The 288358-nt window shown below is 41.2% G+C and overlaps 19 protein-coding genes across 23 annotated transcripts; 14 read left to right on the top strand and 5 right to left on the bottom strand.

Moving 5' to 3' along the window:
• Positions 1-9959: 9959 nt before the first annotated feature.
• LOC311485964 (ubiquitin-conjugating enzyme E2 Q2-like) lies at positions 9960-20875 on the bottom strand. Its single transcript, XM_084541706.1, has 13 exons — positions 20198-20875; positions 19668-19772; positions 18408-18530; positions 18009-18062; positions 17656-17796; positions 17018-17102; positions 16627-16687; positions 16445-16535; positions 16299-16357; positions 16122-16170; positions 15879-15974; positions 14012-14078; positions 9960-13145 (listed from the first exon to the last, which is right to left on the bottom strand). Exons 1-13 carry the CDS (start codon positions 20354-20356, stop codon positions 13114-13116), a joined length of 1122 nt encoding a protein of 373 aa, XP_084397832.1. The 5' UTR covers positions 20357-20875; the 3' UTR covers positions 9960-13113.
• Positions 20876-40960: 20085 nt separating this feature from the next.
• chrnb4 (cholinergic receptor, nicotinic, beta 4 (neuronal)) lies at positions 40961-48425 on the top strand (the record flags this gene model as incomplete). Its single annotated transcript, XM_084541237.1, has 6 exons — positions 40961-41013; positions 43569-43710; positions 44464-44508; positions 45081-45190; positions 45379-46429; positions 47740-48425. 6 exons carry the CDS (start codon positions 40961-40963, stop codon positions 47902-47904), a joined length of 1566 nt encoding a protein of 521 aa, XP_084397363.1. The 3' UTR covers positions 47905-48425.
• A 1598-nt stretch (positions 48426-50023) lies between these two features.
• On the top strand, positions 50024-56868 carry chrna3 (cholinergic receptor, nicotinic, alpha 3; the record flags this gene model as incomplete). The annotated part of the gene is made up of 6 exons (XM_084541815.1): positions 50024-50283; positions 50727-50866; positions 52910-52954; positions 55026-55135; positions 55439-56639; positions 56740-56868. The coding sequence occupies exons 1-6, from the start codon at positions 50052-50054 to the stop codon at positions 56866-56868; spliced, it is 1857 nt and encodes a 618-aa protein (XP_084397941.1). The 5' UTR covers positions 50024-50051.
• Positions 56869-59549: 2681 nt separating this feature from the next.
• LOC311509799 (uncharacterized protein) lies at positions 59550-63373 on the top strand. 2 transcript variants are annotated; one of them, XM_084574912.1, is made up of 8 exons: positions 59550-60154; positions 60232-60552; positions 60678-60764; positions 60881-60905; positions 61060-61133; positions 61380-61482; positions 61714-61769; positions 63254-63373. In XM_084574912.1, exons 1-8 carry the CDS (start codon positions 59956-59958, stop codon positions 63256-63258), a joined length of 870 nt encoding a protein of 289 aa, XP_084431038.1. In that variant the 5' UTR covers positions 59550-59955; the 3' UTR covers positions 63259-63373. The 2 variants fall into 2 exon arrangements, with proteins under 2 accessions (XP_084431038.1, XP_084431037.1); XM_084574911.1 differs by lacking the exon at positions 63254-63373 and having other exon boundaries at positions 61714-62526.
• A 353-nt stretch (positions 63374-63726) lies between these two features.
• On the bottom strand, positions 63727-65780 carry LOC311509789 (UDP-glucuronosyltransferase 2C1-like). The gene has a single exon (XM_084574909.1). The coding sequence runs from the start codon at positions 65465-65467 to the stop codon at positions 63767-63769; it is 1701 nt and encodes a 566-aa protein (XP_084431035.1). The 5' UTR covers positions 65468-65780; the 3' UTR covers positions 63727-63766.
• Positions 65781-68783: 3003 nt separating this feature from the next.
• chrna5 (cholinergic receptor, nicotinic, alpha 5) lies at positions 68784-74513 on the bottom strand (the record flags this gene model as incomplete). The annotated part of the gene is made up of 7 exons (XM_084542009.1): positions 68784-69135; positions 69331-70026; positions 70127-70304; positions 70709-70818; positions 71838-71882; positions 72022-72173; positions 74426-74513. 7 exons carry the CDS (start codon positions 74511-74513, stop codon positions 68977-68979), a joined length of 1428 nt encoding a protein of 475 aa, XP_084398135.1. The 3' UTR covers positions 68784-68976.
• A 4212-nt stretch (positions 74514-78725) lies between these two features.
• On the top strand, positions 78726-86263 carry LOC311486005 (UDP-glucuronosyltransferase 2C1-like). 2 transcript variants are annotated; one of them, XM_084541748.1, is made up of 2 exons: positions 78726-78785; positions 79923-81508. In XM_084541748.1, the coding sequence occupies exon 2, from the start codon at positions 79923-79925 to the stop codon at positions 81504-81506; it is 1584 nt and encodes a 527-aa protein (XP_084397874.1). In that variant the 5' UTR covers positions 78726-78785; the 3' UTR covers positions 81507-81508. The 2 variants fall into 2 exon arrangements, with proteins under 2 accessions (XP_084397874.1, XP_084397873.1); XM_084541747.1 differs by lacking the exon at positions 78726-78785 and adding an exon at positions 84628-86263 and having other exon boundaries at positions 79530-80027.
• Positions 86264-87593: 1330 nt separating this feature from the next.
• LOC311486007 (UDP-glucuronosyltransferase 2C1-like) lies at positions 87594-97954 on the top strand. Of its 3 annotated transcripts, none has more exons than XM_084541752.1 (2): positions 87594-88633; positions 92455-97954. In XM_084541752.1, exons 1-2 carry the CDS (start codon positions 88529-88531, stop codon positions 94036-94038), a joined length of 1689 nt encoding a protein of 562 aa, XP_084397878.1. In that variant the 5' UTR covers positions 87594-88528; the 3' UTR covers positions 94039-97954. The 3 variants fall into 3 exon arrangements, with proteins under 3 accessions (XP_084397878.1, XP_084397877.1, XP_084397876.1); XM_084541751.1 differs by lacking the exon at positions 92455-97954 and having other exon boundaries at positions 88267-88297; positions 88529-92428; XM_084541750.1 differs by lacking the exon at positions 87594-88633 and adding an exon at positions 90108-92223.
• On the top strand, positions 97750-99939 carry LOC311486008 (UDP-glucuronosyltransferase 2C1-like). Its single transcript, XM_084541753.1, has 2 exons — positions 97750-97756; positions 97988-99939. Exon 2 carries the CDS (start codon positions 97988-97990, stop codon positions 99569-99571), a length of 1584 nt encoding a protein of 527 aa, XP_084397879.1. The 5' UTR covers positions 97750-97756; the 3' UTR covers positions 99572-99939.
• A 5403-nt stretch (positions 99940-105342) lies between these two features.
• Positions 105343-108761, top strand: LOC311486006 (UDP-glucuronosyltransferase 2C1-like). The gene is made up of 2 exons (XM_084541749.1): positions 105343-106093; positions 106537-108761. Exon 2 carries the CDS (start codon positions 106537-106539, stop codon positions 108121-108123), a length of 1587 nt encoding a protein of 528 aa, XP_084397875.1. The 5' UTR covers positions 105343-106093; the 3' UTR covers positions 108124-108761.
• Positions 108762-110050: 1289 nt separating this feature from the next.
• LOC311485916 (uncharacterized protein) lies at positions 110051-121116 on the bottom strand. The gene is made up of 5 exons (XM_084541613.1): positions 120097-121116; positions 111633-112082; positions 111281-111480; positions 110966-111125; positions 110051-110418 (listed from the first exon to the last, which is right to left on the bottom strand). Exons 2-5 carry the CDS (start codon positions 112051-112053, stop codon positions 110267-110269), a joined length of 933 nt encoding a protein of 310 aa, XP_084397739.1. The 5' UTR covers positions 112054-112082; positions 120097-121116; the 3' UTR covers positions 110051-110266.
• A 446-nt stretch (positions 121117-121562) lies between these two features.
• LOC311485936 (UDP-glucuronosyltransferase 2C1-like) lies at positions 121563-123890 on the top strand. The gene is made up of 2 exons (XM_084541663.1): positions 121563-121653; positions 122091-123890. Exon 2 carries the CDS (start codon positions 122091-122093, stop codon positions 123672-123674), a length of 1584 nt encoding a protein of 527 aa, XP_084397789.1. The 5' UTR covers positions 121563-121653; the 3' UTR covers positions 123675-123890.
• Positions 123891-127472: 3582 nt separating this feature from the next.
• Positions 127473-129675, top strand: LOC311485672 (UDP-glucuronosyltransferase 2C1-like). Its single transcript, XM_084541238.1, has one exon. It carries the CDS (start codon positions 127804-127806, stop codon positions 129382-129384), a length of 1581 nt encoding a protein of 526 aa, XP_084397364.1. The 5' UTR covers positions 127473-127803; the 3' UTR covers positions 129385-129675.
• A 124-nt stretch (positions 129676-129799) lies between these two features.
• LOC311485674 (UDP-glucuronosyltransferase 2A2-like) lies at positions 129800-134009 on the top strand. Its single transcript, XM_084541240.1, has 2 exons — positions 129800-130017; positions 131367-134009. The coding sequence occupies exon 2, from the start codon at positions 131394-131396 to the stop codon at positions 132969-132971; it is 1578 nt and encodes a 525-aa protein (XP_084397366.1). The 5' UTR covers positions 129800-130017; positions 131367-131393; the 3' UTR covers positions 132972-134009.
• A 77-nt stretch (positions 134010-134086) lies between these two features.
• LOC311485675 (UDP-glucuronosyltransferase 2B17-like) lies at positions 134087-135658 on the top strand (the record flags this gene model as incomplete). The annotated part of the gene is made up of 1 exon (XM_084541241.1): positions 134087-135658. One exon carries the CDS (start codon positions 134087-134089, stop codon positions 135656-135658), a length of 1572 nt encoding a protein of 523 aa, XP_084397367.1.
• A 1503-nt stretch (positions 135659-137161) lies between these two features.
• LOC311485676 (UDP-glucuronosyltransferase 2B13-like) lies at positions 137162-138783 on the top strand (the record flags this gene model as incomplete). The annotated part of the gene is made up of 1 exon (XM_084541242.1): positions 137162-138783. The coding sequence occupies one exon, from the start codon at positions 137162-137164 to the stop codon at positions 138731-138733; it is 1572 nt and encodes a 523-aa protein (XP_084397368.1). The 3' UTR covers positions 138734-138783.
• Positions 138784-163645: 24862 nt separating this feature from the next.
• On the top strand, positions 163646-191108 carry nptnb (neuroplastin b). Its single transcript, XM_084541578.1, has 9 exons — positions 163646-164132; positions 175112-175459; positions 180398-180584; positions 182017-182111; positions 185352-185491; positions 185620-185893; positions 190372-190393; positions 190514-190587; positions 190680-191108. The coding sequence occupies exons 1-8, from the start codon at positions 164057-164059 to the stop codon at positions 190572-190574; spliced, it is 1203 nt and encodes a 400-aa protein (XP_084397704.1). The 5' UTR covers positions 163646-164056; the 3' UTR covers positions 190575-190587; positions 190680-191108.
• A 758-nt stretch (positions 191109-191866) lies between these two features.
• Positions 191867-198916, bottom strand: rec114 (REC114 meiotic recombination protein). Its single transcript, XM_084541580.1, has 6 exons — positions 198683-198916; positions 196642-196731; positions 194168-194251; positions 193641-193814; positions 192424-192498; positions 191867-192223 (listed from the first exon to the last, which is right to left on the bottom strand). Exons 1-6 carry the CDS (start codon positions 198764-198766, stop codon positions 192059-192061), a joined length of 672 nt encoding a protein of 223 aa, XP_084397706.1. The 5' UTR covers positions 198767-198916; the 3' UTR covers positions 191867-192058.
• A 4715-nt stretch (positions 198917-203631) lies between these two features.
• On the top strand, positions 203632-287311 carry hcn4 (hyperpolarization activated cyclic nucleotide-gated potassium channel 4). The gene is made up of 9 exons (XM_084575026.1): positions 203632-205259; positions 223472-223895; positions 237874-238035; positions 240907-241125; positions 254588-254734; positions 255032-255272; positions 283083-283247; positions 284969-285721; positions 286355-287311. Exons 1-9 carry the CDS (start codon positions 204574-204576, stop codon positions 287272-287274), a joined length of 3717 nt encoding a protein of 1238 aa, XP_084431152.1. The 5' UTR covers positions 203632-204573; the 3' UTR covers positions 287275-287311.
• The last annotated feature ends 1047 nt before the right edge of the window (positions 287312-288358 follow it).

The raw sequence follows: 288358 nt of genomic DNA, 5'->3' as shown, positions 1-288358 counted from the left end.
CTGCGGTTTTCTGGATGCTTTTCCTTTTATCTTTGCTGACATCCTGGATGTGTCGCTACTGTGCCCTTGACAGAATTGTGGATGGTGAGACCCTTGTTACACTGATGTATTTAGTTTACCTATTTCCTCGTCGTCTTTTCTGGAATTTCTCCTAGTTAGTGTGCTCCTGGTGGGACCTTTAAACCGACATCATGCTTCTGAAAATTGTCTTTTTAAGAGATGCCTTGATTGAAAAGGGCTTTTAGTAATCAGATTTTGGTGTGCCTGGTCCAGCAGCAGCCAGTTAGGACATTGGCAGTGACCTTGTGTGTTCTCATCTGCTTTATGGAGTTAATTTAACTAATGAGTCTACAAAAATATCCTCCCGTAACCCAAGTCATATAAAGAACAGGTTGCAGTGAGCCCTTAGTCTTTTGTGGGCTACTAACAGTCACTGGTCGGGGCTCAGTCTAGGTTAATTGGGCCAGCATATAATGTACAGTAGCTAGGTCAGTTGTTGAGTTATACTTTCTGGAATAAAGTAAAATATTTGAGTGGTTATGTAATTACCTGGAGGCTCAATCAGATTAAACACATGTCTGGGTAGGACCCCTCCGGACACTGACTGTGGCAAGCAGAGTGAACATATATTGTAAATTTGTATGACACAGAGTCTTTGGGACATTTATAAACTAATTTAACTCTTGCTGTGGTCTTCCTTTTACATTTGAACCTTTGACAGGTTTCAGGTGTTTTAACGTTCCTGGATGTGCCAGTTGATGTGTTAACCAACCTACAAAACAAACTAAAACAAAAGACAGCGACAGAAACACCGTGATTTAATGGTCTGTGTTCCTAAATGGGAAACACATTTTCTTTTCAGGGCGGAAAGAAAAAAGAATCTGGAAAGCCTTCTGAACAGGATAATTACGGGGAATTATGCAATCAATAAGCGTGGGCAAACAGTTGTTGTCTCATTGTTTCAATTGAATGCACTTGTAAATCAGTGGAGTACAGCAAACTAGAAGATACCTTCATGCTGAATATAGCCGTAAACGTGAGGCCATAAATGAAAGAAACCTGACAAGGCATATCATGTGCACCAGTCACTGTGTAAAATAGTCCTTGTCCAGCGGTTTGCAGGCACTCGTCTGTGATCAAATTAAGTTAAAACGTTTTTCAGAAGTACACCAGGAATGTAAGATAATCTTTGCCTCAAGAAACGCGGACCTGCTCTATGCCCTGCAGAGGCACACACGCTGCGATGATACCTTTACAGAGCGACCGCACACGGCCACAAAGCTGTGCCAGATAATAATAGTGGCAGTAACTACAGCAACAAAGCGCAAACAGAAGATTATCCCTCTTAGCATAACATCGTGAAACAACAATGAACCGACCAGGTTTTGCATTAATCAGTCTGCACAACTCAACTGGACAAATCATGGAAATGGAATATTGTATCTAATGAATAGGCTAATTTTATTTTGGTTCAGCTTACATTCCTTTGACCTGTTCTTCCTCCAGATCATGGTATTATTCTTATTGTCTCCATTTCAAAATCGTGTTAAGACACAATTGTTTTTGAGCAATATTTTATTGTGTGCTGTCATCATGGGTGTGCTTTAAAGGTCCACCACAACCTCTTAACAGAAGAAGAAGAGGTTCAGCATTTCTACATTCATATCTTTTGACATGCAGACAAAATTGCATGCCTTAAAAGACTTCACAACATCAAGTGGACATACATTTGTATGACATAGTGTCTTTGGGCCATTTATAAACTAATTTAATTTTCTTTTGGAGTTCCTTTTTTTTTTTATTTAAATGTTAAGTCGGAGAGGAGTTTGATGCCAACGTACGATGAGGCTATACACAAAACATAATGACTTAACTTTGGGAAATTACCTGTTTCTACAATAATCCGTGAAAACTTCTGATGAGAAAAGAGGGTGCCGCTCCTGTGGGCAGTTTTAAATCAATGCTCAAACAATAATTCAGTTCCACCTCTTCACTGCAGTCTGGGGGAAAGAGAGAGGGGGGCTGCATGAGCGAATCACAGCAAGATGGACGGTCCATTTCACTGACATCATTGCCTTTCCTATTGATCGCCCCATGCAGGTCTAGCCAGACATAGCGCTAAAGAAACATATACATTGTATAGGAGAACAAAACATGCACTCACTGCCCTGAGCTCTACCACACACACACACACACACACACCCACACACACACACACACACACACCCACACACAAACAGATGATGATTTGTAGTTCCATCTAAGCAAGACAGGTCAAACGATGTGTTTCAGCCAAACTAATTCCCATTAGGACTGTCTAGCAGTTCTTTATTACTTACTTTGCAGTAATGAAGGAGCTAATTAACTCTCTGTTTTCTCCTTGGTTCTGCTATATGAACGGTACAACAATGGCAGCTCTCTCTGTGCGCACATTTTGCTGAAGGTCCAGAGCCCAATCTGGACACTATCTCATACAAGAGTGTTTGGTTGTGTTGTCCCTTGTTGTTCGGTCTGGGGGAAACTTTCTGCTACAGTGCCCACACAGTATTGAGTAAGCATCTGGAATGAGTCATAGCCCTTCTAATGGAAATCCATTTAGCTCGGTCTGAAGTATAAGTCTGTGCAGGGAAGCATAGCGCCACGCTGAACTGAACCTCTGGCTATCTTTCACCACTGGGAGGACAAGCAGGTCCCACTCAAGGTGAAAAGACCCTTCTGAACAATCGGCGGCAAATGTATTGTTTGGCCACTGTGAGAGAGCTGAGGTGACTGCAGCTGAATTCCTCTTTATTACACTACATTTTAGTTTAGTTTAGTTTTTTTATTGCATACACAACAGTCAATGGAAAGCACCGAGTCCTGACCATAAAACCGAATGTCCTCACTGAAAGAATTATCTGATTTGAATGAAAAGAGCCACGGATGCTGCAGAATATGGAGCAAAATGCAGATCCGTGGAACATTAATATTTACACATACTTCAAGCCGGGGGAGAATTGGATTTGGAGGATGGCCTTTAATGCAATTCATGCTCTTGATTGTGACGTCGCTGCAGCCTGAGAGGCAGACTGTGAATACATTTGAAGGGAATCCTTTAATGGAGACATGAAAGCAGGCCTGTGAAGGTCATTCTCTCAGCAGCAGCGCTGCGAGCAACTGAGCTCGTTTGACTGTACGAAATATGAAGTAAGACTGTCTTCTTATTTAAAGTGGAGGTTCTGTGACTTACTGGCTGAACTGTGCAGTCATTTGCATTGTCTTCTCAAGACGTGGCAGATGTCTTGTTGATATTTTCAGTAGAGCTGGCCAAAAATGTACTTTTGTAAAGTGAGAAGTACCTAGATTGCATGTGGTCTGTTTTTTATATATATATATATATATATATATATATATATTACTACTAATATTACTAAATCTAAATGTCACTTTTGGGATTTGATTATTGGTTTTGACGTTTTATCCCGAACAGATTCATAACGAGTTTTGATTGAATAAAAGGCATCGCATTTTGTCTTTTACTCCAGTTCACTGCATCCATTGACTCCTGTCCGATGCCCACTGACCTGAGATGAAATGTCACTGTCAGTTAAGTCTGCTGGTTTTGATGATGGTCACTATCTGACCTAGAGTTCAATGCAGTAACCTTGCAGTAACACTCCTGTTCCGTTTACATCATTTAGCAGCACTTTACATTGCAGCCCACAAAACACAGCGTAATTAATTCAGATTTAATGATGTACTCATACAGTACAGACCCACACAAACCTGTAGGTGTAAGGGAACAAGACAGGAAGTTAAACATGAGGGAGGGCAATCTAGGAGCTTTAGCAATGCATATTATTGGGTTATTTCAAACTGTTGAATATCTATTCTGTTTTTATGGAGTAAAAACAAGTGCAGGTTTCTTAAATAAATAACCAAAGGGAATTTTTGCTTCAGCATTTTGGGACAGCTGAAATGTTGGCCGCTCCTTTTGACTACCTCCAGCTGTCCCAATCACTGCGGATAAAATACTAGTAGCATGTGAGACTAGTTTACAGTCCACATACTGCATGTGAATCACTTTGTTGTTTGTCTGAACACATTGTAATTGTGCACAGCCAGCAATAGCGGCCCCTCAAGATGCACAGCAGCGTCTGCGTAGGGGTTTAGAGTGCTTCTCTGCAACAGGAAACACAAATATACCGTGTTTGGAGGATACAGGTTAAGTGCTATGAAGTGGTGACTGTTCAATCCTAGCTCAGGACGGGGGAGACTGGCTTCACACGCGAGGATAATGAATCAATTTTTCACTTCCACTCTGGACCCAAATATCGCGTTAGCATGGCATGCATTTGTGTCACCTGAATGCAACACGCTACTATGCATGAATAAACACATGCACTGATGTGCTGTATTTGACAACGCCGTGCTAACCTAGATTTAGGATATGTATTCTGCGGCATATAAAAACAATCAAGCGCAACGGCAAAAGTTAAGATGATCTATGTGAACTTGATATTCCTTTTTCTCCTAGACACATGGCGTTGGTGTCCCTATTAAAGTGACACACAGGTGCTGTAAGAGTAATGCGCCCCATCTCTTTTATTCACGCCTTTGTTTGATTTTACAGTTTGGATCTAAGTGTCTTTGTGTTCGGACTCATAGACGTGTATGAGATTATGATTCATTTGCATTTTCTGTGCCCTGATGTCTGCCACAAATTCCTTGAAGGTGAATCTGTCACCAGCTGCCCTGCCAAGGACACACCTGGTGGAGGGGGGCGAGGGGGATGGATGGATGCATGGATGCATGGATGGATGGATGGATGGATGGATGGATAGGCTTTTGGCCCATTGTGCAAAGTCATTTTGTTGTTGATCCAAGCAGAAAGAAACTGCTCGCCAAATGCTCCTCAGTCCATCCACCATACTCGAGTTCCACACATACATAATTTATATTATGTACATAATATAGAAAAGAATAAAATAGAAATTAGAATTATTCCTCTACTGATCCCTCACGGGGAAATTCTTTCTCTGCATTTGACCCATCCATTCGTTCACACAGTAGTGTGTGGGCTGCCACTAGGGGAGCAATTTGGGGGTCAGGTGCTTGCTCAAGGCGCCTCAGCAATGGACACGAGGGGAAGCAAACCTTTCAGTACAGTCCCAAGCTTCATCTGTAGCCACTACGCCACAGCTCCCTACTATTTCCACCAAGAAAGAATCAAAACATATCATACCTCCATTTACTGTCAATGCCGACTCTCTTTTCCCTGTGTTGAAAGGTTTTGGACAACTTCTTACTTGTAAATATAACTTTTTAAAACATAAGTAAAAGCTCTTATGGTCCTTTATCCATTTAGCAACGTAAACACATCACCTAAAACCTCATGGCCTCAAGGTATTTCTTTTTTAAAGATTGCTTGTTGATATGAACAGTACTGTTTCGATCCAGCAGCAGCAAAGTGCGAGCAGCGGAGACTTGCCTGTATATTAACAGTGTCTGTGGGGAGGACACCTGTCTCATTGCTCTCCAGATGATCGGCTGTAACATCGGCCTCAGTGGGATTGCTTCTCATCTCAGAGACAGACATCATTACTGCAGCCCTGTGCCTGTGTTCTCAATTTACTCTAACAAGGCTCGCACAGACCACTATAAAAGTGTTGCTTGTCTATTAACACCCGGGAGCACCTGCCCGTCTGTAAAAGGCATCTGGTTTTGTTCCCATTTAAAGGATCTATGGGACACTGACCGGAGGAGTTGGCAGGAACAGATTACTTTAATTAAATGAATCTGGGTTAAAAAAAAAAAAAAAAAAAAAAAAAAAAACAGAAAGAAAGATAATTGCAGACAGACAAAGTTGCTAATATGCTAACGAGACTGCCTAGTGGAGGGTCTTTCTCAGTCGAAGAAGGACTTTCAGTGTTTGAGACAATATGACACTATGACATTCTCAAAACAAATGAAGGACTCTGAAACAACTACTGTCCATTAAATAGTTGTTGGTTAGACATGTTAGGCCTATTGGTGGTTTAGAATTTCAAACCATAGATATAGAGCCCATAATAAGGTATTGTCTTGTATTACATTATCATACAACAACCTTCAAAATAGGGACTAGTTAAGGATATTATCCAGTGAGTCAATGCATTGCAGTAACAGCATGTGATATACACCAATCGCGCTTTAACATTATGACCACCTTCCTAATATTGTGTAGGTCTCCCTTGTGCCTCCAAAACAGTTGTGTCACATTAGAAAGTGGACATGGGCCTTCTGAGGGTGTCCTGTGGTGTCTGGCAACAGAATGGTGTTAGTGGGGGGCCTTTGGGTCCTATGGGTTGAGGGGAGGGGCCTCTGTGGATCATAATACAGATGCTTGATCAGTTTGGGATCTAGTGAATTTGGAGGCCAGGTCAACACCTTGTCATGTTTTTTGAGTTGTTCCTAAAGCGTTTTTGTGTGTGTGCCTGTGTCAGGCTGCATCCTGCTGGGGATGGCTGCTGACATCAACGAGTGTCATTGCTATGGGGTGGGGGTGCCTGGTCTGGTCTAGGTGGGTGGTACATGTCTAAGTAACATCCAGGTACGAGAGTTTCCCAGCAGAACATTGTATTGTCACAAGATGGTCAATGTTATTCACTTCTCCTGTCAGTGGTTTTAATGTTGTGGCTGATCGGTGTAAGTTACATTTTAAATGCAAAGCTGGGCTAAAAGTCTTGGCTTCAACTGTAGCGTAGCCTGCAGCCTAGCTAATCAAATTGTATTATCTATTATGTTACACTATATTATGTTATATTACTTATAGACATCAAATAATTTCTATTATAATGTGATTTAAAATCTACAGTAGGCCTGTGTCAGTAGCAAACTCTCTTGCGTTACAATGGATATTGATAACAGTTTTACAAATAGTTCGGTACATAATGCATAATGTTTGGGCTATTTTATGAAATCAAGCACACAGATGTGATATGCTGACACAGCAGTGTGCATTAGTGTTCATTGACCTTCTGTCAAAGTAGCTGATATTTTATCAAATAACTGTCTGTTTAATGAATAATCTGACAGCTGCAAGGCTTTTTTATATTAGCCTCTGTTCTATTGCTGTGCTCAGTCATCCCTAAGGAGGATGTCTGCGACTTTATAACACATCGGGCAAAGGATTTGTACCGTACCAAAAAGGAAGCTGAAACAAAGGCAACTGAACTTGTACGGCTTCTGAGACACATTTTACCTCTAATCCATCTTCAAGAAACTCTACAAGTCCAGCTGCTCTTGGATATGTCATGATATATAATTTTTTTTATCCCCACCAGGAACTCAAATTAAAGGTTTAGGAGTGGGACTGGTTAAAAATCAGTTTCTTCACAGAAGATAAGTAGTTATAGGGATTTTGGTGCTTCTGTAATTTCTTCCTTTTATAATCTGTCTGCAAAGCTAAGCTACACAGTAGACTGGCTGGAGACTTTATATTTAATGGTTTTGGCTGTCTCCTCTAACTCACACAAAAGTGAAAAACAGTTTTTCACAGCCAGAACTGCAAAACTTCTAGTGAAATACTTTGCTCATTCAAATGTAATTTAGCATCTGATCTGTCTGGTCAGACTGGTAGGTTATAAGGGGATGATCAGCAATCAGGGCAAAAGGCTAAAATCCAAACAACTCCTCCACCACATTTAACCTGACTCTGGGTTTTGACTTGAAGGCAGTGAAAGTCAAGCTCTGATGGACGCGGTCGTTGAGCCTCCGGCTATCAATCAGCTCCAGCTGATTTCGAATGCGGCCCACCGTGCGCTGCGCTCTGGCCCTGGGTGACGGAGAAAAAGTCAGCTATTTCTCGCTGCCTCGGTGCGGGCGCTTGCAAGTTAATCACAGAGATGCACAGCCTCTTTCCTCCGGGCCCAGAGCCTTGACGGTCTCCTCGCAGCGCTCGGTGTGCGGCGAGCGACAAGCTGGACGGATAGATTGGCTGAAGCCAGATAATGAGGCCTGCTCCTCTGCAGCCAAGAGGCCGGCCAGGCAAGGCCACGCGTAAACAAAAATAAAAACTGCTGCAATAATAGGCAATTAGCCTTTCACTGTGGTACCGCTGGCTTCCACTCTTCCTCATGCTTACTTAAATTTGAATTAAGATGTGAAGCTCCTGATGCTGCTGCTGCAAAAAAAAAAACACATTCTGGTTCTTACATCCATAACCACCCAGGCTGCAACAACATGATGGACCACACACTCAATAGGCCACCCTGTTATCAGCTTCAGCTCGTCATGAGAACTGATAGGGATTGATTCAGCTATTTATCACAAACCTGACAATCTGAGAGAGAGAAAACCCCCCCATCCAACTCACACTAACAATATCTGACTCGAGGCACACTGACGGGAGAATATGACCTATCCATGTCCATATCAGTCGGTATCCCGTCAATAGCAGCCCCCTCCCTGAATAAAAATGACCTCATTAGTCATTTAACCTTGGAGGAAATGAGCTACGGAGATGGTTTGAACAGGAACGAGCGTTTTAATGGAGCACCAACCGCTGAGTGACGTTACGGGCCTGCAGGAGTTCTTGAATGTCACAAGCAAAAAGAAAGAAAAAAACAAACAATAGCCTGAAGGTATAGGAGTGCTCCAGTACCATCTAGTGGCGCCTTCCCACACGCTCCAACAGAAAAGTGGAAGCCGACAAAGCTGGAGCGAGTGCAGACGAAAGGATATCTATTAGTCGCAAGAGAGAATCAAATCTGTTCATCTCATTCCATCTGCACACCAGCTGTTGCAGCCATTAGCTTCTGGGAAGGTGCTATAAATCAGTGGCATCCACAGACAAACTAGCAAAAAAAGGGAATTTTCTCAACTGCGACAGGGGCCATGGTGTTTGCCACAAACATCACAACACTGTAGGGTGTCCTGGTAGACGTTTGAATGTGGCATTCATGTACGGATGCGTGATTACAAATGTCCGTAATATGTAATTCCATCAACTCGGTGGAAGGTTTTAGTTCTGATAATTGAAACCTGAGCAATGCAGGGTCTGAGATTTGCTTAGGTAAACAAGGACTGTGTTTTTGTAAGACAATGGTTTTACAAGAAGAGAAAAAAAAAAGGTTCACCTAAAGTTCTGCTGAAGAGGAAGTCTAAAAGGGCCACTGGGTAAAGAGTCATTTCAGCAAAGCCGGACAAAAAGTATATTGGTAAACAACACCATCTACTGGAAAAGGTGAGAAGTACATACACAAGTCTAAAAGTGCTGCAGTTATGACATGATGGGCTTTTCATTGATTGTTTAGTTGATACCCAGATCTTCATGCTCATATGCCAAAGCGCCCTTGAACTAGGCACTCAATCTTCTCTGAAAGAAAACACCTGCCTGAATGAAATGGAGCGCACTGTAAGCCGAGGCCTTGTTTTACAACTAATACAATGATCAGCCAAAACATTACGTCCAAACATTGTTAGAGTCTGGCAGCAGATCCCATAAATCCTGAAAGTTACAATGTAGGGGCCTCAATAGAGACTGGGTTTCCAGCACACCCCACAGATGCTCAACTGGACTGAGATCTAGAGAATCTGGAGGCCAAGTCGATACCTTGAAGTCATTGACGTGTTCCTCAAACCATCCCTGAACCATTTTTGTTTTGTGGCAGGTTGCGTTATTCTGCTAAAAGATGCCACTGCTTTTGATAGCCATCACAATTTACCCATTTATACGACTTCCAACACATCAACTTTGAAGACAAAATGTTCACTTGACCACTGACCATGAAAACCAGATACTCAAGCGTTACCTGTCAGTAGTCATAATGTTATGGCTGATTGGTGTAGAAGTCTGTCTCCGAAATCATTACTTCACAGTGCTGTTCTATATTCCTTTATACCAGACTGTCTTTTTAATCAATTAATTCAATTTAATTTAATTTAAATGGCGTCAATTCTCCTCCATGTTTCTAAGTTTGCATAAATAACAAAATTAAGATATTTCATAAAATTCTTTATTCATAAACTTGATGCAAGTTTACAAATTACTTTACATGGTCAAAATCACCCTTGCAATGGAAAAAAAAAAGAAAAAAAGAAACCAAACCAAAGCATGCTAACAGTGCATAACTTTATAACCCGGCCACCGCTGTTAAAGAAGCAAGGTAAAGAACCCAGTATCAGGCTAATTCAGTCCTCACACCAATATGTCACTTATCAAAGCTGAGAAGGTTCTTGTTAGTCAGACGTGTGTGGGTGCAAGAGAAGCCGTTATCCTGTGCATAACCGACTTGGAGTACACACCATTATTCCAGAGGTTCAAAGATGTAGGATTAGAATTGTTTCCGATGGCACGCAAATCTGAACTGCTGCTTTTGTTGGGAATCCTGGCGTCTTTTTAAGTAATCCAAGCACGTAGGAGGTCTGGAAAGTCCACGTATGTCTCATATAGTATGTGACCTGGTTCAGTAAGGAGCACACAGGGAGAATTATCCTGTGCGCCGATGTAGTAGGTAACCACAAGTAAACAAGTCATGAAAAAATGGATACAACTTGCCTTTTTTTTTTTTCTCCCTCAAACCAACCCAGACAGCCACTCTTTGTCTTTCTATAACTTGGGGGGAAAATACCCACTGATATATTGACATGCAAAACACAGCAATATCAAAGAGGCAGGGCAGATGTGTTCTGAAGCTCTCACAAAGGGTCGGAGCTAAATTCTGCTCCGCGTATCTGATCATTCCAAAAAACTTGCTTAGTAATCGTCAGCCTCAATCGCAACGAGTTAAGAGTTAAGTGTGTGTGCAATTCGACAGCAAAACACACTGCGAATGTCTTTCGGCATTTTGAAAGCGCCCGAAAGAAGACTGACACATTTACTCTTGCATTTCGTAACCGTATTCTGAAGCAATCCTTTGCAAAGTTGAGTGTGCGGTATGTATTCCTGAGTTTGCTTCTCCAGAGAATGCACAATGTGACCAGAATGAAGTGATTAGTACGTTACCAATGCGCATCACAAGAACAGCTAACAACCATGCCAATGATCCATAATCATGTTGAGATTTTGCGTGTGGTGAAACAAGGAAGGAGGGCGACTCGTCATGTCTCGCGGGTCTAAACAGAAGTCAGACGTGCTGAACGTGTCCCACCTCCACCTGCTGTGACTGAGGTTAGTATCACCGAGGAAATCCTAGTCCAACTCAAAAATGAGGAATGACCGTATGAAATAGCATAACTAAGCTTTCTACGCTGGTTATCAGGACAATATACGTAAAACAATGCAAGTAACCACACAACAGAACACCCACGACAAACGTGTAACTGCATTAATTGGAATGCTCCACACAGTTTTCTGCATATTATTCACATTACATCAAAGCCCCAGCACGCTGAGGGGTACAGCAGCGCCGAGAGTGGTCATGAATAGTAACCAGAAAGGAGTTGGTAACGGGAAGAGCCGGGTCCTTCCTGTGGCAAATCTGGACAAATATTTATCAAACCTGAACAAATATTCTGGAAAATGGAGACGGACTCCAGTAGACCTTCCCAGGTGTGAAGCTCTAGAGGGTATATGGTCGAGACTATTGCTGTGAATTTGTAACTCTGGCTGCGTTTTAAAAATAAATCAGCCACGAGGTCAAGGAAAAGGTAAAGGTCACTTTTTTCCCCCAGGCTGCAAAATTGGTAAAGTAGTCAGGACGTGAACCAGCTACGAGAACTAAGCAGGTGAGTTACACTGTTAAGACTAATTTTCTTCAGATCAACAAAACTCCAAAAGACTATGTCTTCACTGCATAGCCTCACTGAGGTTCATCTGGTTTGAGTGATTAGATATGAAGAGCCAAACCTCTGGCTTGCCAGAAGCAGATGTGTTTATGCCATTATTATTATGGCCATTGTAGTTAAGAGGTGCCATGAAATGCGGGGAATGGTACTGTCACTGTAACATAGGGATTATAAATCAACATTTAAAAAAAAAAAAAAAAGAACAAAACCACAGTAGTCATTAAGCTTACATAAGAACACGGTGTACTTTTGTTTCCTTCTGCAAGAGCATCCACGAAGCAACTTTTTCTTATTCTAAATGGGTCTTGAGTTTAAGTTGCAGTGCCCCTGCAGTAAATATTCAAGGGTATATAGTAATACAGTCTCTGCCCAGCCAAAGACCCAGACAAGGTTACATTATAAACAATTAAATCCTTTTGCAGAAATACAAATTTACATGTTTACACGTGGAGTTAAAATCAACTACATTACAGTGTGATCCAATCCAAACACACCCCTGCTTTGCCTGATCATGTTTCTTATGCTGCCAGACTAGCCACCCACCAAACCTCTCCTGCAGGGATGGGTCCAGCTGCTGGTTGCGGTGACGACGGTGGTCTCAGTAGGATTCTGTTCTTCATCATGGGCTGTCCCACCCAAGCTGCAAAAGTCTCTTCCACTTTCTTCCCACTTCAGAGCTTCAAGCTTCAGAAGAGGGTTTGAAAGTAAACTAGCTTCAGATGCACGTTATTCCAAAGGAGGGATCTTGGCTTTAGAAAGATAATTCATGAGCACAATATCACAGAGGCCATCCACGGAGAGAAAAGGCAGCGGTTCCTACCACCACCAGCATTTTTAAAAGTCCTTCCCAGCGACAACTGCGTCATGTGAGGGACTGTCGCACGCCAGTCTCAGTTCCAGTCTGTGGCCAGAGAGGCAGTGTCCGGCGACTCGAGCATCAGACTGCCACTGCTGGAGGATAAAGCCATGCCGCACCTTTTAACTCGCAGCCAGCTAGTAACCTTGGCATGCTCAACGCCAAAACCAAAGGGTGAGTTTGAGCGATATTTAGTCCACCGACGTCCTGGAGTGAATGTTCCAATGGGAAAAAAAAATAAAAAAAATATCTGACTGCGTCAGGCAACAGATGTACACAGAGATAAATATCTGAAGAGTGGACACCCTTGCGAGGAGTCGATGAGCGTGGATGGGGCTGAGTGAGTCCGTGTTTGTGTGCAGGGTTAGGGTGGTCACTGAATGAGGAATTTGGTTTGGAGTTTACAGAACAAAATAGTTTGCAGGATAAAAACAATATTGGTCGCAAGGAAAAGAAAAACAAAAATCTAAGACATGTGGTCCCAAGTGCAGGAAAGGCGATAGTCTGTATTAGCCATCCTCCTTAGGGGGTGTGTACCAGCCTGACAGAAAAGAAAGAAGAAAAAGAAAAAACACGAAAGATACGATGACAACAGGGAACTGAAAATAAAACAGCTAATAACAAAACTACTTCCCATTCTACCTCGCTGGTTTCTGTCAGCATTTCTTACCATGTCAGTAGTTACACTGAAAACACTCGTGGTTTGAGGCTTTCAGCTCTTAAATTTTAAATATAGCTCTGTGTAGCCTTGCGGGGTAGAAGTCATTTACATATTTTCACCTGTACTACTGTTTTAAAAATGCTACGTGGTTATTAATGGAGGTCAAGGACAATAACAAAATGTTGCATTAACTGTCCTCTACTTTAAAATGCAAATATTGCCTATTCATGAATATTTTATTCTATTCTGCCATGCTTGTTTACGACTGCATGTAAATTATGATTTGATTCACAATAATATGTCTATAAATATCTTTTTATCACACTGATTGAACGTGAAACTTTGAATGACAGTTGATAAATTCAAGAACTTGCTGTATATGAATCAGTTCGATAGGTGTCAAGATAATAATTTAGGACATCCGTCTTCCAAGAATCACAGCGGGTAGCTAGCATACCCAACCCATTTATTCAAGAAGAGATCCTGTGTGCCAGATTTTTCCTGCTTAAGTACGTTGAATCACAAGCACACTGCACTTGGCTATCGATATCCAGCGGGTAAAATCCTTAAATCCCTCTACCCCATGTATACAATTATTATAACGTGGACTACATGCACCCAAATGTCGTATGTGTTTGGCCTATACACTGATATTCCACAGCTTTGATGTATGGGAGGGATTTGGTTTCAGTAAACAAGGTCTGTAATGCACTCTGTAATGAAACTGGAGACAAAAAAACACTCACCGTTCTTTTCATGGATCTGAACCAGGGATTTGTAGGACTGCTGTGCTCTGGCAAGATTGTACTGGTTCTGCATTAAGAGATGGAAATGAAGTCAAGCTTAGAAAGTGCACCGGGTTTAGGCTGGCACTACTGGACAAGAAGAGGCAATGACAGCTGTTTTTACAAGAAAAAAAATAATTTTTTTGCAAGCGCCAATTCCAAGAACAAAGTCCCTTTGTCTTAGCGTTAATACAAGACGTCTTTCTCACAGGACCTGGCTCTGCACCTGTACTTCCATACATATCACTGCTACAAAACAGAATTACACAAGACTATCATAAAGATGACAATGGCTTTGATCACATAGACAGACTTCAGCTGGATATATTCATGCAAGGTACAATGTTGCCTACTTCTTGTTTATGTTAAAACTGTTCAGCAGGTAACACCACTTCTTACCATGGAACACAACTCCTGGTTCTTACTTAGGATAACTTTATGTGCAAATCTGCAACAGGAGGCATGTTTTTGTGGATCAAACCCATTTTCCTTCTACAGAACTCCTTTCAATGGAGACACCACAGTACTGCACCACAATTGTGACACCTTCTGATTCTACTACTAGTATTTTTCTTCGTTCAGTGAGTGTGCAATATCAGTATGAGCTACATTTATTTAGCGCATGCTGTTAACTGTGTGCTAGCAGCTAACTTTATTACTGTCCCCAAATTAGAAAGTGTGTTCACACCCGGTATAGCTTTTAAGCATCAAGGTCAAGTTTCCTGTTTGTTACTGCCATATATTTGTTCATTATGTGGCTAAGCGTACCCATCATGTTTGTCTCAGCAGCACCAGTATTCTGCAGCAAAGCATTTTCTTGTCTTTGACTACATAGTGTGCAATATGTATACGTTTAATTTAAATTTTGTCACTGGCATTTCTTTCATGTCAGCATTGCATATTATATTTATTTTTCAGATATTTCCATTTACCCTGAACTATGCTCTATACAAAACCACGCATTCACCAAACAGCTGTACAGATGTTTTAACTGTGGTGGCAGAAAATAAAATGTATTACGATGTGTGAATAAAAGTTTAACAGGGGATGTTTTATTTATTACTTACTGGTTAACCAAATTATTTGACGACTTAGAATAGTAGATAGATTAACCAACTGAAAAAAAAAGATTTGTTTGTTGCAGGCCTAGTCGGATGCGGTTCCTGGAAGACTGCAGCTGCTCAGGTTGAGTAATTAAACTAGCATCTTAAGTCTACTTCAAAACATATGAGACGACAAAGTGATATCTGCATCCATGAGACCAAGCTTATGAGAGGGACATATATAGATTCAAAGAGACAAACGACCAATTACGCTCACATACACACCTACAGCCAATTTCTAATCACCAATTAACTAAATGAGCATGTCTTTTGGACTGCGGGAAGCAGCCGAAGTACCCGGAGACAACCCACGCCTGCACAGGGAGAACATGCAAACTCTGCAAAGAGAGGACCCAGCTGGCCGGTGGCCCAGGGAGGGACATGTAGTATATGTTTTATTGGCACTCATCTAACTCGGTGAAACAGGGAACCCACATTGGCATCATTAATTACACATAATGAGTTACAGCAAGTCGCCAAGAAAAAGATGAGCATCTACTTTGAACATCCCGGCGGGGACACACTTCACTGCACACTGAACCCTCAGTATGATTTAATGAAAAACATACCACACGGCCAAGTTTGGGTGCATCACAAGAAATTGTCACACAGCACAACAGGCCACCACTGAGATCCAAGGATCCCTTCACCTGTGTAGAAGCTTTGTCACTCTGGCCCACATCATTTACTATACGAGTCCAACGTAAAATGAAACCCTCACTTACTTTATTGGCTCCAAACTGCACTCTGGCTTTTCCTTTGACTAAAGTGGCATTGATCTGCATGATGACAGACTCAATGGAATAGGCACTGCTCCAACCCTGCAATGAGGAAACCCAACATCAATTACAGATGGTTTTGAAAATGCAAACAGATGCTTAGAAAATACATACAAAAACACTCTAAAGCAACATTTAATGTCATCTAAGTGAAATTAACACTGGTTTACGAAAATTCAACTGACATACCTGTTTGGTGAGAAGTTCCATGCACAGGGCGCCTCCTCCAAGAACATATCTAAAGCGTGGGAGAGAAAAACAATTATCAGAGAAAGACACTTTAATCTAACAGCATCTCAGTCTGGGTTTAACAATGGTAACTGGGGATAGAATAAAACAAATTATGTAACAAATAAATGAACTCACCCTCCAGAAAGCACAGGCGAAACTACGCGGACAAACGGTGGATCAAAGGGGAAATTATCCTGTAGAGGCAACCAGGTCCATTTAGAGACTTCAAAGACTCCAAATGTGCGTTTCATTTCCATTAATGCAAAGTCAGTTTTACTCACTTTATATGAGAAGTTTAGTAAAATGTAATCCATTCCTTCCTTTTCCTTTAGGACTTGTAAATCGCTGTGTAAAGGGCTATCTGGATCCACCCTGTTGGTCATTAAATAATGCAAATCAGACGGCGTTTATGCTGACACGGGAAAGACAAGAACACATGACACAAGATCCCAAAGCCACTTACGTCCTTAGTTTCACGTGCCATTCATACAGGCTGTCATTAACAAGCTCGACTGAATAGATGCCTGAAAAAGAAATTGATTAAATGTGAATCTTCAAACGTCTCTGAATGCATGATCTAGCACGAACGGTAATGATTTTATCTCCCTTTTCACTCTATAAACTAAAAGGTAACACAGTGAGACAAAGGATCAAATGGATTCGACAGGTACATCCCTTCTCACACCACTATGATCTAAATTCTGCCTTCAATACTTGCAACATTTACCATTTTTCACTGTAAAATATTTAAATGAGTTTACTGCCAAACACCATAATTACTCTGTGTGCGGCTAGTTCTTTTTGTTCCCTCTTAGGTTGTCAACAAAAAGCAGACCATTGTGTAGTATGCATACCTGTCTTGTAACTCTGAGACCTGTAAATCTCTCTGAGCTCCTTCATCAGGCGGTCAGAGGCTTGCACTGAACCAGACACAGCTCCCTGAAAAATATAAAACGGCAACTAGAACAATAAGAAAATCAGCTTTAACCTGCTAGACATTCATATTTAGATCATACAGCTCCTGAGAGAAAGTTTCACTGATCCTCTAAATATTAAAAAACTAAACCAAGTGCATGAAAAGCATGAGGCGTTGGTTCCATTGTTATACGGATATAATCACATTTGACACATTTCAGATACGACGGCAGCTGCACCGCTGAGCTGCTTTACAGGGCGATGAGCAACCTGAGAGCCCCATCCAGAAAGAAACAAATCTCTTCATGAGTTTATGCTGCCTTGAAGGGCAAACGCGTAAAGAAACCTGACTACGTGCTGCATACTGCATAGAAGCACATTGAGAAACAGGTCACATTACCAACTGTCAAATATACATTAAATCTTTCATTGCAGCCTTGTATCACAACTTTCTTTTTCAACTCTTTTCCTCATTTCTTTTTCACAAAACTAACTACTACTGAGAAAAAATAAACATACATAGATAGATCCCAGATAAAATATTATCAACCAGTGTTTTTGCAACAGGAACACTTACATTCAAGTGGTCCTGTCTCTGGTTCTTTCGGATCTTCTCCAGGATTGCCAGATTCTCCTTCTCGATGCCATCATCCTCGGATTTCTTTCCATCTACAGGTTCTTCCTCTTTCATTTCATAGTGGTCCAGATCCTCTATGTCCTGTGTAAAAGAAGGGATCAAGGCCAATGCGAAGCCACAGGATTGTTCAGTAGAATATCAGTTCAATTTTAATTAATGCTGTTCATAAAAAAATAGTGTAGCTAAGATGTTATGAAAATAAACAGGGCTGTGCCATCACTATACGACTAGCACTCAGCAGATCATCATGAGCGTTGCGTTGGGTGTTTAGACCGAAGACGACGAAAGCTTACTTCTCCCATCTCTTCCTCCTCTTCTTCCTCAGATGTGACCTCCTCTGTTCCATGCTACACACACACACAAACATAGACAATAATTTAAGTCTAAATGAATAAAGTGGTTTGGAACAAATTCACTGATGTGACTGGTCCATATATTATATGAAAGACCTCCTTCTATTGACCAGTGAACACGAAAAAGCCTATTGATCCGTTTCATACAACTTTCCAGGCCTTCCTGTAATTTATACTGTTATTTCATAACTAAGCTCAAGTGGTTTGGAAGTACATAATAAAACATCCCGATTTAAATAAGTTTGGCATATTCATTAAAAGTAATCAAATAGCAGCCAGAGTCCTGGCTGTATCATGGCATTAGGAGGTGTTTGACAAGCAATAACGAGGCAGACTTACCTTCCGGTCCTGTCCCACAGGACCTGCAGGAAGGGGCTGGTCCAGCATCTCCACATCGGGATGTTGAGGGAGGTTGTACAGTCGACAAAGGTCACAAATGAGTTTCTTCAACTGCTGCAAAAGCTAGGAAACGACAACAAGGAAGGGATACGGATATAGATAAATGATTCAGGGTTAGGGTTCGGGTTAGGACAAATGACGCTAAAGAGCGATTCCTACAAGGAAGAAATGGGAATGTTTATGATTATTTTTGTGATATCAAATGTTCCTGTATATTCCTGTGTATGCAAATGTATGCATGATGTGTGATCATGGGAGATTGCAACGAATGATTACACCATTCTTTCTGCAGTTTGTTGCAGGATGTCCAAATGGCAACCGTGCAATGATTTAAAATTATGCAACTGGGCCCGATAATTCACACACACAACGCCATAAAGTATTGATTTAAATATACACCACCCTCTAGTAGTACTATAAATACATGTAGGCAGACTAATATTGTTTGTGCTCAAACAAAAAGAGATAAGTGACAGTCATTAAGCTGCCATGAGCTAGTGTGTTCTGCATTTGCAAATTTGGTGCAGTTCAAATATAGGGCACCGCTACAGCATCTGCGCACAGTAGACGCAAACACATTGATCTTATCTATACACAAAAAGACAAGACTTGTCCCTTATTTGACACACAACTTCAACGATTGTGTCTTCATTATCCGAATTATCTGTCCAAAGAAAACGGGCTGAACTGCTATAAAAAGCATATTCTGAGTCTATAAAACAGATGAACACATATGTGCCTCCTTCTGATGAATCTCCAAACAGCAGGCTGGCATTATGTCACAATAATTGAAAGGAAAACATTCCAGCTGTGAGGCCGTCTGGTCAATGCTTGCTCAGGCAAACGGTAAAGTCAAGTGTAGTCCTTCCTCCCAGTCATATACCTGGGGCATAATATCAACCATTTCAGGTGAGGCTGAGTCAGCACTGACTCAACATACCTAGATAATTAAAGAAGCAGTCAGTTGTGCGTTACAATCACCTGCTGTATTGTTCATTTTTATTAACTTCCGGCCTCCTGCTGTATGACACGGAACTGTCAATCTTGTAGATACAATCTTATATAAGAAAGTCCCTTAACAACTAGTGAATCACTATAAGGTATGTCATTGTTTGACTTTCCAGTAATTAATCAAACCGTCGGCAGATCTTTACAAAATGTACACTGTCAGATGGCGAACGAAGCAAGTAAGGTTACTACCAGGGTGCTGCCTTTTCGCACATCTTCCAACCTCTCCAGAACTTGCGTCAAGCTCGGGTCGTCAGAGTCCACAAACCATATTGGCGGCGTAGATGGATAAGACTCCTGGGCACAGGGGAGCAAAACAAAAACAACACGGTTACATCAGTACATTTGACCCACTTTCCCGTGTGGCGCAGCATTAAACGAGGAACCAGTAGAAAAAAAAAAAACGCACATAACACCCCAAATCTGAGTTGACGACATTAGCATTCTGAATGCGCCGTTAGCTAAATGCTAGGTCTGCGTATCAAAACAGTTTAACGTCGAGTTGTGTAACCAACTAAACCCGTACAAAGACTGCGTAGCTCCCATTGACACTGGCTAATGAAACTACGCAAAACCTGTCCCGCATAGCACCAGATTGTACAGTTGAGGAGGTAGCCTGCTACCTGGCTAGCAAGTTAACCGGCTAACTTTAGCCTGCTAACGACCAACAAGAGAAGTGTATCGCTAGCTAAACCCCGGGAATTGTGTTCTTGCCCACTTACCGTTATGTTACAGTGGATAATTAACAGCTTTTCTCCAGTTACATTAAACTGGCAGCTCAATTCGTCGGGCTTCCAGTCTATTATCCTGAACCGTTCGTGGTTTGGATCAAAAATAGACTCCAAAAACTTCAGTTCGGCCTTCAGCCCCGACACCGACATCTTCCACGCATCTCCGGCCGGGCCGCTGGGGAGGGGGAGAAGTCGGGACTTAGCCTTTAGCTAGCTAAAGCGACAGCGTAAATTTCACCGCGAACGTGTCTTTAAAAAGTGTCAAAGAGGTGGCCGACTGGTCCGGTGGATGCAGCTGGATACCTAGTGCCAGCTATGAAACGGGTCCGGTGAAATTTCAGCGCAGCCGGACAGATTTGCTAATGTAAGTAGCTAACGTTAGCTAGCTCTCATTTAGCGTCTGAAAACAGCGCAGTGCTCGGCAAGCTGCTAGCGAGCGAGTTAGCGAGCTAGTCCGTTGTTGTTGTCTTTCCGTCTATTGTTGTTGTCTGCCTATGATAACAACATTTTAAGGCTCTCGCGGTGTCCCGTGGCCGTCTCCTCACAGTCCCATCGGGCGGTTCTTTATTATTTACTTAACCGGGAAACAATCGCACAAGCTCCGCGATCTGACCTAATATCCCGCTACAGGGATAGTGTTTTTCATCCCGGTGCACAACTGTAGCTGGCCTCTTGTGGGGTTTAAAGATGGCGTTCTGCAATCTCCCCGTTCCCGCAGAATCCCAGCATACAGCGCGTCTTCAATTTATTTCAGGTTAAAAAATAAAATAAAGCAAAGTTTATGACAGTGGATCATTTAGTTATATATTTATCTCTGTGAATGACATTTGTTTGTTCGCAATGGTAAATAATTCATTTCCTGCTTCAGGCAGTAATTAGCTGATTAAAAGTCAATGTACAGAACTTACATATAAATGGTAATTTCTTGTAAAATATTTTTCCTTTGTTTGCAAAACGATGGGCAAATTGTGCTAAATTATGTTTCACTTCTTTATTTCAATTTTGCATTGTGTTCAAACAACACATTCACAGGGCTGGGTGGTAATGAACATCAGAGCGAGGATCAGCACTGATATGGATCATTTTTGCAATATTCACAGAGTATTCTTGAATAGATTTTAATTGCCACCAAATTGCCAAGAAAAGAGGCCAGGGCATACAGTCAGGACTGGCAAACAAAGCAACTGATTGTGGCTTTGTGAAAAATAAATAAATAAATAAAATAAAAAGGGCCCCGGTCCCCCATATGTCAGTTTCTGGTATATTTTGCAGTGACAACAATAAACCTCTTAAATCTATGAAGGCCAACAGTGCACTGACAATACTTCCCCCTTCTATCTACCCCATAACATTTTTTGTTAGTTTGGACATGCAGGTTTACCTGGGGCCCCGCAGAAGCTAGGATCGCCACTGCATGAAGCAATTCATTTTACTATGCTCTATTGTTAATTTTGCAAGTTTAAGTAAATAACAACTGTTCATTATGTGAACTCTCTAAAATAAAGAAGTCATAGGACTAAGAGTTGGCATGTGCCCTGGATGAGCAAATGTGATGAATCATTTTTTTTTTCAATTTCTTTATTTAAATTTTTTAGTTGGGGTATCAGATTATTGACACACCGATGCGCAAAAGAAGGCTTCATATTGTTCGTTATCAATAATTTCGGGACTGAGCTGTTTGCATATAGATAATTACAAAAAAATATCTGTATGACAATAGATCAGCTGATGTCTGGGAGCCTTTTGTTGTGCATAAGTATAGCCTAACATTATTTTGACCTGAGACCTTAAGGTTCCACCTAATTTTTAACCTAAATTCTTTGTTTGTATATTTCTGTTATATTATGACATAATGAAAATGTTGACCTTTGGTGTGTGTTTTAATGGTGAGCCCTCTGACTGTCAGTAGTAGTGTTTGATAGCCACTAGAGTGCAGTGCGCGCTCAACATTTAGGTTAGGTTAGCATAAGCTTATAAAACTACATACATTTCTGGCTGAATTATTATCGATTATTGAGATGTTGAATAATGCATTTTACGTTCTAACAAATAGCACTGCTGTGTCTAGATGATCTGCACATGTCACAGAAAGCTCTTTGATCACCATCTCTAGGAAAAAGTCAAATCTCTGAACTATTTATGACTTTCAGGTTGACAGTCAGATAGGTTCAGTGCCAGAAAGATGGCATAAAGTCTTTAGAAATTAGTCCCTTTAGTCCCTTAATTCAATTAGAGTAGATGGAGTGGGTTTCAGGGAGGACAGCGTACCTTGAAAGCAAAATCTAAAAGCCATTTCCTTTGTAAGGTAAGCCTGTTATCAGCAGAGATTTGGGAGCAGCTGACTGGCCCAGAATAGGGCTGTGCTGTCGCCTCTAATTATGCTATCGTAAGGTCTCCCTTTCAACAGGGATAACCTTTCTTTTATTTGGCCTTCTTAAAATTAGAATTCGGTGATAGACAGTGGAGGACACAGGCAACTGACTCATACACGACTGGCAGAAATATTGTGGTTATAAAATTTATGCAGCCTTTATATCCCTCATATCTGTCATACAGCTGCCGCTCTGTGGACTGTGCAGAAGAATGCAAATGTGGCACTGCGAGTTGCAGTTTGAGGAACGGCGTATTGATTTGGAATGAAAACGGTGGAGGTGGTCTACACTGGTGATGTAGATGGATCTACAAAACCTAGCATAAACAGAACTGACCAGGAATTAACCCATTGAAAGCCACCGGCCGTATGTCAGCGTCAATATGTGGGTGTTGACAAATTCTTAAAATTCGCCATGTATTAAATTGCAGCTGGGGTGCTATAAACTGCCACATTCAACCTGAACACGCTGAGTGTGCAGTGAGGTCAGGGGCTTCGTTAATGTAACGGCTGCACAGGAAAGGTCAAGGTTTCAGTCTGGCAAACACTGTAATTCATTTAGGAGGTTTTGGGGGCAGCGAGGGTGGAGGCGCTGCTGTTTGATCAGCATGGGTTGTTGTGGAGAACATAAAACGTGTCTAACTGTTTTTTTTCAGACCCTATATTCGTTCTTTTGTCTGATTATATAGCATCTGTATTAATGAATAAGTGATAACAGTCTCCTCTCTGTCCTCATATGTGTGTGGTGTGCTGGTTTGTTTTTTGTGAAGCGAAGGCATTCTGTAGTCAGGGCACTTTTTCTTACAAAGGTTCAGCTGATTATGCAGGGGAGTAATTTAATTCCCCATTCAGGTTGTTCTGTTTCAATTGGCTGTGTTTGTTTATGGCTCATTAAGTTTATTTCTACTCCTTATACATCTCATCATTTGGAGGAATGTCTCTATAAGTGGTGTGTTTCAAGAGTTACTTTCTCAGTCTTCCTTATTATTTCAGCCAAGGTTATTGTAGTTAACTGAAACTGAACTCAATGCTAAAACTAGTTGGTAGATTTAAGTTTACTGAAATAAAAATAAAATTCTAAACTAATAAATATGGCATGTCTAAGTGTTGTGTTTGTGCTGCAGTTCTTCTTTAAACTTTCTCCTGAGACAAAAACTGAATTAAAATGAAATAATTTTAAGCAATAAAAAATAACTGCAACGCCTAAAGCTACCCTGCAAACTAAACTGGACTGAAAATTACATCCGAAATAAAATTAAAAAGTAATGAATGATCTATAAAAACTCTGCTGTCAGCACCTCCACCTGGTCGCATCACTTCCAGGTAGCTGACCTCTCAGGTAAACCTCTTACAAGCATGCAGGTTAAATCAATTGTGTCCATTCTAGCTGCTGGGTAATTACTCTGCATTGATTGCTTATTGTGGAGACCGTTTCGAAGGCTGTCCTATGCATGTTAGGATGTCCTGTTATAGAAGGTAGCAGTTGTATAACATTCTGCCAAAAGCATTTAATCCATTGTGCTAAACATGCTACATCGGCTGCTAAGAGGTTGACTCTGCACTCTTAGATTAACTACGGCGAGATGCGTCCTTCAGCAAACAATGTAATTATTTTCCATTGTTCAGGTATAAATTAGACAGCACGGCTTTGGAAATTATATTTCATATGGTTCCTTATTGATTACACCAACAGCATTTCATCAATCTCACTGACGAAGAGAAGATGGAAATACAGGGAAGGAGGTAAACAAATGTACTGTAGAACATTTTAAGGTGAGTATACACTCACTTACCAGTTCATTAGGTACACTTTCTAGTATAATACTGTACATCCTAATACAACAGTCCTGCGGTAAATCTAAGCTTCATGAAGGTTATGATATTCAGCATTCATTTTAAAATAGAGAGAGATGTTGATTCAACTGTTTTCATTTTGGAGGCTGTGGTTTGTTGTACTATTTAATTTTATTGTGTTGTACTGACACATGCTTCTATTAATCTGACAACTCCATATTGTAGGGCTAGGCTAAAAATCTGAAACTCTTCAGTGTTTAATTCAGTCCAGATTAACAGCACCACATCCTCCAACATCATGCAGTTCTACCTAATGTTTTGGCAGATGAGTGCATATAAAACAATTCTGGAAGCACATATCTCCAGAAGTGTCTCAAAGGCAAGCCCAAAGACTGTCAAAGGTCAGGCCAAGCAAAAAACAAATGTCCACGGCTGAATCCTGATCGTCTTTCCAGCCTTCTTTTATGATTGAGCAGCTGCCGTGTGGTTTTTCAAAGCGTGCCTCCGTATGCGCTAATAAAGAGGCAGATTGCTGTTGTACTCTGTGATTTATCCTGCTCCTCTGTCCTCCATCTGCACAAGACGAAAAGTTAATTAAACCCCTGCCTTGTCACCTCATTCCGTCCCAGACAGCATGAACAAATCATCCCCCAGCGTTTACAATCTTTATTATTTTTCTTTGTGAATGACACCGGAGCTGACGTCAAAAAGGGCAGCGTGAAGGCTCTAAATGCCGACGTTTTTTCCCCAGCTTGACCTTAAACCTCATTATTAGACGTAAACGCACAACTGCTGCCACGTTGTATTTCTGTCATCCCATTAACTCCTTTATGAATTGTTATGCGACTAGGAGGTAGACGATTTAAATTAAACTTTCAAATGCTTGTTTATGGAACATTGAACTAATCCTTTCCTTGCTTCACTTAGTATTGTGATGCACTGTATGTTGTAACATGCATCTTAGCTCCTGTCCTCTAAAACGATTTTTATCGATATTTTTAGCCAGGTAAAGTATTTTAAGCCTGTCACTGCTGAGAACAAACATTTGCATCTGAGCCACTCTGGTGTTAGACCGCTGTTCGTGTGGGGATTTGGAGGCGTTTAGATGTTTAGCTTTGGATAACGGAAGCCATTCCTCAAACGCTCCCACTGCTGATTCACCACATACGCCTTTGGGTTGTTTGTCAGAGGAGACAGCACCATTCTCACCAAAGGGAGGAGCAATATACTATTTTCCCCCTGGGGAACAGAGAGCATACGATCTGGGGCAGAGAGGGAAGTTCACAACCAGGACAAAGAGCCCTCATAGTAGGTGTTGCATACAATATGTCACACAATGTAGAGAGATTCCAGTTTAATTACAGGGATTGTTCAACCGTGTCATCCTGCGCTGGAGTGGAGCCAGCACTGGTCTCATTTAGAGTGCATGTCTGCGTGCTGTTTAATGACTGATGGCTATGAAAGCTTTCTGTACCGTAAGGGGAGACATCCACTTATGATTCAAAATCTTGAGGACCCCTGTGCACAGCTTCCCTTTGTGTGTGTGTGTGTGTGTGTGTGTGTGTGTCCTCCAACAACCAGATTAAAGGAATAATCTGGTTTCACTGAAGTGGGGCTGTATGAAGCAGTTATGGTGGATGGTGGTTGGCATGCCCACAGTTTGTAGAAGCAGACAGGAGTAAGGATACAGAGAGCAAGCAATGGACAAGCAGAGGACAGCAACAAAATGTGTTTAAGCCACCTAAAACAAAGCCCAAATATATGCATCCCTAGCAGTTAATTCTATACTTAGAATATTACACCACTTTATCTTGCAGTTAGTCTTGTTTTCCGAAGGGGAACTAAAGATGTTATAACGGTCCATGATCTTTTCAAAGCTACCAGACCAAATTGACAAAAAAGTAATTTTACCTTGCAGAATACAGGAACCGCTAGTGTACCCCTTCCTTGATTGGTTAGTTTATTTGTGTTATTCTGTGGTGCTTTAGTTTGGATGCAAATTAATGGGTTAAAACACCAAAACAAGCAGTAGACAAGCCTCTTTGTTGAATCTATGTAAAATCTGGATTAAGTTTATCTCAGGAGTATAAATGGAAAAGACACATTATCATGTTTTGTTTATCGTAAATGCAAAATTACATTGTTACGGATCGGGCCCAGAAATTTTATGTTCATTTGTGTGAGTACCAGACTGTTGTTTGAAGGACCAAAAGCCCAGTAGGGAATACAGATGAAGGTAATACAATTCACATTATCATAATTAATAGCCAAGATCGAAAGCATCTTCTACAGTCTTACGCTCTTTACAGCAGGAGTAATTATAAGCCAGAGACTAGCACCTGTGCAAAGCCCTCTAGGTTTATTTCCAGTATTTCGTAGCAGGTGTCCTCTTGAGATATTGTCACCCAGGAGGACCATAATAGATGTTTTCTTTTAAGAGTGCAACATCCAGGATACAGGCTCGAAAATGAACTGAAATACTGATTGAAGGAGACGGCAAGAAATGTGCAACAATACAAAGCTGAACACTAGAAACGATTATAGGCCAAAAAGTTTCAATCACTGTACTGCTGTGAAAATCTGCTCAACCATTTCAGTCACAGAGAGTCACAGATGAAAGGCATGCTCTTACAGGTCATGTTGTTGCCTGCCACTCTGGTGAGACCTTTCTTCCATGTGCCATCATTTTAGTTTACAAAGGAAGGAAGAAGGAAGGAAAGCTTAAGTAACAGACCAGGAACACTACATATTTTGTAGATCACAGAGGATTATACTAATTTGATTTTACACCGGCGTCTTCCAAAACACAATTACATTAAAAAGCACTTGGCAATTGTATAAGGCTCAGTCTGTTGAAGTGTCTCTGCGATGAGCCCACAGAGGGCCATTACTCTCAAATAGCACAGAATAAAGAGCAAATGTCACCTTGAACTGCAGCGTTGTCACCACAAGTGTCTGAGCACCTCATCAGTAAGAAAGTTGAAGCTGTAGATGGAGTCAGCTTTGAAGGAGAAGTGTTGACATCATGCACTTTGCAGAATATTATGTAAAAATGCTGCATGGGAAACAGAGGCATCATGCTGATAAGTTGCTGCTGATTCAATGATTTTGATCACATGTACTAAATCGTAAGGCGCGGAAATTACTATCAGGCGAGCAATTAGCAAATTCTTTCAGCTTTAGCAATGGAACATTTTATATTAAACATGTAATTCTCAACAAATCTGTGATGTTTATACGTTGCTCTTTGCATAAATAAAACCCCAATGCACGCTGAGACACATTTGAAAGTTGAGGAAGAGGAAGCTTTACAGTAAAATGGCAGAAGATGTAAAGCTACTGGAATATTTTGTAACGTCATATATATTTTTCATACGTTTCACAATGTAATGGATAAATGGACTGTGCTGTGCCAGTCTAATTGGATAAGGGTTATCTGTGGAGCATCGCTGCTCAGTGGGATCTGTTGTTCCTCATGTGGTCTAACCAAGTAAACCGCTGCCTAATCACATTCAAGCCAAAGTCTATTTAGTTTCCGGGGCACTGCTGCTCTCGCAAGAGGCCAAAATGGGTAGGTGGAAGGGGTATCGTAAATGAGTGCACCACTGCCAATCTATCCGTCCTAATGCTAATACGGTTTACGGGGCCAGTGAGAGACCCTGACAGTCTGACAATGGGGGAAGGAGGCCCGGCTTAAATCAATTAGCTAAGAGGACAAATATCATCTAAATCATACCCTGCCTGGCCCTGGGCAACACGCCTGAAATGGAAGGCTCGTGCAGGCAGAGAGTAGCACTTACTCAGTCCTGGCTGGGGTTATGATTGAGGTGCTGACAGTTAAGCATGCACTTACTGTTTCAACCAGCTCTGACCTGAGCAGGCACCCAAAGTTGAATCAAACCTTGAATAAATCCATGGCTTCATCAATCAAGACATGGTTCATTTCTGCTGTATTAGAAATCTCCTTCCTTACAACTTTACATAAAAGACTCTCCCCAAGTCATGCCCATTTTACGCTCGAATTGGGCAGTTGTGAGCAAGTATGAAAGCCCAGTTGACAGAGTTTAACTTCTCTCTCAAGCTCTCTTTTCATTTGTTACACCACTCCGAGCCTCCTATTGCTTTTATTGTGTACACACACTTTGTCCTTCGGTCCATTTTATGTGCAATGATTTGAGACACAAACTGAGTGTTAAACTTACAGTAAGTGATTTGCAGCAAGTGGTATCAAACACACATAAAACAAGCTATTACGTGATTTTTATTTTTAAATCGAGGGCCTTTTCTGCCATGTTAACTGTACAACAATAACTAGCTTTATGGTCTATTTCTCAACCAAGAAAGTTTTCTCAGACTGAGAAGAGCCTCTAAGAAAGTCTTCCACCTGTCCGCCTTCTTGTCCCTTGAGTGTGGCGGGGTGTGGAGAATAGGAAGGGATATCACACAATGAGAAAATGCGGTGGACATATGGTAGCTGTACTGAGAAGCTGTGTGTGGCAGATAACATTTTCCACCGATGACTCTGATCACAGCGGAGGCTTCAAGAAGGCGAGGGTCTCAAGGGGAGCAACTTACCATCTGGAATCCTGCGAGCAGTGACACATCCAATTTACCTCTACCTGTGGACCAGTGAGTAACCTCTCTGTAGTGCTCACCGGGCCAGAGGCAAGAGCCAGAGAGATCACAGGTAGTCAGACAGGACAGACTGGTCAAACTGAGCTCCAAAGTAATGCAAAGTTCTGCTTTTGTCTAGTTCCCTTTGTTTCGGCTTTGTTTTTTGTTTTTTTCAATATATAATGACCTGGGTGACAGTTACACTTTTGTCGTTGACTGCAGTTTGAGATGTATCAACATATTTGCAAACCCATAATGTTTTATTGTACATTAGGTTGATGTTTATGAGCCTGTATGATATATATCTTACTGGACACATGATTAGTGTGTAATATGGTTCTTTTGAGCCTGGCCTTATTTCAAACTTTTAGTTTCAGTGTCCTCCTCATCTGCTACCAGTCCACACTAAGTCAGGAAATTCTGGGATCACAACACACAGTACATCCAATCAAACCAAGTACAATGTCCTAACCTCTCTCTCTCTGGTCTAATGCCAAGGAAAGGCATTTTCATTCATACCACCAAATAACTTGGATCGTTAAACTGGGAATGAAAAGTCATCAGTCATATTTTATAGCTGGAAGATTCCTCTCCAATAAATTATTTTGCTTTCTTGGCAAATGTCAAACAAATGTCTTGATATTAGACAATCAAAAGGAAACAAAAGCAATAAAATGTCATATCAATCATATGAATCGTTTCGGAATTACATTAGATGTCTCAAATGTCTAATTAACACTCAAGGGCATGAGACATACTCATTTTTCCTCGTGCCTTCAAGCAGAAGGTGAATGCAACCTCAACTTGTCTCTAAAGTGTGTGTTTGTCGGTAGAATAGTTGTATACTCAGTGTATATTCTCATTCTCACTGTCACATTCCGGTGAGAAGTGATACAAGAAGTCTCTTGAATGTTTTTAAAGTAAATATGAAGCTACAGCCAGCATGTTATGTTAACTTAGGGAGAATCAGCCTATTTGGCTCTGTCAAACTGCACAAAGTTCCCAACGTTTATGTGGAAATAAACATGCTAACAGCCTGGCACAAATCAACAGTTTTGGTCTCTATAGCTAAATTCAAAATTCATGAACACTGAGGGGGACTTTTTACATAACTCACCTCTATAAAGTTCATTCATTCATTCATCTTCTGTACCCGCTTATTCCTGTTGAGGGTCGTGGGGGTCTGCTGGAGCCTATCCCAGCTGTCATCGGGCGAGAGGCAGGGGTACATCCTGGACAGGTCGCCAGTCCATCGCAGGGCTAACACAGAGACACAGACAACCATTCACACTCACACTCACACCTACGGCCAGTTTAGAATCACCAATTAACCTAAAGAGCATGTCTTTGGATGGTGGGAGGAACCGGTGACCTTCTTGCTGTGAGGCATCAGTGCTAACCACCTCACCACTGTGCCGCCCCCTCCTTAAAGTTATGCATAATTAAAGGCTTGGGTACATTCACAGGTCACTAGCTGCCTTTTTGGAAGAAGCCGGGAGTTAGGCGGATTCAGGTACAAAATGGCAACAGCCAGAGTCACCACACTGACACGTTTACATGGACAGCATGTCTTCAACCCAATGAAAATCATTCTGGGTAGAGATTCCAATTTAACCCCTTGACGCCTGATTTGATTTACAATTATATAAAAAATATATTATTTGTGTTTGTGCTTTGAAACTGATGCTAAATTAAGTGGAGATTGTTAATTTGTCTATAGTACACAGTATAGATATAAATTTTGGTATGATGCAAATTAGACAACAGGCATGAAAGGTAAAAACAGTAAAACATTTACTGAAATTACAAAATTGATATGTACAAATACATTACAAATTCAAATTACACACTATACACTATAACACCAACTATTATAATCCAATTTGAAACAGAGTTCAAGCATTTCACTTAGGACTTCTAAACTTTAAAACGTTAATTCACAAATGAACTTCCTATTCGTTAGCTTCCATTAACTGGATGTAGTTCCCACTCCGACTGGTCCTATGAGAAACTAGTGCTTGCAAAAGGTTCCTAGGTATGTATTGAATGTGCACAAACCGACATTGGAGGATTACATGCGTTATTTTGGCTGCAGTCTGAGCGGAAGCAGTGCGTCGCGAATTCGCGACGGGGTTAGCCGTTTACATTGATGCTAAAAACATTTGGTCTGACAGAGATATATAAGTTTACATGCTGAAAACATCAGTCACAGTAGAGGTTTTTTGACATGCATGACAAAATGGTTCTGACCACTGTGGAGTGTCAAGTCTGCCATAACAGAAAAAGAACATTATTTATTGATAACATTGGGTTCATTCAATAGAAGATGACTGGTTTGGAAATTTGTTATGGGTAGGGAATGCAACACTGTTTGAGCATTTTAATGACTATCCATTTTTCATTTGTAGTGACAATCAGTTTTCTTTTCTCCCATTTAATTTTTGACAAATTTGTTATTAGCCTGATGACCGGAAGTAGAATCCAGCTTAAGCATAAGACCAATAACTATGGTGGAGCTTGGACAATAATGTTGTGGGTCCACAAGAACTTCTTTGGCCATGTTTTGAGATGTGGCATCATGCAGGGCACAGTGTGAGGTAGGACACACATGATCCATTTGTTCAGCATTTTTGTATTTTTACTGATAAATTTGTATTTGTAGCTTACAGTCAGGCCCATCTTGATGAATATAACGGTTTTGAAATAACCAAAAAGGTTTTAGTGTCCAAACATATACGATACTGTAATTTTGAATCCATGTGAATCCATGTACCATAAAACACCACAGTCACTAAGACAGCCAGCCAACTTCATCATAGCATGAACGGCTGTCTGACTCCTTTTACTGTACATGACCGGAGCTTCCATGATGCAACTACATCCTTTTAGCCGTTACTCACTGGATAAGTTGGGTTAATGACGTCTGTATGTTTGGCCTGGATTATGTCTCCGTGATTCAATTCTGTGTCTGTTATACCATCAAACCAACTCTCCAGAGAGACAGATTGAGAGGATGAAGCCTCCCCGTCCTCTGTGGTACCCAGGGGACCATAGAGGACCTCATCATCTCAGAGATGTCAGCCTCAGTGTGGGGGCTGGGTTCAGATGGTGAGGTGACTGATTGCTGTATGTCTGTCTGGACTGGCTGCTAATGATGCAGGGCAGAGATAATCAACTAACCACAGGCAGCGTGGTGGGTACTTACTCCAAAATAAGTGAAACAGATTAGATGTGAAGCTGCATTTCCTGCGTGGAAATCCAACCATCCATCAATTAGCTGAAAGCAAATACCCTTTAGTCAAAGAGGATAGGTTGTTGTTGGTGGAGCTGCTCTGAAGTGTACCTACACATGCTTGGCATCCTGTGTCTGTCTTCCATTTTGCACCACATACTGTGATCTTGAATCATAGGATGATATCAGTTCAGTTCTGTCCCTTGACTTTGTGGGAGAGTTGGAGAAACAGATGTCTGCCTCCAAGCTGTTCTGTGGGCAGCTATGAGGAAGGAGTTCTGGGAGTGTCATCTCAGTCTATTCCTTGATGTTGTCCAGCCAGCTCTTCTCAGTGTCATCCGCTTTCCGTCTAACTCATCTTAGAGTGAACTCAATCTTGTGTTCCTAAAAATGCATCCTCCCACAGAGACCACCGTCACAATAGTATATACCCTATCTCACATTCCTGGTCAGGCCCAGGTGGTTCATTTCCATGTCCAGCATTGATAGGCATTGATTGAATCGGCACAGCTCTGACGCTACTATGAGCCCCAGGAGAGGGCTTTAGCTTCCAAGGCTCATAACACCAGAGTTGCTCTGTCAGTCCTACTACATCATAATCATCAGCTGTTCTTCCAGTTCAACACAAATTAACTCAGAGGATTAAATTTTGCATTAGGACTTTTTCATGCTGTAAAATCAATGGCAGACAGGAAATTTTATTTCCAAAAGGAAGAGAGTGAACAACAGTTGCAATAATGAACAGCACTTAAAGACACACAATGTTTTAATTATCTTGTTCGGAAGCTAAATGTTGTGTCTGTGCTAAAGACTTTCACTTATACTTCTGTTCAGCTGAGATGTAATCAATGTTCTGAATCTACACTGGCCACCGACATCTCACACAGATTTATTTCGACTAAAAATGAAACATGAAGTTAACTTTACACATAGGAGATGTGTACAGTTAACTTCATGTTTCTCCACAATTATGCACAAGTAGTGCATATATTTATGTTCTGCCAAAAGGTAGTGAATTTTAAAAGGGGTCTCGTGTTATGGCCGAGTTGAAATCTGAGTTCCTTTTATTCGGTCCACCAAACTTGACCTGTGATTAGACACGTCAAGCTTTCCCCCTGTAACTTAGTTTTGACTTACTGATAGCCAAGGTAGTACTATCATGCATACTCCAAATATTTTTTCATGTCTATCGGACCCACTGATTTGAACGTTTTACTAATTCCTTTTAAAGACCTATACAACACTCTTTGTCACAGACGGAAACTTTGTCCCAGCTGAGGAAACAGCTCAGACAAAGATGCTCTCTAAGCTATTAACTGCAGCTTCTACATGTGTCAATTATGGACCAGATTTAACTTCATTTTATATTAATGAAAGCATTATTTATCAGTGATTCATACATTTTCTCTTTAATCTTTACATGTCTGACAACAGGAGGGATTTTTAATCCAATGAGGCCGCTGCAGCTGATGACCTCTGTGATTCAGTGGCACCAACCCTGTCTACACATTCCTTTTGAATATATCTTTTTTTTTTTTTTTCACTCTGCTTCCTGTGGTCTATGAATTTGTTTTGTTCCTAACATCTAACTCTTCCTTGTGACAAAGGATTTGCAGATAGACACAATTTGCACGGTTTTGCTTCTATTAGGCTCTTGTCTAGGAGCTCTTAGACACACCTCTCTGAGCACATCAAGATCTCATACAGGGCAGAGAGAATTGATTCCAGTCAGCTGGGATTGTCAGTTAATAGTGCCTATGTAAACGGCCTCACAGTGACAAATGAGATCAATTTTACAGTTCTATTAACACAGGAGGGCGGCCGAGGTGTTTTGTCATTTAAATTACGCACGCTGACAAACTTGTGCAGTCGGACAAAAGCACATAGGCACCAATGTATGCCCACATGCTCTCATACATATACACAGACTATTGGGTGTACAGTGGTATCTATATGACCCTGTCACTGTATTTTATTCTGTTTCCGGATCACCATTTAAAAAGCTGCAATTTATTTTAATAGAACAACAAGCTGAGTATGACACCACTTTATTCCAGTTCCTGGTCTGTCAGCCTCTTGGTTAACAGTCTGTGACATTTAATTCCGTAAACCAGCCTTTCAACTCTCAGTCCCTTCAGCAAAGGCTTTGATGGCCAAAACGACCAGACAAGCTCCTTGACTGTGGACATCAAGAGAAGGCCACCTTTAAATCAGGGGGGTGCATCAGAGATGGCCCAGACCAATCGATCCGTTCAGGATTTGTGGAGCTGCGCCTCAAGACAGGTGCGGTTTAATATCCCTGTGTGAGCTGTAAAGAAATGGCACTGCAGAGTACATTCGATGGGTCACATTAAGTCCGGTCCTATCTGCAGGTGTCACGTAAAAACATTTATCTCCTTCACTCTTTGCTGTATGACATATTGGACACTGCACTCAGGGGTGGTCTCACCTTCCTGTCTGCCACCGAGAAGCAGAATACATAAATAAGCAAGCTAATCTGTCTTCTCCAGAGACTATCATTACTGACTGTTGGGATAGGGCCTTCCACTGGCCACCTATTGCGCCATTTTGCTGACCTTCCAGTGTCTTATATGTTGGTTTGTTCAGGTTAAAAAAAAAACAAAAAAAACAAGCCATAAGTGGATGTGCAAAGTGTAACCGTCACCTAGAATTACTGCTAAATGCAGTGCAGGTTTATTGCAGGCATGTTTAGCAGGGTTTCACCTTCACGCTTCAAGAAAAAGCCTATGACAATGATATGTTTACAAGAATAAAATCATTAATTTCGTGGTAAGTATTTACGTGGTCCTGGCCCAAACACAGAGCACTGGATGTCTGGGAGTGACCACTGACAGATAGTTTCCAGTGATAAGCACGCCACAATCCGTCATGGAGGTTCCACTAATGTGAAATTAGAGATATCATGATACATTAAGCTTGAGACATCAATCCAAATCCAAGAAATACCACATTGCAAAAGTACTTAATTATAAGTAAAAGGATTTCAGCCATCGCTTACAGTTTTCCAATCATTTCTAGAGGTGCAGGTTGTCAACAGGTAAGGCAGGCAACTGCTTGGGGCAAAGGCTGAAAAACTTTAAACTACAGCAGTGGCAATGTGCTACGGTTTTCCAGTGACAGTAGGATTCCATTATATGTCTCGTGCATGGCTCTTTAAAGTAGATAGGTATGACAAAGGCACCCAATTTAAGGTGAAAATTAATTATCCCTTTGGCAGAGGAAAAAAAAGCAAGCCAGCAATAATAACGGTTCCTAATAATACCAAAAAGGCTAACTGAACCTGACTAATCTAGCCTTAACTATAAGGGAGAGACATTTGAATAAAATAACTTCCACTTGTATCACATCTTATTTTATTTGTTCTTTCTTTGACAGCTAATGTTATTTAACTAGGAAAGCAGTGTGTCTACCTCTGTTGTCCTGGCCAAGTCCAGTGTGTTGATTTCTGGCTAGGGCCACAGTAGACTCTAGATTCACATCTGATTTTATCATTTGTATATTTAGTTTTCCTTCAGTGACTTGTCAATAGTGCTATCTGAAGCTAAGTGTTATATTTCATTGATTCATTGTGTGTCTTGTTTGTTAATCTATGCAAATACTCCATTTTAGTACGTTTAAGCTACTTTTCTCGGCTGTTTATGCCTTTACTCAGTAGTAAGCACTTTCTTGGGAATTCTTTCAGTTTTGGCCGAACATGTACCTTTGCAAGATTATGCAAAGCCTTGTGATTTGAGCAGACAAACTGTAATTCACCCACTAACATGCTCATATATTCATGGAGATGCGAACAAAGCCTCTCCAAATGCACTCACATAGAGACAAGTCACAAACTCTCATCTGTATTTACCGATCATCATCTTACATGAACCAGCGAGATTGGCTGATCCCCCTGCAGGCGACGCACGGTGGGTAATCGATACTTTCACATGAGGTTGAGACTCTCTGGCACAGAAGCCAAGCACTCCAGGTAATGAACTGCCTGCTTGATATATATCCCTCACGGGCTGGGATTGCAGTGGTGCAACATGGTACTGCAACAGCAGCATTTCTTTGATTAGCCATGTCTCTCCCATCACTCTTCCTTGGCACACAGGAAAATTTCTCACGCACATACTCTAACTGTCTGTTGAAGTGGCAACATGTCCGCTATCACTCTGCCGTGTAAAGATTGGAGAGCACCTTTGAAACACCATCTCTTAAATCATTTTACATCTGATTTGGAAAGAAAGTAATGGATTCATTTTACGTTTTCAGTTTTGCAGTTTTCACCTAGACAAAGTTTGCCTTCTGTATCATATTATGAAGTTATTTTCTGAAAAATAAATGAAGCTCACCAGGCTAATGAGTCTTTCAAACGGTCTGCATCAACCATTAGTATGCTGTGAACTGTCAGAAATGCTCTTTACAGTCCTTTTTACTCATCTCTCTTTAATGCCTCTGAAACGCAAAGCTCTCAGATGTCTGCCAGATATGCTTAGATCCTCGTTTTCTGAGCTCTTTACTGGTTTTATTCTCTTCCACTGAGAATCCAGACAGGCTTCCCACAAGAGTAAACTTGATTAAGATGATTTAGAGACGTGAAGCGAATTCGGTCTGTGCTGATATCTTAGAGCACCTCACATCCAGAACAAAATGACAAAAAAACCCTAACCCTAACCCTAATTGCAGACATTTGAGCACACCTGATCAGAAATCTTCTATACCTGTGTTTTGTGACCCCTGAAACTGGCTGCTTGCCATATTGTTGTACCAGTATTCTACTGTTTCACTTACAATAAGTAGCTCTGCACTTGAGTGTCAAGAAAGATATTGTACCTGGGTCCTTATTTTCAAAATTGGCATAATCACAATTCATATTTTTAAGATGGTATTCATTGGACAACATTCTATATCCCATTGCCCTACAGTAATGCTCACATTTCCAGTGTATGCACATACATGCATAAAAAGTCTTTATGATGTTTTAAACACACATAGTAGATTAAAACATGAGAAATCTTAAACAAATCATGTGTACAGTATATCATTTTCTCCGCTTATCAACAGTCTGCAGCCTTGTCAGTGAGCCTGTGACATTGTTCATAGCAGGGACCATTTACCATGGACTCGTTGGTCATTGGTCATAAACTAGACTGCTGGACCAATAAATATTTTGACCTGATGTTGGTGCAAGATGAAAGATGGAAGTACACAGTAAAGCGCATTAATTTAATCCCAAGATATTTCATTTATCAACCCGAGCTACTAGCATGCTTAAAACAAACGTGACAGAAAGAAAAATGACACACATCCTTTTGTGTCATTAAAATGCTCCACCAGTGAGCTGTGTGTCAAAAAAAGCTGTTTTTTTGTGGCTTTTATTTAGTGGCACTTAAACCTGCTCCCTTCTTGATGAAAAAGGAAAGCTTGCACTTTATGACTGAAAAAGGCCAAAGCAAAATTTTTCCCCAGGGCCTCATCACTGTGGTTATTAAAAAAAAAGCGTCAAACATCTCATTTTATTCTCTCAAATAGTGTGCCAACTCACCATAAACTGTAATATGTTCGAATATAGATGATCATTTTGGAGATTGATAGGGATTGGATTAGAATCACAACTGCCATTAAACAATTAGCACTTGTACAGTGTTTGGCATTTGCATGTATTCACACATTCAAGCTACGTAATGCTACTTGCAACTTAAAACAGGAAAGTATTCTGAAAAAAACATTTGTAATGAATGACTCATTTGTCCATCTCTGAAATATAATGGATGGAATCCTATAGTGATGGGATTTTTGGCTTTAGTCCACCATCCAAACAACTGTCCTCTTCTGCAGTAAGGAATTATATTGTCTGTATTGAGCATTTCACAGAATGTGTCCCTGTAAATTGTCATCACTGCGTATTGTGATGAAGTCCTTGGCCATTTACTAAATGAACTGGCTCATGGTTCATTTCTAAGCAGTTTCACCGGTCATGATGCAGTCCACTGCAAATCAAAAGTCTGCTGTCAAGTCTGTTGCACCAGTTCAAATCAAGGTTTAAAAGTGTTAGAACTAACTCTGCATCAAAAGCGTTTTATCACAGTGTGGTTATTGTGTTGGATGCTGCAGGGAGATGTGAAAAGAAACTGGAATGGAAAGCTTCCTGTTTGAAGCAGCAGTGCAAATTTATCAGTGCCACTGGCTGTATATAAAGATGGATGAACCCTTTGTGACGACACACAGCAAATTCCCAAAGGATGGCTTTGAAGCTCAGTGTGCTGGCTTTCTGGCCTTAGCCACCTTGGCAGTGCCTGGCTCTGCCTAACTCCAGACTAATTCTAAAATGGGCAAAGAGATGGAGCCTGAGCGGAGCTGACACCTAGGCAGATAGCAAGCAACCGATAACAGCAGCCAGCTGTCACTCAAAGAGGCAAGTCCCTTAATTATGCATGCCCTTAAAGCTAAACACAATTTAATGAGGTGAGTTATGAAAAAAATCACCCATAGCAATTCTCCCAAATATTAAAATTTGCTGTAGAGACCAGAACTGGCTTTGTACCAGACTATGAACGTGTTGATTTCAGCAATAAGGATTTGGATTTCTGCGAGGATAGATTTGCCTCCTGAGCCAACCTCAATTGGTCATTTGGGGAACTGCAGTTTCTGGCACTTCCAAGTTGACATAATTTTTGCAGCCACAGAGGTTGCCGCTTGATCGTGGCAAGTCAGATGTGTGACTAGAGACAGGAAAGACCCAAACACAGGACACACACACATAGGAAAGACTGGATGAAAAACCAAAAGTCAGTTTTAATGGAAAGAAAATGTGCTGCTGTCACTAAGCAAGATAAATCCAAATTAAGTCAAACTAAAGATGTCTCAACAACGTAAAAAGACCAAGAGTAGTTCAAATGAAATTGATTTAATTAAAGATAAACCAAAAAAAAAAAAACTGTGAGACAAGGAAAACTACAAATGGAAACATCAGGGGAAAGACACATGTATATCAGGTAAGCACAAGTATATTGAGGGTAAGACAAACTCACATGAAAGATTATATATAAACACACAGGGCAACTAGAAACAGGTTAAACTAATAACAGATGAGCAAGTGAACTACAGACACGGAAGGACAGTTCACAGGACACACCTGAGAATCACTAGGGAGGAGCCAAACAATCACGAAAGTGGGAAAACCACAATGGAAGTTAAACCAACACGAAGCCACAAGGACAAGAATCTTTTCACCATCAACATAAAAATTATTACAATAGTCACCTTTTAATATTGACAGGCAACATCCAGTGCAAGTGCAGGAAGCAATTGCATATTCATATAGTGCAGTGAAAAATAAGGACACACACAGTCTGGGTAACGGACGACTACATTTACCATTACTAGATTGGCATTATTTTTATATTCATCAGTTATCTTGTTCTATGTCGACAACAGTAAAAGTCACTTTTAGTCACCCAAATTATCATGTGATCTTAACTGTGCAAATGATCAAAAGGACGTATGTGGAGAGTTTGACGCTAGAAGGCTGGTTTTAATTGCATTAAACATATATATACATTTTATTGACCAAAAAAATTCAAAAACAAATGATTTTTTCTTGTTCACAATAAGTCGGACACATATGATTTTGCAAACGATGGCCCGGTTCCCCTCAACCTGATAAGAAAAAAATAAATAAACAACAAGATAGGGTCAAAACCTAATCAGCCCCTATTGATCCACTTGCAATGGTCCAGAATACATGTCTTTGGAGCTGAGATTTATAACCCCAGGAGAGTCCTTGGTGCTGTTCTTCATGACTGATACAGTTCCTTTACTGGTCAGTATAATGAGCCTTTAAGCATCTCGGTGACCGTAAATCTGCTGCGCTAAGATTGCACAGCTTCAGGTCTGACTGGACCTCACCTCAGTAAATCTCACATCTCAGACCGCATCATAATTTATTCGTCCTGTTTTGAGCACACTCACCAAAGCAAGTCAGCAAATGACCAGAAGTCACCGTGGCTGTGAAGCTATGTTTGGTAATTGGAAGGGCTTTAGGCCCAGATGTGTATATCAACATCTGGAGGCTATTTACATGCCTGGGTAATTTTTATTGAGGAGGCTGCTTTACTAAAGATGTCAAGGCGGGAGTCTTATGCATGACACGTTGGTTTCAAGATAGTTTAATAAAATATAGTGAAACTCCTTAAATTCTGGAGAAAGGCCCCATCCGAATCAAAATCACTGTCAGCTTTAGAAATAATTTCTTGTATCTTTCCTGGCAAAATGTTTATCCATGCTTTTGTCAATGAGGACAGAGAAATAAATGGATCATGATACTGACATGACTTGCATTATCCCTTGTTCCTTCTCTTTTGCAACATGCAGCAAATAACATCTTCAGTGGTACAAAGAGTATGAGAAACCTACCATCTAAAATAGCTGCTGAGCTGGTGAAAACTTGCAGCTGATCACAGAACGGGTGCAGGACCTGCGGGAGTTGCAGGGGACAGAGACAGCAGCGCGCCAGGGCAGGGTGCTGCGCGTCGGCGGAGCGCAAAGACCAGTGTGCTCAGGAAGCTCGGCGCATTTCACAGGGCGGCTCGCTGAGAAGTGAACCCACGATGGGGCAACAGGCATCCGCGCAGTAACCACACCGAGAGCGCGCAGCGTCCGGCATGTCCGAGGGGAAGAGAGCTGAACACCGCAGCTTTGAGGCTTCATCACTGACAGCTGATCAGATGGTGCCGTGAAAATGACTCGGACTCTCTCCATCATCGCTTACTTTTTCTCCTTGATTCACTGTAAGTGCGTCTTTCTTTTCATTGTGCGACTTGGCACGTCGATGGAGGTGAATTCTAGCATTATAATATCAGTGGCGTGTCTTTCATTTGAGAATTTATTTTTCCTTTATTCTCCCAAAGTATAATCGCAGATTCCAAATGAAGTGAAGTTTTCAGTGCAGTGCCTCAATTGAAAAGCGAAAATAATAATAATAAAAAAGTTATAGCTATTCTGTTTTGTTGCTTGATGTTACTAGAATTTCTCACTTTAGTTTAAGAAAACATGCATGAGTATATATCCTTAACATTTTTTTTACAAGTTCAGCTAAAATATGATGCGACTGCATTTCGACATATTATCTCATCTAGAGGCAATTTGATGAGTCAGCCCTGCTATCAAATGTTGCCCCTAGCTAACAAAACAGCAATCAGCTCTTATATGAAGGTTTGAAATATTAAGAGTGGGGCCAAAACGAATAGATGTCTACCACAAATGTTTATGTTCAAAAGAGACTGAGCATTTAAACATATACAACTTGGCAAAGTCATTTAAGAAGTTCAGGAAAGTTGCACCTGCTTCTACATCTTCAAATGTCCTCTGGTGAAATAAGTGGTTTTGTGGTTCTATAGATATGGATAGGATCTCTATGGATGTCAAAGAAACAGACAGAAAATACACAATGTTATTACTACAGACTATTAGAAGTGTAATACAAGTTGCACCGAAGAGATTCTATATGTACACCTCAGTTAACCTTTGCCCCACGTTTTGGTCCATTTGCTCGTTTCATTATGATCTCAAGTCACCAACGGCTTTGCTATTTTCTAGAATAATGTTTTTGAGTGTGCTGTGCAGAATGACCTTTTCAACTCCAATATGGCTTACTCTGGCATTGTATTAACACGCCTGACCTCACTCTCAATCAGTGTAATGTCAAAGCAAACACTTATGAGAAGCCGTTCATTTTACGATTTAAACCCGCGCACACACGCGCACTTCAGAGCCTACTCGCAAGCGGCCTTGACGTCTCGGGAAGATGGAGCTTGTTTTGACTCTGGCTTCCAGGAGCTTTGACAACGCACCATCTGCTGAACGGTGCCGTGGAAGTCCTTCTGTGCTGGATGGGACCCCAGCCAAGTGACTGACAAAGGCACAGTCATGGGAGCATGCACCGACCCGTGGGGTTAGAGTGTCGCCACGCCACGCCCTGCAAAGCTGCGGGAGTCCGCGGGCCGATAATGACACACACAGTGGGAAGCTTGGGACGACAAGACCCGTACTAAAGCTACAGCACCATCCAGAGCGGCGGCTTACAGTACGCCTCTGCTGTGGTGATTCTTCTTCAGCAGGCCCATCAGGAAGAGTCTCACCTCATTGGAGTGTTTCCAATGAATAAGTCGACTCAGCTACTCCACACCGTGAGGGGGGGCTTTAATAACCAGCCACATGCAAAGTAAATGGAAGAGGTAGTGCGACATGCATTTATTCTTCTCCACATGGGAAGAGCAGATCATCAGTTTCAATCAGGCTTGTCTTTACCCCGTGACATGGGCCTCATTTATCAGGGACCAGGCGGCAGAGGTGGAGTTTATGCATTGGCAGCTTATTCTCATTTAAAAGACACATCTAGTGGTGTTGCTTTAAGCATAGACGATGCAAAAAAACAAAAAATATTATTAACGTGCTGTGACAATATTACCCTTATCCCCAATCTAATTTCTTGTTTGGAAATGACTTTAGGGTCCTCATAACATTTCAGCATCATTTCCACAACACAGCAGTCTCTTGGTTTCTTAATTGGCAGCTGCTGGTTCCCTTAAGACTCGGGAGGTTATATGTGCAGTTCGTATGACGCAATGGATGGAGAAGGAATATATTCTGGGGAGCAAATTAGTTTATCTCTCTCCTTTTCATAATGTTTCACAGTTTTAGCAGAAGGGCGGGAGTGCACACGCGTCCCGAGGAGTTACTGTTACACCAGTATCATCCTTTCATCAGTCGCCTGTCATCAGCCATCATTCGGTGCTATAACAAGATATTCAATAAAGGTGTTGAGGTCAGAGTGGCAGATTGCAGTAGACCTTGGCTTTATGTGCTCACATAGAGAGTTTATGATCTTTTTCAACGTAAAGATAATATTTTCCCCCAATTAAAGACTTACCCTAATCATACCTTGGCTTCTAAGCACAGGAATGATAGAAATAAGAATTGACAATAATACAGCCAGCAGTTTCAGTGTGTTTTTCCCAACTTCAGTTCAGTGTCATTGTACTGTGCCACACAGATAACCACTATTTAAAAAAAATGACAGAGCAGGATTTGTCTTCTTCTTCTTTCTTTAAAATGTCCAGTTGTAAATCCATTGTTCTCAACAGCTTTGTTTTCTATTTAAGTAGGAGGAACCAGTGACGAAGACCTGAGATTACTCTGTAAATGTTAGGCAACAACACAGGGTCACCATCAAATCTTTGTTTGAGCATATAGTCTCTCTCCATTTACACTAGATTTAGCGTTGAAAAGACTTCATCCGAAAAAACACACACGCGTATGTAAATAAAACTGTTTGTGTCGCCAGGTAGCAGCAGTGCTGACTCAGAGGAGCGTCTCATGAACTGGCTGCTGGGAAAGGATCGCTACAATCCGCTCATCCGCCCGGCTGTCAACAGGACCGAGAGAGTCACAGTGAAGCTGCAAGTGTCTCTGGCACAGCTCATCAGTGTGGTAAAGCCCCAAACACTCGTCCTCTCCACGAGGATGTGTGTACATTTCGTTTCTTTGTGTGTGTGTGTTCATCTCTGTTTGTGTGTGTGTAAAGGAGAGTCTATGTGCCGAAGAGACAAAGAGGGAGACAGAAAAAGGGAGACAGAGTGAAGGAAGGAGGTTGATAGAAAAGAAGAAGAAAGAACCACAAAGCTTCATGGAAGCAGTTAATTACACAGCAGCCTCTGCTGAGGCGCCGTAGCTCCATATGGATGGATGAAGTTGAGGATAGATCTGGTCAGCTGTGATCTCCGCCTCTGTCATGTCCAGATTGAAACTTCAGCACATTGGATTAAAAGGGGCCATAAAGCTGTTTTAGACGCGGCAATAGAGGCTTTCCTCTGATTTACAGTGCAGGCTCCTTCCAGCTGCAGACCGAGGCAGCTAGGCTCACTCACAGCCTCGCTTTATGAGTTTGCATTGTACCCCTTGGGGTAATTGCCATTTGGTATCGCTTTATTGGAAGTGTATGTCATGGCGGTGTGATGACAGTGCAATCAACAAACATGTTAACAAGCAATCTGAGATGAGCAGAGGGTCTTAGTGCAGTTAGTTTTGACCTCACTTCAAAACAGATGCCAGAGTAAAGATGACACCAAGCGGGGAGCGTCAATATGTACAGATGCATTTGCAAGTTGTAATACACTGACACGCATGTACAGTTAAAACAATGCATAAAATAATAAATGTCATAACAACATTTTGTATTTTCAGAATGAAAGGGAACAGATCATGACCACAAATGTCTGGCTCACTCAGGTAAGTATGACGAAGGTCAGAGTCACATTATCTGAGGCTTTGTTCAGACTACAGGCAAATCTAATTTGTTTCTCTAGTCAGATCTTTAGGACAGACAAATGCTTATTTGCAAGCTATCAGATTGGATTTGTGTTACCAGAAATCGGCAACCAACGAATGTGTCAGTGTCTACATTGGTGACAAGGTTTTACATGTTGCTCCAGTAGATTCCTTCCGCTTTTGCCCGTTCAAAAGCCTCCATGGAATCACATTTCAAATATGTAAATTTCATTTGGATCCAGTTTGCCAAAATCTGATTTAATTTGTTTTCTTGATGGACCCACTTTCTAAAATCAATGTTCGGAAGAGCTTGCATTCTGAACAACCCTGTGTCTTTGTCAACGTCCTTCCCTATGAACTTGAATTAAACCATATCCGTTCCTCCTCTCTCAATGTGGAACAGACTTCTGTAATTGTGCTCCAATCATATTTCAGCGATAATGAAGCATGTAATAAGGAATGAGCTGGTATATAGAAAGTGCCCTGAAATCCGAGCACCAAGACTTGACAACCAGGTTTCTCTGTCTCTCCAGCACTGGGTGGACTACAGGTTATCATGGGACCCCTCAAAGTACGAAGGTATTGACAAGCTGCGCATTCCCTCCAGACACGTTTGGCTCCCAGACATTGTCCTGTACAACAAGTAAGCATCATTGACTTATATTTCGATTGACCGGATTGACTTTGTTGGAGAAAATAACCCCAAAATAATTATAATGAGTAGCTATCCTCTTATCTTCACAACAATTGCCAGATAGACAATGCAAGCCTCAAAGATCAATTAATTTTTCTTTCTTTCTCTTCTCCTTGTACTTCTTCTTCCTCCCACAGTGCTGATGGAACCTATGAGGTAACAGTCTTCACCAATGTCATTGTCCTTTTCAATGGCAGCATCAACTGGCTTCCTCCGGCCATCTATAAAAGCGCTTGCAAGATCGAGGTCAAGCATTTTCCTTTTGACCAGCAGAACTGCACCCTCAAGTTCCGCTCTTGGACATACGACCACACTGAGATTGACCTGATCTTGAAGTCCGAGATGGCTAGTATGGATGATTTTACTCCCAGTGGGGAGTGGGATATCTTGGCGCTGCCAGGGAGACGGACTGTCAACCCCCTGGATCCCACCTACGTGGACCTCACGTATGACTTCATCATCAAGAGGAAGCCCCTTTTCTACACCATAAACCTCATTATTCCATGTGTTTTGATCACCTCTCTGGCCATTCTGGTCTTCTACTTGCCTTCAGACTGTGGAGAGAAGATGACCCTCTGCATTTCTGTCCTGCTGGCTCTCACTGTGTTCCTGCTTTTAATCTCAAAGATCGTTCCTCCCACCTCACTGGATGTGCCCCTGATCGGCAAGTACCTGATGTTCACCATGGTGCTGGTGACGTTCTCCATCATCACCAGTGTGTGCGTGCTCAACGTTCACCATCGCTCTCCGAGCACACATACCATGCCTTCGTGGGTCAAGCTAATATTCCTCGTGAAACTGCCTACCTTACTCTTCATGAGACGCCCCCACAACAACTCTGCTCGCCAGAGACTGCGTCAACACCGGTGCCTACGGGCAAGGAGAGCCATTTTGGGTTTGAATAACCCAGTTGCATCCAAAACAGGTATCACCATGTCGTCCTCTGCCCTGCTGTCTGATTCTGCCTTCTCCACACCAGGACACAAAAATGTAGCTGCTGCTATGGGCTACAGCCACCCCAGCAGGAAGGGGGACTTGCGCTCCACTGATTACCTTCCCAGCGGTTTGAGTTCCACCCAGGACCTTCAGCAGAGGACGGCCTCAGATTGGGCTGCTGATGTCCAGGAAGCGGTGAACGGGGTGTGCTTTGTGGCGGAGCACATGATGGGAGATGATGATGATCAGAGTGTATGTATGCACATTCAAACCAAATGTTTTATTGAATCTATACAGCTATACAAGGATAACAATGGATTTTGGTGGTATTGTAATGATTTCATGGTGCAGCTTGTGTTCTAACAAGAATCAATATGTGAGTATGATAGGATCATATAAATCCACAAAGACCATGCCCTATTAGCTTTACAGTTATCGTACTACACCTGGCTAAAAGTGGACAAACAAATTTTATTTATTTTTTCTTGATGGGATATTACATTAAACTGTAAAAAAAGATATATAATGCAATCACATTTGTTGTGCAATTCACTGAATAGTTCAAACATTTATGCTATATCCCTTGCTAAATGAGAAGATCAATATTAAGGATTTTTCATCTAGGAGGGGATTAGCTTAGCTTAACTTAGCTTTGCTTTGCTTAGCTTAGCACAAAGCCTGGAACCGGTGGAAACAGAGGTAAACAACTATTCTCGCTCTGTCTAAAGTTTAGAAATCCACCAACTAGCCACCTTGCCATTTTATATGTATGTGTATTACCAGTCTAAGATGGTGACACAGGTCAATGTAGAAGAAATACTTGGAGCTTTGCACTATAGTTATTTCTTAGGGGGCAACATCCTCAAACAGGGACCTGGCAACCAGGGGAAATGTTGGACAGCAGTGGATGAGCATAAACAGATTTTTTTTTAATAAAGAAGTAGTTATAGTATACAACGTCTCCTCCCACTTCCAGTTTTTATGCTAAGCTATGCTAATTGCTAAGCATGCAAACAAATAAAAATTCCTCATCTAATTCTTGTAATGAAAGCAAATTAACAAATTCTCATTTTGTGAAGGCGGATTGAACAAATTTCAGCTAGATATTTAAATTTTTTTTATTATCAGGATCATCTGCCAGTGCCATTGTCTTCCATCTATAGTGGCCCCAATAAACTCGGTCAAAGGTTATTGTATTGACGATATAACATTTAGTGTACACTCTGTGGCCCTTGAGGTGCAGGAAGGAATAACCTAAAGTGGTGGCTGTGAACCAGCACATTGAAGGTAGACTTTGGTTAGTCAATCGCTTTCTCTGACAAATCAATAAAACAGGGAGGGAAACAAGAATGAGAAATGACTTGTTTCAAAACTACCAAGGACAGCATTGACAATGGGGTGAAAGGGTCAATAGCTCCTTAAGTGTGGGTCTCAGCAATATGGGGATGGCTCCTTACTAAGAGATAACATAACACCATTGCTGTTGTTTGCAGGTTGGGATTCTGTGTGACGCTGAAGTGAAAGATGCACACCGAATAATTTAAATTTCTACGTGTTTGCAGGTGATCGAGGACTGGAAGTATGTGGCCATGGTGGTGGATCGTATGTTCCTGTGGATCTTTGTGATAGTGTGTGTGGTGGGCACCCTGGGCCTGTTTCTTCAGCCGGTCTTCCAGAGTCAGATCGTTCCCAGCCAGCAGCCCATCTCAGAGACCCCTCGCATCTGACGAGCAACGAGCGACACTGAGCAACTTCAGGGTTGTCTTAAGAAACTGAGCTATTAGGATTAACACAGTAACACGTGGATGCAGGCCAGTGAATATCTTCATAGTGTTTGCTTGTAACACTTTACTGGAAGGGACCTGAAGCACTGACATGATGTTCTCCATGCCAGATCCTTCCAACATGGCACCAGAGAGTGTTCATTTAGACAAAAAATTACTTGTAAACACTACATTTGTACATGTGTAACAGGCAGGATGTTTTTTCTGTGATAGAAAATGGATTGGATGTCTCTGAACATTCAAAACCTTGTGGCCTACGTCAATAAAGCCCCCCAAAAAGTATATCTTCAAAGGACCTGATGTAGCATCATTGCACTGAGGTCATGCATTAATGGATACTGTGCAGAAATATACCCACTGTGACAAAGATGTGTCTGCTGCCTGAAGTTGTTTAACTCCTTATTTGTGTTACTGTGTCAGTGAATTATAATAAAGAAAAAATCTGCCTTCTCTTTTAGCAGGATTAAATGTGATGAAATAAAGTCTTAAAATTGTCAGGGTCTTGCCAAAGTGCTTAGTTAATCGGTGTTGCCGGTGATAAAAGTTTGTCCTCCCAGCCAATACGTTCGGTGAAGATGTGCCAGTGAGGGTATTCTATCATATAGATAAGACAGCTGTTCACTTTAAATGTGAGAATGTGTGACCAGGCAAAAAGTAAAAAAAAAAAAATGTTGATACGACAAAACAGCTTTAGATGGAGCCGATATTGATTACAGTGCAGGGACAGTACTTATATGTATTAAGGTTTGTATGTGAAGGAGAGGAAACTAAATGTATTTGTTTCAGATACTGTAATCTCATGGCTGCTCATTTGTGCCTCCATGCCACAGCTGATCTACACACACACACACACACACACACACACACAACCTTAGCTGACACACACCCGGCCACACACACCATTTACTGCTCAGTAAACAGTGCTGAGTGGGCTCGTTACAGATTCTGCAGACTGTTGGTTCTTTTGCGAAACCTTCATTTAAATCAACAGATAGCAATCGGCCCCTTAATGTACGTGATTCACAAGCTTCAGCTTTCAAAATCTTTCGTAGCTTCCTCATTCACTGGTTAACGTGTTAGTGAAGAAGCAGGCATTCATCTGTCACAAGCCAAACAACCCCTGAGGACTCAGTGAACGGTTTTCATTAATCACAACCCGTACGTCAGCTGTCCTGTCATTAGGCTCTAATAAGAGAACAGCGGGAATACTTCTCTATAAATTGCAATGCCAAATGAGCAAGTGTTATCTTCACCGACAAGGATCTAGCCCTTGAAAATGTAAAATTACATCGCATTTCTCTAAAAGTCAAGTTTTGTTTTTTTTCGCTTGTCTCAGAGGAGGTCAAAGTGTGGGGTCTCACACCAAATGGCGTCCCTGATCCTGTCAGAGATTTATTTATCATTTAAGGACACTTCAGTAGGTTTGAAGTCAGCTGAAAAAATCCGAAGGACAGAGTGCCGAACCACTGGACCACACTGTTGAGCAAAAGATAAAAGAAAGCATAATAATCTGCTACTCTGGATTGATATTGCTGTATCAATAAAGAAAAGACAGCCATATCATGACAGATCTATATCCCATCTCATTTGTTTTAGGGGGGAAAAGTGTGTGGCTTGCCACCAAAGAGAATAAAATGAATGAAGTATGTCATGAACAGGGGCTTCAGAGGTTATTCGTCATGTTTGATGGCTACTTATTAATTTAATGTGAAAGTCTGTGAGAGGAAAATGTGTGTGAACGCCACCTGGGTCCACTGTCAGCAGAAAATATTTGCTCTGCAGTGACATTGGACATGTTTTGTTTGAATCAACTCTCGTCTGATTCCGACTGCGCTTTCAAACAAGAGAATCACATAAATCAGTATCAGTCACTGGATATTTTTTTACCCCGACAGTGGCGCAGCGCTTCACGGGGGATAGTGGTCAAGTCTCCTGCCTTGGGGAACTGACCGAACAGTTCAAAATGAAAGATCTGATTTGTAGAGGTGAGTGGGGAAATTCGCACCGCTGAATTGTTTCCTCTTGTTTTATTTAATTAGATAACTGGTTGCTCGTGTGTTTTTTCTTCCTCCTCTATTTTTCTGCGCTGGATGGCTGCTGTCAGTGACTGGCTGTGCGCCTCGGTGGCTCAGCCTCCCTCTCTCTCTGCTCTCTGGTCCTGTCGGCAGCTGCGGACGCGCTTTCTCTCCTCACACTTTCTCCTCCTGTCTGCTCCTCGGAGCGCTGCTGCCGCTGACCCCGGATTCATCAACTCCAACAAGATGAGAGACAGATTTTGCTTCACGTTTCCCACCTGTTCTCTCCTCCTGTGTCTCCTATCAGGTGAGCAATAAATATGTTATTTTAACATCTTACTTACTTGTTGCTTTACGTAGATGAGCTTAGAATTATAGTTACATGCTGGGTCTAATGAGGATGCCATTTGTGGGCAGGTTGTATCACATCACCATGTTTAATCTTGGTCATAGTTTAAATTTGCTCAAATTCATAAAAATCTTTAATTTTAGTTTTAGGCAACAGTGAATTCATGTAGCATTGGCAGCTATTCATGGAAAGAGACAGAATGTATTTCTAACGTTGCCAAATACTATTCTGGAGCCTGAGGGGGAATGTTGAAGAAAAATTACAAATTTGGACTTGAACATATGAAAGGCAAATTAAAAGAAACAAACACACGTCACATTTGTTAGCTGTCATGCAAACAAGCTGTCTGGTAATCTAAACCACATTGCAGTGAGCTATCCTGACACTCTGCTCTCATTCAGGAGCCTCGTGTTCAGACGCAGAGCACAAGCTCTTCTCTGTCATATTCTCCAGCTACAACCAGTACATACGGCCGGTGGAAAATGTGTCTGACCCGGTCATTGTGCAGTTTGAGGTGTCCATGTCGCAGCTGGTCAAAGTGGTGAGTAGCCCACAACATATTCTTCCTGTGTTTCTATGCCGGCAGTGGCTGTGATTTATGTGGACAGCTATTTCATCACAGTCAGACCCTGCTAGGATGAAAAAACAAGGACGGTATTGAGTATGGAAGATCTGAACATGCTCCTTTCACAGCTCAAAATAAATAGGCTGTGTGCTGATGTGTGGACAACAAAGTTTCAGAGAAGTAGGATGCCCTCTGAGACACTTGAGACACTCCTAACACACAGTTGCTTCTGGCTTATCTCCCTGAGGAGGGAACTAGATTAAAAAAAAAAAAAAAGGGGGGCAGTGGCTGTTTGTCTGGCCAAGACAAGATGGGAGATGTCAGCTGTCTGAGCACCTCTCGGTTTAGGCAGCCTCTGTCACTCAGTCCCTGCCACTTCGGATGTGCACCCGTGGGTTTAGCTGGAGTTTGTTGACTGCAGACTGGCGGGCCAGACGCACGACTCTCTCCCTTGACAGGTTCAGCGAGGAAAATTAAGCAAAAAGGATTGTGTTTGACAGGGAATCCGGCATCATTCTCAGAATAAAAGACCTGTGTACAATTTCCTGCATCCCCCATTGTGTAGTGCTTTAGACATTTTATCAAAATCTAATGTTCTTGATTCACGCTAATGGAACAGTTATAGATGTAATGCATTTATCTGCTTTTATGTCCAACTAAGATGTCTTAAAAAAACACTTACTGTATTTCTCTCACTGTGCATAAACCCGAGTTGAACAGCATCTTGTTTTTCTGTTAATTAAACAAACAACATAGACTAATCTCTTGACACACACATCATTCCCATCTAACTCTTGGCATGAAAAAGTCAGACAATCATTTTATAAGTCATGTTCTACGAGAAGGAAAAAATGTTCTAGAAACGGTATAACATTATTTGACTACATTTAAAACTGTGCCCACAAGGTTTCTGCGTGACGGATTAATGTGGGCTCTGACACCTTGCAGCCCATCTCAATTTTCTCCCCCTTTACCTGTGTAGACGCAATTTGTAATTATTTCCCCGGAGGACTTAAACAAGTATTGAAGACCTGTCTGGATCTCGAGATAAAATTGAGGAGAGGATATTTTGTTATATTCCTCTTAACTCACTTAATGTAGCGGGCCACCAGAGACCCCAGTGCTGATGGATGACTGGTATTCCCTCTGCACACCTGGTGCACCTAACCCAGATGCAATTGGTATCGGTTCGCCTGCACCAATTACAACACGGCTGTATGGGCTCATTTAGACCATCAATAGCTCATCAGCCGAGCTGCCTGAGTCATCATCCCGCAATCAGGGACTGTACCATAGAAGCGCTGGGCAGCGGCGGTGGGTGTTTTGTGGTTATACATTAGAAAACAGATTGTTCCTCAAATGTGAAAGTAAAGATAGGAGACAGTTAGCTTAGCTTAGCTTAGCTTAGCTTAGCGACAAGAAACAGTGTGGGTCTTAACAAAACTGGCCTACTGGTAAAGCCCACTAATTAACACACTATGTCTTGTTTAATTGATTTATTTTTGCTGTTTTGTGTCTCGGCTATTAATGTTCAATAAAATCCCCAGTAAAGATGATCAATCTAGATCACCCTGTGGCCTTCTATCCACCTGTGCTTACCACAGGACCTGGGAGCTCCCCCGGATGGTCACACGAATGGTTAATGTTACGCACTCGGTCATGAGATTGGTTCATTCACGGTCTAAGTCACACATACACCTTACCCCTACAGATTTTCTCCCCTCCTCTCTTTAGTCCCTCTGCTCCAGCGCTACCACTGACTTGTTAGAATGAAAGTTGAGGCTGTGCTGCGACCTCCCGGCTCCAGCTGTCACATGTGTTATGCTCCAGGCGTGGAGGACTCAGGTGTTCCTCCTCTGAAACCTCTTGTCCGGCATACGCAGAGGCCTGAGCCTGCAGAAAGCACACAAACAATCCTCCGTGGTGAACTGAACGATCGCATGTGACAGCTTTCTTCATGTTTCGATTTAAAATGTTAACATGTTTATTTCTTTGTTTTAATGCCTACGCTGTACACAGGATGAAATCAATCAGATCATGGAGACCAATCTGTGGCTGAGACATGTAAGTTTACAATCCCTGACTGTGCAAATAGACCTTGAGCAAGGGCGTCAAGTATGGATCCAGCCTTCTGTCATACATGATTCTTTGGATCTAGAGCAACAGGCTGAATTATTCATGGGAGGAAGCTTCTTAAACACATCGATCCTTGTAATGCTTTTTTCAGGGGAAAAACATATAAACCCAGTGAAGTTAGATTTTAATTATTCTGAAATAGTTTGACACTGGTTTAGAATCATAATCTACAACAGTAATATCGATGCCCTGACAGAAACCTTTAGGCAGCTGCAGTTAAACTGAAAGTGAGAGTTTAAACCTGAGTTAAAGTCATTTGTGAGGCTACAACAAAAATAAAGCTAGTGTCCATACATTTTGCATGGTTGATGTTTTAGTTTCCCACATGGTGCCTCAGCTCCCGTGATGCATTGTGCAGTGAGTCGAATGAGGAGGGGTAGGTCTCCAGGTCCCATTTTACAAATGCTGAGTAAATCCTCATCTGTACTAGAGCCGTGTTTCTGCTGAGCTGTTATTTGGTATTAAGAGCATTGTTTTTCTTAGTTTAATCACCCGCTGTTTTAGAGTATCTTTGAGCACTGCTCAGAAAACAACGGAGAGGCACATTTTCTCTGCCGTCCATCTCTTACTAAACACCAAATACATGCTGTTTGGTGATTAAGTGAAATCTTTACAGCTCTCTGAGGTTGCTTTAGTGTTGTAGTTTCATGAGTCTCACAAGGACCACTGGTTGCCCTCCGGGGAGGGTCAAAAACTGTGGCCAAAAAGGTCCATAAAACTCACTATAAACTGTGATCTAATTTAGCTCCTCACACACACACACTTACAAGCTCTGTTTATATGTCACATGTGAAGATGATGACTTTTCATGGTTTCTATGAGAGACATTTTACAACAGTGCTTTTTAAATTAGATAGTCATGAGGATGCATGTGGTACCTTCTTGCTTTTATGTTTCCCACCATTATTAAAAACAAAACAAAACCAAAAAAAAAACACAATCTAATTTAAATAGTAATAAATACAATTAGTGTTAGCCATCCTGGTGGTCAGTCCGCTACTTTTGTCTGGGGTTTGTCGCACAAGGACCCAAATGCAAGACACAGGGATAAGGCATGAGGCATTAATAAGGCAAACCAAAAACAGGTACAATCTAAAAACCAAGAATACGAGAAACTGAACAGGAACACAAGCAGGAGTGAACACCACAGGGATAACAGCACAAAAGAAGATGCAACAAACGATGACTTGACAGGGGTAGCAGGACAGCTAAACAGGGTTAACATTAAAGAACAGAACAGGGGTAACATAGCAGACAACTCGACAGAGGGCAAAGGCAAAGGCAGGGCTATATATACACATGGGCAGAGGGGTGACAAGACACAGGTGAGACTAATGAGGGCGGAGCACACAAGGAGAAACCAATGGAACAATCAAAGGGAAAAACACAGGAAGTAAAACAAGAGGAGAAACACCAAGGAAAACCAAACAGGGTCACAGAAAATACTTAAAACTATGAACCATGGAAGCTCAGGCCTAGATCTCTGCAGCTGTTGGTGTTGGATTGTTATAAAACTCAGGTTTGACAGTAAATGGCCACCAAAGGAGGCATCACTGTGATCCCCTTATTATTCTTCTACAATGTACATATATATATTTCACTGTAAGAACTCACAAACAGCTTCAATAACAAATGAAAATCAATCCATCCATTTATCCATACTGTACATGCTGTACATAATTATTTATCCTGCAGAGTCACAGGGGGCTGGAACCTGTCCCTGGCTGATATTGGGTGAAGGCCGGCTTTAACTCATTAAAGGTCACAAGTCTATCACAGGGCGGGATCTCTGTAATATTTTATTAATTAATGAACAGGGATTTTTATTTTTTTTTTAACTCACAATCTGGTTGAACGGTCAGATTTAACAACTTGATCTCAGTTCAGATGAAATAGTAGAGGAAATCTGATTCAAACACAATTTGTTCATATATGCATGTTCCTCTGAAAATGTTGTCTTTTTATTTTATTTAATGAATAACTCTGATATGTTTCTCAGATCTGGAACGACTATAAGCTCAAATGGAACCCAAAAGATTTCGGTGGCGTTGAGTTTATCAGAGTACCGTCCAGCAGGATATGGAAGCCAGACATTGTGCTGTACAACAAGTGAGCATAACTGCCACAGCTTCATCATTGGTTATTGGGTGCTCTTGCTAACAATGACAAACCACATCCGTCTCCATTACTCTGTCATTTTGAGTATTCTTAATTGAGGACAAACAGAACATCTGAGATTACAATTTACTGAAACCACAAGGCATTTTCTAAACTGATATTTCCATAACAAAAAAAAACAGTCAGTTGTTTATGTCATTTAATTTCATTTTCAGTTACTGCCCTTCATCTTCATCTTTCACCCATTTCTTTCTATTTTGTTTCCTCACTCGTCATTTCCACATCTTTCTACAGTGCAGTTGGAGATTTCCAGGTGGATGACAAAACAAAGGCCCTGCTTCGTTACAATGGGGACGTTACCTGGATCCCTCCAGCCATATTCAAGAGCTCCTGCAAGATTGACGTCACGTACTTCCCCTTTGACTACCAAAACTGCACAATGAAGTTTGGCTCTTGGACCTACGACAAGGCCAAGATCGACCTGGTGCTAATTGGCTCGACCATTAACCTCAAGGACTTCTGGGAAAGCGGCGAGTGGGTGATCATCGACGCACCCGGCTACAAACATGACATTAAGTACAACTGCTGCGAGGAGATCTACACAGATATCACATACTCCTTGTACATCCGCCGCCTGCCCCTTTTCTACACTGTCAACATGATCATCCCCTGCCTCCTCATCTCCTTCCTCACTGTGCTCGTCTTCTACTTGCCCTCGGATTGCGGTGAGAAAATCACACTGTGCATCTCCGTCCTGCTGTCTTTGACTGTCTTCCTCCTCGTCATAACTGAGACCATCCCCTCCACCTCGCTAGTGATACCCCTGATTGGCGAGTATCTCCTCTTCACCATGATTTTTGTCACCCTCTCTATTGTCATTACTGTTTTTGTGTTGAACGTCCACTACCGCACACCAAAGACACACACCATGCCTTGTTGGGTGCGGACTGTGTTCCTGGGACTGCTGCCCAGGGTGATGTTCATGACCAGGCCAGAGAGGGACCCGGAGAAGGTGACTGTGGCTGACAGCGTTCAAGTGGTGCATTCAAGACCCTGTGCCATTCATTCATCAGGTTCTCTGCAAAAGCAGCACAAACCTCAGGCCCTGGCCTCCAGCGTGGTCTCAAGCCTGACGAACCGCCACAGGCTTCTTAACAACACCGAGCTCGCCAATCTCAATAATCTGAGCGGAGACTCAGCTAAATGTGCTGGTTCTGGGTTCTTGTGCTGCGAGGGGCGATGCAACTGCTGCTGGCAAAAGAGATCCAGCAAACTGCCCGCAGACTCTGGAGGAGGGAGCGGCGGACTAAGCAGCCTCGGGCCCCTGACTGGAGGCAATGCTGTTGGGGTTGGAGGAGGGAGTCAGTGCTCCAGCTCAGAGTCTCTGGATGGTGGAATAATGTCCTTGTTGCCTCTCTCACCTGAGGTTAGAGAGGCTATTGAGAGTGTTAAATACATAGCAGAGAATATGAAGCTACAGAATGAAGCAAAGGAGGTGAGTAGACGTTCACACACATGTATATACTGTAGCATGCATTAAGAAGATAGTGTTTCAAGGAAACAATGTCACTGTATCACTGAATTTTTTTTCACAGGTTCAGGATGACTGGAAGTATGTTGCCATGGTTATCGACAGGATCTTCCTGTGGGTTTTTGTCCTCGTGTGCATCCTGGGAACAGCTGGCCTCTTCCTCCAGCCTCTATTACTCGGAGAGGACATCTGATTCACAGTGACAAAACTAATACTCCAGACGACTGAACTGCACAGCATTTGTTACAAATAAGACTCTGGCCGTGACATCGAGAAAGAAACACAGAGCATCCAAATTCAAGGAGACAGACGAAGGAGGATCAGTGACTTTTTTTTTTGGTTTGTTTGTTGCTTTAAGGATTTTGAGGATATGGCTGACAAGAAAAAATGGGAAGCGCCACGTTGCATTTCAGACAACTCAGAAGTTGAAAGTTTACAACTCCTGCTTGGAAAAATATGACAGTATGGCTCAGAGATCTGACTGGAACATTTTGCGAATTTAGGTTCTCTGACCTTTCAGTATGGCAGCATCCACAGAACTGTAACTTTATTGGTACATGGAAGGCTATTGTGTGTTATAGTCTGACTAAAATATTCATATGTGACATAAGAAGGCCAAGTCAGCAGTAGTGATAGTTTGCATTTGCTATTCTGAGTCGTGGAAATCTCCCCTGTCAGAATTTTCATCTAGAAAATGTTCCACTTCCGATGTGAATGGAGTCCATCATCATCAACTTAATTGTATAGGTGCAGCGTTGCAGTGGGTTGTAGTGTAATGTATAATGCAAAATAAGCCACTACCCTTTCAGAATCCATACTGGGTGCCATGCCAAAAAGTATATACAGTACAGTCCAAAAGCTGGAGTCAGATGAGTATAATGCTGTGAAGTGATGACGCTTTCAAAAATAATGCCAATCTGTTAACGCCATAAAAAGTCCAGTAAACAGAGAAAAAAACTGAACTTGGCTTGATGAATGAACCCGGTGCAGTTCATTTGTGTAATTAGTCTTCCTCAGTGTCTTCTATCCCATGATGTTGAGATGGGATTTGTCCGTGGAGGCCATAGCATCTATTGCAGGACTCTTTGTTCTACTTGTCCCTAAACATAATCTAATCATTGCAATCCTGCACACTTAGTCTGGGAGCCATCAGACTAATGACGTAGTATCATGGATAAAATGGATTGAAATGTAAACTTGTGTAGAGGTCAAAACATTTGCACAACACTGTACATAAATAACATAGCAGTCTGAAAGTTTTGGGGTTTGATTTACTATGTATGGGTTGATGGTGGGTGTTTACAGACGGCCTAAAACCAACCGTGTTCAAAAAGAGACATCCTGTGGTAATTCTTTGTCACTGCAAGGGACTTCCTGGATGTTACGTATTCTCACTTGTAAGATTGTTTACTAATGTTTAAAATGTTTCAGGTGCATTAAGTGCTTAATCTTCCTGGACAGTGTAATGACTTAAGGAAATGTTAATTGGAGTTTTTGTCTGTGTGAATATTCACTCATGGAGGGTTTGGAAAGTGAAAAAAAACAAAAAAAAAACACTTGTAAATACTGATAACACATACTTTTACTCACATTTCTGTGTAAATAATCTTGAAAACTGTTACATAAAGATGAATATTAGACGTTGGTTTCTTTGAGATATAAAAATTCTGAGACTGGAGACAAAAGCTGTGTGATGTATATGAAATCTCATGGAGGTCGCAGAGGGTCTGTTAATTACTCATTTTTCCCCTTCATGTGTGCCCACTGGGAGCTAACTCAACTTATCAGATCACAACGGATATGGAAAGCATGGAAGGAAGGAAACTGGCTGCCCCCAAACAATTCTTGCATGCAGTTTCTTTAAAAAATACTGCAGGTCGGACGCTGGAAGGTGCAAAGGTCGTATAGAAATACAGTATACAGTGTATACTGTTTATATTCACTCACTAGACAGTTCAGTCAGGACAATAGCGAAGATAGACAGACACTTTACTTATCCCGAGGGGAATTCAGCATCCAGCTGCATCTGTACAGCAATGGCAAAATCATATAATTAGCATGTCCAATGTCAAGCCTCTTGAGACAATTTGGATTATTACTGATGACCCTATATAAACTAAATATAAGAAAACAAATGCATATAACTACCCTGCACTAAAGCCTATCTTCATGAGGGTTATAGTATTTTAGCATTTGATAAAAATAACTACAAGAGCTGTTGATTCAACATGTGTTTTCTTTTTTGGAGGCTGTGGTTAACAGTACTATTGACTTGTGTTGTACTGACACATGTTTCTATTATGTTGACAACCCAAGGTCCCCAGATCATTATAACAGTCAACAGAAGGGGGATTCAGTGCAGGACTGTTATATAAGGGTGCTATTTGTTTTCACTTCTAGTGCACCTAACGAACTGGCAAGTCAGTGGCTAAAAATCCAGAGCAGATGGTGAGCAATACGATTACAAGGAAATGCAGCCCATATTAATTGAATGCTGACTGGGAAGCGCAGACAGACAGTGTATTAAGTCTAGGTCACATATGATAACAAACCCCTGGCTAATGAATTTAATCAAAGCTCAGTCAGAACTCATGTTGCTCATCTGCAGGAAACGTCCCAAACAGATACTGTTGTGATGTATGAGACAAATGAGTTTCTGAAGGTATTATTTCCTGAGCATTATGCCTTCCAAGAACCGAATAGGGGTTGCTGATACTAAAGTAAAAGTAAAAGACAGCAGATGAATGTCAGAAGTAAATTTTAACCTGTGATGTTAATTTTGGTACAAAATCGTTGAAATGTCACAAGCCAGGAAGTGGTTGATCGTATCTGCTGCATGTTTACTCTAAAAGCTTTCTGTAGGTGTGGACAAGAACCTAATAGACGCCGCTGTAGGGTTTCACAACTTGTGCTCCGGAGACGGACTAACGAAGCTGCATTGCTTGTAATGATGAACATAATCATCGCTCTTCTGTGTGAGTATATTGACGGCTGGTATCTGCTCACCCTGCATGTTTAAGTTGGCATGATTCATTTCGTTTAACACTGTTTTTTTTCTTGAAGGTGCGCTTGCAAATCAGGTCGCAAGTCAAACCAAAGGTGAGCCAAGTTTCCCTCATTCAAATATTTGTACATTAATACTGTTACAGTGCAGTTATCAACTCTGTGCTGTCTTGCAGGTATTTTTCCTGCGAAGATCCTGACCCAGCAGAAAACTGTTAGCGAGAACAGTGACCTTTATATAACCTGCAGCACATTTGGAAAGAAGAAACTCCCAGTGATGTCCGTTTATCTGTGGAAAGATGGAGCTGGGATCAAGAGAGCGACACAGAAGCAAGACAAAGATGATGTCACCTTCCACATACCCAGAGTTGGTCTTGAGTACAGTGGAAACTACAGCTGTGTTTATTCACAGTTTGAACACCCTCCCTCCAGTATAACAGATAAAGGAGAAGACATCATTGAAATTCAGGTTATAGGTAATTATTTCTGCTCCTAGAAAAGAATTGCCTCCGGGGTTATTTTCTTTCCACTCATTTCTCCTGCTGCCATGCAGCCAGTTTTGTCCCAGCAGATATTTTTTTAGCTGGGCCGAGTACTGTTTACGAGGGAGACTACACTGAATTCAGGTGTTCGGTTTCTGACATCCTGCGTACGCCCGGTGATTGCCAGCTCATCCAATCTTTCCTGAAGAAGAATGAGACCATCCTCCAAGTGCAAGCATTTAATGTCACTCATATGGAGACGACGTTCGCCATCCAAGACACAGTAACGAGGGATTCGGGTCATTACAGCTGCGGGGTGCTGCCGTCGAAATGCATCCAAGAGCATGAACACGCACAATATGGGAAAAACAGTGTATATCTCGAGGTCAGAGGTGAGGATGTCATAAAATAATGTTTAAAAAATGCATTTGTTTCCCTATCTGCTGCAGTCAGTGCATTCATTTTTCTGAGTTTTGTTTTTTCAAGACGCACTCATCGTGTCTGCTTTCGTTTCCAGGAAGTTTTACCCAACTGGTGATTGGTGGAGTGGTAGTACTGGTACTGTTTATCGGCCTGTTTCTGTTGTGGATCTTTTGCATACCAGGTCGGAGAAATCAAAAATCTAATTGCTCAGTTTTACAATCTGTATTTTGTTGTGTATCTAGAAGGAAGTTCTGTATGAGATGAACATAAACTGTTTTATTTTGTCTGTTTCAACAGGCCACTCCACTTTGCGCTGCCCACGGTAAAGTTTTATTCAGCCTGACTGATGTTTGAGGCACTTCTTGGTTCTGTCTTTTGTATGAATAGACTTTTCATATGAATGTGCCGCTGCCATTTACAAATAATAGCGGCATGATAAATGGCCTTGCTAATTGTTGTATCGTGTTTTCTTACAGTGCAATGAGTCAGCTGGCTGTTACAGAGGAATATCCGGTGCAGACAGAGGAAGAGGGTCTGCAAGACCAGGGCGGTATGTTGAAAATGGGATTACCATAAAGATCTGGAGAACTAAAATAAACATAGTCTAGTGAAATTCTGTTCCGTTACAATCCAAAAGAAAAAAGAGAGAAAGATAAAAAGACAGGGTGCATAAATCATTAAGGAATATCTTTAGGCAAAGCACTATATACTACTGTCAAGATTAATTGTTAATAAGAATGATATATAAGTAATAGTAGATTTTATTTGTCCCTCTTTATTAATTTAATCTTCTCAGTAAAAGAAGAAGAAAAGAAAGAGGAGAAAGAAGAAGAAGATGAAGAAGAAGAAGAAGAAGAAGAAGAAGAAGAAGAAGAAACTTTCAATTCGGAGGAAGGAGAGTAAGAACATCAGTTTTAATACAAATTATTACTTTAATCTTACTTTTATGCACATTTCAAATGAGCTGTCCTGTGATTGTGTACATTAGAAATAGCATGAAAATGTAAATCAATTCTTTCTGCTTTTGTTTTCTGATTTCATTCAACTTGACATGTTTAACATTATTATTATTATTATTATTATTATTATTATTATTATTAATGCTCAGCCTGCCAACCTTTTCTCATCAGCTATCAGAATGGTCCGACTGACTATGATGATTGTGAGGGAGTCTACAGTATTGCAGGTAAGTCTTCACCTACCAGTGTTCAGCTACTTTGTAGTTGCCATTTTACAGTCATGCAAATGATTCCTAACATCCAGATGTGAGGATGAGTATGATGACATTGGTCAGACGTGTGTCAGCTCACAAGTTGCCACAGTGCTGTAGGTCATCATAGTGTAGCGTGTACAAAAGTAGAGTCACTCGTTAAATTCATCACTTGTTCCTCATTACACTGTTAGACAGATCTTTAGATGCTGTGTGCAATGTGAAGGCAAATTGGACATGAAAATGAGAATAGCAAAATGGTGCGTGCTTTTTATGGTGCTGTCTGTTATTAGTTTCAATGGAAAACCACAAGTTCACTTGCAGCAGTGTAGGGCAGACGTGCATACAGTCGCATAAGCTAATTCTGGCCTGTAACACGGTCGAAGAAAAGATTCATCAAAGCAAGAACTGACATACGAGCAGCTAAAAAGAAACAAGCACAGCCGCTGTTTAATTGCAAACTTTCCAACCACAGATGATCCGCCTTCAAGACCAAGTCAACGAAGTCTCTATGCCACAACCTCCAAACATAAAAAACATTTAATCCAGCGCTCACCAGATTCTACTGTCAATTAATTGCCTGCTTGTTTCGTGAAAGTAAGACAATGTTAAAATTTAAGTTGCCTTTTTCTAGATGTGTGGTGGCTGTGAAACATCTGATCTTACAGAGGAACCATATATGTTAACTTTAGTACACACTTTAAATTGTGTCTCTGTGCCACATAGCGAGGTCTAGAAGCGTGTGGCTTTCACTCAGCCAATCAGCAAAGGTCAAAGCAGCATTCTCAGGTCAAATCAGGGTCAAATGTGGTCTTCAAGGTCCACCTATGAACGCTGAGTGTAGCTGCTTTATTCGGCACCACCAAGAAGAGGCCTAATGTTGTCTAATGTGATAATGTGAAGTACCTGAATCAGCACTTAATGTTCTAAAATACACGTTTACATTTATCACTTAAAGGCAAGGAAGCATATATTCCCAAATCATATAATTCATATAATGTAGAATACAAAATCAAAATCTAATTGCTGATACCAACATAATCTTGTCATCTGGATTATACGTTACATACTGTAATGTTCATAACGTAGCAAGTTATAATATTATATACTTACTGGAACTCAACCCCATCTTTTGATATGTCATTGTCCGTATTAGCCTGTGAATGTTACATTACTACATGTAATTGCATTGCTGTCTTTGCATCTTTATTAAGTTGTTATTGCTGCAAACATTCAAAGAACAACAAACAAAACAGTGGGTGGCTTTTATTGTGAGGCAGTCACAAAGACGCCACAGAGCATGCCTCAGTGTTGGACAAACAATATGCTGTACATCTGGATGTGGGGCATTTTGAGCCTAATGTGCATACTATGTAAATGTGCTGTATATATGTGTTTATTTGAGCTTGATGTACAGCAGCTGCCTGCTTCAGTTGTTAACTAGTGTGTCCTCATTAAAGTTTAGCCAAGGAGTTCGACGACATCAGCAGCACTGACTGTGATGACTTCTCCAACTGATGGTCTACCGGGTCCTTTCTCTTACTGCTGCTGCTCTCCCGTGAGAAGTACAACTGGAGAGCTTATGGAAAGAGGACAGTGGCTGGTTTGCGCCATTCTACGTTGTCTTAAATAACAGCCTGACAATATGAATATTCATCGACAGTACATAGCGGCATTTCTCTGTGTTTTGCTGCATCAACTTTTAAATCTAATAAAGTACAGTGAAATCAAATAAGTAAACGTAAATGCAACTCCTTGTCCACTGTCATTGTTACACAGCCTGTGCGAATACCTCACAAATCATCCTCTGAACATTACCGTAAAAAAAAAAAAAAGAAAAAGAAATTCCTGCCATGATTCCTTATCTTTAAATGGATTCCAGCCTTATTTACAACAATGCAACACAAGGGAATTTAAAAAACAAACAAAAACATGAGTTAAACTGTTCAGATCTGCCAGAGGACAGTTTCTTGTCATTTTTTATTGATTTGATTGCCTTTTCTTTTCATGGGTTTTTCAAGACATGCCAACCTGAAACAGAAAAGAGGCAGGAAAGTAATCACTGCAACAGTGGCCAGAGAAGACAAAACTACGTCTACAGAGTAGTAGGAGTACCAGGGCATTCTGAAGGACTCAGTTCTTAGGTGAGCTGCACCTTTGTGTCTCATAACAAACTCTATCCAGAAGAGGGCGTTCTCCAGTGGTGTTATTGGCTGATCTCTGTGCAGCCTGGACAGTCTCTGCATGTTCATCCTGTAGGAGGGCTCGTTCAGGACTTCCTGTATGGCCTTCAGGAAGTTGTCGTCTTTGTCCACTGTAGCTAATGTGAGAATCTTAGCTCCTCCTCTCTCTTTCAGACGGAACAGGTTGTCATATTGGTCAAAAAACACAGGGATGCCAACAACTGGAACTCCATGATAAATAGCTTCTTGGACTCCGTTTGTTCCTCCATGAGCAACAAATAGTTTGATCTTAGGGTGTCCTAAAAGGTCATTCTGTGGCATCCAGTCAACCATTAAGGTGTTGTTACCCAGAGTGGTTGGTCTGTGACCATTATACTTCCAGATGACTTTCTGAGGTAATTTGGCAAAAGTAGCAGCGATCTCATTTGCCAAGTCAGCAGGAAGTTCACCTACAAAAGTCCCCAGAGACATGATGATGACTCCATGCTCTCCAGAACTCTGAACAAACTCCTCTAAGTGTTGAGGTAGAGGTTTAGCAGGTTTACACTGGAACCCTCCTATGTAAATAACATTAGGCATGGTGGGACGAGGGAACTCAAACACAAAGTCTGCTCTCATGAGCCACAGGTCTGCTCCCTGTAATAAGCCACTGTATCTAACTTCTGGGCCGAAAAACTTATTACAAACAGCTTGATATTGTGGGTGGATTAGAAATGTGTCTTGGACTTGCCATATGACATAGAAAAGGAGATTTTTCACCCTCTGTACGAACGTCATTTTGTCAGTCAGTCCTGAGCCAGTCATCGGGATGTAAGATAACGGAGAAGGTGCAATCGCCAAGTGTCCCTCGCCACTAGTTACCCATCGTACATTGTAGACCAGAGGAAGCTTAAGAGCGTGAGCCAGTATTATACCCGCACCCCATGCAGGGTCAGTAAGGACCAGGTCATACTTACGAGCCTTTAAATCATCCATCAGTTCTTTATCTTTAAGCATGAGCGTAGCCATTCTGCATATTATCCCATGCATGTCAAACATCGCATTAAACATTTCAGCCTGCAAGTTCACAAAGCTCATAACGGAGCTCTCGCCTCGTTCTATGCTGAAGATCTTTTGCAGGATGGGTTTCATAAAATCGTGATTAAAGGCTTCGGCGAGAGGAACTGTGATTGTCTTGTAGTGCACAGAGTCCTCCTTGATGTACCAGCTTTCATTGGTCCGTACCACATCGATAGAATGTCCTTGTGCGTGGAGGGCTTTGATCATGATCCCGATGTTCACCCAGTGGCTTCCCTCCAAAGGAACGATCAAAATCTTGCCTCCATGACTAACCTTGCATGACAGGAATACTGCAGATAGTAGAAGAAATGTTCTCATGTTTCCACTGAAGGTCATCTTTAACCTGAAAGAAACACAAATAAAACCAATAAAAACATCAATACCGAAATAAGACAGTACATTTACTTGAAGGCTTTTTACAGTGTGAGTCATATTAAAGGATACAAAATATAATAATCTGCAACAAACCTTTAGTGCATGAAGTAGCTCCAGGCTTGCATACACTTGTTCCTGCGATTTCAGAGTGAAAAATAGGTACCAGTAAATGCATAAATACACATTCCAGAGGAAGCTTATGTAATTGGATTATAGATAAGCTTTCTTTGGGCTTTTTTTCAAGAACGAAGAACAATGTGGCCTCTTTATTGAATCTGTGTTGTACAGCCCTGAGTAAATTCAGTCTGTTGTTTAAATGTATGCAGGACGCAGTCTTCAGTAGTTTACATTTTCAATCTAGTGATGAATATTATAGATACATAGGGCCTTTTTTTTCAGTCAGAAAACCTATTCACCTGTTTTTTGTCATTAATTTTAATTTTGGTCCTCCGAAGGGAGTATGTGACAACATAAGGATATAATAATATATATAAAAGGGTATGTAGGGAGAGAGAGAGAAATGACAGGAGTGGAAGACATTTACAGTAAGATAGAGGAATTTACATTTCAAAATCATGCTTCATATGACTGCAGTATATTAATGTATGGCTATGTGAATTATCTCCAACACAAATCTTGCATAACGTGTTGTTAAATTTATCATACTACACATTATAACATACTGTCAAACCAATGATAAATATTTCAGAAAAAGGGAAAAAATATGTCATGTCAACTCACCACAGTAGCCGTGGTTAAAATCAATTCCTCCTCACAAATTAATAGTCGACAGTCCTGTAGGTAAAATTATATGTTGAACTGTGAAAGTCACATGATGACCATGTTATCTAATGCATTAAAATCATTATTTGTTTTCAGGGGTTGCTGCAAATTACATTATAAAATACTTGTAACAGAATTTTGCTGTTAGCAGGGATTAAGGTTCAGTCTTGTTGGCCAAAATGGTTTTGACCTGTGGTCCACACCTCTACTTTATGACTGATTCACATGCAGCTTAACATACATACAAGATTTATATTTATGCCGACCTTTAATTTCTGGGTTTTGATAAAATCTGGACACTGGGGGCTCAGTTGAGATCAGGGCGCATTCGAGTTGCCCATACTATACTGCACTTACTATGTAAGTATGTCAACGTATCTTATTAGAAAGATGCATTTCTATAACATTAACTCATGAAGTGACCTTTCAGGGATATGAAAGGGGTATGTTTTGTCTACCGTCTATACTTTTCCTCCATTGTCAGCATCTTCTTTTTGCCTGGCCTCTTGGATTTTTTACTTCACAGACTGCTTTGCACGTGGCTTTGTTTTCCATGCCACTCTCACCATCCCCTTTCAACATCAAGCCTTCTTATTAAATGTTTATTTGAATTGCGTCTCGCTTTTAACTCTGAAGTGTTATCACCACCATTTATTCTTTCATCCACCTCATCTGTCTCCTGCTTTCTCATACCTTTCTTATCTGTGATGTTTCCTCATATTTGCCATCACAAAAAATGCATTGCATTTTTAGCTGTAGTGTCTGCGTTTAGTGCAGCCATAATGGAAACTGGAATGTCACTGATAACATCAATACAGTCACCAACATGTCCATGCTGATGGTGCCTTTATTGCTTTTTTGAGCTGTAATGTGAACATGCGACCATGCAGAGGCAGTGCATGCTCACTAAAGGCTGTAGGCACAGATATGTGTCGCTGCTGGTTCAGAGTTGTGTAGTGCACCTGGAACATTTTATTACATTTACCCAGATCATATTTTTTAAGCTATCAATATGCAACATCAGTCAAATAATGAGGATGAGTTGGAGCCCGAAGACATTTGTGCAAAGTTACACTCTGCCAAGTTACAAATAGTTAAAAACATTCCCGACTTGCAGCACCCCTTTACTGAGCTGTTACCATGGATTGTCTTACAGCCCTCCCAAAGAATGCAGTGTTTGTTCTCAGGCTGAAGGGAAGGGCTGGGAAACTCAAGTCCTGGCAGGTCTTGAATTTCTCATTCTCAGATAGTGTGAAGTGGTTTGAACAGAAAAGCTATGGACCATAAAGGTGTGTCTGACTACCGTGCCATCTAAAGGGGCGACACCAACACAAATTACTGTAGTAGTCTTCTGTAACAGGGTAGATCTGTATCAGGCATTTTGTGAGCACATGGTGCATGTGTGTGTGTGTTGGGGTGTGTAAGAGTGGGTGTGGCTTCCACATGTGGGTGTGTGCAGTGATCCTAGGTGATGGGTTGATCTGATACAGGTGTGCTGGGTGTGACCTTGTCACAGCCAGCTTAACTACCACCAGTGCGTTCAGCATTCAGTCTCTCTCTTTGTCTGCTGGTGTCAGGTACTGTGTGTTAAGCTTCCTATTAGTAGTTTGATGTTTCTTGTTAATCACTCTCTCTTTGTTTGCTGGTGCCAGGTATTGTGTGTTTAAGCTCCCTATTAGTAGTTTGGTGATGTTTCTTAATGAGTCTCTCTCTTTGTCTGCTGGTGTCAGTGGGGTGTGTGTGACGTGGTAACGGAGTCTTCTCCTGAGAACGGTGGGTCGGAGCAAGAAAGTGCCGGCAACAGCGCAGCGCAGCGTAGAGCAGCAGCAGTAGCCAAGGTGTAGTGCCGACGGAGCCACCTGGTACAGCAGCCAACCCCGCCGGATACAAAGTACCAGCCCTGGTGATTGTACGGTTTTGCCTCACACCAGAACCCACACCCGGGACACCCAGCCAGAGAACTTGTAGCCCTCTTTTAATTAGTCAGCCCCAGATGTCGCTCCATGACTTTTAATTATACTTTTAGAACTGCAAATAAAGATATATTTTTATGATCTGGTCTGGTTGTGTCTTGCCCATCAATAACTGGTTGGTCAAATTGGCATTTTGAACCTCTTTACACTTCTAAATATGCAAAGGAGTTTTAAGCGATAATGTTGTTCTCTTCTTGTGCTATTGCTCTTCATCTCGTCTTTCACAAGTTTACAATAACTCTAATGACTTTTAAGGTTGTTAATGAACCCAGGAGATATAATGTCTTTAATCAGAATGATCCTGAAGTATTAAAGTGCCAAAAACTATAGATAATGAGTGAGCACACAAAAACAGAAGCACAGAAATTAGCATGGAAAAGTAGTTGTATTGCATTTATGGGTAGTTTCTTCAAACGGTTGTTCCTGCTGATAATAAATCACCACTCCATGATGCCAAGTACACAGGGTCAAATGAATGTTATATGTTGTATTTATTTATGAGTGAGAAATGGAGGAAATGGAGTTGATCTTATTCAAGTCATCATCCAACTCAGAAATACAGAAGTTGGTATCCTTAGAAAGAGTTTGTCAAATCTATACTTATTCTATATACTTCATACTACATACTAATTACCAGAGTATGCATTTTGAACTGTTGTTGTTTTCCAAGAAACTGTCTTGGAGAGAATAACCTACACCACTACAGAACTATTATGTGTATGATAATCTCAGTCTTTCAAATCTCAAATGAGACCACCATGAGATGTTAATGTGCTTTGCTTCCAGTAGTGGATAGTTGAACTTTGGATCTTAGAGGAGAGTCCCAACATGGGCAGGGACGATGATGCTGGCCCATTTGTAAATAACTGGGATGAAGAGGAGAGCAGAGCCCAAGATTGATACTAGGAGGAAGGCCCACAAAAACATCCGATCCAGAACCTGGGCTACAAACTTCCAGTCTTGTACCACCTGTAGCAAAGAAGAAGCACATGTCAGTATCTAAACATATGGTCAACAGATGCTCAGAAACAATGACTAGGCAAGATCTGGATAACAGAGAATGTGTTTCATTGCATTTTGAGAAGTTTATAGTTGTAATTGTTGTAATTTGTTGTTTTTCTTAGATAATACACAAAAGATGAAGTCAAAATCTACCAAACTCACCTCTCTGACCTCATTTTCCTTAACCACATGCATGGTTATGTAGCGAATAGATTCCAAAGCTGCTTGTAGGTTGTGTCGCGTGTAGAGTGGAGGATTAAGCTCAGGTGCTGAGTCTTTAATCCTGCCCAGTCCCACTGGTCCTCCAGCCCTGACCACTCCAGTTGTGGCATAACGGTCCACATGGCTGCGCATGCACAGCAGTTTGGGTAGCCGATGCAGGAAAATCCTCCTCACCCAGGGGGCCATGTCATGATGTGTAGAAGAAGAACGGTGGTGAATGTTGATGGCAAAGACAGTTATGACGATCGAGAGTGTGACGAAGATCATGGTGAAGACCAGGTACTCCCCGATAAGAGGGATAGCCTTGGAAGAGGAGGGGATTATCTCCTCAATAACCAGGAGGAAGACGGTGAGGGACACCAGCACTGAGGTGCAGAGAGAGATTTTCTCCCCGCCGTTTGAGGGCAGATAAAAGACAAGGATAGTGAGGAAGGACAGGCCAATGCAGGGGATGATGAGGAAGAGGGTGTAGAAAAGAGGCAGCCTGCGGATAATAAAGAAGTAGGTGATAGTGGGATAGGAAGAGCTGCCATCAGTCCTCAGGCCACGGCTGCCTGTGGCTTTCACTATCTCCCATTCACCATTGTCAAAATAGTCCTGCTTGTCCACGTGGAAATCCTCCAGAATTACATCCACCTGTTACATAAAGAGTTAAATCTCAGGTCAATCCTTGCTCTTGAACAAACAATAATATACTGTGTATACACCTTACAGTATATAGTAGAGAGTGATTCACCTGGGAGCCGTCATAAGTCCAGGAGCCAAACTTCATTGAACAGTTCTGGAGGTCGAAAGGAAAGAAGGTGACATCGATGGTGCAGGCTGACTTGTAATTAGCCGGAGGTGTCCATGATATGGTTCCATCGTACTTAACAACAGCCTTGGTCACAGTTCCCTCAAAACGTCCATCTGAACTGTTGAGAGAAATATGTCTGGTTGAGGCTGATAACTCATTTTATGGCAACTGTTAGAACCTCTACTTTGAGCAGAACTTAATGTTTTTAAATCAGAATCAGTATCAGCACACAAACGGGGTCACTTAAGCAGGTTAGAAATTGCCTGCAGCTAACTTAAAAGGCAAAACTATAATAGGAATGAGAGAAGAACAAAGAACAGTAATAATATATAAAGACTGTAGGGACAGGACTGTTAATTACAAGTTAAAGATTACATGAGTACATGTAACCATTTTAATAGAGTAATATGTGGTTCACTGCACCGTTCTCTAAGTATTTTATGCTTTGACTATCATATGACATTTGGAAAATCTAAAATGCATGGCATGCTATAATTTCCTTCCATGTACAATGACACATACTTATCATACAGGACAACATCGGGAAGCCAAATCCTGTCAGAGGGTACTCGGATAGTTGTAATTCCCAGGTAGTCATCAGGGTTCCACCTGAGTTTCATGTCAGCCCACTCCTGCGTCAGAGACAGATGTTGGATTTAATTGTGACCAAAAAAAATTATGTATTGTTCTTTGTTGCAGCTAACCCTAACACTAACCCCCTAATAACACATGTCTACACATCTAGCAGCTAACATACAGTAGCTTAAAAGGGGGGAGCAGCAGACCAGCCAAATTTGTCAACCTGCACTTATGAAGCAATCTCAATTACATGAATTATCTGATTTGTTTAATTTATTCAAAATACTGTGTAAAACGTTAACAAGTGATCATCACATGTTGGTAGGTGGCTTTTTCCTAAGCTAAGGTAGCTAACAGCAGTTTCACATTTAACTATACAGACATGATCATAATCCTTTTCAGTGTTCTCATCTAACAAATATAATACAAATCTTAAAACATTTATCCAAAAATGTTGCTACACATGATAAGGACCCTGTGTCAACATAATCAGGATGGTAGCTACGCTAGTGTTTGAAATAAAACTCAAGCTCAGTGTACAACGTGATGTCTGAAGGTTAAGGTGAGGAGATACAATTACAAAATCTAACATTCTCTCCACTGTGCCAGAGGGATCTGTGATGGACTGACATCAGCATGGAGGCCACTGCCCTTCAGTTTCCCTTTTTTGCATGATACAATTCATCATTGTGAAAGGGAGCAACTGACCTGAATGGCAGAGCCTGCCCTGTGGGGATAATTTATAATATGCATGACACACAGGACAACCAAGACCATGAATAAGGTTGACAGGAGCAGGAGTGGGGAGGAAGCGGGCTTGTGGAGGCAGGTGCATGGGCACAGAGCCAAAACAACTCGTATAGATGAGAACTGTCAGTGAAATGCCACCAAACCAGATTAAAAATGGGTATGGAGGTGCAGGCTGGTCGTCTGTACATGTAAATGCTGTGTAAGCCAGAGGTTATACTTCCCTGGCAACAAAAGTGACACCAACAAGTTCACCTGCATTTTCACTAATGGTGAAATTTAATGCTGCATCAGTTCTTCGGATTTAATGTACAGCTGTACTTGCCTGTTTCATCCAAACATTGGTTGTCATCAACTGGTTTTTCTCATCCTAGAATGTTAAAACAACAAATTCAAAGTTCAAACTTTAATTTAAGGGATAGATTAGTAAAATAGAAGCTCTGAACTCAAACATATTGTATTCTTTGTATTATATCCTTTAAATACTCTACATAACCTTAGTAACTCACCACATCAACTAGCTGGGAGATAGCCAGTCCAAACTTCACACTGATCGTCTGATTTAGGTATGCCACTGGACGAACCCATTTCTGATAGTTTCCAAAGAGGTATTTGAACAGTTTGTCCTCTGCCTTCGCATAGGAGGAGAGTTTTGAAACCCCTAAAAGTGCAAACAGACGCGAAAATGTTAAATGTCGTTCGAGTCCATTAATAATCACCACTCCATTTCCGACTCTGTTGCATTTGTTGGCATTGGCTTCAAACTGCAGTGCATTCACATCTCTGACTAGTATTATTATTTTTATTTTTTTTACATGTAGCCATACATGTACATTTTAAACCTCTATGGAAGCATTGCAAACAATGCCAAACATATTAGATTCAACACCACCAGACTTTTCTGGTAAAGTTTCAATAACAGAGCCATTGTCATATCCGTGAGTGGACCACATTCAGTTTTTTAAATTGTGCTGCATGATTATCTACTAGTGTCTCTCTGTGTTGGCCCTGCGATAGACTGGTGACCTGTCCAGGGTGTACCCCCGCCTCTCGCCCGATGACAGCTGGGATAGGCTCCAGCAGACCCCCGCGACCCTTAACAGGAATAAGCGGGTACAGAAGATGATGATTATCTACTACAGCCCACACATTTCAGTTTGGAAAGTCTCAGTGCTGCCCTTTGCTAATAACCCACAGCACACAAAGTCTAAAAGGACGTCAGGTCTCATGTTTGTATGCTGTCATTTAGTAGGTGTACTTTGTAGTTAATTCACTAAAACGCTGCTGACCCAATACACTTCAAACAAGTTTACTGAGGAATTGTGTACCATCTAAGCAACATAATTGGAGAAAGCGCTGCAGTGATTTGGCTCGCTTCCAGTTTTCTGTGTCCTTCATTTATTCACCACAGTAGGAGCCTGACATGCACTCTGACACATTAATTAGCATCAGTAATGGCAAATAATGAAGCCACTCTTGATTTAAGGGGCATGCTTTTCATGAAAAACAAGTTTACTATTAAATCTTGTCACAATATGTGCAAATATGTGATGTTTTACATGGGACCAGTGAAGCCTACTGATGAATCGAGCGCTAAAACCATTGGTCAAAGCATGATTTGTGTCAATAGATGGTGGAATTTCCCAAAATGTGGGTAGGTTTTCTTGTACTCACGTAAGAATGTGCCGATGTTCATAAAACAAATTGGTATTGCCTGGGTCTCACAGGGCTAAATTGAAAAATGACTTGTTGCCAACACATTCGATGATTGAGCACTATTTCTTTCTAATCCAGCTTTGCCTTCTTGTTTTCTCTATCTAATCCCTTTTAACTGACTGAGTTGACAAGACACGTGGTCATGGTACAAATGTCAGTACAGCGGTATATGATGGGTATATTGTTTTACATAGCTGCCATTTCAATCAAACAAACTGCCGCACTTGTTTGCTGAAGCAGAGCTCCTCTGCAGAGTAAAAAATATTGATTATACTTTGAATTGCACACTATTTCAGTCATCTTTCCTTTTAAATCATTCACTGTTATAGTAATAAACGTGGTTTATGACTAGAGAATGTGGCTAGATATCTACTAGGTGGACCAAAATGTATGGTTTCACCCCCTCAGCGCGCATGGATCAATGAAAAACAAGGCTACAACACCCTCAATCAATGGTCGTGTGATCAGCAAATTCACCAGCTCTCTGGCTCCTCCTGCACTGTCACCAGCACCCTGCCTGGCTGAAATTCAGTCAGCTCAATTCTACATTTTGTGCAGTGATAAACAGGATGCACATAGTCAGAAACACGGTGCAAAGAATCAATCACGCTCTGAGGCAAGAGGGAGCTCATTCAAAACCAGTGTTGGAATGATATGCCGAGTAATTTTAATATTTAATGTATTTTCATTCAGTCAAGGCGATGCTGTCTGCTGTTTGCCAGGTGCAGTGTTGAGCACTGCAAATAAATAAATAAATGAACATGGAAGATAACGTGTAGGTAAATAAAATGTGTGATACCATATAAATATGTGAGTACGGCACACTGCCGTCCAGATGTTGATGTGGATTACAGTGAGAATGCAACCAGGCTGAAAATAAGCAATAGAGGGAAAAGAGACAGAAACCTTAAAAAATATACAGAAGAATGTAATAAAGGAATATAAGATATACATATATGTATGCAAATATATACAAAGTGTCATGACAGCAGCAGATCTACTCCACATGTACCCTAAGTGGTCACAGTAACGCCATTTGCCTGATTCTGTCTTGCTCTCTTCACTCTTCTGACGACCATCTGCAGATTTCTAAATCTCTTTTTTTTCCTGCATATCTGCTTCGACCACCAGGCGCCCGTCACACTGACCGTACTATATTCTACTATGGTAATTTCACGGGGCGATCCCAACACTCACGCAACGAGTGGCACAGGTGACACCAGCAGAGCAACGGCAGCAGCAGCAGCAGTGCGAGAAAGGTGGTTGCTCCTCCTGCTCTCAGCATCGTATCAAAGGTGGGACCGGATCCGCACAGCTGGTCCCTTGGGCATCCCAGAGCTGGAAAATTAAATAAATAATAATAATAATAATAAAAAACAGTAGCTCTTTGTGTACACCAGGAAACAATAGATTCAGTCGTGCCTTCCAAATTGGGTCCAAACGCCAAAGTAGTCACTCATGCAAACACAACACAATTTTAATTAAATACACTGTTTAAAGTACAAATATATAATGCATGCTAAATAACACACTGCCTCACACACCTTTAATATACAAAACAACCCACTGCACAAGCCAAGAAGGTACTCTCACCTTGCTAACATGACCCTCCACAAGATAACGATTACATTTCACATATGAGCATGCACATGCTGTGCACGTACTTGCTCTGAGTGTCTCCCATTAACACACAAACGGGTGAGGCAGTAGTCGTGGAGGTGGTGTGAGTCTTGACAACAGCTACAGCGTCGCTCTAGCCTTCCTCCATTCCATGCAGGTCCTTTCTCTCGCCTCACACAGATGCTGCTTCACTCCCTGCTGCCTCCAATTGTGCTCAGGCTCAGCGCATCCTCCTCTCCTCCTCCTCCTCTTCCTTCAGAGAGTCCGCCCCAGCCCCCACCACCACCACCACAGTCTGTCCCTCCCATTCTCCTAGCATTCTTGTGATCACTAATCACAAGCAGGAATAGGCTGTCATCCCTCCATACAGCCTCTCCGCAGCAGCAAATGGCAAGCTCTGCCACCGGCATTCTGCCTCACGTTTCCACATCGTTACCTGGAGTCCACGGCCACATGATGCCGCATTTCAAATCACTAGCTCCCTCATTGTGGGTTATGTTTGTGGTTCCATGGCGACAGCATATTGTGGGATCCAGAGGTGTTATGTGAGAAAAATAAACAAATAAATCAATATCCAGCATACACTGAAAAATTAATTTCCATAATTCCTTTAGTTTTGATTTCATGGCTATTTGTTTTTTAATTCTACTCTGCAACCGAAGTGCATAACTTCTCATTCTTTCATTCTCCTCATTCTTTAGGATAGTATATAATCAACAGATTTGTTCATGTTTTCCAATATCTTTATGCAAGATTGATTTTTTATTTTTTATTTTTATTTTATTTTATTTATTTTAATTTTATATTCAGGAATGAAACATACTTTGTAGAGGAAACAACAAGATGATGCATTACAAGCTATGCTAATGGTATGGATTTCTAAGTGCGTGCTGTCTGAAATATCGAAGATGCTCTTACTGGAACTGCATTACAAAACTGAACCTGCTATCTCACCAGTGTAGCTGGAAATGTGACGGTACCTAACATTAATCTAATTTATTGGTGGTCAGCATCTTTTGGGAAAACACATACCAGTTGTTCCAGCCTGTGGCTGTGCTAAACTTGGGCATTTGCAGTACTAATATACTAATGGCGATTGCTTGTCTATCACAATACAGCGGTAAATACAGTACAAATGTAAAGTATGCAACTTTGCTTGTTTTTATCCATATTAGAAGAGATATTTGTGATGCCAGTTCTTGTAAGAATGCGCTGCTGAGACACAGACAAGACTCAAAGAACATTAATTTTCTGTTGAAATGTCAGTACACAAAAATACACAACACTTTTTAGTTTCACAATGTTCTGAAAAAGCAGAGGGAAATCAGAACAGAAGAAAAGCCAATGAGGACTTGACAGGGCTGTGAGTTAACATCATAGACAACTTGACAGGGAACAAAAGTAAAGGCAAGACTATATATACGCACATGGGCAGAGGGGCACAAGACAGTGAAACTAATTAGGGTGAAGCACACAAGGAGAAACCAATCCAACAATCATAGAGGAAAAAACAGTGGCAAAGGGAGTAAAACAAGACAAGAAACACCAACGAGGAACCTCACAAAATAAAAACAGGAAACACAAGGGAAAACCAAACAAGGTCACAGAAAACAAAATTCTGAGCCATGATACTGGCCTGCAAACCTCCTTTCAGCTCCAGCTTCTGAATCAGTTACCCTTTGACCTCCCATTTGTCCCAACTCCTAAGTTAGCAGACGTCGGGTGCTGACAGTAGTAGATCAGTGGCTGCTACCTGATGCTGTTACAACCCTGACCTGGAGACACCTGCTGGGAAGTCATCCAGAAAGAAGCATGGCTCCTATCAATCTTGTCTCTCACCCTGTCCACCTGCTGCCGAGCACAGTGGAAGTCCAATCCCCAAGTGATGTGATCACCTCTCCTGTTCTCCTGCAGTGTGGCAACATCTTGGTCATTTCAACTGAAGCCAGCCACTGGATAAACATGGATATTCTAGTTCAAGCTTTGGACTCCAGTGGACACAGTATAACTATTTTGCATTCAAGCAAAAGTTGGTACATCAAGGAAAATTCCTCTTATTACAATGTAATTACAGTTCCAGTGGAGAGGAGCTTTGGACAGAAGTTTATCACAACTTCCTAATGCTTTCTTTCTTGTTACTGTTCCTGAGTGGGCTATATGTGGCATTTTCCTGAGTCCAAGTAGACTGCCAAAATGACTGTTTCTGAGTTAGTCAGTGTCTGATATTAAGTTGGTCGACACACAGCCAGTTTTAGAGTGGCTGGCTCGCTCATTATCCAGTTAAGTGTTCCAGTATTGCCTGACGCCGTGCCTGCTCTAGCAATGACCAACCTGTTTTCAGATCAGCCCTCCTGATTGACCACCTGTTTGTTCCAGAGTAAGGTGACACTGTTGTGTTTCAGCCTGAGAGAGAAGCTTCTCTCTGCCCCAATTACATTTTATTATCATGACTCAGTGGAAGAAGACAAGAAGGATTATCATCTAAATACTGCCATCCTGCCAACACACTGATAAGTTTGATATTTGTTCTCACTGGAACAAAGCCAGATCAGACTGATATGAATTTAAATTAGGTTTCATCTGTAGTCTGTTGTCCATTATTGATTGCCAAGAAAATAATTTGAAATAAGCAGACCCTTAGCTTGTTGTAATGAGTATTATGTTTAACAATTATGTTTTTTTGCCTCCTTTCAGTTTTGTATCATCTACTCGTAAGGCCACTGAAGTCACATTCAGTCTTCCTGTTAGCGTAGTGTCCTACTTTTAAGTCCTCCATCTCTGAATATTGTAACACTTGTCTTCTTTTAACCTGGTCTTGTCAATCAGTAATCGCTAGTGATGGTGAGATGAAGCCTCATGAGGTATTGAACCACTTGAGCCAATTGATTTGAGAAAGGGTTCATCTCTCGAAGCTTCATGTGCACACGAAACTACCTACTGGCCAGGTGTATAATCACAGGCAGCTGTAGCTCTTAACCACGTAACCCTCGTGCTACTCTCTTGCATGATCTCTATCTGTCTGTCCATTCGCTTGGGGTCCCAGAGACCCCAAAGGTAGCACGAGGGTGATGCATTGAATTTTTGTGTCTGTAATGGCTCTTGGGAATGACTATGAATTACAAAAAAAAATGTATGACCAAATAATTTCTCTACTTAAATTATCACATGTATATGATAAAATATTTTTTGAATATATTCTGTGTGTGTACATTTTCCCAAAATGGTAGTATCATATGATATGGCATTTTGTGTAATGTTTTTCTGCCACTTTAGGCAAATGGCATGGGCTTAAGCAGGCAGAGGAAAGTGAAAGTGCTTGTGGAACTAGAATGAGGGCACTGAATGTGTCTCTTCCTAGCTGGCTCCATCCTCTTACCTCTCCTCACTCTCCTTAATCTTCAAACCATATCTTTCTCTCTAAAAAACTATCTCCAAACTATCTCCACACTATATAAACGATATCCAAACTCTAGTATCCAAAGTATATAAACGCTATCCAAACTCTGAATTGACCGCAACTCTCTATCAAAAACCCCGAGGGGTTTATAGTGCTGTAAAACCTCGCGGCAAAATCCGAACCACTTTCTGAAGCAGTCACGTGGTACAGCCGGGCAGCGAGGCTTCGGACGTCATTATTTTCGGCCCCTCCCCTAAATGAAGCAAGCCTCGATACGCGCGTCGTAGAAACGCCCCCTCCATTACTCGACACACGCTTCGAAGCCTCGGCAAGTCTCGTAACATCACTAGTAATCGCGTTATTGCTTCTGTTTGCCAACGCATTGATCCAGTTACTGCGTTCCACCATAGAGGGCTCCACTAGGTTTTAGGCCACTATCTTTGCCCCCCCCCCCCCCCCCCCCCATTACACGGAGGTGTCGGGTACTGGTGTTGTACAACACTGTGACTGTTCCTGTGTGGAGAAACAACAAAGCCTACAGTAAGTACAAACTTTTTGCCCAAACACATGCTAAAAATCTGAAAGTTAATGTAATCTACAGGATATCTATGCAGATGAGTCGATGGAAGAATGGTTATGCAGCTGAAGTTGTTGTATATTGTAAACCACAAACAGACAAATTAGGATTATTTGTATTGTTTGTGCAAGAGCAGTCACAAGCAATGTGTGATAATGTCAAAATAGTATAAAAGATGTTAAAAAAATATTTATTGCAGTGACATAGGATGTTTATTAGACTAAGCACAAATCTGTTTCATGAAAATGTGAAAAAGGAGAATTGGCAATGACAGAAAAAAATCACTGGGTAACAAACTGAGAAAGCAGTTACAAGGTACATAGTCTGTGATTGCACAATTGTCATAACTGCCAAAATTTTAAATGAAAAATGTTTTAAATGATCACAGATCATTAACAATGGTAACATTTTGAACATTGCTCCCGCGATCCTCCAGAGGACAAACAGTCACAGAAAATGAATGAATGAGTACATATAGTTATATGTCTTCATGGCAATGTCGCAATGTCTGCTAACTACTTAACAATTCTGGGCAACTTAATAAAAGTTGTTTTTGGGTCCTCCATCTCTGGGTATTGTAACACTTATTTTATTGTGGTTAAACAAACAAATTATGATGACTACATAATAAATCACTGTAGTTGAAAAGGTACTTGACACATTTAAATCTGCAAAGACCAACCTTCATACGTCTGTGTACTGGTCTATCAATCAGTAATCGTATTATTGCTTTTGTTTGCCAACACATTGACCCAGTGACATCCTGTATACAAGCCTTCACTAGGTATTAGGGCATTCTTGAGACTGTGTTAGCGGCTCCCCTCCCGATAACATTGACTTGCCGGGTACTGGTGTTGTCCAGCACATTGTTCCTGGGTGGAGAAGCAATACAGCCTCCAGTAAGAAGAAACTGCACATACACATGTCAATATGCTGAATAATGTTAATGTCATATGCATGATATCTATGCAGATCAGTCAGTAGAAGAGTGTTTGTCAAAATGCAGCTGAAGTTTGTTGCTCACATTCAGAAAAATTAGGTTTACAAGATTGTAAATATTTTTTGATCAATCTATTGATTGTCAGTTGTTCTCATTTCAGATGAGGCTCATCTATTGCTGCAGTGCTTTGCTTCTGCTCATCCTTATCCCCAGAGCCTGTCAAGGTGGCAACATCTTGGTCCTTCCCGTTGAAGGCAGCCACTGGATAAACATGGATATTCTGCTTCAAGCTTTGCACTCCAGAGGACACAATATAACCATCTTGCGTTCAAGCAAAAGTTGGTACATCAAGGAAAACTCCTCTTATTACAATGTAATTACAGTTCCAGTGGAGAGGAGCTTTGATCAAACGTTCATCACAAGAATCGTATCTCTGTTCATAGAATTTGAACGAGGGGCTCAACCCTTGATTCATTTTTTCCACATGACTGTAGAGTTTTTCAGTGTATTTATTGAAGCACACAAAGGTGTGGCTGAATTTGTAACAGCAATGTTAGATGACAAGGAATTGATGAGAAACTTGGCAGACAGCAAGTTTGATCTGGTACTCACTGACCCCTGCTGGGGTGGTGGAGACATCTTGGCTAAACTTTTGAACCTTCCTCTGGTTTATAATGTTCGCTGGCTAATAGCTGAAGAGGCTCATCTTGCCATTGCTCCTTCACCCATATCCTATATTCCTATTTCAGGATCTGGATCCACTGATAAGATGAGCTTCTTTCAGAGAGTTAAAAACATGCTTTTTTATCTAATAAGCCAAACGCAAAACCATCTTCTGATCAAAGAAGTATACCAGAAATTATGTGATAAATACCTTGGACCTGATATTGACTACAACCAGTTAATGATTGATGCTGACATTTGGCTGATGAGAGTGGACTTTGTGTTTGAGTTCCCTCGTCCCACCATGCCTAACGTTGTGTACATGGGAGGGTTCCAGTGTAAACCTGCTAAACCTCTACCTCAACACTTGGAGGAGTTTGTTCAGCGTTCTGGAGAGCATGGAGTCATCATCATGTCTCTGGGGACTTTTGTAGGTGAACTTCCTGCTGACTTGACAAATGAGATCGCTGCTACTTTTGCCAAATTACCTCAGAAAGTCATCTGGAAGTACAGTGGTGACAGACCAGCCACTCTGGGCAACAACACTTTACTGGTTGACTGGATGCCACAGAATGACCTTTTAGGACACCCTAAGATCAAACTATTTGTTGCTCATGGAGGAACAAACGGAGTCCAAGAAGCTATTTATCACGGAGTTCCAGTTGTTGGCATCCCTGTGTTTGGTGACCAATATGACAACCTTCTCCATCTGAAAGAGAGAGGAGGAGCTAAGATTCTCACATTAGCTACAGTGGACAAAAACGACAACTTCCTGAAGGCCATACAGGAAGTCCTGAAAGAGCCCTCCTACAGGATGAACATGCAGAGACTGTCCAGGCTGCACAGAGATCAGCCAATAACACCACTGGAGAATGCCCTCTTCTGGATAGAGTTTGTTATGAGACACAAAGGTGCAGCTCACCTGAAAGCAGAGTCGTACAGAATGCCCTGGTATTCGTACCACTCTGTAGACGTAGCTCTCTTCTTGGCTGGAGCTGTGTTGGTCATGGTTGTAACTATTTTCATTTTCATTAGGTGTTTATACACTGCAATGTGTAAATATAAAGTGAAACGTGACTAATGAATCAGGTGATTTACTGTACATTATGTGAATAAAATATATTTAAAATAAATTTATTCTTAGACTTAATGCATCTGAAATGAAATTCAGGGTTAGTTTATTCATCATTTATATTTAAGAAGTTGCTTTTCCATCCAAAAATACTGTACTGATTTGCAATATCAGGATGTAGATGTCCACAAATGCTGTATACTTTGTAGCTGAAGGTTAAATCTTCTTTATATTGTCATCTAGTGTTGGTATGCCTACCTGAGTTGAATGGCAAAATATAAGCTTTCAACGTAATGTCACAATGTCTACTGAGTAGTAAATGTTGTGTACCCACCGCTGGCCATCTTCGTCGTTCTCACAGTTTCTGAGGTGGATGGAAGTGTAAATGTTGAGTCTCACAGAGGCCCTGGAGTGGAGCACCACTGAGGTCTCACTGAGCAGCTGTCTCTTGTGCCCCAGCATGACCAACACTCAATCTGTTCATTAGTTTGCAACTTTGGTCAATCTTTGTTGTGCGTCTACGTCAGCCGATGTTACACTTGCTTCTAAAGCGGTCGATGCCTTCAGTTCTAGGGGATGTCTCTCCTGATCCTCTGTAAGTCAACATTTCTTCTCTCTCTCAATTGCCTGATGCCCCCCTTTCCTTGAATCTGCTCATTGGTTGGTCAACTTCTGTCGGGCTCCTGGGTCAACTGACATCTTAACAGTTTGAAGTATCAGTCAGCTAAGTTCCTAATGCTTCCTTTCTTGTTACTGTACCTGAGTCGACTATACGTGCCTTTTTCCTGGTTCCAAGTATGACTCCAAAATGACTGTTTCTGAGTTAGTTTCTGATATTAAAGGGGAACTACTGTTTTTTATCAGGAGGGCTGATCTGAAAACAGGTTGGTCATTGCTAGAGCAGGCATGGCGTCATGCAATGCTGGAACACTTAACTGGATGATGAGCGAGCCAGCCACTCTAAAACTGGCTGTGTGTCGACTAACTTAAAGGGGAACTACTGTTTTTTACAACCTGGACCTTATTTCTGGCATAAAATACGGTTGTTTACTCACCCATATAACTTTTGTGTAATTCGTATGCCTTCGGAAGATATTTAGATCTGTGTTTATCCATGTAGTGGGAGTGACTGGGAGGACACCGAAACGCACCCTCTAAATAACGCATTATCTGCCACGAAACTCGTTCATTTCACAAGTATTTTGTTATCGTACGCTAGTGCTATTCCCCGCTGAGTCCGGAGTTAGCTGTTATCGTCATCCGGGGTCTGTAGATTGACCTACAGAGCCCAGATGATGTCTTCTGACCTGGATGATGTCGTCTGTGAGTGCCGCGCGCACTCGCAACGGTCAGCCTGTTTACCTGTAATTTGCTACTGCTATGGTTCATCCACAACCACAGAATCGGAAAAATATTCAGCCATGTTGCAAAAAAACTAGCAGTAGCAAATTACAGTAAACAAGCCGACTGTCGCAGGTGTGCCCGGCGCTCAGAGATGACATCATCCAGATCAGAAGACATCATTCGGGGTCTGTAGGTCAATCTACAGACCCCAGATGATGATAACAGCTAACTCCGGACTCAACGGGGTATAGTACTAGCATACGATAACAAAATATTGGTGAAATGAACGAGTTTCGCAGCAGATAATGCATTATTTAGAGGCTGCGTTTCGGTGTCCCAGTCACTCCCACTACATGGATATACACAGATCTAAATATCTTCCGAAGGCATACGAATTACACAAAAGTTATGTGGGTGAGTAAACAACCGTGTTTTATGCCAGAAATAAGGTCCAGGTTGTAAAAAACAGTAGTTTCCCTTTAAGTTGGTCGACACACAGCCAGTTCTAGAGTGGCTGTCTTGCTCATCATCCAGTTAAGTGTTCCAGCATTGCCTGACACCTTGCTTGCTCTAGCAATGACAAACCTGTTTTCAGATCAGCCTTCCTGATTGACCACCTGTTTGTTCCAGAGTAAGGTGACACTGTTGTGTTTCAGCCTGAGAGAGAAGCTTCTCTCTGCCCCAGTTGGAAATTAGATTTTGTTATCATGACTCAGTGGAAGAAGACTAGAAGGATTATCATCTAAATACTGCCATCCTGCCAACACACTGACAAGTTTGATATTTGTTCTCATTGGAACAAAGCCAGATCAGACTGATATGAATTTAAATTAGGTTTCATCTGTAGTCTGTTGTCTATTATTGATTGTCAAGAAAATAATTCAAAATAAGCAGACCCTTAGCTTGTTGTAATGAGTATTATGTTTAACAAATTTCTACCAGAGTTATTTTTTATTTTTTTTGCCTCCTTTCAGTTTTGTATCATCTTCTCGTAAGACCACTGGAGTCACATTCAGCCTTCCTGTAGCGTAGTGTCCTGCTTTTGAGTCCTCCATCTCTGGATATTGTAACACTTGTCTTCTTTTAACCTGATCTTGTCAATCAGTAATCGTGTTATTGCTTCTGTTTGCCAACACATTGATCCGGTTACTACGTTCTACCATAGAGGGCTCCACTAGGTTTTAGGCCATTCTCAACACTGTCTTTGCTCCCCCCCTCCCCATTACACTGAAGTGTCGGGTACTGGCGTTGTACAACACTGTGACTGTTCCTGTGTGGAGAAACAACAAAGCCTACAGTAAGTAGAAACTTTTTCCCATACATATGTTAAAAATCTGAAAGTTAATGTAATCTAGAGGATATCTATGCAGATGAGTCGATGGAAGAATGGTTGTTAAACTGAAGCTGAAGTTGTTGTATGTTGTAAACCACAAACAGACAAATTAGGTTTAATTATTTATATTGTTTGGGCGGGAACAGTCATGAGCATTGTGAGACATTACTGAAATCAGTTTAAAAGACTTTAAAAAAGAACTTCTTGCCGTGACATATGATTTTCATTAGAGTTTGCACAAATTTATTTTATGAAAAAGTGAAAAAGGAGAATTGGCAATGACAGAAAAAAATGGTAGGTAACAATTTGAGACGGCAGTTACAAGGTAAATCGCCTGTGATTGCATAATTGTCATAATTGCTCAAAATAAAAATAGTTTTAAATGATCAGAGATCATTAACAATGGCAACAATTTAACATTTCATTGTCATTTTTTCTTTTTTTTTCTTTCAGATGAGGCTCATCTATTGCTGCAGTGCTTTTCTGTTGCTCATCCTTATCCCCAGAGCCTGTCAAGGTGGCAACATCTTGGTCCTTCCAACTGAAGGCAGCCACTGGATAAACATGGATATTCTACTTCAAGCTTTGCACTCCAGTGGACACAGTATAACTATACTGCGCTCCAGCAAAAGCTGGTACATCAAGGAAAACTCCTCTTATTACAAAGCTGTTACAGTTCCTGTGGAGAGGAGTTTAGATCAAACGTTCATCACAAGAATCGTATCCGAGTTAATAGAATTTGAACGAGGGGCTCAACCCTTGATTAATTTTTTCCACATGACAGTAGGGATGTTCGATGTATTTGTTGAAGCACACAAAGCTGTGGCTGAGTTTGTGACAGCGATGCTAGATGACAAGGAATTGATGAGAAACTTGGCAGACAGCAAGTTTGATCTGGTACTCACTGACCCCTGCTGGGGCGGTGGAGTCATTTTGGCCAAATATTTGAACCTTCCTCTGGTTTATAATGTTCGCTGGCTAATAGCTGAAGAGGCTCATCTTGCCATTGCTCCTTCACCCATATCCTATATTCCTATTACAGGATCTGGATACACTGACAGGATGAGCTTCTTTGAGAGAGTTAATAACATGGTTTTACATCTAATAACCCAAACACAAAACCGTATGGTGATCAAAGAAGTATACCAGAAATTATGTGATAAATACCTTGGACCTGATATTGACTACAACCAGTTAATGATTGATGCTGACATTTGGCTGATGAGAGTGGACTTTGTGTTTGAGTTCCCTCGTCCCACCATGCCTAACATTGTGTACATGGGAGGGTTCCAGTGTAAACCTGCTAAACTTCTACCTCAACACTTGGAGGAGTTTGTTCAGAGTTCTGGAGAGCATGGAGTCATCATCATGTCTCTGGGGACTTTTGTAAGTGAACTTCCTGCTGACTTGGCAAATGAGATCGCTGCTACTTTTGCCAAAATACCTCAGAAAGTCATCTGGAAGTACAATGGTGACAGACCAACCACTCTAGGTAACAACACCTTACTGGTTGACTGGATGCCACAGAATGACCTTTTAGGACACCCTAAGATCAAACTATTTGTTGCTCATGGAGGAACAAACGGAGTCCAAGAAGCTATTTATCATGGAGTTCCAGTTGTCGGCATCCCTGTGTTTTTTGACCAATACGACAACCTGCTCCATCTCAAAGAGAGAGGAGGAGCTAAGATTCTCACATTAGCTACAGTGGACAAAGACGACAACTTCCTGAAGGCCATACAGGAAGTCCTTAACGAGCCATCGTACAGGATGAACATGAAGAGACTGTCCAGGCTGCACAGAGATCAGCCAATAGCACCACTGGAGAATGCCCTCTTCTGGATAGAGTTTGTTATGAGACACAAAGGTGCAGCTCACCTGAAAGCAGAGTCGTACAGAATGCCCTGGTATTCGTACCACTCTGTAGACGTAGCTCTCTTCTTGGCTGGAGCTGTGTTGGTCATGCTTTTAACTATTTTCATTTTCATTAGGTGTTTATACACAGCAATGTGTAAATATAAAGTGAAACGTGACTAATGAATCAGCTGATATACTGTACAGTATGTGTGTAAAATTAAATAAATGAAATTCCTACTGTCTTTGAAGAAATATTTTACTTGGGATTATCACATTTAATGCAGCATTTTTCTACAGCTGAGCAATGGCATTAGTGACACTCCTCTTTATTCTAGACTTGTTGCACCTAAAATAAAATGAACCTGTCGTAACGAATTGGATTATTATTCAGGAGTCAGTGTAATCATCAGTAATATTTAAGAGTTTGCATTTCCATCCAAAGATACTGTACTGATAATGTCAGGATGTAGCTGCTCACAATAACAGTATATTTTGTAGCTGAAGGTGAAATCTTTGCATTATGTTGTCATCTGGTGTTGGTGTGGCTACCTGAGTTGAATAGCAAAATATAATATATAAGTAATGGTGGCTCAGTGGTGTGGTGATTAGCACTGATGCCTCAGAGTAAGAAGGTTTGATTTGAATCCACTGGCTGAATGTGTCTGTATCTATGATGTGTCTTTGATTCACACCTTTGTTGAAGCTGTCCTTTATTAATTAAAATTTCATTTTGCTATCATTACTCAGTGGGAGAATACAAAAAGGATTATCATCTTAATACTGCCATCCTGCCAACACACGGACAAGTCTGATGTTTGTACATGTTAGAACAAAGCTAAATGAGGCTGATATTAGCACAATATAAATTACGTTTCAATTGAAATCTGAAGAAGGTTCCGGATTCCAATCCAGGCCGACTGGGACCTTTCTGTGTGGAGGTTGCATGTTCTCCCTGTGTCTGCGTGGGTTCTCTCCGGGTACTCCGTCTTCCTCCCACCGTCCAGAGACATACTCGTTAGGTTCATTGGTGTTTCTAAATTGGCCGTAGGTGTGCATATGAGTGTGAATGGTTGTTTGTCTCTCTGTGTTAGCCCCGTGATCGACTGGCGACCTGTCCAGGGTGTACCCCGCCTCTCGTCTGATGATAGGATAGGCTCCAGCCACCCCGTGACCCTTCACAGGACAAGCGGTTACAGAAGATGAATGAATGAATTGAAGTCTGATTATGTTCAACAAATTTTGACAATCTTTTATTTATCTTTTCCGCCTTTCAGTTTTGTGTCATCTATTCGTAAGGCCATTAAAGTCACGTTCAACCTTCCCGTGAGCGTAGTGTCCTGCTTTTGAGTCCTCCATCTCTGGACATTGTCCTTGGTCTGTGTTAAGGATTAGCTGTGAACATGTTTTGAGTTTCCTGTTTTATTTTGAAAAGTTCTTCCTTGTTTTCCTGTTTAGTGTAACTCCCTGTGCTTTCCCCTTTTGATTGTTCCATTGGTTTCTCCTTGTGTGCTCCACCCTCATTAGTTTCACCTGTGTCTCGTTACCCCTCTGCCCACGTGTGTGTGTGTGTAGCCCTGCTTTTCCCTTTGTTCTCTGTCGTGGCGTCTGTTTTCCTTCCCATACATGCTGTTTCTCTGTTAGCTACCCCTCAACTGTTTTTCCTCCCGTGCTGTCTGTAATTTTGGTCCTGTAATCTTTCCCTTGTATTCCTTCCGTGTTCACGTCTCATTTTGGTTTTGCTCTGTTTGGATTTTCCTGCCATCTCTGCGGTGCTTTTTGTTACCGTTTCATTTTCATTAAAGTCATTTTGTTTCTTTCTCCTGCCTCATCTCCTGGTTGTCCTGCATTTGGGTCCTACCTCACCACCACCATACCGTGACAGACATTGTGACACATGTCTTTTTTTAACCTGGTCCTGTCAATCAGTAATCGCGTTATTGCTTCGGTTTGCCAAACAAATAGCCCAGATTATGATGACTGCATACTAAATTACTGTAGTTGAAAAGGCACTTATCAAATTTAAATTTGTAAAGACCAACCTTTGCTTCTTAACATCTGTGTACTGGTCTGTCAATCAGTAATCGTATTGTTGCTTTTGTTTGCCAACACATTGGCCCAGTTACTGACTTCCTGTACAGGCCTGCACTAGGTATTAGGGCATTCTTAAGACTGTGTTAGTGCCTCCCCTCCCAATTGTATAGACTTGCCAAGTAGTGGTGTTGTGCCACACATTCTGTTCCTGGGTGGAGAAACAACACCGTCTACAGTAAGTAGAAACTGCACATACATACATATGCTGAATAATGTTAATGTAATATGCAGGATATCTATGCAGATCAGTCAGTGGATGAATGTTTGTCAAAATGCAGCTGAAGTTTGTTGATCACATTCAGACAAATTAGGTTAATTATTTTAAATGATCACAGTAAATTAGAAATGCCAAGATTCTGAATATTGTTTTCATTTATCAATTGACTTTCCATTGATCTCATTTCAGATGAGGCTCATCTATTGCTGCAGTGCTTTGCTTCTGCTCATCCTTATGCCCAAAGTCTGTCAAGGTGGCAACATCTTGGTCGTTCCAGCTGAAGGCAGCCACTGGGTAAACATGGATATTCTGCTTCAAGCTTTGCACTCCAGAGGACACAATATAACTATTGTGCGCTCCAGCAAAAGTTGGTACATCAAGGAAAACTCCTCTTATTACAAAGCTGTTACAGTTCCAGTGGAGAGGAGTTTAGATCAGAAGATGATCACAAAATTGGTATCTGAAATGATAGAATTTGAACGAGGCAGTTTATCCTTCCTTGAACTTTTCCACATGCTTGTAGGGATGACTGGCAAAGCTGTTGACGCACACCAAGTTGTGGCTGAATTTGTAACAGCGATGATGGATGACAAGAAATTTATAAATAGCTTGATAGACAGCAAGTTTGATCTGGTACTCACTGACCCCTGCTGGGGCGGTGGAGTCATTTTGGCCAAATATTTGAACCTTCCTCTGGTTTATAATGTTCGCTGGCTATTATCTGGAGAGGCTCATCTTGCCATTGCTCCTTCACCCATATCCTACATTCCTGTTACAGGATCTGGATACAGTGATAAAATGAGCTTCTTTGAGAGAGTTAAAAACATGGTTTTTCATCTGATGTCTCAATCGCAAAATCACAAGATTATCAAAGAAGTGTATCAGAAATTATGTGATAAATACCTTGGACCTGATATTGAATATAACCAGTTAATGATTGATGCAGACATTTGGCTGATGAGAGTGGACTTTGTGTTTGAGTTCCCTCGTCCCACCATGCCTAACGTTGTGTACATGGGAGGGTTCCAGTGTAAACCTGCTAAACCTCTACCTCAACACTTGGAGGAGTTTGTTCAGAGTTCTGGAGAGCATGGAGTCATCATCATGTCTCTGGGGACTTTAGTAGGTGAACTTCCTGCTGACTTGGCAAATGAGATCGCTGCTACTTTTGCCAAATTACCCCAGAAAGTAATCTGGAAGTATAGTGGTGACAGGCCAGTCACTCTGGGTAACAACACCTTACTGGTTGACTGGATGCCACAGAATGACCTTTTAGGACACCCTAAGATCAAACTATTTGTTGCTCATGGAGGAACAAACGGAGTCCAAGAAGCTATTTATCATGGAGTTCCAGTTGTTGGCATCCCTGTGTTTTTTGACCAACACGACAACCTGCTCCGTCTGAAAGAGAGAGGAGGAGCTAAGATTCTCACATTAGCTACAGTGGACAAAGACGACAACTTCCTGAAGGCCATACAGGAAGTCCTGAACGAGCCATCCTACAGGATGAACATGCAGAGACTGTCCAGGCTGCACAAAGATCAGCCAATAACACCACTGGAGAACGCCCTCTTCTGGATAGAGTTTGTTATGAGACACAAAGGTGCAGCTCACCTGAAAGCAGAGTCATACAGAATGCCCTGGTATTCGTACCACTCTGTAGACGTAGCTCTCTTCTTGGCTGGAGCTGTGTTGGTCATGGTTGTAACTATTTTCATTTTCATTAGGTGTTTATACACTGCAATGTGTAAATATAAAGTGAAACGTGACTAATGAATCAGCTGATATACTGTACAGTATGTGTGTAAAATTAAATTAAATTCCTACTGTCTTTGAAGAAATATTTTACTTGGGATTATCACATTTAATGCAGCATTTTTCTACAGCTGAGCAATGGCATTAGTGACACTCCTCTTTATTCTAGACTTGTTGCACCTAAAATAAAATGAACCTGTTGTAACGAATTGGATTATTATTCAGGAGTCAGTGTATTCATCAGTAATATTTAAGAGTTTGCATTTCCATCCAAAGATACTGTACTGATAATGTCAGGAGGTAGCAGCTCACAATAACAGTATATTTTATAGCTGAAGGTGAAATCTTTGTATTATGTTGTCATCTGGTGTTGGTGTGGCTACCTGAGTTGAATAGCAAAATATATAAGTAATGGTGGCACAGTGGTGTGGTGATTAGCACTGATGCCTCAGAGTAAGAAGGTTTGATTTGAATCCACTGGCTGAATGTGTCTGTCTCACTGATGTGTCTTTGATTCACACCTTTGTTGAAGCTGTCCTTTATTAATTAAAATTTCATTTTGCTATCATTACTCAGTGGGAGAATACAAAAAGGATTATCATCTTAATACTGCCATCCTGCCAACACACGGACAAGTCTGATGTTTGTACATGTTAGAACAAAGCTAAATGAGGCTGATATTAGCACAATATAAATTACGTTTCAACTGAAGTCTGAAGAAGGTTCCGGATTCCAATGCAGGCCGACTGGGGCCTTTCTGTGTGGAGGTTGCATGTTCTTCTTGTGTCTGCGTGGGTTCTGTCCGGGTACTCCGTCTTCCCTTTCCACCGTCCAGAGACATACTCGTTGGTTTCACTGGTGTTTCTAAATTGGCCGTAGGTGTGCATATGAGTGTGAATGGTTGTTTGTCTCCCTGTGTTAGCCCTGTGAAAGACTGGTGACCTGTCCAGGGTGTACCCCGCCTCTCGCCCGATGACAGCCGGGATAGGCTCCAGCCACCCCGTGACCCTTCACAGGACAAGCGGTTACAGAAGATGAATGAATGAATTGAAGTCTGATTATGTTCAACAAATTTCGACAATCTTTTCTTTATCTTTTCCTCCTTTCAGTTTTGTGTCATCTATTCGTAAGGCCATTAAAGTCACGTTCAACCTTCCCGTGAGCGTAGTGTCCTGCTTTTGAGTCCTCCATCTCTGGACATTGTCCTTGGTCTGTGTTAAGGATTAGCTGTGAACATTTTTTGAGTTTCCTGTTTTATTTTGAAAAGTTCTTCCTTGTTTTCCTGTTTAGTGTAACTCCCTGTGCTTTCCCCTTTTGATTGTTCCATTGGTTTCTCCTTGTGTGCTCCACCCTCATTAGTTTCACCTGTGTCTCGTTACCCCTCTGCCCACGTGTGTGTGTGTGTGTGTGTGTGTGTGTGTGTGTGTGTGTGTGTGTGTAGCCCTGCTTTTCCCTTTTGTCGTGTCGTCTGTATTCCTTCCCATACATGCTGTTTCTCTGTTAGCTACCCCTCAACTGTTTTTCCTCCCATGCTGTCTGTAACTTTGGTCCTGTAATCTTTCCCTTGTATTCCTTCCGTGTTCACGTCTCATTTTGGTTTTGCTCTGTTTGGATTTTCCTGCCATCTCTGCGGTGCTTTTTGTTACCGTTTCATTTTCATTAAAGACATTTTGTTTCTTACTCCTGCCTCATCTCCTGGTTGTCCTGCATTTGGGTCCTACCTCACCACCACCATACCGTGACAGACATTGTGACACATGTCTTTTTTTAACCTGGTCCTGTCAATCAGTAATCGCGTTATTGCTTCTGTTTGCCAAACAAATAGCCCAGATTATGATGACTGCATACTAAATTACTGTAGTTGAAAAGGCACTTATCAAATTTAAATTTGTAAAGACCAACCTTTGCTTCTTAACATCTGTGTACTGGTCTGTCAATCAGTAATCGTATTATTGCTTTTGTTTGCCAACACATTGGCTCAGTTACTGACTTCCTGTACAGGCCTGCACTAGGTATTAGGGCATTCTTAAGACTGTGTTAGTGCCTCCCCTCCCAATTGTATAGACTTGCCAGGTAGTGGTGTTGTGCCACACATTCTGTTCCTGGGTGGAGAAACAACACCGTCTACAGTAAGTAGAAACTGCACATACATACATATGCTGAATAATGTTAATGTAATATGCAGGATATCTATGCAGATCAGTCAGTGGATGAATGTTTGTCAAAATGCAGCTGAAGTTTGTTGATCACATTCAGACAAATTAGGTTAATTATTTTAAATGATCACAGTAAATTAGAAATGCCAAGATTCTGAATATTGTTTTCATTTATCAATTGACTTTCCGTTGATCTCATTTCAGATGAGGCTCATCTATTGCTGCAGTGCTTTGCTTCTGCTCATCCTTATCCCCAGAGCCTGTCAAGGTGGCAACATCTTGGTCGTTCCAACTGAAGGCAGCCACTGGATAAACATGGATATTCTGCTTCAAGCTTTGCACTCCAGAGGACACAATATAACTATTGTGCGCTCCAGCAAAAGTTGGTACATCAAGGAAAACTCCTCTTATTACAAAGCTGTTACAGTTCCAGTGGAGAGGAGTTTAGATCAGAAGATGATCACAAAATTGGTATCTGATGTAATAGAATTTGAACGAGGCAGTTTATCCTTCCTTAGACTTTTCCACATGTTTGTAGGGATGACTGGCACAGCTGTTGACGCACACAAAGCTGTGGCTGAATTTGTAACAGCAATGATAGATGACAAGAAATTTATAAATAGCTTGATAGACGGCAAGTTTGATCTGGTACTCACTGACCCCTGCTGGGGTAATGGAGTCATTTTGGCCAAATATTTGAACCTTCCTCTGGTTTATAATGTTCGCTGGCTATTAGCTGGAGAGGCTCATCTTGCCATTGCTCCTTCACCCCTGTCCTACATTCCTGTTACAGGATCTGGATACAGTGATAAGATGAGCTTCTTTGAGAGAGTTAAAAACATGATTTTTCATCTGATGTCTCAATCGCAAAATAACATGATTATCAAAGAAGTGTATCAGAAATTATGTGATAAATACCTTGGACCTGATATTGACTACAACCAGTTAATGATTGATGCTGACATTTGGCTGATGAGAGTGGACTTTGTGTTTGAGTTCCCTCGTCCCACCATGCCTAACGTTGTGTACATGGGAGGGTTCCAGTGTAAACCTGCTAAACCTCTACCTCAACACTTGGAGGAGTTTGTTCAGAGTTCTGGAGAGCATGGAGTCATCATCATGTCTCTGGGGACTTTTGTAGGTGAACTTCCTGCTGACTTGGCAAATGAGATCGCTGCTACTTTTGCCAAATTACCCCAGAAAGTAATCTGGAAGTATCGTGGTGACAGACCAACCACTCTGGGTAACAACACCTTACTGGTTGACTGGATGCCACAGAATGACCTTTTAGGACACCCTCAGATCAAACTATTTGTTGCTCATGGAGGAACAAACGGAGTCCAAGAAGCTATTTATCATGGAGTTCCAGTTGTTGGCATCCCTGTGTTTTTTGACCAATACGACAACCTGCTCCGTCTCAAAGAGAGAGGAGGAGCTAAGATTCTTAGATTAGGTACAGTGGACAAAGACGACAACTTCCTGAAGGCCATACAGGAAGTCCTGAACGAGCCATCCTATAGGATGAACATGCAGAGACTGTCCAGGCTGCACAAAGATCAGCCAATAGCACCACTGGAGAACGCCCTCTTCTGGATAGAGTTTGTTATGAGACACAAAGGTGCAGCTCACCTGAAAGCAGAGTCATACAGAATGCCCTGGTATTCGTACCACTCTGTAGACGTAGCTCTCTTCTTGGCTGGAGCTGTGTTGGTCATGGTTGTAACTATTTTCATTTTCATTAGGTGTTTATACACTGCGATGTGTAAATATAAAGTGAAACGTGACTAATGAATCAGCTGATATACTGTACAGTATGTGTGTAAAATTAAATGAAATTCCTACTGTCTTTGAAGAAATATTTTACTTGGGATTATCACATTTAATGCAGCATTTTTCTACAGTTGAGCAATGGTATTAGTGACACTCCTCTTTATTCTAGACTTGTTGCACCTAAAATGAAATGAACCTGTTGTAACAAACTGGATTATTATTCAGGAGTCAGTGTATTCATCAGTAATATTTAAGAGTTTGCATTTCCATCCAAAGATACTGTACTGATAATGTCAGGATGTAGCTGCTCACAATAACAGTATATTTTGTAGCTGAAGGTGAAATCTTTGCATTATGTTGTCATCTGGTGTTGGTGTGGCTACCTGAGTTAAATAGCAAAATATACAGTGGTATGCAAAAGTTTGGGCACCCCTCTAAGATTTCATGATAATTTGCTCTAACTTTATAAAAGAAGATCACAGCAACAAGATTTGATTTCCTACAGAGATGTAGACATTTGAGTGTTTTCCAGACCAAAATTCTCAGAGTAGCATTACATAGTTTTATTATGATAAATTAAAATCTAAAAAATGGTATGTGCAAAAGTTTGGGCACCCTTTTAATCACATTGATTTCAAGACCTGTAGGGATTTATAGCTGACAGGTTGCAGCACAAAATTGCTTTGACTAGCTTGTGAGACCTTCACTTACAAAGACAGGTGGAACCAATCATGAAAAAGGCTATTTAACAGAGGCAATTGATGGCTGTGCTTGTCCTAGGTTCTTTTTTAGAGTGTGGCAACATGGGGGCATCGAAAGAACTCTCCACTGACCAAAAAACTAACATAATTCATTATCATGAATTAGGAGAAGGGTACAAGAAATTATCAAGAAGGTTTGGACTGTCTGTCTCCACAGTCAGAAATGTGGTGCAGAAATGGAAGGCCACAAGAACAGTCCTTGTGAAGGAAAGATGTGGAAGGCCAAAAAAATACTGGAAAGGCACAGGCGAAGGATGGTTAGAATGGTCACAGACAAGCCACAGACCACCTCCAGAGAACTACAAGAACATCTGGCTACTGATGGTGTAGTTGTTCATCGTTCCACAATCCAGCGTACTTTGCACCAGGAAAAGCTCTTTGGAAGGCTGATGCACAAAAAGCCTTTCCTGAGTCTTCGTCACAAGAAGAGTCGCATGAGGTATGCAAAAGCACATCTGGACAAGCCAGAAGCATTTTGGAAAAAAATACTGTGGTCAGATGAGACTAAGATAGAGTTATTTGGTCAGAACAAGAGGAGGTATGCATGGCGAAAAAAACACACTGAATTCCATGAGAAGAACTTATTGCCTACTGTGAAATTTGGTGGAGGGTCCATCATGTTATGGGGCTGTGTGGCTAGCACAGGGACTGAAAACCTTGTTGAAGTTGAGGGCCACATGAATTCCTCTCAGTATCAGCAGATTCTTGACAAGAATCTGTCGCAAAGTTGAAGCTACGCCGGGGTTGGATTTTTCAGCAGGACAATGATCCTAAGCACTGTTCAAAATCCACCAAGGAATTCATGCAGAAGCACAAGTACAATCTTCTGGAATGGCCATCCCAGTCCCCAGACCTTAACATCATTGAAAATGTATGGATTGATTTGAAGCAGGCTGTTTACGCATGGAAGCCAAGAAACCTGACTGAACTGGAGGCGTTTTGTATGGAGGAATGGGCCAAACTACCACCTGCCAGACTTCAGGGACTTGTCTGTGGCTATAGGAGGCATCTACAGGCTGTTCTTGCGGCAAAAGGAGGCTCTACTAAATATTAATGGAATTATTTCTTTGGGGTACCCAAATTTATGCACATGCCTATTTTTGTTTAAATACACATAAAAATGTTTCTGTTGGACCAATGAAAGTGATTTCACTACTGAGATGTTTCAGTTTCCATAAGGTATAACATATGTTAAAATAAAGTTGCTGCTTCAAAAGCTCAGCAAGTGACAAACCGATGCAATGATTTTCCTAAGGGGTGCCCAAACTTTTGCATACCACTGTATAAGTAATGGTGGCTCAGTGGTGTGGTGATTAGCACTGATGCCTCAGAGCAAGAAGGTTTGATTTGAATCCACTGGCTGAATGTGTCTGTCTCACTGATGTGTCTTTGATTCACACCTTTGTTGAAGCTGTCCTTTATTAATTAAAATTTCATTTTGAAATCATGACTCAGTGGGAGAATACAAAAAGGATTATCATCTTAATACTGCCATCCTGCCAACACACGGACAAGTCTGATGTTTGTACCTTTTAGAACACAGCTAAATGAGGCTGATATTAGCACAATATAAATTACGTTTCAATTGAAATCTGAAGAAGGTTCCGGATTCCAATCCAGACCGACTGGGGCCTTTCTGTGTGGAGGTTGCATGTTCTTCTTGTGTCTGCGTGGGTTCTCTCCGGGTACTCCGTCTTCCTCCCACCGTCCAGAGACGTACTCGTTAGGTTCATTGGTGTTTCTAAATTGGCCGTAGGTGTGCATATGAGTGTGAATGGTTGTTTGTCTCCCTGTGTTAGCCCTGTGAAAGACTGGTGACCTGTCCAGGGTGTACCCCGCCTCTTGCCCGATGACAGCCGGGATAGGCTCCAGCCACCCCGTGACCCTTCACAGAACAAGCGGTTACAGAAGATGAATGAATGAATTGAAGTCTGATTATGTTCAACAAATTTCGACAATCTTTTCTTTATCTTTTCCTCCTTTCAGTTTTGTGTCATCTATTCGTAAGGCCATTAAAGTCACGTTCAACCTTCCCGTGAGCGTACTGTCCTGCTTTTGAGTCCTCCATCTCTGGACATTGTCCTTGGTCTGTGTTAAGGATTAGCTGTGAACATGTTTTGAGTTTCCTGTTTTATTTTGAAAAGTTCTTCCTTGTTTTCCTGTTTAGTGTAACTCCCTGTGCTTTCCCCTTTTGATTGTTCCATTGGTTTCTCCTTGTGTGCTCCACCCTCATTAGTTTCACCTGTGTCTCGTTACCCCTCTGCCCACGTGTGTGTGTGTGTGTGTAGCCCTGCTTTTCCCTTTTGTCGTGTCGTCTGTATTCCTTCCCATACATGCTGTTTCTCTGTTAGCTACCCCTCAACTGTTTTTCCTCCCGTGCTGTCTGTAACTTTGGTCCTGTAATCTTTCCCTTGTATTCCTTCCGTGTTCACGTCTCATTTTGGTTTTGCTCTGTTTGGATTTTCCTGCCATCTCTGCAGTGCTTTTTGTTACCATTTCATTTTCATTAAAGTCATTTTGTTTCTTACTCCTGCCTCATCTCCTGGTTGTCCTGCGTTTGGGTCCTACCTCACCACCACCATACCGTGACAAACATTGTGACACATGTCTTTTTTTAACCTGGTCCTGTCAATCAGTAATCGCGTTATTGCTTCGGTTTGCCAAACAAATAGCCCAGATTATGATGACTGCATACTAAATTACTGTAGTTGAAAAGGCACTTATCAAGTATAAATTTGTAAAGACCAACCTTTGCTTCTTAACATCTGTGTACTGGTCTGTCAATCAGTAATCGTATTATTGCTTTTGTTTGCCAACACATTGGCCCAGTTACTGACTTCCTGTACAGGCCTACAGGCCTATTAGGGCATTCTTAAGACTGTGTTAGTGCCTCCCCTCCCAATTGTATAGACTTGCCAGGTAGTGGTGTTGTGCCACACATTCTGTTCCTGGGTGGAGAAACAACACAGTCTACAGTAAGTAGAAACTGCGCATACATACATATGCTGAATAATGTTAGTGTAATATGCAGGATATCTATGCAGATCAGTCAGTGGATGAATGTTTGTCAAAATGCAGCTGAAGTTTGTTGATCACATTCAGACAAATTAGGTTAATTATTTTAAATGATCACAGTTCATTAGAAATGCCAAGATTCTGAATATTGTTTTCATTTATCAATTGACTTTCCATTGATCTCATTTCAGATGAGGCTCATCTATTGCTGCAGTGCTTTGCTTCTGCTCATCCTTATCCCCAGAGCCTGTCAAGGTGGCAACATCTTGGTCGTTCCAACTGAAGGCAGCCACTGGATAAACATGGATATTCTGCTTCAAGCTTTGCACTCCAGAGGACACAATATAACTATTGTGCGCTCCAGCAAAAGTTGGTACATCAAGGAAAACTCCTCTTATTACAAAGCTGTTACAGTTCCAGTGGAGAGGAGTTTAGATCAGAAGATGATCACAACATTGGTGTCTGATGTAATAGAATTTGAACGAGGCAGTTTATCCTTCCTTAGACTTTTCCACATGTTTGTAGGGATGACTGGCACAGCTGTTGACGTGCACCAAGCTGTGGCTGAATTTGTAACAGCAATGATAGATGACAAGAAAATTATAAATAGCTTGATAGACAGCAAGTTTGATCTGGTACTCACTGACCCCTGCTGGGGTAATGGAGTCATTTTGGCCAAATATTTGAACCTTCCTCTGGTTTATAATGTTCGCTGGCTAATAGCTGGAGAGGCTCATCTTGCCATTGCTCCTTCACCCATATCCTACATTCCTGTTACAGGATCTGGATACAGTGACAAGATGAGCTTCCTTACAAAGGTTAAAAACATGGTTTTTCATCTGATGTCTCAATCGCAAAATAACATGATTATCAAAGAAGTGTATCAGAAATTATGTGATAAATACCTTGGACCTGATATTGACTATAACCAGGTAATGATTGATGCAGACATTTGGCTCATGAGAGCGGACTTTGTGTTTGAGTTCCCTCGTCCCACCATGCCTAACGTTGTGTACATGGGAGGGTTCCAGTGTAAACCTGCTAAACCTCTACCTCAACACTTGGAGGAGTTTGTTCAGAGTTCTGGAGAGCATGGAGTCATCATCATGTCTCTGGGGACTTTTGTAGGTGAACTTCCTGCTGACTTGGCAAATGAAATCGCAGCTACTTTTGCCAGATTACCTCAGAAAGTAATCTGGAAGTATAGTGGTGACAGACCAACCACTCTGGGTAACAACACCTTACTGGTTGACTGGATGCCACAGAATGACCTTTTAGGACACCCTCAGATCAAACTATTTGTTGCTCATGGAGGAACAAACGGAGTCCAAGAAGCTATTTATCATGGAGTTCCAGTTGTTGGCATCCCTGTGTTTTTTGACCAATACGACAACCTGCTCCGTCTGAAAGAGAGAGGAGGAGCAAAGATTCTTAGATTAGCTATAGTGGACAAAGACGACAACTTCCTGAAGGCCATACAGGAAGTCCTGAACGAGCCATCCTACAGGATGAACATGCAGAGACTGTCCAGGCTGCACAAAGATCAGCCAATAACACCACTGGAGAATGCCCTCTTCTGGATAGAGTTTGTTATGAGACACAAAGGTGCAGCTCACCTGAAAGCAGAGTCGTACAGAATGCCCTGGTATTCGTACCACTCTGTAGACGTAGCTCTCTTCTTGGCTGGAGCTGTGTTGGTCATGGTTGTAACTATTTTCGTCTTTATTAGGTGTTTATACACTGCAATGTGTAAATATAAAGTGAAACGTGACTAATGAATCAAGTGAAATAATCAGAATCAAAATATGATCATGCATACATTGGTTCAACAGACATCGTCACAACCCAAAATAAAATGGGTTTAAAATAGTAATGAAAGTATACAGAAAACAACCAGGGAACGAACCCATGTTCACCGTATTAAGAATAGGAGAATGTAGAGGGACTTCTTGTTCTTCTTATTATTTTTTTAAATATCTGTAAGGGTGAAAAGTTGGAATAAAAATGCCAGCAAAAAGCATGTGAGTCTTTTGAATCTAAATACAATGAGCAAATGTGTGACACAAATCAGCAGAGTACACCTTACATCAAACAGAGCACCACTGAGCCTAAAGATCTGGGGGAATCATTGAAAAAATCTGTGCAGATCTAGTTGAATTTAAGTCACATAATCTGATTGCTAGAATAATTATTCTCATGGTTTGCTAATTCTCTAACACCATCTAAATGCAATCCCACACTATCACAGTAACAAGTTGTGTTTGTCTAATAACAATTACCTTTTGTCGTCTCCCACCAGTGGCAGATAGGAGCAGTCTATGTACACTATACTGCCATGATAAAAGACGAAAAGGTTAACATCCATAATGCTCATGTGCTCAGTGATAAAAAAGCCAGAGCAGACTCCTATTAGGGCCATCAACTGAATTTAATATGCACGCTATTCCTTGATTCTTATATCCAGATAGTAAACATACAAGACTGTCAAAACTTTTCAGTTGAATTCAATTGTGTTGATTTCAACTGTGTTCATGTTGCGTCAATAAAAAGAATTTTTCTCTTGGTGCTTCAGAAACCTGGGGCTGTATTCCTAAAGATTCTTCGCTCAAAGAGTTGCTCCTAGTGGCCAAATTGTAAGAAAATTCTTAGAATCATGATCTTTTCTAAGAATTTCCTCTCAAAGTTAAGAGTAAATCCTCGTAAAGACAAAAGGTATTCCTAAAGAATCTTAGCTCTTCAGAGAGCTCCTAAGGTGAGATCTGTTAAGAGCAGGAAGGAGGACTTTTAGGAGGCTGAGGAGTTTCTTAAGCAGAGGAGAAAATGGCTGAAAGAAGAGGCAGGAGAAATATTCTCCAAACACTGAATGACAATCAAGCTTGTTACAATCGCAATATCACTGGAAAAGAAAGTCATCACAACACTGAGGTATTTGGCAACAGGAAAAACGCAAAAATGCAACAATGCAGCAGTGATGACTTGGGGCCAAATCTACCTCTCAAAAATCTTTCTCATTGATCCAGAAGCAAACATCGTTCCTCTGTCCAGTTGAGTTTCCTACTTCATTTCTTCTCAATTGCTGTTCGGTTTGTGGAAAATTTGAACGGCAACCAACACTGCTTCTTCGAGGCCGGTTAGCAATCACAGAAACTGACGAAAGCTGAGCCATTTTACCCTCGTTAATACCAAATGGATGAAGGGCAAAAATGACCAGCATTGGAAAATGAATGGAAGCAAAGAAATAGAACTATCAGCATGTGAATACTGTGCACGTGGGAGTTTTCACACATTTTGTAGGATCATTTTTAAAGTATAGCTTTCTATTTATTTATGTAAAATATTGTAATTCCACAGTCTTCATACAGATTAGATTCTATTATTAAGTCTATTGATCTGACAGTCTATTCTAGGCGAGTTATCACCAAAAGTGTATTTTTATCTAGGTTTTAGGATCAACCAATCACACCTCTTGAAATGATGACTCATACCTCGCGACAGGGTCAACCACACCTCCTCACTAAGATAAGAGTTTCTGTCCATTCCTTGCTCAGAATTTTCTGCAATCACTCCTAAGACTCCTAGCTAGGAATTTTTAGGCTAAGTTAGGAGCTCTCTGAGAGGATTCTCAAAATCTTTAGGAATACGGCCCCAGGTTTTAAGTTCGTCAGCCTTCAGGGCCCCTCCCACTGGTCTAGGGCCCTAAACTGTTGCATGCTGTTCCTGTTGAGGTGATGCATGGGAGACTGGTAATAGAAATAAAATGCAGTATTACTTATAGAGCATCTTTGTGGGTGCACAGTCACCCGAGGCAGAAAGCCATGTCAGTGATAATAGTTTATATTACAGGTGAGCAGGACGGCATAATGTACTGTTTGTACATATTATGCATCATAATCTGGTCAGAGAATTGCACAAAACCATTCCCCCATAGCAAAACTGGTCTTGCCCAGCGATGGGCCACACAAGCCACTTGGCTCACATGCATGAATGAATTGCAGCCCTTTAGTGGCCCACATCTGGCATCCAACATGTGGGCCACATAAGGCCCATAACTCAGCCAAACTGTACAACCAGAGCTGGCCCAAATCTGGCCTTGTTGGACCAAACCATTTTCAGAAGTTGTTCTTGTTATCAGCCTTAATTCAAACATAGCTCAGCAACTTAATTTATGTGCCATATTTGATTGATAGAAATATATAATTCAACAAGTACAGTATTATAAGCAAATGTTTATTTTTTTGTCATGTCAACACAGTACACACCTGGACATTTAACAAATTTAAAAACTGTACATTCTGGTTTCTACACATGTCCATAAACTGGATAACAGGATAAACTGGATTCTCCCCACTCTCAGCGTGAGTTTAAGATGTGGTGCTGTCCATTCCCTGCTTTCTCTTCATCCTCTCCAGTCTGCCACCATCTCTATCTGGAGCCAGATGAAACCATCTTTTGACGGTTGAGTCGATTTCTTGGTCCGTAGCCCAACATGTTACGCGGTTACACCTTACAGCAGCTGAAACATACACACAAAGCACAAATGATTGGAAATTAACATTTTTGTATCATTAGGTAATATGGCTACTGTAATTCTATTAAAACTGATCCTGATGACAATATTCTGTTGTCAGATCTCAAGTGTTTCCCCTACATCTACTCCTTTGTACAAGAAATTTCAATGCATTTTTTTTTTTAAATTTATGTACATGTAAAAACAAGGATTGACAGTTACACAAACTGAGTAGTCCGTATCAATATGTAATCAATAAAAATAACTCTTTAAGACACTTAACAATAGATGTCTGTAGGAAATACTATAAGACTCTTTAAACATAGGTATGACACTACAGGTATAAAGTCCAACTTACCAATAACAACATCTCTTAAGTTTAAGCGCTGGAAACCAATTTTTCCATTGATCCCTCTCATGTTTATATTTCTTGCCAGGGAGTTTGTGATCATCGCATGCATGATCCTCCACACACACTCGCGAATGTCCACCCCACCTTTGAGAGCCAGTGTGTTTACCTGAAATCATGATATCACACATTTATCAATTTCTTTTTGTCAGAGAAATGAATAAAGACACAGAAAAGTTGTTAAACTAATTTTAAGACAAAAAAGGTGCATTTATAGAAGCCATGGAAGTGTGTTCACTGTACATGATATGCCAACATACCAATTGTTGATGAAGTTCAGGGCTACTCTGCAGTTGCTCCTCCAGACTCTGGAGAGAACCAACATCTGGCAGTGGCAACAAGTTTGGATCAAGGCCCATCTCGGCCTCATCAGTGGCTTGCATACCCTGTAGGGTCTTAAACACGATCCTCATTTGCTCCATGATTATTTCCTGATTCGTTAAAATATTACACAAGAGGGCTGTGGATAAAATGAAGAAAGACATATTAGACATAGTATAAAATACATGTTCAGTCTAATGCAATCTAAAGTATATAGCACACAAGATAATAATGCCACTATTCTTAAAGATGATCTGATAATCTGTCCAATCTTAGCAGAGAAAACATGCATCAGTACTCACAAGCTTGCAAGCTGGGTGTCTGCTGTGCCTCACTCCTGGTGCGCCTGGGTGTACGCCTCTCACCGCTGGGTGTGCGCCTGGGTGATTGTCTCTCACTGCTGGGTGCATGCCTCTCACTGCTGGTGCGCCTGGGTGTACGCCTCTCACTTCTGGTGCCCCTGGGTGCATGCCTCTCACTGCTGGGTGCATGCCTCTCACTGCTGGTGCGCCTGGGTGTACGCCTCTCACTGCTGGTGCAGAAAGCCTCAGCATGTACTTCTAGATCCTCAACGTCAAAACCCTGATCATTGATTTGTGTATCGTATTCCTCTGAATCATCAGCACGGACACTCAACTCAGAACTGGCATCCCTCATCCTCGCTTTATTCTGCTCATTTTCAATCAGTTCACGGACTCTTTTTAATGCCCTTCTTCGGGCGTTGCCCCTTTCATTGTACATCCAAGTTCTTTCCATGCCTTTACTGAAGTTAACTGCGCTTCAACCTGAAACAGACAAAGAATAATCCAAATCACTAAATTATCCAATGTATAAAGACAATTTTAGTTTAAATTGAGAATTGATAACTTTTTGGCTTAGCTGTCAAAACATCATTCAATTTTTTATTTCTACGCCCTACACAGGAATCTTCTCTACTTTAACATGGCTAGTCTTTTTTCCACTCTGTACATGGCTGCGCAGACCTCAGTTAAAAACTACATAATACTGTGTAAACACAATTTGCTTGAAAATTATTTATATAAATACTTCATTGAAACCGAAGCAATGCAGCACAGCACAGCACCTTTGTTAAATTTTCACACTGAAATAAATTAGTGTGAATCTCAGACCATGCAGCTAAAATCATCCAGTTCATCCATTCAATAGGTTTATATGGCCTGAGCTTTCAAAGACAAAGGGGAGGACCCCGTTTGTCCCTGTCATCTTTCCCTATGAATGGTGTTCTAACGACCCTTGTCCGTCTGAGGCTCCAGTGTCAAGGTGTGAATGGTGTTGAAACTTCTTGGGGACAGAAGTTAAGGGACAACGTACACGCGATGAAGATAACATCCAAATTTTAGCCAAGAAGACTGATGGTTTGAAAGAGGAGTAAAGGATGCCATCTATGTCAGACTGGAAAAAAACTTCTCTAAACAGAGGAGACGGACTGAGATTTAATCCGACATCCATTTACAATACAGTTTTAACTTCTGTCCCCAAGAACTTTCAACCCCATTCACACCTGGAATCTGGAGCCTGTGATGGACAAGGGTCGTTAGAGCACCATTCATAGGGAAAGAGGACAGGGACAAGCAGTGGCCCGCTCAACGACAGGTAAGTACCCAGCCGTTAATGAAATTAGCTTCACCAGTTTCTGGTTGTCTACACAAACAAGCAGTTTTTAATAGAAGTTCCTAAACCTCACACTTCCCAACAGTCCCTTAGAACTGAAGAAGCTACTCATGAGTTGTGAAACGTCTTCTCAAAAGTCCATAGATGCCTTATTTAAACGCTTTTTCGGATTGAAGCATGATGTAGGCTATCTGTAATTGCCAGGCCAGCAGAAAAAAAAAAACAAAAAACACGCCAATGGTCAGCTAACAGAAGCTATATGGCAGCAGCCCTACTGTTAGTAGGCTACTAGCCGGGGGAAAAAAGTGGAAAAGAAAACGACGCCTGCTAGCGCCCACGACAAAATGTCTGCTATTTTAGGTTCGTCTTTATATCATTTATTCAAAATGAATAAGCAAGTTAAACAGCAAAACAGTGCAGTCCATCCTTTCTTGGGCCGCATTTCGCTAATCGTTAACCACATAGCTAAACATCAGCGCCCTCGTTAACATTCAGGCTAGACTCTAGACACAAATTGTCTTTGTATGCCAACGCATTGTCTCAAAAACAAACGTTATCGTAAATATAAAATTGATTCAGCTCACTTACCACGTCTTTGTTGTCTGTCTCAACGGAGTGCATGGGCAGCAGTCAGCAGCAACACTGGCCACAGGTGGGATTTTATTTGAAGAGGTCAGTGACGTCAGTCACTGCACCGTTACGTATCTTACGGTGAGTGGATATTGATGAATTTGAAAAAGTGGATAGCTGGTTGACCGTTGAAAGTCCGCCGTTACAAGATTTAACTTTCAAATTTCAGTTCAACATATTGTGATATTTGTCCTGCTTCTGTTCAAATCTGTGATGTTAAACAACAACTCACTCAAAAATATCGAAAACTTAATTTTAAGGTTGGAACGAGTCCGGCCTCACATTATGTGGCCCAGAGGTCTAATTTGATATATGGGCCGAATACTACACTCAACAGGTGGCCCATATCTTGTCGGCCAGAGTCAAGACATTGCCACCTTGGACACATCTGGGCCATGTTCGGTTCATATGCCTTCTGCCAGTGCGAAATGCAACCTGTGCCAGCTTCACGCCAAATCTGGGCCAAATGCCACTGCTACGGTGTTTAGATAATGCGCGCTGGATGCAGGTTGATGATGTCAGGGCTGCAGAAGAGAAACATGCAGCTCCGCATTAGTCGTTATGTATAAACGAGTGATTCAAAAACATAAGACACATCCAATTACTTCTAAATCGCACTGATCAGCGCGATCGCTGCTCTTTGCAGACTGATCCAGTCCACTGGGATGCATACTGATCTGTGGCTCAGCTCCTCCCTCCGGAATACAGCTCCGGATTTTTCGGGTTTGACACAGATTAAAACAGTCTAACACAGGGAAACAATACAGATTACAGCGTCTAAAAAGAACTGTTTTGACGGTATGTATACACATATACTGAATTTGAATGGAATTTACTCAATGACTTTTAAGTTCAGTCAGCGGAAGTGTGGTGCCTGAAAATGCGGCTGCCGTGACTATTCGCTGTAGGAACTGTGCTTTTGGAAAGATAATTCATTTAAATGTAAAAGTGTGCGTCAAGGATTAGTATGACATAATAGATTTATAATAATTATCAATCCCGACGAGCGCACAGGCTCATTTTACGTAATGCAGCTACCTTAAAATCATCCAAAATGGAAAATCATGACGGTATGCGCAATATCAAAGAAACGAAATGAGAAATAAACGCAAAACTTTGTAAGACGCATATCAACTGACTGAATTTTTTTTTTTTTTTTAAATTGTTAAATGAGGATATATTTGTGTTTACTTTTCAAACATATTTCACGTCAGTAAAACTATGACTTTTTTCTATTTCAGATGAGGCTCATCTATTGCTGCAGTGCTTTGCTTCTGCTCATCCTTATGCCCAGAGTCTGTCAAGGTGGCAACATCTTGGTCCTTCCCGTTGAAGGCAGCCACTGGATAAACATGGATATTCTGCTTCAAGCTTTGCAGTCCAGAGGACACAATATAACCATCTTGCGTTCAAGCAAAAGTTGGTATATCAAAGAAAACTCCTCTTATTACAATGCAATTACAGTTCCAGTGGAGAAGAGTTTAGATAAATCGTTTGTCAAAAGAATCGTATCTGAGTTAATAGAATTTGAACGAGGGGCTCAACCCTTGATTAGTTTTTTCCACATGGCAGTAGGGATGTTCAGTGTATTTGTTGAAGCACACAAAGGTGTGGCTGAATTTGTAACAGCGATACTAGATGACAATGAATTGATGAGAAACTTGGCAGACCGCAAGTTTGATCTGGTACTCACTGACCCCTGCTGGGGTGGTGGAGACATCTTGGCCAAACGTTTGAATCTTCCTCTGGTTTATAATGTTCGCTGGCTAATAGCTGAAGAGGCTCATCTTGCCATTGCTCCTTCACCCATATCCTACATTCCTATTACAGGATCGGGATCCACTGATAAGATGAGCTTCTTTCAGAGAGTTAAAAACATGGTTTTTCATCTAATAACCCAAACACAAAACCATCTTCTGATCAAAGAAGTATACCAGAAAATGTGTGATAAATACCTTGGACCTGATATTGACTACAACCAGTTAATGATTGATGCTGACATTTGGCTGATGAGAGTGGACTTTGTGTTTGAGTTCCCTCGTCCAACCATGCCTAACGTTGTGTACATGGGAGGGTTCCAGTGTAAACCTGCTAAACCTCTACCTCAACACTTGGAGGAGTTTGTTCAGAGTTCTGGAGAGCATGGAGTCATCATCATGTCTCTGGGGACTTATGTGAATGATCTTCCTCCTGACTTGGCAAATGAGATTGCTGCTACTTTTGCCAAATTACCTCAGAAAGTAATCTGGAAGTATAATGGTGACAGACCATTTACTTTGGGTAACAACACCTTACTGATTGACTGGATGCCACAGAATGACCTTTTAGGACACCCTAAGATCAAACTATTTGTTGCTCATGGAGGAACAAACGGAGTCCAAGAAGCTATTTATCACGGAGTTCCAGTTGTTGGCATCCCTGTGTATTTTGATCAATACAACAACTTGCTCCGTCTGAAAGAGAGAGGAGGAGCAAAGATTCTCACATTAGCTACAGTGGACAAAGACGACAACTTCCTGAAGGCCATAGAGGAAGTCCTGAACAAGCCCTCCTACATGATGAACATGCAGAGACTGTCCAGGCTGCACAGAGATCAGCCAATAACACCACTGGAGAATGCCCTCTTTTGGATAGAGTTTGTTATGAGACACGAAGGTGCAGCTCACCTGAAAGCAGAGTCGTACAGAATGCCCTGGTATTCGTACCACTCTGTAGACGTAGCTCTCTTCTTGGCTGGAGTTGTGTTGGTCATGCTTTTAACTATTTTCATTTTCATTAGGTGTTTATACACAGCGATGTGTAAATATAAAGTGAAACGTGACGAATGAATCAAGCGATATAATCAGAATCAAAATATGATTTATATGTTCATGCATACATTGGTTCAATGACATAGTCACAACAAAGACTATGAAATAAAATGGGTTTTAAATGTTATTGAAACTATACAGAAAAACACCAAGTGAACAAATCAATGTTCACAGTATTAAGAATAGGAGAATGTAAAGAGAATGGTCTCGACAACATGCATAAATGTAATGTAGTGATGTATGCGGGTGGACAGGGTCTGTGTGTGTTTTTTAGGGGCTTCTTGTTCATGAGTCCTTTCAGGGATAGGACTAATTTCCAAATAACTTAAAAAAAAAAAAAAAGAAAAAAGAAAAGTCTGTAAGGGTGGAATAAATATTCCAGCAAAAAGCATCTGAGCCTTTTGAATATTAATACAACGAGATGTGTGACACAAATCAGCAGAATACACCTTACATCAAACAAAGCACCACTGAGCCTAAAGATCTGGGGGTATCATTGAAAAGAATCTGTGCAGATCTCGTTGAATTTAAGTCACATATTCTGATTGCTAGAATAATTACTCTCATGGTTTGCCAATTCTCTAACACCACCTAAATGCAATCACACACTATCACAATAACAAGCGTGTTTGTCTAATGACAATTACCTTTAGTTGTCTCCCATCAGTGGCAGCCAAAAGCAGTCTACATAAACTATACTGCCATGATTAAAGACAAGAAAGAACAACATCCATAATGTAATACTTTTCAGTGAGGTGGGACCCAAACGCAAGACACAGCGGGCTGAGGCAGGAGCTGGAAATAAAATGTATTTAATGAAGACTAAAGAGTAAAAAAAGGCATCTCAGGGATTGCAGGAAAATCCAAGAACGCAAATTAAAAACAGGTAAGAACTAAAACCAAGACAAAAACTGAGGAACATGAAGAAGCACAAGTACAAGAAAAAACAGGGTAATGTAGCAGGACACAGGACAGAGTACAAAGGGAATAGCAGGGCTATATATGGGCAGAGGGGTGACAAGACACAGGTGAAACTAATGAGGGCGAGCACACAGGGAGAAACCAATCTAACAATCAAAAGGGAAAACACAGGAAGTAAATCAAAATAACACCCACCAAGGAAAAACTTTACAAAATAAAACAGGAAACAAAGAACAGGTTCACAGGAAATATTGATAACAGAACCATGACAGAATTAACAATTATATGTTTATGTTTATGTAATGCTAGTGGAAATGTCAAATGTCTCACCCCCATAGTTAAGGCTAGACTTGAAGCATTCAGTTAGCTTTATAGTGCTAATAAATGATCTGATCCACTTAGCAGTGTTTTGCTTGCTTTAGTCCTGTTTGTGGTCATGGTTGACAACACTTAACTACTTTGAAAAGCCATGTAGAAACATTAAAGGGGAAAAGAGTGGAAGAAATATGTCAGATGACGACGCTTTAAGGAGGTCTCAGAGTGTCATGTTGAAAACTTTGCCACCACCAGGTTTTAAGTTTGTCAGCCCTAAACTGTTGCATGCCATTCCTACTGAGGTGATGCATGGGAGACTGGTCATAGAAAATAAAATGCAGTATTACTTATAGAGCATCTTTGTGGGTGCACAGTCACACGAGGCAGAAAGCCATGTCATTGATAATAGTTTATATTACAGGTGAGCAGGACGGCATAATGTACTGTTTGTACATATTATGCATCATAATCTGGTCAGAGAATTGTGCATAACTGGTCTGGCCCAGTGATGGGCCACACAAGCCACTTGCACATGGCTCACATGTATGAATGAATTGCAGCCCTTTAGTGGCCCACATCTGGCATCCAACATGTGGGCCACATAAGGCCCATAACTCAGCCAAACCGTACAACCAGAGCTGGCCATAATGTGGCCCTATGGTGGACCAAATCATTTTGAGAAGTGGTTCCTGATATCAGCCTTAATTCAACCTTAACTCAGCCACTTAATTTATATACTGATTGATAGAGAGAGAGACATTTAAATCAAGTACAGTATTATAAGCAAATGTTTATTTTTTTGTCATGTCAACACAGTACACACCTGGACATTTAACAGATTTAAAAACTGTACATTCTGGTTTCTACACATGTCCATAAACTGGATAACAGGATAAACTGGATTCTCCCCACTCTCAGCGTGAGTTTAAGATGTGGTGCTGTCCATTCCCTGCTTTCTCTTCATCCTCTCCAGTCTGCCACCATCTCTATCTGGAGCCAGATGAAACCATCTTTTGATGGTTGAGTCGATTTCCTGGTCCGTAGCCCCAGATGTTACGCGGTTACACCTTACAGCAGCTGAAACATACACACAAAGCACAAATGATTTTCTGATATTCTGGTGTCAAATCTAAAGTGTTTCCCCTACATCTACTGCTTTGTACAAGAATGTTGATGCATTTTTTTTATTTATGTACATGTAAAAACAAGGATTGACAGAGTTACACAAACTGTGAGTAGTCAACATCAATATATAATTAGTAAAAATAACTCTTTCAGATTCTTAAAACCAGAGTCTGTAGGTTTGTTAATTGCAGTTTGTAAACACAACATTCAAACTGACCCCCTCCTCTCTGGCTCAACCGTGGACCCCCCACCCCTGACAGCAGTTGTCAGGGCTGACCCATGTTCAACTGCTGTTCACTTTGAACCCTTCTCTACTTTGGCCTTCAAAGTTCTCCTTTGAATATTTGCTACTACCACCAAGACAAAGACACAGTCACGACCACACATGAGTAGAAGCCCATAGTTCTTTTGTATAAGTCAATATTTGTTTTTTGGGAGGGAAATACTATAAGACTCTTTAAACATAGGTAAGACCCCACAGGTATCAAGTCCAACTTACCAATAACAACATCTCTTAACTGTAAGCGCTGGAAACCAATTTTTCCATTGATCCCTCTCATGTTTATATTTCTTGCCAGGGAGTTTGTGAACATCGCATGCATGATCCTCCACACACACTCGCGAATGTCCACCCCACCTTTGAGAGCCAGTGTGTTTACCTGAAATCATATTATCACAAATCAACTTTTTCTTCTTTTTTTCAGATAAATAAAAAGAGACATTGGAAAAGTTGTTAAACAAACTTTTAAGACAAAAAAGGTGCATTTATAGAAGCCATGGAAATGTGTTCACTGTATATGATATGTCAACATACTAATTGTTTGTGAAGTTCAGGGCTACTCTGCAGTTGTTCCTCCAGGCTCTGGAGAGAACCAACATCTGGCAGTGGCAACAAATTTGGATCAAGGCCCATCTCGGCCTCATCAGTGGCTTGCATACCCTGTAGGGTCTTAAACACGATCCTCATTTGCTCCATGATAATTTCCTGATTCGCTAAAATATTACACAAGAGGGCTGTGGATAAAATGAGGAAGAAAGACAGATTAGACGTCGTATAAAATATATAATCTAAAGTATATAGCACACAAGATAATAGTGTTACTATTCTTAAAGATGACCTGATAATCTGTCTAATCTTAGCAGAGAAAACATGTGTCAATACTCACAAGTTTGCAAGCCGGATGTCTGCTGTGTCTCACTGCTGGCGCGCCTGGGTGTACGTCTCTCACCTCTGGTGCGCTTGGGTGCATGTCTCTCACTGCTGGTGCCCCTGGGTGATTGTCTCTCACTGCTGGCACCCCTGGGTGATTGTCTCTCATTGCTGGTGCGCCTGGGTGCATGCCTCTCACTGCTGGTGCAGAAAGCCTCAGCATGTACTTCTAGATCCTCAACGTCAAAACCCTGATCCTTTTCTTCATCACTGGTTTGTATATCAGATTCCTCTGAATCATCAGCATAGACACTCAACTCAGAACTGGCATCCCTCATCCTCTCTTTATTCTGCTCATTTTCAATCAGTTCATGGACTCTCTTTAATGCCCTTCTTCGGGCGTTGCCCCTTTCATTGTACATCCAAGTTCTTTCCATGCCTTTACTGAAGTTAACTGCGCTTCAACCTGAAACGGACAAAGAATAATCCAAATCATTAAATTACTCAATGTATAAAGACAATTTTAGTTTAAACTGAGAATTAATTGTGAACATGACTCATTTTTTGGCTTAGCTGTCAAAACATCATTCATTTTTTTTTTTTATTTCTACACCTACACAGGAATCTTCTCTACTTTAACGTGGCTAGTCTGCATTTTTTCACTCTGTACATGGCTGCGCAGACCTCACAGTTATTTATATAAATACTTCATTGAAACAGAGGCAATGCAACACACCACAGCAACCTTGTTAAAGTTTTCACAATGAAATAAATTAGGACCATGCAGTTAAAATCACCCAGTTCATCCATTCAATAAGTTTATATGGCGTTTTGTATGAGTTTTCAAAGACTGTATAACCAACTGCATTATCAGATAACCAGAAACCGGTGCAGCTAATTTCCATTAACGGTTGGGTACTTTCCTGTCGTTGAGGGGTCCACCGTTTGTCTCTGTCCTCTTTCCCTATGAATGGTACTCTAACGACCCTTGTCCGTCTGAGGCTCCAGTGTCAAGGTGTGCATTATGTTGAAACATCTAGTAGACAGAAGTTAAAACACATGTACAAACACAGGAGAGCCAGCTCATCCGGAAATGATTCAGCGGTCCACCTGCACCTGAGGGACAAAGGACACTCCTTTGAAGATAACAACGTCCAAATCTTAGCCAAAGAAGACCGATGGTTTGAAAGAGGAGTAAAGGAAGACATCTTTGTCTAACTGGAAAAAAAATCTCTAAATAGAGGAGGTGGACTGAGATTTAAAATGACATCTATTTAAAATACAGTTCTAACTTCTGTCCCCAAGAACTTTCAACCCCATTCACACCTGGAGACTGGAGCCTGTGATGGACAAGGGTCGTTAGAGCACCATTCATAGGGAAAGAGGACAGGGACAAACAGTGGCCCGCTCAACGACGGGTAAGTACCCAACCGTTAATGAAATTAGCTGCACCAGTTTCTGGTTGTCTACACAAACAAGCAAGTTTTTAATAGAAGTTCCTAAACCTCACACTTCCCACCAGTCCCCTAGAACTGAATAAGCTACTCATATGAGTTGTGAAACGTCTTCTCAAATGTTGCCTTTTTAAACGCTTTTGTGGATTGAAGCACGACATCTGTAACTGAGAGGCCAGCAGAAAAAAACGCCAATGGTCAGCTGGCAGACGCTATGGCAGTAGCCCGAATGTTATGCTGCATGCTTTTACTCGGAACAGTGCTCTGGAATGCCACTTGAAGTCGGAGGTCCTACTAGGGAAGTCGGAGAAAATCAATCTACCCCGACTGCATGAGATGTAGCAGCCTGACGCAGTGTTGCCAGATGTACGATAATTATCGTATTTGTACGATAATTTTGACCTCTATACTATGTACGATCAATAATGAAAAAAATCCCATAATGTACGATAATTTCAGAATTTTCAGTCGTTCGTCCAAACATACATCCTACCGCTTCTCTCTCTGACCCCGAATCATTTCGCAGGCTCGCCTGCCTGCACGCAAGCACGTACAGTAGTCCTGCCCTACACACACACACACACCACACGGTGTCGCCCGCACGTCAACACACTACAGTTTTGCCGAAGAAGAAAGTTCAGTCGCCTGTTTACCTTATTAGACATTGTCTGGTTTAGATCAGTTTAAAGGGACACGTGGGTGGTGACAGCGGTGTTGGCGGTCTATGCTTTTGAGCTCAGTAGCGAGAAAAAGTTTACAGTATTTTGTTTTGTTTCGGTTTTGCAAGCTAAAAGTCACAATACAACATTTGCTAGAGATAGGTGTAATTAGAGTAGATTAAGTGGAGAGAGTATTTAGCGAAAGTATCGGCCGACGGCCTGTATAGGTCCGGTATACGATACGCAGCTTATATTCTCTACCATGGCAAACAATCATGAAGATAGTGCTTGTAGTATGGATGAGTTGGACCAAGAGGAAGGGAATTGGCAGATAAGGAGGATAAATAAAGCAAAGCGGAGTAGAGGAATGAAAGAGAGTGAGGAGAAATGGAATGTTGTTGTGAGGTTTGAAGAGTCAGGAGTGAAGAATTTGGATCCATTAAAATTGACGAAAATAATCAAAAATCAGGTTGGCGAGGTTAAGTATGCTAGAGTTCTAAATGATGGAAATTTATTAATTGGATGTAACTCTGAAGAGCAGGTTGGAAGAGCTTTAAAGATGCAAAATGTTGGGAAAGCAGTGGTAAAAAAGGTGGTGAAAGTGGGTGAACAAGGAAGTAAAGGAGTGATTTATGGGATTCCTGTAGCAGTTGAGATGAAGGAGCTGGTCAAAAACTTAAAAGAAAAATGTGATGTTGTTCAGAGTGCAAAGCGGTTAACTAAGGGTGTTGAGAAAAAAGAAACTGAGTCAGTATTGATACAGTTCAGCTCAAAAGAATTGCCTGCAGAGTTATACTTTGGGTATATGAGATATAGAGTAAGAGAGTTCACTCCTAAACCAACAAGATGTTACAAGTGTCAGAAGTTTGGCCATGTAGCTAATTTGTGTAAAGGGACTAAAAGGTGTGCTAAATGTGGTGGGGAGCATGATTATGGGGAATGTGGAGAGGAGGTTAGACCTAAATGTTGTAACTGTGGAGGAGAGCACAGTGCGGCCTACTGGGGATGTGAAGTAATGAGAAGGGAAACCGAGATTCAGAGTGTGAAAAGGAAGGAAAGAGTTTCTTACGCAGAAGCAGTTAAAAGAGTGGAGCAAACAAAGAGGATTGAGGGAGGAAAAGTTAGAGAAGAAATAACAACAGGGAATGTACGGATTCAGAGGCAAGAACTTAGAGAGCAGGAGAAAAAGGAGTGGGAGAAAAAGGAGTGGGAGAAAAAGAGGGACTTGGTTATCTTTATTGCAGGGGTAATTAATGCAACAGCTGAGGTCAAATCTAAAACTGAAAGGATTCAAATTGTTACAAAGGCAGCAATCCAGCATTTGGGTATGCTAGAGTTAAAATGGGAAGATATTAGGGACTGTCTTACTGTACATTCAAGCCAAGAGGTAGGTAAAGGATGATATTATTTATTATGTTCATTCTACAATGGAATGCAAGGAGTTTGTTGGCAAATGGTCAAGATTTTAAACAGTTTATAGAGGGGAAAAATGTAAAACCAGATGTAATGTGTATTCAAGAAACATGGTTAAAACCCAGATTTGATTTTGCTTTAGCTAATTATATTGTTATCAGACGAGACAGAGAGCAAGGAAGTGGTGGGGGTTGTGCTACTTTTGTAAAGAAGGGTATACCTTATAGGGTGTTGGGTTCAGGGAAGGAACACGAATATGTGGTAGTGGAAGTATGGACAGACAAAAAGAAAATAGTAGTGATAAATTATTATAACCCTTGTAAACAGTTAGAATTAAATGAACTAGAGGTAATAGAAGGCCAGGATAAAGATAATGTTGTTTGGTGTGGAGATTTTAATGCCCATAATACACTGTGGGGAGGGGAAAAAACAGACAAAAATGGGCAGGTGATTGAAGAACTAATGAATGATAGGAACTTAGTTTGTTTAAATGATGGTAGAGGGACTAGGATTGATATTAGAACTGGTAAAGAGTCAGTGTTAGACCTCACATTTATATCTAGTAGAATGGTGTCAAAGTGTGAGTGGGAAGTGCATGGAGAAAGCACTATTGGAAGTGATCACTACCCAGTTATATGTAAATTGGATGTTGATGTAAGGGTGAATGTAGAAGATAGTCATGGAAAGTGGATTTTTAAAAAGGCCGACTGGGAGAGATTTATGGAAACAAGTGATTTGTATATTAGTTCACTTGAAGAAACAAATGATGTTGAAAGGAGTGAAATTGAGTTGCGACAAAGTATTTATATGGCTGCAATGACTACAATACCAAAAAGTTCAGGAAAACTGGCTAGAAAAGGGGTTCCATGGTGGAATGTTAAATGTGATGAGGTAGTTAGGGAAAGGAATAGAGCGTTTAGAAGGTTAAAAAGAACTCATAATTTTCAACATCTGATTGAATATAAGAAAGCACAAGCAATAGTGAGAAGAATCATAAGGCAAAGAAAAAGATCATACTGGAGGGAGTATTGTAGCTCAATTGGAAGTACTGTTAATATAAATGATGTGTGGCGAATGATCAAGAAAATGGAGGGTAATAGAAGAGAGTGGAATTATCCCATCCTTTCAGTTGGTGAACAGGTGGCTGTAACAAACCTAGAGAAAGCAGAAATGATGGTGAATACACTGAATAAAGTGCATAGTTCCAGTAATTTATCAGAAGAAGAAAGAAGGGGTAGGGAAGAAACAAGGAGTCTGTATGCTGAGATTATTCAAAAGAAAGGAAAAATAGAGGATAAATATAATGTTCCATTCACACTGAGAGAGTTAAAAAATGCGTTGGATAAGTGTAAGAATTCAGCTCCTGGTAAAGATGAAATTTGTTATAGCATGTTAAGAAATTTAAGTGATAAGGGAATTCAGAAGGTTTTAAATGTATTTAATAGAGTCTGGGAGGAAGGAAAGATTCCAGCAGGGTGGAAGGAGGCAGTTATTATTCCAATAAGAAAACCGGGAAAAGATCCAAGTAATCCAGCAAACTATAGACCAATAGCGCTAACTTCTCACTTAGGTAAGTTAATGGAAAGGTTGGTGAATGGAAGGTTAATGCACTTTATTGAAGAAAGGGGGCTGATGGCTAGTTGTCAGAGTGGTTTTAGAAAGGGGAGAAGCACTATTGATTCTATCATATGTCTTGAGGATGAAATAAGAAAAGCACAGATACAAAAAGAAACAGTTGTAGCAGTATTTTTAGATGTGGAAAAAGCGTATGATATGCTATGGGTAGAGGGTCTTTTAATCAAAATGCATATGCTAGGAGTTAGGGGAAATATGTTTAACTGGGTAATGGACTTTTTAAATAATAGAAGCATTCAGGTGAAAATAGGGACAGAAACCTCTAGAAGGTGTTTGGTAGAAAATGGGACACCACAAGGGAGTGTTATTAGTCCATTGCTGTTCAATATAATGATTAATGATGTTTTTTCTAATGTTCAGCCAGAAATGGGAAAGTCATTGTTTGCAGATGATGGTAGCATATGGAAAAGGGGGAAAAATGTAAAGTATACTTTGAAGAAGGTACAGGAAGCTCTAACCCTAGTGGAAAATTGGGGAAGGAAATGGGGTTTTAGATTCTCTATTGAGAAGACTAAGGTTATGTTTTTTACTAGGAAGAAAGTTGATGAAAGTATAAAATTGAAACTGTATGGTAGGAATTTGGAAAGGGTAAATAGCTTTAAATTTCTTGGTGTGGTCTTTGACACTAGACTTACATGGAGGGAGCATGTTTTAAAAGTAGCAGATAAATGTAAGAGGGTAATGAATTTAATGAGATGTCTTGTTGGAACAGAATGGGGAACAGATGTAGTTTCCTTGAAGCAAATTTATATATATTTAATCAGAGCAAGAATTGAATATGGGTGTTTGATTTATGGATCTGCAGCCAAGTCAGTTTTAGCTGAGTTAGATGTAGTTCAAGCTAAGGCATTAAGAATATGTACAGGAGCTGTGCGATCTTCTCCAGTATGTTCCTTACAGGTAGAAATAGGAGAAATGCCACTCTATTTGAGGAGAAAGCAGCTGCAGGCTAACTATTGGGTTAATTTGATGGGCCAAAGGGATGTTCATCCAGTTAAAATAGCAATTCAGTCAAGCTGGGAGAGAGGGAGGGCAAGAATTACAAGTTTTGGATGGACAGGGGAGACATTGGCACAGGAAATGGCTATACGGGATAAGACCTTTTGTCCAGGAGTACTGTGGCCATCAGTTCCTTTATGGCAGTTGGAGGTCCCAAAGACTGACCTAGAGATACTTGGGATTAAGTTAAAAAACCCAGAGTCAAATTTGGTACATGAATTCCAGTGTCATATAAGTGAAAGATATCAGGAACACATATTAATTTTCACTGATGGGTCAAAGGATCAAGAAACAGGTGCTACAGGAGCAGCTTTTGTTGTTCAGAGGTGGAATGTTCAAGCTTTTAAGAGAACCTCAAATTTTCTAAGTGTGTTCACAGTTGAATTATTTGCAATCTTGATGGCTGTGCAATGGACTGAACAGATTCAAGACCATAAAGTGTTGATATGTAGTGACTCTGTGTCAGCTATCAATAGTATTGGGAAAGGGTCATCAAAGAGTCGACAAGACCTTGTATATGATATACTTCTGGCAATTAGAGATGTGAAAATGAGAGGAGTAGAAATATCATTCATATGGGTCCCAGCTCATGTAGGTATTGTAACAAATGAAAAAGTTGATAAATTGGCTAAGGAAGCTGCTCAAAAGGAAAACATAGATGTCAACATAAAGTTATCCAAGGCTGAGGGTAAAAGTATTGTGTGGCAGGAAACCATTTTAAAATGGCAACAGCTCTGGGAACAAGAAACCAAAGGGAGGCACCTATTCTCATTATCTAGCAAGGTAACTGACTCAGTTAATGTTTTTAAAAGAGAAGGAATGAGACGTAAGGAGCAGGTAATTATTTCTAGGATGAGGATTGGTCACACGTTTCTGAACAGCACGTTATTTATTTTAGGAAAACATCAGAATGGTTTGTGTTCATGCCAGGAACCTGAGACAGTACAACATGTGTTGATTTATTGTAGAAATTACGTCCTCCAAAGACAAGAACTTGTCAGAGAAATGCGTGAAATGGGATTGAAAGAAGTATCTTTGAAAAATATTTTAGAAGTAGGGTCAAGCAGGAGGGGAAAACGGTGTTTTTTCAAATTTTTAATAGATTCTGGTCTATATAGCAGAATATAGTGCACTAAGGTGCTAGTCCTGCAGATGGCAGCAATGCAACTTTTTGGATGCCGGCTGCCGTAAAACCCCAAAGAAGAAGAAGAAGAAGATCAGTTTAAAAAAAACAAAAAAAAACAAGCAGCAGGCCTAAAGTTTTGAAGAATGAGTTCAGAAAGGGAAGGTGAGGACAGTGGTGAGCGTTAGTCGGCATATTTTTTGCACTTTGGCAAAGAAAAGTTACTTCCTCTAGTTAGTGTGAGCGTATTGCAGCTTGTTTAAATTAGCTGTAAAATCATTTGGAAAATAAAATTGTTTGAAAATAGCTATATTGTATGCGTTTGGTTCGTGTACGATAATTTTTCTCAAAAAACGATAATTTTGAGGTTTTGGTACGATACTTCGACATTTCTAATCTGGCAACACTGGCCTGACGTCACAGGGCAATGGCGGCGCCCACGGACATACACACCGTGAATGTTAAAACATAATTTACTAGACTACAAAATGCATTTATCTGTTTGTTTGATTTTTGTGGTCATACTAGATATCGTCCTATTACACAACATGCCTTTTGCGTGTGAAAAAAGTCGCTATAATCTCTCTGCATAAAATTGAAGATGAAGTGTAGCGTAACGTGCCGTAACAAAACAACAACGAACGAGTCTGACAAAAAAGAGGAGGTTTGTTGAGCGTTAGTTAGCTTTCAGCACAGAGAGAAAGTATAATATACCTCAATTTCGATCATTGTAACTTCGGAAACAAAACAAAACCATCTTATCGCAGTCGGCCATGTTTGTTGTTTATGTTCAGCTTCGTTCTCCTGGAACGCTTTGAGGTCGCATCTAGTACACTCCAAGTGGGATAAATCCAACATCCCAGCTTTCTGGAATGCAGCATGAGTAGGCCTACTAGCCGGAAAATAAAACGTGGAAAAAGAAAAAGACCTCTGCTAGCGCCCACGACAAAATGTCTGCTATTCTAGCTTCTATATCATTTATTCAAAATGAATGAGCAAATTTAACAGTAAAGCAGTGCAGTTGTCTTTACATTCTCCTGTAAACATCCTTTCCTGGGCCGCATTTTAGGTTAACGCTAATCGTTAGCCACATAGCTAAACATCAGCGCCCTCGTTATCATTCAGGCTAGACTCTAGACGCAAATTGTCTCAAAAACAAACGTTATTGTAAATATAAAATTGATGCATTTCACTCACCTCGTCTTTGATGTCTGTCTCCCCGGAGTGCATGGGCAGCAGTCAACAGCACTGGCCACGAGTGATGTCGGGATCGATACTGAAATATCGATACCTCCGATACCAGACCTTTATGCTCAAAAATTCATTCATTCATCTTCTGTATCCGCTTAGTCCTGTTAAGAGTCGCGAGGGTCTGCTGGAGCCTATCCCAGCTGTCATGCTCAAAAATCGATTCTCAAATCAAAATATCGATACTTTTGATACTTCAGTCATTTGAAGAAATCTATATCATTAACAGGAACACATTGGAAAGTAACAAAACTATTGAGATCTTGTCTAAAGATACGTGGTTAGTGGGAACTACTTTTTCTTCCGCCTGGGTAAGTGCATAATGCGTAAGTGCAGCAGCACGCTGCTCAGTCAGTCAATCACTCAGTCTGTAGACACAATGGCAGAGCGTAAACAGAGTCATGTGTGGAGCTATTTCAGCTCTTGTATTCTTTATGAAGCTATGATTTGAAATAAACTACTTTTTTTTTACATTTACCACACACATTAGGTATCGCCGATACAAGCCTGAATTTTACTCAATATCGGTACATGGAAACGAAATCGGTGGTATCGAACATCACTACTGGCCACTAGTGGTGGGCGGATCGATCAATATCGATAATATCGATACCAATGTAATGAGAAAGAGTAGGGCTGTTTGGTTATATTTTCGGGCCGAAAATGAAACGATAACAAGTGGTACTATTTGTAAAAAGGCTGTAAGATACAGTGGTACAACAAACTTGTAAGCATATGGACATTTTTAAAATCTTTGTATTGTATTGTACTTCATGAACACTTCCTTACATTATTTCTAATATTTGTTGTGGAGTGATAATTTTGTACACTTTGTTTATTTAAGAAAAAAAAATCCAGAAAGAAGTGCAATGAAGGGAGAGATTTAGTTTTGTATTGTATTTCTGAACACTCTGCCTGAAAAAGAATGTGTTTGTATTTGTTCTTATTTGAGAAACTTAATTTGAAGGTTGGGACAAGTCCGGCCTCACATTATGTAATGTTATGTCACATTATATTTGATATATGGGCCGAATACTGCACTCAACAAGTGGCCCATATGTCTGCCAGAGTCAAGACAGTGCCACCTTTGACTCATCTGGGCCATGTTCGGTTCATATGCCTTCTGCCGGTGCGAATGAATGCAACCTGTGCCAACTTCACGCCAAATGTGGGCCAAATGCCACTGCTAGGCTATGTTGTTTGGGTGCAGGTTGATGATGTCAGGGCTGCAGAAGAGAAACATGCAGCTCCGCAGAAGTCGTTATGTATAAACGAATGATTCAAAAACATAAAACACATCCAATTACTTCTAAATCGCACTGATCAGCGCGATCGCTGCTCTTTGCAGACTGATCCAGTCCACTGGGATGCATACTGATCTGTGGCTCAGCTCCTCCCCTCCGGAATACAGGCATCCGGATTTTTCGGGTTTGACACAGATTAAAACAGTCCTCTAACACAGGGACACAATACAGATTACAGCGACTAAAAAGAACCGTTTTGACGGTATGTATACACATATACTGAATTTGAATGGAATTTACTCAGTGACTTTTAAGTTCAATCAGCGGAAGTGTGGTGCCTGAAAATGCGGCTGCCGTGACTATTCGCTGTAGGAACTGTGCTTTTGGAAAGATAATCATTTCATTTAAATGTAAAAGTGTGCGTCAAGGATTAGTATGACATAATAGACTAATAATAATTATCAATCCCGACTGTTAATTGGACTTTCATGTCGAAAAAACACATCATTTTACGCAATACTCTATTCAAAATGGAAAATCATAAGGAAGTGAGAAATAAACGCAAAGCTTTGTAAGACGCTATAGTCAATTGACTGAAATTAAAAAAAAATATATATATACTTTTTTAAATGATATATTTGTGTTTACTTTTCAAACATATTTCACGTCAGTAAAAGTATGACTTTTTTTCCATTTCAGATGAGGCTCATCTATTGCTGCAGTGCTTTGCTTCTGCTCATCCTTATCCCCAGACCCTGTCAATGTGGCAACATCTTGGTCTTTCCTATTGAAGGCAGCCACTGGATAAACATGGATATTCTGCTTCAAGCTTTGCACTCCAGAGGACACAATATAACTATTTTGCGTTCAAGCAAAAGTTGGTACATCAAAGAAAACTCCTCTTATTACGATGTAATTACAGTTCCAGTGAAGAGGAGTTTAGATCAGAAGATGATCACACATATCATAACAACAGTCATGGAGTATGAAAGGGGCAGTCTGCCCTTGATGACTTATCTCCACATGACTGTAGGGATATTTGGCTCATTTGTTGAAGCACACAAAGCTGTGGCTGAGTTTGTTACAACGATGCTAGATGACAAGGAATTGATGAAAAACTTGGCAGACAGCAAGTTTGATCTGGTACTCACTGACCCCTGCTGGGGTGGTGGAGTCGTTTTGGCCAAATATTTGAATCTTCCTCTGGTTTATAATGTTCGCTGGCTAATAGCTGGAGAGGCTCATTTTGCCATTGCTCCTTCACCAATATCCTATATTCCTATTACAGGATCTGGATACACTGACAGGATGAGCTTCTTTGAGAGAGTTAATAACATGGTTTTACATCTAATAACCCAAACACACAATCACCTGACTATCAAAGAAGTGTACCAGAAAATGTGCGATAAATACCTTGGACCTGATAATGATTATAACCAGCTACTACTTGATGCTGACATTTGGCTGATGAGAGTGGACTTTGTGTTTGAGTTCCCTCGTCCAACCATGCCTAACGTTGTGTACATGGGAGGGTTCCAGTGTAAACCTGCTAAACCTCTACCTCAACACTTAGAGGAGTTTGTGCAGAGTTCTGGAGAGCATGGAGTCATCATCATGTCTCTGGGGACTTATGTGAATGAACTTCCTGCTGACTTGGCAAATGAGATCGCTGCTACTTTTGGCAAATTACCTCAGAAAGTAATCTGGAAGTATAATGGTGACAGACCAGTCACTCTGCGTAACAACACCTTAATGGTTGACTGGATGCCACAGAATGACCTCTTAGGACACCCTAAGATCAAACTATTTGTTGCTCATGGAGGAACAAACGGTGTCCAAGAAGCTATTTATCATGGAGTTCCAGTTGTTGGCATCCCTGTGTTTTTTGACCAATATGACAACCTGCTCCGTCTGAAAGAGAGAGGAGGAGCTAAGATTCTTAGATTAGCTACAGTGGACAAAGACGACAACTTCCTGAAGGCCATACAGGAAGTCCTGAACGAGCCCTCCTACAGAATGAACATGCAGAGACTGTCCAGGCTGCACAGAGATCAGCCAATAGCACCACTGGAGAACGCCCTCTTCTGGATAGAGTTTGTTATGAGACACAAAGGTGCAGCTCACCTGAAAGCAGAGTCGTACAGAATGCCCTGGTATTCGTACCACTCTGTAGACGTAGCTCTCTTCTTGGCTGGAGCTGTGTTGGTCATGCTTTTAACTATTTTCATTTCCATTAGGTGTTTATTCACTGCAATGTGTAAATATAAAGTGAAACGTGACTAATGGATCAAGTGATATAATCAGAATCAAAATATGATTTACATGTTCATACATACATTGATTCAATAGACATAGTCACAACAAAGAATATAAAATAAGTTTTAAAAGTGAAACATGACTAAAGAATCAACATATCTATATCTATATCTAATAATCTTTCTAACAATCAGTCTAACAATGGATTTTAATAATGCAGTATTTAGACAGTCACTATGCAATTGTGGAAACATTTTATTAGACTAAATGATACTTTTTCATTTCATAACATTTATTTTTCATATTTTTGTGAAATATTTGTTTAACAAAACCGATGTTGTGATGTCATAACCAGCACTGTAGAAATAAAATACTTGGAAACATTTAAAATCAGTTTCTATTATTTAGTTTATTTTACCTTTAATGCGTGGAGGTATAGTCCAACTGATATACAGTGCATCATGCTACACTGTAACATTTCTGCGTGTGGATAGCTCCTTACTACATTAAAACACCAATTTGTTTAGTATTTAGTATTTTGGTATTTAGTATTTAGTCCTTCTACATGGCAGATAAGAAAATCAAGCTTATCTCTGACCCTAGCTGTTATATTACACAGTAAATAGTTAGTATGCGCAATGTGGCACTGTGTGGCTTTAGAACAAGAATAAGAGATACGCACACATTTACATGTATTCACATCTAAAATGATTTCTTCACGTGTAAATGCAGCTTAATCATGTGCAGCAGGGACGTGTTCATGTCATGTTGATGGAACACGGTTTAGTAATGTTATTGTAATAACAGAGAAGGGACAGAGGCAGTATACATCAACCACCAAGATCGGTAACACTTAAGAAACATTTAAGAAACATTTAACATTTAAGGTACTGCGGGATATACACGCCGTAACCTATGCACGTAGCCTACACAGGTGTGAGCCATATACTTGTCAGTCTGGCTCACTCTGTGAAAACACCACCCAAACGTCAGTCGGGTTCATTTTTGTTTCTACTTCCTGCTTCATTTTCCATAGCAGGGATGGAGAAGCAGCCGGAAATACTAAAGCGGAAACACACTGCTAAATGAATCACAGCTCTCGCGGTCCGTGACGCGTAGTTACATTTCTGGGGAAGTGTACGTCAGGTTGAGGCGTTAGGGTCTGTCTAAGGTCTGGGCTGTAGCCGTAGCTATGGCGTCAAATTGACACAGAAGCCTAAACCGCCTTTTAGTACGGCTGCTGGAAATAGTCAACAGCATCTTACTGGCAGACACGTGCACAGTAACATCCCTGAGTATCGTCATTGCCTTTCATCAGTTACTGTTTGAGTGATGTGTCTGCATCCTCCATGACTCCCTTGCTTTAGGCATGTTAGATGGTTGATAAGTATATGTCAAGTGGTGTTACTGTAAAACCAACATGAATTGGTGATCTGTATGAGAATACAACTTGAAAGAGCTACTGTTATGATGTAGACACCCCAAGGAAAAGGACCCAGGCGTAGGACTCAACTGTTCAGGCACAAAGACAGGACTCCAGTGAAGTTCAACAAAAGATGGAGCAGAGATCCAAAAAGAAAAAGGATTTACAGGAGCAGGCTGGCAAGAAACCTGGAGCGTGGGCTGCACCTGTAGGAAACAGAGAAGGCAAATATGTTGGATAGAGCATTTAAAAACAGACTAAACATCGATTGCTGGTTCACATGTAACTACCGCAGAGGTAACTGAAGAACTGCCGATGAGTGGGCGAGTAGAAAGTCCTCAAGTAGAATTCAGATTGATTGGACAATGAGATGCAGGTGAGATAGCAGCCCAGCTCCAGTATAACAACCAGCAGCAGCTCTACTGTACTCTGTACACCTGAGGCAAAAAAGGAGACTGCCAAACAAATACAAACGCAGACCATTGACTGTATGCAGACCCATAGAGGGCGACAAGTTGCCTCTGAACAGCTACTGTAGGGAAAACAGATGAGCTGACAAAGGAAAGAGGGACAGACAAGACTATACTGTATATACACCATGGGGCTAATGGAGTGACACGACACAGGTGAAACTACTGAGGGAGCGGCACACAGACTAAAGACAGAAGAAGAAATCAATCACCCAAGCACAAAGGTGGGGAAAGGACAAAGGCAAGCAAAGTACAGCAAAACAGGAACTGCTAGCCAATGTTTCAAATTGAAAACGGGAATCAAACCATCAAACACAAGTAAATGAACATCATTACAAGAGGGAGCAGAACTCAAGAATGGCTCAAGTTAGGTACGGGCATGCTGCCGACGCAGAGTTAGGTGTCCACGCAGGGCAAAGGGCATGACACAAAATCTTTAGAAATTGCATGTGAGAAATGATAAACCCAATAGCAACAGCTCTTAGATGAACCCACCTATACTCATAGAACACAGGGTTATACACAACCAATGATTATGACACTGTGCTGGCATCACAACATTTGTCTGCACAATTAACAGCGTGTCTGTCTTGGCAATTATTTTCCTGGACATTGCTTATTTCCATTTATTTTGTAATTCCACCTGTGTCTATTGGAGTTTTTTTTTATTTTTTTTTGGCTTCTTATATTTTGTATGAGCTACCAATATTACTGTTACATATTTGTTGATTCAACCTTCTTGGTGTATCCAACGAGCAGCAGCAAGGACATTGGAAGCACAGTTTGATCTGAATCCTGGATTTTTGGAAGTTCAAGGCTTTGCTGATCTTTTATCCATGAATCCATAATTATCCATTGTTGGCCTCCTTGGAATCAAGCAGTAACTCCTAAATTAAGCCTCATTGTTTCCTAAATTGACTGGCCTCCTGCTTGCTGGCCTTCAGCTAGACGATCTGTCAGCTAGCTCAGAAACTTACAGATCTTGCCCTGGAGCCACATTCTGGGAAGCCCACCGTAAGGACATTCTCAGTGCTGTGAATGTCATCTTGTGGGTCAGTTGACACCTCCTTTGTTTGCTTGTGGGCTGGCCTGGCTTATCCCTGAGTCAGCTCCTAGGTTGACCTTTCCAGAGAGTTTGGTGGTGGTTGGGATAAAATCTTTCATCCTATGCTTCCTAATATCATGTAAGTATGATTTAAATATTTTTAATGTAGCTAGAGGATGAGTAAATGTTTCAAATATTTATCTTGGCCCACTGGTTGAGATGGCAACATGTGACTTTGTCCACATCTGCACTGCAGCTTCAATGTACTTTACAAATGTAATTTAGTGTTAACATAGTATAACTGTGTAATGCAGTGTGGTTGATCCATTATTTGGACGGTGTCCTCTTGTGTATTCTAAACATTACACCACAGTGATTACAAACCACAACCAATGACCTTTAGCAGAAGATGTCCAACATTAGCACACCATGTCTGTTCCAGTGTCAACTTCCTACCAGATCCAGATTCAGCTGTTGCCACTGAGCATCTGTCACCCTGGACTCCAGTAAGTCAGTTAAAGTTCCAAACGCACTTTCACGTGAGTTATGTCTCCTGAATGCAGTTTGAATTCATTATGCCTGAATTTCTGAAAAGAACACACACTGCTTCTAAATGTCAGTGAACCGGCCCTGTCGGTCAGTTATCTTCACATCTGTTTGCACACATAGACATTTGTTCAGGTCTCCGCTAGTGTTCAGTGCATCCTGAATCCTAGTTAAGCTCCTCCTAGCTACCAGACTACAAATAGCATACAGACCTGTTGGCTTTGCTTGTGCTGTACAGAACCCTCCTCTAATACCGTTATTCCTGATGGAGAAAAAATGGAGACTACAGTAAGTACAAATGCCTTGTGTTAAGATTTTTTGATAATACGTACAATGTGTAAATATACTCAAAGTTACAAGATAACTTTGCTGCTCAGTGAGTGCAGTGCTCAAACATAGCTGTAGTTCGTAAATCACATTTAAACTTGTCGCAGCACTTTTAAGAAAGTAACGACTTAATACAAATTAGCTTTAAGACACAAATCTTATAACTGTGACTATGTATAAATGTATTTTTTTGCTAAAACAAAGAGAACTCACAGTGAGTGACACGAGATAGGGTAAAAAATCATAAAAGTACAATATGGATTATGGATGCAGACTGCTTACTTTATGTTAACGAAGAAGAAAAAGTAATAACAATCTTCACCTTAGTCATTGTTTCCATTGCAGATGAGGCTCATCTATTGCTGCAGTGCTTTGCTTCTGCTCATCCTTATCCCCAGAGCCTGTCAAGGTGGCAACATCTTGGTCTTTCCTATTGAAGGCAGCCACTGGATAAACATGGATGTTCTGCTTCAAGCTTTGCACTCCAGAGGACACAATATAACTATTGTGCGCTCCAGCAAAAGCTGGTACATCAAGGAAAACTCTTCATATTACAATGCCTTTACAGTTCCAGTGGAGAGAGGTGTAGATCAGAAGATGATCACAGACATTGTATCCAAGATCATAGAATTTGAACGGGGATCTCTACCCTTGATTAGTTTTCTCTGCATTAATACAAGAATTGCTGCCAGAGTTGTTGAAGCACACAAAGCTGTGGCTGACTTTGTAACAGCAATGCTAGATGACAAGGAGCTGATGAGAAACTTGGCAGACAGCAAGTTTGATCTGGTACTCACTGACCCCAGTTGGGGTAATGGAGTCATTTTGGCCAAATATTTGAATCTTCCTCTGGTTTATAATGTTCGCTGGCTAACAGCTGGAGAGGCTCATTTTGCCATTGCTCCTTCACCCATATCCTACATTCCTATTACAGGATCTGGATACACAGACAAGATGAGCTTCTTTCAGAGAGTTAATAACATGGTTTTACATCTAATAACGCAGATTCATTATTTTCTGATCAAAGAAGTATACCAGAAAATGTGTGATAAATACCTTGGACCTGATAATGACTACAACCAGCTACTACTTGATGCTGACATTTGGCTGATGAGAGTGGACTTTGTGTTTGAGTTCCCTCGTCCCACCATGCCTAATGTTGTGTACATGGGAGGGTTCCAGTGTAAACCTGCTAAACCTCTACCTCAACACTTAGAGGAGTTTGTTCAGAGTTCTGGAGAGCATGGAGTCATCATCATGTCTCTGGGGACTTATGTGAATGAACTTCCTGCTGACTTGACAAATGAGATCGCTGCTACTTTTGCCAAATTACCTCAGAATGTCATCTGGAAGTATAATAGTGTCAGACCAACCACTCTGGGTAACAACACTTTACTGGTTGACTGGATGCCACAGAATGACCTTTTAGGACACCCTAAGATCAAACTATTTGTTGCTCATGGAGGAACAAACGGAGTCCAAGAAGCTATTTATCATGGAGTTCCAGTTGTTGGCATCCCTGTGTTTTTTGACCAATACGACAACCTGCTCCGTCTGAAAGAGAGAGGAGGAGCTAGGATTCTCACATTAGCTACAGTGGACAAAGACGACAACTTCCTGAAGGCCATACAGGAAGTCCTGAACGAGCCCTCCTACAGAATGAACATGCAGAGACTGTCCAGGCTGCACAGAGATCAGCCAATAACACCACTGGAGAACGCCCTCTTCTGGATAGAGTTTGTTATGAGACACAAAGGTGCAGCTCACCTGAAAGCAGAGTCGTACAGAATGCCCTGGTATTTGTACCACTCTGTAGACGTAGCTCTCTTCTTGGCTGGAGCTGTGTTGGTCATGGTTTTAACTATTTTCACCTTTATTAGGTGTTTATACACCGCAATGTGTAAATATAAAGTGAAACATGAGTAACTGTCTATTAACAGAGGAAATGTTGAAGTACTGTTAAAGTAAAATATTACTCTGATAACTGTGACAGTTGAATTAAAGGAAGTCTGTGGAACCAGCCTTAAGTGTTTCCCCTTGTGTATGTGTGAGAGAGAAGCGTAAAGATTTTTGAACATGCTCGTGCAATGCTGTCCAATTTTGTACTTTTTGTAAGATTATGAAACTTTTTAACAATCAAGGTAGGACAATCACGTTCGGTACGGAGTCACCTTCAAGCAGACAGATGTAGATAGACAGCATGACTCATGTGAGTACAGTAAACATGTTTCCCAGGGGGTGGAGTGTCTTAAAGGTGTGTGCAAGGCTGTTGTATGTGGGTACCATCATTTAATAAACTTTATCCACGCTCTAAGTCCTTTTGGATTCATGTCTAGAATTAGTGTGACCGTGGTGAGGAAACAACGTGCGTCCCACTGTGTTCATGAGTGAATTCCAGTATAAGAGACAAGAATTTCAGCAGTACTTCAGGGGTGAGGCAAAAAGAAAGAAATCAGGAAGTGTTGTTTTTTTTCTCTCTCAATGGTTAGACTGCAGCTGTGTACGGTCTTGCCATAACAGCATGAAGGAGAAGTGCAGCAGCTCTCAGAGGATTTAACCGTAAGTTTGTTCTTTTCCTGTGTCATTACTAGACCTACTATATACAGCCTGCAGCAGGAGTATATCATGTTTCACTGTACATTACGCTAAACTCCCTACGCTCCTGAATGTTTAAGTTTGTGTGCGTACGAATGTTTTCACACCGCTGCCGTAGCTGTTGTTAAATTGACAGCTCAGTGTGTTAGTGTACCACCAAATGATATTGTACGGATATAATGTTATCCCCAGAGCCCTCGTAACTTGATTCCTAATTAAACAGAAGCATGTTTTTCATTTTTTTTCTGTCTGTTAAACAGCGTGCCACTGCATTTTAAAAGATACATGATTCACGGATAATTTGAAGAATATAAAACCCAGATGTAGACCACATCTGTATACCCATTACGGGTACTTTTTCCTGCTGATCACGCTGCAGTTATATGACAGGGGTTCTCTGGAAAGACAGGATTGGCTTGCAGCACATGTTTTTAGGGCGGGACAAAAGAAACTAGGAAGTATTTTACAGTCACACTGCATAGTCTCAGCGCCTTTCTGCCTGGTTTGTTGTGGTTGCGTCTTAACTATCTGGTGAGTGAGTCTGTTGACATGAGGGCCAAGTTTTCACTCTGAGCCTGACATTTACAGCTTTTGTTTTCTGTTTTACGAGAAGGAATAAGAAGCTGCTGAGAACGAAATGTGTGTTTCTAGCTTTTGTCAGCTAATGTTCACTGTTGAGAGTCTAGACCTTTAATCAATAAAACTGAAGGTACGTATGGGGTTTTCAGACAAAACTAAATGAGCACTGTACAGACAACTGCTTTCTGACAGGGTCTGTCAAGCTATTTCTGCTGTTTCTTCTTTAGGGAGTCTGTAGAATTAGATATTCCAGTCTCCTTTCTTGTTGTCACATCACTCTGCACAGCTGACAGAAGACTGTTTTGGCAGATTCAGACCTAGTTCAAGAAGACTTAGACCTTGCACCCAATATAGCGGCGGTCTACAGTGAAACCAACTACAAGGAGTATGTGTTATCTCAAAGGGGAAGCTCTTGCATTTTCGTTTTATGCTCATTCAGTGAAGTTATGGTAAAAATAATTTCTGCTCAGGGACACAGGGGTCTGACACAGAATGCATGCAAAGCTCTTGGCACCAGCTCTAATTTCCTGAAAGAGGATTCATGTGCTGCGTACACGTGAGGGCTGTCAGAAGGAATTTTCCCATACAAATAAAGAGGCAGTTGAATGGAACGTCAGTGCAGCCCTCTGTGTGAGGCATCCAAATAGGATCAAACACATTTTCGCACGCATTTCCTGGGATACAGCAGTAACCACTATCTTCTTCTTGTGCTCTGTTTTTCTGTTCTGCTTCAGGACGCCACCACATGAAGAGGTTTGAAGATGTTTCTGCCATTGGCTTCTGTTGTCTCACTCCTGGCTGTCGCTATTACGACTGCCAGCGGCGGGAAGGTCCTCGTATTTCCACATGATGGCAGCCACTGGGTGAACATGAAGGTGCTTGTTGAGGGGCTGCATTTAAAGGGACACGCTGTGACGGTCATTCGAGCCGTGGACAGCTGGTACATCAGTGAATCGTCTCCACATTACGACACGATCACAGTGGACGTCGCTGGCGGTGGAGATGAGGATTTTTTCCGTCTCTTTGTCTCAGAGGTTATTAAAATTAAACGAAGCAAGGGCTCTGCATGGGCCCGTCTTGCTTTGGACATGGAGTTAAAAGACAAGTTCTTTCAACTGCACAAGAAAATCTGTGAAGTGGTCGTCCACATGTTTGAAAATAAAGACTTAATGAAGTCTTTTCAAGAAGCAAAGTACGATGTGGTTTTGACCGACCCCTCTAATGGTGGTGGAGTATTGCTGGCCCACTACCTTGACCTGCCATTAGTGTTCAATGCACGATGGACTGTTCACGGCGAGGCCCATTTTGCTATTGCGCCCTCTCCGCTGTCCTACGTCCCACTACCGCCTTCAGAATTAACAGATCAAATGACTTTCTTTGAGAGGGTCCGAAACGTGGTGTTTTACACCATGAGGATGCATCTGTACAAGCAGACAGTTGGGCCACATTACACTGCGCTGACCAGCCGATACTTCGGCCCAGATGTCGGCTACTTCTCCCTGTTTCAAGCTGCAGACCTGTGGCTGATGAGAGTGGACTTTGTGTTTGAGTTCCCTCGTCCCACCATGCCTAACGTCGTGTACATGGGAGGGTTCCAGTGTAAACCTGCTAAACCTCTATCTCAACACTTGGAGGAGTTTGTTCAGAGTTCTGGAGAGCATGGAGTCATCATCATGTCTCTGGGGACTTTGATCGGAGAACTTCCCTGTGATTTAGCTGACGAGATCGCTGCTGCTTTCGCCAAACTGCCTCAGAAAGTCATCTGGAGGTATAAAGGTGAAAGACCAGCCACTCTGGGTAACAACACTTTGCTGGTCGACTGGATGCCACAGAACGACCTTTTAGGACACCCTCAGATCAAACTATTTGTAAGTCATGGGGGAACAAATGGGATTTATGAGGCTATATATCACGGGGTTCCTATTGTAGGCATCCCCATTGTGTTTGATCAAGCCGACAACCTCTCCAGGCTGAGAGCAAAGGGAGTAGCAAAGGTTATGGATGTTGCTGATTTGGATAGGCATATATTTCAGGAAGTCATACAGGAAGTCCTGAACGAGCCCTCCTACAGGATGAACATGCAGAGACTCTCCAGCCTGCACAGAGATCAGCCAATAACACCACTGGACCGCGCCCTGTTCTGGATAGAGTTTGTTATGAGGCACAAAGGTGCAGCTCACCTGAGAACCGAGTCTTACAAAATGCCCTGGTACGCCTACTACTCTGTAGATGTTGCATTATTTGTACTTACAGTCGTACTACTTGTGGTTTTATTGTTCGCTGGATTAACACGGTTCTGCTTTAGGTTGTGCTTTAAAAGAAAACAGAAAAATGACTAACCAGGAAATAGAAACGTATAATATTGTTCTATATCGCAGTCAGTTTGACTATGATAAGCTGAATTCTGCATTAATGGTGTTTGGTACTTGAAGTTTCTTAGAAACATTTTGTCTGCTTGTTTGTTTGTTAGTTTCTGTTCTGCTATGTTCTGTCATACGTTATGAACTGTATTACTCACTCACTGCTTCTGTTACTTGGCTTTAGTTCACTAATGTAATACTTAACTACAGCGCAAACCTTGCTCTCCAAAATGATCCCACAGTTGTAGCTGTCTAATAAACTTTCAGTTGAGTATAAAAGAAAACATATCTAAAGGAGTGTTTTGTTGATGCCTGTAAGCAATTCTCTGTTGGGGATGTTACGCTCCGTTTACCAAACCAGTTCATCCGGCCACCAAAGCTCCATGACACTGAATAACAGATTTGTAATAAAATGAACACTGTAACCTTATCACAGTTCTTGTTTTAGAGTCATTTGAGTTCATTACTGCCGTTTGTGTTAAGTGTCAAACATGAGTGACGCCTTTGGCTCGCCTTTGTACTCTCTTATCACTGGTAGGCAGAAGACCTTACGACCGCAGTAGCAAAGTCTTACTCCAGTTTGAACCCTGGAGGTTCATCAAGTGTTCAGTTCTCTAGCAAAAGGAGAAATATTTGAGAAACAAATTGCATTGGCTGCCAAAAGGGTAATGTTCAATTATTTTTAAATCCTTAAATCTCCGATAGCTATTGGCACTGGAACTGAACTGTGCTTGGAAGTTAATCTTTAACAGGCTTTCAGGACATTTCTCTGTTGCTCGAGTACTTCATAGTTAATGGATCATTTCTGACAAAACATGACTTTGACTGACTTGATTGTACTATACCGTGCATGAATAATTACATAGTTAAGTAAAAATGTTTCTTACATTAGATCTTCTGTGATTAAACTAATGGTACCAGGTCACACATATTACAGCAAAAAATGTAAATTTAAACTAAACAGCAGGATTTTAACTGAAAAAGCAGTGATATAAACTGCATTTTCTATAATCAAGTAAAGTGCTTTGATGAGAATGCTGCTTGTAATAAAACATAAAATGTGATATGGTTTCTTCCTAACTTCAGAATAGAAAATGCATTTGCCCTGGATCTGGATCAGTCTGTACTGGCTCTGCCCAGCTGTGGTTTATGGCGGAAAAGTGCTTGTTTTTCCAGTGGATGGAAGCCACTGGGTGAACATGAAAGTCATCATCGAGGAACTACATTCGAGGGGCCACCATGTTTCCGTTGTGCGACCATCAGACAGCTGGTACATCAAGGAGACCTCCCCATTTTACACTTCAGTCACAATTAATTCGAAGTCTGGATTTGATGAAGACTTCATAACTGGATTTGTGACCCAGTTGCTAGAGATCCAGCGGGAAGGGAAGTCTGCTTGGATGCGTTTCAAGCTGGAAAAGGAGCAAGCGCAAAAGACCCTTGAGCTGCACGAGAACATATGCACAATGCTAGAAGAGATTTTTGAAAACAAAGAGCTGATACAGTCGCTGCAGGACACCAAATATGACCTTATCCTCACAGACCCTGCTATACCAGGGGGTGTCATACTAGGCCACTACCTCAAATTGCCTCTGGTTTTTAATGTCAGATGGACCAGTCATGGCGAGGGACACTTTACAATCGCACCCACTCCTCTTTCTTATGTTCCACTGACAGGGTCGGAGCTGTCAGATAAAATGAACTTTCTGGAGAGACTCTTCAACGTTCTCATTTTTGGCTTCACCGAATTTCAGATTAAGCAGTATATTTTACCAAATTATGATGGCTTACTCAAAAAATATTTTGGTCCAGACGTAGATTATTTAAACATGTTTCAGGCAGACCTGTGGCTCATGAGAGTGGACTTTGTGTTTGAGTTCCCTCGTCCCACCATGCCTAACGTTATCTACATGGGAGGGTTCCAGTGTAAACCTGCTAAACCTCTACCTCAACACTTGGAGGAGTTTGTTCAGAGTTCTGGAGAGCATGGAGTCATCATCATGTCTCTGGGGACTTTGATTGGAGAACTCCCCCGTGATTTAGCTGAGGGGATCGCTGCTGCTTTTGCCAAAATGCCTCAGAAAGTCATCTGGAGGTATAAAGGCCACAAACCAGTCACTCTGGGTAACAACACCTTACTGGTTGACTGGATGCCACAGAATGACCTTTTAGGACACCCTCAGATCAAACTATTTGTTGCTCATGGAGGAACAAACGGAATCCAAGAAGCTATTTATCACGGAGTTCCTATATTAGGGCTGCCACTGATTTTTGATCAGCGTGATAATCTGTTGCGAATTGAAGCAAGAGGAGCAGGGAAGGTAATTGATATTTTTACTATGAATGAAGACATCTTCTTTCAGGGTATTCAGGAAGTCCTGACTGAGCCCTCCTACAGGATGAACATGGAGAGACTGTCCAGGCTGCACAGAGATCAGCCAATGAAGCCACTAGACACTGCCCTCTTCTGGATAGAGTTTGTTATGAGGCACAAAGGTGCAGCTCACCTGAGAACCGAGTCTTACAAAATGCCCTGGTACGCCTACTACTCTGTAGATGTTGCATTATTTGTACTTACAGTCGTACTACTTGTGGTTTTATTGTTTGCTGGACTAACACGGTTCTGCTTTAGGTTGTGCTTTAAAAGAAAACAGGAAAATGACTAACCAGGAAATAGGAATGGATAATATTGTTCTATATCGAGGGCGGCACAGTGGAGAAGTGGTTAGCACTGATGTCTCACGCGAGAAGGTCCCAGGTTCGAATCCATGGTGTGGAGTTTGCATGTTCTCCCTGTGTCTGCGTGGGTTCTCTCCGGGTACTCCGGCTTCCTCCCACCATCCAAAGACATGCTTGTTAGGTTAATTGGTGATTCTAAATTGGCCGTAGGTGTGCGTGTGAGTGTGAATGGTTGTCTGTCTCTCTGTGTTAGCCCTGCGATAGACTGGTGACCTGTCCAGGGTGTACCCCCGCCTCTCGCCCAATGACTGCTGGGATAGGCTCCAGCAGACCCCCGCGACCCTTCACAGGAATAAGCGGGTACAGAAGATAAATGAATGAATGTTCTATATTGCAGTCAGTTTGACTGTGATAAGCTGAATTCTGCATTAATGGTGTTTGATACTTTAAGTTTCTTAGATACATTTTGTTTGCTTGTTTGTTTTTTAATTGGTGTTCTGCTATGTTCTGTCATACGTTATGAACTGTATTACTCACTCACTGCTTCTGTTATTTGGTTTGACTTTACAAATTCAATACTTAACTACAGCACAAACCTTGCTCTCCAAAATGATCCCACAGTTGTAGCTGTCTAATAAACTTTCATTTGAGTGTAAAAGAAAACATATCTAAAGGAGTGTTTTGTTGATGCCTGTAAGCAATTCTCTGTTGGGAGTGTTACGCTCAGTTTACCAAACCAGTTCATCCGGCCATCAAAACACATAGGTGTAGCTTCTCCATGACACTGGATGACACATATGTAATAAAATGAACACTGTAACCTTATCACAGTTCTTGATTCAGAGTCATTTGACTTCATTACTGCCGTTTGTGTTAAGTGTTAAACATGAGTGACGCCTTTGGCTCGCCTTTGTACTCTCTTATCACTCGCAGGCAGAAGACCTTACGACCGCAGTAGCAAAGTCTTAGTCCAGTTTGAACCTGGAGGTTCATCAAGTGTTTAGTTCTCTAGCAAAAGGAGAAATATTTGAGAAACAAATTGCATTGGCTGCCAAAAGGGTAATGTTCAATTATTTTTAAATCCTTAAATCTCCGATAGCTATTGGCACTGGAACTGAACTGTGCTTGGAAGTTAATCTTTAACAGGCTTTCAGGACATTTCTCTGTTGCTCGAGTACTTCATAGTTAATGGATCATTTCTGACAAAACATGACTTTGACTGACTTGATTGTACTATACCGTGCATGAATAATTACATAGTTAAGTAAAAATGTTTCTTACGTTAGATTTTCTGTGATAAAACTAACGGTAGCAAGTCACACACATTACAGCAAAGAAAATGCAAACTTAAACTAAACAGCAGGATTTTAACTGAAAAAGCAGTGATATAAACTGCATTTTCTAAAATCAAGTAAAGTGCTTTGATGAGAATGCTGCTTGTAATAAAACATAAGATATGATATGCTTTCTTCCTAACTTCAGAATAGAAAATGCATTGGCCCTGGATCTGGATCAGTCTGTGCTGGCTCTGCCCAGCTGTGGTTTATGGCGGAAAAGTGCTTGTTTTTCCAGTGGATGGAAGCCACTGGGTGAACATGAAAGTCATCATCGAGGAACTACATTCGAGGGGCCACCATGTTTCCGTTGTGCGACCATCAGACAGCTGGTACATCAAGGAGACCTCCCCATTTTACACTTCAGTTACAATTAATTCGAAGTCTGGATTTGATGAAGACTTCATAACTGGATTTGTGACCCAGTTGCTAGAGATCCAGCGGGAAGGGAAGTCTGCTTGGATGCGTTTCAAGCTGGAAAAGGAGCAAGCGCAAAAGATCCTTGAGCTGCACGAGAACATATGCACAATGCTAGAAGAGATTTTTGAAAACAAAGAGCTGATACAGTCGTTGCAGGACGCCAAATATGACCTTATTCTCACAGACCCTGCTATACCAGGGGGTGTCATACTAGGCCACTACCTCAAGTTGCCTCTGGTTTTTAATGTCAGATGGGCCAGCCATGGCGAGGGACACTTAACAATCGCACCCACTCCACTTTCTTATGTTCCACTGACAGGGTCGGAGCTGTCAGATAAAATGAGCTTTCTGGAGAGACTCTTGAACGTTCTCATTTTTGGCTTCACCGAATTTCAGATTAAGCAGTATATCTTACCAAATTATGATGGCTTACTCAAAAAATATTTTGGTCCAGACGTAGATTATTTAAACATGTTTCAGGCAGACCTGTGGCTCATGAGAGTGGACTTTGTGTTTGAGTTCCCTCGCCCCACCATGCCTAACGTTATCTACATGGGAGGGTTCCAGTGTAAACCTGCTAAACCTCTACCTCAACACTTGGAGGAGTTTGTTCAGAGTTCTGGAGAGCATGGAGTCATCATCATGTCTCTGGGGACTTTGATTGGAGAACTCCCCCGTGATTTAGCTGAGGGGATCGCTGCTGCTTTTGCCAAAATGCCTCAGAAAGTCATCTGGAGGTATAAAGGCCACAAACCAGTCACTCTGGGTAACAACACCTTACTGGTTGACTGGATGCCACAGAATGACCTTTTAGGACACCCTCAGATCAAACTATTTGTTGCTCATGGAGGAACAAACGGAGTCCAAGAAGCTATTTATCACGGAGTTCCTATATTAGGGCTGCCACTGATTTTTGATCAGCGTGATAATCTGTTGCGAACTGAAGCAAGAGGAGCAGGGAAGGTAATTGATATTTTTACTATGAATGAAGACATCTTCTTTCAGGGTATTCAGGAAGTCCTGACTGAGCCCTCCTACAGGATGAACATGGAGAGGCTGTCCAGGCTGCACAGAGATCAGCCAATGAAGCCACTAGACACTGCCCTCTTCTGGATAGAGTTTGTTATGAGGCACAAAGGTGCAGCTCACCTGAGAACCGAGTCGTACAGAATGCCCTGGTATTCGTACCACTCTGTAGATGTGATTCTCTTCTTAGCTGGAGTAGTGCTTATTATTCTGGGCACCTTTGCTGCTTTGATAAAATGCCTATGCTCTGTGTGCTGCAGAACCAAAACGAAAAAAGATTAAAAAAGATTAAAAAGAAAGTAGAGATTGAAGTTGAAATCTGGAAATATGCTTAGGATACAACTTTTAAATATGTAAATCATGAAATGTTGGACAGATTGTTTGTAATGTGATTTTGTGGGCGTAATAAAACATAATTCAAGTCTAAAAAGACAACGAGTCTAAATAAAACCATCTACATCTAGAATTTTATATTTTAACCATCAAGGCAGAACACTGATGTTAAGCTAACTGAACTTGATCATACACTTTATTCTAATACTTAATGCAATTTGTGTACCGCGTGGCCCCTTCCAATATTTCTCAACACAGATTGAACTCTCACTCCATGCAAGAAAGTATCCCAGCTTTAAAAGGACTCCAACAAAAGCATTGCTTACACTTTTTAACCTTTGAATGTTTTTGCTCATTTCCATTTTAGCTCCGCTCGATTTCAAGCTTTTCCATATTCACTCCTTTACTGTAGCTTGATGTCCTCATGTATTTACAGTTTCAAATGACTACATTCTGTTGAACAGCATTGAGGATTCATATTCTTATCTCGTCCAAGCCTGGCGTAGGCTTGTGTGGATTTAAACATATCCAATTTCACATGCAAAGATTAGTGCGACACGCTGGGTGTTATACTAGGCCCTTATATGTTTAAATCCTTGCTTTAACATGCGAGTTTTCAGCTGAACAAATGTGTATTATTCACAGTTTATGACTGTTTTATATGATACAATTACAATAATTTCACAGTTGTGGAGAAAATGTGCTCTTGATATTGTCAAGATACTGTCAGGCTGCGAGGAAGCTTTGGGAGCGTGAGGTCATTAGTTCAGTCTACTTTATGTAAATGGCTGAGGTGCCTTGAGGAAGCCTCTAAATCCCCTCAAACTGCTTCCCAGTGTGCTCACTTGAAAGGGTTAAATGTAGAACGCAAAATCCTTGTGTGACTGTACATATATACTGTACGTGGAAAATAAAGTTGATTTGATGTGAAATAATGTCTTGCTCATGATTTGGCTTTAGAATATTATCTTAATGTAAGATTTATTTAACTTCTTGTTGTTGTTGTCGTACACCAGTAGTTTTTTAAAATTGATTTTTTATTTTACATTTTGCACTAAATTATTTAAAAAGACACGTAAATTTAAAAGTGTAAGCAGAGTTGCGTGTTATTTGTGATGAACGCTTTGCATCTGAGCCTTGAAGTCCAATATCTGTGGCTGAGGTTGTTTTTAAGTCTCCTTGTCCAGATTTTCTTTAATATTTGGACATGGGTATGTCTGGAGAGATTTAGGTAGCTAAAATCCCCATTCAAAAAAAATCAACAAACACAAAACACGTTACTGTAAAAGACTACAGCACTGGCCGCCAGTTTAATCCTGAAACGAACTAGAAAGTCTAAGCAAGAATAATTTACCATCAATGTCACCCAAAATAAAACAGTTTATTGCTCATGAAAGGAAATAAAGTTGTTAAAAGTGCTCCTACATATGTTTTCAGATGACTAGTATGCTCTGCATGTGCCTAAAAGAATAAGAATAACAAGAAAAACCTTTATTAGTCCCGCAATGGAGAAATTGCAGTTTACAACAGCTTACAGAAAATGCAGAATAAAAAATAACAAGAGCATAAAGAGCTATAAAATATAAATAATTAAATAGAATCGGATAGAAATATTGCACAGATTGAATTGTAATATTGCATAGTGAGGGGAACAGAGGATAACGACGGCAACTTCCTCAGGACCAAACAGGAAGTGCTGAAAAAGCCCTCCCCCAGGATGAACATGCAGGGCCTGCCCCAATTTATACACTTAATGGGTTTAACTGGCACTTGGGCAATGTTGAAAATAACAGAACTAAACCATTTCTCTAAGTGTCAGCCTTGAAAAAAACCTGCAGAGGATCTCCGAGCCGCAGAGGTCAGCCGATAGAGGGAAGGAAGGATACTGCCTTGATTGAACATGACAGCAGCTCACCTGAAAGGCTCTACCTTGGTATTCCACTGTAAATATCATGCTATTTGTAGAATGTGCTACACTGATTCTTCTTCTCAGAAGTGTTCAACTACTGAATGTCTGACATTTAATAGAAGCCCACTAGAAATGCGCCCATTCTTTTCAGTGAATGTTAAAACAGCATTGCTTGTTATTCAAATGACTCTCTTAATGAACTCACTAGATGTGAGACGTCACTTTAAAGAAATCGTTTGACATTTTAGAAAGTTGGCTTATTTTCTTCCTGCATTAATTTCACATGAGTAAGTAAAACTCTCACATTTCTACAGTAAACATAAAGCAGATTGTTGTAGCTAGTTTTATTAGTTTAGGACAAAGACTGGTTATTCACGGTTTTATGGCGACTTGCGTATCCATCAATTTATTGCATGAACTTCCTGGTATTTTCACTGTTACTCTTGGTCAAGAAATAGTCTCATATAACAGATAGATTAGTGGGTAATTTTGTTAACTTTGGAAAGGACTGGCTGTTTCCCACAGTTCTGTGGCTTTAAGCTAAGCTAAGCTAAGCTAAGCTAAGTTCGTCCTTTACTGTCTATAGCTTTTACCAGACAGGAGTGTGTTCTAACCTTGTCATCTAACTATCAGCAATGAAAATATTCATATTTGTCAAAATGTCAGACCACTTCTTTAAAGACATGTAGACACTAATAAGTCACTGCACTGAAGTATCAGATGAACACAGGCACAACACTGGTTACATATTCACCGAACACACAGAGACGCTACAGTTGCTTTCAGTAAGGTCCAGATTTATGGCAGCACATTAGATGATTTGAGATGCTCTGTATGAACAGCTTTTTACAGGGGAAAGTAATTTCAAATGGAAAAATAATGAAAAAAAAAAACCTCATAGAGAAGGCTGTTGGTATTCACAAAGTGGCCGGCTGTGCCAGCAGGGCAGGTGTGGTGGGCGGTGTAAGTCCTCTCATGATGTCCTGGTCCGTAGAGAGCTCATCCTGTCACAGCTGGGGTTCATCTGCGTCCTGCATCTTCACCTCTGGCTTGCAGTTTTTTCTGACCAAATACACTACGAGACCCACACAGATCAAACTGAGGAAGACCATGCCTATAACCTGGGGAGCAGACGAGGAAAAGCAACACTTTGTTAAGTAAACGTGAACACAAGAGGCGTATTTGTGGTCAACAATTTCTATTACTAGGGGCCAGGGCTATGTTGAAAGCTTACAAAGTGTAACATCGTTGGATATGTTCTGAACAGTGCAAGCCCTGGGAGCAGGGGTCGCATTAACCGAATATTTTCCGTCATTGACCGCTTTTTTAAAACGATGATGGAAAAATCTGAAGGCAATCTGTCATTTTGACAGATTGCAATTCACTTCCCAGACCACTTGGTGGCGAGTGAGCATATTAATTGGCTCTTGTCTTTCTTGATTTTAAGAGTCGGTTAAGTTTCGTTTCTCTGCCGCCTGAGTGAGTGGCTGCTTACTGACGGTTAAGCGGGAATCCACGAGTTATGAGTCGGTTAAGTTTAATTTCCCTATTGTGTGTAATTGTGTGTACTGTGTAAGTGAGTGAGTGTCTGAGTGCCTTAGTTTGCTAGTGGTCAAGTCGGGTAATACGTTTTGTTTCTCTGCCGAGTGAGATGTAAGATGTTTGGATGGTGCCGTTTATTGATTATATATCAATCAAACGTGGTAGGACTCAACTGAGCCAGTTAAATAGACGTCTATTTATGATTCTTGAGTCGTCTTTGATGGCCGGTTATATGAGCCGGATCTTTTTTTTTCTACTGCTACTGAATATTAATTAAAATAAATGAAAATGAAATTCTATTGAATATGTCATTATCATTTTTTTTTTAAAAATTAGGTGATGGGTAAAACTAGATTATGACGGGATTTTTATGACCCTGTCAGTCAAAATGACAGACAACGAAAAAGTCTAGCGCAACCTCTGCCCGGGAGAGAAGTATTTCACTCCCCTCCTCCCACACAATCTATTGTAAACTAGAAAACGTTTACTCACCTGAGAAGTAACAAACTGCTCCTGTGAGTAGAGCATTAGTTCTTCTAGGGTGACATTTCCTTCTTGTAGGGTGACATTTATTGGCTTACACCACTTCTGCGGTGCTGCGTTGTCCAGTAGTACAAATCTACCCTCCCAGTATGTCATAGCGCACGCAAAGTATTGGCCATCGAGGAACATCAAGATCAGCCACACCATAGCAGGAACAAAACTGGAAACAGTTTTGGAACAAAAACTGTTTTCAGTTTTGGAACAAAAACTGTTTTCAGTTTTGGGACAAAAACTGTAAACAGTTTTGTAACTGGAAACAGTTTTGTTCCAGCACTGCGTGTCACATCTGCATTCTTGAATGATCAGCATCAAGGTGAAGGCCATGACGGCTGGAATGATGAAGAAAGCTGAGGAAAAGACTCCGTTCCATTTCGGTTTGCAAGGACACGCAAACTCCAGCTCCACCAGCTTCTCTAGTCCTGTGAGGATAAAGCCAAAAGCCACATTTGATACCAGAGGACTTTTGCTAAACGCATTTTTCAGCCAACTATTCCATTGTTGTTTTCCTCCCATACTAGATTGACTGAAGAATGAAGACAACCGTTGTAAAAAGCCCGTTGTGAGGGTCCTCAGTTGTGAACACACTGACAACAGCTAAGGGATGTGTAATTAATGCATCCAGGGGTAAGTTTTTCTCTGCCACAAATGCCACACGTCCACTCTGATTGGTTTCGAACAAAGGAGGTGTGCCGTCTGCTCTGACATTTCTCCAGCGGATTGGTCTGCGCGACGTTTCAGGTGGGGTTACATTTTAAATGTGTTCTCCCACGGACAAACTGGAGGGAGGGTTTAAAATGATTTTTTTTTTCTTCAAATTTTGCACTAAATAATTATAGAAAGACACATAATAAAGACACGTAAATTTAAAAGTGTAAGCAGAGTTGCGTGTTATTTGTGATGAATGCTTTGCATCTGAGCCTTGAAGTCCAATATCTGTGGCTGAGGTTGTTTTTAAGTCTCCTTGTCCTATAGTCTCCTGCAGATTTTCTTTAATGTTTGGACATGGGTATGTCTGTAGAGATTTAGGTAGGTAAAATCCCCATTCAAAAAAAATCAACAAACACAAAATACCTTACTGTAGAAGACTACAGCACTGGCCGCCAGTTTACTCCTGAAACGAACTAGAAAGTAATGGTAAATAACTTACCATCAATGTCACCCAAAATAAAACAGTTTATTGCTCATGAAAAGAAATAAAGTTGTTAAAAGTGCTCCTACATATGTTTTCAGATGACTAGTACGCTCTGCACGCGGCTAAAAGTGAAAGGAACAGAGAGGATAATGACAGCAACTTCCTCAAGACCGAACAGGAAGTTGCACTTGGGCAATGTTGAAAATAACAGATCTAAACCATTTCTAAACCAAGTGTCAGCTTTGAAAAAAACCTGCAGAGGATCTCCGAGCTGCAGAGGTCAGCCGATAGAGCCAAGGAAGGATACTGCCTTCATTGAACATGACAGTAGCTCACCTGAAAGACTGGCAGTAAATCATGCTATTTGTAGAATGTGCTACACTGATTCTTTTGCAGAAGTGTTCAACTACTGAATGTCTGACATTTAATAAAAGCCCACTAGTGGCGAGTGAGCATATTAATTGGCTCTTGTCTCTCTTGATTTTAACCCTCCTGTTGTCTTCGAGTCAATTTGACCCGATTTCAAAATGTAAACTGTCATAACTTTGGCTATCTTCCGTATAATTACCTGAAAATTACATGGATGGTCCTCTGCTATGCTCTTTACAGCTCAAATGAATTATGACTATATTTGTTAAGTTATGTGTGTTTTATCAAAATTTATAACACCGGTTGTCTTCCAGGGTCAATTTGACCCAGTCATATTTAGTGGTGCAATGGGTCACACTATTGTGGTTTTCAGCACAATTAACACACACACATAACATATACAACCACCCACACCCACCCACCCATCCACACAGCCACCCCCATGCCCCTACCCCTGCACATACACCCATACACACACAAAATCACACACAAACATATACACGTACACACACACCCCTACACACACGTATACACCCCCGCACGCACACACACACACCCACACACACATACGCACCAACACACACACATACACACACACTCACATTCATGTATACACATACATACGTCTGGCACAGAGCTCTTGCCCTCTAATTTCCTATCTACTACTAGTCATGCAATTCTGTGCTATTACTGTATAGAATGTTTACTGCTGTGTGTCCTGTTAAAAGGGAGTTTTTCCTTGCCACCGTCGCCTTCAGGCTTGCTCTGGGGGTTTCAGGCCGCGTTTTGTAAAGCGTCTTGAGACAATTTGTATTGTTATTGACGCTATATAAATAAAATTGAATTGAACTGAATTGAATACACACACACTCACAAACATGCACACGCACATGCACACCCATACCCGCACGGAAGTCCCCTGTTATGCTGGTTGACAAGTGCATACCTGCACGTACGCACGTACACACATCCCCACACCCCCCCTCACAAAACCAAAATCACACACATATACACATACGCACACACACACACGTATAAACACACCCACGCACACACCCAGACACACACACATATGCAATGTAGTATTTCCAGTCTCTGATGTGCATTCGGCCTCCAGACAACACCAAATGTCAAAGCTAAACATTTGTGAACATGTTAATTTCACACCTGTGATTTGTCTTTCTCCAATTCTGTACAAGATAAGTATAAACAAAAAAATTAGATTATAAATACAGCATTTCACTCTGAGACAGCGTGATGAAGAGGAGACATTCTCTTGTCTCCTACTGCCCCAAAGACAGAAAAAAATTTGCTTCTCATGAGCACTCTGCACTGGGACACTGTTTTTAGTAGCACTACAGAGGACAAAATGCCCCAGATCATCCTTGATTATAACAAGAACAAGGGGGAGTCCACAACCTCGACAAGGTAATGAACTTTTTTCATGTAATATTCACTCAGGTCAATGCATTGCATTCTTGTGTGAAATAAGAATTCATTTTTTAATGATTTGTTGTTTATTACTTTTGTTGCAGGTCACCAGTGTATACAGCTGTAAACAGATTACAGCCCCCTGTCAGGGGCCAACGGACTGTCCCTCTGTCTTTCTGTGTTTATTATTTTATAAAGAAGATCAAAGAAAGAGTTTTTAAAATAAATGCTGCACTTTGCAGATTATATTTCTTTACTCTCTTATTTATGAAAACAAGTGCATCAGTCAGTTTTGACCTTGGGGTATCCTGACTAATGCTTTACATACTGTATACTAATCAGTAGTTATCCCAAATAACTTATAATATCTTGTAAATTAGGTTTATTTTCATAAATACAGGTCTAAAAGAAGTTTAAAATGTGTAATAATGATTTGTCATGAAGTAGGCCAAAAATATGTAACACAGAATGGTGTGGTCATTTTACACATTATGCATTGTAACCAAATAAAAAAGCCCGGGTCAAATTGACCCGGGAGGACAACCGGTGTGACTATTTGCTGCCATTAAAAAAATCAGAAAGATTTCAAATCAATATCCTGACTGAACATTGACATATACCAGCCTGTGATAATGGATCAACACATATGCCTCTGATCATAAGCATAGTCAAAATAATTCAGAATTTCTGTTTTTTTTTTTTTACTCAAAAACGATTTGTACTTTATTGTAAATTAGGTGTATCGTACCATAAATTACAAAACTAAATATAAAATATATGTTAATGTGTTGGAAACAAGTTCAATAAAAAGGTGAAACTAAAAATTTTATACATCATGTTTTATAAGCAGTCAAAACACTTTTGTTTCTCTGCCGAGTGAGATGTAAGATGTTTGGATGGTGCCGTTTATTGATTATATATCAATCAAACGTGGTAGGACTCAACTGAGCCGGTTAAATAGATGTCTATTTATGATTCTTGAGTCTTCTTTGATGGCCGGTTATATGAGCCGGATCTTTTTTTTCCACCGCTACTGAATATTAATTAAAATAAATTAAATTTAAATTCTATTGAATATGTCTTTATTATCATTTTAAAAAAAATAAGTGACGGGTAAAACTAGATTATGACGGGATTTTTATGACCCTGTCAGTCAAAATGACAGACAACGAAAAAGTCTAGCGCAACCTCTGCATGGGAGAGAAGTATTTCACTCCCCTCCTCCCACACAATCTATTGTAAACTAGAAAACGTTTACTCACCTGAGAAGTAAAAAACTGCAGTAGATCATTAGTTCTTGTGGGGTGACATCTCCCTCACTTATTGGCTCACACCACTTCTGCAGCGATGCCTTGTCCACTAGTACAAATCTACCCTCCCAGTATGTCGTAGCGCAAGCAAAGTATTGGCCATCGAGGAACAACAAGATCAGCCACACGATAGCAGGAACAAAACTGGAGACAGTTTTCCTGCACCACGTGTCACATCTGCATCTTTAAATGATCAGCATCAAGGTGAAGGCCATGACGGCAGGAATGATGAAGAAAGCTGAGGAAAAGACTCCGTTCCATTTAGAGTTGCAAGGACACTCAAACTCCAGCTCCACCAGCTTCTCTGGTCCCGTGAGGATCAAGCCCAAAACCACATGTGATGCCAGAGGACTGTTGCTAAGCTCATTTTTCAGCCTGGTAAGCCATTGTTGTTTTCCTTCCATACTAGATTGACTGAAGAATGAAGACAACCGTTGTAACCACCTTAGTGAACACACTGACAACAGCTAAGGGATGTGTAATTAATGCATCCAGGGGTTAGTTTTTCTCTGCCACAAATCCCACACTTCCACTCTGATTGGTTTCGAACAAAGGAGGGTGTGCCGTCTGCTCTGACATTTCTCCAGCGGATTGGTCTGGGTTTTAGGTGGGTTACATTTTAAATGTGATCTCCCACGGACAAACCAGAGGGAGGGTTTAAAATGGATTTTTTTTATTTTTTATTTTGCACTAAATAATTTAAAAAGACACGTAAATTTAAAAGTGTAAGCAGAGTTGTGTGTTATTTGTGATGAATGCTTTGCATCTGAGCCTTGAAGTCCAATATCTGTGGCTGAGGTTGTTTTTAAGTCTCCTTGTCCTATAGTCTCCTGCAGATTGTGTTTAATATTTGGACATGGGTATGTCTGGAGAGATTTAGGCAGGTAAAATCCCCATTCAAAAAAATCAACAAACACAAAATACCTTACTGTAGAAGACTACAGCACTGGCCGCCAGGTTAATCCTGAAATGAACTAGAAAGTCTAAGCAAGAATAATTTACCATCAATGTCACCTCAAACAAAACAGTTTATTGCTCATGAAAGGAAATAAAGTTGTTAAAAGTGCTCCTACATATGTTTTCAGATGACTAGTACGCTCTGCATGTGCCTAAAAGAATAAGAATAATAAGAATAAGAAAAACGTTTATTAGTCCCGCAATGGGGAAATTGCAGTTTACAACAGCTTACAGAAAATGCAGAATAAAAAATAACAAGAGCATAAAGAGCTATAAAAGATAAATAATGAAATAGAATTGGATAGAAATATTGCACAGACTGAATTGTAATATTGCATAGTGAGGGGAACAGAGAGGATAACGACAGCAACTTCCTCAGGACCAAACAGGAAGTGCTGAAAAAGCCCTCCACCAGGATGAACATGCAGTGTCAGCTTTGGAAAAAACCTGCAGAGGATCTCCGAGCCGCAGAGGTCACCCGAAAGAGCCAAGGAAGGATACTGCCTTCATTGAACATGACAGTAGCTCACCTGAAAGGCTCTACCTTGGTATTCCACTGTAAATATCATGCTATTTGTAGAATATGCTACACTGATTCTTCTTCTCAGAAGTATTCAACTACTGAATGTCTGACATTTAATAAAAGCCCACTAGAAATGCGCCCATTCTTTTCAGTGAATGTTAAAACAGCATTGCTTGTTATTCAAATGACCCCGCCCCCAACAGATTATTAATATTGTGATGTTTCCTTGCTAGAGATGTTAAACCTTGTTTCACAGCTCGCTTTAAGACAAACTCAATTTGTCCAACTAAAACTGAAAGCGAGTGACGACTGTGGAAGCTAACATGCATTGAAGACATGACTCTACAAAATCCCTGAAAGTTTTACTTCAATAAATACATTCTTTTATCACAAAACAATATATATGTAAAAAAAAAAAAAAACATACTGCATTGTTGCAGAATTTGTGTCTATGTCCTATTTTTGCCGGTCGCAGCCAGGAAATCAATGTGGTTTTACACCTCTAGTCGTAGGTATATCATTCTTTTAAGTTCAGACTGAATCCTCCCTGTTAAAGATTTGACATGATGGAGGTCCAGACATGATGGGGACCAGAAGGGAAATCAAAAACTGTGGGAGCATTTTCATTTTTGGCACGCACACATCAAACGATAGCACAAGTAAGCTAATATTAGCCAGCTGCCTGGTGGTTTCCACTTGCGTCAACATAACTAATACAGAAGGCACAAAAAAATAAAAATAAATACTTTACGTACAGAAATGTAAGAAGAATGGAAAGAAAATTATATTTATGGTGTAAAACGCTGAAAGAAACTATCAGAGAGCATCTTTTTCCTCTGCAGACTGAAAATTAGCGTCCACTAAAGAACTCACTAAATGTGAGACGACACTTTAAAGAAATCGTTTGACATTTTAGAAAGTTGGCTTATTTTCTTCCTGCATTAATTTCAAATGAGTAAGTAAAACTCTCACATTTCTACAGTAAACATAAAGCAGATTGTTGTAGCAACTAGTTTTCTTAGCTTAGGACAAAGACTGGTTATTCACGGTTTTATGGTGACTTGTGTATCCATCAATTTCTTGCATGAACTTCCTGGTATTTTCGCTGTTACTCTTGGTCAAGAAATAGTCTCATATAACAGATAGATTGGTGGGTACTTTTGTTAACTTTGGAAAGGACTAGCTGTTTCCCACAGTTCCGAGGCTTTAAGCTAAGCTAAGCTAAGCTAAGCTAAACTAAGCTAATCCTGTCTTTAGCTTTTACCAGACTAACAGGAGGGTGGGTCTAACCTTGTCATCTAACTATCAGCAATGAAAATACCCATATTTGTCAAAATGTCAGACCACTTCTTTAAAGACATGTAGACACTAATAAGTCACTGCACTGAAGTATCAGATGAACACAGGCACAACACTGGTTACATATTCACCAAACACACAGAGACGCTACAGTTGCTTTCATTAAGGTCCAGATTTATGGCAGCACATTAGATTATTTGAGATGCTCTGTATGAACAGCCTTTTACAGGGGAAAGTAATTTCAAATGGAAAAATAATGAAAAAAAAAAAAAAACTCATAGAGAAGTATGGTATTGGTATTCACAAAGTGGCCGGTCATGCCAGCAGGGCAGGTGTGGTGGGCGGTGTAAGTCCTCCCATTGATGTCCTGGTCCACAGAGAGCTCATCATGTCCTGGCCTCCGCAGAGAGCTCGATTTCCTCTGTGTCCTGCCTCTCCAACATCTGGCTCCCCACCTCTTGCTGGCAGTTTTGTATGACCAAGTACACTACGAGACCCACACAGATGAAAATGAGGAGGACCATTCCTATAACCTGGGGCGCAGAAGAGGAAAAGCAACACTTTGTTAAGTAAATGTTAACACAAGAGGCGTATTTGTGGTCAACAATTTCTATTACTTGAGCTATGTTGAGAGCTTACAAAGTGTAACATCATTGGATATGTTCTGAACAGTGCAAGCCCTGGGAGCAGGGGTCACGTTAACCGAATATTTTCCGTCATTGACCGTTTTTTTAAAACGGTGACGGAAAAATCTGAAGGCCATCTGTCATTTTGACAGATTGCAATTCACACCCCAGACCACTTGGTGGCGAGTGAGCATATTAATTGGCTCGTCTCTCTTGATTTTAACCCTCCTGCTGTCTTCGAGTCAATTTGACCTGATTTCAAAATGTAAACTGTCATAACTTTGGCTTTCTTCCGTATAATTACCTGAAAATCACATGGATGGTCCCCTGTTATGCTCTTTACAGCTCAAATTAATTATGACTATATTTGTTAAATTATGTGTGTTTTACACCGGTTGTCTTCCCAGGTCAATTTGACCCAGTCATATTTAGTGACACAATGGGTCACACTATTGTGGTTTTCAGCACAATTAACACACACACAAACATATACAACCACCCACACCCACCCACCCATCCACACAGCCACCCCCATGCCCCCCCACCCCCATGCCACACCCCCACCCCCGCACATACACACACAAAATCACACACACACACACACACATACACGTACACACACACCCTTACACACACGTATACACCCACAAACGCACACCCACACACGCGCACACACACATACACGCATACCCAGACACACATACGCACTAACACACATGCATACACACACAAACTCACATTCATGTATACACATACATACACACACACTCACAAACATGCACACGCACATGCACACCCATACCCGCATGGAAGTCCCCTGTTATGCTGGTTGACAAGTGCATACTCGCACGTACACACATCCACCCACACTCACACACATCCCCACACCCCCCTCACAAAACCAAAATCACAGACATACACACACACGCACGCACACACCCAGACACACACATGCAGTGTAATATTTCCAGTCTCTGATGTGCATTCGGCCTCCAGACAACACCAAATGTCAAAGCTAAACATTTGTGAACATGTTAATTTCACACCTGTGATTTGTCTTTCTCCAATTCTGCACAAGATAAGTATAAACAAAAAAATGAGATTATAAATACAGCATTCTCTGGGAATGTCACATTTCACTCTGACACAGCGTGATGAAGAGGAGACATTCTCTTGTCTCCTACTGCCCCAAAGACAGAAAAGAATTTGCTTCTCTGCATTGGGACACTGTTTTTAGTAGCACCACAGAGGACAAAATGTCCCAGATCATCCTTGATTATAACAAGAACAAGAGAGTCCACAACCTCGACAAGGTAATTGCACTTTTTTCATGTAATATTTATCGATATTCATTCAGGTCAATGCATTGCATTCTTGTGTGAAATAAGAATTAATTTTTAAATGATTTGTTGTTTATTACTTTAGTTGCAGGTCACCGGTGTATACAGTTGTAAACGGATTACAGCCCCCTGTCAGGGGCCAACGGACTGTCCCTCTGTCTTTCTGTGTTTATTATTTTATAAAGAAGATCAAAGAAAGAGTTTTTAAAATATATGCTGCACTTTGCAAATTATATTTCTTTACTCTCTTATTTATGAAAACAAGTGCATCAGTCAATTTTGACCTTGGGGTATCCTGACTAATGCTTTACATATACTAATCAGCAGTTATCCCAAATAATAATATCTTGTAAATTAGGTTTATTTTCATAAATACAGGTCTAAAAGGTCTAAAATGTGTGGTAATGACTTGTCATGAATTAGGCCAAAAATATGTAACACAGAATGGTGTGGTCATTTTACACATCATGCATTGTAACCAAATGAAAAAGCCTGGGTAAAATTGACCCGGGAGGACCACAAGTGTGACTATTTGCTGCCATTAAAAAAATCAAAAAGATTTCAAGTCAATATCCTGCCTGAACATTGACATATAGCAGCCTGTGATAATGGATCAACACATATGCCTCTGATCATAAGCATAGTGAAAATAATTCAGAATTTCTGTTTTTTTTTTTACTCAAAAACGATTTGTACTTTTTTGTAAATTAGGTGTATCGTACCATAAATTACAAAACTAAATATAAAATATATGTTAATGTGTTGGAAACAAGTTCAATAAAAAGGTGAAACAAAAAATTTTATCCATCATGTTTTATAAGCAGTCAAAACACTAAGTTTTGTTTCTCTGCCGAGTGAGATGTAAGATGTTTGGATGGTGCCGTTTATTGATTATATATCAATCAAACGTGGTAGGACTCAACTGAGCCGGTTAAATAGACGTCTATTTATGATTCTTGAGTCTTCTTTGATGGCCGGTTATATGAGCCGGATCTTTTTTTTCCACCGCTACTGAATATTAATTAAAATAAATGAAAATTAAATTCTATTGAATATGTCTTTATTATCATTTAAAATAAAAATAAATAAGTGACGGGTAAAACTAGATTATGACGGGATTTTTATGACCCTGTCAGTCAAAATGACAGACAACGAAAAAGTCTAGCGCAACCTCTGCCTGGGAGAGAAGTATTTCACTTGTTATTTTTAGTAGCATCACAGAGGACAAAATGTCCCAGATCATCATTGATTATAACAAGAACAAGAGAGAGTCCACAATCTCGACAAGGTAATTGCACTTTTTTCATGTAATATTTATCGATATTCATTCAGGTCAATGCATTGCATTCTTGTGTGAAATAAGAATTCATTTTTTAATGATTTGTTTTTTATTACTTTTGTTGCAGGTCACCAGTGTATACAGCTGTAAACAGATTATAGCCCCCTGTCAGGGGCCAACGGACTGTCCCTCTGTCTTTCTGTGTTTATTATTTTATAAAGAAGATCAAAGAAAGAGTTTTTAAAATAAATGCTGCACTTTGCAAATTATATTTCTTTACTCTATTATTTATGAAAACAATCAGTCAATTTTGACCTTGGGGTATCCTGACTAATGCTTTACATATACTAATCAGTAGTTATACAGTGGGGAAAATAAGTATTTGATACACCGCCGATTTTGCAAGTTTCCCCCCTTATAAAGAATGGAGAGGTCTGTAATTTGTATCATAGGTACACTTCAACTGTGAGAGACAGAATCTAAAATAAAAATCCAGAAAATCACATTGTATGATTTTTAAATAATTAATTTGTATTTTATTGCATGAAATAAGTATTTGATCACCCACCAACCAGCATGGATTCTGGCTCTCACAGAACTGTTAGTTTGTCTTTAAGAAGCCCTCCTATCCTCCACTCGTTACCTGTATTAATTGCACCAGTTTGAACTCGTTATCTGTATAAAAGACACCTGTCCACACACACAATCGATCACACTCCAACCGCTCCACCATGGCCAAGACCATAGAGCTGTCTAAGGACACCAGAGACAAAACTGTAGACCTGCACAAGGCTGGGATAGGCTACAGGACAACAGGCAAGCAGCTTGGTGAGAAGGCAACAACTGTTGGTGCAATTATTAGAAAATGGAAGGGACTCAAGATGACTGTCAGTCTCCCTCAGACTGGGGCTCCATGCAAGATCTCGCCTCGTGGAGTGTCAGTGATCATGAGAAAGGTAAGGGATCAGCCCAGAACTACAAAGGAGGACCTGGTCTATGACCTGAAGAGAGCTGGGACCACAGTCTCAATGGTTACCATTAGTAACACACTACGCTGCCATGGATTAAAATCCTGCAGCACATGCAAGGTCCCCCTGCTCAAGCCAGCACATGTCCAGGCCTGTCTGAAGTTTGCCAGTGACCATCTGGATGATCCAGAGGAGGCATGGGAGAAGGTCATGTGGTCAGATGAGACCAAAAGTAAACTTTTTGGTATAAACTCCACTCGCCGTGTTTGGAGGAAGAAGAAGGATGAGTACAATCCCAAGAACACCATCCCAACTGTGAAGCACGGGGGTAGAAACATAATGCCTAGTAGGTACTTTTATTCAAAGGGACCAGGACGAGTGCATCGTATTGAGGAGAGGATGGATGGGGCCATGTATTGCGAGATTTTGGGCAACAACCTCCTTCCCTCAGTAAGAGCGTTGAAGATGGGTCGTGGCTGGGTCTTCCAGCATGACAATGACCTGAAACAAACAGCCATGGCAACTAAGGAGTGGCTCCGTAAGAAGCATTTCAAGGTCCTGGAGTGGCCTAGTCAGTCTCTAGACTTAAACCCAATAGAAAATCTTTGGAGGGAGATGAAACTCCATGTTGCCCAGCTACAGCCTCAAAACCTGAAAGATCTGGAGGAGATCTGTAGGGAAGAGTGGACCAAAATCCCTGCTGCAGTGTGTGCAAACCTGGTCAAGAACTATAGGAAACGTTTGATCTCTGTAATTGGATCTGTACTAAATATTAAGTTCTGTTTTTCTAGTGTATCAAATACTTATTTCATGCAATATAATGCAAATTAATTATTTAAAAATCATACAATGTGATTTTCTGGATTTTTATTTTAGATTCTGTCTCTCACAGTTGAAGTGTACCTATGATGAAAATGACAGACCTCTCCATTCTTTATAAGGGGGGAAACTTGCAAAATCGGCAGTGTATCAAATACTTATTTTCCTCACTGTACAAATAACTTATAATATCTTGTAAATTAGGTTTATTTTCATAAATACAGGTCTAAAAGAAGTTTAAAATGTGTGGTAATGATTTGTCATGAAGTAGGCCAAAAATATGTAACACAGAATGGTGTGGTCATTTTACACATTATGCATTGTAACTAATTGAAAAAGCAACCGGTGTGACTATTTGCTGCCATTCAAAAAATCAAAAAGATTTCAAATCAATATCCTGCCTGAACATTGACATATACCAGCCTGTGATAATGGATCAACACAAGTGCCTCTGATCATAAGCATAGTGGAAATAATTCAGTATTTCTGATTTTTTTTTAAACTCAAAAACGATTTGTACTTTTTTGTAAATTAGGTTTATCATACCATAAATTACAAAAATAAATATAAAATGTATATTAATGTGTTGGAAACAAGTTCAATAAAAAGGTGAAACAAAAAAAATTTAAATTTTTTTTATACATCATGTTTTATAAGCAGGCAAAACAGCCCGGGTCAAATTGACCCGGGAGGACAAAAGGTGCGCAGTAAACGCGAAGACAAAAGTCGGGTAATACGTTTAGTTTCTCTGCCGAGTGAGATGTAAGATGTTTGGATGGTGCCACATATTGATTATAATTCAATCAAACGTGGAAGGACTCAACTGAGCCGGTTAAATAGACGTCTATTTATGAATCTTGAGTCGTCTTTGATGGCCGGTTAAATGAGCCGAATCTTTTTTTTCCACCGCTACTGAATATTAAATAAAATAAATGAAAATTAAATTCTATTGAATATGTCATTATTATCATTTAAAAAAAATTAAGTGACGGGTAAAACTAGATTATGACGGGATTTTTATGACCCTGTCAGTCAAAATGACAGACAACGAAAAAGTCTAGCGCAACCTCTGCATGGGAGAGAAGTATTTCACTCCCTTCCTCCCACACAATCTATTGTAAACTAGAAAACGTTTACTCACCTGAGAAGTAACAAACTGCTCCTGTGAGTAGTGCATTAGTTCTTGTGAGGTGACATTTGGCTCACACCACTTCTGCGGCGCTGCCTTGTCCAGTAGTACATAGCTACCCTCCCAGTATGTCATAGCGCACGCAAAGTATTGGCCATCGAAGAACATCAAGATCAGCCACACGATAGCAGAAACAAAACTGGAAACAGTTTTGGAACAAAAACTGTTTCCAGTTTTGTTGTCTATGTCTGTCTGACCCTCGAAAGAGGGTCCACCATTGTGAACAACAGGAACAAAACAGTTTCCAGTTTTGTTCCTGCACCACGTGTCACATCTGCATCCTTGAATGATCAGCATCAAGATGAAGGCCATGACGGCTGGAATGATGAAGAAAGCTGAGGAAAAGACTCCGTTCCATTTAGAGTTGCAAGGACACTCAAACTCCAGCTCCACCAGCTTCTCTAGTCCCATGAGGATGAAGCCAAAAGCCACATTTGATGCCAGAGGACTTTTGCTAAACTCATTTTTCAGCAAAGCAAGGTATTGTTTTCCTGCCATGACTGACCGAAGAATGAAGACAACCGTTGTAAAAAGCCCTAAAGAGGATCCACCGTTGTGAACACACTGACAACAGCTAAGGGACGTGTAATTAATGCATCCAGGGGTAAGTTTTTCTCTGCCACAAATGCCACACGTCCACTCTGATTGGTTTCAAACAAAGGAGGGTGTGCCGTCTGCTCTGACATTTCTCCAGCGGATTGATCTGCGCGAGGTTTCAGGTGGGGTTACATTTTAAATGTGGTCTCCCACGGACAAACAAGAGGGAGGGTTTAAAATGGATTTTTTTTTTTTATTATTATTTTGCACTAAATAATTTAAAAAGACACGCAAATTTAAAAGTGTAAGCAGAGTTGCGTGTGGCCGCCGGTTTAATCCTGAAATGAACTAGAAAGTCTAAGCAAGAATAATTTACCATCAATGTCACCCAAAATAAAACAGTTTATTGCTCATGAAAGGAAATAAAGTTGTTAAAAGTGCTCCTACATATGTTTTCAGATGACTAGTGCGCTCTGCACGCGGCTAAAAGTGAAAGGAACAGAGAGGATAACGACAGCAACTTCCTCAGGACCAAACAGGAAGTGCTGAAAAAGCCCTCCACCAGGATGAACATGCAGGGCCTGCCCCAATTTCTACACTTAATGGGTTTGACTGGCACTTGGGCAATGTTGAAAATAACAGATCTAAACCATTTCTCTAAGTGTCAGCTTTGAAAAAAACCTGCAGAGGATCTCCGAGCTGCAGAGGTCAGCCAATAGAGCCAAGGAAGGATACTGCCTTCATTGAACATGACAGCAGCTCACCTGAAAGACTGGAAGTAAATCATGCTATTTGTAGAATGTGCTACACTGATTCTTCTTCTCAGAAGTGTTCAACTACTGAATGTCTGACATTTAATAAAAGCCCACTAGAAATGCCCCCATTCTTTTCAGTGAATGTTAAAACAGCATTGCTTGTTATTCAAATGACTCTCTTACCCCCCCCAACAGATTATTAATATTGTGACGTTTCCTTCCTAGAGATGTTAAACCTCGTGTCACAGCTCGCTTTAAGACAAACTCAATTTGTCCAACTAAGACTGAAAGCATGTGAGGAATGTGGAAGTTAACATGCATTGAAGACACGACTCTACAAAATCCCTGAAAGTTTTACTTCAATAAATACATTCTTTTATTACAAAATAATATATATATATATATATATATATATATAAACATACTGCAGTGTTGCAGAATTTGTGTCTAAGTCCTATTTTTGCCGGTCGCAGTCAGGAAATCAATGTGGTTTTACACCTCTAGTTGCAGGTAGCTATATCATTTTTTCAAGTTCAGACTGAATCCTCCCTGTTAGCAAAGATTTGACACGATGGAGGTCCAGGCATGATGGGGACCAGAAGGGAAATCAAAAACTGTTGGAGCGCTTTCATTTTTGGCACGCACACATCAAACGATAGCACAAGTAAGCTAATATTAGCCAGCTGCCTGGTGGTCAATCAAACATGGTAGGACTCAACTGAGCCGGTTAAATAGACGTCTGTTCATGATTCTTGAGTCGTCTTTGATGGCCAGTTATATGAGCCGAATCTTTTTTTTCCACCGCTACTGAATATTAATTAAAATAAATGAAAATGAAATTCTATTGAATATGTCATTATTATCATTATTATCACAAAAATTAAGTGACAGGTAAGACTAGATTATGACGGGATTTTTATGACCCTGTCAGTCAAAATGACAGACAACGAAAAAGTCTAGTGCAACCTCTGCATGGGATAGAAGTATTTCACTCCCCTCCTCCCACACAATCTATTGTAAACTAGAAAACGTTTACTCACCTGAGAAGTAAAAAACTGCAGGAGAGCATTAGTACTTGTGGGGTGACATCTCCCTCACTTATTGGCTCACACCACTTCTGCGGCGCTGCCTTGTCCACTAGTACAAATCTACCCTCCCAGTATGTCTTAGCGCACGCAAAGTATTGGCCATCGAGGAACAACAAGATCAGCCACACGATAGCAGGAACAAAACTGGAGAGGGAAACAGTTTTCCTGCACCACGTGTCACATCTGCATCTTTAAATGATCAGCATCAAGGTGAAGGCCATGACGGCAGGAATGATGAAGAAAGCTGAGGAAAAGGCTCCGTTCCATTTAGAGTTGCAAGGACACTCAAACTCCAGCTCCACCAGCTTCTCTAGTCCCGTGAGGATCAAGCCAAAAGCCACATTTGATACCAGAGAACTGTTGCTAAGCTAATTTTTCAGCCTGGTAAGCCATTGTTGTCTACTTCCCATACTACCGAAGAATGAAGACAACCGTTGTAAAAAGCCCTAAAGAGGATCCACCGTTGTGAACACATTGGCACACACACAACAGCTAAGGGATGTGTAAGTAATGCATCCAGGGGTAAGTTTTTCTCTGCCACAAATGCCACACGTCCACTCTGATTGGTTTCAAACAAAGGAGGGTGTGCCGTCTGCTCTGACATTTCTCCAGCGGATTGGTCTGCGCGAGGTTTCAGGTGGGGTTACATTTTAAATGTGGTCTCCCACGGACAAACTGGAGGGAGGGTTTAAAATGATTTTTTTTTTTTTTTATTTTGCACTAAATAATTTAAAAAGACACGTAAATTTAAAAGTGTAAGCAGAGTTGTGTGTTATTTGTGATGAAAGCTTTGCATCTGAGCCTTGAAGTCCAATATCTGTGGCTGAGGTTGTTTTTAAGTCTCCTTGTCCTATAGTCTCCTGCAGATTTTCTTTAATATTTGGACATGGGTATGTCTGTAGAGATTTAGGTAGGTAAAATCCCCATTCAAAAAAGAAATCAACAAACACAAAATACCTTACTGTAGAAGACTACAGCACTGGCCGCCAGTTTAATCCTGAAACTGAATAATATACCATCAATGTCACCCAAAATAAAACAGTTTATTGCTCATGAAAGGAAATAAAGTTGTTAAAAGTGCTCCTACATATGTTTTCAGATGACTAGTGCGCTCTGCATGTGCCTGAAAGTGAGGGGAACAGAGAGGATAACGACAGCAACTTCCTCAGGACCAAACAGGAAGTGCCAAAAAAGCCCTCCCCCAGGATGAACATGCAGGGTCTGCCCCAATTTCTACACTTAATGGGTTTAACTGGCACTTGGGCAATGTTGAAAGTAACAGAACTAAACCATTTCTCTAAGAGTCAGCTTTGAAAACAACCTGCAGAGGATCTCCGAGCCGCAGAGGTCAGCCGATAGAGGCAAGGAAGGATACTGCCTTCACTGAACATGACAGCAGCTCACCTGAAAGGCTCTACCTTGGTATTCCACTGTAAATATCATGCTATTTGTAGAATGTGCTACACTGATTCTTTTGCAGAAGTGTTCAACTACTGAATGTCTGACATTTAATAAAAGCCCACTAGAAATGCGCCCATTCTTTTCAGTGAATGTTAAAACAGCATTGCTTGTTATTCAAATGACCGGGGGGGGGGGGTAATATTGAGACATTTCCTTGCTAGAGATGTTAAACCTTGTTTCACAGCTCGCTTTAAGACAAATTCAATTTGTCCAACTAAAACTGAAAGCGAGTGACGACTGTGGAAGCTAACATGCATTGAAGACATGACTCTACAAAATCCCTGATAGTTTTACTTCAATAAATACATTCTTTTATTACAAAACAATATATATGTAAAAAAAACATACTGCATTGTTGCAGAATTTGTGTCTATGTCCTATTTTTGCCGGTCGCAGCCAGGAAATCAATGTGGTTTTACACCTCTAGTCGTAGGTATATCATTCTTTTAAGTTCAGACTGAATCCTCCCTGTTAAAGATTTGACATGATGGAGGTCCAGACATGATGGGGACCAGGAGGGAAATCAAAAACTGTGGGAGCAGTTTCATTTTTGGCACGCACACATCAAACGATAGCACAAGTAAGCTAATATTAGCCAGCTGCCTGGTGGTTTCCACTTGCGTCAACATAACTAATACAGAAGGCACAAAAAAAAATAAAACTTTACGTAAAGAAAAGGGAAAGAAAATGATATTTATGGTGTAAAAAGCTGAAAGAAACTATCAGAGAGCATCTTTTTCCTCTGAGCTGCAGACTGAAAATTAGCGTCCGCTAAAGAACTCACTAAATGTGAGACGTCACTTTAAAGAAATCGTTTGACATTTTAGAAAGTTGGTTTATTTTCTTCCTGCATTAATTTCAAATGAGTAAGTAAAACTCTCACATTTCTACAGTAAACATAAAGCAGATTGTTGTAGCAACTGGTTTTTTTAGCTTAGGACAAAGACTGGTCATTCACGGTTTTATGGCGACTTGCATATCCATCAATTTCTTGCATTAACTTCCTGGTATTTTCACTGTTACTCTTGGTCAAGAAATAGTCTCAAATAACAGTTAGATTGGTGGGTACTTTTGTTAACTTTGGAAAGGACTAGCTGTTTCCCACAGTTCCGTGGCTTTAAGCTAAGCTAAGCTAAGCTAAGCCAAGCTAGTCCTTTACTGTCTATAGCTTTTACCAGACTAACAGGAGTGTGTTCTAACCTTCTCATCTAACTATCAGCAATGAAAATACCCATATTTGTCAAAATGTCAGACCACTTCTTCAAAGACATGTAGACACTAATAAGTCACTGCACTGAAGTATCAGATGAACACAGGCACAACACTGGTTACATATTCACCGAACACACAGAGACGCTACAGTTGCTTTCATTAAGGTCCAGATTTATGGCAGCACATTAGATGACTTGAGATGCTCTGTGTGGCCAGTTTCTACAGGGGAAAGTACTTTCAAATAGAAAAATAGTTTAAAAAATGAAAAATAAAAACTCATAGAGAAGTCTGTTGGTATTTACAAAGTGGCCGGCCGTGCCAGCAGGGCAGGTGTGGTGGGCGGTGTAAGTCCTCTCATGATGTCCTGGTCCGTAGAGAGCTCATCCTGAGCACCGTGAGCTCGGCTACATCTGCGTCCTGCCCTATCTCCACCTCTTGCTGGCAGCTTTCTCTGACCACGTACACTACGAGACCCACACAGATGAAAATGAGGAGGAATATGCCTATAACCTGGAGCGCAGAAGAGGGAAAGCAACACTTTGCTAAGTAAACGTTAACACAAGAGGCGTATTTGTGGTCAACAGTATCTATTAATAGGGCTATGTTGAAAGTTTACAAAGTGTAACATCACAGTGCTGAGCAGTGTGAGCCCCGGGAGAGAAGTATTTCACTCCCCTCCTCCCACACAATCTTTTTTAAACTAGAAAACGTTCACTCACCTGAGAAAACACAAACAGCTGCTGTGAGCGGAGCATTAGTTCTTGTGGGGTGACATCTCCCTCACTTATTGGCTCACACCACTTCTGCGGCGCTGCCTTGTCCACTAGTACAAATCTACCCTCCCAGTCTGTCATAGCGCACGCAAAGTATTGGCCATCGAGGAACAACAAGATCAGCCACACGATAGCAGGAACAAAACTGGAGAGGGAAACAGTTTTCCTGCACCACGTGTCGCATCTGCATCCTTGAATGATCAGCATCAAGGTGAAGGCCATGACGGCAGGAATGATGAAGAAAGCTGAGGAAAAGGCTCCGTTCCATGTAGGGCTGCAAGGACACTCAAACTCCAGCTCCACCAGCTTCTCTAGTCCCATGAGGATAAAGCCAAAAGCCACATTTGATACCAGAGGACTGTTGCTAAGCTCATTTTTCAGCCTGGTAAGCCATTGTTGTCTACTTTCCATACTAGATTGACCGAAGAATGAAGGCAACCGTTGTAAAAAGCCCAAAAGAGGGTCCACCGTTGTGAACACATTGGCAACAGCTAAGTGATGCGTAATTAATGCATCCAGGGGTAAGTTTTCCCCTGCGGCAAAATCCCACACTTCCACTCTGATTGGTTTCGAACAAAGGAGGGTGTGCCGTCTGCTCTGACATTTCTCCAGCGGATTGGTCTGCGCGACGTTTCAGGTGGGGTTACATTTTAAATGTGGTCTCCCACGGACAAACTGGAGGGAGGGCTGTAAAGTGGAGGGAAGTTTGTTCTGCGGCCGCGCACAGGCAGGCCATTCACAACAGTCCTGCAGGAAGGAAGAAAGGAAAAAAAACAACAACATGCATGGAGTTGGGGCTATATGTGAAAGGCCTTTGCGTTGAAGAATCAAGTTACAACCCTGAATCTACTGAACAAAAGAAGGAAATGTTACAGCTAAAATGATCTTTAAAGAAAGTGTCCCTCATAAAACTACACCACGACTTATAAAGGTATTAAGTTCTCATGGTGTTTCATATGTTGCAATTGCCTGATATGTAAAAATAAAAGAAAATAAATGAGACACTTTTCAGTTGACCTCAATTCTCCACACGAGGGCGCTCACGGAGCAGCGCAGGGTTGAGGACGGAGGAGGATTACGAGAGGCCATGTTGAACTTTCAAGGGGATGCGGGTGCATGCAGCTTGAGAACACACAGGCCAGTCGTGTGATGACATAATTTATAAACGACCTCAGTGATCTCAAGAGCACCGCCGTAATCTCTGCACGTCGAAACGAGAGAGAGTATTGGGGCGCTGTTAGAAAAACGTGACTGATGCTTTCTGTCGATCTGCACGACCCCCTGCAAGTTTGCTCCTGCTTTTAAACTTGTCGCACGCAAATCCGACTGGAGCGTGGCCGGCAAGTGACCTGGCAACATGAGGAAGTGAATGAGGAAATCATGTAGACGTTCAGTAAATATTGTACCCTATATGAGTAGGACCAGCGTTCAGATTAAGATGGCAGATTGTGAAAATGTTCACCTGGCAACCCGGGCAAGAAAATAAAGGCTAAACAGGTGCATAATAACTGCATGAGTTCACAAACAACATCAGCTACATACATGTGCGTGTGAGTGTGAGTGAGCGCGCGTGTATGTATGTGTGCGTGTGTGTGTAAATTCATCCCATCCACGGTCATGAGCGCACTGGGCACGCGCAGCTTGTCGTTGCTGCCGTCGGTGTCCTACCAGCATCTGTTCCTGCTTTGGTATTAAAAATAGACCGGTGCTGATAACGACTTATGTTTCGGCTACATCACTTCCCGTCGGGAATCGTTTGTGCGCTACTTTCATTTTAATCACCGGACCGTGAACGCGGCGGAGCGCAAATGCGCATCGCTCTGCGCATCTTTGAGTCTTCAGAACCACACCGTGGACAATCTCCCTGACATCCAAGGACCTCTCTCCTCCACAATCCGACGAGGCTTTCTTCGCCGCCTATGGCCGCACATCGGCATCCCTGAGCCACTTGGCCTCGTCCCCGGACCTTTCACCCATCCGCTCTCCTCAAAAGGTCTTTGAATCGGAGAGACGTTTCTACATTTTTTTTTTTTAATTTTTAATTTTATTTCATTTTAAAATAATCCTCGGCTGACTGTATTGCTTTTTTTTAAAGGACCCGGTGCTATGCAGGGCCCATCTATCTAGATCTTGTGATCAATAGCCTGCACGATCTCTCCTCCCACATTCGTCCGATCGAGACCCTGGTACTCTCAACGAGCCCCCCGACGATGCATCCTAACGCAGTGATGCTGGCGGTGGTCCTTTTGGCGAACTTGATGGTGCCTTTCGCCTCGGCGCAGAACGGTAAGACGACAGATGTGGCATGATTGTAAACATCGCATCGAGGGGGGGAAGTGACTTGACTTGTGCGAGGACGCCCGGGCGAGATGTTTCTGAAGAGGGGTTGTGAGGATGACTGCGTTAAGGCACTACTATAGTTGCACGCATCTTGACAAGAAGGCCAGAGTTAGACACTAAGAAATATGATTTAATCACGGACCCCACGTTGCAATAAATCATTTCTTTGCACGGTTATTTGTTGCTGAATGAAGTAATGTAGGTGTGTCTGTAAGAGGAAGGAACTGTCACTTTCATGAAAGTCGACCTGATTTATTTTTTTTTATTTTACAAAAAGACAAAAGTCTGGCTCGAGACATGTTTTGCACCTTTATGAAATGAGTTCTAAAATTTACAGTTTATCTTGACATGAGGTGACAGTCCATGGGTAACCAATAGGCTGTCAGTGTGTAGTTTGTTTAGTCCAATGGGGGTTGGGCAGCAAGAGCATGTCAAGCAAGACTAACCTGCTCTGGATGCTGGACAAGTAACTATGACCAATACCAAACACAGGCTGAAGACTCACCTGGTATGTTTGAAACGCCAGGCCCCATTGTGTCACTTATAACTCAGAACCGTTATCCAGTTATCCCACACTACCTGTCACACCAGCTTCAGTGGACCTTTCTTACCAGTTGCTTCAGTCTGCAGCAGTCGCAGCTCTAAATACACACACAAATAACTATTGTTCCCTCACCCGGTGATCGTGCTTGAGCTACGCATGCTTTTTTTCTTCCCTCTGAGATGTTCTTTTGTGACTTTCAAAAGATCGCCGCCTTTTAATCATACAGAAACTGGCATGTTTTCCGGTCTCAGTAAATGTCAGCAACATGCTGCTGGGAGCTCCAGGCTGACCTCCTCTGATGCAGCCTGTCCTGACTTTAAATTTCTGTTGAATCACAATCGCCCGGCGGCGGGGCACGCACATCAGCAGCCATTCATGAAAGAGAAAGTAAAATCAAAATGTTTTCGAACCAGGTCAGATACCTTGAGGAACCGTGTCGTGATTTTGTCTGTGGTGCTTTTAGGTGCTGCTAGGATCCCATACCCACATCGAGGCCCGTGTTTTGACAATCCAGTGTCACTGACACTAATCCCCCTTCACAGGAAAATAAGGCAGAGAATTATTTTACATATTTAATCATGTAAATGCTTAATGCCTACATCGTCTCTGCTGTGTGTGGTAATCGGACACCCACCAAGACTTAATAAGACATGTGCTTTGATGATAGGTTGAGAAGGTTGTGAAAAATGTCACTCCAGCTCTATAGCACATTTTAAGGATTTAATCTGGCAAGTATTTCAAATGGAAAACCATATTTCTGTCTTATCTAAAATAAAGAAATACAATCAGCAACATCTGGAAAACAGAAGCAACCTATGTGTTCAGCTGGGTAGGAGACAAAAAAAATAAACGCCAGAGCAGTTATGTAACTAAATAGTATCTCATGAATCCCGTTCTTTCTTCGCTTGCTAATTCCTCTGAAGTGACTCAAGTGTGCGCATGTGCTTCGAGGCTTTCTCTCACCCTTCTATCTGGAAAATCAAATACCCAATAAGCCCTCCATTGTTTGATAAAGCTCAAGCGAAGGCATTCCAAACACTTCCTGTGGTCTGGAAGTGGGCGGCTGAGGCCCAGCTCGCACCGCACACAAATACATCCAGCGGTCAGCGAGAGGCAGGCCGGTGCCACCCAGTCACAAAATCTGTCAGTGTTTCAGCTGTAGAGATCCATTCTATCTATATTCATTCCAAGTAAATAGGTCCTGCGTCCATTACAGGTTTGATAAGAGCCATAATAGGCTACAGTTATCGTTTAACGCGGAAGGTAATATTCTGACATTTGCTCACATTGCCTGCAAAAGCAATTTCACTCCCCTCTCACAGTTCAGATTAAGGGTAATCGGGAGCGTGGCTTCTTATGCAATCCTAGATTTTGCCGTGATATCACAGAGTTCAGGCAGCGACGCAGGGACAATAATAATTATAAGTGCAGGAGAGGTAATCACTGAGTCTGGGAAGCAGAGGGAATTCATGCCATTATTTCCTCATGTTCAGGGAGAAGCGGGCCTGCTATAGGTGGCCGGTTTTCTGCGACAGATATTTGGAGGACTGTAAATAGCATCCGTCCATTCTGCCTCGTTTCTATTTTTAGCCAGCGAGGCACAGCACAGAGAACTGTGGCTTTAAGGTCCTTTTGTGAAAGTGAATCCATTAACTCTTAATGGACGGCCTCCTTGTGCACAGCTGCGCGTCCCTCTAAAGGCTCACTAGGTGGCTGGGAACTATTTAAGATGAGCGACGATGTGATCGTTTTGCATAGAAAATAAAGGCTGTCGAGAAGGTGACGAGGGCTGACCTCGAGAACGGCTTCTGAATCTTACGTAATTTCCCCCCCACGAACCATGTAGCCTGCTCCAGCTTGCCTGCTTTTTTTGCCTGTGTGAATCAACACATGCAGGTCATGCTAAAATGACCTTTTAAAGAAACGGGATGATATGTTCAAAATGCAGGCACGATTCAAAAACAGCTGCACCCACATGTTCTGCACAAACGTGCTGCAATTACAGTGTCGTTCTACTCTATTCTTGATAACCTATAAACCCAACAGTGCATTTTAAGAAAAGCACTTCACAGCTTGTAGCAGTTCAATCAATAAACCTACGTGATTCTGCAGCTTGTCCATTATCATATTTGGAGCAGGCTCTGGACAAAGGTTCATTTGTGAGTCTGGAAAATATGCTGTAGGAATGAAGCCAAATTCTTACACTGAGTCATGCTTGCCCACTGTGAAATCTGATACGGCTGATTATGAGCAGCATCACACTGTATAAAACACTCTGCAGGCATACTCTATACTGATGCACAACTGTAAGGTGAGCAAGGATTTATTTATTTTTTTTTAGATAATGATTTGTCTTGGAGGGATTTGCTGAGCATGCACTCCTTCTTTTTCTTTTTTTTTTTTCCAGCAACAACCTGCTTCACATTCATATAGTAGCACGCTTTCCACAATTTAGCCACAACCCTGTGCTTCTGGCTCTTCTGCAGGACAAACTCAGGTTAAGTGTGTTGCACGAGGACTCGAGGCTCAGAGACAGGATATTCAGGGAGGTTGCTTCCATTTATACGCGGCCAATTTTTCCCATGGGCTCGGATATTTTAACCAGCGACACAGCAGACACAAGGATGCCTCTTTTACCTACAAGCCAGCTGATGTTCGGCTTGCGGGACTCATTTAACTTGACAAATAACAATAACCAGAAGTGTGTTCAGACGGAGATTAGAGAAGAGCGATTGTCGCCGCTGCAGTAAACACTTAATAGTAAAAGAGATTCTCTTGGAGGTGTACTTCATCTGGTTTTTGGAATGATTGTATTATGACGGTGACTGCAGGCTTCTCGGGTATTGCGTCTAAATCATTTGAATTTCATTGTTGTGACCTCTGAAACAGAAATAGGAGAAGTTCACCGGTTGTGATTAAAGGATGGGATTAGAGCATTTCTGCTCTGCAAAGAGGTTATTGGGATTTAGATCTCATTAAACTGTTGCCTCTCCTCTGTGATCTGAACGACAGACTCAAGTATTACCAGTAAAGCAGAAATGCTGGGCTTTACTTCGAAGCCTTATCTCGTCACATGGATGTTAGTGACGACAGCATGTTGAGAGCATCATCACACCTGTAGTGTGTCTTGCAAGTGGATGGGAAGTCGCAATAAAAATAACTTTAAAAGTCAGCGCAGATTAAATGTAAATGGGATATTTAACACGATAATACATTTCTCTTGTAAGATATGCAAATACTGATATCGCTACATTTTCTTGAGCTAGGATTTATACCGAGTAGCCCATGTGCATGTGTATTAGACCTTTAAACAAAAACTACCCGATTGTATTTCTCCAGATTACTACTGACCATTTAGCAACGGCTAGTAGTAATCTGAGCAACCTGCCCATGCATATATTGTTCTGCATTTATTTAAGTAAGGCTCATTCCTTTTGAAGCTACTGACTCGCAGAGTCTTTAAACGCTGTACAGTAAACAACTTAAACCACATATTTATTAATTAACTCTTGGCTGCAGCAGTAATTTTAATGTCTGCGAGGCTCAGTGTTTGGGTTCTGGGTTTGGCCTCATCATTTTTTCTGTGCCAGAAAGAATGCGCTGTCACGACCCCTTTCAGCACAGTGTGGATATTTCCTCACAGTGTGTCAAAACTGCTAATGGATTCTGAAGGTTGAGCTCCATAATCTTCATACTTTACTGAAATGAAGATGAAGAAACCACCTAAACTCCTTACCAACGTTAAAAATGGTAGAATATTAAGACATGTTTTAACAGTAATGTAGCATAAAGGTGAGTCATAGTTAATGGGAAAAAACATGCACAACCGCAAATATGCTGCTTGCCTTTAATCTATGCTTTACTTTTGGGATGCCAAAGAGGATAATAAGGAGTAAGTGTGGACTATCTAAAAAGCTGATAAAAACATGTGTAAAAGAAAAATGAGAAACCAAAAATATGTCCAGAAGTTATAGAACAGTTGGTATCTCCATAAGGGGACAACAGACTCTCAGTGCTACAGTGCTAACACTAGGTAAAGCCATTCTTATCAGCTTCTAAAAAGGAAAATGGGTGACATAAATTGAGATATTTTCTATACCCCATCACTTAGAGTTTTGTTTGTTTAAGGCAGTGTGCGCTGGCCACTAAACGTCCACAGGTAATGGGGTGCTCCTAAATTTTCAGTTTTTGTCTTGCACAGCAAAGTCCATAACTCCAAAATGTGCCCAGACCTCCCACTGTGGAAGATGTCTTTTGCATTATGTCCCTTGCAGCTTAGTTCTGGCACTTTTTGCTTCTTCTGCAGAATCCAATTCCTCACTGTTAAATCTATTTTATCGTTGTGTTTGAAATCGTAGAAGAGTCGGTGATTTTATATGATGATGATGCTTTTGCTGAGACACCCAGAGTAAGCTCACACAGGAGTCCGCACTCAAGCTTGGCCGTTACTGATAACCCCCAGGGTGTTTGCCAACTGTGCTTGTCTGTCATCACCCTGACTCACCTTACTTGTTTTCTGGCACATGTAAGGGCAGGGCGTGTTACACCTCTATGATTGTTTTGTGTGTTTGGACATTCCCGGTAAAACTCTGCCTAGCTTCCACCCAAAACGAACGCTCAGCTGTCTGGACCTACTGAAAACACCTATGTGGGGGTATTGGGACCTTTCAGCCAAAATCCATCTTGATTTAGTTAGAATAAAGCTACTGTTACTGTAACATTTAACAGTGAGCGAAAGACCGTAGAAATCCAAACAATGGCTTGGACTGTGATATGCTGCAAATGACCTGTGAGGGCACATATATTTGTCACAGCACAATGCAGGTACAACAAAGCTGCGCCCATATCCACACACACACACACACACACACACACACACACACACACACACACACACTGATTAGCGTATAACCAGTTAGTTCATTGGCCCTAGGGGGTTTCCTACCCTCTGCTTTCTCTGTCTGTGTTGTGGGACTGAGGACGGGGATCCAGGTTGTAGGCAGGCAGCTGACTCACCCTCAGGCTTCGTGGTGGTGGTGGTGGTGGTGTGTGGCACGTTGTCAGTCCTCAGGGGACCTCTCGTCTCTACCTACGTGAGGGGAGTATGTAGGCCGTAATGACAGTGACTTCCACACAGCTTTGGACAGAGCTTGTCACGTAAAAAATACAGGTTATTTTCTGATATTGCCGTGCACATGCCACTCTGAATATGGAGTTAAAATGAGCTAAAGCGTGTATACAGCGCAGCGAAGGGCCTGAGTGTTTTTCGTTTTAATAATCTGTCAAAGCATTTATTCACGTTAACGATCAACTTCCTCAGTTAGATCCAGTCAATCGTGGCAACTACCTGTCTGCACATTGCTGGTCTGTCACTACTTTGACACGGACCAGCGAGAAACTCCCCCACAGCCTGGCCACTTGGTTAATATAAGTTTTTAGCCGTTTCCATCAATTCGGTTATAATGTTGATTTCTACAAATGCATGAACGTGTTCACATAATGCTACCTTGAAATTTTTCAGACAGCAAGTACATGATACCTGAAGGATAGATTTTAGGAGTAATAGTGGACAGAGTCCTGGTCTACGTGTCTGCATGCTCTGCAGATCTTTCAATCAACTGAAACATAAGCAGAGCTTTAATTCTGCAAATCTTCAGTGGCTGGTGAGCCCCTCACCCCCACTCCACCACACACCGCAAATAAATCTACTTCCTGCTTAACTTCCTTGGGTCAAGGAACCATATTTGGTAATTTCCACACACATTTTAAATTGCAGCCCCATGCCTCTCAGTGAGGTCTAGAAGTGTGTGGTTTTCACCCAGCCAATCAGCAAAGATCAAGGCAAAATTCTCAGGGCAAATCGGGGTCAAATGTAGTCTGCAAGGTCCTCCTCTGCATGAACGCTGAGTGTAACTGCTTTATTAGGTACCGCCAAGAAGTGGCCTAATGTGATACTGTGTATGTTGACAATTGCCTGAATCAGCACTTAATCTTCTAATGGTTTAAAATACATGTTTACATTTGTTTACCATTTAAAGGGGAATTACGTTTTTTACAACCTGGACCTTATTTCTGGCATAAAATAAAAATCGTTTACTCACCCATATAACTTTGGTGTCATTTGGAGTCGTTCTGACGATATTTAGATCTCCGTATATCCATATACTGGGAGTGACTGGGGCACCGCAGCACAGCCTCTAAATAACGCATTATCTGCCGCGAAACTCGTCCATTTCACCAATATTTTGTTATGATACACTAGTGCTATTCCCCATTGAGTCCGGAGTTAGCTGTTATCTATTCGCGGACGTGCAGCGGTTTGTTGTTCTTTGGCCAGCTGTCCCTCTCTCTGCCTCTGCATCCTCCTTTCGCGGGGCTCCTCATCCATGTACTCTGACTCAAAATGGTAAGGACGTCCATCATAAACAAGGTTGTCGTCCACAACCTCAGAATCGGAAAAATATTCAGCCATGTTGCAAAAAACTAGCAGTAGCAAATTACAGGTAAACAAGCCGTGCAGGGTACGCGCGGCGCTCAGAGATGACATCGTCCAGGTCAGAGGTTAGTAGGTCAATCTACAGACCCCGGATGATGGTAACAGGTAACTCCGGACTCAACGGGGAATTGCACTAGCGTATCATAACAAAATATTGGTGAAATGAACGTGTCTCGGCAGATAATGCGTTATTTGAAGGCTGCGTTTCGGTGCCCCAGTCACTCCCACTATATGGATATAGGCGGACCTCGTCTGAATATCGTCCGAATGACTCCAAATGACACCAAAGTTATATGGGAGAGTAATATATGGTAAATTCATTAGTCTAATTTTGAAAAATTTCACAAAAGTGAAAAGTCTTCTTATGCCCTACATAACACTGTAGGGTTGACACGTGCATGATTTTGTGTTGAACTCTAACACATTATCGTACATGTTGCAAGTTCCCTAGATCTTGTGCATTCTGAGGAATTACACAAACTCCTTGCAAAAGACTGCAGCTCACAGACTGCAGGTTGTGTAAAATTGTCGTAAAAGGAACTTGGATTAACTTGTATGGTTTGAAGTGCAGTTAGTCAAATATTTTTTACTTGATTGACAACATTGGTCATTTACTATGCGAAATCTTTACAATACTTGCTTTTCCCAGCCTTATATTGTCATAAATTCAATACTCGTGTATCTTTTTTTAGACTGTCGGTCAGGCAGAGATATAAATTTGAATAAGTCACCTCAGGCTCAGAGCGCCTACTCAACAACATACATCATGCTGGATTCAAAATATAATCAGCTTTGCAAAAATACCTCGAAAAAAAAGAAAAATTGCTTTCGTGCATTTGTTTTGAACAAACTGAACCTAAGTCGGCGCGGCTGCCGATCAGTTGATCATGTTCTATCCCAGAGATCGACCAAACTCATTTCCCTTCCATGACCAAGTTGCTGAGATCTGTCCACCGTCCACCGTCCGCAGACCTCTGTCACTTCTCATCTCCTAGCACGACTTTGAAACGAATGAGTGCCGGCTGGCTGCTTTGAGTTTTGTTTTTACTGCCAGTGTAAGCTCCTTGTTTAAACAACACGAAAACGGCTCGGCTCATTGGCCCGGTGTTGTCTCCAGTTTGTTCTGTGCGTATCTCTCCACAGAGTTTCCCTGAGCCTGAATTTAAATGAAGTCATCTGCTCCCTTTTCTGATTTAATTTGCTGTCGCCTTGGAGGACATTCATTACCTTTCTTAAGTAGCTACTACGCTATGATTACAATCTCTTATGCATGGATGACATACTCCTAGTTATATTAAGACATGTGATACGCCAATAGCAGGGTGTACCATAGTAAATGCTTCGTCATACACGAATATTGAATATTATTAAGTGTGTAGGAGGAAAGACTTGGATTCACCCTCTGGGGTTGTGGTGAGCTTGATGGGCCCAGATGTTTCCAGAGAAAAGAAACAAATGCTAATTACTCTGCATATCTCTAGGCATCGCACACAGAAGCACAAGCACCTAATATCCTCAGAGATAGTGTATCTTCTAGTAAGAAGACTGCACTTTCTTTGCTAAATTCTCCTCGCAATTTTTCGTTCCTCTCATCTAATGTATTTTCACATGGCTGTGAGTCATGAGCTGGTGTTGGGCAGCAGACTTGTTAACTTGTTATCGTGCCACCAACTAAAATGTATCGTGACTGAGTCCAGAATAATGTTCTCAATCTGTGCTGACTCTATGCGTGCATTATGTGCAAAAGGACTAATATACATTTACATCTGGCAGTCACACTTTGAATATGTAACTTGAATAAAATGTGACTGGCGTCATTGCCGGGAGGAGGCTGAATACTGTGGGTGCAATCCTTTCTCAGGCTTCTTCAAGCTTATCTGTTCATGTGCTGATGATACATTACTTTGAGCAGGGTAGACAGATCTAGGAGGGCCTATAAGCTGTTGTATTTAGACACAACACTCAGTTGAACTCTCAGGAGACCACAGGCTCTTTGTTCCCATTTCCTCTGCAACAATTCAGGGCAGAGTTAAGGCAGTGTATTTTTATTATTTATTTTAGCACATGTGGTACTCAGCTGACAGGCTGCAGAGCAGTGTCTGTGGGCCAGGTGATTTTTCATTAGAAGAGGTTCATTAAGGTTGGCAGTGTGTTGTTAGGCTAACTGCCGATGTGGAACAGGGTCATGAATCAGGCACAGACGCAGCATGGTACAGTCACATTTGTGGTAATGATGCTTATGGATCCACTGGATGGATTATGGATTCTATTATGAAATTCACAGTATTTCAGAATTGAAAATGTTTCACATTTCACATAAAGTAAGGGTCGTTCACCAGACTGAGAGAAAATGGGGAGATTTAATGCCAGTCGTGTGTTGAATTGGGGACAACTAAGTATTTCAAATCACAAATCAATCCTTCTGTGGTTCTGGAGAAGTGATTTGAACTTGAACTATCCTATATCACTGTGACCATATGTGAATTTTAAAAACCTGCTCTTAAAGTCCAGATTATCCAAAATGTAAGCTGGTTGACCTAATTTCTGGCTTTACCAGCAAGAGCTGATAGGGATGAAAAGAGATTACGGTACATACACACAGTTACATTTATTTGTGGCAATGACCACAAATTGCTTTTAGTACACGTTTTTAAGCATTGCGAGGAATTATTCATGTGAATTGGCATAAATTGAAAATCAAGGATTATTAATCAGGTAAAGTATTTGAGTGATGATGACATAAAATGCAGACTTTTAAAACTGATGTTATTTATCATGCTACAATACCGCCTACGAAGCCTGCTACAGATTATAGGAAAACATAAGATGGCATAAAGCTATGTCTGCTGGGATTTCCTTCAGCCCATCCAGTTTCCTCCTACAGACCAATGACATGCATGTTATGTGAAGCGGTGACTCTAAATTGCCTGTAGGTGTGAAAGTGGGTGTGAATGTGTTTGTCCGTCTGTATGCGTTAGCCCAGTGACAGCCTGGCGACATGTCCAGACTGTACCTCTCCTCTCACACATTGTGTGCTGGGATAAACCCATGATCCTGAACAGGATATTTGAGAACAGAAAGTAAATTGATGATAATAGGAAAGTGGTGTGGCACATGAAACATAACACATGCAAGAATATATTGTGTGCAGTGTTACGTTATTAACAAACTCACAAACATTTTGAGTAGGAAGAGATGATATCCAGTGTTCCTGTTCAGCAGTGACCAATTTATGGTCTTTGCTGAACAAGAAGAAGACATTTTCCATGCCAGCGTTGTCAAGTAAGAGTGCGGCCTGTAGAAAAGGGTTTGGAGATCGCTCACATTCTTGACTAAACAAACTGTTAAGAAACTGACTTTGACTGATTGAGCGTGGTGAGAATGCTCAAACAATGTCTTCACTGCAAAATGTATTTACTTGTGTACTGCATTTACTGTACTGTAACCAATGTTTTCTCTGTTTGCTCAAGCATACGCACAAGAAAGGTACATTTCAAGTATTGTTGCAGTCATCCTTATAGGGTTACATGTGAACAAGAAAGAGACAAAAAGAAAGAGTAAAGAAAATCCGCAACATACCAGCTCTACTTGCTGCCAAGGATTCGGGACGAGTTGACTATGACTTTGTGTGACAGTTGGCCTTAAGTGGGCCAGGGAACCTTGACACTAAACGGACTGGATTTGGACAATCATTAACCTTCCCTTTTTCCACCTATCAATGATTTGAGGCTTGCTTCTTTTTGGTTTGCGTTTAATCATCCTCTCTTTTGTTTGTATGTACTCTGATTCTGTTTAATTTTCTTCTCTACCCCTTGGCCTTACCATGCCTTCCTTCTGCTCCTACCCTTTCCTTCCCTGCCATCCCGATACGCTTTTCCTCTCCAGCTGGGTTTGTGAAGTCGCCACTGTCTGAGACTAAGCTTACGGGGGACACCTTTGAGCTGTACTGCGAGGTGGTCGGTAACCCCACTCCAGAGATCCAGTGGTGGTATGCTGAGGTCAACAGAGCCGACTCCTTCAAGCAGCTGTGGGACGGAGCCCGCAAGCGGCGGGTATCCATCAACACGGCCTACGGCGCCAATGGGGTCAGTGTGCTCGGCATCACGCGCCTCACACTGGAGGACTCTGGGACCTATGAGTGCCGGGCAAGCAACGACCCCAGGCGCAATGACCTCCGACAAAACCCTGCCATCACCTGGATCCGCGCCCAGGCCACCATTTCGGTGCTACAGAGTGAGTGGTCTATGTCCCGTAGTACCTAGATGGTGAACTACAACCCCCCTCTCCCAACCACTCCAACCTGTTAAAAGCCTCTCAAGAGTCCACCCTCACCACAGCGGTCACTGGCCAGGCAAAAATAAAACAAACACCAACCACGTTATTTATTCATATTCATTTTTTTAGTTGATTTTTATAACTAGAATTTTTCTAATTATCTAAATCCCTTTATCCCAGTGGTTTCCTTTTGTGTTTTGTTTTTATTAACATTAAATTTGGTTTGGTAAATTTTATTTATTTTTTCTCCTTTACTGAAGTCAGAAAATTCCCCGTCTCTCCCAAAAGTACTTGTGCATCATTTTGTAAATGACCACAAACCCAGGAACTTAGCCCAGTCTTTATCTACATCTCTCTCTTTCCTCCCACACCAAGTCTTTGTTCTTACTGTCTCGTGTCCTTTTATAATATTCTGATCACTATCTTTTTATTTGTATTTCACTCCCATTTCCTGTTCCTAGATTTATTTGTGATTCCTTTGGCATTATGTTGTGTCTCTTGCGTTGCGTGGATTGTTTTATTTACTTCAAAGTCCTGCCTGCTAAATGCAGTGGAAACCTAGTGGCGCTTTGAAGTAATGGTGCTTTTGATTTGGCTTTCCCACTCTGGGCGCAGTGTAAATGGGACTGTAAGAAGACACAAGGAGGGATCCGTTAAGGTGTAAAACAGTGATTCCTGCTGTCAGCTCCTTACTGATAAAAGCAAACGTTTTCTGCTTTCAAATTTGTGTGTGGTAATCCAATAAAGGATAAGACCACGCGGGGGCCTTGAGTGTCTCATTTCTCGTTCAGATGAGACAGAGATTTCGCTGCTACACAACAGTCTCTCTGGACCTACCTGTTCAATGTGTTACCTTGTGCCTTCTCAGCCATTAAGTGTGTGACTATGAATCAGTAATGACATTATATCCGTTAACTCTCTGCTCTGGGCACACAAGCAGTCAAACAAACTGAATTTCGACTGGACCCTTCTAATCTGTGCATGCTTCAGTGCTCTGCCCACTGGAGCACAAGGAGATGTGGAATGTTGTTAGTCATAGTGAAGCGCTCTGAGAAGTTTAGAGGAGTCTGGTCTTCGATGGCTCTTCTGATTGGGCTGAACAAAATTTTATTTGTGTACGAGTACTAATAAGAGATGCTCACTTGTTTCATTTACACATCACCTACTCTCCTGCTTTTAATCAAACAATCTAGATCCTCACTCAATATATTCTGTCATTACTGAGAAGTAAATGTTCTCTGCATATACATGTAATACGACGTTACATGTATATTACAGGCTATACATAATAGCCCTTTGATATGAATGTATAGTTTGTAGTTCGGGAAATATGCTTAAGTCTGACTGTCTTGTTATGGCTACTTTTTCTTAATTTAGTTTGTGAATGTGAGTCACTCTATATCAGTAAAATTCAGTATATATATATATATTATATATATACACACACACACAAATATACTGTATATGCAATTTTCTGACGTTTTCTATTTCCCTTCAAAAGCAATTTTTTTTAAGCAGTTAAAAATATATATATAATGTATGCATGGCTAAACTCTACTGGAGATATGTCATTGTAATATGTATTGCTACTTGAAGAGATACTGCACCCAAAAACTACAAAACCTTCCAGAAATTGTAGTTTCTGATTAAAGGAGATTTTGGGACACCACTACCATGTGTCTACAGTGAATGCTACAGCCAGCAGCTGCTCATCTTAGCTTAGCATGAAGACTACAAACAAAAGCCAGAAACTGCTAGTCTGTTTCCTCCCACAGGTAAAAACCATCAACTTTAAAGCTCTTCAGTTAACATGTTGGTTAAAGTCATGCAGAAACTGGAAATGTGGCATTAATACGGCTTAATGTGTCAGACTATTTCTTGGCCAGAAACAGCCAGGCTACGTGTTTCCCTGTTCCTAGTCTTTATGCACAGCTAAGCTGCCAAGGAGGTGGTTGTAGATTCATATTAAATTATTTCATATAGACATAACAGTGGTTTTGGCTCATTTGATTCTCGTTAAGAAAGTGGATGAGTTCGTTTCCCAAAATGTTGCTTTAATTCATGTCACTTACAACTGACTCCAATGGTGACAGTGTTTTTTTCATGCTGGAAAAAGGTGTAAAAATGTCTGTGGCTTCTCTATCCACCAAAATATATCTATATACACAGCTTCTGCCTTATACGTCTTTTCATCAGACTTACTGAAACGCCATAGAAATGGCTTACACCCACAGAAAGATTATCGAGCAGGAGTGGTTTGAAAGATTTCCGTAGATTTTTTTGTATACGTTTTTACAGCATGATAAACATTTCACTTTCAGGATTCAATGTGACCAACCTGAATTCGGGTTGAGGTTTCTTTGTGAAAAAGTAAATTACAAATCTTTTCCAGCCACTTTTCACGGGGTGAGTAATTCATACTCGGACACACACACATACAGTAGATCTTGTGTGGAGTATGTTGCTGAGACTTTTCCATACTCATAATGGTATGTGAATTTATACTGATTGTGTTGAAAAAGTAACACAGATGTGTGTTATTAAAGAAATGTCTTGGAAAATGCATTATTAAGAATGAGTGGTTCAAGCTATTTAGCTCAACTATGTGCTCAGCAGACTATTCAGTGTGCAAGGACTCACCTTTCTCTGGCGGTGCACATATTGGGTTGCATTGTGCTACAATGTTGGGATTTAAGGGCCCTGCCTTGCCTTGCCTTTCACAGTAGCACAGTAATGCTCCCCTAAATATAGACCATGCCAAGTTGGTTAGTGTGTTTCAGCTATTTAGTTTGATGAATTTCATGCATCTTGGCAAAATGTAATGGAATGTGGCTCCATTTGACATCCAGACAAAACCGTCAAGTATCTGCCAGCTAATTGGATATGACACCAGTCTCAATGCAGCAGTGTTGTCAGAGTACCAGCCAGAGGAAGGGGGGGCAGGTTTCATGGCAATCTTTACATTCTGATATGGTGATACACAATCCAGCAGTTACCACAGTTTAAGCTGTGACACGGTGTCCTACAAACAACCTTCTGATGAAATTGCCTGAGGACCACTGTGCCGTGTTTGCTAAATGTTAATTTATGTACCTCATGTTGTGTGTGTGTGTGCATGTCTCAGAGATACTATTACTAACACATGTGACTCTGCTTTGTGGGAAAGAGAGCGGTGTGTGGGGGTGGGAAGATATCCCCTTAGCTATTGAGTATACAGAGTTACAGGATAAGCGTACTTTGAATGCTAATAGAAGTCAAAGACTCCGTAGCCCTTCCTTCCCCTCTCTTCCCTTATGCCTTGCTAGTGGCCTTGCTGCAGCAGCAGCCAGTAGTAGGATTATGATGCTTCTCCTCTCTGCTCCTCCCCTCGGGGGCTCCATCGTTGCCATGGTTGGCCTACCCTGGAGGAGGAGGAGGGGCAGTGTGGAGGAGGCTTCCTGCTCACAACGCGAGGCAGAGCAAAGGGCGCCTCGCTCTCAGATGACACCTCCTGCTTCCCCGGTCGTCCTTGAGAAATGGACCCCGGTACTGTTTAGTAACTAGTGCGTGGTTAGCAGTTTAGAGATCTAGATGCTCATTCAGCGGTTGTATAAAATGTCAAAGGTCTGTTCAGTGTCACATCAGTCGTCAGCCCAGGGGTCTCATTTATTAATCTGTGTAAAATCCTGATCAGCTGAAAAATGTGAGCCTTGTATTGCGCCCACTATGTTTCCACAATTAAGTGGTCAGTGCAAACCCCCTATGGAAACTGACTTACATCTTGTTCCTGTGGAGGTAGGCAGCGTTAGAAACACAACAAATCTAAGGGTCTGACGGCTGCAGCAGCTGTTAATGCCACAGACCGGACAAGTCTCCAAATTAAAGATCCAAGCGATCGGACATGGAGGTGTGCTTTGCAGCACCAGATGGTTGAGACGCAGGGACGCTCGCTGTAGGGTATTTGTTTAACATCCAAATAAACTTCCACATAGCTTATAAGGCTGATAGAATCTCACCCACTCAACACAACATTTAACTCCAAAATGAAGCATGTAAGTGTTTCTTTCATTTCATGGTTGAGTCCAGGTGGTGGAGATGTATAGGGTAAGTTGGAGAAAGATAATGCTGCCACAGTCATCTCCACTGTTATGTCTTAACTGAAGTGATCCGGAAAAAAGTAGTTGGGTCTACTAGTCCAGTAGTCTGTTCTCCATTGCGTAAGGAAATGTATTTTATTATTCCATCACTCAGTTAATGTGGCTGAACTGAAAAGAAATAATAATTTTCATAAAAATACATTAATTATGAATCACAAATGCCATATAACACAGCCAGCCTGAGTGCTTCTCTGTTTGGATATGTAGGATTATTTATTTTCTATGATAAACTTTTTTTGTTTAATGTAGAATACGCAATCACTGTTGAGAAGTGTACATATACAGAGGTTGTAAATGAGGCCCCTGATCCCCCCCAAAAACGACTAAGATTGCAAACAAGTTTAGGGTAGGATATCTTAAAGAGCATGTGCAGTTTACTGAACAAAATATCTTATTTGTTCCTGTGTTTGACAGAATGACAGTCAAATTTCATGTTTGATTATCGCAGGTCAGTGTAGCATTAATGCGTATTTCCGTAGTCAATCTGTAGACAAATGAGGCATCGCTTTGTCCAAACAGAATGCATAAGTGCTGCATTTCAACTCTGAACATAAAAGGTTCATACAAAGCATTCCTGAGGTTTTATGCACTTATTCTGCTTTTTGTTTATTTGTTGTGTGAACTTCACTTCATAGACACCCTCCTACACAGATCATATAAAAACAGCATACAGCCTACAGCTACTACAGCATGGAAGGAAGCACTAAAACAGCTTGAAGCCCGAGTTCTGGGATAAGGTTTGACTGTCTCTGTCTTCCAGAACCAAAGATCAATGCCTCTGATCAGATCATCCTGTCGTCGGATCATAGTAGCTCTAACCCTGCCCCACCGGTTACCGTGCAGTGTAACCTCACCACTGCCCACACACCCCACAAGGAAAGCTTCTGGATGAAGAATGGACAGGAGATCGCCAACACAAGGACAGAGCTCAGGAACACAGTGTACAGGTGACAAACAGCTTTGCCTCCGTGTTGTAAGCAGGACATATTTTGGGAGAGGAGACAATGCATAGTAATATACCAATCAGCCACAAGATCAAAACCACGGACGGGAGAAATGATTGACCACCTTGTGACAATAGTGTTCCGTTGGGAAACATTTGAACCTGGCATTTGTGTGGCTGTTACTTAGACATGTACCACCCACCTAGACTAGACCAGGCACTCCCACCAAATAGCAATGACACTTCTTGATGGCAGCAGCCACAGTTTAGGAACAACTTAAAAAAAAAAAAAAAACATGAAAAACAGCACAAGGTGTTGACCTGGCCTCCAAATTCACTAGATCTCAAACTGATCAAATATGTGTGGGATACCACAGAGGACCCAAAGGCCCCCACTAACAACATTCTGTTGCCAGACACCACAGGGCACCCTCAGAAGGCCCATGTCCATTCTCTAAAGAGTCACAACTGTTGGAACAAGGGAGACCTACTCAGTATTACATAGGTGGTCATAATGTTATGCATGATTGGTATGTCTGTCTCAAGAAGAAGCTCCTGGAGCACAGGACATTTTAAAGACAAAGGCAATGAACCGATTAGCTGTTAGTTGGAAATGGTAGTATGCACACATTAGCAGGGGTTCAGGGTGGTTTGTCTTGAAAACTGATTGACGGGACTTCCTTGTCAGGGCATTACAGACCACAAACCACAGTGTAACAGACATTTCCTCTGTGAACAAAATCTTTCTAAGCTATCAAAGACAGGTGGAAGACGACAACTCACCAAAGCTAGCCTTTACCTACGTTTGTCTTCAGGCAGTTAATAAACTCACTGACATACAAATGCACATTTTGTAACTGTTGGTTTACTAGCAAGCCTCTATGAATAGCACAAACTGTAACTGAGAAGCAGTAGTGGTCTGCAGCTTTTTATTGATTATAGCATTTGGTTTTAAGTAATTAGCAAACACTGAAATAGTACTAAAGTGTTACTTACCACACACAGACCAGATCTTGAACTATACCTATGCATCTATCTAGAAAAGGAACTCTGCTATTATGAGGCCTACAGTACCACTAGTTGTTAGTTCCCGCTGTCACACATTATCACCACTGGAACACAAAGCTACTGTCGCCCCCGTAGACATACCACAGACTCTCTCTAGCCACAAGATAAGACCAATTGGTCACTTCCTTGTCACATTAGATCAGCGATACTCAGAAGATTACGCCTCAAAATGCCTGTGGTGTCTTTCACTGCAGAATCCAGAGCTGCTGTTCCGTAATATAACAGCATAATGCCAACATTTTGTCTCCCGTGGCCTTGTAGATCCTTCGGGCTTCCACTGCTGTTGTCCAAACTAATTACAAGCGTTAAACTGAAATTAGTTGACTTTATTTACTTGACTCCTCTTTTTTTTTTTTTTTTTTTTGCAGAATCGTGAAACCACGGGCAGATGATTCTGGGGAGTACATGTGTGTTTACACATTTGAAACGGCACCGAATGCAAATGCGACAATTCAAGTGAAAGGTAAGATTTCTCTGTGACATAACAACACCTGAGTCTTTATTACCGTGATGGCAACAAATAAATTGTTGGAAGTTATACTCCAGTGTCCTCGTTGAGGTACCCAAATTCTGAGAATGCCTGGCCGCAAATATAGCTCACCACATGATGACATGGCATTGCCATGTGTGTCTGTCTGCTGAGAGATGGCGAAATAAAGGTGTCCCAGAAGCTGATGCTGTTTGAAGAGAGGCCTTGTTGACAACAAATTCATCCAGTGCAGTGGTGTGATGACGGGGAGCATTCCTGAGGCTGTTGTCACTCTTGGCTTTCGCTGAGACAACTCTAGCAAAACGGACAGGCACTGCACATGCTCTCCAAAACGTGAAAAACATTGGGGCAACTAAGAGGCATCCTTAGGAGCAGTTACAAATATAAAATGTTTCATTTGATATATTCATTTCATAGGTTTAAGTGGTGAAATTTAAGCCGATGTGATAGCAGGATGCTGTAACTACCATGTTGGTTTCATTCAAGCCGACAGTGAAGCCATCAACTTGAATGAAGAATCTTCCCTGAGTAAGGGCAAGTGAAAACCTCTTCAAGAGAAGCTTGCCTGTGTGTAGTGCTTAAGCCAATTTGCTGCGGCATGGCTGTGGCGCATACTGAGCATGCCCTGCCTCTTACTCCGCGGCTGTCTTAAAGCGCTGCCTGATTGCATAACGTGGGCGATGACCGTGTGTGTTCTGCTTTCACTGGGCTGTGAGATGACGAGATTCGTCGGCATTCAAACTGAAGTGTCCTAGCTATCGCTATAGACTGCAGGCCTCTGACTGTTGAGGCTTGCTATCTGTCCGCGGGAGAAAAAGTCAGTAACCAAACTGATGACGCAGGATTATGTCCTTTAATTCTTTATTGAAAAAAATATTCAAATAATGAGTGTTTTGATATTCAGCTTAGGCACTAATGCTAAATCTCTTTTGCTTAGTTCTTAAACGTTATTGTGATTTTCTCAAGGTGTTTGAGATCTTTTGTGACCCAGGTAGCAAGCCCACTGTTAAGCAGGCCAGTTTTGCACTGCGCTTCTGGCAGCAGTTCACTGAGATCCCTCGCCTACAGTGTCCTTGGCACACTCATCCTTGCAGGACTCAGCTCAGAGGCAACAGATGGAGGGTTCTGTGATGTTGTAGGATTAAGGCTCTGAATCCGGTCCCAGCCATCTCTGTGGCAGCAGTTGAGTTTATTGTCTGCGATACTAAGCTTACCACTCACACATATTTGGTACCTTGTATTTCTCAAATTTTAGTAAGCGTTAAGCACATTTCTCTATGAAAAGGTTTCGACCTGCACGCTGATAATTCACATTTTCCTCGCAAAAAACCCTGAATCAAAATCACAACATGTGTGCAGTAGAGGAAAAAAAAACCTATCACACTGCAGAAAGTACCTAATGAGAGGTTTAATTTAACAATATCCAATGTCATTTTAATAAACTTTTTTATTTTTTATTCTGTCTGACAGCTATGACCTTGCTCCTTCTCACGCATCCGTCTCATATTCACAAATCTCTTCACCTCTGTCTACAGATCAGAGATTAATAATCACAGTCAGGAGTGTGAAATGGAGGCTTCTGCCTGTTTTAGCGCCACTCTGGGGGCCGTCCCTGTGCTGTCAGTCACTGGCATAATACAGTCGGGATAAGGCACAAACGAGCTTGGCCACTCCCCTGCTCAGGGAGCACGTGTGCACTATGATTAGAGTGGGATGATGTCACAGAGGAGCTCAGACCCCTCCTGCTCTATTATCCATGCGCAGCTGAAAAATGCTCACTCCAGGCCTCTTCCTTATCCTGCTTAATTGCATGGAAGGAATTAGTGTAATTTTGAGAATTAATGGAAAAGCGGGATCTCCTTAAATGGCAAAATTGTGTCACACCTTTGAGAAATAAAAGTTCCACTGATGGACCAACACTTCGTGACATATGTCTGAATTTATGAAATTCATAACCTCTGCGTTTCATTTTCAGTATCAGCTTATTCGTTAATCAGAGCCAATTTTCACAATTATTCTCTGGCTCAAAATGTCTTTTGTGGAACTCACCGAGGAGTTATTTTGAATGGGAACATCTGGAAGCTCTCATATCATACCGATACCCCTCCTCCATGACCTCATTATGAATTGTATTGAAATGCTTTTTATCTCCTCCAGAATGATATTCCCCATTGCACGGGTTGAGGGTGTATAGTGCTCACAAAAAAAAAAAAACAGCAAAAAACTTTCAAAATGACACTTTTTAATGAAAGCTGTAATCCCTCTTCTTAGCAAAGCTCTGTTCTGCTAATTTCAATTCAATTTTGCATATAGGGTTCATTTTATCTCTAATATGCTGAAATGTCATACCGGGTTATTTGGTCTATACACACACGCACACTTTATTAGGTACACTTGTGACACAGTCTTGCACTAAATCCCCTTCCATGAATATTATGTTTAGTTTTTGTTGAAACAGTGTGAGAAAGGCGTTGATTCAACTGCGTGATTATTGCGGAGGATGTAGTTTGTGGTTCTGTCACGCTATGCTGAATTAAACATAAAAGTGTTTCTGTTATTTGGCCTACCCGGCTGACTAGAATGAGTTGTCTCTCATTTATCTTAAACAAATGCTAAATGCCATAACCTTCATGAAGATAAGATTTAGATTTGCAGGACTGATGTGTCAGGATGCATTAATTTTTTACTAGTGTATCTAATGAACTAACAAGTGAGTATTTGCCCTAATAGTTACAAAAATACTAGTATCTGCAGTTAAAAACTAAACATAGTTTTCATCAAAGCTAACAAACTGATGTGTGCTAAATAACTGTTAAAATGATAGTGTGTTAAAATAAAGTGGAAAATACAGTGTAGATAACAAATAAAATGAATATATGAAATGATAGCCATATAAAAGCCCAAGTAGTCCGGAGGAAAAATGGAAAACTGGAAACATTAGAAACATCATACACCAACAGTGACGGGACTTAAACTAAATAACTCCAAAAAGTCTGTTATATTCCAACTGAGCCACTTCAGTGATTCAGTCCTATTACTGAGAGACCTCTCGCTTACCTCGACATCTAATTAACACAAAGTTACTACCGTAGCCAAAACTACAAATCATTCTTTCTTTATGTTGCCTGGTAGGACTTAAATCACGTCTTTGACCGCCTTATCTCCGCCAACTCAGCTAATGATCCATTATATTTATTTATTTTATATTTCCAGCAAAACCTGATATCACTGGCCACAAGCGAAGTGAAAATAAGAACGAGGGGGAGAACGCAACAATGCACTGCAAGTCCGTTGGTTACCCACATCCCACCTGGACGTGGCATAAAGTGGATGGAACATCCTACCTGGTGCAGGTACCAACTGTAATTTAAGAACTGTCCTAGACATGATAGAGATGGTACTGGTGTGTACTGTATATCTACTCTAAATCTGAGTGTGTTTTCAGTGTAATTAACTTATAGGAATGGTCACTGTGTTCCAGGACATTGACAACTCCACCGGACGCTTCTTCATCACTAACAAAGACAACTACACGGAGCTCAACATACTAAACCTGGATATAAGCACAGATCCTGGAGTCTACCAATGCAACGCCAGCAACGCCATTGGAAACACTTCTAAGACCACCATACTTCGAGTTCGCAGCAATCTTGCACCCCTTTGGCCCTTCCTGGGTGTGCTCGCAGAAATTATAATCCTAGTAGTCATCATCGTTGTGTACGAGAAACGCAAGAGGCCAGACGACATCCTTGACGGTAAGAGTGATTTTTTTCTCTGTTGTTTGCAGGAGGAAGTTATAAATAATGAACTTTTTTGATAAGTGAAGATTTTCTTTGTCTAGTCAGATAAGAATTTTCAGCTGCCTCAGAAATTACACAATACCTTCAGATGTTAAGTCACAGGGATGCTTACGGATGCAAGTAAACTTGAAACTGTGAGCTTGCATGCGCTGTCAGAAATCTTGAGTGGCCAATTGACTAATAAAGGATTTCCCTCCTTGCCTTTGTCTGGTGTGACAAAAGAGGAGCGGAAGGGCATTGTCAAATATAAGCCATGTATTAGACGCATGCAAATCTGACCTTTATAGAAGCACATTAGGGAAACAACGGCGGGGCCACAGCTCACCGTTCAAAGAGGTGGTTATTTTCGTATACTAATGGCAGTGGTGACAGAATTGTGTTTGTGATAGCATATCAGTCAGAATATATAACTTCACTGGTTACTATTCTTTTCCCCTTCCTTCTTTCCTAATGGCAACATAATCTAAATGGGTGGTAAGTGAGAGATCCTGCATGGTTTAAGAGATTTCCTTTTCCTTTTTGTCGATTTGTATGTTTTAACTAGCCCACAGTCCATCTGAAAACATTATGATCTTTGATGGGATATTAACACAGTCAGTTACTTTAAAGAAGTTGTGGTGAAATAAAAACGTGTCTCCATTCATTTCCATTTCCATTAGGCTGAACACATAAAATATGAAATGGGTTAGAGTAATTTCTCAGGAAAGCCATTTTTATTAATAATGGGTATTGGCTGATATTGATAACCCTATCTGCAAATAAGATGACTTTCACCTATAATTTATTTATAACGAAGATTTATTCACCTGGCACACAAGTGGGGATAGCTAACAAGAAGGACGACATTTAAGAAAAAATTAGACTCATCAGTATTATATGGTTATTGGATCAGATTTCAACAACCAGTTCTTATCAAAATATGAGTCTTGTAACACTGGATTTCATTCTGGGATGTTATTCAACTGATACTTAGAAAAAGATAACTATCCTACAGCCAATCAGGGCCATTTTGTTGTAAACAAATCCAACTCCACAGTGCTCAGATGACGTGGATGACTATGTTGCCGTTACTCTTCTGTCCATCACCACATAAAGCCCGAACAAATGATTTCATTGGCTGCCAGATCTTTGCTGGTTCATAATCAGTTCCCAATGGAGTGACTCCAGATCAACTTTCCCCAACAAAAATTCTGTGGAAGGGGGAAGCTAGGGCTGGCTTCCAGGCTTCATGCATCTAAAGTATCTTAATTATTTTCCAGTGCAACCGCACTGGCCAAAACTATGAAAAATATTAAACGGACTATTACCTCTGCCTTGTTCATGTTCACCTTTGCATATGCAGATAATACAATGAATATTCCCTTGAATTTCATTTTTATGCCTCAACAGTCTTCAACAAACAAACCCAACTAGTCTTGCAAAAAACAAGACTTTAAACAGGCCGTAAAAACAAACAGTAAAACTGTGTTGAAACCTACTGGTATGTGCTCCATTCAATAACAACATTTAATGGTATCAATATTTAAATGTCCAGCCCTTTAATTGAGATGAAAACTTATTTTTCAATGTAATTTACAGACTTTTTTCCTCTATGCGGACCACTTGTGGTATTATACTGCTAAAGCACAAAAAAAGCTAGGAGCTTCAGCTCTGTTGGCCAGCTGAGTACACACATGCAGTCTGCAAAACCAAATCTCATCCCGACAACGGAATGCAAACGTAAACAAAGAAATCAACAATACAAAGCAACACAGAAACTACATGATATATCGATGACTTAAATTTAATACATACGACGCACACAATATTTCTGTTTAACGAAAGAAGTCAGGCCAACTCCCATGATAGCAATGTGACAAGACAACAACGCCTACAAGGCCCGAAGGCGTCTCCAGTCACCAAAGGTTCTGTCTGACCTCTGCTCGCGTGGTTTTGTCTTCTTCATTTTTCAGTACAACACGAACTCAGGCAAAACGAAGCCACAGCAGTCGTCCCACTAACGTGAATCACTCCTGCTTGGCAACAGTCAAGCCTTTCATTTAGTCCAGGAGAGAGAAAAAAATAATTAATAAGTAAAATGTGCAAAGGATATTAAGTAGTTACAATTTCCTGCCTCTTAATTCTCCATATACACTTTACCCTTACAGTCACACAGCAAGGGTTCTGGTGACAGACTAGAAGTCATTTAATGGGATTCAAATTAATGTTTCTTGACGCTACACAATCCACTCATTAGTCAAGTAATGAGTGTAAACATAATTTGCAACTACATGACGCTAAGTGATGTTTCAAATAATTTCATAGTAAAGCTGTCAGCTACTGCGACCGTTCTTAAAGTTTGTTTATAATATTAATTACTAACCATCATTTAATGACAAATTGTTTTCTTTACCAAAATAATAAAGCACTATGGTGAGTCTAGCTATAATCTATAATGGATATGTAGTTATATTTTTAGTCATGTAGCATTCTTGTGACCTGTTGTGTTTCGTTAATTACTTAATAATTATATTTAAAAAGCGAACATTTTACTATATTTACTTAAAATATGTGCACCCACTCGCACATAAACAAACCACACAGCATAGGTAAGCTCTCTGCAAGGCCTCTAGTTTGGTTTAATCTAGCGAAAAAAAAAAAAAAAAAAAATGAAGCGATTAAGGTAGATTATATTTGCCATGTTTACGCCGCTCAAATCAGCAACGAGGACTCCCGGCTCACGATGCACAGTCTCACGAAAATCTCCTTTTAGCATCCCATATTCCCGGAGGTTTTTGGCCCCTGTCTGCGTGCATTATGAATTCTGGTCTCTTGATGGCTTAGCTGTGTTTGAACACTGTTACACTCCACTGCCAAAGGCTCTGATGCAGACGCTGACATTTCTATCCAGTGTTTCAAAACCAGTGGCTAAAATTGCAGATTTTGCTGTGTGACGATTTTCTAAACAACAGCTCGCTTTATGCATGCAACAATACGGATGTCAGCCCACATTTTGTGACGCTAAAATGCCACATAAATTCAGTCCGGCTCGATGTGCTACAATGATTACTGTCGGTGTGTGACCGCCAATCTCACACAGTAAAAACCTGTTGTTTGTTATTGTGCTTGCAAAGCCCGTAATAGTAAACATAGCTTTTGTGACGTACACTGTACATACGAGGTGTGAAAACAGGGGTATATGCTGACAGATGTTCCTCCTCCGAGTGTTCACAGAGCCATGTTTTTTTGTCTGACATTATAGCTGCCATAATCTGCTGCATTTTAATGCCATGGAATGCTGCTAATGCTGCTTATCCCAGAGTTATAACTGCATGGACAGTATCTCACTGTGACTTGGTTACTTACCTGTTGACACATTTCATCTGTATGCAAAACACCAACCACTGTGTCAATCCCAAGGCTATGTGGGTTTCAAACTAACCTTTCACTCAGTGCAACAATACTCACAACTATTCACATGCTCCTCTTGCTGTAGTATGTCTCACTGCTGTACTATGAATGCACTGCCTTATAGTGTTTGTCCCGCTGAGAAAATGATACTTAAAATGACTCAGAATGACTTAAATATGCATATTTTCATTAACTTTATGTATAATTGTGAGGATTGGGTGTAACCTCCAGAGGGAATGCATGTTTTTATGCCAAGTGAGCAATACTACATGTAGCAGGCCCTTTCAGAACCACTATGAAATCGCTGCGTGTAATTAAAAGATGGTTTTAAGTGCGCCATCTGTAAGCCTCCTACACATATGCTCAGCCTGAAATGAACAGGAACCCCATGAGATCAGATGGCGTGTGAGGTTAAGTTTACAATGTTTGGTGGTAAGGCTGCTCTTTAAAAGGACCATGACACATTTTTCAGCCCTTCTACTGCAAATATGTCACAGCTGACTATTTTCCAAAAACAAGCTTCTTTTTTTTATTTATTTATTTATTTATTTTTTACTGAATGGGTTCAGCCATTAGTGTCCACGAGCATTTCTAAGAAGCTAACGCCTGTGTTTGCTTGGTGTTCTTGTTCCGACTCTGTTCATCAGATGGAAAATGTACACATACATGCATATAAAATAAGCTGTTCAGCATCTGAGTCCCATTTCTCTGGTGTCAGACAGTGCACCACTCCGCCACTTGCACAACTGTTCAAGTATTTAAGGCAGTCTGTGCTTTCAGCTGCATTACTGCACAATATAGGTGTTCACCGGTACAAGGCTGGTGCTTATGTGCAGCAAATTTCAGGTTTCCTGAAGTTGATCGTCACGCCATAGCGCAATGATAGTTAACCAATAGCTGCCTGGAAATTAGACAGTCTAAAAACAGTCCTATGATTTGCAGTAAATGTGCTGAAACGTGCAAAACAGATGTATGTTCTTGTTATCGTTATCTCACATCTAACTTCTCTGTGCTATTTTTGTCCTTTTCTCTGTTCTTGTCAGATGATGAACCAGTTGGACCTATGTAAGTATATAACTAGTTTTGCTGACGCACACACACTGAAATTTATAAGGAAACACTTGGTGCTGTGATTTGAATGTCTGCTACCAATAGGTCACTAAATTGTAACTGCTTCTTTCCCAGGAAAACAAATTCAACAAACAACCACAAGGACAAAAACATTCGCCAGAGGAATACAAAATAAGCAATTTACTCAAGTAAGACATTGTTATAGAGGACGGGGGCTAAATATAGAACTCAGTGTGAGGATTATCCATAGTCACGCCTTCTCTTGATTTTCTCTCCACAGATGAGATGGCTAAACTGCGTTTTTTGACTACATGACGGTATCAGAGCTGGATGGAGCTCCGAGCAGTTTTGAAAAAAGCATATCTTGTCTCATTTTATGAGAAACAATATCAGCATAACACTGGCAACAAAAAGAACATGACGGCTGTCTTAAGCATGCCTTATTCAGTCTTACGTGGAGATTTCAGGATGACGAATAATGACTAAAACCACCACAAAGGTGTACACATTTTTAATGTGCTGTTGATGTCTCCTTTATTCATTTTACCATGTCCTCAAATGAGGTGATCCCTTTTGTATTACATATCATGTACAATGCATGCAAGGTAATTACGCAATAGGATACTCAGAATAGACATTTTCTGTTGTTATCCCTCGTGTGGCTTTTTTTTTGCATCCAAAATGACCTATGTTTTTTATGGAGTCATCCTATATATATATATATATATATATATATACACACATACATATATATATATATATATATATATATATATATATATATATAATTTTATTCTTGAAATTTGTACAGCATATCATGGTCATTTAACTATATTTGATTTGTGACAAGAAGTCTACTTTTAACAGAACTTTTATTGTGAAGCAAGGGCTTCAATGTCTGGCAGTATTTAAAATTTAACTGAGAGTGCTTACAGAAAATGACTACTGTGTGTTTAAATATCTTAACAAAAATGATGTGTATTATTTTTATTTTCTTTCCAGGGTAACTTAGGTGTCTTGTATATGTTGAAGTATGAGTGTTCAAATGATAGGAAATCTGTAAAAAAAAAAATAATATTTTTTTTATATTTCCCAATTTCATTGATTTTTATTTTTATTTCCTCTCTTTAACTGTATAGCATGGCTATAATCCTATGCAATATGTATTCTTAAATAGATATATGGAGGGCAGTTTGTTTGACTCAGTGAAGCTTTAATATTGTGGGATCACTTGGAAGCTGGCCTAGCAAAATTCACTGCTGTAGCTGCATGACTCCTCTTTCAATACAATGTATCTGTGTGTGTTGCGGTGGAAACGGACCTGCATTAGGGTGGGAACAGAGGGACCAGAGTATATAGCCACGATCAAACATATGAGTGAGACCAATATTTTTTTTCTGAATAAAAAAGTTTAAAAAGGAATCCAGATTTGTTTTGTTTGTTTTTGCAAATAACCACACACTTTAATACCATTCACGGCAACCTCTTTGGGCCACACACCATAACGACTAATGCCTAACAACAGTGCAAATAACACCAGCAGCTCTGCAAAAAACACACCACCACCAACAGGCACTGCCTACACAAACTGTATGAGAGGAAAAAAAAAACAACACTGCACTTTCTGACCTTTCTGCCTTCAGTTGTTGTTAAGAATATTTACTCTTCAAGCAGCTTCCTCAGCTCCCCCTCCACCTTCTCTACAAATGCATAAAAGCTGGGATCGAGCAGACAGACACGCAGGACGGGCTCCAAGTCACCTTGTACCAAAGAAGTGTCATGATATATGTGCGGCAGAGTCAGAGCAGCCTCTCCTAAGAAGTGCTGTGGGAGGTCCAGAGAATATTTAAGTAAATTCAAAAAGGAGAAACTGATTTAGTAGCCTGTGTTAGCATCCATAATTTATGTAATTTCATTTAAGTACATTTAAATTAAAGCCACTGTACTCCTTAATTGCACAGTGGATGCTCGCGGTTAGTGGTTAGCCTTAGAGTGTCCTGCTGTTACTTTCTATCAGTCAATACCTGGGTGAGACGCTTGACGGACACAGATCCTTGGACAACCTCAGGCTCAACTCCTACAGCCTGTTCCTGACAAGTCTGCCGACACCGGATGACACACAAAAGAAGGGAAAAAAAAAAAAAAGATTTGACAAACACGACGTGACACCACAGGGTTAAGAGACCAATCAATGGCCTCATTACTAATTGAAAGATATCCACCTCTCAGAGCCCTTTCATCCTCACTGTGAACTCCTTCAGTGTGTCTGTTCGCTAAAGGTCAAAGGCAACCCTGTGGTGGAGTCCACTCCTTTCTCAGTCTATCGTGTTTCTACTGCTGTGACGCCCAGAGGAGCTGGCTATAGGTTTTTGCTCAAAATCCGTTTATTTATTTATTTATTTCATAACTATGGGCTCTGAGTGTTTTCAAGTTTGATAAGAAATAAAAGGCGACTCCTGCCACGATGAAGAACGTAATCACTGACCTACAGTAAGTTATTTATAGAACGTAACCTTATACACTTTGGGATGCTTTTTCATTTTCAGCTCTGGGATATTAATGCAACCACATTTTGATTGTTAAAAGCAATATTAAGAACTCATTTTCTACGTGGCTTTGGGGACAACACTTAAACTATTTTGCATAAATATTAACATTAATTATATTATTGCTCTCCTTACCTGCCGGTGCATGTGTGTTTGGGGTGGGGTGTACAGTACTCTAAAACATATCTTGCACTGGGAGTGGTTTATGTATATTCTAGTATATAGTGTATGTCATTGTACCACAGTGTAGCTGTAGTGTCACTCCTATGAGCAGGACAGTGCTGTCAATAGCACCATCTAGTGGGAACAACAGTGCCACTGTTGATGAAACTGACCACAGCACGTGACACAACTACTACTACTCTTAAAAAAGCTGTGACAAACCCTTATATAATTATAACCTATATTACTGCAGTTTATATTATGCTACCATACTTCTTAATTTAACTATAACCTGTACAATAAATTGTTACATATCAGATCATGCTCTAATTTAAACAAATCAAGATTAAAGCAGGAAGAAAAAAATATCTCCTTATTGTATAGCCACATACTAGACTCTCGCCATCAAGAAAACACCTTTGCCATAGGCCTATTTATGTGGATTTCTATGAGCGACATATTTAAACCCACAGATTTGAGCATCAGTTCTGGTTTTGGTATATAACTATTTACTGCAATGTAAAGTGGCCAACCTGTACCGCTGAGGCAGGGAGCTCGGCGGGGGGCTGATTCGGGTGCGGTGCGGCGTCATCCTGAGTGGTGACAGGCACGTACTTCATCAGTTTTTCCACGGCACTTGAACACTCGTTTATGGCCTCTGCCCTGGTGCTTCCATCAAACTGCATCCTCATCATGCGACTCTCTCCCTGCAGAAATCCACAAATACACTCAGTCTGAATCTGTCAATCTAGAGCGTGCCAACGAAAACACAATCTGTGCTTTGTATGCTTCCTTTGTGAAATCAGCGTGTCATTAAGAAAAAAAAAAGAGGCCTGCGCATACAAGGAGGCTTAAATGTTATGTTCAGAAGACTTAAGTGTGAGGCAGCCATTTGTCACAAAAAACACCAATACTTCAAATCTAGAAGATCATTATTTCTTTGCTTTCTTTTGTGGTGTAATGAATGTAACGCTTTATATCTCACAAATGAGTTATGTTATCAGAGTGGAGCCTGAGGTAAATACTGCCCATTTTGGGATTATAATGCATCATGACTCACCTTCACAATAAGCCGAAATATTAGGTTATCACATTTCTGGTGTACTTTAAGAGAGTCGGGGCCACAATGCAAAGGGACTGTATCCTGAGAAAAGACAAGAAAATAAGCATCTTTAGAAGCCAGGAAAAGAATAATTCCACTCGATACATTAACCTCTAGATAACAAAAATTAAATGAATATATATACATATAAATACCTAAATCCTACTTTTCTACCGCACTAAAAACAAAATAAATGTTAAAGATTGATCTCCATGTCTTCATTTGTAAAAATTACTGGATCATTATCACGTACAAAAGCCACTGTTAGAGTTTTATGAAGCCCATGGGTAAAAAAGTTACCCGAAACTGTCTGCAGGGGTCTCTATTCACTCAGTAACCCCAGAGCTTAAGTTCTGAGGCTTGGGATAAGCTAATTTACGCAAGCAAGTAAACAAACAACAAGCAAACAATAGATTAATAATGTGCAAACATATGTGTTTTGACCTATAACAATGTAGGTATATCAAGTAGTCTTTCCTTCAGACAATTACCAGGGAGTGGATGCTCTGCCGTACAATCATTTCATACATAATGAACATGCATAATATACAGTTTTTGAACTGATAGTCTGAGCAAGCTTATTGATTTAGCCAAGAACCGCCATGGTGGTTAGTACAAAATCTATGGTTGTTAAAAGAAAACATGCTGTAACTGTCGAGTTTTGTGTCCAACATTGCTTTGGGTGGCATATCCAAATTCATTACATACCAATTGGGAAAACACATGGATATCAAGTTTCATTAAAAGTATAATGGTTCAATGAGCATAATAAAACGATGCGAGTCATTTTCTACAGCTTTCACAGCCACAACCTCCAACCGAGCTGAATATACAAGGGAGATTTTAAACCTGAGATGTGAGACATTCATCGTTTGGGTTGCTCTGATGGCTTACGGTGGACCAACTGTTTGCTAAAACAGTTTGAACGGTAAGCTGTATTTTTCTTTAAATTGACACCATCTGTTTGATTTTCAGCGAGAATAAATACAAGATACAAATGAATTACAGATGGTTTTACTGTGCCGGGTGATTCGTGATTAGTTAGGACTATCCATATTTTGAGGCACACGCTAAAATGGTTCTACAGTGACCCCCTAATTCCCTCTAAAACAGTAAATAGCTTCAAATATGTCCAAAGACAATTGAAAAGTTTCTATCAGACCTTATCATAACCTATAGGCCTAAGCTCCCTGTATTGAAAGTTCCACAGCATGCACTGCACCAATCTATAATAGACCAGTCTATCATCCTCAGTGAAAGCTCTCTGCAGTCTGACCTGAATATCTGTCTGGCTCGGCAACCTGGCACAGGAAGATAGCTGTGTCTCCTGCCAGAACACCATTAATGAGACATTGAGTCGTCCCTCAAATTCCTGTTGTCTGCAGGGCAGATGTAACTATTGTCTGAATGCCGGACTTCACCAACATGTAATATGTCTCAAAATGTTAAGAATGCTTGAAATGGTTTTGAGTTTTTTTGTGCGGCTGAACCTGAGCATATTCTCAATAATCTCAATATTCTCAATAATCATCTATACGCAAGTAATTCTGAATAACATTTGGCATGACCCAAAACAATGCAGTCAAATCCCATCAGATTTGGGTAGGAATGTCAGGCTCCTCAGCAGAATATTTTATATGGCCTTCAATGAAACCCTTAACCCTTAGGACAAGAAAACCTGTATAATATTGTCAACGTCTGCTCCAAGATCCCCTGCACCCCAACAAATCACAATATAAACCACGCATATACGACAAAAGATAGATTCTGCTGTGGATTTCTATATTTGAATCACTACTGTAGTGACTCAGTGAAATCTATTCACAGTTTTAGAACAATCATATAGATAAAGATTAACCAAGAAAGGCATCATATCATTCCAGTTTTTGCAAATCTCCACAGTTCCCAGTACGTTTTACAATCGATTTTACAGATTACCTTTAAAGCTCTTCATGGCCATGTCCCAGACTATATCACAGACTTTTAGAACTATACAGGATGACGGGTACTTTAAGATTATCGGACAGAGGTCTACGGTCTGTTCAAGGGGCCTGGCTGAAAACAGAAGGTGACGGGGCGTTCCCAGTCAGGGCCCCACGGCCGTTGAATGATCTGCCTGAGGAAATCAGGTCAGCTGACTCTGTGATCATTTTTGGATCGTTGCTTAAAACATACTTTTACCTGAGAGTCTACCCTGTTTTTTTTACTTGAGTTTGAAGTGAGTTTTAATTGAGATTTTAAGTCTGATTGAGTTTTGTGTTGCTGTGAAGCACTTTTTTAATGTAGATTTGATTATTATACAGTATAGCAGGATCTGGAAAATAAGGCTTTATCTTCAGCTCTTGTGTGAAAGGGACAAACCCAAAAAAGACAACAACGAACTTAAGCTGTTTAACAGTCAGTCTAGCCACATAGTGTCCTAGTGTCCTTACCAAGCTTTCTTGTCCTTGCAGTACCAGCAAGTATCCAGATTCCACAATTGTGAGGACAATTTCAGGTTTGTTTTCCCTTGCCTCAAATATCTGGTAAAAATAAAGAAAATAAATTAAATAGTTTCATGACAATGGCCCTACGTATATAAACTGTACGGATGTTGAGTGTTTGGTGAAAATAATAATGGGTATTTTTTTACTGATTAAATGATCCTGTCTGAACAGCGTTAGAATTTTTTTAAAAGGCCATGTGCAGTTGATATCATATTCAAAAATGATTTAAAATGTTATTTTAAAAAGTGCACTGGATATGTTGATCATGAGTATCTGGAATAATGCGTGTTTGCTCTGCCTTGAACTGGATTTATCCTGAAATGAGAAAGTCTTATGGGTGATTGTACATGGTGTCCAAAAAAAAAAAGAAAAAAAAGTTTTCAATTTATGCACAATATTTCCCAAAATCAACATGTGGTATACCGTATAGGGTAAGTATATTTCAGTTTCATAGCCTCTCATCCCCTTCGCCACACTAAATTTACAGCTCCAGCTTGCCATCTAGAGTCTGATGCAGTGAATGAAAGACAAAGTCACAAGGATTTGTTTCCCGATTTGGTGCAGCACTCAGCTCTTTAAAATATCTTCCCATCTCACGGCCCTCTAATTCAAAACGCAACACAATTTCATGGTAAGAAGCTGAATTACACACTGAGGAAACTGTGTGTGACATTAGCAGGCAATATAAACATCCACACAGTAACCACCAAATTGTTGTTCCACATGTTAATCTGGCAAAGAATAAAAGCCATATCATTATAACGCAGTAAAAAAAATATAGATTTACTTTTCCACTGTCCTGGAACATTATATTTTTACAATTTGAAGAACAGTGTTGTCTTTTTAATCAGTTGTCTTAACAAACATGAGTTTCTCATCATACTGTACTCTCGTGTAATATTATCAAACATTACCAAGGCACATGGAGACTTTCTATGAATGGTATCGCATTCATTTTACAATTTTATTTAAGCTATTTGCGAGATGTTTTGCTGTTGATGATACTTCACATGATATTTCACATTATTTTGATTGAGCTACTGTTAAATTGTCAGCCTATTCCTGGAGATTTGTTTTTGTGTCTTGAAGCGCACGCGACTGTTATGATTTTCCTGTCAGCTGGCATGTGAGCGCCAGAACTGAATTTAAAGCAGGCCTGGGAATCACTGCAAAACTGAGAAAACACTCAAACAATGGTCTTATCAGTCAACATAACAACAGATAAAAACAGTTTTTGACAGATTCCCAAATGAGAGCAGTAAGTAAAACCCGTATTCCACATATTAAAATCACAGTTAATCGCCTCATCCTGAATAATAAACTAAAACCAACTTCAGCTGACTTTTATACTCAGCCACAGGTAGCAAACCTAAGGTGCTATAACCTGAAACTTCTTTATGATGGAAAATGTGGTTGTGTGTGACAGTGAACGTATAGATTTCTAATAATTAAAGTCATAAATACATTTTCTTCTAAAACAGTGTACAGTTTTACTAGGAATGCCCTAGTTATCCAAATTCAGTCTCACTGCTTTGGGCATAAAACAAGCAATAAATCAACAACAGTAGACAACGATGTAGACATACTTTAGAGCAAAATTAAAATGATTACAAATGCATATTTAAAACAGTTGAAAGTAAAACGACTGCATCTAAAGTTGTTAAACACCCTCGTAGGGTTATTTGAGGGGTCTTACAATGGAATGGCCCGCCTTTATGATCAACAAACGGGGTGCGCCACCTAGCTAGCTAGTAAGCTAGCAAGTTCGTAACAAGTAAAAACTACACTAACATTATAGGAAGTGTTTTAATTCGCGCGTAAGCACACAGCTACGGCATAATGAGCCGACACATCTGAAATTACAGTAGCTGTTAGCCAGAAAAGTGTCCTTAGTTAGAAGCTAAATTCAGCTAGGGTACCTTAACAATAGCATAGTTTCGCTTGCTAGCTAGCTAGCTAGCATAGCTCCGAAATAAACGCCAGTCACCTTCCAAGGATTTGTCCCTGTCTCTCTGGAGGCTGGGATGAAACGTCCGTAGCGTTTCAGTCTCCATGTCTGACTGGTGGCCATTTTCAGTAGACAAGTTTTTTTTTTTGTTGCTATTTCCCAAGCTAGCTTCAACTTCCAAGACTGGACGAGCAGACGAGCTTATCTGTCTATTGCCACAAGGTGAGCGCCCTGTTTTAGTTTTGACAGATACATATTTAGCCCGCGATAGGTAGGTAGGTAGTAGGTAGGTAGGTAGATAGGTAGATAGATAGATAGGAAACCACAATATCAAATAAGGCTATGACTATACAGGTTAATAGCTTTCAGTAATGTAATGCTCCTGTATAATGTGTATTGCAACACAATATATTGTATATAACTGCAAGGGACTGCTTTGAAACTTCACATAAGAAAATAAAAGTTCAGCTTCATTTCCACACATAATAACTCCTGGTACTAAATGAGAGGAAGATTGTAAGCCCCGGTTTGTGTTTGACGATGGCCTTTGGTCCAAGATCCCAATGGCCTGTTTGATTAGTGTAGCCAGTTGCCTCTGATGGTTTCCAGTCGGAAAGCTGTTCAAAAATCTCCCAAAAAAACACACAAATATTAGACTGATATTTAGTATGGTACTTTGACCACCCCAAATTACGTTCAAATTTCATTCACTCACCTAAATCTATTTTACCTGCAAAATATACAACCATGCAACACTGTCCTTGACCACCCTCTGACCTGGTATGTCTCTTTGACCCCTCCCCAGCTGATGTTGCTTTTGTTGAGTTTCCTTCCATGTTATCCATTTCTATGATTTAGTCCTACCAACAACAGTCTTTAGGTCTGAGGTTGTTTGTGGGGTTGAGTGCTGACTTATTTTGCTCTTAAGACTCTGGTGAGCTGTTCCTGTGTTGCTAATTATAATGGTGGATAATTAATGGCTGCACTCCACGTAGGTGTATGAATTCTAGGGATCTGGTGTTGCGAATGCAGGCTAAATTACATTATTCACATGGATACATCCTCTGAAGCTGGGATTACGTTTTTTCCGGGCTATGTACGTGTAGGCGAACGTGGCCGTTTGTGTTTAGAACTCGCCTACCAAAAGCAGTCAGTGAGTCAACTTGTTTCATCACATTGCTGAGATTTGAGGTGTGCACATCAAACCCTCTGCAAGCCTTTATGACCCGCAGTTACACACAATGCCCTTCTCTGAAGAGATTTTCAGAGAAGCTTAATTCCTCTTAGTTCAATTATTCCTGCTGTCAATAAAATAACCACTGTTATCAGCAAGGTCACACAGGACACGCTACCTTGACGTTAAAGCACAGAGCAACCATAACCACATTACATGACTACACAGTCTTTGTATGGAGCCCTTAGACTTTTTTGTGACCAACATACCAAATGTTGGACTATTCTGCACATAAAAGACTTGTGCTCTGTGGTGAATAAACTATTTAAAGGTGATGCTGTTTCTAAATCACATCCGACCAAGTTTGTCACTTAAATTCTGCAATATATCATATACACCGATAGGAATATACAGTATCTCCTTTAAGCCAATACAAGAGATACCTGTAGTTCCAATGCCTCACTCAGTGCAGTTCGCTAGAGAACATTCAGTCTGATGTCGCTTTTGTAGTTCTTTCTTGACAGATCCAGCTAACCCGACTGAACAGAGAGGTACAGCACTTGTACTACAGATATTCCATCTAATTTGTTAAGAAATCTTATACACAGAAGTCCTGTATTTAAGCAATCCATGCTGACGATTCAAAAGTTGAAGTTTGTGCCATGGGTTTATTGTGTGAAGCATTTCTGGCATAGTACACAATACTGTATTAAGTGTTTCTTTCTTTTGTAACATCATTGCAAACGCAGTCTTCTCACTCTTTGCCTCAAAAGCATGGGCGATTTACTCCTTTGGATGGTCAGAAAACTCACTACCAAATGGGTAAAGAATGGGATTTTTTGATATTGCATACAACCACAGCCATAAGATAGCTTTCAGTGGTTGTCACTGTTGTTGACATTTTGGCCTCAAGTTTCTGAATATAGTCCAATCAAGTCGTGTTCCATGGAGTTCTGCTGGCAAGGGCCTTTTACACCATTTAAGTCTGAATGCAAATACACGATAGATCTAATTTGTATTTTTCCAGTTGCAGACACTGCAGTGCAATCTGAATAGGTTTCAGCAGGGCGTGCATTAACTTGCTTTGCTGTCTGTGTGCTGTCTTTTTCTAGCTCGCTGGGACAGACAGTTATCTTGTGGACATGCCTGATTTCAGTGGGAAGGTCTTTGATTGTTTGCTGCTTTGAAAGAGGGAAAAGCACATTTTCAATACACAGTAAGTGAATAAGGTTATTTAAAATAGTTATGAGAAAAAGAGTTATGGGATAATACAATTAGGGCAATGGTTGGATTGTGAATGTTTTAATTTATTGCTCATTATCTACCTCAGTAAACTGCTCTTTAAGCCGGGATTTTTGCACCTAAAATGAAATGTGATGCCCTGAATCAGATGATTGTGAGAGGTCAAATAATTTTCATTTCTAAAACAATAAATGCCAACAGATCTGTTAATGATCGCTGCGGGAGGTCTATTCATTGTTGTGTCAAACCCATTACAGACATTGGCACGGTCTCCTTGTAGTTGTCCACAAATACTGAATAGTTTGTACATTAAGGAGAAATCTTTGTGTTATGTTTCCATCTAGTGGCTACTGGAGGTATTGCTACCTGAACCTACCTGGGTTAACTTCGCTCATATCTACACGCCATCGCTACACAAATAGATGGATTTGGCAGGGTCCACCCAAAGAGCAATTTACAGGATTTTGTGGCATCTTGCGGTTACAGACTGTAACCAAGTGAACATACCTCCCTTTCCAGACATATAGTGGAACATGAGGTCAAGGTAAAAATACGCGATAGGTCCTCTCTAGAGTCAGTGTATGGTTTGTCTGTTCTGGGTACAACATTGCGGATTCCATGGAAGAGAACCTGTGTAGATATGAAAAACTCAGTCTAAGCTAACAAAGTGCTGCTGTGTTTGCTGAGCAGGACATAAACTTGTGAGTTCTCTCTGGTGGCAAAACGTTAACAGTATCACTGTTTCTACATTACCGAAGAAATATAGTTTTAATTTGTCATTTCCATTATATAGACACATTAACTCAGAGGCTCTCTGTGTAGTTTTTAACAGCTTCAAACTATCTTTTGCTGACTCACCATGGGATACTTTCCATTTATTTCTCTCTCTTGCTTATTCTCTTGAAATCTTGCCAGTAAAAGGTTTGTTAATAAAACTCCAGAAATGGGCTCCTGAGAATATGTTTGGTAAATTAAATGAAACAACTGGGAGGACTTTCATCGAGTGCACTTGTGGCTCATAATCACTCAAAATGACATTACACATATCCAGCACAGTGAAAAGTAAATTAATTTACTTGTTTTACTTTTTTACGTTATCAAAATACGTTCAGAATTATATTTGTTTTCAACACCTCAGACATTGCATCCGCATAAAGGGCTGCATTAGTCACTGTAATTACAAAAGTTAGTCAAATAATTCTGACCTACTTGTGAAACCTGCTGGCGATCGATGTAAACTTCACATTTAGTTGTCACTTCCCTTTTCAGTTGAATTACTTAAATTGCAATACACATCGCACATTAGTTCTTGCATCATTTTTGATCAAATGAGCCTTTCCTGGTGTTTTAGGCGTGTGTAGGAACAAGCAGTAAGCAGCATTGCTAAAACTACATGGATGAATTTTCCTTCAGCATGTACAGGATCTGATTGTAGTGAAAGTGTCATCCTCCTTCTCTGATAATTAAGACAAATGCACCATTCACAACAAAAGTACTGCTCATATTAGAGTTGGCTATAGGGAAACAATGTGATTAGATACTGGAAAACAAGTGAAGGGAAATATTTGCATTTACTCTTCAAATCATTTGCCTTAATTGCTCCATGTTTTCTTTTTGTTGTTATCGATCTATTTAAAAATGCAAAAATACATTCATTTAAACTGTGGACTAAGTGGTTGACTAAGCTCAGACAATTTTATAAATAGCTTGACAAATAGATTGTTTTAGAATGTATATGTGCATTTATTTGTCATTTGAGAAGCCTGTCACATGCTAACAACTTTTAAATGTTTCCATAACGGCTCCTTTGTCCCTCAGATTCATTCATTCATTTTGAACATGGAGTCAAAAATATGCTATCACCAGAACAGTAAAAAATGCTTCCTAAAGGAAATTTACTTTCAACTTTGTTTTTGATCATTATCAAAATAACTTCCAAATTATATTTGTCTTAACACCTTAGACAGTGCATCTTTGTTGTATTCAATGCTGTATTATTCACTACCATTACAAGAGTCAAAGAAGTTACAAATTCTGAGCTTATTGTGAAACTGACTGGTGAAGATCAATCTAAAATTTTAGTGCTGCTTATCTTTACAAGAGAGCCATTTAAATTGACACAGATAGTAGATATCACATATGAATAGTGACATTGGACTTGTTAGAATCACTTTCATTATGATGTTTTTACCAAGCGGCTTTTCGAGATATTTGATAAAAAATGAGCATTTCCTGATGCTCTAGAAACAAGTAGCAGGCTGTATTTTTAAAACTAAATGGATGCATTTTCATCTCAGTTGAGCTGAACACAAGAAAGTAAATGATCAGCTCACAGTGACACCTCCTTATTCTGGAATTATGAATGAATGACAAACCACAGACGTGCCATTCACAACGAAGGTTAGATTCGCCTATAGTTGGGTCATATGATTAGATAAAGCACTGACAAGCGAAAGAACATACACGCAAACGGGATTTACTATTCAAATCATTTGCCTCAGTTGTTCTAGTCACACGACACCGTTGCTTTCCTTTGGTTATTATCCTAAAATGTATTAATTTAAACCCTATAGACAAAGCGATTTCAGATCAGGTCAAACATTTCATAAACAACTGGACAAATAACATCGTTTGAGAATGTATACGTGTATTAACCATTGTCATTTGAGAATCCCGTACAATTTGTATTTGCCAAATTATAAACGGACGTATTGTTGGTTCAGCTGTATTTGTGTGCGCAAATTACGCATTAGATCAGTCCGATGATAGGGACAGCTGCTTGTTTTCTCCAAGTGAAGCCCACGTCGGGATTTAACAATGGGCCAGCGTTGCTACCTGTAGCCTTAACTTAAGAAAACGGGAGGGCATTTTAAGAATGGGAAGAGCATTCCCCTTTAAACAAGGTGGGCTGAGCTTATTTGCAGTTCTCGCTCCTATGGCAACCCAATAGATCAGCATCATGAATATTCACAATTCACCAAAACGCACCCCGACTATGGATCAGTGATGTCAGCGGTGCCTGGAATGCTCTACTGTATTTCTGCGTGATTGTGTCGCGTTATTTCGCGGAAGCTGGCAAGGTGTCTGGTGAAAAGAGCATCCTCCGTCGTGTGTGACCTTTCCCTGGTCTCCACATCACCGTCCGTCGGCACGTCTCTCACATGTCACGCAAAGGTGACTTTCAAGCAGTTTTTTCCACTTTTGCGCACAATGTCTGAGCGGCACAAAGATGCACATAGGGGACGCGGTGGCCAAGCGGACCGCCCAGGCTGTGCGTGAGGACACATGCAGACTGTCAGGTAGTCTAATTATGAAAAAGAGTCTCTCTCCTCAGTTTCAGCGGAGCCACGGCGGTCCATGTCATGTGTAGCAGGCTTTCAGGGATTCAGATTAGCTCCAGACTGATCGCTCTCACCAACAGATAGGGAGCGCGGTGCTGGTGGCAACAATCGCAACATTACAAGCCCAACAATCTGGATACATTTCATTTTCTCCGCCGCGTCTCAATGTCATAATGGACAGGCTGCACTCCTCCATGCGTAAAAGGCTCTACAGTTTGCCACAGCACATTGGACAGAAAGCATCCATAATGGGCGAAGGAGAAGACGCAGACAAGGACACCCGGAGGAAGAGTATTAGGATGAAGCCTCTACCGTCACCGTCGCCGACCTCTGGAGGAAGCTGCAAAGGCATCGGCGAGACCAAAAGTGGGGAGTCTGTGATCATGGAGACGGACATAGGGAGACCCATGAAGACCAGTTCGAACGGAGATTGCCGGAGGTTTCGAGGCAGCCTCTCGTCCATCACAAGTCGGCATGTGCACGACTCGGACTCGGCGGAGGAGAGGCGCCTCATCACCGAGGGGGATGTCACCCCGAGCGAGGAGAGCCCCCCTGGAGCCATCGGCGACGGGCAACCGGATCAAGGTGCGCAGGGGGCCAGCGGCGGCAGTGGCGCCCAGAACGATTCTCCAGACCAGCAGTCGGGGTTTATAAAGTTGGATGGCATTGATCAGATTCTGCCGGACGACGAGAGATTATATCAGGCTGGGTTCATACACAGGCAGCTGGGAGCAATGCTTCAGCCGGGGGTCAACAAGTTTTCCCTGAGGATGTTTGGAAGTGAGAAGGCGGTTGAGAGGGAACAAGAGCGGGTTAAATCCGCCGGATTTTGGATAATTCACCCCTACAGTGATTTCAGGTAAATTTAGACACCTCACACATGCTCCCCTGTAAACAACAAAGCTTTAGAGTGGAGCCTCACATTAAGGTAGAGGCCTAGATATTTTTAGGGCATTCATCAGGAGAATCCATTCACTGTTTTAATAAGTTGCGTCCCACCTCCATCACTCACCTCACTCCTCCCTGGTGAAAGATAATATTTTACAAAGTTGAGAATATTTTTTAATGTCCTATAAAAATACAATTTACCAGTTATCTTATAGATTATCAAGGGGTTTCCAATGCAGTAACACAGCAGAGGAATTATATTCATTAGTTTCAGTGTATGCACATGTTACTCAAGAGGCCCGTATAGTGTTGTTATGGAAAGACACACAGATGACACAATATTTGCTAATTGGGGCTCTGTACCCACGACTATGTAGTAGATGCTGTCCAAATGGATACATAATTGAATCTTTTCAGACGGTTTCTTCTTCCCGTTTTGAGAAAATCTGTTTGCAGGCGACTGATAAGAGTGAACGACGAGGCCTTCGCTTCACATAAGCCCCAGCAAGCTTACATATTGATTTTCTCCTCTCCTATACATAATATTTTAAAAAGCAACAGGATTACATCAATTTAATTAAATTCAATTTGATTAATGGATCAAGAGCAATTCTGAAATGACCATCATGTCTGCATTATATATAGCGTTGCGTATTCCAGTGGCGAACTGCAGCAGCAGACCTGAACGGAGAAAGTCAGAGAAAGCACTCTTTTGTTGGCCTGAAGATTCCTCTCTGTTGTTAGTGCCCTTGAGTTTGTTATTGGCCGTTTGCCTCAGATTCATGGCCACATGGAGTCTCCTAACTGATAAAAAAGACTGTAAGATCCTTCATCCTTGCTTTGTCCTGTGCTCGTCACACAGTGCTTTTAATCGGAAGTAGATACTGTATGTGTACGCCAGGGGTCGCGTTACCCGAATATTTTCCGTCATTGACCGTTTTTTTAAAACTGTGACGGAAAAATCTGAAGGCCATCTGTCATTTTGACAGATTGCAATTCATACCCCTGACCAGTTGGTGGTGAGTGACATTATTAATTGGCTCTTGTCTCTAATCGCAGTTTGCATTCCAAACATCGCTGAACTTTTATCAGTGCACAATTTCCTGGTACACCGATTACACTGATGCACATGTCTACGTCTATGCAGCTCATGGCTACCAAAATGGAGGAATCGGATGAAAGCAAGTTGCTAGGACTGATGAGTTTTTGTGCAAAATAAAAGAGTCTGCATACCACCGAAGCACTTCAACCCTACGGTACCATCTAAGAGCTGTTAGTGCTAGCAGTTCGGGTCCGAGTATGGACAAGCCCAAACCTGTTTTTTCCTACCCTTTAAAGTCAGTACTGTCAATACTGAAAGAGTACTTAAAGTTAATGAAATTTTAATGAAAATTAAATGCTACTGAACTGCATTATTATCATGTTAAAAAATTAAAGTGACGGGTAAAAATAGATTATGACGGGATTTTTATGACCCTGTCAGTCAAAACGACAGACAACGAAAAAGTCTAGTGCAACCTGGTGTACGCTGCCTTTATATACAGTATTTCTCTATTATTGTTATGGTATGGGCCCCTTACAATGATTTTTAAGATGCTTCGCTGAACCTATCCAGTCAAGTAAATTTTGAAAAATATCAATTCAAAGCTGGTTTTGCTAGTAGGTAATGAACCTTAGCTTTTTTAATTAAATCATTTATTTTAATAATTCAGGCAAAGCTATATCATTACAAGCTGTGTGAACGCTGGCATTTAGTTCACCAGTGTGTCTACTACACATCATATAAATCATGTAGACATCATTCAGACACTGGAGTTGCTGTAAAAGGATAAAAAAGGCTGTCTTTGTCAAGCCCGCCTTACGTGTTCGACTGGGATGGTGTAATGGCATGTGACTGTAGAAACGTAGCATCAGAAGTGCGTTCAAGGTGTCTGACCTCGATGCATCTATGTGAAATTGTTGGATGTTTTCTGGTGAATTATATTTTGGCCGATTTACTCAGTCATGTCTCTAAAGCTGCTGTGAAAAGTTTTTTTTAATCAACTTGAGCGTGTGTGAGTGAGCGGTAGAAATATACAACAAGGAAGAAATGTCAGCCAACCTTTACATTTTAATCAGGTCAAACCTGACCCTCTGAATCTGCTCTATTGCTTCATGTTTCCAGTTTCTGATTAGTTTATTCTGGATCTGACTGCATACAGTATTTTGCCAGTGTCTCCTCAGTAGAAATCTTGAAAGCAGCACAAGCCTCTCAAGCCTAAGAGATCTCTTTGGTTCTGTATGTATTAGACAGTTTGCCATTTTCGTTATGCTCCTCCCAGTTGGTTGTGTTTCCTCTGTCCCCCTCTGCTCTCTTACTCACTGTGTTAAATGTCATGAGGAAGGGTGATTTGGGGCTTGGGGAGACTGTCCTGATAGTGAAAGGTCAGAGATTTGGCACTGGCCATCGGATCTTAAGTGTCTTTGAGCAAGACACTGAAACAGGCACTCTGCTCCACGCTGCACTCAGAGAAACAGATGCATGTGTGACTCTCAGCGACCCGTACCAACATAAATAGATTTATAAAATGAAGTTGCCTCCCACTTGTTTGCTGTCTGAGGGTAGGGATCGTATATTACCGTAATTAAACATTTTGGCGATCTGAGAGCACTTAGCTTGTGGTCCGAGCACTCGACGCTATGATTTTGTAATCGCTCAACTCTACAATTAAAACCACAGATGTGGCACTCAATCGGGAGAGCAAAACACTGAGCCCGGGCTTCTGTGAACTCTGCGTGGGGCATCGCAGATTTCTCTTTTACTAATATTAAAACACAAATACTTTCAATTGAATATGATTTAAGCAAATGAAAAACTAATGACCTCACTGAGGAAAATCAATGTCCATGGAACCAGTTATCATTATTAACATGTCTCAGATAATATGTGAAACCTATTTTCCTATCTGGAAAGAAATAGTACACCATGTTATTGAGTTAATGCAGCTTATTACGATGATTTATTTTTTTTAAGCAAAGGGGGAACATGATATTCCTACATCCTCCAAAATCAGGATCAGGGACACAGGACAAGACGACTGTAATTAAAGTGCACAAGGGAATGAGCAGGACCCTTTAATGGGCCCCCGAGAAAAGACGGGTCCCTGTGACTAAAAGTTTTATTCCCATGTCCGCATCAAAGCTTTGGCACCATAAACTCAAATTAGAGTGTCACAAGGAATCACACAGTCATCACTGCGCCGGAATTCAGCAAAATCTCCTCTTGTCAAGTTTTGTATAACGCTAAGAAGCAGGGGAGGGGCAATATCTTGCATGGGGAAAAGGCAGATTAAAAATGGCATCATAATCCAATCTACTGCCTCGTTTCCAGATCCGAAGCTGAACAGCCTCCTTCGATTCTCAACAAGCCTCTCTCAGTGAGCAGATGTGGTCAGTTAACCAGAATCTACAAACCACCCCAAAAAAACAAGCAAGCACAAAACAGTTTGCCTCACTGATGTGGATTCTTTACACAATTATGTTTGTCCCGAAACACCAGATGACCATCAAATATCTGGAGGGGCTTTGATAGGACTGTCGACCAGTTTATGCTAAGATTACAGCCTCTTCTGCTCCGTTTCACCGTGTATGCTTTTGATGGGTATCTGCTCTGCAAGTTTACCTCCCTCAGTCATGACAATGAGACTTTATTTAAAAGCTCTTGTGTCGAGACTTATCAATGCCGCATGTACTTGGGCATAAATGGAGACTGATAAAATGCGTATAAATAGAATATTGCACCGCTTGATTGGCAGAATGATTGTCTCCTCAAGAATGGATCCACTATCTTTATATCGTGAAAACCAGGTGATTATTATTTTCTTACCTGTTTGCATGAAGCCCTTTGAGTGGATTCTGTCAATGCAACCGCATTGTGCACAGTTTTCGACAAATGATGAGGCGAATATTAGGATGCAGCCTTGTGATCGTGAAGAGCCTTTTAATTATCTTGTGATTCAGGGCCCAGAGGACACATCTGTTGGAAAGTCTTCCACATTTCCCTGGAGAGATGGAAAAGGAGATGTCGCACATTTAAAAAAAAAAAATTTATTTATTTTACAGTGAAGGCTCTATTAAGCTTTAGAACTGTGTTGCCAACGCTATCAGAGAGGGGGGTCGGCTGTCCTGCAGTTTCTGTCAATCATTAAAATCCCCTTGCAACAGTCAGGCGTATCCTTCCATCCCCTCCCTAAAGTCCACTTTTGCAACAGCCTTTTATTCCTCCTGCGCATCCAGTTCTGTTTCCCAAAAGACACTTATCGAGACAGTGGCAAAAATAAATCCTCTGAACAGACGTCTTACAATTTTGCTGCTTTTTCTTTTAGTTTTTTTTTTTCTTTTTTTGCAGAGAATACATTAAAGAAAAGTAGAGCAGAATCATTCACCAACGTGCATTTTAATGCTATGATCTAGTTAAAGAGGAGGTCACTTTTAGGCAAACTGTTGACTAAATGAATGTGTCCCAGAACTCATCTTGGTGTCCGCTATCTGTTTAACCAGTTTCTGATTTGTTCACCATTCCATGATATGAAAATAATCGAATTTTATTTTAAAAACTGCATCTTAGCTTTATAGCTCTCATCAAGCATTAGCGGTCACTAGCAGCTACGGGTTTCTAATTGAAACAGTACGCCAACTGTACCGGCGTGCGCTTGCATGTGTATCAGTATGCATTGTGTTCATGAGCGTATTGGATCAGATTAAATAACAGCATTCTCCATTTCAGTCTGGTTGATTACGGTTGATTTGAGAGTACGTTTTGCTATTGATTTGTTTGGGCCTCTGGGGGCCTCCTGCTTTTCATGGCTGAATTTATCGAAAAATGAGATGTAGCGACATACATGGTTGGAACAAGGGTGATTCCCCCTTCTTGTGGCGATGGCAGGAGTCGTAGTCTGGGTGAGAGTTACACGGAGGTCAAGGACAGGCAGTAGAGCAATGTAAAGCCTCCTTATTTAGAGCCTTTTTCACAGTTTTTCAGATCAAAATGTTTTACCAAAAAATGCACAAAATGAGTTCAGAGTGCTAGGACGTTCCCTCTTCTTGTCTTACAGTGCTAATCTACGTAGGCAGGTAGGGTCAGGCTGCTTGAAACTACACCGGGTGGATGACACTCTTTTCCTTTCAGTCTCCATTAAATAATTCCTTCTTTAATGTAGTGAGGGTAAAACATGGGGATTATAGATGGTTCTGGCTGGGCCTGAAAGTGGGGTAATCAAAATAGGCTGCTGTGCTCATCCACCAATGTTAGGAGCTAAGAGATTATTACAGCACAATTTATTTAATGGAGGCAGCCCAGGGAGGAGGATGTGCGTGGCCACTGGGTGGAAGGTTGCCTGTCATAGTGGCAGAATGATTGAAAGGTACCACGCGACCTCACCAGGCACAGTCGTGTGGGAGAAATGTGAAATCTGGACACGTGATCGCAACTGTAAAAAGAACAGCATTTCAGTGATTTATTTATTTATTTATTTATTTTTGTCAGTTAATTCAGCTTTATGTATCAGGCAGAGAGCTGAGTTTAACCTTGGCTGAAAGTGATGGTAATCTCGAGGTGAGATTATATTGATTGATTCGACATCATATACATTTTGAAAATGGGAAAGCCTGCTGGAAGCATTTTCCGTTAAGTGCCGCACGTCACCCAGCTGGTGTGCTCTATGTGTTTTGGTCACCTGACAAATGTGATGGTGCGTGTCCTTCCCGCTCCGCCGTCCTCTGCATTGCAACATCAATTTATAATCTCTCCAGGTGGATACATAACGCTAGTCAGCCAGGACCCATTCTCGAGTTTCTCCACTTTTAACACAACACTTTTCACTAGCGTATTTATTTTTGTAGCCAGTGGACTGTTGTGATTGCTGTCCCACTGACCGGAGGTAAACATGCCAGTTTAACATTTCAGGATGGTTGATGGAGAAAACATGTATTTATGCATTTTTTACCAGTTCATAGTCAAGTCACATTTCAAGTGTCTTGAGCCTGACCAAAACCTCAGCAGAGCTTTCTGGATTCCTGTTGACAAATTCAGCTTCTGCCTTCATTTTACCACCTCATCTTTTGGAAAATAATACCCGCTGGATAGTGTGAGTGTCTGCTTTATCCATTCAATTGTCAGTTATCCCTTGTTGACTTCACCCACCCCTTGGATCATGGTGGGAGTAGAGAGGGAGCGGAAGCAGCATTTGTCATCCTTGTGACAGGTAACCTATGAACTGTGTAATACAGGCTGCAACTCGCAGTTAGGGAAGTGATTGTAACTCTGAGTTTGACAGTTATGGCTTACTGCAGGCTTCGTTCTTGGGGCTGTGCCACAGTGAGAATTATTCCCCAGCCGAGCAGCGGCGGTCATAAATCTCGTTTTACACATTTAGTTTAATTCCAAACCGACATGTGATCAAAAAGGTGATCAACATCAACACACGCCATATACAGAAGATGTAATCTTCCGGTGATACCCAAGAGGGCATTATTTGACTTTGATTACGGTCACTGGAGTGATTCAGCCTCCTGCACAATCTCCTCACTGATAACTGCTTTTGTTTTTACTAACAAATGAATGAACAATTTACTGAACATAAAAAAATATATATATATTTTATGGTAACTGTCAGCATGTTCAGAATAAATTATGCTTAGATCAAAATATTTCCTCTTTCACTTATTTCTGATGCCTCTGGTTGAAAAACTGTGTGCAGCCACTTTTCTTGCTTTGTCCTTGTCTGTTCAAGATCCTTGTTGCTGGGATTTAATTTTAACAATGTGAACAAATCAAATCAGCCCATCCTTTTGCTCCCAGTGCAAGTTAAATACATGTTTGTATTAATCCTTTGGTTGGCCGTGCTCAGAGGCTGATTTCATGCACGTTTTTTTAAAGTATTCTAACTAAAACGTGACTTTCCTCGTGTTGACCTCTGTATGCATGTTGCAGCCCGGATCTACTCATTCCCCCCTCGCAGAGATTCTGCTATATCTAGAACATACTGGTTGACCTTTTCAGACCTGCCAGTGTCCCAGGTGGATTCTCAAACCCCTTGTCTTTCTGAAATTGGATTGCTTTTTTCCTATCAGCCTAGATAGGAAATGGCCAAGATGTGAAACTGCCACCAATACCCTGCTCCAGGGGTTGGACACAATATGAGAAACGTCATATTAGACAGCATTCAAATTCAATGTACGACATTAACCATTACAAAGTCACACACGGGCAATTTCTATTAAGTTCAGAGCCAATTAGCAGAATGTGCCAGTAACAATAGGTTTTAGGCTAATCAGGTGTATGACCATAGGCGCTTCTGACAGCTCTCTGAAGTCAACTACCCATTGGGGAGCTCCACTGAGGACAACATTAAGAACTTCAAGGGCTTTTTTAAAAAAAATATTTCCACCACCTATAAGTTCTATAATCAGTCTGCAGTCCCTGCACTGCGGACACACACATTGACCAACTGTGGCAGGAACTATGAAAAGGTTCCTATGGTTCAAAAGCACCTCATGTAGCATAGCTGTTACAGTTACATTGGGCCAAGACTGTCAGTGCATTTAATAACCTTACATCTTCATTAACTTTGTGTTTTTCTTAACATTTGACTGTCAATAATTGTGTAAAACAGTGGAAGTGAAAAACAAAACTACAAAAAAAACAAGCTGACTAAACTTTGTACAGCATGTACATTTCCAGCTAGAACTGTAGTATATACAATGCTTTCATTTCAGTATACAGTGAATAAAATAGTTTTATATGCTGCAAGTTCAGCTGGTGTTGTGACCTCCTAATATTCCTCATCTTTGGATTTAGGTTAAGTTGCGCCAGATACAACTCTACACCGATCAGCCACAACATTAAAACCACTGAGAGGAGAAGTAAATGACATTGATCATCTTGTGACAATACAATGTTCTGCTGGGAAACATTTGGACCTGGCATCTGTGTGGATGTTGCTTAGACATGTAGCACCCACTTAGACCAGACCAGGCACCAACACCACATAGCAATGGCACTCCTTGATGGCAGCAGGCTTCCCCAGCAGGATGCAGCCTGACATAGGCGCATACACAAAAACGCTTTAGGAACAACTAAAAAAACAAACAAAAAAAATAAAATCATGAAAAACAACACAAAGTGTTGACCTGGCCTCCAAATTCACTAGACCACAAACTGATCAAGTATCTGTGGGATGCACTGGAACAACTCTGATCCACAGAGGCCCCTCCCCTCAACCCATAGGACCCAAAGGCCCCCACTGACATCATTCTGTTTCCAGACACCACAGGACACCCTCAGAAGGCCCATGTCCATTCTCTGATGAGTCACAACTGTTTTGGAGGTAGAAAGGAGACCTTCACAATATTGGAAAGGTGGTCATAATGTTAGGCCTGATAAGTGTTAATCATATTAACTATATAAATGGACTTTCAGTTAAACCAGACAATAATGATAAGATCATCTTCCACATCGTCTAATTCAGACTAACCAGTGAAAGATATAACGTTTGTTTTTTAGTTGAGGTGCAACAGTAATTTAATATATTTAGTATAAAAGTTTAATGCTCCACATATGTTTATAACGGATCCCTTTAGGCTTTGCCCAAGCTACTTATGATTCGCCTGTCATTGCCATTATCAAAATTTTAATATCACATTCTGCGTGACACATATGGGTCGAGGTTGCATTCGTTTTAGGGGACCTCTCCGCAGTGTACTCTTCACATTTGTATAGAGAACTAAAGCACTTTGGAAACAGTGGGGCTTCCACACGGGGCGGGCCAGAAACCAGTTCGCTGAATAAAGAACGCTGTGTGTGGCTGCTGTGATTCACAGAAAATACTTCCCTGGATCAATGTGTTTGGCCTGGCCCTGCCACACGCTGGGAGTCTCGAAGACTCAGACAAATGGCTGGATTATGAGACATGCAGGGGTGAGAGATAGACTTGTTCACTCTCCTCTGCTATAGGGGGAGGTCACTCCCTATTTATCTGCGCCATCTCCATAGTCAATAGCATGACCAGTGTTGGACCTAAGTAATTTATTTATTTATTTTTGATTGAAGAGAGAGGCTGCAGTAAAGTCGGTAGGTATAAATCTAAATCCTGACCATGTTTAGCAATCGAGAAATTATAGAGCTAACAAATAAACACGATAAATCCCTATTTAACAGTCACATAAGCCTCTGCTTTTGCTTACTCACGCAGACCAGTAAAAATCAGATAAACCGCATCTCCTCTCCGATTTGATTTCATTTCATGCTCAGTGTCTTCTTAGTGAGGGTTTTCCATCAGCTTTTAAGCTGTATTAACTTTGGTCTTATTTTAGCCCATTTTTTTCTTTACATATTTTCTGCAGAGAGGGCGAGTCCAAAAAAAAAGTCCTTACATAGACCCTTACTCTAAGTCCAGAGGGGCATACTGACATCTCTCCCTCATTTCTGGATCTGTTGTCACATCTTCCCTCTTTCCTCTTTTCACTGCTTCCACATTTTTGTTCAACTATTATATATTTTTTTTTTTGTATTTTTTTCATGTCACTTCCTCTCACCCTTTGACCCTAGGTCACTGTTTTGTAAATAGATGGCTTTCATCATGGCTGCTCCATGTGTTCATTTGCAGCAGCTGAATTGGTGAAGATAATGGCCCAGCACTGGTGCAGCCTAGAGCAAGGGTATGAGGTGATGATGTGCACTGTGTCCAGCACCAGGTATTAGAGACAGTGCATTACTTTAGCACTTCATCTGTGGTGAGAGAAAGCCCATTACGCCATCTCTTTTCATCTTGCACTCCCCTGTCCAGCAGGGTTGCATGCTGGCTGGGAGGAGGGGCTTTGAATTTGGGATGGGGTGCGCTGGCCGCTGTTTCCTTCTGCCTCATTCTGTGTCTGGCAGCCAGGGGACCCCTTTGACATGACCCTAAGGACCTTCTGGGAGATAACAAGACATCATGATAAAGCACAGATGCAATTAGCGGGAGGATGACAGTCCACGAAGCAGATACTGGGACATGCTAGTCGGATAAGTCCAAGCTCATGGCACTGGCTAGAGCGCTTTCTGTCCTCTGCGTGTCTTATTCATCTCGCTCTCTCTTTCTTTTTTAATTTAATTTTTTATTTTTTTTGGTGACTGAGGGTACATTTATTTGCTGATTGCATGGTAGCATACCCGTGTACAGTTTTTGTACAATGGAGCAGATATGTACCAGGTCGTACTCTGAGAAGCTATGCAGGACTCTGCTAGACTGTAAAGTCTTTTCAGAAACAACTTCAAAAAAAAAAGAAAAAAAGATCCCAATGGTAGGAAAAGAGGACCGGAAATAGACTAGGCTACTTCAGAGCATTCTTCTCAGTGGGCTCCCTGATTACATCTGGTCAGTTTGCAAAGTGGCTGCGCAGATTTCATGATTTAGTCAAACCTTTCAAGTGCATACTTCTGAGCTATTCAAACATCAGGGCAAATTTAGGCCAGACTTTAGTGAGTAGATTTGGGGCATATTCTTGAATGTCTGGGACTGGCAGTAAGGCATTTGGAGATTTTTCTTGAAGATGTTATGAAACCAGATTATTGACTCATCGCTTCCTATTGTATCTAGAAATACGAATGAAGATCAAGTGAAAAGAATACAGATTAATTATTAAGTACACTACTAAATTGTTTAATTTCCTTTTATCGTTTTATTACTGGATGGAGAATTTTCCTTTCAAGTTTAAAAAGTGTCTTCGGATCACATACTTAAATGAAATAGTGCATTCAGCTTTCCAACTGATCATTACTGGTAATGATAATCCATATACTTTTGGTCACTTTTCCTGATGAAAACCATAGATCAGGGTCTAAAAGGTGGATGTATTCACATGACGTGCCTTGAGTCTGGCATTTGGCCGTAGTCAGAAGTGACCATATTTGGACACAAGGAAAGAGCTGGGGAACAGCAGACAGCTTGTCCATCACTCCAGACCAGACATGGTGATCTAGCAAGGAACGCCCCAAACATAATTCATTGAGGACTAATAGCTACACAATAATATGGAGTTATTTTCAAAAAGACCATAAGCAAATTGATCAGAACAAGTGAATTTATCTAATGACACAATTGTGACTTTTTGAAAAAAAAAAGTCACAATTAGTAGTATTTCATGAGAGAAGTTGATGATTTTTGAATGAGACTCGGCACCTAGCAACCATCTGTGGTATTACACCTTGAGCCACTTCCTATTGATATGATAAAACCGATCTAAGAGCTGTTAAGTAATACTCCTGGTTTAAAACAAAATAAAATTGCTGACATTTTCCAAATGACAGCAGGGATTTGTCAGACTTCATATCATTTAACATAACAGTCACGACATTGTCTTCAGCATTGTCTTTCTCTCAGCTGTGTTGAATAACTGTCCCATACAGAGCTTTAGAGGTGAATGAAAAATCATACCCTGTATTTTTACCTTAATGTCCTACCAGCCGAACTACTTGTAATCTTATTTATGGATGTCTTTTAGCGGTGTTAGGTAAGGCTGACTCCTTTCAGATGATTTTCTGTCTCCTCTCCCCTCTGTAGGTATTTGGTAAATCCCTTCTGTTTTCTCCTAGCCTAAGGTTGGGGAGATTTGCCTCTGCCTCTGATGAAATCTTCTTAGCCAAGGTTTGATAAAACAGTGTGCCTCACCTAAATATAGCCACCTGAGACTGCGCAGCCCCAGTGTCAGTGATGTGCCTGCAGTGTGCCTGCTGGCTGTGCTTAGCAAAGACAACGCCGTCATGACAGTTCATTGGAGCGCGTGACAACAAAAATAGGATTAACCCTTTTAACCTGATTTTTTTCTTTATTTTTTTTCCTCCTAGACTCTTAAATCTTACTGTGCTTGCCAAACGGGGTTGTTTGAAACCAGTGGGCAGCTCTTTAGTGATCATTATGCAGGCGTCTTATTGTTGCTACAGATGTTCCCCTGTTAAGTGTGACAGGCCTTATCATAGAGTTCCTCTCCTTGTGGCTAAGTGTAGCTCAAAATGAAGTGTTTTCACTCAGAAGAGCCTTTCATGCTTAATTTACATTCAGTCTTACTTATTCATTCATTCAAAAACGGCAGTGGACTCCATGAAGCTGTTGCTCTGTCAGCTATCGTTTGAATTTGACTGCAGTTTAGAAAGATTCTGTTAAATTGCTGCTAGGATCACCAATTTAAGCAAAAATGCAACCACTCTCAAAGTTAGTACCAAGGGCTCAGAACATAAATGCATGAATTATTTTTCATTATTTATTAAGGCAGATACATTTTAGATGGAACTATAAATACTGCATTGGGTTTACTATTACCAAGAGTACCATTTAAAAAAATACCGTATTGCATGAATGCTTTATATTATGAACATTGCCTGATAGGTTGGCTGTTTTTTGTTTAATGCAATAACATCAGCTGAACAGAATAATTGCCTCAGGTATCTCAAGAAGTAGAGGCAATATTAATAAGTAGTGGTTGGCAAAAATCAAACTAACTAGACTACACTAGGTTGTACTCGCCAAAACATGTCAGCAATTGCCACAGTCAGTTTTGCTTAATTTTTCTGGGGATACGGGCGGAGCCATATTGCAACTCCGATAGGGTTAGCGATATCGATGACTACCCACCCGCCCACACTTCTGCCAGACTCACTCGTGTTTCTGTTTGATTAATACTGTGCTCTGCTGTACCTCTAGCAGTTACAAGGAAATGTTGGATTATACACTGTACTTATTTATTTTTTTTTTCCAACTCTCACGGCCCTACGGGATCACTTCACGGAGCAGTTGACATGGCAACTTCTCACGATCATGACGTCGCATCCTGTTTCTATAGTGTTGAATAACTAACTAAAACAAAACTTGATTGAAAAAAAAAAAAAATGACTGAAATCACCCTTGTACTTTCATGTTTTATTTTATTTTGGCCCAAGTCCCATCCCTTAACATGGAGGGGGTGGAGCTTATTAACCACACTGTGGCCAGACACCAGGTGGCGCTCTACTTGCTTTGGCTTCACTTTGGAGGACCTGTTCGCTGTCCGTCTTTATACAGTCTATGGTTTAAACTGTAGCTGTGCTTGGTTGTAGTGACATGTCACATATGAAATGAGATTCCCACACCAGAGGAAAACCTTCATACTCCCTAACACACCTGAAGTCTGGGGTGTTAAAAATGGTTTATGGTAATGTAGTGTAAGCCACTGTGTGTGAGTGTGTGGTGGGGGGAGGGGAGCGTTAGGGTTAAACATAACACGAGCCAGAGTTCTCACTGACACACACCATGTCAGCGCTTCTGAGCAAGACCCCTGATAACAAAACCAAATCTTCAAAGAGAAAATGGGAACAAACATGCACACACAAATGAATTATTCAAAAGAGGAACTGTTTGGTTTCTTTTTCAATGCAAAAACAGATACATTTCAATCATTTAATCTCACCAAATCTCTATTACGCACACACAGTGTTTGCTGGTGCCCTCGTGGATACATAGTCTCGGAGCGACCTCTGTTCTTGTCCTGTTCCCATTCAGTCAGTGTGGTGCAGAATAAAGGTAGGCACTGTTAAATGCTGTCTGCCACATGTTCCTGCCATGACAGATGATCTGCTTCCATGCTATTCCATCAGTCTCCCAGCGAGGAACCAGCAGATAGACACCTCTACCAGGGAAATGTCAACAAGTGAACACATGCAACAAAGCACAAATAAAAACACATACCCCCTGTATATCCCCGGCTATATATGCAGACCTACATGCACCCCGTTCTTGTATCCCATGTGGCTCCTCAATTTAAATATACTCTGAAAGGTAAGTGCGTGTCCGTCCTGGGCTGTTTGTTGTGGCTCTCAGAGTTGCTTTCAGGTAGCCCGGCTGGCAGGGTGAGGAGAATGAGAGAGGCTTATCGTGTAGTCAGATGCACTCTGAGGGTGACAACATGTTCCCGTTGTCCCTGGTCACCCCACCAGAGAGCACAGCGGGCTGTACCTCTAGATGGCAAAATGTCAGGGCTCCCTTCATCAGTACAGTCGAGTTAAGTGTGAGCTGACCCCCTGCTTCTTTTTGTCAATGCTTTCAGCGTGTCTCTGCTTCTCTAGCCCTCATTTTAACTTCCTTGCCACGCAGACAGCTTTCCTCCGTGATCACATAATCTGAACACACACACACAAGCTCTGGCGATGGTTTGTGAAATTCAGCCTATCGCATTTTTATATGTCGTGTCGTTTACTCCTCGGAAAAATCTTTGTGAAATTTCTAGTTCTGTTCTGTATGATTTACAAAGACAAACAATTCATTGGTGTAGGGAAAACAGATCATTAGTTTCCATCTGTCAGTTATGAAAGTATTAATTAACTGATATCGTAGCTTCATTGAAAAAAAAAAAAAAAAAAACACGTTTCAAAAGACACTGTTTTATACTAGACTGACCAAATTAATTCAGACATTAATAGGGAAGAATCCCTACATAGCTATGACAATGTACCAAAATATCAAACAAAAATATATAATAATGCAATAATACAAATAAAAAAAGGATAGATAAATACATATAAGTTTGCCTCTCACACCAGGGAACATCTCCTTCATTTCACAACTGCTACATTGCTGCGTTTTGCTCTCATTTAATTTCTAGATAGGTGGTTTCCCGCCACACAGCTTGAGTCTGTGATTTGGGATGCACCCGGAGATATGAAATTGTTTTATGCCTTTGAAATGTCCGCCTAACATCGCACATTCGCCCAGCTGTATTTATAGAACAATGTTCTTCTATGTCAACGTCCCAGTGCATAATAAAACACAGTAAATGGATCTGTGCTATGTTTAGGTGACCTGACCTCCATCAGGAGGCAAGTGCAAGAGTGAAAAGGAGAAATCATGAGCATTTACTCTACACATGCTTGCACACATGCACACAAACGTGCAAGTGAAACCCCAGCCCACAGGTGCAAATAAATACAGAATGCACTTGGATTCCTTTACTGTACTGCTCTTTGAAATTCTGAGAAATTTGAGTTTCCTCGTACCAAAATATTACCATGGGTCAATCCTAGTAATTAGATTTTGAATTAGTTTGATGATTTTATAGATATTTATATCTATATTTATTTATATCGATATTTATTTAACAATACTACAGTGTAAAAGTATCATGATCTTGTATGTTTTTCTCTTTTTTGTATATTGGAAAATGTATCATGCTTCTTCTTTCATATTTGGAAAGATTAATTTGCACAAAGAACATACAACAGCTGCTGCTAATCTCTTACCAATCCTCACATTTAGCAAGTGAGGCTTGATCAAACAGGTGGCAGTGGTACCAGTGTTACGCCAGCGTGACATTCAGAGGTCTCAAACACCATTCTGTCTTGTTAGTTTTTCTCCAATGATGTTGCAGAGCTCCTCGGGCACTGTTCCCTCGCACACTGTTTCCTCGCTCTGTCTTCATGCAGAATCACATAACTGCTCGCAGAGATGTTTCTGTAAGGTTTGATTTCTTTTTACAAGCCAGATATATTTTTTTTGTCCACAGCTCTATGGCTTGTCTTGTTTCCTTTAGTCCAGTGCTTTGATTTATGACCAAATATCTGCAAGACCAACCAAGTTCCCATCATCTTTACATGATTATTGTCTTTGCTTAAATCTGTTGGATTGCCACTGCCCGTACGCATCTTAGCATGCTCGCGTTGAACTCAAGCACCCGTGTAGCCCACTGCTGTTTCCCAGAGCGTCAAGGATGGCTGCAGATTTTCAGTAATGGTATTTATGTCAGTTGGCTCATTTCATGTGCAGAGTGGAAAAAAAAAAGCTTTGTCATCCCAAAACTTTCCGAATATGTTCGACTTCTTACTTCTTACAGAGCCTAATAATACTGCCATAATAAAGCCTGAAAGAAAACTACCAAATGTCAAAAGATTTGCAATAAGTCTTTCATTACAGTTTCAAGTTAATTTAAACAGTTTTTGTGCTATTGTGAAGTATGTCTGCTTACCCTTAAATACCGTAGCATGCTTTGGAACATGGTCGCTGTAGTATTTTTTATTCATTCATCTTCGTTCATCTTCTGTAACTGGTCACGGGGGGACTGGAGCCTATCCCAGCTGTCATCGGGCGAGAGTCAGGGTACACCCTGGACAGGTCACCAGTCTGTCGCAGGGCTTACACAGAGAGACAGACAAACCATTCACACTCGCATGCACACCTACGGCCAATTTAGAATCACCAATGAACCTAACGAGCATGTCTTTGGACGGTGGGAGGAAGCCGGAGTACGGAGAGAACCCGTGCAGACACAGGGAGTGTTATTTAACAGTGAAAATAAGAATGTATGGCTGAGACGCTATCACTGAAACACATAGCACAACAAAGGCAAGGATTTGCAGCTCTTACAGATACTGTCGCACAGAAAGTCTCAGATCAGCGCTGGACCCGGCCAAGCGCTGGGAGCAACTTTTACAATTGCTATCATGAATTTCCAGTGTTAGGAAACATGGTAATATGAAGAACAAATGTCATTACCTGTGTTTGTATTTCTTCCTTTGAAGTTTTACTTGTCCTCCCGGGCTTTATGTCTTAATGTGAGCAAGCACTGTGGTGGCAGGGTCTGTCTAAATATAACTCCACTTGACAACAAGCTGGAACAGTAGATACCCCTCTACTTTGAAGAATTCCAATTACTGTCACGGTTTCCTCAGTGTCTGCATGTGCAATATACATGAAACTGAGATGTGTGTCTGTGTATAACGTATATATTTATGTATGCAAGTGTGTAAGTGTGACTTTCCCTTGTGAACTGCAGTCCAAACACGTTACAACTCCAATGTCTGCTACAAGATAGCAGCAAGTGTAATTCTTCTGGAAACATTTTATTATTTTTATTCAAAGTGATGTGTTATGTGTCGGAGGCAACAATGGCAGTCATTAAAATGGAGACTATAATGCGGCCAACATTAATATACAATGTATTGGCTCTATCCTGCATCAGTAATGGAGTTTGGTCATGCACAAACGTCTCAGATTATTTGGTGTATTGTGAAACATCAGTGACTGCAGTGAAATGAATTGTGTAGTTTGTGTAGCTTGTAGTGATGAAACTGCTTCAAGTTCAGACTAATGTAGTGCTTCTGCAGGATGTCTCAAAGGGCTTCAAAAAGAAAAGCTATTTTAGATCTTGCTAATCAATAAAAACGAGGAATCAAAAAATGAGAAACTTGCTCTTTAAGATGGCCAATGTGTACCAAAAAAAAAAAAAAAAAAAGGCCTAAGTTTTTGCTTGACTTGAACCAGAGCTCTTTATGAACCAGGATACTATGTGGTTGTGTAAAGCAGCAGTTCATTGCAAACCCAAGAGTTATTTACACCATGAATGAACCATGAAATCAATAGACATCAGCTGCAACAAAGAAATGAAACAGCAGTAATTACTTGCTGTAGTCTAGCTTAGCTAGCTTGCAGTAAAAAATGTATCTCCTACCCTGGTTACGCATACAGCACCCATTCTATCTAATTTATTGTTGCTCCTGCTCTTGATATTAGTTTTGCACGGAGACGGATCTTTATGGCCCGGTGAAAGGCAGGTGGTTAAATCACAGGGGATCTCGGGACCAGAACACAATGCAGAACTCCACGTAGTGGAATCTGTGTTGTATACAGTATATATCACTATAAGAGGCAATCTGGATTCAATTACCAAGCCAGCAAAGAGAGCAATTTATACCCAAACTCTGAGCATGCAAGATGGACGAGGTCACAGTACAATTTGTAATTAACAGTTAACCCTCACTGACCTTTGAGTTGTGATTTACAGTCCACACACAAAAGCTTTCATGGAAGGCCGGCCAACTGGCTGGGTGGGGAAGTTACATATTAGGTATGTAGGTTATATGGGTAAATAGATTAGTATGCCATTATTACTTAGTGTCTCTATAAGCTTCTTCTGCCCCATATGCACAATACTCAAAGGTACCTTGTGCTTGCTGAAACCCAAGGAAGCGTTTATTTAAAAAAAAAAAAAAAAAAAAGGTTAGATGTAAATAAACAACAACATTATACCATATATAATGGGTGCACACACAAATTTTCTCTATAATTAACTTAGAATTGTATCCAGTTAGATATCTGGGGAATTTTGGGATGATTTCCAACTTTGTCCATGTTTGTTTCTAACCAGGTTTTACTGGGATTTGACCATGCTGCTGCTGATGGTTGGCAACCTCATCATCATCCCCGTTGGCATAACGTTCTTCAAGGATGAGCACACGCCCCCCTGGATTGTGTTCAACGTGGTCTCCGACACCTTCTTCCTCATGGACCTGGTCCTCAACTTCAGGACGGGCATCGTCAAGGAGGACAACACGGAGATCATCCTGGATCCGCAGCAGATCAAGATCAAATACTTGCGGAGCTGGTTTGTGGTTGACTTCATATCCTCCATCCCCGTGGACTACATCTTCCTCATTGTGGAGACGCGCATTGACTCAGATTTCTACAAGACGGCGCGCGCCTTGCGGATTGTCCGTTTCACCAAGATCCTCAGCTTGCTGCGGCTCCTGCGCCTTTCTAGACTCATTCGCTACATCCACCAGTGGGAAGAGGTGAGAAAATGCAACTCAACTGTGTGTGAAACTGTATTGTGTTGACCGTTTCTTGTATGATGTGTATGCTGGGAGCTGATTTGAGTTGTCCAACGGAAATTGGATTCCCAGCATCCCCAAAAGTGTCTTCTCACATAAAGCAGAAAGGTTGAAAAATATTCAGGAGAATATGAAGGAAATCACAATGACTGACAATCATACAAGCATTCTGTTTGATGAATCTAGTCAAACACAGCCCTATGTGTATCACATCCTAAATCCAATTATCGTATCCAAATGGTATTCCCATCCTGGTGAGCTACTTTAAGTACTGCATGTTTTCAGAGCTCTGCACCTTCCCCCTTTCCCCTGGGAAGGAAATATGGATAGATGCTGCTTCTGATTGCATCCACCCTTGAAAGGAGTAAAGAGGCTCTTTTGCTGTGCGCCAGTCACCAATAAGTTGATGAAACCGGGATGCTGATTAGCATTTTCACTCCATGTGCCCATCCAGTTAGCGGTGGGACCACGGAGCCCAGAGAGGCAATGCTGCAGTACAAGCATGATTATAATTGCAGCAGTAATTAGAAAAGTTCCCATTGCTCTCACTGGAAGAATCTTGTTGTTTAGTCTCAGAGGTAAAAGGTGCAAAGTCGAGCATCAGAATCTCAGCATGGCGCCAACGAGAAGACACTCTACCAGAGAATAATATGGGACCGTCGGGGCAGCACTGGTTGGGTTTGAGGTCATACAAGGAAATTTGTTTAGGGTGAAGTGAACAGCTATGTGGGCTGGCAAAACAAGAGCTTGGTAATTGTGTCATCCAGTCACAAAATAAGGGAAAACATCAGATAACATGAAGCAGGACTACGTCTTGATTGACCTTTGTCTTTCCGCACAAATAACGAAAGCTCCATACTGGCTTGTATTTTGTGAGAGATGGTGGTGCAGGGTTGAGGCTTCGAGATCAGAGTTTAGTGATTTAGTATAGAGAGTGTTTCGACACAATCGGTGTGCACGGTCATATTACAGATGGTGTAACACCAGCTCTGCATCACTGCAGTACATCATGTGCAAAGTAATTATTTAAATTAGTAGCGAGATGTAGGGCTTTGTGAAACAGCAGAGGCAACAGTTTGGGGGGCTTTTGAAGAATTACCCTGCTTCCCAGCACAGTTTCTTTTTCCAAGTAGAGCATTTGAGCATCTGCTGAAATTAAGCGACTGCCCGTAATGACTTTAAAAGTAAATCATTGGACACACAGGCAACGCACTTCTACTACCTTTGGCTTGTTTGTTTTTATACACGACATATTACAGTTTTTTTAGGTTCTCATGAAACAGATATTGTAGTGATTTCCTTTCTGATCTGAGTGGCATCTTGTTCTTGCTGGGAACCAGTGTTTTAGGTTCTGCGCCCACCTATTTTTTTGTTAAAATGCACAGTTGTGTTTGGTGATGAGAACCAAACCTGTTTTCTTTGAGGCTCAGAAGACATTAGACATTAACATTGATTCAGATTTTTAATTGCATTTTTGTTAGTTTTGCAAATGAAACCTATTCATTTCAGTTTACTCTAATTTAATCTCAAAATTTATACCCCTAATCTCCATAATCACATCTAATATAAAAATACACATTTTACTATTAGGAAACATCAGTTTAAAATGTGATTTCCAAAACTATAAAAGCCTGAAAAGCCTGAAATCTGCCTCAGGCCAATTAATAGGGGGAAAAATATATTTTTTTGCTGTAATTTATTCATAATGAACCTAATTGAGTTTCAGTATTACTGATGCTCTTCATCGAGGCAGCTACAAAAAAAAAAAAAAAAAAAAAAAAAAAGCAATAATTTGACTCGGTGCTTATGTGTCTTTCTTCAATGTTTTTTATACCACCCACATAATTTTGGTTGCTCTAAATTTAGGCAAACTTGTCCTGTTATAGAACAGCAGATTCAATCAAAAGCCCTTTCAGCAGTCCACTGAGCTGTCTATTTTAAATGGAAATATACCAATTAATAACAGATGACCACTTTAAATGCACAGTAGTCCGCCGAGGTCACAGAGGAAAACGCTAGTGTAGATCAACAACAAGCCACAACCGTAAGAAAATACCTTAACAACACTGTATTTTTATCCCTTAATTAGCCTGTTTGCACAATATTGTCAAAATGCAGTGCTACTCAGTTAGTTATTGGTTGAGTTCACCTGAGTGCGCGTCTTTACATGGACAATTGGAAAGGCTGAATAGCTGAGTGCCAATCAAACCACAGTAAATCCAGACCTTGCCCAGCAGCATTCAGTAACGTTTTCAAACCTTCAGCTGCCACACGGGGTACAACAGTGTATATATAAGTGTGGTGACATTATTCATGCGGCGCCTCTGTGATGCCATTTCAAAGAGAGGAGAAGTTCAAATTAATCACTGGGGGAGAATCCCTCTGCCGACCCTCTTGTCTCCATGCATACTTGCTGCTGTCCTTCTGAGCCCAAAATGAAGGCAGGGGTACATGTAGTTCCGGCCAGCCTTCATTTGAATAAATCGGACTCCCTGACAGTGGGCTGTCACATGTTCAGCCTGAGCAATAAGGCAAGAAAGAAAAGGAAGGGGGGGTAGGAGGAAAAGGAGGAATAAATAAAGAATAGGCAGCCAGCTGACCTAGCTCATAGCCCTGGGCTATTGTTTGTATATAATCAACCCCCACTCCAGGCTAGAACACTGTTTTAAAAGTAATGGGAATCAGGAGGATGGGAGGAAGATAAAGAACAATGATTAATGTTCATGGAAAAAAAAAAAAAAAGTTGCATTGCAGGACAGCGAAGACTGGAGCATCTTTAAAAAAAAAAAAAAAAAACAATACGACAAAGCGAGGGGACATCACGCTCACAGAGCCAGCTGCCATTTACATGTTTTATCCCTGTGTGGGTGGTGTGTGTGTGTGTGAGGGTTTGCTGATGAATGCTAGTTGGGCAGACAGAGTGAAAGGCCAGCTTTGCCTCAGCGCCAGAGTACTCCAGATGCAACCTCACAGAAATGTCATCTGTCACCGCTGAATAACTTGTCGCCAAGATCTCACCACCTGACTGACTTTTTGACTTTTCCTATCGACACCTACACTTCAGACAGCGTGTATGGTTCTCATCACCATTTGAATATTTCGGTGGACTCGCCACTGACCTCACTTCAGTGCATTTACCTACACAGTGAGCTTTGGAGATAAAACGATGGAGAGAAAATGCTGTCTTATTCATGTTTTATTGCGTTCCTACTTTCCCATGGTTAAATGCAACAAAAAGCCACCGTAAAAAGGCAAATATTTTTCCTGGTTTTCTCAGCACAGAGGCGGGATCCTTGTGATCCATGACACCGTGCAATTTTTAGTCTCTGCAACATCACTGAATGCCATCCAGCGTTGCTTGCCACTCTAAATAGGGCACCCCCATGAAATATGTACATCTCCTGACATGGCAGAAGCTGCCGGCCTGTGATGTTGCGATGTCCTCCAAAAGCGGATTTATTTCACTCACATTTCACAAGCATCTGCAAGCTATAAATAGGCCTGCACAAATTAGTTTGGTTTGTTTTTGTTTGAGTTTTTCTCTTCCTCTTCCGTCAGAAGTCACACAGAGGACACTTCTTCTGGGAAGTGTTGAACGCTGCTCAGTGAACTCTGCTGCGCGGTTTAACGCCTCGTAGAGTGATACTGCTGGGAACAGCTTTTCTGAAAATTAGAATCTTTTCCCGTGTACTGAAGTGCCTTGAATAAAGCTGTTTAAGAATTCAAGACCAGACAAAATACTGTAATAAAATGAGTCTAGGACAAAAAGAAAAGAGCTTAAATGTATTACAGGTGAAGCGATTAAAGAGATCCACCAAAGAGTTCAAGGATGGGCACGATGTGATTTTTGACACCAAAAATAGAGTTAAATTACTTCTGAACAAATTCTATAAATAAACTCTTAAAGAGACGTCTAAGCTAATCATTTGCTGCTTACCGTCCACACTCAGAAACAAATTGCACCAGTGTGACCTGCCATCTCACAGCAATAGCCTGGCTTAACACGTCATAAATTTGTTTTATAATCCTTTGGGAACGGTTAGCTAACTCCCACACACAGTAATGTCCTCGGCCATAGTGTCAGTGTATTATGAGGGGAACAGCAGCGTGCCTGTGAGATGTAAAGGTGCTGAGTCTAAGTGATGGCCGCGTGCAAGGAAAAGTAGAATGTGATTTTTAGAGGTCACCTTAGCTTTGGTTTTAGGAAATTGCCTGACAGATCAAGGAAGTAGATCCGACATTTACATACAAATGCACTGGCAGATAGATGATTGCACTGCAACCAGTGTACGTCCATTTATTGTATAGCATGTATACTTTGATTTTCTGCACGTATGTGTTCATGCCTTTGCTGGCTTTTTTTGACATGAATTATAATTGCATGTCTTTTGAGTCTGTGAGTGAAATTACAATGCATAATAGCCTCTGTGTGTAGACCCTTAATTTTAATGAAATATTTCTACATTTCCCCTGAAATCTGAAATAAATTTTAAACAGACAAGTTATACAAACCTCTGGATGAGCAACAGAAGAGGGAGCCCTCTTCCCGGATGGACAAGACGTGCAATAGAGGATAAAATGGATAAAACCAGCACTGGAATATTAAAAAAGAAATTAATTTGATGAAACTGAAGTGCATTACATCTTCAGATGAGATTCTTTCACAAGCTGACACAGATGATGTTAAGGGGTAAATTCATATCCCAAACTGAAAGGTCATATATTAGTAGATTAGTACTGCATATATGGGAGTTCATTTAAGCCAGTCCAGTTATAATTGTGTGTATAGCCTTTTGTATGTTAACTTGGCATAGATGCAACATTGACAATACACTAAGAACTGGGTGTTTATTTAACAAAATTGTTACTGATTCATTCATTCATTCATTCCAGTCCTGGTTGTAACCACGGACTGCATATACTGATGGAAAATGCCCTGTGACATCACCTGAAGCTCAGTATGGTGGGTCAGGCCGTCGGCATCTTTGCAGTGCCTGACTTCACCACATTCCCAGCTAATTCCAAAAAATGTGAGGTGAAGCGTGATTGGAGGTGAGGCCGCTAGGCACCCATCTATCTCTCAAATCGGTCACACCTTCGATTATGCCTAACTTTAAACCTTTAAAAGGATGACCATCCTGTACAATGGTTATGAGTGAGTTATGGAAACAAAAAAACGTTTTTTGTACCAAGCTGTAAATGGGTAAGTTTTTGCAATAAAAAAAAAAAAAAAAAAAAAAAAAAAAAAAGAGTTGGGCATTTCAACGTGGATGTCTGTGGGAACTGACAGATTTTTGGAGCTAGCCTCAAGTGGCCATTTGAGAAACTGCAGGTTGTGCACTTTTGCTTTGGAAGTTGTTGCTTCGTTTTCAGTAGGGCTGCAACAAACTAAAAAACAAATGTTTTTTACTCAATGGATAATTTTTTTCGATTAATTGATTCATCTAACAGAGATTTTTTAGATTCATTTATTGACCATATTCCGAGTAATCAATTAATCCTTTGGTTAGCCACTAAATAATAAATAAAATGTCCCCTTTTAAACTTTTATTCAAACCTAATGACATATAACTATTTTAACATGATTAATTATGATGAAGAACGCATTTAGAACTTTAACATTTACCTAATGATACCAACAATAAGGAAAGATGTTATTTACTATATTCTGTCGTTAATTACAATACATAGGTTTGTGTGTGATTTAATGTCATTGACTTGGACTAACTCACATCCACACCTAAGGCCAATTTCAGATTACCAATTAACCTAACACGCATCGAATGCTATGGCACGTGAGAAGGGACCCATGCAGGTACAGGGAGAACGCCTGAAGCTGTATTATTTATCTGCACAGGGTCGCTGACACCCACTGCTTGCAACTTCTAAATCCTCTGGAAAGCAGAGCTGCCATGCTAGCGATTAGCATTGGCTTAATAGAGTGAGCTCTCAAAACTTATTGTAATAGTCCAAATGGTGACGCTACTGCCTAATGACTTCCCCTGCTTTTGACGTCCAGGTTTGTGCCTCTTGGGTCATTCTCCTGGCAGGGGGAGCGACTATAATTAGACGTAAATACTGCAAAGCGCTGACGTATTCTCTATCATCGATGACGTTAGCCCTAGTTGACAGCCACGGTGGTCAGGATTTGAAATGGGAAAAAGATAAAGATTAAAATAAGCACAAAATAGTCCCATGATGTTGCAACTATCATTGCCGTCAATCACCCCAAATGACTAATCCGAACATTACACCATTAGAATCATTTTACATAACTAAAGCAATTCCCTGATCCCCACCAGCTCATAAAATCTCCTTCTTATATGTCCTTTTTTTATTGCAGCATTCATAAATTAGCTCTGATTACTTCCATTTCCCTCCAAACACTCCAGATATAAGGGTCTTTTCACAACCGGCGTCTTGACAGAATGCTGTTTACAAACAAGGAGGTTTTGGTGGTGGCGGCTACGTGCCAGTGGTAACACTCGTGATGACATTCAACATGGCGTGCAGATATCCATCCCACTCCCACACACATGCCGAGCAGACTGTTGTTGTACGTCTCCCCTGTCTCCCTCTCGTCAGCTTCCTCTTGTCACTTTGCATCGGGATAAAAATAAGACTGTGACCGGATATTCTCCTCATTGGAGTTGTCTCCTGTTGACGAACCAGTGGCTTGGATGAGATTAGTCATCCTCCTAAATCAGATTCAAGGCAGTGCACTAATGACTAGGCTCTGAGGGCTTTCTCTCGTCGTGCCTGATGCCTACAACATGACTGTCTCGACTGGCCGACTCAGTGAACGTCGCTTTTAGCGTGGATGGAGGCGAGTTTGTGAGACAAGTGAGATGTGGACTAGTTTTTTTTTGGGTTCGCTTCAGAAGAAAAGAGAAGCCCTTTAGAGGACATAGAAGAGGATAGTTTATGGTCCATTAAGTAAAATGTATAGGGAGCCGTGCCACGCCAGTTGTGTTGGCAGAACTTCTATTTCTATTAATATTGGGCTCTTGGATTGTTAAGATTTATGGCCTTGCCTGGCCAAGTGGCTTTGTGCCGCAGTTCTGGAGAAACAAAACGATACGTCAGGTGTTGTGATAGAAGTCAGCCGTGTGGCTGCCCCGTGGGTACAGCAAAGGAGCGGCGCGCCTTTCATTTCCACCCAGTAAATCTATACAAAAATATTTAAATAAGGTAAATCAGCTAATCAGCTCCCCACTCACTGACCCATTACCTTAGCCAAGGACTGGTCTTCTAGAGATAAGAAAAGCTGGAAGAATGGAATTAATGGACTATTATTGAGTGCACAATGAGGCTTGCCAGCAACGGTGACAGGTCCTCAAAGCTCTGAATGAGCCTCGTGTGATATGAATACCCACAGTGGATTTGCTTAAAAAACTATTACACCAAACTCTGTAATCCAGCGCAACAAACCCAATGGTGCATCTTGGTGCGGAGCAGAGTCAGAGCGTTTTTTGTGATCCAAGCCCTGCAGGCCTGTTTAGACAGATGATGGAAGGGTGTTCCCTGTGGTCCACTCCCAGGCCTACTTCTCATTCTCCACATGCGCTTCGTCCACGGTGACAGCATGCACGAGCATGACATTTTGGTCGAGGCATTTACAGTGAGAAATCTAACCCCTGCCCACAGCCGGCTCCCTGATTCTGCCATCATGCTGGATGATTAAAAATAACACTGAGGCATGCATGGGTTGATTTAGTTGATAAACTTCATTACTCATCACGGGCAAATCATGTCTCGCTGGAACACTGGGAGATGCACCGTGTTGCAATTAACACAATCAATGTACGGAACTGAAGACATCAAGTAATCAGCTGTCCAATTAGCTCTATTTTAGAGAAAAGACTACATGCAAATAACCAGTATATCTACAAAAATCTGCAATGTATAGTGTATTTGTAGAAGAAAATTTTTATATTACACCAATCAGCCACAACATTAAAACTCACTGAAAGGAGATGTCAATAACATTGACCATTTTGTGACAATGCAATGTTCTGCTGGGAAACGTTTGGACCTGGCATTCATGTGGATGTTACTTAAATGTGTAACACCAACCTAGACCAGATTAGACACCACCCCATAGAAATGACACTCCTTGATGGCAGCAGCCATCCCCAGTAGGATGCAGCCTGACATAGGCACACACGCAAACAGTTTAGGAACAAACCAGCACAAGGTGTTGACCTGGCCTCTAAATTCCCTCGATCCCAAACTGATCAAGTATCTATGGGATGCACTGAAACAAGCCTGATCCTCAGAGACCCCTCCCCTCAGCCCATAGGACCCAAAGGCCCCCACTAACAACATAAATGTGTGTTTTCTACAATATCTTACAAGCAGTCACTAATGAACCTGAATTTTCCACAGTATGATGCTTTTCCTCAAAAAAAGAGCACTCAGATCAAATGATTTATCACTACGTCACACAACAACAACATAAAAATGTGGTCAGTCTTTGATAAATTCTATGGACTGCTCTACAACCAAAGCACAATTAACACTGTGTTCAGCTGCAGAATAGTTTGCAACTAAAGTTGCATGAACAATGTGAGACCAGTTAAAGAGAATTCATTTTCAAGCATATCACACAGTTGCGAATCAGTAACACGTAAAAACAAACTGATGTAAAACACACATGTTGAAGTACAGTCGGCGAACAGCGCCAGTGAAGGATTTTGTTTTCTCTTACGTGTCGAGACGCTATCACGCCAAACATTCATCATCATTAGCGGCGTGAGCCGCAAACACCAGATGCCTCGGTGCAGCGCTACATTGACTGTGTCTGGGCAGCTACCATTGGTACCATGGGACATATGCTTCCGTTCTCTCACCTGGATCACGCTCTTCTCACTCCATCTGTTTGAGATGAGCCTGCAGCTGCATTCACCTGCACTCCGCCTGTCTGGGTCTGATTGCTGGTTCACAAGGTTGCACATTGAGTCCTGTGCACCTAATCCCATTTAGACCTCTGTTATGCATATCTGTCATTATTTATTGACCTTATTTGGTCAAGTAAAACAAAAAAAAAGAAACAGTTTAGTTGCGTTTTAATGTACAGCTTTATCTGTCTGTGATGTGTTAGGAGACCAGTTTCTCTAGCAGCAGATAGTCAGCAAGATTAGGGATTTTGTAGTAATTTTGTAATAGTGATTTTCTCATGTTTTTTTTTTTTTTTTTTTGGTCTTGCAACACCGCATTTACCTAAAGTGGCTTTCCCACACAATTACAGCCTCCATCTCAAAGTGCTTACAACCGTATAATTGCCATTTGATTAGTTATATTTACGAAACCGCTTCACTATGGCTGATCTCCTGTATGCCGCGTAATCCAACCGAGGTTTTTGATTAAAACCGGAAGGAGGCAAAAAACGAACACGGCCAGCTGATATGAGCGTGGCCTGTCGTACGGAGAAGCTTAATGAGGGTAGTGAGAGTAAGAGCAAGCCCCCCCATAAGAAACTGTTGGGTTGCATCTGTGTGCCCTCATCAATCAAAGCTCTCGTGTTTATGCTGATGCCAATGCTGCCAGGCTCACTCGGTGCTCCTATCAATTAAAAGAAAGTGGTCAGCAATCCATCATCCTCCGTGTAACGTGCCATGTTGTGCAACGCTGTGCTTGCAAACTGCGTGTGTGTGCACATTTGTGTGTCTGAGGTAAACACTGCGTGTGTGCATGTTTACAGTACATGTGTTTTTTTTTTTTTTTGGTTGTTAAATTATGCAGGACACATACGTTCTGCTGTGTGCAGCTATAAGAACCAACAGAAGTGTAAATGGAGAGAGAGAAGATACACAGACGTGATTATTTTGCCTCAGAATAATAGTTCTTATTCCAACAACCTTGTAACAGAAGGCATCTAAAAAGTCTGTTCCTGCTTGCCATGGCTGTATTTGAATTGATTACAGCTGTGAAGAGAGATAGGTGAATCACCTTCCTCCAGTGACAGTACCGTTTGGGTTACAAGCTAGAGATTTGCATGGCATTACTCTCTACAGGCTTTATTCTCCGCACAGTGGATAGGTGCCAGAGGTCTTCTAAGGGCACGTCTACAGTAAGAGTTATTGTTAAACAGTAATGAGTCATTCAGTCTGGGCCACGAGATACTGAAAGGAATTCTTCATGCTTCAGAAATATGCTGACGCTGTAGAGAGTAGTTATATTGACAGGTACAAGGACACACATTGCTGTATGTCCCGAAGTGAACCATTTCAGATGTGGGTGTTAGCCTATCCCTTGGAGTGTCTCAAGATAATAATAGTACTTTTACATGTAACTAGTTGTTAAGCACTTTAGTATTGCCCAAAGTGGCAGCTTATACAACAATCTTGTGTAAGGTTGGGGGATTCTCAAGCACTGAGGCTAAGCCAGCCAAACTTTTTTCTTTTGTTAATCCTTCAAAATTGCTCGATTCCACATTTCCCACAATGCAACTCGATATTATCATACATCACTGCATCTATCCACAGCACACCCCCACATTCCCAAATTGTATGACAGGGTTTATAAGTAAACGATATCTCCGATACCAAATGTTATGGCCCCTTGCAACAAGATCTCAACAGAGTTGCATTGAAACAGAATGGGCCGGTCAAAATATCTAAAAGAAGAGAAACCACTCAGGTCAGCCCACAAAGGGCAGCGAGAGACAAATTATTAGGTTGGCTTTAACTTTTTCCAGCTCTCATAAAGTGTCAGCCAATCACATGGGTTTGTTTCACCTGTTCTCGATTCATTTTTAAACTGATGGCGACAGGAAAGCGACAACAAACGCTTAAAAAAATACAACACAACACGCTTTGCCGTATTGTGACTTTACTCATGTTGTGAATATTATGCATTTGTTCACAAGCGAACAATGTTACGAACCTCAAATCACATGGAATCTGATCTTTGCAATTCTGATTTGGGTCACTTCCATATGTTGCTTTAAATTAGATAGAGGTTAGATTTTTTTGGTCATGTGACCTCATTCTGAGCAGTCATGTCAAACGTTTGCTTCACACTAGATCGACATTCATCACAACGTTGATCTGGCGGTAACCCTTTGCTGAACGCAAACATGGAAGGCAGCCGCGATGGTGGTAGTCAGTATGGAGATAGTGATAGACCTATAAATTGTTTGAAGCCACACTTCTGTACAAAAAATGAGAGGGAAGTTGTGTTTGGAATCACATTCAAACACGAACAGTGTCAGAGAAAGGTTAACTCAAAGTTTAAAGAGGCCAAAGATGAGCCAAACCCGATGTGGCGGGATGACCTGAGATTGTCTTGGTGTTGGGAGATAAACTCAACTCTCAAAGTTTTGTTCAATGTCTTGATCTCTTGCACACACATGGGACAGTTCAGGACTGTGACTAATTCACAACGAACAATTAATCCAAACTGAGCTCTTAGCAGTTAGAGCGTACTGCAGCTGAAGTAGATATCCAACTGAGAAGTCTGGAGAAGCTTATTAATCACTTCTAGACCAAATTAATCCCAGCTTTTTTTGAATAAATGAGAATATTCGCCACACTTAATACCATTTCAGTTCAGTCACTAAGGTTTGATATTTACCAGGTCTATTGTAGAATGTGGAACTGAAGTTCCCATCTAAATTATTTTCTCTACCCAGGCCCTCCTTATGACAAGTGAGATGGTTTAGATGAGTGCCCCTTTAATGTTGGCTTAATTATTAAAAGCTAAAAATAAAAATTTGGACAAAAACAAATTCACTATGATATTTGACATCTTACATACCCTACGTTTCAGGTATGTATCTGCTAAATACACTGCCTGGGCAAAAAAGAAAAAAAGTTGACACCTGGATTTAACTAAGCAAATCCTATTGGATATTTACTGCATGGGTGATTATCTTTCAGCTGGCAACAAGTTATTTAACCCCAACTGATGCAATGAGGAGCTTCTCATTTCTTAAACAACCATGTCGACAGACACATCCTATGGTCGTGGAAAAGATGTTAGTCTGTCTGAGAAGGGTCAAATCATTGGGATGCATCAAGCAGAGAAAACATCTAAGGAGATTGAAGAAACTACTAAAATTAAGCTTTAAGAACTGTCCAACGCATTATTAAAAACTGGAAGGATAGCGGGGAACCATCGTCTTAGAGGAAGAAATGCGGTCAAAACAAATCCTGATTGATTGTGATCGGCGATCACTTAAACATTTAGTGAAATCAAATGTAAGAAAAACAACAGTAGAACTCAGGGCTATGTTTAATAGTGAAAGTAAGAGCATTTCCACACATACAATGTGAAGGGAACTCATGGGATTGGAAGTGAACAGCTGTGTAGCCTTAAGAAAACCTCTAATCAGTGAGGCTAACCGGAAGAAAAGGCTTAAATTTGCTAGGGAGCATAAAGATTGGACTCTGGAGCAATGGAAGCTTATCAAAGCTAAAGGCGGTCCAATGAAATATTAGAGTGAGTGACCTTTTTTTTTGGCCATGCAGTCTATATAAATCTCTGCTACTGTACTGTAGATTTATTCAGTTTTGAATTTGCATATTCTGATTTTTTTTATATAGATTTACAAGCAGCATCTGTTTTATGAATCGTCGCGTCCCTGCTTGGAAATATGATTTTCACAAGTGAAAAATGTATTAGACTCAAGAGTGCAGGAGATGTCAACGCGGCACCTCATGATTTATTCATTCTCCATAGAGTAGAGTAAATTTAATGCTGTAATGTTGTGGAACGCCATTACGGCTCCTCAAGGAAATTTAACGTCACACAACGCTGCATATTAAGTAACATAACTTATTCTTCAGTGCGTTTAAAGACAATGCCGGCTCCTAAAAAAAAAATAAAATTAAAATAGCTCACATTAGATTTGCAGCTGTGAACAGAAACCACAGAAGGGGATTCTGGTGGGCTGAGCCAGAAAAGGCGCAGCAGAGGGAATGATTCAGCTAAGGTGATGTATAAGTGCCCAAGGCTAGACATATTGTACAAGAGCTCAAAGAGACAAGGGGCAGAGTTGGGAGAGGGACATTTCTGTGTCTACCTTTGTGTGGACTGACAAATAGAGAGTGTGTTAGAGAGGATGTCCATATCCACTTTAAGAGACATTTCCTGGGCATTCTTCTGGCCTGATGCTAGCTTGCTGACAGAACTAAATTGATGTGATTTGACAAACACACCAGTCCCTGCCAGCGTCCTTCATAACACAAGCACGGAAAAAAATACACAGATACACACTCACATTTGTACGCACATCTGTTTCTGGCCATATAAACAAGCGTAGTGCTTTAGCAACAAGGATTAAGATTAAACTTTGGGTGACAAGGATGTCTTCGTCCTCCTTCCTCGTCGTCACCTACCGCCGAACAACAATGTGAAGATGGAATATCCCCTCTCAGTCACAAGCTTTTTAGAGGCACTGAGTGGATTTTAATAAGCAGTGGCGAGGTTAGCAGTGCACACTGTGGTCTTCAATGGGATTAAGAGGCTTTGAATGGTTGAGGCCATTAAAATCTACACCAGCCCAGAAGTCCTGGAGCGCCTTATGAGTATATTTATCATTAGGATTAACAAACACAGCCTGCGAACGCTCTCACCCCAGGAGCACAGCCACCTCTACCCTTGCAGCATTATTGTGTTTGGCTGAGTGGCTGACGATAAGAGCGATTCAGCAGCGCAGGAAGTAAAAGCTCTGGTCCCAGTCTGCCAGCCTTCCCCAGTCGACTACTGTCAACACATTTGCATCCGCCGTCTCGTCTGTGTTCAGTGTAAAAAGCTGTGATTTCTGCAGGTCCATGCATGACGTGAGCAAAGAATGGACCCAGAAGTGCTCGAGCTCCCTCGAGGACGCGTGTGCGCTTTGCAGTCTGGAGAGATGTCAAGGATTTTAACATCAGCGCGTCGAGTCATCATACCCTAACATGTTTCCCGCTTGCTTCCTCTCCCACCCCCCCAGATCTTCCACATGACCTATGACCTAGCCAGCGCCATGGTGCGGATAGTCAACCTGATCGGCATGATGTTGCTGCTGTGTCACTGGGATGGCTGCCTGCAGTTCTTGGTGCCCATGCTGCAGGACTTCCCCGCCGACTGCTGGGTGTCCAAAAATAAGATGGTGGTAAGTGCTGCTCCTGCACACAGTCCCCATGCCTGTTCAAATCAGATTATGCCCTGTCTTATCTCATCCGTCAGCTTCGGTAATTACTGTACTAAAACCATTTAGCTTCCTGGGAATGATTGCCTTGCATATCTATCATTATAAATCCGAAATCAAATATATTTATCTTCCGCATTTGTCCACATTTATTCAATTTGCGGATCATTTTTATTTATTTGGAGTTCTTGACATCTGTCCTTATTGTGAAAGGAGCCTGGGAATGGAGCATGGATTTTCTGAGGAGGACAGGCGGCCCTTATCCAATATTGGTTGAATATTGACAGTTTCCAGTGAGCGCTCATGCTGCGCTTTAATTTAGTTGCATTGTTAAAACAGCTGCTGGAGGAAAGCCTCTGTTAAAGCCTGACTCATTACAGAGTTCTCTTTTATTAGTTCGTGGGAGCTGACTGCATCGCACCTTATGTGCGGTTCTCCCGCAGCTGATGGCCTCGTGTTAACTCGGCATGTTATAAAAGATTGCTGCTCTAAAGGAGTTTTTGTCAGGCTTTATGGTGGGAATCGATCTGACTTTAGCAAAAGCTCATCTCTTCGGTGTAACGTACCAATAAATCAACCTATATTTAACCTTTAAACAATGCAGCTGAGGAGAGTGGTTTCCTAACTGATGGTTTGTCAATATGCACGTCAATGTAAGTGTCAGAAGGGCAACGTTTAGGCTTTTGTGTGATGGTAAAAAAAAAGCTCACCAGATTGAAAAGGCATATTGGTAACATTTCACCTTTCCCCCCTTTAGCTTATTGCATTGAGCTGCTTTATTATCCCTACAGTATAATATTCAAAGTCCTCTAATGAAAACAATGGAGGACTTTGTATAATATTCAGAGTTCTCTATTGTTTTCATTAGAATGCAAACACAGATTAAAATAACTTTTTTTTCAATTAATAATTAAAATAAGAGGACATAGTTATTAGCGCAAAGTCAGCTGCAAGTTCAGCTCTCTGTGGCAGAGCGGATGTCACCTGAGTAGTTACATCGCTCAAGGTACGACGTATTTGGCTCATCATGCTTCATTGCGTCCTTGACAAGCTCACTTGTTCCACTGAATCTGCCTCTCTTATATTAAAGCGTAAGAAGCGGCAGATGTTGCAAACCACTGTCCCTCGAGATGTTTCACACCTTAGCTAATTTGAGCTAGTTTTCCACTCCTGTCTCTCAGGTGAGTGGCTCCTGTTCGTGGATGTTGTCAGTGCAGATCAAGCCAACAACTATCAGACGGCCCTTTTTTAGAACAAACCTCCTCCTCGTCTCTTCTGTTTCTATTCCTGTTTTATGTTTCTATTCCCTTTCCTCCATAAAACATGCATTTACCCCGGTTTGATATGCATTAAGCCGACTTGCAATGGGATTTTCTCCATAGGTTACATAAGGCTGAGCAGTCAGCCGACATAATGTCAGCTGTGGCTCATGACTGAGGTAGAGAAAAGCATGCATGGGTTAAGACTGGATTTAACTTTCTAGCAGTGAAAACGGGAATATGATTGCTTTACTAATCTCATTGTTTGATTGTGAAAAACTTAATTGAACCTTATGTACTCTGCAGATTCAGAAATAATGTTGCATGATATAGATATATCGATTTCAATAGTCCTGCAGAGAAACCTAAATTAAAATTACAGTCTCCCATTTCTTAAGTGTTTTTAATACCTTAATCTCAGTGACTCTGGAATATCGTCTCACAAGCCGAATAACTTGTCGCAAGATGATTTCATGCAGTCCCGCCTCGATTATATTTGGGTATTTTCTGCATCTTGTGTTGTTACAGCTGAGAGTTGCGTTTCCATACCTTCCACTGGCGGATTCGTCAGACTGCACAGCGCCTAAAAACAGCTCTTTGCATTCAGGGTTGCAAATACGCCCAGATATGTGAGAAAGATCGTTCGTAATGTACTTACTTTAAATTCCTGTGTGGGGGAAGTAGCCTCTCATTAACATCAAAATGACCTTTGTTTTGTTTTCGCACGCTAAATCCTGTCTAATTAATTGCATTACAGTAGAAGAGGGGCTCTCAATGTGACAGAATAACAAATATATCTTTCCAAATTAATTCAAGCCTCACGGGCAGGCACCTCTCTGATGGAAAGCTCATCATGTTTTGCTCACACTAACTGTTAGACAAGGAGGTTGTTAGCACTGATAGACTCGGTCACAGTTGGTTTGACTGTGATTAGAATCATAAGAAGGTTTTTTTTTTTGTTGTTTTCTTTTACAGTAGTTGTCCCATTATCTTGCTGGGTCATCGTTCCTTACCTTTTCAGGAGCGCTAATAAAATTGCTATCTGTCTCAGCTTTTCCGCTGTGGAAATGAGTTTGAAAGCAATTTGGACATGTCAACCCCACGAGAGGGTTGATATTGATTTGCCATGAACCACCACCGGGATCTAAAGGAAAAGGGGCAATTTATCTACAAATGAGAAAACTCGCAGTGAAATCACATTTTTCTAAATAGCTGACCTACTTTCTGTCATGTAAGCCTCCAGTCTCTTAACGCTCTTTCCGCCCATTCTCAGGACTCTGTTTTAGGCTTCTGTCCAAATTTCTGCTTGCTCCAAATGTTTGCATATTAATTGCCTTGCATTAAGTATGTTTTATCCAGCCAGCTGCACTGTATTGAACCAAGATAGTTTGAAATGGACAACTGCCATTAGTTCTGTCCTAAGTAATTAGATGTGTGTTTGAGTGTGAGCTGTCAGGGTGCTCATTGACCTTTAATGTGCCATCAACACCCTCATCTGAGCGAGCCAGAGTGAGCAAGCTGGAAGGTGTTCCAATATACTCACCCTAACTCACCCCTTCTCCTCTGTTTCATCCAGAATGACACATGGGGACAGCAGTACTCCTACGCACTTTTCAAAGCTATGAGCCACATGTTGTGTATCGGGTATGGCATGTACCCCCCGGTGGGCATGACAGACGTGTGGCTGACAATCCTCAGCATGATCGTGGGCGCCACCTGCTACGCCATGTTCGTGGGCCACGCCACGGCGCTAATCCAATCTCTGGACTCATCTCGACGGCAGTACCAGGAGAAGGTGAGTCAGGATGACGTGATGGCTGCGTTGTCTGTACTGGTGCGGTGGCTTTTGTCTTCAGCATCATTTGTTTTGTTGTGGCGTTTAATACAGCAGGTCCCCACGAAACTAAATGTCATTGATGAACCTCTGGGTGTGACTTTTCCTTGGTAACCTTTCCAAAAAGATACAGTTAGCAGTAGAGATTCAACCGACAGATCTCAAAAGTTTGACATTGTGGGGCCTCCCTTAAAGAACTTTGAGATAACTGCCAACCCAACAGCCTAGTTTACGCTAATGTCAAAACATATTGATACAGATAATGATATCCTTGGAAAGTGTAAAGTCACATTGAATCTAAATGTGTGCAACTATGTGAGTTATGACTGAGATAAGAAGTCTGAATTTTGCACCAAAGGTTCTACATTTATTTGTCTTTCACCTCACGCAGTGAAGAATCTTAACCTCCCATGACGTCTCTCCCATTTGATTCTTCAGCTTTGCTCCCTGTGTGCCCCATACTCCATAGATATGAGGGGTTTTCTGCACATCAAATCAAAGTGAGATATGGGAATACTTACAGTAGCCCTAACGTGATATGTGACATTTCATAGCTTCTCTATTTTGTATTTATTTTTACTGTATTTGACTGTTAAGGACATCTCAAGTCAGCTGATTTATATACAACATTAACCTGATACAGTGAATAATGAAGATCGTGATCACTGATCACCTGCGTAGCATTTTAATAGACCACCCTGTCATTATTAAAGCAATGGGAAACCTCATAAAATTATAACATTTTATTATATCAAAGGTCTAAGAGCCTCAGCCTCAGATCTAAAAGGGTGTAGGTGTTTTTGTAACTTCCTGCACAGACTGAAGGGTGCTGGCAACAGTCTGAGTCATCTGCAGCTTTTTGCCTTTGCCCCCTGCCTCTGCTGCCTTCTCTCGTCCCGTCTCCTGGTGAGGCGCTGTTCATCTCAAACGCCTGTGCTTTGGTTAGAGTTCCTCACAGGCCTTTCAGCTGACACACCGGTACACGAACAACAGTCGTTTGCCTACAGTATATTATGAAATTCAACATTTTCCATTTCTACTGAAATACCTTCAGTTTTAACAGAAATCTTCTTTCCCTCTATTACGAGTGAACGGTTTCCAGTCGTTTGTGTCAGAGTGTTTCAGTTTTTGTATTGGAATGGTTTCATTTGAGCATGTTTGGTTGGTAATTCTAAATGAGCGATGTCTGAGCGATGTTCCCAACAATTGCTCATACCAAAACCTCTGGGCTAAACTATATACACCGATCAGCCACAACATTAAAACCACTGACAGGAGAAGTAAATAACATTGACCATCTTGTGACAGTACAATGTTTTGCTGGAAAACTTTTGGACCTTGCATTTGTGTGAATGTTACTTAGACATGTACCACCCACCTAGACCAGACCAGGCACCCCCACCCCATAGCAATGGCACTCCTTGATGGCAGCAGCTATCCCCAGCAGGATGCAGCCTGACACAAACACACACACAAAAACGGTTTAGGAACAACTCAAGAAACATGAAGCGCAGCACAAGGTGTTGACCTGGCCTCCAAATTCACTAGATCTCAAACTGATCAAGTATCTGTGGGATGCACTGGAACAAGCCTGATCCGGAAGATGGTCATAATGTTATACCTGATTACTGTATACCCTCTAAGTACAAATGATTAGACATGATTCTAGGTCAGTGAAATTGAATGCCATTACACAATCTTTCCATAAACCAAGAATCAGCAATGTTTTCATGTTTGTGAAATCTAGCTAGGTTTTTTGCTATGGAACCATATGTATAGCGCCAGGAACAGGCCCCCCTGTTCAGGGAGAGGAAAGCCCTGACGGCTGGCTGTGAAAGCCAGGACGTGTTCCACACTGCCATGCCCTCCGTGGGCCCAGCGTGGGCGATAATGAGCTGAGCTGCTAGGCTGCCACATTGCCCACCGTCTGTAGCGAGGATGACCTCCGGGGAATGGAGTCAGAGGCCCGAGAGATCTCACCTAAACGAGCGAGGGAGAGCGGGAGCGAAAGTGGGCAGTGAAAAAGAACAAGGCAGACGGGCAGAGGAACAGATTAGCTGACGTAATGGGTGTGTGGTGCTTCTTCAAACAGAGAGAAAGTGCACTGGATAAATTGACTTCTTAGATATATAAGGGTGAGTAATAAAGAGATTTTTTTTTTCAAAATCTTAACAGCTAAAAAGGTGAAAAATCCAAAAAGTAAAGCATGTAAGTAGCTTTATGACTAATACTTCTGCTCTGAGTAGCTGTTTGATGAAAGGGGAGCAAACCAGCTCCCGGCTCTGTCTGCTCCTCTGCTTTAGAGATCCCTTGCTGCCAAGTAGACTGAAAAGCTGGCCTGTCTTAGCACCAGTCAGCATGTGCTACCAGAGCCATTGGCTGCCATTTCTGGGATCACCCCCTAAGGCGCCTTAAGAATCCCCCAGCCAGCTGAAAAAGCTCCCATGTGTTCCCACAGCTTCCCACAGTGTCTGCCTGCAGAAAGGTTATTACCGCAGACTGCAATTAATTTTTAAGAGTGGGGATTCTCTCATTTATCTTTCTCCAAAGCTCAATGATAAGACAGTCTCAGGGTACACTGTCACTGCATGCGCATCAGGCTGTGGGAGCCAGATAGTAGTGATTTCTACTACTCCAGACCATATATCCCCCTTTGTGCTTATCAGAGTTAGTTCCTTCAAAGACACAGACCTTTTTTCTAGGCACTCACATCAGTCGGGTGACAATGGGATCTGCTTCCTCGAGATTTTCCTCTGCTTTTTTTCCGTGCTAGACTAATACCATAATCCGCGCACTCAAGAAGTGGACAATCCGCCGGTCAATCCCTTGAGTTCGGAGAAGACAGGTGGCTGTTTTCAGATGGTCGCTGGGCAGCCATGACGGGGGACAGCTGTTCTCGTCTGCAGGGACTCGTACCGCAGAGAAATAAGCTAACTGAGCTGCTGCCGCCACAGCCAACAGTCAGCCTGCAATCATAGACCAAGTTATCATATAGTAAACGTGCTTGTTAGACTGAGTCTCATTACCATAGTCGCATCTCTTTAAATAATCAAGCCAGGATGTGGTGGAAGTGAGTTCGTATTTTGCAGATGCTCACACAGTCATTTGACCTTTAATAATTCCTCCACAGTGTGATGCTGGCAAATTGAAAAAAACAAGTAGTTGGGCTTTCAAAGTAAAAGGACAATAAAAAGCTTAATTCTCATCAAAAACCAGTCTATACCAGTAATGCATAATATTAAACGAAATTAACTAAAGACGATTGTTTGGGTTTTTGTGTGAGGAAAAATTGTTTTTAATAGGCATTTCATTTAGTTTTGTAGAAAGCAAATAATATATAGATCTAAGGGAGCTGCCCCCCTCCTAAAAACCTAGTCTGCTCTGATTGGTTAGCTTCAGTTTCCTCAGCAGACACCTAAACATGTTCAAGTTTTGCTGATCATGGACAATTTCGAGGGGGGAGTTGGACACGACAGTGCGAGAAAGCGTTTCATTGGAAACTAAATTAGTATACACCCCTGAGTGCAGAGTGAGTCATCAACACTTTTGAAACCTTTTTCATAAAAAGAGAAACTCTAAAGCACTATTAGGAATAGTTATAAAACAACTTCTTGTCAATGTGGGGCACAACATAGAATATAAAATCAAGACTAAGTTACCACATAAGAAGTATATTACCATACATGTTTCTGAACTGACCTGAATTTAAAAAAAAAACTCAGCTTAACGGAAACATTTACAAACATTAGACATTTGTAAACATGAATATCTCAGATTGTTAAAATAGCTGAGACCTTGCATATCAGTGCTGTTTCAAATGACCGCACTTTTCAACCTTGCATTGTGGTTGTGTGTGTGTTTGTTGGCTTCACGGCATTTTTTGGTTCCTAACATTACACCAGTTTGGTCTGCTGACTCAACACATGTATAGCTGATTTTGCAGGCTATGGACTGCACAATATAAAGAAACAGTCATGTTGACTCATTAGTAAGTGTTTTGAATGCCAACAATTTTCGTCTGTCAGCTGTTTGCAACCCGAAATAGATCAGTGTAGCTTGCAGTTTGCAGTTTTTTGTGTGTGTTTGGAAGCCAAATATGTCCATGTTGATGCTCCAGAGACGCTGTCAGCAAGACCACAGGGCTGCATCATTTACATACGCCAACGTTCTCTGGAGCAGCATGAATTGTGGTATCTGCAATATCGCACCATAGACCATAAAATGTAATTTTTACAAAGTTGGCACTACTTAGAATGAACAGATGAAACACTACACCACAAGCTAACTCCCACTACTTTCACTCTGACAGACACTGACCACTGTTCAGAGCGTTTAGTTCTGTGTGTTTAGTGTGATGCCACATTTAACTTCTTCCTGCTGGTTTTGATGTGACACACACTCTGTCATCTTCCACTGTAAATGAACTATAAAAAATAGGGCGTGCAGCTCCCATACAGATGGCTTTATGGCCAAGATAAGAGGCCATCTGTCCGGTTGGCATGCAGAGGTGACTCCAGGTAACTTTTATATTTAGATGGGAAACAAATCAGTGAAACCCTTCTGAGGAGCTATGGTGAAGGAAGACCAGCCTATGATGGATTTTGTAGAAGAGATGAGGAAGAAAGAAAGAAAGGAAGAGGGGAAAAGCTCTTCTCTCAAAGATGGTGAAAATTATCATCATAAAGCCTGGGTATAATCTTTTCTGAATAGAATTCTATTACAATGTGGCACCATGTGATAAATGGCTGGGCTGTCAGAAGCTAGCAAGCAGCCTTAAACGAGCTCTTAGGAATCAGGCAGCATGTTAACTGTTAACACAAAGTAGAGAGCCCAGAAATCACGCTAAATATTTGGAGGGTTGGAGCGTAGCCCCCATTGAGATGAGAAATGGCTTTATTAGATTCATTTTCACTCTACCAAAAATAAATTTATGTCGCCAGTCATTTGCTGTGTAAACAGAGCCTGAGGACGCCGAGTAATAAAGCATGCGCATTTTCTGCTTGTCCGCGGCTCAGTTTGTCGCGTAGGTATATGCTTTCCATATCAGATCACATTAAATCTGGAGTTGTGTGGACTTTGCCTCAGTGTTATCTTTCTCACATGCTTTCTGGGTGAGCAGGTCACAGTCCTGGATCAAAGCAATGGATCTCTGATATGATTCAAATTATGGGACATAATATGCGTAAAGGCACCTTTACTTTAGTTGTTTTAGAGACCCTCATAAATGTCAGATTGTGGAACCCTTGTTGTTGAAGTGTCCATACATGGAGTACTGCAGCAGCGAAAGAAAAATCACAAGACAGACTAACATGGCCAGTTTGCACAGGATAACCAATGGCTAATTAACCAAATGCCGTCTAGACTAATATTTAGTTAGTAAACAGCTACAAGAAGAGAATATTGTAATAGGCTCTCCCTACTAATGAACAGACGTCACTTATGATGCTTTCTGTACTCTCCTTGTCTTTATGCAACTGTATCCATGTTAAGCTTTACTGCGGTGTTGAATAGTACTCATTTATATATACGTATTTATACGTATTTATATTGTACACACCTCCATTACATAACAGTATAAAACACTGTGTGCTGGAATGAGTTAAACATATGCTGAATTCCCCCAAGATTTCTTCCCCTCTTGTCTGAGGCATGTTGAGAACCATTATCACACAAGGAGAATTACATCTCTCCAGATTTGGGGCACAAGATGGCTGCACATGTGACTGTGCATACGGGCTGCCACTCCAGCTCTCTGTAAGCCGCTGCTTATCTGTCACTATGGCTCTCTACTGGGTTAATTTATACAACACAGGATAGAGGACGGCGATGGGAAGACCAAACAAAAGAGATCATCTCATTCATTTGTAAGCGACTTGTGATCCTTATTGTCCTGCCGCACACTCTGACTTTCAGATCATTATGTACATTTCTCCAGTCTGTTCTTTCAAAATATGTATATTAATGGGATAACTGAGTAAAGTTCTGTTGTTAGCAGTTGTTGAGGAAATCGAGGATGCCCAGGAGACGGCATGTTGTGGCATGCCGGTCCCAAATGGCTTTAGAAACAAATGGCAGCAGGGTGCTGCAGCCCCTCCCTTTTAAATCTCTAATTAACACTTGGCAATTAAACACGGCTCTTTGGGGAATAGTTAATACGAGGCCCAAAGCTGATTATTTGTGGGTGAAGAGGCTCTAGAGATCTTTTGTTCGCCTACTTCAATCCACCAAACAAGACCTTTGGAAATACAGGAAACAGTCATCACTGGCAGAATATGTCCGCGCTTGACAGATTTGTTCTTTTCTCTGCAAGCAAGGGAAAGCAGATTAATGCTGTTTGGGAAGTAGTAAAACATGTAATTCTATTGTTTCCCTCATTCGGTATTATTGTATTTACCTAGTCGTCCCTGTTTTGATTGTTCTTTGAAGGTTAAAAATCCCTTGTAACTTGGTGTTGCCCTGTAGAGGTTAAGTTTTCCCCCGTACAATCAACCCAAGGACACAGCTGTCAACAAGTTGAGGAGCTTAAGTCTGATTCTGCCTTACAGTTAGAGCTGTTCTCATTAGTCGGGACCTGACTGATGGCATTAATCTAAACCCGGTTACATTCCCCTTTCCTCTCTGTCGGCCACACAACTTCAAGGACTGTTGACATGCCTCAGAGGTACCCTATAAAAACGCTGTTTGAGTGTGACGCTAAAACCAAAATCAAGAGACACAACCAATGTCAGTGCACTGTGTATTGCATGTCTCAGGACATGTGTGTTACCTGCTGTGTCTGTAGGTGCTCATGTTCATTGCTGTCATTTATCCAGCATATGTACAGCATTTCATTAGATATGTAGTGGCAACACGGTGTTTGTAGAGAGCAGGTAAATCTCTCTGCGCCAAAAATCACAAACACTGCTCTTCATGTTGTGTCTTTCCACGTCATTCTACATGTTGTACATCTTTTACAACCAACTGATGTGATAATGCAGGCAAAAATGTAATATTCTAATTATAGCATTAATGTCAGGGAGATATGATGAAAATGAATGACCAGCTCACCAGACACAGACAGTACCAACAACAAGTAGACTATATTAACCGTCTTTCCTTCTCTTGGTTTTCTCGAGCCATCACAATGTAGCAGGTACCTGCTCCACATGCAGTTTCTAACATGAGTAGAGCCTCACACTTTAGTCTTCTTTTTTTTTGTCTTCGGTTGTAAAGAGCATTTTCTTCTTCTACTCTGTTTGTTACAGCTGTTTGTAGCATAACCTATAACGTCACTTTGACGACACTAGTCAGCCAAGTTTATTTACTCCACACCTGTTGGAAGCTATCCCAATTTGCATTTCCATTTTATTTATTTTTATTTCCACCAGTGTGACATTGTGACAAATTCACTCCTGAATCATATGGAAACATGGCTAATGTCGCTTTACATTTTGCTTTTGAACCTTGTCGTGGCGTTGATAAAAATTGCACACTGCTTTGTCCATAAAAGATGATATAACGTAAGATCTTTAGCACGCGTAAATTGAAAACAGAGAAATACTTTATTCAGATTTAGATGTTCTGTATATCCCAGGTAGCAGTAAGTTTTCTCTGAGACGTTGTCTGCAGTGTTTTGTCGTTAATTTCCTGGTTCTTGGTTTCATATTTTTAATACTTACATTTAAAAATTCAAAAATTTAAGACTTCAGTTATCCTTATTATAACGACCCATACTTTTTGACCATTCAGCACAAGGTTAGGAAGAAGGAGAGAGAAAACAGCGAAGAAAAGTAAATGTTTAGAAAGTATAATTAAGTGGCTGACATCTCTTTTGGGAAATGAATAATTCATATTTTATTTGGTAAAAATTTGCATCTGCTTGGAGAGCCGTGTGAGAGAAAGGGGAATTGGGGAAAAAAAGAGAAGCGTGATAAAAGAGTAGAGGAAAAGAATAGTTCAAATTCAAAACAGACTAAAGAATGGCCATGTGGAAAAAGATCAAAACTGTGTAGAAGAAAGGTATTTGTGATGTGAAATAGAATAAGGGTGCAGCCTTGCATTAGGCTTGAAAAACTAGACGGTAAAGACTAGACAGTAAATGCTTATTAACACATTTTTTTCTAGAATCAGTTTCTGGTTCAGCTAGGTATAGCTGAATTCCCCTTGTAATGTATAACAGCCTGCCATCATGCAGAGTAGCTTTGCAGTGCTTGAGGTGGAGTTGAAGGTGAGCAGGTATCCTCGAGCTGCAGATGAGTAACGTAGGCGTGGGTGGAGATAAAAGCAGGAACATATTTGTAGACTTGCCAGATACAGCTAATGGTTTCCAGCTCAAAAGCTGTTCAAAAAACGCCAAAATGAACACGAAACTGGCCAAAACATTAGCTCGATATTTTGTGTAGTACTTTAACCACTCAGATTGGTTACAGTAGTGTATTTTTTTTTTATTATTTAACCAGGAAGATCCCACTAAGATTAAGAACCTCTTTTTCAAGGGAGTCCTAGCCAAGATAGGCAGCAGCAAATACAAAACACAGTTACAAAATGACACAATTATAATAAAAAAACAACAGAAGACAACTATAAGAAAAAAATCAACATTTTCAAGCAGATTATATAAAAAAAACAAGTGCATATTGTGGAGTAGGCCTCAAGTCCCCTCAGTTTGGATTTAAAAGAGCTCAGTGAAATTAACTCTGTTAGTTTCGTCGTTCTGCAACATAGTCGATGCAAAAGGTGCAGAGTGGACAAAAGCCCTTTTTCGCAATTCAGTATATGCAAATGGAACAGAAGCAAGAGAGAGTAAGGAGCAGCTCTTCTCTGTGGAGTTAAGGTACAAATGTAGACAGTAGTTTGCCATATATATAAAAGTATACCAATGGGTGATCCCACCTGAGAGTATAACTCGGAGTGCTGTGTCAACACTTTGCAATTAGTAATGAACCTCAGAGAAGCACGGTAAACAGATCTCCTTAATCTAACACAAAGCCTGTCATAAAAAGTAAAACACACTGTTGCAGTAGTCTGAGTGACATTAAGATGCTTCTGTCTTGGAAGAAGTAAATGTACTTTGATTTTGTTTCAAATCAGCGTTAAAACACCAACATTTCCCCAAACCAGACCATGTCTTGTTTTCTACCTGCAAAATAAAATTCAAAACCATCCAGTTGGGTGTAAACTCGTCCGATCTGCCAACATGGATTTGTGTACTAAATGAGGCCTAGTTGTAGAGTTACATCTCATTATTGGACAAAAGCTAGAAACAGTTAGCCTGGCTCTGTGCAAAGGTAACAAAGTCCAACAACCAGTACCACTAAAGCTCACTAAATAACACATTATACCTGCACCAATATATGGGATGATGTATTTGATTTGGGCAGAGTAACATTCTCTAGTCGTGTAGTCACCATGAGTGTGGGGAATAAGTGCAGATAGCGATGCGGGTATGTGGATTTTACTGCCTTTGAATAAAAGTTGTATAATTTAGCATGTAGTGTCTTTGGGGTTCGACTCTCTTTTGGAGAGAGTCAATTCTCAAGTGGCTATTGAAAGCACTGCAGACTTTGGCACTTCTACATTGGCTCCATTTTCAGCCCCAAACGTTGCAGATGGGTATTTGGCTTCGTTTACATTTTAAAGAGCCCCAGAGCAGCCTGAAACCCCGTGGTTTTCAGAGAGCAGGAGGAAACCTTGATGGTGAAATGATTACCTCCTTAATGCTGACTACGATTTGATTTGGCCAAGTAGAGCATGAGAGCAGGGATCTTCCTGGTGGCAGTGTGATGGCGGCCGTGTGGCAATAAGATAATTTCCTGTCACGGGAGGTCTTATCAGCCCATCACAACGTCAGGAAAGCACTGCCCCCCGTGGTTGGTGTCTTTGCATCACTGTCAGCTCCTCCGCTGAGACTCGGCAGTGGTTAGTAAATATGGAACGCCTTCGAGTGTGATACTGAGCTACTGTATGCAGCACAGCTGTACTCATCAAAATAGCAAAAGCAATAGGACATTATCTCGCATTTGTTCTCTTGACTAATACTCTTTCATGCTGGGAGAATCAAAATGTAATATTCTGCAGAGCTGGGGATAAATGGATGAATTTCATGTTGACAGTGTCTTTTCTTTTTTCATGAATGTGAAAAAGAAAAGGTTGGGAGGCATTCTGAAGGAGATGATAATCCACGCCTTTGAAACAGAGCACCATGCTGTGGCATGTCTAATTCAGGAGACATTAAGACATTTGACAACATTCAGAATGTGGGTTACACCTGTCATCTTCACCCTGGCGTCACATGCAGACAAGCCATCTTGGATGCACTCAGCTGCAAGTAAGACTTTACCTGGAGATGTCTCGGAGAGCTTTCCCCCTCGCAGAGGAGAGGAGCACAAAGTTCTTCTCTGAAGAGGGATTCTGTTTCATCATCAGATCAGTAAATGCGCAATTCTATGCCAAGGGGATTGCGGGGATAAAGACTCAAACCCTTGCACCATGACGGAACTCATTCATTTCCCCACAGAAAGCAGATATCTAAAAGCCTCTTTCCACGTCCTGTCTCTGCTTGTGCAAGTATTTAATTTTCCAGGTCACTTTACACAGAAGTTGTCAAATACTCTGCATGACATTCCTGAGAAGTGATCGGATATTTTAAGTACATGATTTGAGCAATTTATTAGCTTCAAGCATAGATTTTGACCAGCTGACTGGTCATGTTTGAGGGAGCTCTATCATCAATATGCACAGAGGGATTTCGGGTTGTTTTGTCTCTCTGTGAAGGACTACAAAGGCTCAGGTCAAACACAGACTCAGTAAAACTCATCTAAAAAGGGGAAAAAGGATAATGTGAGTATTGTAAAAAAGGGAAAGTGGGACAGGGATACAAGATTATGAATCCAGCAAGGCATCAGTAGATTGAAGTTCACCTGCAGAGCCTTTTATGGCCCCTGATCAGTCTATATGTTTTATATCAGGACTTTTTTTTTTTTTTGATTTCAACAAAGCCTGACAGATTTCCTGCTTTCACTAAAACAATCTGACTTGCATGAGACGGCTGTCCTTATTTACTGCGCTATATCTCCACGAGGCCGGCCTTTTGATGATTTCCTCCAAGATTAGTGGCGACTAGGGCAGTAAGTGTCAGACAACAAAGAGGGAGACATCTGAGGTCAGCCGTGTCATTCAGTGGTAAGGCTGTTGGCAGCGTAGAAATGGTGATCAAAGAGCACCTCCTGTGTAGCCCCTATGAATGGTTAATATCTTTTTTTCTTCCTTGTTGTTTTCTTTCACTGCGGGCCAATGATTCTACTCATTATTATCCTCAAGGTGCTCTCAGTGTGCTTTGATCTGCATCTCTGCGTCTGATGGTATAGAATCAATGAAACACATTTTAACAGTGTTAATTTCACAGACACAACTTAAAGATGCAGACCCACACATTCTTTGCTATTAAACAGGACCACTTTTGTTGTACATGGGGTTTGTTACCACAGTTTTTAATGATTTAACCTTTAGTATTTCAATTTGTTATTATTTTTATGGATTTTATGTGCATAAGAAATCTTTTTGTTGTTGTTTTATTTGTTATTAACTTTTCCATTTTAACAAACAAGACAATGATGTACAGTAAAATACACAAACAGGGCAAAGGGATACCTCGCACGGGCGCAGCACAAACCCTCATTTCACACGTTTCCCACACATAGGGACAAGCAATCGAAAGAAAAAAAATGATAATAATTATCGGTTTAGTGCACAGACAAAGACAAATGTCTATAGTAAGTAGTGACTGGAATCACAATTTTACAATGTATCATAATTATATAGGAAACCCCAACCTGTATAACTGGAGCAGGCACAAAATCCCTGTCAGTTTTCCAATGTCTCAAAATTATTCTGGATGCTGTAATTAATCCGACCACAAAAAAGCTCTTTTTTAAATATTTGGGATTTGAGATTTATTACCCAAAAATAGAGATAAATCTGGGGTCAACAGAATCATGGAACCATGGCAACTGCTGGACTCTGGCAACTTCACCTCAAAAAAGCAAATAGAGAACATTCCCAGATACAAAAGAGGAAAGTTCCCACTTCTGTTTAACATTTCCAGCAAAAGTCCTCCTTTATCACTTTCATCCTATGAAGTCTCGATAGGGTATGGGAGTACCTGTGTGTGATCTTGTACTGTGTAAACCTCCTCTATGCTTCCTTTATATATTTCCCGCAGTCTGGTGATATATTAAACCATCTCTCAATTCCCTCTGCCATAAAAATGATAGAAGATTTGGCCTCACCTATAGCTGCTGTTGGTTACAGGAAATACAGTTTAATACCACACTGTCACAGTCACAGAATTCACATTAATTCACAAAGGGTTGCTCTTTGAATAAAGACTCCAGGGAGTAATTTTGCATCGTACTGTGAGCAATTTTAAGATTTTATGTTGTACATGGCATGTGTCACAAGACGCAGAGATAGCAGGTGGTTACACCATACAGTTGGAGGTGTGCAGTCTGTCGCCTGCTCATCTAACAGCTCACTGAGGCTATTCCTTCTTGTTCCACTACTCCTTGCAATATTTCCTACTGAAAAACTGTCAATAAAGTTCAGAAAATTACAGAGAAACCAAAGTACGTTTAGTGAACAATATTGGCTACCTATAAGCTCACCGAAAAAACGTTGCATTTCCCCGTGACTACTTCATAATAAAAGCCAGCTGCTATTTTGCCAGTTAAATGCTTTTAATGTGAAGCTTTTATCTGTTTCTCAAGATTACATTACATTAATGCAGCACCACAGACTCCCATATCATTTGCTGTGTTAACTCATCGAGCGATAATGACTTAACAGATATTAATCTAAACTGAGATTGTCTCTTATACACCTTACTGTATACGCTATGTACAGTAACATTTTATTTTATACAAATGTTATTATTTATTTGCAGTTTGTGATGTTTAACCTCATTCCTTCTGTTCCCCACGCTTGATTTACTGTATATGACCTCCAAATACACAAACACATCCATGTTAATGGGTTCAGGTCTTTCAACGACCCGAAGAGAAAGTGAAAAGTTTTGCAGTAAATAAATAACCGTATTATAAATAGTGGAGGGACACATTCCCATTACTCAAAGAATAATTCCAGATTAGCCATGCATTTTTAAATGTCATCTTGACTTTGCACTTATTCGACAATTCACTTACTCCCTGAAGTTCTTTATTATCTTTTGAATTTTAATACTCATATCAGGCTCTATATGAAATATTTAGATTTTTGAGCGCGAAACAGAGATTCGATCGAAGATTTGTTGTGTAACCTGGACTCATCCGTCCGCATTTCCTTGTGTGTATGACCTCGGTGCCAGCTGCTCCCTGTGGCTGTGTATTTGTGCTGCAGCACTTTGGCCTTTGAGTAACCTAATTGTTGTGTGTTTTTGTGTCCCCCGCAGTACAAACAGGTGGAGCAGTACATGTCCTTCCACAAGCTGCCGGCGGATATGAGGCAGAGAATTCATGACTACTACGAGCACCGCTACCAAGGCAAGATGTTCGATGAGGAGAGCATCCTGGGAGAACTGAACGAACCGCTCCGAGAGGTGGGATGAGCTCTGCTGTCTTTGTTTAAAATGGCTGCACGTTCAAAAGCTTGTGTACTGCTTGACATTCCCCTCACTTCGGTTCACACTCGCTGACATTTTACCCTTACACAAGTGCACCGAGGGAATTTTTTTTCTTGAGGTCAAAATCAAACAGGAGTAAAACTGAGAGGGGTTAGACAGCACAGCTGATATTTTTCCTGCACATATTCCTCTTGTATGAAATTGTGGAGTTTTGTCAAGCCTTTTCCTTCCTTTTCTGTTGTCCTTACTAACTCTCTGTTTCCATTCAAACAGGAAATCATTAACTTCAATTGTCGAAAGCTGGTGGCGTCCATGCCTCTATTTGCCAACGCCGACCCAAACTTTGTCACCTCCATGCTCACCAAGCTGAAGTTCGAGGTGTTCCAGCCTGGGGATTACATCATCAGGGAGGGCACCATTGGCAAGAAAATGTACTTCATACAACATGGAGTTGTCAGCGTGCTAACCAAAGGCAACAAAGAGACCAAGCTTTCAGACGGCTCCTACTTTGGGGGTAAGATGAGCTGTTGCTGGCACCAGAAACACAAACTCAAAGGTCACACGCTCACACACATCTTTCCGTGGAGCTTAAATCTGTGCTGTTTTAATATTAATAACGCTGTCCTTTAACACCTTAAAAGGTTGTCCTGGGTTTGAATTCTGATTTCTGAGGCAACAGCCCTCGGAAGCAGCTATTCTTGCCCTGATATTGGCTTGCCCTGGAGCTCGAGGTGGTATGTTGTGCACTGCTTGTCACCTCACTTAATATTCATCTTCATGGTAAATGCAGGACTTTTCCCTTAATTCACATCATGAGCTGTCTCTTAAATGCAGACCAAAACAGCATTTGCTCCAGAGCAAATTAAGAAATGCACATCTAAATGTCAGGAAGGTCAGGAAGCTGTGAAATGACATAATACATGAACGCTTGAGACTCGTGCGATAACCCAGAGGTTCTATGTGTTTAACTTGTTAAGTTCTTAATCAGGGTCAGATAATGCATAGTGCTCTCACGATCCCACAGAGACTATGACACATGTAAGAGACAATGCTGCCATACTGCCCTCACCAAATACCAATTAATTTGCCTGGTGACAGCGTATCATTTCGACTACACTGTTAAGTAATTAGAAGTGGTGGCAAAGCATTTAACAGCACATGACCTGTCTGTGGAAGTTTAATTACGTCTTGCCTGCTCAAGTCCATCTCCATGCCCTCTCTCCGGGGAGTTCTAGAAATATAATGAAACCATGGCAGGCAATCTATCTCTACACATGCCAAAACTAATCAGCATTTTAGACAACATGGCCCCGGCTCTCTCTAGGGCCATTTTGTCTCAGATGTTGTCCAAAATGTTCCCTCTTTCGGTCCCTCTTCAGTGAAGCAGGCTTCACATTCGCAGAGAGGTCCGGCGCCGCAGAGGCTTGTTTCTAGTGCATGCCTCCTGGTAATGGCACAGTTTTTGTGACAGCTTGGACATCGTGCCACGCAAAGACACTGAACCGAATAGATAGAAAGTTGAATTTAGACTTCAGTCCTTGAGTAAACACGAGTAGAGTAATGCATAAAAGTGCTAAAACTAGCACAATCGCTTTAACCTTAAGCCTCAGATCTGTAATTATTTTCCCTCTTGTGCACTATATGCACAAGGCCTTTGACTCCATTATCCTGTCACTATAACTGGCAGTGCCACACTCCTCTAGGGGTGTAGGGGTGGGGGCTAGCGAGGTAAGCCTAGAGCCACTGGGAGTTTGTTACCAAACATGAGTTAGTCATTCATGAAATTAATTGGTGCAGGATCAGCACGGCGAGTATGTGGCACATGTTGATTTCGGTGTGGCTGTCAGTATCAGCGAGCAGGAAGGTTTTTTTTGCATGGGAAAATTGAGATTTGCTCCACATGGATTTCAGTGTGATTCCGTGAGCATGTGAATGTGGAACAGTCACAGAAGAGCTTTTCTTTTTGTCAAACACTCTCAGTGTCAGCGGGCGCCGGTTTACTCGTATTTGCTCATCAGCATCTCGGCAAACTCGTGCACTGTAACTCATTCATTCATAGACAACCTGAATTATTTACCCAATTATACACTCAGCAGTCTGCTTCACTTTGTTAGCGGCTGGATTACCTCTAGCCAGTGAGCCTAAAGTCTAAAGTGGACTCGACATGTCCTGGGTGGGAGCGTCGGCTGGGCACACAGCAATCCAGCGGAGAGGGGAAATGTAATGTGACTGCAGTACTGACGCCAAGGGACACATGGATCGCTGCCAAGGCTTCTCTCTGGATGCTGCTCTAGGCTCAGAAAGAAAACATGCGCCCTCCGCCCCCGCCCTCCACTTGCCTCTTTCTCTCCTTATAGTTCAGTATTGAAACACTTATCGGGACAGCATCTCCGCTACCCTCTGTGTGCCCAGACTGAGGAGGTTATTGTGTTGTTATAGTTCATCCTTTGTTGCCTGTGGTAATTGATGTGTTGCTAGTGCCGACTGTGGCTCTCACTTGGTCGGAGTAGATCTCAGTGACCTTGCGGTGGCCCTGCATGCCAGTCAGAGGTGCTTATCAAAAGCTGCCTTTGATTGCACCTTTAAGATGGCTCACTTTGCCTGTGAGTGAGTGGCTTGTAGTAGCTCTGTGAGTGGGAAGAAAAAAACAGAAAATAAGACAGAGTCAGAGAGAGAGAGAGGATTGAAGAGGAGTTGACTGCAATGTTTGCAATCTCACGTGCCATCTTTTTGGCCTTACTGTCCTGAGTGGTGCTCAGTAAATCAGTAGTCTTGTCAAATCCTGGGTTCCATCTCGGCTCTCTTTTACTTTTTTGCCATGTCTCTCCCTTCCCTGTGCTGAGACTGGCTGTGCTACAGAGCTGCCAAATGGCCACCCTGACTGAGTGAGTCACAGGGAGAGGCTGGCAGTGGCAAAAACCCAGGTAATCCTCCCAGTCCTTAACCCAGTTAACACCTCTGCATCTCTTATTCTGGAGAAGCTTCAGCTGACTCAGTGACAGAATGGGGGCTATGATGGTTAAAGCATAGTCTTAAATAAGATGACAGCTCAAATAGGACAAGATAATATACACCAATCAGCCAAAACATTAGGACCACTGACATGTGAAGGGACAATGTGTGACAATTCAATGTTCTGCTGGGAAACTTTTGGACCTAGCATTCATGTGGATGTTACTCAGATATGTACCACCCACCTAGACCAGACCAGGCACCCCCACCCCATAGCAATGACACTCCTTGATGGCAGCAGCCATCCCCAGCAGGATGCAGCCTGACACAGACACAATGTCACTTCACTGTGGCTGTTATCTCTCATCAACAAAACATCACCCGGCCTAAGCTCAAGAGGTGAAATAGAAACAATGAGATGTGACGGGACATTGGCGTCAGTCATGATGCTGCAAAACACTTCTTCCCTACCTGTCTGCGCATGCTAGCTAGGTGTTTGTGCAGCTATGCTAATGCTGTGAGGGAGTTAGCATGGCGTGTCACGGGGAATCAGGCAGCCCACTGCGGACGATTCAAAGGTTAGAGAGTGTGTCCGCTCTGTGGGCTGGGGGCAGTGTCGGGGAATGGAGATGGGAGCTGACAGTAGAGTCCAGGTGAGCTTTGCCAGACCAGGCTGCAGGACACAAATACTTCATCACAGGCCAAGCAAGCTTGCTCATATTCATTAATTCCTGTCGATGCACGCTTATAAGGGCAGGTACAACCACACTTACCTAAAATCACATGCAGATAGATGCACAGGCAGAACGAAAAGTACATTCAAAGGCCAGCATTTGCATTCACCTCGTGGAACCTCGTAGTCAGGAACACATTCCTCCTGTGCATGTGCAGATCTATACAGGATGTTTAAAGTTGTAAAGGTTTTGTAAAGAAACTATTGACTCATATTTCAGTGAGACTGAAAATTATTCATGTGTTTACATTTGTTCTAGTTTCACTCTTTCATTTTCTAACTAAGCAAGACTCTCTGTCCCTTCTTATATAGAGAATTACTATTAACGTTTTATTTTTTTATCAAAATGTTTCTATATTTGTATCTTTCTTGAACAGCCTTATTTGCTGCACTGTTACCTTGTAGGTTTTTATTGACTATTTTGTTCAGCTTCCTGCTCCCAGCATGGATGTCGCCCAGGGAAAGTCAATAGAACCTCACAGAGAGGTCTCTGTTGTGCAGATAAACACATCTACATGTTGTTTATCTGTGCAACATGTAGAGGGGGTAATGAATAAACTGTCAGTATATACAGTTTTCAAAAAGATCTAAGTGGCTATTTCACTTCAACATAGGAGGTCTAAATGGTGGGAGGCATCATCTAATTTAAATCAGATCAAAAACTAAGAACCAGTCATTTAATCCTAAACTCTGTCTGCTGTATAAAAGAAAACTAATGTCATCATATTAGTTTGACATATTAAACAAAAGGGGCTGAATGGTTTATTTTACTTAACATACAGTGGGATCCAAAAGCCTGTGACCACATTGAAAGTCTGACATATTTTCATTTTCATTACGTTAACTACTTTGTAGAAAAGGTCTGATTTTTGCTATTGACAATATCAAATATTGAGTTTCATCCTTTTGTTGCGTGTTCAGATGACACTTTACAAGCTAAAAGTAAAACAACTTGCAGCTGTTGTTCAGCACGTGTAAACATGACAGCATCTTAAGTTTTCCTGCAGAACATTGCTCATTGGGTATAACATGAGTTATCAGTTTTGAACAAACTCTTGGATTCCATGCAGCTCAATTGCTGCTGCTAGTAACGCAAAAGAGGGACAAACAAGTACTATGATATCCTGTAATTCATAGAGGTTTTCCATCAAATTGTGAGGGGGGTGATGTTATTATTAGTAATAAACAACATTGTATTAAACTTGAAATAAATATAGAGTGGTACAAAGAATCCTGTGCCCACTAAACTTTTTTCAGTGGAAAGTTGGTATGGAGTCTCTCAGTTGAGAACTCGTTATGCTCCAACAAAGATCATTTGGGCCAATCATATCATTTTGGCAGGCTTAATGGGGTGATGGACAGAAGATGGAGTCAAAAAATGGCTCTGATTTGTTGTGGGACTATCCAGTTGCATGCAGAGGGATATTTTTTCTCTGTATCAGTTAAAACCATTGACTGTATAAATATGGACAACGTGTCCCCCCTTCCTTCCATTGGCCATTGGCGCCGCCATCTTGTGACTTTGGGGCCAGAGTCTTGCAGATTATACGCTGTACTTATTTATTTAGTTATTTTTTCATGCTCTCACAATCCTACGGGACCGCTTCACAGAGAGGTTGGCCTGGCAACTAGTGATCATGATCTCACATCCCGTTTCTATAGCATCAAATAACCGAGTAAAACAAAACTTCTCAGAAAAATGGTGTGAATATGCATCAGTATTGTATTAACTACCTAAAAAAATGTATTTGACGTGTATTTTAGTGTTTTAGTTCGGCCCAGGCCCATCCACTAACATGGAGGGGGTGGAGCTTATGACCTATACTGCAGCCGGACACCAGGGGGAGCTCTACTTGCTTTGGCTTCACTTTTGAGCAGCTGTTCTGCTGTCCATCTTTATACAGTCTATGATTGAAACACGTCCCACAATGTGTTACCAGAATCATATACTGCTAAGAATTGAGATTGCCTATGCCAACGCAAAGTATTTTTACTGGTGGTCTCAAATAATGAACACCTCTCTATACTACAAACTACATTTGTGATACACAGTAACGCACACAAGATGTCTCTCTTTTGGTTTTTCTTCCTGTCTTGCTTTCTCCTTCCACACACATACGTACAAACACACACACACACACTTACAATCTGCTCTCCACTCTGAGAGCTGGGGCAGGGACTCAGGGGAAACATCATTCTAGTAAGAGCATGGTACACGTGGGTTGCACCATCCAGCCGAGCACCAGCCATGTGTGTATTCACCAAGGTCACAGCGCACAATGTCTTAGTCCTTCTTTCCCGGGGCAACATCCAATTTTAATTGGTGTCATTAAATTTTGATGAATGCATTGTCAATTTAGTGTGAAAATACATACATTATGGCAGTGGTAAAAATGCTGTCCACAAATTACCTGTTACCAAATGTAAATGCTGAACAGCGGGATGACATACCATTTAATTGATCAAGTTAGCTCTTTTTTGAGTTGATTTGCAGAATAGCAGACTTGTACCTGTGTTGCTGTTTTTTAATTTGAACTCCAGCTGTTTTTTTATCTGGGAAAAAAATACCCAGCACTTATTTTATTTCATGATGATATTATAGCTTTGCTAGACTGAGCTATTGGGAAAACACACGCCCCTTACAGAATCCAGACTGAGCTACACCAACTAAGCCTGTTCTCTGATTTCATGCAGGATTTGGGGAGTATTGCAATGAGTCACAGGAGATGTGAGTAAGCAGTGGGAGAAGAGCATTCATAAACTAGACAATTCCCCTGCGGGAAATCGCGAGAGTGATGCAGTGGCCGCAGCAGTCTGCGATACCATGCTATATTGCTGTGACAGTACGATGCTACGATGATGCTACTATGCCAAGATGCTACAATGCTATGATGCTAAGATACTAAGATGCTATGATACTAAGATGCTACAAAGCTAAGATACCATGTTGCTACGATGCTAAGATGCTACAATGCAATTATACTAAGATGCTATGATGCTTTAATGATCACCTGTTCATATAGTCATAATATAATCCTGGTGAAAATATTTGCGACTAACGTTGCAAATAATTTCATGTTTGACTACAAAAAGTAATGGTCAAGTCAAGACAGGTATGAAAGTATTCGCGACTTACGTCGCGAATGTCTTTACTAAGTAGCATGTCTTTACTACCATGAGCAGCAGCTATAACAAAAAGCACAACTCAAATAGTCATTTAAGGCCTGGTTCCTTCTGACTAGATGGGTGTGAGTTTGATGTCATGCAGGGTACAACAAACCAAACAGGATGAGGAGGATGCAGTAGGCCTGGCTGAGAGAGAGAGACACTGAGAAGGGTCGTCCTTTACGCCCTTCTACAAACTGAAGGGCAGGTACAGGCAGCAGACCCCTCCCAGCTCCACCTGAAAGCCAGCATCAAATAAGGAAGAGAGTGGGAGGGATCTCACTAGGATCCCCAGACAAAGAACGAGCAAATCGTAACAATTGATCGTTAATCATAATAATTTTAACAATAAAACTCATCACTCCTACCTGAGCAATAGTTTAACAGTTTACGGCACAGTCTTACAGTTAGAAAAACAATAATATTAAACTTAACACATCCAGGCTGTAACAAGGAATCAGCGATGAAGTGAAGACCTTCAAATTGTCCTGCGAGTCCAGCTCTTTGTCTCATGTTGGACGTCACTGCAGTCTGTCTGGATCAGCTGGAGGAAAACTATAGGCAGACAAATAGACATGTCAAATAATTTTATGTAACATACTTAATATAACTCTTATGAGTGTTCAACAGCTCATTATTTATTTAATTAAAAACATCATATTATATTAAATTACTCCAATTATATATATATATACTGTCATTAATGTTGTTGCAAGCCATAAATGTTTCCTACTTTATGTGGTGGAATAATATATTTTTCAGTTTGACACAGTTTAATTTAAAAATATCTTCCCTTTAAATTGTAAAACTTCAACATTATTACTGTGATAAGCACCCGCTAGCAAGGCGGCGAATTAGCCGGCGGCTAACCCCACTAGCCTCCGCGTTAGCTCACGGCTAACTGCCGCGGCTAATTCGTGTTTAACTCCCGCGGGTCCGCGGTTAAATCCCGGTTAGCTAGCGGTTAGCTAGCGGTTAGCTCGAGGCTAACTCCGCGGTTGAGTCCGCGGCGTTAAGGTAGCGGCTAGTTAGCTCCGTTAGCTCCGCTAGCTTGCTAACATACATGAGCTATGCTGGAAGGCTAGTCGTCGGCTAAATCACTGGGCGGCTAGTCGTTAGCGTCTGTTAGCAGTTTAGCTATTCACTGACCTAATAAGATGAAGGAAACGGGTCAGGGATGTTGTGTCAGGAGTTTCAGCAAAGCAGCCAGATATAATTTGTGTTTAAAATAAAGGAAAAGGTCATAATGTTAGGTTCTGGCCCCCTACAGTACTGCAGTAATGGTTTGGGGGGTTTTAATGTTTTGGCAGATCATGTTTTCCACTGAGAGCTCTTTTCCCGCCTCTCGTCCCCTGCAGCTGCGTGTGTGAACGTGTGTAAGCTGGTTGGGGTCTGGTTGTCATGGCTACCAGCGTCAACTGCTCCTGTTAGAATGTCAGTTGGAAGACGGGGAGAGAGAGAGAAAATGCTGAAATATCGCCTCGAACAGGAAGGACTTGTGGCCAAACCGTATTTCCAAACATTGAACCGACTTAACTTTGGGCATCTTGAGGCTTTCCTGAACGTCTAGATATGTAATTTGTGGGTAAAATGAAGAAATGTGACCTGTTTCAAGCGATTCAAAGAAAGGTTACGTCTGCTTTCCTCCAGAAATTTCCCTGCCTTTTTAACATGGCAGTCTATGGAGCTGTGGATGGGTGTTGCTGGCGCATCTTTGTGTCTGACGCCAAAACTATAAGACTTACAGCTTTAGCAGACGAATTTGAGTGAGAAGACACATTTTCCTACGTTTCTATGTATAAATTATGTCTGTCGTGTGAAATTTGTGGCCACGGGAGCAGTTTCTGTGCAGTTTTTTGACTAACTTTCTTCTCCCCTCCTCACTCTAGCTGATGATGTCATCCACTCTAGCACAAACATTCCGCGCAATACACACCCATTATAAACCCTGAAATTTGAGTAAAAACCGACACAACTCTGAGGCTTCATAGTTTAAAAACGGTAAAAGTTGCCGACAAGTGAAGTGAATCTCTGAAGAGAAGGCAAGAGTACCTACGTTTTAAAGTTGAAATGAAGTCTCTCGGTTAAAGTATGCCAGAGCAGTTCATTGTTGAAAATGTCTGTTGGAATTGTTTTTTTTTCGGGCTTCTCCATTCATTTCAATTGGGAAATTTGTCGCAGTTTTTTCGCGACTACGTCGCGAAAAAATCTTGTTTGAAAGAACTGTATAGAAGCACACCGAGTCCGATCGAGACGCACGTTTTGATGTATTTTGTGTCTGTGTGCGACGAACGGTATTTGAGTTGAAAGGTTTCGAAAATGCGTAGGAAAAAGTTTAATAATAATAATAACTAGACAATTCCCCTGCGGGAAATCGCGAGAGTGATGCAGTGGCCGCAGCAGTCTGCGATACCATGCTATATTGCTGTGATAGTACGATGCTACGATGCTATGATGATGCTACTATGCCAAGATGCTACTACAATGCTATGATGCTATGATACTAAGATGCTACAAAGCTAAGATACTATGTTGCTACGATGCTAAGATGCTACAATGCAATTATACTAAGATGCTATGATGCTTTAATGATCACCTGTTCATATAGTCATAATATAATCCTGGTGAAAATATTTGCGACTTACGTTGCAAATAATTTCATGTTTGACTACAAAAAGTAATGGTCAGGTCAAGACAGGTATGAAAGTATTCGCGACTTACGTCGCGAATGTCTTTACTAAGTAGCATGTCTTTACTACCATGAGCAGCAGCTATAACAAAAAGCACAACTCAAATAGTCATTTAAGGCCTGGTTCCTTCTGACTGGATGGGTGTGAGTTTGATGTCATGCAGGGTACAACAAACCAAACAGGATGAGGAGGATGCAGTAGGCCTGGCTGAGAGAGAGAGAGACACTGAGAAGGGTCGTCCTTTATGCTTCGCCTTCTACAAACTGAAGGGCAGGTACAGGCAGCAGAGCCCTCCCAGCTCCACCTGAAAGCCAGCATCAAATAAGGAAGAGAGTGGGAGGGATCTCACTAGGATCCCCAGACAAAGAACGAGCAAATCGTAACAATTGATCGTTAATCATAATAATTTTAACAATAAAACTCATTACTCCTACCTGAGCAATAGTTTAACAGTTTACGGCACAGTCTTACAGTTAGAAAAACAATAATATTAAACTTAACACATCCAGGCTGTAACAAGGAATCAGCGATGAAGTGAAGACCTTCAAATTGTCCTGAGAGTCCAGCTCTTCGTCTCATGTTGGACGTCACTGCAGTCTGTCTGGATCAGCTGGAGGAAAACTATAGGCAGACAAATAGACATGTCAAATAATGTTATGTAACATACTTAATATAACTCTTATGAGTGTTCAACAGCTCATTATTTATTTAATTAAAAACATCATATTATATTAAATTACTCCAATTATATATATATATACTGTCATTAATGTTGTTGCAAGCCATAAATGTTTCCTACTTTATGTGGTGGAATAATATATTTTTCAGTTTGACACAGTTTAATATAAAAATATCTTCCCTTTAAATTGTAAAACTTCAACATTATTACTGTGATAAGCACCCGCTAGCAAGGCGGCGAATTAGCCGGCGGCTAAACCCACTAGCCTCCGCGTTAGCTCACGGCGAACTGCCGCGGCTAATTCGTGTTTAACTCCCGCGGGTCCGCGGTTAAATCCCGGTTAGCTAGCGGTTAGTTAGCGGTTAGCTCGAGGCTAACTCCGCGGTTGAGTCCGCGGCGTTAAGGTAGCGGCTAGCTAGCTCCGTTAGCTCCGCTAGCTTGCTAACATACATGAGCTATGCTGGAAGGCTAGTCGTCGGCTAAATCACTGGGCGGCTAGTCGTTAGCGTCTGTTAGCAGTTTAGCTATTCACTGACCTAATAAGATGAAGGAAACGGGTCAGGGATGTTGTGTCAGGAGTTTCAGCAAAGCAGCCAGATATAATTTGTGTTTAAAATAAAGGAAAAGGTCATAATGTCAGGTTCTGGCCCCCTACAGTACTGCAGTAATGGTTTGGGGGGTTTTAATGTTTTGGCAGATCATGTTTTCCACTGAGAGCTCTTTTCCCGCCTCTCGTCCCCAGCAGCTGCGTGTGTGAACGTGTGTAAGCTGGTTGGGGTCTGGTTGTCATGGCTACCAGGGTCAACTGCTCCTGTTCGAATGTCAGTTGGAAGACGGGGAGAGAGAGAGAAAATGCTGAAAAATCGCCTCGAACAGGAAGGACTTGTGGCCAAACCGTATTTCCAATCATTGAACCGACTTAACTTTGGGCATCTTGAGGCTTTCCTGAACGTCTACATATGCAGTTTGTGGGTAAAATGAAGAAATGTGACCTATTAAAGCGATTCAAAGAAAGGTTACGTCTGCTTTCCTCCAGAAATTTCCCTGCCTTTTTAACATGGCAGTCTATGGAGCTGTGGGTGGGTGTTGCTGGCGCATCTTTGTGTCTGACGCCAAAACTATAAGACTTACAGCTTTAGCAGACGAATTTGAGTGAGAAGACACATTTTCCTACGTTTCTATGTATAAATTATGTCTGTCGTGTGAAATTTGTGGCCACGGGAGCAGTTTCTGTGCAGTTTTTTGACTAACTTTCTTCTCCCCTCCTCACTCTAGCTGATGATGTCATCCACTCTAGCACAAACATTCCGCGCAATACACACCCATTATAAACCCTGAAATTTGAGTAAAAACCTACACAACTCTGAGGCTTCATAGTTTAAAAACGGTAAAAGTTGTCGACAAGTGAAGTGAATCTCTGAAGAGAAGGCAAGAGTACCTACGTTTTAAAGTTTAAATGAAGTCTCTCGGTTAAAGTATGCCAGAGCAGTTCATTGTTGAAAATGTCTGTTGAAATATTTTTTTTTTCGGGCTTCTCCATTCATTTCAATTGGGAAATTTGTCGCAGTTTTTTCGCGACTACGTCGCGAAAAAATCTTGTTTGAAAGAACTGTATAGAAGCACACCGAGTCCGATCGAGACGCACGTTTTGACGTATTTTGTGTCTGTGTGCGACGAACGGTATTTGAGTTGAAAGGTTTCGAAAATCGGCCGTAGGAAAAAGTTTAATAATAATAATAACTAGACAATTCCCCTGCGGGAAATCGCGAGAGTGATGCAGTGGCCGCAGCAGTCTGCGATACCATGCTATATTGCTGCGACAGTACGATGCTACGATGCTATGATGATGCTACTATGCCGAGATGCTACTACAATGCTATGATGCTAAGATACTAAGATGCTATGATACTAAGATGCTACAAAGCTAAGATACTATGTTGCTACGATGCTAAGATGCTACAATGCAATTATACCAAGATGCTATGATGCTTTAATGATCACCTGTTCATATAGTCATAATCCTGGTGAAAATATTTGCGACTTACGTTGCAAATAATTTCATGTTTGACTACAAAAAGTAATGGTCAGGTCAAGACAGGTATGAAAGTATTCGCGACTTACGTCGCGAATGTCTTTACTAAGTAGCATGTCTTTACTACCATGAGCAGCAGCTATAACAAAAAGCACAACTCAAATAGTCATTTAAGGCCTGGTTCCTTCTGACTGGATGGGTGTGAGTTTGATGTCATGCAGGGTACAACAAACCAAACAGGATGAGGAGGATGCAGTAGGCCTGGCTGAGAGAGAGAGACACTGAGAAGGGTCGTCCTTTACGCCCTTCTACAAACTGAAGGGCAGGTACAGGCAGCAGAGCCCTCCCAGCTCCACCTGAAAGCCAGCATCAAATAAGGAAGAGAGTGGGAGGGATCTCACTAGGATCCCCAGACAAAGAACGAGCAAATCGTAACAATTGATCGTTAATCATAATAATTTTAACAATAAAACTCATTACTCCTACCTGAGCAATAGTTTAACAGTTTACGGCACAGTCTTACAGTTAGATAAACAATAATATTAAACTTAACACATCCAGGCTGTAACAAGGAATCAGCGATGAAGTGAAGACCTTCAAATTGTCCTGCGAGTCCAGCTTTTTGTCTCATGTTGGACGTCACTGCAGTCTGTCTGGATCAGCTGGAGGAAAACTATAGGCAGACAAATAGACATGTCAAATAATGTTATGTAACATACTTAATATAACTCTTATGAGTGTTCAACAGCTCATTATTTATTTAATTAAAAACATCATATTATATTAAATTACTCCAATTATATATATACTGTCATTAATGTTGTTGCAAGCCATAAATGTTTCCTACTTTATGTGGTGGAATAATATATTTTTCAGTTTGACACAGTTTAGTTTAAAAATATCTTCCCTTTAAATTGTAAAACTTCAACATTATTACTGTGATAAGCACCCGCTAGCAAGGCGGCGAATTAGCCGGCGGCTAACCCCACTAGCCTCCGCGTTAGCTCACGGCGAACTGCCGCGGCTAATTCGTGTTTAACTCCCGCGGGTCCGCGGTTAAATCCCGGTTAGCTAGCGGTTAAATCCCGGTTAGCTCGCGGTTAGCTCGAGGCTAGCCCGCGGTTAGCTCGAGGCTAACTCCGCGGTTGAGTCCGCGGCGTTAAGTTAGCGGCTAGCTAGCTCCGTTAGCTCCGCTAGCATGCTAACATACATGCGCTATGCTGGAAGGCTAGTCGTCGGCTAAATCACTGGGCGGCTAGTCGTTAGCGTCTGTTACCAGTTTAGCTATTCACTGACCTAATAAGATGAAGGAAACGGGTCAGGGATGTTGTGTCAGGAGTTTCAGCAAAGCAGCCAGACATAATTTGTGTTTAAAATAAAGGAAAAGGTCATAATGTCAGGTTCTGGCCCCCTACAGTACTGCAGTAATGGTTTGGGGGGTTTTAATGTTTTGGCAGATCATGTTTTCCACTGAGAGCTCTTTTCCCGCCTCTCGTCCCCAGCAGCTGCGTGTGTGAACGTGTGTAAGCTGGTTGGGGTCTGGTTGTCATGGCTACCAGGGTCAACTGCTCCTGTTAGAATGTCAGTTGGAAGACGGGGAAAGAGAGAGAAAATGCTGAAAAATCGCCTCGAACAGGAAGGACTTGTGGCCAAACCGTATTTCCAATCATTGAACCGACTTAACTTTGGGCATCTTGAGGCTTTCCTGAACGTCTAGATGTGTAATTTGTAGGTAAAATGAAGAAATGTGACCTATTCAAAGCGATTCAAAGAAAGGTTACGTCTGCTTTCCTCCAGAAATTTCCCTGCCTTTTTAACATGGCAGTCTATGGAGCTGTGGGTGGGTGTTGCTGGCGCATCTTTGTGTCTGACGCCAAAACTATAAGACTTACAGCTTTAGCAGACGAATTTGAGTGAGAAGACACATTTTCCTACGTTTCTATGTATAAATTATGTCTGTCGTGTGAAATTTGTGGCCACGGGAGCAGTTTCTGTGCAGTTTTTTGACTAACTTTCTTCTCCCCTCCTCACTCTAGCTGATGATGTCATCCACTCTAGCACAAACATTCCGCGCAATACACACCCATTATAAACCCTGAAATTTGAGTAAAAACCTACACAACTCTGAGGCTTCATAGTTTAAAAACGGTAAAAGTTGTCGCTAAGTGAAGTGAATCTCTGAAGAGAAGGCAAGAGTACCTACGTTTTAAAGTTTAAATGAAGTCTCTCGGTTAAAGTATGCCAGAGCAGTTCATTGTTGAAAATGTCTGTTGAATTATTTTTTTTTTCGGGCTTCTCCATTCATTTCAATAGGGAAATTTGTCGCAGTTTTTTCGCGACTACGTCGCGAAAAAATCTTGTTTGAAAGAACTGTATAGAAGCACACCGAGTCCGATCGAGACGCACGTTTTGATGTATTTTGTGTCTGTGTGCGACGAACGGTATTTGAGTTGAAAGGTTTCGAAAATGCGTAGGAAAAAGTTTAATAATAATAATAATAAGAAGAAAAATGTAGTGAAGAACAATAGTTTGCAGTGCTTCGCACTGCAAACTATTGACTCCCATAGCTTTGCTATGAGGGTCAATAGTTTGCATTGCGTAGCACTGCATCACTAATAATAATAAGAAGAAAAACGTAGTGAAGAACAATAGTTTGCAGTGCTTCGCACTGCAAACTATTGACCCCCATAGCTTTGCTATGAGAGGGGTCAATAGTTTGCATTGCAGGCACTGCATCACTAATAACTAGACAATTCCCCTGCGGGAAATCGCGAGAGTGATGCAGTGGCCGCAGCAGTCTGCGATACCATGCTATATTGCTGTGATAGTACGATGCTACGATGCTACGATGATGCTACTATGCCAAGATGCTACAATGCTGAATGAATGAATTAATTTATTGATCATTGAGAGATACTCACGAGCACGAACGGGGGGACGAGCTTGAGAGCGGGGTCGGTGGGAAGGCTCCTCTCCGGCCGGGGGGGACGTCTGATGAAACATTAAGACCAAACACATACAGAACTCAGCAATTAAGGAGAAAACAATAGATGTAACATTTCTAGAGCCATTTTCACGCAGACAGATGTCATTGTGGCACAGAAGCTTATCTACTGTGTAAATACCTCCAGGGGGGAAGGGGTGGACCTCAGCTCCTCCAGGTCGAGCCTCCTCCAGCGCTGCTTCACCGCCATGGAACGTCTGGACTTCCTAGGCATCCTGCTGACAAAAAATAGACAGAAAAAAAAACAAGACAAAATACTTTTCAAAGCTTAACAGGCTATCAAACCTATCAAACTAACCTAAACCCTAACCTTTACCTAAACTCTAACTACCTAATGTAAAATAATCTAATCTAAGACAAATTAATGTAATATGTTATACTTAAATTAAATCTGTGTAGATGAAGGTGTGGTGAATGTATGTGTGTGGGTGAGGTGGCGATACTGCTCTGCGATGGATGAGGGCGATGAATCAACGATGATCACTCTCAGCCATCGAAGCACAGGAACCCTTTAATCCTATCAAAGACAATGCAAAAAAATTGAAATGTCTTTCAAATGTTATAAGTAAATGTAAGCAACAAGCTAATAACAAAGCAGACACATGTTAAACATCTGTAGTTGTCATAAAGTGTGTGTTTTCCTTATACTAAGATGCTATGATGCTAAGATACTACAATGCTAAGATGCTTTAATGATGCTACAATGCTATGATGCTAAGATGCTTTAATGATGCTACCATGCTATGATGCTTTAATGATCACCTGTTCATATAGTCATAATATAATCCTGGTGAAATTATTTGCGACTTACGAAATTATTTGCGACTTACGAAATTATTTGCGACTTACGTTGCAAATAATTTCATGTTTGACTACAAAAAGTAATGGTCAGGTCAAGACAGGTATGAAAGTATTCGCGACTTACGTCGCGAATGTCTTTACTAAGTAGCATGTCTTTACTACCATGAGCAGCAGCTATAACAAAAAGCACAACTCAAATAGTCATTTAAGGCCTGGTTCCTTCTGACTGGATGGGTGTGAGTTTGATGTCATGCAGGGTACAACAAACCAAACAGGATGAGGAGGATGCAGTAGGCCTGGCTGAGAGAGAGAGACACTGAGAAGGGTCGTCCTTTATGCTTCGCCTTCTACAAACTGAAGGGCAGGTACAGGCAGCAGACCCCTCCCAGCTCCACCTGAAAGCCAGCATCAAATAAGGAAGAGAGTGGGAGGGATCGTCACACCCCCACCAGGATTATATTATGACTATATGAACAGGTGAATTATTATGATTAACGATCAATTATTACAATTTGCTCGTTAATCATAATAATTTTAACAATAAAACTCATTACTCCTACCTGAGCAATAGTTTAACAGTTTACGGCACAGTCTTACAGTTAGATAAACAATAATATTAAACTTAACACATCCAGGCTGTAACAAGGAATCAGCGATGAAGTGAAGACCTTCAAATTGTCCTGCGAGTCCAGCTCTTTGTCTCATGTTGGACGTCACTGCAGTCTGTCTGGATCAGCTGGAGGAAAACTATAGGCAGACAAATAGACATGTCAAATAATGTTATGTAACATACTTAATATAACTCTTATGAGTGTTCAACAGCTCATTATTTATTTCATTAAAAACATCATATTATATTAAATTACTCCAATTATATATATATATACTGTCATTAATGTTGTTGCAAGCCATAAATGTTTCCTACTTTATGTGGTGGAATAATATATTTTTCAGTTTGACACAGTTTAATTTAAAAATATCTTCCCTTTAAATTGTAAAACTTCAACATTATTACTGTGATAAGCACCCGCTAGCAAGGCGGCGAATTAGCCGGCGGCTAACCCCACTAGCCTCCGCGTTAGCTCACGGCGAACTGCCGCGGCTAATTCGTGTTTAACTCCCGCGGGTCCGCGGTTAAATCCCGGTTAGCTAGCGGTTAGTTAGCGGTTAGCTCGAGGCTAACTCCGCGGTTGAGTCCGCGGCGTTAAGGTAGCGGCTAGCTAGCTCCGTTAGCTCCGCTAGCTTGCTAACATACATGAGCTATGCTGGAAGGCTAGTCGTCGGCTAAATCACTGGGCGGCTAGTCGTTAGCGTCTGTTAGCAGTTTAGCTATTCACTGACCTAATAAGATGAAGGAAACGGGTCAGGGATGTTGTGTCAGGAGTTTCAGCAAAGCAGCCAGATATAATTTGTGTTTAAAATAAAGGAAAAGGTCATAATGTCAGGTTCTGGCCCCCTACAGTACTGCAGTAATGGTTTGGGGGGTTTTAATGTTTTGGCAGATCATGTTTTCCACTGAGAGCTCTTTTCCCGCCTCTCGTCCCCAGCAGCTGCGTGTGTGAACGTGTGTAAGCTGGTTGGGGTCTGGTTGTCATGGCTACCAGGGTCAACTGCTCCTGTTCGAATGTCAGTTGGAAGACGGGGAGAGAGAGAGAAAATGCTGAAAAATCGCCTCGAACAGGAAGGACTTGTGGCCAAACCGTATTTCCAATCATTGAACCGACTTAACTTTGGGCATCTTGAGGCTTTCCTGAACGTCTACATATGCAGTTTGTGGGTAAAATGAAGAAATGTGACCTATTCTAAGCGATTCAAAGAAAGGTTACGTCTGCTTTCCTCCAGAAATTTCCCTGCCTTTTTAACATGGCAGTCTATGGAGCTGTGGGTGGGTGTTGCTGGCGCATCTTTGTGTCTGACGCCAAAACTATAAGACTTACAGCTTTAGCAGACGAATTTGAGTGAGAAGACAAATTTTCCTACGTTTCTATGTATAAATTATGTCTGTCGTGTGAAATTTGTGGCCACGGGAGCAGTTTCTGTGCAGTTTTTTGACTAACTTTCTTCTCCCCTCCTCACTCTAGCTGATGATGTCATCCACTCTAGCACAAACATTCCGCGCAATACACACCCATTATAAACCCTGAAATTTGAGTAAAAACCTACACAACTCTGAGGCTTCATAGTTTAAAAACGGTAAAAGTTGTCGACAAGTGAAGTGAATCTCTGAAGAGAAGGCAAGAGTACCTACGTTTTAAAGTTTAAATGAAGTCTCTCGGTTAAAGTATGCCAGAGCAGTTCATTGTTGAAAATGTCTGTTGAATTTTTATTTTTTTCGGGCTTCTCCATTCATTTCAATTGGGAAATTTGTCGCAGTTTTTTCGCGACTACGTCGCGAAAAAATCTTGTTTGAAAGAACTGTATAGAAGCACACCGAGTCCGATCGAGACGCACGTTTTGATGTATTTTGACCTGTGTGCGACGAACGGTATTTGAGTTGAAAGGTTTCGAAAATGCGTAGGAAAAAGTTTAATAATAATAATAATAATAAGAAGAAAAAACGTAGTGAAGAACAATAGTTTGCAGTGCTTCGCACTGCAAACTATTGACTCCCATAGCTTTGCTATGAGGGTCAATAGTTTGCATTGCGTAGCACTGCATCACTAACTAGACAATTCCCCTGCGGGAAATCGCGAGAGTGATGCAGTGGCCGCAGCAGTCTGCGATACCATGCTATATTGCTGTGATAGTACGATGCTACGATGCTATGATGATGCTACTATGCCAAGATGCTACTACAATGCTATGATGCTAAGATACTAAGATGCTATGATACTAAGATGCTACAAAGCTAAGATACTATGTTGCTACGATGCTAAGATGCTACAATGCAATTATACTAAGATGCTATGATGCTTTAATGATCACCTGTTCATATAGTCATAATATAATCCTGGTGAAAATATTTGCGACTTACGTTGCAAATAATTTCATGTTTGACTACAAAAAGTAATGGTCAGGTCAAGGCAGGTATGAAAGTATTCGCGACTTACGTCGCGAATGTCTTTACTAAGTAGCATGTCTTTACTACCATGAGCAGCAGCTATAACAAAAAGCACAACTCAAATAGTCATTTAAGGCCTGGTTCCTTCTGACTGGATGGGTGTGAGTTTGATGTCATGCAGGGTACAACAAACCAAACAGGATGAGGAGGATGCAGTAGGCCTGGCTGAGAGAGAGAGACACTGAGAAGGGTCGTCCTTTACGCCCTTCTACAAACTGAAGGGCAGGTACAGGCAGTGTGGTGAATGTATGTGTGTGGGTGAGGTGGCGATACTGCTCTGCGATGGTTGAGGGCGATGAATCAACGATGATCACTCTCAGCTGTCGAAGCACAGGAACCCTTTAATCCTATCAAAGACAATGCAAAAAAATTGAAATGTCTTTCAAATGTTATAAGTAAATGTAAGCAACAAGCTAATAACAAAGCAGACACATGTTAAACATCTGTAGTTGTCATAAAGTGTGTGTTTTCCTTATACTAAGATGCTATGATGCTAAGATACTACAATGCTAAGATGCTTTAATGATGCTACAATGCTATGATGCTAAGATGCTTTAATGATGCTACCATGCTATGATGCTTTAATGATCACCTGTTCATATAGTCATAATATAATCCTGGTGAAATTATTTGCGACTTACGTCGCAAATAATTTCATGTTTGACTACATAAAATAATGGTCACGTCAAGACAGGTGTGAAAGTATTCGCGACTTACGTCGCGAATGTCTTTACTAAGTAGCATGTCTTTACTACCATGAGCAGCAGCTATAACAAAAAGCACAACTCAAATAGTCATTTAAGGCCTGGTTCGTTCTGACTGGATGGGTGTGAGTTTGATGTCATGCAGGGTACAACAAACCAAACAGGATGAGGAGGATGCAGTAGGCCTGGCTGAGAGAGAGAGACACTGAGAAGGGTCGTCCTTTACGCCCTTCTACAAACTGAAGGGCAGGTACAGGCAGCAGAGCCCTCCCAGCTCCACCTGAAAGCCAGCATCAAATAAAGAAGAGAGTGGGAGGGATCTCACTAGGATCCCCAGACAAAGAACGAGCAAATCGTAACAATTGATGGTTAATCATAATAATTTTAACAATAAAACTCATTACTCCTACCTGAGCAATAGTTTAACAGTTTACGGCACAGTCTTACAGTTAGAAAGACATGTCAAATAATGTTATGTAACATACTTAATATAACTCTTATGAGTGTTCAACAGCTCATTATTTATTTAATTAAAAACATCATATTATATTAAATTACTCCAATTATATATATATATACTGTCATTAATGTTGTTGCAAGCCATAAATGTTTCCTACTTTATGTGGTGGAATAATATATTTTTCAGTTTGACACAGTTTCATTTAAAAATATCTTCCCTTTAAATTGTAAAACTTCAACATTATTACTGTGATAAGCACCCGCTAGCAAGGTGGCGAATTAGCCGGCGGCTAACCCCACTAGCCTCCGCGTTAGCTCACGGCTAACTGCCGCGGCTAATTCGTGTTTAACTCCCGCGGATCCGCGGTTAAATCCCGGTTAGCTAGCGGTTAGCTAGCGGTTAGCTCGAGGCTAACTCCGCGGTTGAGTCCGCGGCGTTAAGGTAGCGGCTAGCTAGCTCCGTTAGCTCCGCTAGCTTGCTAACATACATGAGCTATGCTGGAAGGCTAGTCGTCGGCTAAATCACTGGGCGGCTAGTCGTTAGCGTCTGTTAGCAGTTTAGCTATTCACTGACCTAATAAGATGAAGGAAACGGGTCAGGGATGTTGTGTCAGGAGTTTCAGCAAAGCAGCCAGATATAATTTGTGTTTAAAATAAAGGAAAAGGTCATAATGTCAGGTTCTGGCCCCCTACAGTACTGCAGTAATGGTTTGGGGGGTTTTAATGTTTTGGCAGATCATGTTTTCCACTGAGAGCTCTTTTCCCGCCTCTCGTCCCCAGCAGCTGCGTGTGTGAACGTGTGTAAGCTGGTTGGGGTCTGGTTGTCATGGCTACCAGGGTCAACTGCTCCTGTTAGAATGTCAGTTGGAAGACGGGGAAAGAGAGAGAAAATGCTGAAAAATCGCCTCGAACAGGAAGGACTTGTGGCCAAACCGTATTTCCAATCATTGAACCGACTTAACTTTGGGCATCTTGAGGCTTTCCTGAACGTCTAGATATTGAATTTGTGGGTAAAATGAAGAAATGTGACCTATTCAAAGCGATTCAAAGAAAGGTTACGTCTGCTTTCCTCCAGAAATTTCCCTGCCTTTTTAACATGGCAGTCTATGGAGCTGTGGGTGGGTGTTGCTGGCGCATCTTTGTGTCTGACGCCAAAACTATAAGACTTACAGCTTTAGCAGACGAATTTGAGTGAGAAGACACATTTTCCTACGTTTCTATGTATAAATTATGTCTGTCGTGTGAAATTTGTTGCCACGGGAGCAGTTTCTGTGCAGTTTTTTGACTAACTTTCTTCTCCCCTCCTCACTCTAGCTGATGATGTCATCCACTCTAGCACAAACATTCCGCGCAATACACACCCATTATAAACCCTGAAATTTGAGTAAAAACCTACACAACTCTGAGGCTTCATAGTTTAAAAACGGTAAAAGTTGTCGACAAGTGAAGTGAATCTCTGAAGAGAAGGCAGGAGTACCTACGTTTTAAAGTTGAAATGAAGTCTCTCGGTTAAAGTATGCCAGAGCAGTTCATTGTTGAAAATGTCTGTTGAAATATTTTTTTTTTCGGGCTTCTCCATTCATTTCAATTGGGAAATTTGTCGCAGTTTTTTCGCGACTACGTCGCGAAAAAATCTTGTTTGAAAGAACTGTATAGAAGCAAAATATCATATTATATTAAATTACTCCAATTATTTATATATACTGTCATTAATGTTGTTACAAGCCATAAACGTTTCCTACTTTATGTGGTGGAATAATATATTTTTCAGTTTGACACAGTTTTAGTGGCTAACCCCACTAGCCTCCGCGTTAGCTCGCGGCTAACTCCCGCGGCTAACTCGCGGTTAAGTCCCGCGGGTCCGCGGTTAAATCCCGGTTAGCTCGCGGTTAAGTCCCGGTTAGCTCGCGGTTAAATCCCGGTTAGCTTGCGGTTAGCTCGAGGCTAACTCCGCGGTTTAGTCCGCGGCGGTTAGCTAGCTGCTAGCTCCGCTAGCTCGCTAACATAAATGAGCTATGCTGGAAGGCTAGCCTAAGGCTAAAACATTGGGCAGCTAGTAGTTAACTTCTATTAACAGTTCAGCTATGTTGGGCACAAACACTTAACATATAAATAATTCTAGAAACTCACTTACCTAATAAAGTGATAGCACCAACAGAGGAGGGAGGGAGAGAGAGAGGGAAGGAGGGAGAGGGAGAGAGAGAGGGAGAGAGGGGGGGGGGGGGGGGTCATGGAGTGTTCTGTCTCCCCATTGTAACAGTCTGAGAGTCCCTAATGTTTTGTCAGTCTGTGTCTGTAATGCTATAGTGGGAGGGGAGGTGGGGGGGTTGGAGTGGGGGGGGTCATAGTGTCAGGTTCTGGCTCCCTACTATAGTCCTGTAATAGGTTTAGGGGGTCATAATGTTTTGGCAGTCTGTGTCTGTAATGCTTAAATGGAGTGGAGGGGGGGGGGTCATAGTGTCAGATTCTGGCTCCCTACTATAGTCCTGTAATGGGTTGAGGGGTCATAATGTTTTGGCAGTCTGTGTCTGTAATGCTATAGTGGGAGGGGGGGTGGGGGGGGGGGGTTGGAGTGGGGGGGTCATAATGTCAGGTTCTGGCCCCCTACAGTACTGCAGTAATGGTTTGGGGGGGTTTTAATGTTTTGGCAGATCCTGTTATCCACTGAGAACTCTTTTCCCGCCACTCGGGTCTGGTTGTCATGGCTACCAGGGTCAACTGCTGCTCCTTCTCCTTCTCCCTCTCACCTCTGCCTGAGTCAGAGGGAAAGTGCAAACTAGGATTTGCCCTCCGAACAAATGCTTGTATCTCAAAAACTACAAGTGCTATCGAGAAAACAAACACATCGTGAGCGTCAGCCAAGGGTTTTCTACAATTTAGTGTTGTTGCCACGCGCGTACTGCCAAAATTGTGGCCGTAGTCGTTTTGGAAAGAAAGTATGCGACACGAAAATCGTCGAGAAATCCCTCTCGATTTCCACATACACACACATGGGGAAAAATTCGAAAAGCTGGCGCCGCACTCCTCGCTCAGAGGAGCCTCCAGTCCAAACCGTACGTCCCACACAAATCAAACCAACACCATCTTAAAGCCAACAAAAATCCCTACGTTTTTATGTATTTTTTATCTCTCTACCTCAAAAACTGTGGCCACCACATGAGATTGAACCTTTTTTTTTCAGAATATCACCGAAACTCTGAAGTTAGAGTGAGGCTCAGAGGGAGGGATTTTTAATTTTTTTCCCCAGATTTCACCAAACGTAAACTGCGACCCTGACCAAACCGTAAAAGGTATCGAAACGCCGTTTTCAGGAAGAGAAAGCTACACTTCCCGTGCCTCGTACAAACTTCCAAGCAAGTTTCTACTACAAAGCATGGCCGAGTAATCGCTGGACAAAGCCAAGCTGGACATTTTGGAATGTTGCCGCTTTTTTCGGGCTTCTCCATTCATTTCAATGGGAAATTGATCGCGTTTTTTTCGCGACTACGTCGCGAAAAAATCTTGTTTGAAAGAACTGTATAGAAGCACACCGAGTCCGATCGAGACGCACGTTTTGATGTATTTTGTGTCTGTGTGCGACGAACGGTATTTGAGTTGAAAGGTTTCGAAAATCGGCCGTAGGAAAAAGTTTAATAATAATAAGAAGAAAAACGTAGTGAAGAACAATAGTTTGCAGTGCTTCGCACTGCAAACTATTGACTCCCATAGCTTTGCTATGAGGGTCAATAGTTTGCATTGCGTAGCACTGCATCACTAATAAGAAGAAGAAAAACGTAGTGAAGAACAATAGTTTGCAGTGCTTCGCACTGCAAACTATTGACTCCCATAGCTTTGCTATGAGGGTCAATAGTTTGCATTGCGTAGCACTGCATCACTAATAAATTGCAAAAGCAGTCTTGAAAGGTGGCAGTGCAAGAGCTTGTCAAAACCTGTCACTCAGCCATGTAACATATTTCACGTTTTACATTGTAAGGTGGGCTCATGTGGAGCTTCTGAGTGTTCAACACTGAGAGTTAAGTAAAACAACAACAAATTTTATTTTATGTCATATATGGGACCTTTCATCGAAGTAGAATTCATGCTTAATTCATGTCAGTAGACTATCTCTCCAGAACAACTGCTAAAAGATCATTTTTCCTTTGATCTTTATAGAGTGTGTTTAAGGAGCAAGATTAGAATCCAAATTCTGCTGAAGTATATCCAAATTAACTATTTATCCCCTGCCGTTGCACTGGCCATCACCAGTCTTGCTTAGTTAGTGAACTTGGCAGGTAATGTGGAGCTTTGCTGAATAAATAAAATAAATTTTTGTTGTGATGGAACAGTGATGTAGTGGTTAGCGCTGATGCCTCTCACCTAGAAGGTTCTGGGTTCGAGTCGGCTGGTTAGGGAGTTTGCATTTAACTGTGCCTGTGTGGGTCTTCTCCATGTGCTTCCTCCCTCAGTCCAGTGGCATGGCTTGTTAGGTTAATAGGCGGTTCTAAATAGGGAGCAGGTGTGAGTGTGAATGGTTGTTTGTCTTTCTCTGATAGACTGGCAACCTGTGACCTTTGTTGTCTAACAATAGCTAACTGGCTAATACCATGTTCATGTCATATGGAATTGCTGTCCGCGATGTGTTTGCTTGTAGTCATGATATCCAAGTTCCATTTGAAAGCAGCAAAAGATTTCCATGTTTACAACCAGGATTCTTGGTGTTCTAATCAATAACCCTAACAATATAAAATAAAAAAGACCGAAATCTTAGCTTTAACCCATCGACGAATGTTACGTAGCAAGCAGTTTTGCTAAAACGCTATCAATCGCTGCTATACAGAAATCTGAACAAAGTAATAATGTTGAGCAATGGACACCTCAGGGTTAAAAATACACTGCTATATTTATGAAATTTCAGCGTTTAATTACCTTCATCAATGGACAATGTAATTACTACTTAAAGGCTGAGTTGACGTGAGCACTGTTTACAGGAACTCCAGTATGACATGAATGCAGCATGGCAGCTGCTGACGAGCTTGCTTGTCTCAAAAGCAGTGACTGGCGAAATCCTTGGGCGATTAGTACACCACTCTTATGAATATGACATAGACGTCTGAAAAAAAAACACATAAAACACAGGTGTTGCAGTGTCGTTGGTGCGGTGGGAAAAAAGCGTCAAGTAAGAACAGAGTTTTGAAATACAAAATTTGTAAAACTGACTGATGCAACAATTCATAATAATAAAAGGTTTTGATAATTTGTAATTTATTGACTTATGTTTTTGATTTACAGTTTGTGCATGTTATTTTTACATTCTAAAAGTCATGAAATCATAAAAAAATGACTTGATGTTATCTACAATCTGGACCACGTTTTCTCATACCAGTTTCAGATTCAACTGACCACAGAACAATTCCACATCCAGTACTTGACACCCAATGTTCTTGATAGACAGTCTTCAGTTTCAAGGCATCCACCTGCATCTAGTTCCTAGATACTGCTAATCTTGTTCTGTTTAGATTGGAGAGGGTTGCACCAGTCCCAATTCGTTCCATTTATTTTATTTTTTTTGCTCTTGTAGTTCAGATGGCACCACTAAGTGCCTGGGCTTCACTTGCTTTCTGCAAAGACAGTGAGATGAAGGCAGAGGGCTCAGCGCAGCTCCCTACCTCATTCTGGCAGTGTTGACTTCATCCAGAAAGCCACAGGACAAGAGGATTTAATACAGAGCTGCGATGCTCCTCTCCAGAGGGGATTACTGGAGCAGTTCTGCGGGAAATGTACCCCTAGCACAGCTATAGCCAGGGCTGCTCTGCCAGCACACACGTGCAGTACACACAACACAAGTGCAATCATACTGGCTTTCGAATTCACTCGGCTCTCTTGTCGAACGTAGCCTTTGTCTATTCACCCATGCTCTCTATCACACACACACGCGGTAACACGTTGAGCATGAAGTTGCTTCATATACATTACATATTCCTCACTCTCTGACCTGTCAAATTGCGCATTCTCCCTTTATCAGTTCCCCTGTCTCAGTTTTCAAACCATTGCACACAATCATGACCACTTTACACTCAGTGACCAGAAGAATACAAGGTCCTGTTCAGTCAAATGCAATCCAGTGCAGCCACGGTCCACTAAATGCTACAAATGTGAAATGTTTAGTTGACTTTTTTGGGGTTTTCATTGTATTTTTGTTGAGAGGTGTTTTAGCTGTCCTCCATGTGTGTTGATTGGTGGGGAAAAGACGCCGGTGTCCAAACTGTCCACACATATATCATGAGATTTCACTCATCCACATGTACAATGGATGTAAAATGAGCTCCAATTTCTACTTTTATTAGTGTGCACATTAATGACACCAATAAAAAAGAAGGCTTTACTAACCGAGTCAGCTTTTATTTGCAGTTACTTTTGCCATTTTATAGCCTTGTGTATTTTTTATACATTTTTTTTATAATAAAAGGTTGTGACCCTGGAAAATATTTGGGGCACTACAGGTTTGGATCCAACATTTACAGCATTTTGTGCCATCTACCTGTTCAAAGTAGGCAGCGCTGCACTGCCCTTGGTGCCTCCTTAAAGCTGCCTCCAAAATGACTTACTTTTAATACTTTGAGAAAGTCTTGCACAAAAAGCACCCACAACCTTTGACATTCAAACCCTTCCAGTTATATCTTGATGTTTCACAATAGAGCTTACCCTATGGCTGACGAATAACATGTTGTAGTGGTATTTTTTTTCAATCCTGCAGCCATACATAACTCACTGTCATTAAAAAAAACACAAACAAAAACAAACAAAAGACAGAGCTGTACATATAAATATGTGAGTATTGTATTTCGCCACTTACTGCACAAGGAGACCGTTATTATGTGTAAACATGAATGTTTAAAAGGGTCAGATGGATGCAAGGGACAACAGAGGGATAAACAGTTATGTTGGAGATAAGTAAGGCGAAGGATTCTTTAAAAATTTTGATTTTGTGTAGGCAGAGGAGGGTGGGAAAGTGCGTTTGTTGGAGAATTGAGATACTGTGCGTGTGTCAATGAGCTAGAAATGTGTTTCTGAGAAAGAGGGAGTGTGATAGTGAATACAAGAACAGAGGGCGGAAGATAAGATGAAAGCTAAAGAGAAATACATCAGGGAATGCGTAGAAACACATTGCACACTAACAAATTCAGATGCCGCAGTCAATGAATTCCCATGCATATGAATAAACGCACAGAATACATAGAATTTTATGGTAAAATACTCATAACAATACCCTCATATAAGCATGGTCATACACATTTTCTTACAGTTTATAAAAAACATAGACACTTTTCATCACACCCACACCTTACTTTCCCGTACTGCCTTACCATCATGAATAAATGAAAACACTAGCGTGCATACGCACATCTATAGCATCCCCACCACCATAAAGTCGTGTATGCACCCGTGCACATACACATGCTCTGTGCAGACACAGGCTCTCATTTGAACATCTGTACGCAGACAAACTGGCACCCACACACACACACACGTCTTTGTGCCAGAGCTGCACAGCAGTGCAGCTTGTTAAATGGAGCAGTAGTTGTCCTGAGTGGGGATGGCAGATGAGTGCTGTCGAACCCATAACCTTTGAAAATGACATTAAGGGCTGCACTGATGGATTGCTTAAAAGTTATATTTTAAATTTTTAAAAAAGAAATAATAAGAATAAAACAACTCTGCAACTTTTGTATTTTTCTTAAAAAAGTTTACATTGATCACTTTTCACTCTGAATTTGCTGGGGAAAATATTCTGAAATATTAAGAAGTAGATGTAAATTACAAATGCATTAAAGATGAATGAATGGTGAGGGGGGAGATTTATGGACAACTCTCACAAATCTGGCACTGTTTCTGCTAAACTGGAAAAGTGCTAGGCTACAGTTGTAGTGGTTGTTCATCATACATATAGTACTAGCACAGGCCTAACTTTTTTTTATATCAGTTTAAAAGTAAAACTGTGTAAAAGTAATCTTCAGGGCTTAACCTGACTGTATAACTATGTCTTATCTGGTGTGTTTTGTTGCAGAGATTTGTTTGCTGACTCGGGGTAGAAGGACGGCCAGTGTCCGAGCCGACACGTACTGCCGTCTCTACTCACTGTCCGTCGACAACTTCAATGAAGTGCTGGAGGAGTATCCTATGATGAGAAGGGCTTTTGAGACTGTTGCCCTGGACAGGCTGGACCGTATTGGTGAGAAAATTACATTTAATGACTGAAAGCACACATCCACACAAGCCAATATACAAACGAAAGCAAAACATGTAAATGTTGCGAGATCTGGCGACTTGTCATTTATATTGCTTAGAGTCCACAACTGACATCATCAGAACAAATATCTTTTATAGCGGATCTCTCTTGAACTAGATATGTCAGTCATGGGCTAAAAAAGTTTCTCACAGTTAGATACTCAGTGATTGAAATGACTTTCAAAGTCATCTGCATATAAACATGCAGATAGAGCTCTGGTTTTGAAATCCCTGCGTGACTACTCTTACACATACAATTGATATTCTCTTCATATCCATCAGGGTTCCCAGGCTCAGCTTGGGCAGATGAAAAATTCACAATGAAAGGCATGCCAGTATCATCACTCAGCCATCGCTGCATGCTGTGTTTTATCCTCAGCTATGTTTAGAATGGAAGACAGAGAAATTGCTTTAGGGGGTCTCTTTGTAGAAAATGGCTGCTTTGAAAAGATGTGGTGGGCTGATAGTCATGTTTCTGTGAAATGGTCTCCTGCATACATTCTTTCCCCCTGTAGAGCCTTCTTCCCTAATAAAGTAACTCACACAGCACTGATCCACAAATTAATTACTGTCTTGATGGACTTTGCACAATCTGATTCGAGGTGATAAAGGGTCAGGTGGTGCCAGGTCAGACTGGATGTAGATACAGAACCTCACAAAACACCTCAACTAACCTGTCACCAGACATAATAGAAAATTGAGAGATTGAGCCGGGCCTAATTAGATTTACAATATCTTCAGAATCCACAGCCTTTTGTTAACATCAAATTGAAAATGGCACTCAAGTGAATTAACCCTGTCACGGCTAGTGCAACCATTCAGCAATGACTAATGGACTTTGGGGTTGGGGTTACACACATTTCTCTAAGAAAGTGGGTCCGCAGGTAGTACGCCTGTCATAGTGACACAACTCCAACTTGTCTCTTCGACCTTGTGCACAAATCACAGGGAACATTCAGGGTACATGTGTTCCTATTGTTGAAAGTGAAGGAACATCAATAACAAGGAACAAGCACTCGTCAAATGACAATCGCTAAAAGGTCCATTCTCAAATAGAATCTCAGATCTACTTTTTTATGAATGATGAGATTTTCTATCTCATAGCTGTCGTAGCATTTTAAACTAATGTGTCCATGTTTATCATAGGTTTTTTAGATATTTGCACCACTAATAAGACATTGTTCTAGGTCCCAAACTTGCACCTTGTGGTACAGTGTTTGCTTTTAGTTTTGTCCCTGATACCTAGTGAATCAAAGTCAGAGCTCGTCAAACATACAACCGCCTACACCTTAGCCTGTCATGCATTCTAAGCTTCTGTCTCTGGGTACTTATCTCTCACCAATCTTGTGTTGCTCCTCTTATTCTGTGCTCTTTGAAGCATTATTTTTCCCCATTCTGCACAATCCCCTGTTGCTTTCTCAAATCCTTTACCCGTTTGTGATTTTCAGGCACACATTCTTTTATTTATCCTCTTCATTCATAGCTGTGCTGGCTTCTTCCTTTATAAAGTTGTAAAAAAAAATAGGGAGCTCTCAAGTATACCATGTCAACCTGGTTCTAACTGCCTATAAAATTTATGCTCAATTCTCCTTTTATCTCTTTCTTCTCTCACTTGTCACTTTTTGTATCCGTGTGTCTGTTTTGTGTCTGTCTCGGCTTTTAAAGGCAAGAAAAACTCCATCCTGCAGCACAAGGTACAACATGACCTCAGCTCTGGTGTACTCAACTACCAGGAGAACGAGATCATCCAGCAGATTGTGCAGCACGACAGGGACATGGCCCACTGTGCCCACTTCTTGCAGAACCCTCCACCTCAGACGCCCCCTTCACCTACACCTGTAATCTGGGCACCCCTAATCCAGGCCCCTCTCCAGGCAGCAGCCGCCACCACCTCAGTAGCCATTGCCCTGACACACCATCCCCATCTCCCACCAACACTCTTCAGACCACCTGTTTCTGTTCTGGGTTCCCTAAAAGATCCTCCCAACCGACTCAAGAAGTTCCACACGTTTGCTCCTTCATCGACAACACCTGGCTCTGCTGGGGACTCTCCCACCAGCACGCCGTCCAAGATGCGCGCTGCGGTGGACATGTCATTGCTTGCCTCTTTTCGGGCACAGCACATGACATCTGGTTCAGGGGCAACTGGCTCTAGCCAAAATGCCTCAGGTAGTGGAGGCCAGCGTGGACCTAGTGGTGCTGAGTCTGGGTCCAGTGGAGGAGGAGTCTCGGTCTTCCCCTTTGAGCCATACTCATCCTCTGGTTCACCCACATCTAGTATGGCCCAGCTACACCCACAACCTCAGCATCAACAACCCTTTCGTTCCAGCACCCCACCTCTTTCAAATCTATTCCACCGAGGATCTATAAGTGGAAGCACAGGGTCAGGACTAAGTGGAGGGGCAGTTGGTGCCTGTGGTGGTGCTACAGGGTGGTCTTCAGGTGGAGCAGTTGGAGGTTCTGCAGAAGGAGCCACTGGAGGGGACACTGCTTGGGCTGGAGAGGACTTTACAACTGGGGTGACGGAAGTGACTCCTGGGGGGCACTTTGGGTTGGGAGGAGCTACAGGTGGATCAGTAGGAGGTGTCTCAGGGGACACAGTGGGAGGATTAACAGAAGGATCTGTGGGTACCGCTTGTGTCAGGTTAGGCAGTGGGGCATCAGGTGGATCAGTAGTGGGCACTGTCTGTGGGTCAATACAAGATACAGCCAGGAGATCAATTGGAGGAGCATCTAGAGGATCTATTGGAAGAGCATCTGGGGGATCAGTGGGAGGGGCCTCTAGAGAATCACTGGTAGTAACGACTACTGGAGAATTATTAGGGAGGGCCTCTGATGGATCAGTGGGAGTGGTTTCTGGTGGGACCTCAGGTGGGACCTCTGGAGGAACGTTTGGAGGGGTTTGTGGTGATTCAACAGTCGTAAATCCTGGAGGATCATTAAGAAGGGCTTCTGGTGGATCAACAACTAGCCATATAGGAGGAGGAGGTTCAAGTGGGCCAGGGGGAGGAGTGATTGGAGGACATACTGGCAGATCTACAATAGGTTCAGTAGGGAGCCATATAGTAGGGTCTGCAGCTGGCAGTTGTGGGGGGGCTACTGGTGGAATTACAGCTGGACTTATCAGTTCTTCTCGTTGTCAGAGTCCTATATCTACCGGTTCATCCAGCCCTCTGCCCAGCCAGCTTCTCCATAATCCGCCACCTCTCAAGCCTCCTCAGGTGGCTCCTCTACAGCAGTTTGCTGGAGGAGGCAGGACTACCAGTGGCTTAAACATCTTCCAGTCCCCTCCACAAGGCTCCCCACCCTCTAGTAGAGGACAGCACAGTCAGCAGCCTGCTGAGGGCTCCCCATCTTCCCTCAGCCATTTTGGCCTGGCAGGCCTCCAGTCAGGCTGCTTGCCTCACCAGATGTCATTGGAGAGATCTGCCTTGGCTTCCCTGGCCCAGTATGGTTCAGCAAATGCCTCTCCCTGCCTTACCCCAGTGGCACCCAGTCCCACTATTCAAAGTCCAGTGGCAGGCAGAACTTTCCACTACAGCGACCCTTCCAGTGTCGCAGGATCCCACAGTTCTTTGCTCATGCCGCTGTCTTCTCTCCCTTCACAACTTCCCAGCCAGCCACACACAGCAGGGAGAGATTCTCCCCTGGGACGCTTTTCTGAGGACCTAAAGCTTTTGTCCAGCTCACATCCATCTCTGCCCCAGGAGGTGGCCCAGACCCAAACGGCTTGCTCCTTTGTGGAAACTGGATATTACCCCTCACCATTTTCCTCACCTACTCTTGTACCCAAACCCTGTAGCACAGTGCCAGGGCACGTGACTCCGCCAATCCATATGTCTCCAGGGCACCTTCACCAGACTCAGTCCTCTGGACCCTCCCCGGCCTTGCCTCCACGGAGGGGCTCTGCTGCCTACTCGTCAGATCTAGAACCTCAAACTGTCCGTTCTAAACTCCCTTCCAATTTGTGAGGATTGATCACACCCTCCTGTGCTCCTCTGAAATGAAAAACACAAACTATCTCCATTTGTGGCATTCTTTTCTGTCTTCAGACCTCACTGTGTTCCACCTCTCATTTTACCAAAATTTTCAATTTACTGTGATTTAAAAGACACTTTACCAGGTAACCCAGAGCTCTGGATTACTGTATATTTATTTTATGCTTTGTTTATTTTTATTTCATACATACTGTATATAGATAGAGCTATATTTAAATGATAAGTTAATCAAGGGACTAGGAGGGTGTGAAAACGATCTCTATTTAAAGGTCATTTTCTTCGTTTCTTTAACTATGCCAAATTCATCTGGTGATCTTTTCAGAAGCAAATTCTATGGACTACACAATAATACTCCTTTTCTGCAGGAACCTATGCACTAATACCTGCATGTAGAAAGGTTTTTTTTGTGTGTTTAAAAAAAAATATTTAAATTTTTAGCTACAAAACACATACTTAAAGACTGGTACCATCTCATTTGGGATCACATATTGTTGATCTTTAAATGCATCTACTAGATTGTACTTATTTATTCTCTGTATAAACTTTTCAAAACCTTGAGAGATGGAGCAGAGATTTTAGGAAACCAAAAAGACTTTTCCTGTGGGATATTAATTCGCCTCTTCTTGGCCCATTGACCCTTATTTTATACCACTTGGTATTAATACTGTTTTTTGAAGCAGGGGGAGAGGGGTTCAGCGAGCTACCCTCCATATCAATATAGAGACATAACAGTATGTGAGCGACCGGCTTTCTGCAGAGTCCTCAACCATGTCCTAACAAGCTCAGTTTGTCTTCCAAGCTCATGTCGCTAATGTGTGTAGAAAGCATGTGTTGCTTTTCTTCCTGACTGTGTGCAACTGTTAACGTGTGAGTGTTGGTGAGAATACGTGTGAATCAGAGGAATAGTCAGATGCAAGGCAAGACTTTTCCTTAGACTGATCGAAAGGAAGTTTTCCTTTTTACACATAAACTAGGACTTCCGTTAACCACAGCTTGTGTGATACATTGAGTAGCACTCAGACCAATCAGAGTTAAAATTAGTCAGAAATATATTTAG

Source organism: Chelon labrosus (genome assembly GCF_963514085.1).
Source record: "Chelon labrosus genome assembly, chromosome: 3".
In the NCBI taxonomy this organism is placed as follows: Eukaryota; Metazoa; Chordata; class Actinopteri; order Mugiliformes; family Mugilidae; genus Chelon; species Chelon labrosus.
The sequence above is the reverse complement of the archived record's forward strand: the minus strand, read 5'-3'. Positions and strand labels throughout refer to the sequence as shown.

What these genes read in the sequence shown, in the direction of transcription:
- LOC311486006 (XM_084541749.1), top strand. Translation starts at nt 106,537, where the DNA reads ATGAGGCTCATCTATTGCTGCAGTGCTTTGCTTCTGCTCATCCTTATG.
- LOC311486005 (XM_084541747.1), top strand. Translation starts at nt 79,923, where the DNA reads ATGAGGCTCATCTATTGCTGCAGTGCTTTGCTTCTGCTCATCCTTATC. An exon ending in CCGTTGAAGGCAGCCACTGG is followed by an intron (nt 80,028 to 84,627) that starts ATAAACATGGAT and finishes TTTTTCTTTCAG; the next exon opens with ATGAGGCTCATCTATTGCTG.
- LOC311509789 (XM_084574909.1), bottom strand. Translation starts at nt 65,467, where the DNA reads ATGACTCACACTGTAAAAAGCCTTCAAGTAAATGTACTGTCTTATTTC.
- LOC311485672 (XM_084541238.1), top strand. Translation starts at nt 127,804, where the DNA reads ATGAGGCTCATCTATTGCTGCAGTGCTTTGCTTCTGCTCATCCTTATC.
- rec114 (XM_084541580.1), bottom strand. Translation starts at nt 198,766, where the DNA reads ATGGCCACCAGTCAGACATGGAGACTGAAACGCTACGGACGTTTCATC. An exon ending in CAGGGACAAATCCTTGGAAG is followed by an intron (nt 196,732 to 198,682) that starts GTGACTGGCGTT and finishes TATTTTTACCAG; the next exon opens with ATATTTGAGGCAAGGGAAAA. An exon ending in TCCCTGCCTCAGCGGTACAG is followed by an intron (nt 192,499 to 193,640) that starts GTTGGCCACTTT and finishes CGGTGTCGGCAG; the next exon opens with ACTTGTCAGGAACAGGCTGT.
- LOC311485964 (XM_084541706.1), bottom strand. Translation starts at nt 20,356, where the DNA reads ATGTCGGTGTCGGGGCTGAAGGCCGAACTGAAGTTTTTGGAGTCTATT. An exon ending in GTCTCAGAGTTACAAGACAG is followed by an intron (nt 16,688 to 17,017) that starts GTATGCATACTA and finishes TTTCTTTTTCAG; the next exon opens with GCATCTATTCAGTCGAGCTT. An exon ending in TCGCCTGTGCTTTCTGGAGG is followed by an intron (nt 16,171 to 16,298) that starts GTGAGTTCATTT and finishes CCCACGCTTTAG; the next exon opens with ATATGTTCTTGGAGGAGGCG.
- LOC311486008 (XM_084541753.1), top strand. Translation starts at nt 97,988, where the DNA reads ATGAGGCTCATCTATTGCTGCAGTGCTTTGCTTCTGCTCATCCTTATC.
- LOC311486007 (XM_084541752.1), top strand. Translation starts at nt 88,529, where the DNA reads ATGAGGCTCATCTATTGCTGCAGTGCTTTGCTTCTGCTCATCCTTATG. An exon ending in CAGCTGAAGGCAGCCACTGG is followed by an intron (nt 88,634 to 92,454) that starts GTAAACATGGAT and finishes ATCTCATTTCAG; the next exon opens with ATGAGGCTCATCTATTGCTG.
- LOC311485674 (XM_084541240.1), top strand. Translation starts at nt 131,394, where the DNA reads ATGTTTCTGCCATTGGCTTCTGTTGTCTCACTCCTGGCTGTCGCTATT.
- LOC311485916 (XM_084541613.1), bottom strand. Translation starts at nt 112,053, where the DNA reads ATGGAAAGAACTTGGATGTACAATGAAAGGGGCAACGCCCGAAGAAGG. An exon ending in GACATCCGGCTTGCAAACTT is followed by an intron (nt 111,481 to 111,632) that starts GTGAGTATTGAC and finishes TTTTATCCACAG; the next exon opens with CCCTCTTGTGTAATATTTTA. An exon ending in CTGAACTTCACAAACAATTA is followed by an intron (nt 111,126 to 111,280) that starts GTATGTTGACAT and finishes ATATGATTTCAG; the next exon opens with GTAAACACACTGGCTCTCAA.
- LOC311509799 (XM_084574911.1), top strand. Translation starts at nt 59,956, where the DNA reads ATGTCCGTTTATCTGTGGAAAGATGGAGCTGGGATCAAGAGAGCGACA. An exon ending in TGTATATCTCGAGGTCAGAG is followed by an intron (nt 60,553 to 60,677) that starts GTGAGGATGTCA and finishes TTTCGTTTCCAG; the next exon opens with GAAGTTTTACCCAACTGGTG. An exon ending in TCCACTTTGCGCTGCCCACG is followed by an intron (nt 60,906 to 61,059) that starts GTAAAGTTTTAT and finishes GTTTTCTTACAG; the next exon opens with TGCAATGAGTCAGCTGGCTG.
- hcn4 (XM_084575026.1), top strand. Translation starts at nt 204,574, where the DNA reads ATGGACAGGCTGCACTCCTCCATGCGTAAAAGGCTCTACAGTTTGCCA. An exon ending in AGACGGCTCCTACTTTGGGG is followed by an intron (nt 255,273 to 283,082) that starts GTAAGATGAGCT and finishes GTTTTGTTGCAG; the next exon opens with AGATTTGTTTGCTGACTCGG. An exon ending in AGGGGCAGTTGGTGCCTGTG is followed by an intron (nt 285,722 to 286,354) that starts GTGGTGCTACAG and finishes CAATAGGTTCAG; the next exon opens with TAGGGAGCCATATAGTAGGG.
- LOC311485936 (XM_084541663.1), top strand. Translation starts at nt 122,091, where the DNA reads ATGAGGCTCATCTATTGCTGCAGTGCTTTGCTTCTGCTCATCCTTATC.
- nptnb (XM_084541578.1), top strand. Translation starts at nt 164,057, where the DNA reads ATGCATCCTAACGCAGTGATGCTGGCGGTGGTCCTTTTGGCGAACTTG. An exon ending in CTCAGGAACACAGTGTACAG is followed by an intron (nt 180,585 to 182,016) that starts GTGACAAACAGC and finishes TTTTTTTTGCAG; the next exon opens with AATCGTGAAACCACGGGCAG. An exon ending in GATGAACCAGTTGGACCTAT is followed by an intron (nt 190,394 to 190,513) that starts GTAAGTATATAA and finishes CTTCTTTCCCAG; the next exon opens with GAAAACAAATTCAACAAACA.